Below are 276,714 nucleotides of genomic sequence, written 5' to 3'. Positions count from 1 at the left end.
GATGAATATACATTCAGATGACATCCTAAATTGGACCAAACGTCAATCCTTGATTCCACAGTTGGCATCTGTTCCAAACATCATAAACCTAAATAGGGAGTTTGATTTAAAAGTTGATTGGTGCTTCAATAGTTTTTGTTTGGAAGAAACAAACAATATTTCTATCATTTCATGATAATTGCTTGAAAATTACTGATTTGTTAAACATTTTATATAATAATACTATATTAAATAATGAATTAATTTAGCACAGTACAACGATGGGCGACTAGTGTATGATTCACTGTTTTACTTCGAAATATATTTTTTCGAAGAGTGTACATTGCGTCATATTATGGATTATAGCCGACCTCTCGTAGTTAGTACATTATCATTCAGTGATAAACAACTCAGTGAATAATTCATGCTCAAGTAACGTATTATAAATACGATGTGATCAAATTGACGAGTACATAGGGAAACCCTAGAAAAATACACATCATTACTGTTTTTCATGTGATAGGTTTCAAAATTTGAGCCTCTAAATGTCCTTTCGATGTATTATCTCAACAAAACCTCAGATACATAGGTGTTAGTTGTACAAGAGAATTTCTAGAAAAGGACTCCAGAAGAGGAGAAAAGATTCAGAAGATATCGTCCAAGCAGGATTCAATTAAAGTTTTCCAGATAAACAGTAGATGGTTTCACACTCTTATTGGATAATCGTCCATTTTGTTATTATAATTGGTTTGTTTCCTGAGGTTTCCAGTGTCAAGTTCACCCGTTAACCGTTGTTTTCTGTCAATAAACTAAACTTAAAGGTGATGATTTATTTCAAACTTCCCTTCTGTCTTCCATTTGGGGATTAAGATAAAAGAATTATGAGGTATATTAACGGGGAGTTAAGGAGTTCGGGTACCAGACATTTCAGTCGCATTTTAATTTCCTTAAATCAGATAAAAATCTTATAATTTGTTGATTGTGAATCAATAAAACAGAATTTATCTCGAAAATCTCATGAAAATAGTAACACTATGACAACCATCAAACTATTTTTCAATAGTTGAAATCATGAGTCATTTGAAGCTAGACCACCACTGAAAACCTGGAAGCACTGAAGACAATGGTGTACGGTGGCACAATTTCGTGGATTGGTTGAAGTTAGACATTAACACCATTGGGCGCCGGCTCGGCGGTCTAATGGTTAAGCGCTTGCGCGAGAGACTGATAGGTCCTGGGTTCGAGTCTCGGGGGGGGGTGTAAGATGCGCACTGTTGAGGAGTTTCATACTAGGACGAGACGGCCGTCCAGTGCTTCCAGGTTTTCCATGGTGGTCTAGCTTCAACTGACTCATGATTTCAACCATTGAAACTTCTAAAATCTCCACAAAACCCCTTCTGATATTACTATTTTACTTAAATGATATATAGAAGTATTATTCACGCTTGTTCTTTTTATAACATTAGTTCGACTCTATCTATAAACTGGTTAGCATTGTGCGATTTTCTAAATTAAAGTTCTGTTCTTGTTATGAAGAAGTTTCAGTTAGATTGAATTTCAATGAATTAAATGCTTTACATTGAAAGATATTAATATTTCTACAATATTAACTTGAGAAATAATTATGCATTATTTTTGTCAAAATACAGATCCAACTTTATGAATTTTTGTGTATTGAGGCTGTCTTATACTAAAGTTGTTTAAAAAACGAGGTGGTGCATTCTCTCTTCTTTCTGAGCTATAAAGGTTTCCCATAATCAAGAAATAACTTTCAAGAAGATAGAAAATGAGATGATACCATTGTACTGATTTTTGTAGTAACTATTGATAATCTTATCTGCTTCTTTAGACAAACCAACTTTAGTGATACTGTGATAGTATGTAACACCAAATAGAAAGTGGAAAACCTGGTAGTATAAGATTATAATGACCTAATCGAAAAGAACGGGAACAGAGAGTAATTGTTTGAGACAAGTTTGAGACAATTGGTGAAAAATTCGCAAATGAAGTACTGAACGTATGGTTTTCACAATTTATGAAAGCACTCTGTAATTTCGTATTAAAATAAATTATCTATCCCCATCTATGTTCTCGATCACTATGATACAGATAAAAATGATGTTACAGATTATCGTGTTGAATCTAAAATATCTTTTATCATAAAGACTTTATTCCCAATTCCTAATATATTACAAAAATTGTAAATAAGTAATATAGCAAAGTAAGTTACAGTATTTAACATGATGGATTTCATCTTTTCTTCCTAATAAACAGATCATTCACCCACTTATTTGAAATTCTACTATTAATTTTTATCAAAATACTTTCATCACACTATTTTATTTTATATGAATACCAAATTGTAATTAGTTGTATTTAGTCTGACTCCTCACTCCCCCCCACTTCCACCACAATAAACTGAAAGGTAGATTTAATTGTGATCAGAGTGACCATTGATTTAGATCTCTGTCTATTTTTTTATTAATATTTGTCAACATATTTCTTCTAAATATATCAACAAACTTCATTTATTTTGTCTTGTAATCTAAAAAAAAACTCTTTATTATAATAAATTTATATTTTAATGATCTTTCCTACTTTACTTCCATTTCTTTTCTTTCTATTTGTCTCTTCCATTTTGTCGTTCTATACAGTTTTAACTTTTTATCGATCGATTTTACTAGTTAGCACAAACATTATAGTCTGTAACTTAGATTTATTTATGCACAAATTGGCAATCTATTCCATCAATCAGTATAAATGTCTGCATAAGTTGATCAAGTTATATATATCTATATGATATTAATAAAATTAGTTTGTAGCAAGGGGAAAAGGGAGAATATATATATATACACTGAATATATTATTCATTATACGATAATGATTATTTAAATTTTCTTGACAATTAAGGTACAGTTAAATAGATACATGACTTTCAAATTTTAATTTTATTTTCATATTTTGGTTCAGGTGAATTGAAAATAAAATTCACAAATATCAAAAGTTCCCCCCAACAATGAGGTTGGGTAGATAAGTTTGTATTTGTGTGTGTGCGTGTGTGTGTGGAAAGAGTGACAAAGTGACATTTTGATTTGGTTTTTATTTGTCATGAATATCTTCTTAATATCAGTCAAATTAAGAGGTTTTTATGACTAAATGAGATGCTTTTAAATAATGAATATATCATATCATTCATACTTGTGATTATACTAGGAAAAGGAACTTATATGTATAGACACTTATTTAGCACATTAGAAAAAAGTTTATATAAGTGAATTTTGTCATGATTGTCATTTGTTCAATACATCAATTGATGTATTTTTATCATACTAAACAATTCTTTATAGAATGCAATAATCATTCACTTTCATTGATGGATAATTGACTCACATTCAACTTGGTTACAATTTTTTCAGTTTGAAAATTACTTTTCAATTCTGAATGAGATTGAATAAAAAACCCACTATAACAGTTTTTTTCTAAAATGTATATAAGATGAATAGTTAAGTTTTCTATCTTTTCTCCGCTAACAGTATTGATCAATCATCAATACTATTTAGATAGATCGAATGTGATATATCCTAGTCAAATTGTTTTCGCTACTGTAGTTAATTTCCGTCTTTATAAACTTTCACAGTACCTAACAGATTAGATATTGCCGATATACCGGTTTTCAGACAGTATTAAATTGTTAGTTGAATGTAAAATTTAGTGATATAAGCATTCAGTCTAAAGAGAGAAAGAAACTAAGTATTTATTCACTTGCAATACGGAAGAATATACTATTATATCAGGCTACCTATAAATCTTCAAATGTAGATTGAAGGTGACTTCTACAACCCGTAGTGTTTCAGAAGGTTAACAAGTGAATTCATTTTTAGTTATCTATGAAGAGATGACTAAACAATTTTGTATAGATCAGTTTGCACTCAAATTGAAAACGTTGTATAGTATAAGAGGAGCTAGACCAAAGAGCTTAGAAATATTGCAATGTTTTCTTCTTAATTTTACCTTCAAACAACATTAGGGACCAAATGGAAAAAAAATTATGTAGTTTGCTGGGATTTGAGAAGATAGCTATTTTTTCATTAGCCTAATAGTTACTTGATCAAAATACTGAACTAAAGAAGTGTATTTAAACTAACACCGATACATTTCTTCATAGATACTCAGACATATCAAGGAAATAGACATGCGTAATAATTCAGCAGACTCCACCTGGAACCACTATAGGGTACTTGGCAGTCCTAGACCTGGGTAAAAGAAAATCGTTGGGCACGGAGTTAACAATCTGATCTTGTCAAAAAGAACCGTACTATTGAAACGTTTACCCGAAACTATTTAATAGCGTTGAGATAAAATGCTAAAAGTACGAGGATTTAAATATTAAATTATTTTTAAGTTTTCAGTCATTGAAATAATTCTTAGGATTTATGTAAATTCAATGCTTACATGAATAATACCGTCATAAATACAATATATTATTTAAGAGCTTATAAAGTCAATAAATTATGAGCATAAATTACTGAATGAAACTTTCGGTCGAATTGATTCATTTAGGTGGTTTTGTGAAGACATTATTTGAATTTCACAGTAATTAATGCACGCTACATCATATAATGTCGGATCTACGATTTTCGATACTAATTGATGTGCTTTATAGCACTATCCCCATCTAAACTGGATACTGAATCATTAGTCTATATTAGGAATAGATATTCTGAAATTCTGATGAAGAGTTATAACCTGTAGAGTCAATCAAACTCCGAATGAACTTTAACTGACTTGAAGCATTGAATAATGATTGGGCTATATAATTAAATGGTCGATGTTGACCATTAGACGTTGATTTCATGGTCTAGGAATGTCATGTAAAATAAGGGATCTTAAGGTTCTTGATTTTTTTTTGTTAAAATTCTTTGGCTCACCATATTAGGTTGAAATAGTTGTCTAGTGATTTCTTGATTTTCAGTGGATTTTCACTGAAATATGATTTACTTGTCCTATACTGAAACATACACAGAAATAGGATACGATTTTGAGCTTAAACGTTTCCTAATATCAAATATTTTTTTCCTGGGAGTTAAAGTAACTATACAACTTAATATTCACTATAGTTGGATTTTACACTGTCGTCCAAGAATGATGAAGATTCAAGTAGAAAAATAAATTTGATTCATCTATTCCTGGTTTTCAGAAACATACCGTTCTATATATATGAAGGTGACATATAATTCGTTAGTGACTATTTTTGTAAGTTGGTTTTTGTATGAAGTAAATTTGTCATCTGAAAACGTTTAGCGTATTTTACTAAAGACTATTTCTCTATCGTTATTGACTATTGTTTTATCTTTTTTCTACAATTGCAAAGCTGAATTTATCAATCACTTCTGGTTTTACTATTAAAAACGATAAATGTCAGGTTGAATCTCACAAAACACATCAATTCTTAAAAAAATATTGATGCAGTAATTTAGATAGGGAGAAACAGGAGTAAAAAAGACCGTGTTATAGATTATTAAAGAATGTCAGGCTTCAGTAGGTCATAGCGAAATGCCTAGGAAACGACCTGACCATCCTGATGGAAGACCTAAACGCTAAAGTCGGAATGAAAAACACCGGATATGAAGATATCATGGGACGACATGGAGTGGGACTGAGAGAGAGGAACGAGAATGGTGAGGGATTTGTGATGTTGTGTGCACTCAAAAGACGGTTAGAGGCGGTACAATATTCCACTACAAACTCATACCCTAAGCTACATGGGTCTGAACAGATCACACCACAGAAAACCAGATAGATCATATTTGTATCAGTAGAAATTCACAAGATCAGTGGATCAGGTGAGGACTAGGGGAGGAGCTGACATAGCTTCAGATCGCCATCTACCTAGTGGTTGCCAAGGTGAAACTGAAGCTACAGAAACACTGAACAGCTGGGGAAACAGCATTACAAAGGTTCAATTAAACCATTCTTCAACATACTGACAAACTCAACGAATTCAAGATAACTCTCAACAACAGGTTTCAAGCATTACAGGATCTACTGAAAGGAGAAAATACTATGGAGGACAACTGAAAACGGATTAAAGGAGCATTCACTTCAACGTGTCAGGAGGTTGTGGGTGCCAAGAAGCATCGTCATAAGGAATGGATCACTATCGAAACCATGGATAAGATTCAAGAAAAGAAGAACAAAAAGACAGCAAATAATAGCAGCCGAACGAGAGCAGAGAAATCATGGCACAGGCTGAATACATAGAAGCAAACAAGCAAGTGAAGAAGTGCATAAGAGCCGACAAACAGAGATACGTGGAAGAGCTGGCAACAACGGCGGAAAAGCTGCAAGAGAAGGAAATATCAGACAACAATATGACAGAGAAATATAGTAAAACAGAAAGACTGGTCAAGGACAAAGAAGGCAAGACAATCACCGGGAACCAAGAACGGAGGAACAGATGTGTAGAATACTTCAAGGAACTGTTGAATAGACCAGCTCCACTGAATCCACCGGATATCGAAGTAGCACTTACAGATCTTCCCATAGATGTCTCTTCACCAACGATCGAAGAAATCAGGATGACCGGCTATCAGACAAATCAGGGGTGAGAAAGCGGCAGGACCTGACAATATACCAGTCGAAGCACCAAAGTCAGATATACAAATAACTGCAAATATACCCCACACTCTATTCAGGAAGATTTGGGCGAAAGAACAAGTTCTGACGGACTGGAAAGAAAGACGCCTCATCAGGATGCCAAAGAAAGGAGATATGATCAAACGTGAGAACTATAGAGACATCACGCTACTGCCAGTACCAGAGAAAAGTTTTCAACACAGTGTTGCTGAACCGGATGAAAGATTTGGTGGACGTCCAACTTCGAGATCAACAGGTCGGATTCCGTCGTACATAGACCAAATCGAGACACTACGGATCATCGTTGAACAATCAGCTGAATGAAACTCGTCACTATACACCAACGTTCTTGACTCTGGGACGGAGTTTAACAGTGAGGATAGAATAACATTATGGAAATTTCTTCGACACTAGTTGTGCCCGAGAAAATTGTTAACATCATCCGGAATTCATACGACGGGCTACAGTGCAAAGTGGTGCATGGAGGACAGCAGACAGATGCATTCGAAGTGAGGACTGGAGTCAAACAAGGCTGCCTACTCTCCTCATCCCTCTTTCTTCTGGTGGTTAACTGGATTGTGAAGACGTCAACATCTGAGGGAAAGCATGGAATACAATGGACGGCTTGGAATCAGTTAGAAGATTTGGACTTCGTATATGACCTGTCTATTCTACCCCATACACACTAACAAATGCATATGAAGATAGCTAATGTGGCAGCAACTTCTGCATCAGTCAGCCTCAACATATACAGAGGGGAAAAGCAAGATCCTTGAGCACAACACAGAGAACACCAACCAACTCACACTTGCTGAAGAAGCTCTGGAAGATGTGGAAAATTTCACGTACCTGGGAAGCATCATCGATGAACAAGGAGGATCTGATGCAGACGTAAAGGCGAGGATTGGTAAAGCAAGAGCCGCATTCCTACAGTCGTAGAACATATGGAACTCAAGACAACTATATGCAAGCCAACATCAAAGTGAGAGTCTTCAGTACGAACGTCAAGTAAGTTAGTTCTACTGTACGGAGTCGAAAATTAGAGAACTACCGCAACCATCTTCAAAAATGTACATGTATTTATAAACCATTGCGTACACAAGATACTGGATGTCCGTTGGCTGGAAACCATCAGCAACATCCTAATATGGGAGAGGACAAACCAGCTTCCAGATGAAGATGAATTTAGGAAAAGACGGAAGTGGATAGGATATACATTGAGAAAATCATCAAACTACATGATGAGGCAAGCCCAAACTTGGAATCCAAAAGGGAAACGAAAATGAGGAAAGCCGAAGAACACACTGCATCAAGAATTGCAAACAGACATAGGATGTATAGCAACTGGGAAGAGCTGGAAAGGTTTGCCGAGGACAGGGTTGAATGGCGAATGCTGGTGAGCGGCCTATGCACTTCCATAAGGGGTAGCAGGCGTAAGTAAGTAAGTATTAATTTATTCTTTGTTTTGAAGATAATAAAATATTATTTATTTCTATGGACTCATGGCACCAGCCATTTAAACTGTTTAGCGGAAATGATAGGTAAACTAGAGCATATTTAGATAATTATAATTTCACAAGTAATACTGACAGTAATAATTATATGTTTATTACGTGTTTTTTTCCTCTGCATAAAATTTTAATAAGAGTTGATCATTATGATGGAGTAGTGATATTTATCTTTTCTATAGTGAAAAATTTAGTAACACATATAATGTTGGGTATAATTATCCTCCATAAGAAAAAACTGCCAGAACCTAGATGTTTTGATCACATTATTTTACTGAAGTTATGTAACTGATTTAAGTTGAGCCATCACTAAAAACCTAGAAGCAATAGACGATCATTTCGTCCTATTAGAGGATTCCTCACTAATGCACATCCACGGTCACGCACGCGAGAATCAAACCGAGGACATTCGGTATCTCAAGCAAACGCTGAAAATCTAGGATGTTCCAGTTTTATAACGACTATAATGCTTTTAAGTCGCTAAATAATAATATTAAAATTGTTTTAATCAATGTAACAAACTTAAAGCAATCGGAATCTACAAACATATTGGCTGTCACATTGTTTGTTTAGTACAAGCTTTTCTACTATATACATACTGTTATCCAATATACACTTTGTTTTTTATACGGTAATTATAGTATATTGAGTCAATGGATTACCTACTTTTTTTCTGAACTATTTCTATGACTTTTTCCTTTTTTCGTTTGTTTTAAATCAGTAAACATTCTACAAGATAAATAGTAGATTATCACTTTTCTAATACGTTTTTTCAATTTTCAAGATTAAGATTCCTGATGATTAAGTATTGGTTTGTATATTTCATATTTTGTACTAAAAAGATCCAAAAGTGTAGCCAGATATTTAGTATTGAATACAGTGGTTATTGGTATTGTGATGTGTGATATTGATGTCAACAGATATAAGTAGTATGTATCACTAGTCGAAAGTGGAATGCCTGGTAGTAGAAGGCTGATAAAATCGGAGAGAAGAGAACGAGAACACAGAGTGATTGGTATGGAAATAGAGGAACAACAAAGTCTGAGACAACTGATGGGGGATTTGCAAGTGAAGTATATACTGTATTGTTCACAGATTTTACCAAGATATTCTGTAATATTGTATTAAAATGCATTTGGTTGTCCTTGCCTGTGTTCTCGTTCACTACAGTGTGACATAATTAACTATCCTATATTGGTCAGAAACTAATTATTTTTTGTAAAAATAGCAAACTTTCTTAAGTTGCCTTTAAATTCGATCAAACAGTTTGTTACTTATTAATTAACAATTTTCAAAGTTATGCCTCCATTAATTTGAATGACATTTAACTTTTACGCATTACTGATATATATATATATATATATATATATATTTAGAACAAATGTTAGTTAAAACAAATACCTAATCTGGAAGTAATCTTCAAAACTTGCCCAATGTAACAGTAGTAATCATTATTAAAATTTGGGGGAGGTGGGGTATTTATGGTTTACATTCGTTTCCCATCTCAACTATGCACACATATACACAAACATATAAAGACATGTTTACATAAAAATAAACAATTAGCTTAGTAACCATACCCTTCCACTTAATATTTTATTGTCCACCTCATTATCTTTTTCACTCAATGTCCATTTGTTTATCACAGAGATGTCTGTATAGCCTGAAATTATTAAACTATTTGTAAATATCATGGATATAAATTAAATCCTGATTGCTACAATATACAGATGAAGAATGAACGATAGAGTAGGATGGAAATGATAGTCGAAAATAAATAAATAGATTCAAAATTTTCGTAGATTTTATGTATCGTCATGTATATATGAATAATCATAAATATATATGTATCTGATTTTCATCTATAAATTACTGTGAGCAAGTGTGAATAAACAAAATTTCTAAATCTATTGACCATAATTTCTCATTATTCAATTTTCTTTTAATCTTTTAAACCAACACTATCAATATTACTAATAATAACAGTAGTAGTGTTAACAGCACAGTTTATGATAATATTTTAACCTTTATATTTTTATTTTATGATATACACCAGTTTACTATCATTAACATTCTATACAAATAAACAAAATAGAAACCTTAGAGAATATACAATGTTATGTGTATTCTTTTCCTTACATAGATCAAGCAATAGATAGATGGATAGACTAGAAGACAAACATAAATACTTAAACAAAATAATAAATAAAAATGGAAACAATTTAAAAGATATTTTCAATAGTAATAATACTACTTCTACTACTACTACTACTACTAATAATAATAATAATAATAGTGATTTTCATCTTTAAAATGACACAAGATGATAATTAATTTTATGAGTTTTGTTTTTCTTCATTGTTTAATAATAAACAGCGTTAAAATCAAATTGCTACATTAATCATTAAAGAAACAGAGGTGGAATAATGTACATGTGTATTTGTGTACATGGTCGAATTGTATAAATAGATAGATTTATTTTAAAAATGGTTTGGTGATATCTTGATGTTCAAAGAATAGGAATTTCATAAATTAGGATAATATACGTGAAAAAGAGTATTGTATACCATAAATTGGAAGAGAACTCGTTGAGAGTAGATAAAAAAGGGTAAAGATTGAATAATCTGTTGAAAGAAAACTGTTTTCAACCTGAGATTTGAAGATGTAGACTAAGAATTAGGGATTTGGGAGATTACGTTATTTGGCACTTGAAATTTATCATCATAAAACACTTATTTATTATTTATCTGCTTTATGTCACCTATGAATTCGTAAACAACACCAATAAATTTTAAAAAACTAACCATGAAATAGTCACTCAGATTGACTGGAATGATTCTAAATTAAACATGGGTTCAGTCTTATGTCTTTTTGAAGACCAGAAGAGACTGAAAAGCTGTATCATCTATTATTGAACTCCTCATTAGTGCGCATCAATGATCCCACCATGGTTGGAACCCAGGACCTAAAAATTCTCACGGAAAGCGATTAGTCTTAACAATTGTGTTAATGAAGAGGCATACATTATTTATCTTCCATTAAATCTTGAATTTCATTACTATTATTGCACACTTATTATCCCTCGACTTATATCTATTCTTCATAGTCTGTTTTATGTATGACTGGTTTCTTGTTGGTACTACCATTATTTCAAGTACTTTATAATTTAGTCCTGTTAACCTCATCATATTGTGTAGATTGTAGCATCTTGGATCAATGTACTCTTGTGTTAGAATCATGATAGCTCAGCTAATCAACTCATTGCTGTCAGAAAATAAATTTCGAGCTATTAATTTTAATCATTCCACTAATGATAGGGCACATAAAATGATTATTTCTGATTATTATTCCGGTTTCAGTATTATGATGACAGTAAAGTTCGTTGAAATTAAATTATTTTCTGAAAACGAGTTATTATCAGTAATTTTTTTCATTAATAAATTTTGCTAAATGAAACGTTGATTCACTTTCATAGCCGCTTCTAATAACTCAAGACTCAATCTGCTTGTCAACTTGAACACAGGAGAAAAGGCGAGAAGACTAATGATAAGGATTTATTTAACTTACAAAATAAATCAAAATGATTTGGTAATACATGATATTTTATATGATTTATTTGAAGTTACATTAGCAGTCAGATATGTATACATTGAACTAAATTGCATTTAACAAGAATCGTTCAATGAAGCATCTATAATTCTTCTTAAGATGGGATGAATATCTGTCACACACGATTGGAAAACAAAACCAATTTCATATGTCATTTGCATTCCAGTTGATTAAACTATTAATCGCCTTATCATTCATCATGGCGAAAGTTGTAATATATATATATATATATATATATATATATATATATATATATCAATTAAGATAGAATCCAATCTGTTACTAGTATAGATCTAGGATGTTGCTGTGGAAAGTCTTTGTAAAGAAGCACTTATGATAATGACATTCGCTAAATATTTACCGTCAAAATATATTTCATTCTATCTATCTTGCATCCACTTATATACACAATTCTTTACATAATTGTATTTAGCGTAATTAATCAAATGAATGGGTTTTATGATTATGATACTGTAGACTGTTTTCATTTTACTTATTAATATTAAACGTGAATAGTGTAGCAGTCAAAGCGTTTAGGTACAAGAAACACCAAGTTCACAATAAAGACATTAATGACACTAAATAATAGCAATTATTTGTAGTGGATAATTAATTAGTGTTATATAACTCCAATAACAAGTAACATACCATATAGTTGCATATCAGCATATTATTGAAGTATATATTTGCTGAAATATTGTACTCTATTGTTTTACTCACTAGTCATACATTTTTAGAAAAAAAAAGGTTGGAACACTGTGAGTTGATTGTATTATATCTTGAATAGATTAAAGTTGCAAATGATAAACATCAATTACTGGCTGAAAGATTAAATAATTTTGATGTTACTATCTTTTTTTTAAGTGCTAAGGCTTAATATTATAAGGGATTAGTCAAGAGTTTCAACCTAAAAAGAAACGACAATTCAATTCTTTTTTTTAAAAACTTCAAATGATACTTCAGCTAGTGATAGTCGTTGATAATAACTATTCCATAAAGATGTTCATTATTAAAAGTTCAATAGAACAAAATATCTAAATCTAACAAGTAATCTTTTTGATAGTTTATAGATACTTTGTACCAATTCTGTTATATTTTAGAATATGTTATTTAACAGGTTGAAATTAACATTGAAATCCTTTATACATTCAATTGATACATAATATTCATATAATCACTTTCAGATTAATGAACCATATGTGTATGAGGTTAATAAATGGGGTAAAAATCAGAAATGTGCATATATATGAGTTTGTATACGTCTGTACAAACATATATTAAAGAAAAGGATTTGCCATGCACTTCTCCACTGACATTTTTATCAATTCAAATGTGTATACTTGGTTTTCTTTCATGAAAGAAATTTTTAAAAGAAATTAATTAACATGACATGATACTACAATAGAAGTATACATTAAATTCAATGAAATAATAGGATAACTCAATCATGATAGTTGTATCATAAAAATAACTGCTGCTAATAATAGAAATAATATTAATCTAGGTCATACATATGGAAATATTTTGGAAATTTGTTTATTTAAGATTTAATACTACTTATATTGTATAATATTATTCTTCTCAGTAATCAATAAATATACATTATGTTCTGTTGTAATTAAAAGGATACTACATAGAATTTCAATGTGTACACATCTGAAAGGGTTTGTAGAGAATTTTAGAAATTTCACAGATTGAAATCATGAGTCAATTGAAGCTAGACCAGCTCACTGAAGACAATGGTATACGGTGGCGCAACTTCGTGGATGCCGGCTCAGTGATCTGGTTGGTTAAGCGCCTGGCGCGAGACTGATATGTCCCGGGTTCGAATCTCGCGGGGTGTGGGATCGTGAATATGCACTGCTGAGGAGTCCCACACTAGGACGAGATGGCCATCCAGTGATCCCAGGTTATCCATGGTGGTATACACATCTATCAAATTACAGTCAACTATATTTAATGCTCAATACAATCGAAGATGTATATAATAATTTAACAGTATGCATAAAATCAGTGATGACCTCATTTATAATGTATATACATGTGTGTAAAATAGTAACATTATTTATAGGAAATTAATCAGTTTAGTGTAATGCAGTTTCTTTAAAAAAAAAACAACCAAAATTCATTTTGTAAAATTATTTACAGTAAACATGTGTGTGATATATTCATACTTAAGAATGAAGTATCATAAGTTCATACATTTTTCTACTGATGTTGATATTGTTACACTACTCATATTCTTAAGTAGTATAAGTTTTATTAATTGTTTAGAAACACCAAATAGTTATTAATTTATCAATAATACTGTTCTCATTTCATAAAACTGAATCTCTTCTAGAATTTAGACAAAGTTAGAACAACTCGATTTGTAGGATAAAATCAATTCATTCACCGCTTCTCATAAGTTGGAAATAGTTTAAAATTACATGGAGTAATATAATTATAAACAAAAGTTTAGTTAAGCAAAGATGAATAGTGGCTAACAGTGGAATCCAGGATGCGCGTTTCGTCCTATTTTTCACTTGTCAGCTGGATGTACCTTCATCCCAGAGTTGATGTTTACTCCCAGTACCCAGTACCGTTTGCTTCAAACGCCATCGCGTTATCCAACAACAATCGGAAGATACAAGTAAAACAAGTGAATTTAAAAGCTTAGTTATTGATATTCAAATGGATTTTGGGAAGAAAACCGGCGATTATAATGAGAGATTTAGGACGTAAAATATATCATTAAACCTGGTTAAGATTTGCATGTATTTATGTTAGAGCATGGATATAAAAACGAGGAATATACTCCTTAAAAATCTCTCATTAAATTCTAAGGTTTCAGATTTTAATTTATGTTCTAAATGATAATCCAGTTTAAGGTAAATACATCCAACATTAAAGTATACAAATTTTGTTGTAATGAAATAAAACTAATAAGGCTGAAATGTCTCGTAAACAATGTTAACTTGAACAAGTTGAGACCATCCTTTATTTTATGATACGATATCGTAAACAGATCACCTATCTACTGTAACTGAATGAAATAGGTAATGACGAATAAGATGCTCTATATAAAAGCTGGTGTATAGCATCTCACTAAGCTAGTGATGTCAGTGTATCAATAACGACAAGATAAAGTGAGTTATCACTTTTACTATGCTCGAATACACTCTCCAAAGAAGTAGCGATATGATATTGCCACTAGATTCCAGTAATCCTCTGCAGACAATGATGTTCGAACATAAAGATGGATAGAATCTCTTCAACTTAGATGAAGCAAGTTTTACAGGTGAAAAAACAGAGTTCACTACACCTCCACAGTGTCAATCGGAAGTTCTGTAGTTGATGACCAAGATTAACATAAAACATTCCAGTCCTAACTGTGCAAAGATTGTCCTAACCAACATCAGCAATCACACAATTAACAGGATACTTAAACTCTCGAAATATTTTCAGTACTTTGCAGTAAAGAGTGAATACTGGAACGCGCTACTAGTGTTCCTTTAGGATTAGCTACTTGTGGAAGGTGACGGCTGGAAGTTGATTTCTACCCTATTTTGTCAGTTCAGTGGGTTTGAAAATGTAGATCGATGGATTCGAATTCAGTAGAATAATGTCAAAGTGCTCGATAAAAGACGTAAATATTATGAATTTAATTGTATATTGATTTCTGGGTTTATTGTCTGATGTTCGCTAATTTGTGACTGTTTTCAGCTTATGTCAGTTCCGATGTTTTGTTTTTTCAGTACAAGTTTGTGTTCACTGAGTCACTGGAAAGTAAGTGTTCAATACACAGAAGATTTATGTATTATTTACGCTTATGATATAAACTGAACTAATACTTCTATTTTACACTTAAGAATATTCAGTAAATCAGTATAACTCTTTAGCTAATAATCTGAAGTTGACTCACTAGTGATAAAGGATAGAAATAACTCCATGTATGTTGGAGGCTATTAGTTTATCAACTCAGCTATGCAAATATCCATATAAATGAAGAAGTCGAAAACGATATTGTTTGTAATATTTGTACCGCCTTCTACAGAATGGTGAATCAAATGTGATAATGACTAAAATCTGGTAGGTAATTGATATTGGTAAGCAAACATATTAAATATACTAATCCACAACACTGGAAGATCAGAATGGTTACTACATAACTGTAGTGTTAGGAGTTTTGAATTCGAGCTTGCAGTAGACTGTGTTGAGTTTGGAAGAATAGATGTCAGTGTACCAGTTGAAGTGACTTGTTATTTTGTAGAATACATATGAAATCTTGTCTGCGTCAAACTATTTCGTCAAGCTCAATAGTTTGTTAGTTGGTGATAACCAGGCTAAGTTATGTTCTTCGGTCTAGTCTACCAACTCGGTTCTGGAGGTGGGATTCGGGTTATTCATAACCGGACATCTTATTTTATCATCTTATTTTATATAACTTACCAAGCGCACACAGATGAACAATATATTATCGCAAGTGTTCAGACAGTATTTTCTTCATCATGCGCAGTCGTGTAACGCATTCGAAATCTCATGCTATTAACCTCTAGTCTTGATTGCTAGGCTAGCATAATAGCACACATGTATTATTGATCACTGTTGTTAACTGCTTTCGCGGTTGAATGCAAGTGTATCCTGTGTTCTTACTGAGTCTTCGGTTCACTTTTTTATTCCACAAATTCTCTCTCACAATCTGCTCATTCCATTCTCCCACTAAACAACACAAGTTCAGGCTAGATGCTAGACTACAGAAGTCCTTAAGTCCTCAAGCACTGAATCTGTCTTATTTCATTGCTATTCAATCATTTTACATGCATGTTTTATAACAATTTGAACTGAGTTGTATATCTCATAATATCCTATACTTGTAAATAAGTATATTAAGTAATATATTGTTTTCTAATAAAAATAAGCATGTAAGTAGAAAAACAATTGTGATAGGTTTTCTTCTCTTTTTTTCTTGTAAAGAATAATTATTATCACACATGAATTAAGATGGACGATATGAATGAATATTAACAGAAATTAATTGGATAATCTGTTAAATATGGTCAATAGACTATTGAAAATGAATTCAATAATTTATTGTTTATATAACATGTAGATTTATTTAAATGTATGAGTACATACTACTTATATCTGTAAATATACGCGAATAGATTAATCGGATTATGTATTATTTCTATATTAATCTATAAATTAATCTGCATAATCGTTATGAATGATAAAAGGATAAGTATGCTTTCCATAGTAATTATAAAATTCTAATTTCAGATGTTTATAGATTACTTATTTGTTAATTAAAAAGAAATATTACTAGTAATAAATGATAAACTAATTAAACTATCTACGAGGGCTTAGTATTATTGGATGGTGGGAGGTAGTCTTCGCTTGTATTAGTTTTTAGTATTTTTATTTCATATCCTGGGTATTGACATGATTTCAGATTTCAAGTATTTAACAGTAGGGTCAGGAATATAACACATTTTTCTTTATTTCTCTGAAACGAAACAGTCGTTTTCTACTATTGCCCAGAGATTATCACTTTAATTCCCTATATATATTTGTAACAGTATATATCAGTATGTATTTATACGAGTATTTGCTACTCACATTAATCATAAACACATAGGTAATAACCTATAATTAATTTCAATTAAATAATTCTCTTTTCTTTTAATTTCTTGTTAGTTAAATTGTGTTTCGTTTTTGCTTACTTATGTATATACATATTTCACACACCTAAACACATTCACATGGGCGTATACATATATAAACAGGCATTAAATGATAAATAGCTACACATTACCTCTTTTTTAACGTTTATGTTTACACTCATCATTCAATAGGTATCAATTTATTTAGTTAAACACAGTGAAATTTAATGAAAGTAGCAAAATTAGTAAGAGATTTTGCACCACATTAATAATGGTTCTACTAATACTACTATTATTACTACTACTACTACTAATGATAAAGAGTAATTACCATTTTAATGTTTAAGCTATGATTTCAACCTTTACAATATTATCGTGTTCCTTTTTCCATAATCGAATGGAATAAGACAAGAATAAATAAATAAACAAACAAATGAACAAACAAGCAAACAAACAATGAATTATTAATGAGAAATAAAATATGAAAACAACAACAGCAAACTTTATCTCGATGAATTTTGTTTCAATTTATAGTTAAAACAAAATAAAGCAAACTAACTAATGACTAATGAAAATATTAAATAGTTAAATTACCGTTTAGTTTGAAATAGTAACAACAATTTTTCATTAAGATGAATGATTGGTTGAAAAGATTGAATTTTTATTGAATTTGAGAATATGAAAAAGAGATCAATTTTTTGTTAGGTGGTTGGAAGCAGTTGACAAGAAACTCTACTTGACTTAGATTTCATAGTAAAGCTTATTTGTAAACGTGAAGATACATCTTAACATAGTGTACGCGATATCGAATCACTTAAATTAGTGGCCACACTGGAACTTGGTCAATAGAATTCTATCAATACTAAAGACTTGATATAAATGACATTGGTCACTACTTAATGGTCAATCAATTGTTGATACATTTCCGTCATGAAGAGGTCGGTCGCAACCTAGATTGCTCAATGGTGACGGCTCTGATTGTGAAGTCAGATGACAAGGGATTTAGTCCGCCAGGGAGTATCAGCTACTTCGAAACTATTTTGTGGATGGATGACAAATAGGTCCAGGGTTACCTTCCGACTACTTACAACCATTACCTTACAGATCAATGTCTTGTTAGGTAGTTAGAGGTAGTCAGATGGAAACCGTGCTTGACCTAAATCTTATGCTAGATGACACTCATTAGCAAGGCTTACTTGTAATGTTGATGGAATTGGTGCTCCCTGATAGACTTCAAATTAATGAGCTGATTTATGAAACAGACTGAAAGGATTATAAGTAACTAGTGCTGAAAAGCTAAACCATATGGTTAGAAAAAGAGATACTTCGTAAAAAAAACAAAGTTGAGATATCTGTAACCATAGTTCATTCGGAAATGGCTGGTGGGTCATAAGGTTATATATAACACAAACCAAAGCAATAACGAAAATGAAAAAATACATGAGTGACATAAATTTAGCTAGAAGTGATGCAATATACCAGATTCTGGAAACTCTAAGAAATGTGGGACGTTTTTGTGAAAGCTTGGGAGCTAAATCTATCCGCAGTCAACAAACGTATAAACATAAATCCTATTAATCAGTTCTTATAGAAAGGTTTAATCTCTTACAACACTAGATGTCGGATAAGATAATCCATTATAATGAGAAGATGCATTAAGATATAAAATAAACTTACAAGGAAAAGCAGACGCAAATAAGGTCATCACAATTAACTAATTTTTGTAAGATTATTTCTACTTGAAGTAAGATTTGTTATCCAGAACAATAATGAGAGTTTCTTGATTGCGTTATTCGGGTCAGAAAAAAAACAACACTAATTAGAGCATTCACTTCAGCCACAAATCTTCATCACAGTTTACATAATATCGAGTGCCTACATTTCACTGTTTTAGTGTTCAAATAAAATATCCTGCAATTTGCTCCTTTCACATATGAGTATTTGTAGAATCTGTAATGATTTCGTAGTTTCGTTTTTTTTGTTCACCTATATACAAACTTATACATTCAAAACATCCCTTCTTTATCCATCCTTAAAAGTTGTTGTCATGCTACAAAACAAAATTACATTCTCCAATATTCTAAAACTGCTATACTATTCACTCATAAAAGAACTCCTTGAGAAAAAAAGTTTACGTTTTAGCTACTCTATGATGTTGGTAAAATAAATCACTGTTCTCCGATTAACAATTCATTGTTTAGATTCCTATATATATGAGTATATTCTTAATAATTTTTATGATTTGATTAGATTTGTTAATTTGCTTACGATTATAAGAAGAATGAAAATGAGGTACAATGCAATGATTATATTCTACAAACATTTCATGTTAGCTTATGTTTACAAAATTTTGTATTTTCTTCAAACATTTACTAACTGATGATTGTTTTCACAGAGATCAACTCAAATTGCACAACACTTAATCATTATAACAGTGTAATTAAGTCTTTTTAAAATATCTAAATGAACAACTGACTATCGGTTCTCTTTTTCTTTTTCATGTTTATATATAAATATTACAGGTTCTGTCTTTCTGTGTTCATATGTATTTGTCTGTGTATATTAATGAAGTAATTTTAAATGTTATTTTCTTGTAAAGACATCCTCCCCACCAAAAAACAACACAGGGTTTTCTTCTTCTTTTTTTTACAAGAGGGGAAAGTATTTTATTGTTTAATCAGTTAGTTTGACTAGTTTCGTTTTTCCTTTGATTAAAATTTATGTTTCTAAATTATTTATTATTAATAATAAAAAAAGTGTGGGAGAAAATTACTATATTTCCTATTCTGTACGTGTGTATATATGTGTGTGAGTGTCCATTTGTAATGTGTATACCTTGGGGTGTAATACATCTATATATATATATAAAGTTTAATCATTAGTAATTTTCGCCTCCTCTATTATTATTATTATTATTTTCTGGTTATTTTTCTCTACCGATTAGTTTTTTCTGCATACTTTTATCATTATTTATACTTTCAATTGCCTATTTATAATAATCTGTATGAACCATTAAAATTTATCCTAGTCAAAGGTAACTACATCGGAATAATGAAACGTAAGTTTTCTCTCTCTCTCTCTCGTTCTTTATCAAACGCTCACATATATGGATAACACACGAATGGATAGCACATATAGATACATACACAAAGAAAAGTATTTGTAATATATATTTTGTTTTGTTTTTTGACTAATGGTAGTTGTTTAAATGTTAAAAATGGGATTATTGAATGATGCACATAGATAATTTCGTTTCACCACTATATATCTTGTTATTTTCACATTTTAATGTATCGGTCTTTGTTGGTTACTTGAAGTGAATAAATTCAAAAGTAAACTGTGGTTTGTTATAATTAAATTTGGACTGTGGTTAACAATGAAGTCCAGAAATCATATTTTTTGTTCTCTGTGAGGCTTGTCATTTGGACGAACCTGGACACTAGTGTTACTATTCACACCAGAACCCAAACTCACTGCCTTTCGTGATATTTCACTAAGCTGCTGAGTCCAAGCGTAAGGGTCAACACTGGTATTTAGACACATCCAGATGACGAATCTCGAATGGAACGAAACGCAAAGTCTGGATACTACAGCTAGCGACTTTTGATCAACAGATAGAGAAAAGTAGAGAGGCGAACATTGAAGTGAGCAACAAAAACGAAACAACTATGGACAGAGAAGGTTGGTGGCAAGGAAATATCTAGATAAAGATATTTAAAGAACATTTTTCTGTACATGGTAATTACATAAACACGTTATAGGCTAATTCATAATGTCACTACAAACCATTGGGTGAATGAAACGGTTTTCTACGTAGGTGATAAATGATTCGTAGTATAATCGTCTTTATCATTTTGAAAAAAACTATTTCTGAGATACGATGAGTTTTACTAAACTTTCACGGATTAAATACTGTAGAACGATATTTTATTAAGATCTTGATCTTTAACAAAATGTCATCAAAAATTTGTAGAGTATTTGGGTTAGCGAAATCTTTACTCTTTTATCGACCAAATAAGGATGTACTGAGATGGATTCCAACCTAAAATTTCATTTTGACTTTAAGTATTAAATTTTCAAATAAAAGCTTAAAACTCGGTTATATGTAAGCTTAAGTCAAACAGTCGAATCAATGAATGTTATTAAAGAAAAAAGCTGAAAAATTCAACCAAATTCAACTGACTGTTAGGCATCCGTTTATCGATAGTACACTGATTAGTTTTTTCAGTTACTTTATAACCTTTTAATAAATTTATGCATCTGCTAACAGATATTCATCCAAGTGAATTTAGGAATATATTTGACAAAACCAAGAACCCTGAATAGTTGTTTTCTTGTTATTGAGCTTTTCAATCAAAAACGTAATAATCTTCACAACCCTTATACTGATAACTAACATGTGCTCACTAGTGACTAGCTTCGTGAGGGAATCCTCAGAGTTCTAGTGAGAAGCAGTGACTAGTGGAGCTAATCCGTGTCGGGTAGAGACAGGTGTCTACCACAGTACAATGGAAGATGGTCGCGCAATTTTGTGGATTGGTTGATGTTAGAAATCAACACCATTGGATGACGGCTCAGTAGTCCAGTAGGTTAAGCGTTCGACTTGTCACAATCTCGCACTATAACTCAAGAAATTTCTTCTCGATTTCCGAAATTTAAAAACCTTTTTATTTGCTAATATTCGTTGAAAGAAAGGAATTTAAAAAAACATTTTGTTCCTTTGATAAATTTGAATAATGCAATGAGAAGATGATTATCAGAACTATGTGATAATACTAAACCAATACACTTTGAACAGTCGAATTATATATTTACTTTGCAAGGTATATATATATATATATATATCAGATGGGTTTTGTGGATATTATAGTAATTTCAATGATTAAGATCATGAGTCAACTGAAGCTAAACCACCGTGGAAAACCTGAGAGTACTGGACGGTCTAGTGGTTAAGTGCTTGTGCACGAAACCATTAGGTTCTGGGTTCGAATCTCGCACGGGGCGAGGTCGTGGATGCGCACTGCTGAGGAGTCCCACAATATATATATTTGTAAAATAAAAACCTACTAGACAAAGTGAAAGATAAGAAAAAGACGAAAGAAAATCAGGAAAAGAATATGAATTATATCACTGAATAATTATTAAGTTTTTGATTGAGATCATGAACCGATTGATGTTAGACTACCGTTGGAAACCTGGCAGCACTGGACGACCATTTCGTCCTATTGTCGGGTAGAGACAGGTATCTACCTCAGTACAATGGAAGTTGGTCGCGCAATTTCGTGGATTGGTTGATGTTAGACACTATCACCATTGGATGCCGGCTCAGTGGTCCAGTAGGTTAAGTGTTCGCACACGAGACCGAAGGGCCTGGGTTCGAATCCCGCTCACGGGATCGTGGATGTGCACTGCTGAGGAGTCCCACAATAGGACGAAACGGATGTCCAGTGCTTCCAGGTTTCCAAAGATGGTGGTCTAACATCAATCGGTTCATGATCTAAATCAAGATATGATATAATTTAAATGAGTTATTTTCACTTGCCGTGTAAACATCTCAGCTGTTACTTTGTTCAATTTGATTGAAGAGATTGTATGATTTAGTATAGGGTTGTGGAGATTGTTGAGTTTTTAATTGAAATCATGAATGGATCAATGTTAGACCACCACTGACAACCGTTTCTTCCTAGAATGAGACATCTAAGTAATGTGCGTCCATGAACTCTCGCGCGGGACTAGAACCCACGAAATCCTGTCCCGCGAGTGAACGCTTAACCTCTAGAATACTGAGATGGGGTCCCACTACAACCTCTAAAAATCCCTATTCTGATAATAATCATGTGCTCATCATTGACTAGCTTCAACATAGATTTCCTGGAGTTCTAGTCAGAAGCCGTGATTAGTGGAATTCAACTGTATCTGGTGTGAGGCATTTACTCACTGAAGGCAATGGTGAACGGTCGCACAAGTTCATGGATCGGTTGGAGTTAGACATTAACACCATTGGACGTCGGCTCATTGGTCTAGAGGTTAAGTGTTCACGCGTGAGACCGAAGGTCTTGGGTTCGAATTCACGTGAGGGATCGTGCATATGCACTGTTGAGGAGTCCCATACTGAAACGAAACGGTCGTTCAGTGCATCTAGGTTTTCAGTGATGGTCTAACATGGATCGGTTCATGATTTCAATTAAAACTCAACAGTCTACACAACCCTATACTGATAGTTGTCACGTACTCACCAGTAACCACCCACAAGATAGATAACTTTGTTTTATCTCACTTCTGTAGAGTCCCAAAGTAGGAAAAAAAGCTACTAACAATTGTTCTCTGATTTTTAGCTGAACTTAATTTATAGTGAAAATTACCTTAAAATAATTTCACTTTGAATTTCTTTGCTGTGTGAACTAACTTTCATTGAATGAGACAATCTAAACAATCATATTCATAAAATTTTTATGTTTTGAAACTTTGATAACGGTATAACATTTAAGTTCATTTTGTATTGCCTGTTTGAATCTTCCCATTGATGTTTAGGGCTGAAAATGATCGGTCTCTTGTTGGCATATGAGTTGTGGAGTGAAAATAAACTCTGGGATCAAATTACATCCGGCTGATGAGTCCCAAATAGGACGAGACGCGCGTCCTGGATCTCACTGTTAACCACCATCCATCTATGGGTATAACATTTAATTTAGATTATTTCAGCGGGAAACTTAAATTGTCAGTTTTATTTTTATGCATAAATTATTTACACTTTGTAAAATTGACTTTAATCACATTACCGTTATATGTGATCAAATTTATGACTTAGATATTTTTAATAACTTTTATTTCTTCTAAAGATTGACAGTAAGATATCTTTACCTGAAAGTTTCAATAAAAAAGAAATTTTGATCGAATAAATTATGGATTCATAAAATATAATCTTGAATTATGATTTCTGGTTAGCGTTTTTTTAGCGAGTTAGTTTTCTACGGCATGGGGTCGCTAACCCCATGTCCAACCCTCCTCCTTTATTCGGGCTTGGGACCGGCAGTAGTCCAAGAGGGGCTCCTGACTCCAGGCTCCAGCAACAACCATTGTGGGAGAGAACAAACCAGATTCCAGTGGAGGAAGAAATCAGAAAGTGGATAGGACACACATTGAAGAAAGCATCCAACTGTGTCACAAGGCGATCCCTCACATGGACTCCTTAAGACTAAAGGAGAAAAGGAAGACCAAAGAACACATGACGCGTAGGAATGGAGACAGGTATGAGAAGAATGAACAAAAATTGGACATATCTGGAAAGGAAGGCCCAGGACAAAGTGGGTTGGAGGGTGCTGGTCGGCCGCCAATGCTCCAATGGGATTAACAGGCGCAAGTATGTAAGTAAGTAAAATAGAATCTTAACTATGTAGTGAAAAAATACTTTGTTCATTACTAGTAAACCTAAGGTAGTTTTTTAATCGGAAAATTAAATTTTGTCTGTTAGGTATGATAATTTAAATCTGTGTATTAATGGGCAGCTAAGCAGTCGACTCTATCTAATTCAATTATTAGATGTAACTGTCAATTGAATTTTAATTTACATTTTGTTCATTTTTATTATTTGGGGACTGGGAAAATTTATTTTGAAAATAAACTTATGCTGTTAAATTTTTCATATGACGTCCATATAGAATATGATTTTCCGCTAGAATGGATAGAGTTAAATATTAAAATGTCATTAGCTGAGTAAATCAGTGAGAGAAGATTTCAAATAAACTCTCGTTTCATGGACAATGTGGATGAAGTTTACAATGATCATATCTCAAGAGTTTTCGAAGAAATCTTTTTCTTCTCGAGTAGTTTAAATTGAAAAAGGTGACGGGCGTATAGTAATCTTAGGTCACTTTAAATGTGATAGTTAGAAAACATGAAGAATTATTATAAATTCGAAACAAATACCAACCTTTAGGTTTGGAGAAAGTATTTACTAATTTACAATTACAAAACATTATTATAACCCCATATGAATGTTCAAGTGAGTGACAAACTTAAATTGGATTATGTTAAGTGGATAATAAGCCTTGTTCAGATGTATGGAATTGCTTTGGTGTAAACCCTCCATCTTATGCCGACAGATATTTTTTTAAAACGTAATTATCGTTCATGTTAACACTGATTACTCAATCACTCGTATCAGTACATAAAAATATTTATTTTTTCCCATTCGAAAGTTGTTTTGGCGAGAAAATAACAACTGGTACAGCTACTTATTGTATCCTGAGGATACAACTAGTTAATTGTCGTTTTATAACTGAATAAAGACTGATATGATTCTATGTAAAAATGAGGAAGAAACTGCAGATAGAGATATATTTACGCTCCAACTCCAGATATATAACTGACCTACCACTGATTCAGAACATATATCAAAATAACAAATCAATCTGATCAGTAGGTGAATTTGAATAAATGGAATTAGACAGTAGTTAATATAAACTAATCAATAGCTGAATACATATGGGCAGTTTACAATGTTATCAGATTTAATTTAAATTACTGAGTTGCATATTTGCTCCCACTAACCATTTTCGATGTTACAAGGAGATAACCCCGAAAACTGATTGGAATTATTCAGAATTGAGTGTACTTTTCACTTTTTTTTTTACATATTTACGTTTAATTGGTAAAAAACGATGAGTAAAATCTAACTTGAGACAAATTTAATAAATACTACTTGAGTATTTGAGAATAAATACTAACTAATGTAAGTAGTATGAAATTAGTCGGTATTCTATTGGAGAATTGAATTGATTTCAACCATAGTTAACTATTTTTATATTTTAGTACAGAAATCAATTGAAGGACTTCATGTTTACTCAAATCAATTCATATAGTGATATCTAAAGAAATACAATTAAATCTTACTATTGAATGAGTACTAAACTAGAATGATATTCATTTTCAACAACTGATTAAATAATATAGATAAGTTTCAACGTACAATACATAATTTGAAGGTCATACTTATCATAAACTGAGAATTTATAGTGAAAATCCCCATTTTGCCATTTGGTAAATAAAGAAGGAACGAATTGAGCGAAGAAATTTCTTTTCAATTAGTTTTTCATCATGGCTCTACACTAACATATATATAATTTACAATAATGATATAATACTCATCGAGTGGATACGTTAAGTAATAATTACATAATGACATTTAAGTTAACATTGAGTAATTAGAAGAAAGAGGATTATTTATAATCAAAGTATTTATTCGAAAATCAAGACGTTGCTACGTTGCGTAAAATATGAAAAGAGAAGGAACAGAATTTTTTAATGGATGGTCAATAGAATAGTAGTTATGTAAGAATCAAGAGATGAATGTTGACAAGTTGTAAAGTTCAAAAACAACAGAAACAAAATTACAAAAGTTAAAAAACAAAAAAATCAACTGGAAGAAGTATGAAAAATAGTTCTTTTGAAGGAAATCTTATACTGATGGCCAAGGCAAAGAAAGTGGTTGTACGAATCTCTTTTGAATTCAAAATAAGATTGAAATGAAATTTCTTCGCTCAATTCGTTCCTTCTTTATTTTGAGAATTAATTAAATTCAAAAAGAAAAACAAAAGATTAAGAATATTATTTCTTTTGCAATTCGAATGTTCCTTACATTATTACCTAAGTAATACATAGAAATTATACAAAATGATGTATTTATATTTCATTTATAACGAATACGGAATTTGGATATATATTTATGTACTTTGTAATTACTGTCTGAGTTATGAACTTTTAAATAAGAATTATACTTATATATATGTACTGATTCATTAGTTGCCCAAACAAAGTATGACTAAACCATGTTCATTCATTCATTATTTTGATGTATCATTTGCAAGGTTAAACAAAGTTATGAAGAAATGTATCTATCAAAAAGAAGAAACTATATACATAGTGTACTGCATGAAAAGTTATTGTACGTAGTAATACATATATATAATAAATTAATTAAGATTAATCGAATAAAACAAATCACCAACTGATATTGTTAATTAAATATACAATAATAATAATAATAATGATAGTAATAATAATTAGTTTGACACATTCAGTTTAATGTGGAAAACATTATTGCGATTTTCCTTAGTTATATGTTTATAATAACATTGATTAAACACATCTATTTATGACTCATTTATGTTTTAAATGTATAATGTATGAAATTATGGTTTCTATAAGTCATCATTGACTTAATGACCTGATATGTATATCTTCATTTGTGCTAATTTGTTTAAATCAACTGTATAATAGAATTATTAGCTAAACATTTCAAATTTCATTCATCAACCAAGTCAAAAAGATATACATATATACCTATTCCAATGCTTGCCCATCTCATGTATGTGCTTTTTTTTAGTATAAATCCATTCACCATAAAGTGTTCACCTCTTCTATAAATATAAATAAAAATGATAGGTTCTGTAAATGATAAAGTCAGTGTTAAAAAGATAAAATATATACACATTTATACATACGGACATGGATACATATGAGATAATTTTATGAAATGAAGATGTGAAACGATAATAATAATAATAATAATAAATATCACCATAGCTACTAAGTGTAGTACAGTTTTATGAAGAGTTTCAATAAGGTTTTATTTATTTATTTGATTAGTTAGTTTTTAACACCTGTCGAGGTATGTTTTATGTGAGATTTGCATTTTGTTCAGTTGAAGATTGTTGTTGTTTGCTTTTTTTTCTTTCCTATTTTCATTTTGGCTTAATACTTTAAATGCCTACCTGTAATTAATTTGCCCATTTCTTCTTTGTAATGTTACAGTTTTGTTTTATTTTGTATATATTTAAAATGAATATCGATGGAGAGACGTTTTTGTATAAAACAAAAAAACAAACTGCATTCCTAATAATTTACTAAGGAGATGATGAATTGATGATAAGTAAGTGGTACTCATATACTAAGGCAATAAATATAAGCGAATAATTATGTTTGGTCCTAGTAACCAGCATAGAAAACAGTCCAAACATACATGCATGTATGAATGTATGAATGCACAAAAATGGTAGATTATTGATAAACAAACCAGAGAATAAATGAATATAATGTAATCAATTAATTGATAGTAAGTAAATAAGTTGTATATAATTAGAAAGGTAATTCATCTCCAAAAAATCCAGTGACCCATCCTATATGTGTATGAATTTAATTTGCTTAGATATTGAAGATTAAATTAATGTGTGATCATTCTAATACTTATTATCAGTGAAGTAGGGTTTCGCTAGAATTAAAGTTGCTTTCCGACAATTTCAACAACTTGGTAATAAAAATAATATTATCAGTATAGGGTTCTGTAGGTTGTTGAGATCATGAATCGATCCATGTTAGACCATCACTGAAAACCTAGAGGCACTAAACGACCATTTTGTTCTAGTATGAGCACAAACTGAATGCACAGAAGTAAACAAGCAGGTGGAGAGGAGCATCAGATCCGACAAACATAAGTATGTGGGAGATCTAGTAATGACGGCAGAAAAGGCTGAAAGAGAAGGAAACATGAGACACTTGTATGATACAACAAAGAAACTCTCTGGAAATCACCGTAAACCGGAGCGACCAGTGAAAAGCAAGGATGGCAAGATAATCACCAACATCGAAAACCAGCGAAACAGGTAGGTAGGACACTTCAAAGAACTCTTGAATCGACCAGCTCCACTGAACCCACCCAACATCGAAGAAGCACCCTCGAACCTCTCAATCGATGTCAGCCCACCAGCAATCGAAGAGATCAGCATGGCCATCAGACGAATTATTATTATTATTAGAAGCTTTATTCAACATTATATTTTTGGTACAACATAGAATTTTCAGCATAAAATATTTCAACAAGTTTCCTTTTCTTATACCTTGATCGATTGTGACGATAAATTTTGAATGATGACCAGTTAGATGTTAGGAGTTCGGTAATCCACATTTGATTAATGTTCATTCGTTTCAATGCATATTGCCGGCCACCATGATGTCGCTGATTGTACCTTTTTGTATCCCGTATAACGAAAGGTTGTAAACTTTTCATAAACGCGCCTGAATAGATTGTGAGCACAATCGACGTAATGATGTGCTAAAACAAACAACAAAACAGATAACTTGATGGAATATCGAGATCGGAGGAACAGGTAGCCCAGATATTCAAGCAGGCCGCCGCTTCAAGAGTGGCAGAGCGGCAGGACCAGACAACATTCCAGCAGCGGCACTAAAAGCAGACGTGGCAGTAACTGAAAGGGTACTCCACATTCTCTTCAGCAAGATTTGGGATGAAGAACAAGTACCAACAGACTGGAAAGAAGGACACCTCATAAAAATACCAAAGATAGACAATTTCAGCAAGTGTGATAACTATAAGGGCATCACTCTTCCTCCAATACCAGGAAAAGTCTTCAACAGGGTATTGTTAAACAGGATGAAGGACTGCGTAGACGCCCAACTTCGTGACCAACAGGCAGGATTCCGTAAGGATAGATCGTGTACAGACCAAATCGCAACTCTACGGATCGTTGTGGAACAATCAATTGAATGGAATTCATCACTACATCAACTTCATTGACTACGATAGAGCATTTAATAGCGTGGATAGGACAACACTATGGAAGCTTCTCTGACACTACGGCGTGCCTGAGAAGATAGTCAGCATCATACAGAATTCCTATGATGGATTAAACTGCAAAATTGTGCATGGAGGACAATTGACAGACTCGTTCGAGGTATAGACCGGTGTCAGGCAAGGTTGGTTACTCTCACCCTTTCTCTTTCTTCTGGTGATTGACTGAATCATGAAAACGTCAACATCTGGGGTAAGGATGGGATACAGTAGACAGCTAGGATACAGCTGAATAATCTAAACTTTGCAGATGATCTGGCTCTTCTATCGCACACACAACAGCAAATGCAGGAGGAGACGACCAGTGTAGCAGCAGTAGGTCTCAACGTATACAAAGGGAAAAGCGAGATTCTCCAATACAACACACCATGCACCAATCGAATCACACTTAATGGAGGGGATTTCGCAGATGTAAACAAACCAGATTCCAGTAGATAAAGAAATCAGAAAGTGGATAGGACACACATTGAAGAAAGCATCAAACTGCGTCACAAGGCAAGCCCTCACGTGGAATCCTCAAAGCCAGGAGAAGAGTAAGAACAAAGAACATATGACGCGTGGAAATGGAGACAGATATGAGAACAATGAACAAAAATTGGACAGATCTGGAAAGGAAGGCCTAGGACAGAGTGGATTGAAGAATTCATAATGATTTTCAGTAAAATGATACACTAATTTTTCGATTTTTTTCAAATAATAAAGTCGTTTACTCTATATAAAATATTTACAATTAGTTAAAATCAGATATAGGGTTTTGTAGAGATTGTAGTAATTTAATAATTGAATTCATGATCACCATGGAAAACCTGGAAGTATTCGATAATTTTCTATAGTGATCTAGTTTTAATCAACTCATGAATTCAACTATTAAATTAGTTAATCTATATAATTAAGTTCTATATTTTATTAAATATAAATCAATAAATAATTAACCCAACCTAGATCAATTGTCTATAAACTAAATCAGATGACCTTGTTTTGACCAATCATATTAATTTAAACTAGTAAATTATTAGATTTGAAAAAAACAAACAAACAAACAAAATTAATCAATTAAAACATTCGATTTAAAATTATTAATTTAATTATATTTTAAATGTATATTTTATACATGACATGAACCTAATTAAAACAATTATGTATAATTCAATGATCGGTTTATATATCTTAAAAAATCAAATATCATTATAATAATAAATGATGTTTAATTTTATTCAATATTTCTTTTTAATATTTTATAATTTCATTTATATTTCAACTGTATTATCATATCAAAATATAGAAACAAAATGGATACCATTAATTGGGAATTGGATAATTTCTAATCAAACTATATCAAAACAAATTTATACAAAATTTGGTATAGATAGTTATAGTACACAATGGATAATTGATAATAATAATAATCCTTTCATTGATGATAATGATGTAAAATTAAGATGGATAGCACATGATAATTGGACATTTACTAAGATTTTTATCATTGAACAATTCAATTTCAATAATACTATAGAATTATATATAGATGGTATAGATACATTTTGTGAGATCATTTTAAATAATCATTTATTAGGAGTTACAGAGAATAGTTTTTTATCATATACATGGAAAATTAATCATTTATTAAACTTAAAACGAATAAATATATTAGAAATAAAATGTATATCAACTGTATTAATGGCAAAGAAAAAAGCGGAACTAATGAAAGTTAGAAAAAAATCGATTCCACCACCATTTTGTTGGCCATTTAGATTTCATGGTGAATGTCATATAAATCTTGTTAGGACAACACAATCAATATTTGGTTGGGATTGGGGATTAACTTTACCTATTCAAGGATTATGGACATTACCTCAGTTGGTGGTTTCACCGTCAGGTTTAAGATTCGGTGAAAGATTTAAATTCTATGCTTATTCACAGCATGATCAATTTAAATTATGGAGTGCTGAAATTGATGTAGAAATTGTAGTCAATATGCCGTCATACAATCGTCTATCAAAAGCATGTATCTATTCATATATCGAAGAATTAAATGTATTTGGAAGAAAGTGTTTTGGAATGGAAAATGAAATGATCACTATGGAGGTGTTACGTAATCAATCAAAAGTTAAATTATGGTGGCCTATTGGTACGGAGACTGGACCATATCTTTATACATTAGTACTCTACTTAACAGTTGGTTTCAACAAGATTGTTGATAAAAAAGAATATTCAATAGGTTTTCGTGAAGTGGAGTTAATTGAGGTATGTTTTTATTTACGATTCGTGTATGATGACTGAATTATTCAATCAAAGTTGATTTATCAGTATAGGGTTGTGGAGATTATCGAGTTTTAATTAAGACCATGAACCAATCCATGTTAAACCACCACTGAAAACCCAGAAGTACTTGATGGCCGTTTCATTCTAGTATGAGACTCCTCAACAGTGCGCATCTACGATCCCTCACACGGGACTCGAACCCAGTGCTTTAGGTCTTGCTCGACAATGTCCAACCTCTTATTTTGCGAATCGGTTTGAAGAAGCAAAGACAGCTATAGTAGTAGACGGCTTCAACTGATGGGATTTAAAAAGAACAAAATCATTTGATTGTTACGCATCATCAACTAGTCAAAAAATCACTAATAACTAAAAACTTTCTACAGTCTAGATGATGGTAAGTCAATAGTATAATAACTATTTTTAGTCTCTAACCCCTGTACTACTAAGCTATGAATATTTCTTTCATATCTACTGTGAAAGAGCTGCCTTTTTATCATACTACTACGTGGAATAATTTGTAAGCCAAATCGATTGAGTCAACTGAGGAAATCGATTCGCAGACTAAGCTCGAGAGCCAGCTTTATGTGTACCGATAGCTCAGTAGATAAAGAAGTGAATAAAATGTGGCATATTATTATTCATAATGGTTACTTAACTAAGGTCAGTCTGTGATGTGATCTATAAGATCGAATTATCTCCACAAATCTCTCGTACGCGAGAAAATAATCCGAAGGATATAGAAAATTAAGCAAGTATAATAACAGAGGCTTATGATATAAAATCATAATATTACTGTTTAAATTAAGGAAAGTAGTAAAACGCATTATGCAGAGGTAATACTAGTTCATGGAACTAAATGAGTGATTTATATACTGCGAATAACTCATCAGGGCAATGAGAATGTTTGTGAATGAATACCTGCGAATTAAATGTATCTTTTGCTTTTAAATTCACTAACCGATTATTGGTTAGTAAGCAGTTACGTTTTGTATAGGCTTTGATATTAGTTGAACTCTACCAATGACGTTTACGATGTAGTGGATAAACTAAGTGGCTTGAAACGGTGTTGAACATTTTTCGATGTTTAATGGTTGAAGGGGATCAGCAAGAAATCTGAAGCGCAATTTTCATGCTAGTTGATACTCATTACAAAAGTGTTTTTAAGATCTTGAAGAATTTGATAGTTTTTCAGTAACCACAAAGTGAGTTGCAGCAGTTCCAATTCATAGATGTTACCGCAGCTCAATTTTTCAAGAAGCCGATTATTGATCGAATAGATTATTAGTACGGAACGTATGTCTATGACATATTAATCTAAACGAAATCTTATAACTGTATTCTACTTCTTCAGGATACTATTCAGTGTGTTTACTTCTGAGGTACACATCACCTAACTTATATTTAAATGTTGTGATTATGTTGGGTATCTTTCAGTTGTTTACAACTTTAAAGAAGAATTCAGCAAATGTAGAGTTGGTAAAGAAATTAGTGTTTTTATTATTCTGAATAAACATTACACTACGTATATGTATACCTTTATCGTAACAGGAGTTCGAAATAATAAAACCATACATTAATAAAACGAAAAATTATGGGTTTTGAAATCAGGAGTATAGTACATATGGAGTACAGCTTTTACAATTAAAAACAACTAGAATTGAAAAGGGTAAATTGTGAAATGAATGAAGTAATCACCATTCACACGTGAAACGTCAGAAACAGTAGTACAACTATGCACTATAATTTAATCAATGTCATTACCTACGGTCAGTATTTGATATCCCATTGTTCTATTAACTCAAGTATAATTTCAGAATTCAGCTACCATCGTACGTCCCCTTTATACTTTCGAATGACGTTCGACTACGTAAACTATGTGTTTACTCCGCGCAACTCTAATTATTTAAATACGTAAATATTGGTAGTGGGAAACTACCAGGCACTATTTCATAGATAAATGAAAATTAAAAAGCGATCATTACTAGACTTCGAATCGGAACTTGTTGATACTATAATAATTAAAAGTCATCAATTTGCACCAATCTGATCTTAGAAAAGTGTAATTTACGAATTCTTGTTGATACACATAGTTTTAGTTCATGTATCAGTGTTGATCTATCAATCATACATTGTAATCCTTATTATAAAATCCTGGATATAATAACTGAAGTGATTTTCCCATGCATTAAGTAATTAAAAAATAACTAGCCATATTTTTCAAGTAGATTAGTTTTAAAACTGTATGAAATAAATTTAAGGTAATTAAAATCTGTTCTTAATTGACAGGGAGTATTTGGATTCGTATCCCTTGGCTACTTATGAGTAGTTTAAGACCAAATATAAATAAAAAGGCGTGTAAAGGAATAACCAAAACAATGTTTAAATGGGTCGGTAGCAGTAGATTAGTAATTTTACGCAAACTTATCTCTGAAATAGAAAGAGTTTTCACGGTGACCAACTGTGCTGACTGTATTCGATCGGTTCTGCGTATAAATGCGATCTTTATGAATGAAATTAGGGTTAAGAGAATATTTACATTGTTGGAGGTGTGACATTTACTTAACTCGTGTTAAATTAATAAATTACCATTCATACAGGGAATGATTACATAGTATAGAAATATTGACAGATTTTACTCTATCGATTAAATAAACATTTATTTATTTAGTGTAATTGACAATCTGTGTACTACTCTGTAAGGTTGCATGAAAGTGTATGAAAACAATTGGATGTTAGCGCTCATGTAAAGTGAAGATTAGATTAAAAGGTTTTAGAATGACTATGAACTCCTGGTTAACATGCATTAAACAGCTAACCGAAGACATCGGTATTTCTAAAACGAAGCGGTGAACTCTAAACTTGTGCTACAACCTCACTACTTTGTGCCTTGAGATTAATGTGATCCATGGATTTCTACGAAATCAGTTGTAGAGTTTCTTTTTTTGTTAAGTATGTTTATCTAATTTATCCACTTCTTATTTCCACAGTAACTACCTGACGTTTGTATTCACCTTCTACTTTCCTATGCTATTTTAATATAATAATTAAGTACTATGATTCGTGAATGTTATATATAGGCCGGTATAAAGTTTTTTTGCTTTTGATATTGCATAGAATGAGTTCATTTATAATTACAAAAAATAAAAAAAATATACTGAGTTTACATTTTATATTGTATAATTTTAGGATTATGTGGATTCATCACACATTGAATTAGGTCGAACATTTTATTTTAAGATTAATGGTTTGCCAATATTCATAACAGGTGCTAATTGGATACCTGCAAGATATATGCCAGGTAGACAGTATATTTTAATGCATAATGTAACGAATGATCGTATTTGGTTAGAAAAACGACTTCTTCGTTCAGCAAGTCTATCAGGAATTAATTTAATAAGAATATGGGGTGGTGGACGTTATGAAGATGATGAATTTTACGAAGAAGCAGATAGGCTTGGTTTGATGATATGGCATGATATGATGTTTGCAGTAGCTACTTATCCAGATAAAGAAAGGTGAATTTTTTTTAGAAATCAATGAAAGATGCAATTAACTATTAAATAATTAGTTTCTTGGTTTTCAATAGTTGTCCAATCGTGATCCATATGTGATGCAATCTAAAAAATTCACAAATCTTCATAAAACTCTATCCTATTGATAATAATGTGGTCACAATTAACCAATTTAGAGAGCTGATTCCCTAAGTTCTGATAAGAAACTATGATTAACAAAGTTCAACCACAGTGGGTGTGAGATAGTTATTCTATAAAGATAATGGATGATAGTTGCCTAATATTGCTAATTTACTGAAGTTAGATATATACACTCTTATATACCGGCCCAGTAGTCCAGAGGTTAAGCTCTCTCCACGAGATTCGAAAGTTTCAGGCTCGATGTAGTTGTTCACTGAGGACGGATCCCATACTAAGACATAACAACTATCTAGTGCCCCCTGGTCTTCAGTAGTCACCTAACTAATACCAGTTCTATATCTAGTAAATTTCGAACAACATCAATTTAGCTGACATTACATTTTGGTTATTAATATTCATTTATTGTTCTGATAAAAAGCTTCTTTCTTCTAATTATTCTCATTATTAAAACGTTTGAACTTTTTGGAATTGTTTGAAGTGACTAGCGGGAGTCAGGAAGTATTCAGGGGGATATTTTATATCGTTATTGATTCACTTCAAGGTAGATATAGTAAAAAAAGAACACCACTGAATAAAGTTCTCTGTGTGAAGAAAGTTTTTTTGATGGTTCCGTAAATTTTTACTCATTATCATTTGATTTTCCACTGTCTGATGAAAATTGGATCAGAAGTGATCGAGTAATGAATTATTGCTAAGTAATATTGATTGATAGCTTATTGGATATTAGTATCATTTAGTAAAATTGATAGATGAATATAGCTGAATTGAGTTGTTAATGAATATAAATCAATGTATACTGTAGATAATTTCCAAAAAACTCATGAGATTAAATGATGCCTAATGTCATTTCCCGCTAATAGAAGCCAATATTTTTGAAGATTAAATAATAGTTGAGATGAACAGGAAAGAATTTCTTAAGTTATAAGTTTTATAAATTTGTTTAAGTCCCTTAAGAAATGTTATGGTGAATATGATGATAAAGTTTATTGAACTGGTACACATTGGTAAATTCAATGGTATAGAAGATATATGTATTTGATTATTATCAAAGATTCAGGGTATAAAACTTTAGTTCTAACAAATTTGAACAACACATATAAGCAAACAATTGTTTTCAATTAGATCGTCATCAGACTTTACTCTAATCTACATGAATATTCAGAAGAAAATGTTATACCAATCAAGTCTGTAAAAAATATCAATTTGAATTACACCTACTCTTATAACTATCGAGTTGTAAACTGTTTATAGGTAGTAATTCATTTTTGTATTGGTTGTATTGATTGAATCTTCCCATTGATGTTTAGGACTGAAGTTGATTAGTTTTATATTGGTATCCTTTGCGGATTTCCTCAATATTGCCTGAAATCACAAGGATTCTAAGCAGAGTTGGGTGGAGTGAACAACAACTTTGGGATGCAAACACATCCGGCTGATGAGTCCTAAATAAGACGAAACACGCCCTGGATTACACTGCTAGTCACCATCCATCTCTGTTTATATGTAATTTTAAAAATGGTAATTATTTGGTTGAACAGAAATGTAAATTTCTTTTCTATGTGACTTTTTTTCTATTAGAAATGACACTGTTGAAAAAGAAATCAGAAGGCAAATATCACGATTACACTATCATCCATCTATTATAGTTTGGTCGACAGATAATGAAGTGAAACAAGCTATTGCAAATGGTTGGTATGGTCCACCAATGGATTTAACATTATTAAGTATATTTAAATCTAGATTTGTCGAGTCAATATTTAATGTGATCAATGACGAAGAGAATGGTCGAAGTTCGGCCAGACGTTGGGAAGCTTCAAAATATAAACCTAGAAGATGTCTTATCTCTTCACCTGGTAATGGATATCTAACAGAGAAATTCAAAGGATTGGATCCGGACCCAGATGTAGGTAGTACCATGAATTTAGTTAACAAATAGTATTTACAATTTACAATAAAGTTTACGATATTTGACTTGATATCAGGTTTATACACGTAACTGTTTATAATAAAACAGGCAAATGTACCAACAGTATAAATGGTATTTTAGCTTAATTCACTCTAGGCATCATAGCCGGCACAACTTTACGAAAAAAAGTTTGACACATTTTCAAAATTATTTAGAGGGGTAAGTATAACTAGATTTGACAAAAATGAACGATTTCAAGTTTTTCCGAAGGTTAGTTGACTGAAGTTGGAAAGCATTACTAGGTAAAAGTTTTACCAGAATCACATACCCCAACCACTCATGATAAAGATTTATGAAATCTTTAATTCTAAATATTATATTATTAGTATTGACATTTAATATAACACCAAACTCTTCATCTTTAACTGGATCCGAAACAAATTTGTGAATTAGTTACAGTGCTAACTTACATTCACATACAATATACTAACTAAACCATTCTAGTTTTTTTATTTCATTGAAGTGTAAAGTACCTTTATAGTAATCAAGTTATTTAACGTTGACAGTCTGAATTGAATAAGGGTCGATTTAAAACCAAGTATATTATATCCTGGAACTATACAGATATTATAAAAGGAGGAAAGGATACTCTGTAGGTACTTTTCACAGAGATTTCACCAAAATTTTATTTATTTTTGGTGTTTGTATATGATGAATAAAATCTTGATAATAGATGTTCTAGTGAATTCATCGAGAAATAAGTCACTTATCGTTCGGTATGGCGATGCTGTTAAAAAGATGTAAACTAATCGGATCGGACTATCAGAAAAAACTACTCTAACTTTTTATCTGCAACCAGGTATAAAGTATTTGATTGATTGATGTTGAGATTATAGAAAATAACGTCATTTTCATTCTTTCTCCAGTTTATATCAATAACGAATTAGATGTTCATACTAAATCAGTCTCCTCAAATCTGGTGCATTATAGTAAATTTTCCAAGATAGTTGTAATGACAAGTCGTAATCTGTGAGATCAATTAAATTGGGATTGAAAACAAATATATATTCCAAATACATCAGATGTTATTTAATCGAGTCTCTATGTTTATGGTGGAGTACTGACTTAAATTGAGTTGACAGTAGTATTAGATCGATTTACGAGTCATAAATTTTTATTCTTAGTATTTTCCCAGACGTAGATTACAAAGGTGAATTTAAGGTAGTTTGATTAGTTGCTGATCATTCAGTTGTTGGATACTTCTTTGTAATCAAACTATGTTTCACGAATTGATTTCAACTGATAGATGACATAGCAGTGAATGAACACTCAGGCGGGGAAGACCAATATCTTCACAAAATATAAAAACCATACATTAAATACTTCATTTGCACATTTTCTATCAATTATCTCTTAAAAACTTCATCGTTCTTTCATTTCTATTGTTATTACGATTACTCTCTGTTTACATTCCTTTTCTTTCCAACTTGATCTTCTTAACCTTCTGCTACCGGGCACTCCACTTCTGATTAATTTTACATACTACTTATTCCTGTCAATATATGTAGCATTCACCATAGTATGATCAAACTATAAGTTAGCGAAAACTTTTCAAACTATACCATAGCGTGTGAGATATTTGATTTTAACTTCAGATGTTCACTGTCTAGTCGGTTAACATAAACAGTTTGTTGTTTACTCGTTTGTATAGATTTACAATCAATACTTTTAGTAACCAATCAATTATTTGAAGTCAATAATAATAATAATTTTATTGATTAAAATTCAGTAAGAGAGAACAGTGAAGTTTCATTTGAAAGTTCATTAATTGACGATTCGTAAGAAAGACCCAAGGTTATTTTATCATTGTTCATTGGTGAGATTTCTTAAGAAAAATAAGACAAGTATCACAACTTTTGGTACGTAATAATCACTGTTATATATATATATATATATATATATATATATATATATATATATTCGGTCTGTACTGCTAAAACGGGATTATGCAGACTATTTACAATCTAGTGACTAATACAAGAGATTATGAAATCGATTTAGAACGACGAAAGTATGGCAATCATTGCTGTTTTATTTAGTATGAAAGATAGTCATTGTATGAATATCGATGTTTAATTCTACGCAATACAAAATGATTAGTTTAACACTTACGTAACTATAATTTTGTAGAATTCAAATAATGTGGATTGATGACGGGATATACACAAACAATTTTGATAGTTAACTCTACTGACTACTCTTAAACTAGACTAAATAACACAGTACTAGAATTTCGTCAAACGTTGAAACAATCAATGTCTTTGGTTTCACCAACTGGAATATTTTGGCATTTGGAATTACGTTACTTGACTGACTTGTCAGTGTATTTCAAATTTTAAGTATAGACATGTGAAGATTATTGAGTTTCATTGAAATTGTGAACCGATCAGTATTGGACCACCGTTGAAAACCAGGAACTCATGTATGGCCGTTTCATCCTGGTGAAGGATTTACTAGCAGTGCGAAATCATGATTCCACACGCGGGAATCGAACCCAGAACCAGGAACATCTGTCTCGCGCGTAAGCACTGAACCTCTAGATCACTGAGCCGGGACCTAGAGGTGTTCATGTTTAACTTCAATCAATCCACAATATTACGCGATGATCTCCCACTGTATTTGGTGGAAGATTTGTGAATACATATAGATAAATTTGGGTATTTTTATTATTCTGCAGAACCCACTATATGGTGATATACATTATTACACGTATTCTGGTGATTTATGGTCAGAATCTAATTATGTACTAGGACGTTTTATATCAGAATTCGGCATACAATCTATTCCGTCTCCATTAGCTTGGGCCAGATCAATTTCAAATATATCGAATCCAAAACAATGGGATGTATTCGGTTCACTGATGGACCATAGACAACATCATCAATTAGGTCATCAAATGCTCAGATTAGCGCTTGAGTATATTACGGAACCAGCAAATAGACAAGATCCGATTCGTAATTACAGTCGGTAAGATGAATATTGAATTAATTTGTTTCACAGTTTGTTCAAAAGTGTATGTATAACTATATGAATCCTGTATAGTAAGGATTATCGAGTCAATTAGCATAAAGATTAACGAGCAATAAGCTCTAAAGAAAACAAGTTAACTTTAGTCAACTAAATATGTTATTTGCTGAGTTAATCCAATTTGTTGACCTAATTTATGCTAGAATGGGGTAATCTGTTATTTTTTTTATGTCCCTTCAAAAAAGAACATATTATTACTGATTACAGTTACTTTTCCTATTTTGTAGTATCTCGCCTATATATATATATATATATATATATATATATATATATATATATATATATAGGTTAAAAGGGCTAACTGAAAATATCTTCATTTATATCTTTGAATGAAAAAAAGGCTATAGGTTGGTTAATTATTAGTATTAAATGAAGCTAAGTCAATACTAATTGATAATAATATATAATTGAGAATTCATTATATTCTGTTTTTACAGTTCTACGTAGTACCCATTTTTGATCATTTCTAAAGATCAAATCTACGATTCAGAAATCAATTTAAGCTGCTATGAATCAAGGTTATCATATTAGATTTTTCAGTGTGAAACAAGAGTTTTGTCAGATTAATACTAGAATGATCTATGTTGAGAATAAGTAATAATTAAATATTTTGATTATGTACAGTTGTTTAGATAATAATCACTTAAGTATTTAATTGAGATCATTAACCGATTAATGTTAGACTATCATTTAAAACCTGGAAGCACTGGACGACCGTTTCGTCCTAGTAAGGGACTCCCCAGCAGTGCACGATCCCGCTTGCGCGATTCGAACCCAGGCCCTTCGGTTTCGCGCGCGAATGCTTAACCTACTGGACCACTGAGCCGGCATCTAATGGTGTTAATGTCTAACCTCAACCAATCCACGAAATCTTCGATTGTACTGAGGTGATTACTTGTCTCTATCCGACACGGATTAGCTCCACTGGTCACTAGAACTCCGAGAATGCCCTCACGAATCTAGTCACTAGTGATAATTATCAGTATAGGAGTTGTGGAGATTATTAAGTTTTTGATTATTTATTTATTTTAACACATAGATATTGGTACAAGGATGCACCAAATAGATATGCGCCACACAAATCTCATTTGATATGTGTGAGGGCTGTGATACTGCCAGGGTGCCCAAACCGAAGCAGGTGCTTTTCTTAGGGGGCCACATTTGCAGTCTTCGACCCAAAGGTCTGATCCACAAAGCAGTGGAGCATCGTAAGGAGATGCAGTCCCATGGAAGCCGTTGACCAACAATTGGTTCATACTCCATTTGTTCCCTCAGGATACTGGGGCCCATGTGCACCATTGGTTTTGAACCCGGTTAAAGCGCCGGACATTCGCTTTTCGTCCTCTCAATTTTGTAAACAGCACCCCCGCCACGAGAAGGCAATGAGTAGGACTTCCCTGACAGAAGCTATGTACGCGTGGTCATGTGAGAGCATTCCGAGAGGGAGAGTGGACTCTCCCCACTCTCAGCCATACCAAGGCATTTGTGGACAAGTTTTTAATTGAGATCTCTTAAGTAAATATACCGTTAATAGTTAAACTTAGCATATAATTAATAATGAAATGATTATTATTTATTTTAGATGGGCATATGTAAGTCAATTAAATCAACTCATGTGTTTACGTACTCAAATCAATTTATACATGAGGCATAAATGTCGATTAAAATTAACAAATTTTACAATTATATCAACTAATAAATTTATTACAATGGGTACAATATATTGGCAATTAAATGACATTTGGTCAACACCTAGTTGGTCAACTATAGATTCAGTTGGTCAATGGAAATTATCACATTATAATGCTATAAAAGAATATTATGATCTAACAAAATGGGGACGTATAGCTATACATCATAATAGTGAAATAATTGAAGCTGATTGGATACCAAATACAAATAATAATAATAACAATGATTTATTTCCTATTGAATTTGAATTAATTTGTTATACAATTTGGTCATTTATACCAACATATCGTGGAATTTTAAATATTTCTATTCAACATTTTATTCAATGTCCAATAAATATATTAAATAAATCTTTAAATGATTTAAATAATTTATGTCATTTTAATTATAGAAATGGTAGAATAATTCAAATTATTATAAGAAATAATTTACATTCTATAATATCTGATAGAAATTTATTATTATTAGATAAACCAATACAAATTAAAATATGGCCTAAAAATGCTGGAAAAACTTTACAAATTAAATCAATCAAATTATTGAATATAATGAATAATTTATTAAAAATTCAAAAAATGGCACCATTTTTAACTAATTATATTTATGAAATTATAATTGAATCCAAATCACCAGAATTATTTATTAATTTGAATATAGATCCAAGACTTGATGTAGAATTCTGGTTTTCAATAAATGGTTTTCATTTAATAAATGAAAATGAAAAAATAATACATTTATGTATATCAGGAAATAAAACAATTTCAATAGATGTATTAAAACAATATTTATGGATTGAATCACTTGCAACATTGAATATGAAAGAATTGTAACAAAAAATTTCTTTTGATAATTTACTTTTTATTATATTCTGGTTTAAAAATTATTTTTTCTTAAATGTTTTTAATTCAGCAATAGATTATATATGTCGTATGCTTTTATATATATTTTTGTAGTGGCTACTTACAAGTAGTTTGTTGATTAAAAGTAAAATGTTTTACTAGCATAGGGGTTGTGGAGATTATTAAGTTTTTGATTGAGATCATGAACCGATTGATGTTAGACTACCGTTGGAAACCTGGCAGCACTGGACGACCATTTCGTCCTATTTTCGGGTAGAGACAGGTATCTACCTCAGTACAATGGAAGTTGGTCGCGCAATTTCGTGGATTGGTTGATGTTAGACACTATTACCATTGGATGCTGGCTCAGTGGTCCAGTAGGTTAAGTGTTCGCGCACGAGACCGAAGGCCCTGGGTTTGGGTCTCGCGAGCGGGATCGTGGATGCGCACCGCTGAGGAGTCCCACAATAGGACGAAACGGTCGTCTAGTGCTTCCAAATGTGGTATAACATCAATCGGTTCATGATCTTAGTCATAAAATGTTTTACTGAAAAATTGTTATAAAACGGAGTAGACATAATCAGACAAACAGTCATAATAGATTCTAAGAGACAATTGTCTTTTGGTATTTATAATAATCATTCTTAAGGGAATGAAAGATCTGACAAGACAGATTTTTTAAAAGAGTAATTCACTTGAACAGTTAACCGATGAAAACTAGAGAACACCAAAATGGTTGTTTTGTACTAAATAAATAGGGTAGCCAAAATGAGAACCTGTTTAACATACGAAACACAGAGGAATCAAGTTTCACGAATAGTACACAATCACTCAAAGTCTGAGTTGAGACCCAATAAATCACTTATTATATAATACAATAATCTTGTTAAGAGATTTGAAATATATGCGTGTTTTATTTAGGGATGAAGAAACAATCGTAGTGATCTTTACGAAGCGTTTCACCTTTCTAAACTGGTTAATATCTACGGAATGGCTTTTAATTGAAATATCGAGACATATACCACATTTTTTCCATAAAAATATGGAGATTTTAGGAACAATCGAGTTTTGATAAAGTTGGACTAAAATATCGAATGACTTTGTCGCTACCATATGAATTAAATTTATTGACTGAATTTCGGTTATGAAGTAAATAACGATCGCCTAGAAAAGAATGAAATATATATTCCTACAAGTGGTTTTTTGCTTTAAATGTAATGTAAGAAACAAGTTTTTTTAGTTGAATAATCTACAACATCACGTTGTGGAGTGTATAATTGAAACATAGATGGAAGTAAATAAGTCTAATAAGCCCTAATGAAGATGAAACCCTAGTTTAACTTGTTTGCAGCAATTAGTGAATACGACATTCATGTACCAAAAAATAGTGTTGACTGATTTACACAAATCTCAATGACTCCACAATAGGTGATGATGAGTTCCAGCAATTAAAGTTGTCAAACTAATAATTCATCAGTTCATATGACTATGATTTTCAATGACATATCGCAAAAACCCCCAGTAAAACATATATTATGAATCAAGAGGAGTTGACATAGACACATATTTAAAACGTGGTCAAACTAGTTATCAATTATTCTAGAGTTTTCTTTGAATACGGTCATAATTTACTTATTATGGAACATCTATTATATATACTAGATTCACATTCAATATTTTATAATCATATAATAAGAGGAAGTAATATACAGTGTACTCATTGCCTGATAAAGTGTAATGGATAAAGAAAATAACTGATTATTTTGAATCGGGTGAATAAGACGCTGTTTAAATTCATAGAAGTCCACATTAGTAAAATTATTCTAATAAATTTAGTGAAATGTGTTACATGAACAGTATATTAAGAAGTGCGTAACACTTAAAAAAGAGACAATGAAAAATGCTGTTGGATGATGTCTTACCATTTAACAACGTCCCTAAATTAAAATATGATTATATTCCCCCTACCATAATGATACGCTTAGAGTTGGGTTGGATCTTTCAACTGGTTGGTATAGGTCATCAAATGATTAATAATTTAAAATTGAATTGGATATAAATGTTAGAATACTTGTTTATTGCGAATTCAGTTTCCGATGTAATGATTAATACTATGTAGATAGTTGCATTACTAGTTAAGAGTAGGTGCTTATATTACAAGATTATTTAAGCGTTCATGCTACTAATAATTTCAATTTACGTTGAAGATGTTGTGGTTGCATGGTACTCCCCCTTGTAAACATTCAGATAAGCGTATGGGCATAATGCGAGCATGTGACGCAAAGGCTTAAAGTACAACAGTTTAGATAACTGTGGTAGAAAGAATTTTAAAAAATCCAAATGAAAACACGTCACACCATTATTTAAACATTTTATGCAGAAAAATTAAGTACAACAGTAAGGAAATAATACGTACAATTGTAGTCATTACATCTGCTGAGAAATACTTGTTCATAATTAATATAAAATAAAATTGTGAGAAATTTGAAAACAATAATCTTAAGTTATTTTAGATGTCATTACCCCTAAAAAATATTGGATGATGTAACAGTATCAGTAACAATCCAGGAGAGGTAACAGAAATATTAATATACTGTCGATTGTACAATTAAAAGATATATTAATACAATGAGATGGAATAAAATAACACTATAAATTAGCGAAATGACCGTTAGAAATATACTGTTAAACTTTGGATCAGAAGAGAGATTTATGTAATAAAACAGAAAAGAAAAAAGAACCATAAACACCATAATGCTAGAGAATGCAAAATAACAGAATACTATATTCATAGATATGACAAAAAAGAAAAAAATAACATAGACAAAACGAACTTTTCAATTGCAGTCTTATGATGTCCATAGTGAATACAGGAAAAAAAAGCAAGTTAAGGATAGAAAGAGAACAAGACGAACAAATGTGAATACATCCTATATTTTTTGATATTCATTACAACATTTATGAACAGAGGAAATGTTAGACAAACATTACGTTAAACGTTGTGTATATGTATATGAATATGGATAGTTTGCTTATCATAACCAATCTAATACCTTTACAGAATATGTTTTCTATGCAAAACCTAGTTCACCTGAGAGTTGTAATAAAATACAGTTTATAAAAAGGACCCATCATTATTGTCACATTAGATAAAAATAAAAAAAAGGAATTCAATAGGAAAAAAATATAAGAATTTCGAACCGAGATTGAATTATGAAGGCGCACAAATTAACAAAACAAATCATTTTAATTCAATGCATATTTTGGAAAGCATAATCCTAAACGTGATTCAATACCACAAAATGTGGTTGTTGCATATTGATAACCGCCAATATGATCAGGATTAGTTGGAAATACTGAAGTATGACAATTAATTGGTTTACCAGAGAGTTCTCTAAAAAACAGATTAATTTTCGAATGATGAGTAAATTTTAGGTTTATGGTAAAATCATCAATAAGAAAAAATAATAATAGACTGAAGAACTAATTAAAAAATAATATATGGTTATCATATAAATCACATAAATCGTGCCAATCAAGATCTCAACCTTCTAACCTATTGCCACATCTAACCAAATAACGTTAAATTATTACGTAAGAGATGTCGAGTCACTTATACTAAAGATTACAATGTAACTTGACCAATAAAATTCTAGCAGCAAAATACGTATTGGTTACTACTAAGACTCGTTGACATAAATACATCATAGAAATTATTAACAACACCGACTATTATAAAAATTTTTTGGAATACCAGTGACTCATGACCATAACCGTCATAGAGAGATCATAAAAAAATCTTCGATAATTCTCAGCGAGGTCGAAGTTCCTTGAACTATTATTTATTGATGTAACTTAATCAGAGAAGTATATTACACTACGTCACATGTGGGTTAAGTTATTGATTCTGAAATATACCACAAATGTATAGAAAAGTTTACGATTAAGAGAAATCAAAGACGAGAGAAAAATGGACAAGAAATATATACAAAAAGAGAAAAGGCCGATGAAATGTGAAAAGTACCTTCCACCAAAATCAAAGTTGAGATATCTTTGAAGTGTTTCATATGATAAAAGTGTCACTCCAAACTGTGGACTAGATCGAAATACGCGAGCACCAGATCCCTTCCAGAATGCCCGACCACCTTCTTCACGCCAAATTTTTCTAGCCGCATCAATTACTCCTGTATATGTTGTTTGACCTGTACGCGCTACAACCTAATAAAATATAGTGAATTATAGTTATAATGATAGAATTTAATCGTATATTACAACTTAAAAAAATGACGATTTGTTAGTTTTTCTAAGATCTTCCTACCAGAATTTTATTTCAAATTTTTTTCTGTACAACTGACATTTCATATTTAAAAGGTGCCGAAATTGGACTAGATTGACAGACGTCCATTTAAACAGTACCAAGAGTGGTATTGTTTATTATACTAATGTAAGAGCAACCGTTTAAATATAGGGTCTTTTTGGTGACTAATCCAAAAGATTGATTACTAAGAGTGAAAGAAGGCATATAGACCTGCTAACCACTTAAAAAATATTTCACACTTCGACCATGTAAAACATATGCTACACTTATGAGTGCTAATCACCAAGTGATTACACGGGGTTTTGACAATATTTAAGTGATTGGATGGAAACGCAATACAATTTAACCTGGCCACAGTCGAACATTATCGCTTCACGTTAACAGATCTATACTATCCATGTGTACTCACTCCGAAGCTGTTTTCAGAAAGCAACTGATGATCACACTCCTTTACATTTGTGCAGATCTTTCCTATGAATAGTTTCCCCGAAAAGACAAGAAACATATTTCTGAATAACGATTCGAAGGTAGATCTAATGTCTAATAATGCAGTAGTTATGTATTGAGGATCTGAACAACACTGACCATGCTCCACTTGGGTTTGATTCTGCACGTGTTTCCCACAATCTGGTATAATAAGACGGTGCTGGTTTTTAATTTATCTTACGAGTGCTATTTTTAAGTTAAATAAAAGCAAATTCAGTTCAGTTTACTTTTTAAAACAATTTAGCCAGTTTATTGATAAGAATGAGATCCCAGTTCTTGAAAAGAACTAAGAGTATAACGTTTTAGAGACTAAAAACTTTCACTTCATTAAGTAATAAACATAGGTTCGGTTTATACCTTTTAATTTAATTTGTTGCTTGTTCGTTCCTTTTTTGTATGTTAAATTATACTTCTCATTAATATCATTTGAAGGACTAAATATTTAGAAGCAATAGGGACGAGATTGTTAGTGCTTGAAATCAACTTGTTTTCTTTTATATAGTTTGTTAACTTTAATTTTGATGTACACTAACATGAAAATTGTCAGAGAAATCAAATGGTTACATGTGATTAGGTCAGAATGTCAATTTAACAATATCTCAGTCAAATCAATACAGTGGATATGAATTGAATACATTTCACAATATAATTCATAATAACTGAATAATCAATGATTACATATAATAAGCAACTCAGTAGGTAACAAACGTGATCAAAAGGTAGGTGAAGTACATAATTAGTACCTGTAATCTTGTCTTGATTACATCTGCTGGTGTGGCTAAAAATGCTGCAGGAACTCCAGAAATTGTTGCGGCCAGTAATAAGCTTGTTGATGAATTACAACCATTTTCATTTGCAAAATACTTTTTCAAATGGCTATATGAAGTAAAATATATAGCTGAAAATGGGATATCACGTAAAAAACAAGCTCGTGATCCTTTGTAAAGCCCGAAAAGTCCTAAATCTTTGACAACCTGTTACAGTACAAAAAGAAAAAAAACCCAGATAAGTTGAGAGTGGTCATCAAACTGTTTCTGGTAGTTTTTAAAATCTATAATTGTTCATAGTAATTATACAGATTCTGTATATACGTACTTCAACATTTTTAAAATCAGTCACTGTGTAAACTTCAATTAATAGTAAATTTAAATTAGCGGTAATCGAATCATTTTTGCTCAATTTTGAAAGGAAACAAATGTATTTTCAATAACAACTTTAAAACAATTAGTCCCTTTGATAAATTTCGATAATCCAATGAGAAGACGAAGTTTATCAGAATTATGTGATATATTTGCACAATACATTTCGAACAATCTGATCACGCATATACTTGTTAAGAGATTTTTATATGTGATCAGATTGTCCGAAATGTATTGCGCAAATATATCACATAATTCTGATAAACTTCGTCTTCTCATTGCATTAGCGAAATAACAACTTTGTTTAAATATTAATAAATGATTGAAAATAAACATCCAATTAAACAACCTCACTGGGAACTACTTTTAAAAACTAGATGGTAGAAGTCAATGAACATCTATTATACAAAACATAGGAATGTTGATCAGAAAGGATTAATCTAGTCTTTAAATGCATACAAGTACATGTGATCCAGATACCCAACACGTTTATTATTAATGTTGGAAACAATCGGAAAATCAAATCATGCTTGTGGGCAGTTTATAGACATTAAAATGAATGAATTCATGTGTCTAGACTCTACAATTAATTTTATTCTGTTCTTTGAGTTTTCATTTTTTAACTTTAAAATACGAAAAACACTAATGTGACTCATCACATAGTGTCAATTAGTTGGTCGCAGACAATTTAGGGTTTATAGGTTCGAGTACCTGTATAAATATTGTACCAGACAATTCATAAAGGTTAACTGAAATACATATCTTACTGAGAAGGATGATAGACGCCTTGTATCAGCGATTTCTCCAGCAACTTGAAGTCGTATTTTTACAATTTCCAAAGGATTAGTAAAAATTACTTGACTTGCTCCTGCACAACTTCCAGATAATATTTCAGCATATATTGAGATATCACCATTCGGTTTTGTAAATTGATCACGAACTAAATCATTGACGGTAAGTTTAATCGCTTTTTCTGGTGCAACACCTAATATCTGTGGTCCTAAACCTCGGTACAGACCGAAAAATCCTTCAAATCTAAAAAATTACAGGGTGAAAAAAAGATATACAAGATATTGAGGGAATAGTATCGATAAAAATAGTGAAGGTTATACTTTTCCAAGAACAAACTGAACTGTCTAGGGGACGGAAATCAAGCTAATTAATTAGACATCTAGTGATTTGATCAACAAAACATAATATCATCAAAATTCTCATCTTGAGCTACAACTATTCTCCACTGTTAGTTGTAATAATCACGAGGCTAAAAGTTTCTATGAAGTTAAACCATGATTTGCATTTTTTAACAGTAAAATTATGCAACTAATCGATCAGTGATCGCTACATTTGACGACATTAATTAGTTAATAAATAAGCATATGAACTTGTGTCATTCATACATCACATTACTCAAATAAAATAACCGATTACTAGGCAAAAATTTACGACTGATAACCAACCAGATAGATCGCCAAGCGAAGCTATCAGAAGACCAATGATCGATGATTTTGGAAGATTAATACGAATGAACTAAATTAATGAAATAATTCATAATTACAAAATAAACTAACTATTTACACATTAAAATGATAATCCCAACTTACTATAAGCTAAAGAATACTTGAAATTTTATTCTTTTTATTAAAAATGAGTCGTTAAACTAACAAATTTATTAGACACATAAAGAATGAGAGAAATGTAATCAAATTCAAGAAATTATTGACAGATTTAAAAGTAAAAAAATATGTACATGCGACATTTAATTTTACGACTGATATCTTATAAACTGAACAATGAAAAAGTAAGAGTAAGAGAAAAACAACAACAAAATGTATTGAAGAGATTAAAGAGCAGTCTACAGAAACAAACGAATTCCAATGGTCACAGGATAGACAGATATCTTCCTCCATTGCGAAACATTTGGTTGAGACTGGTCGTAAGGTTGATATCAAGTCAGCCTTTGCAGTGTTGTACAAAACCCTTCAAGGGCGTATACTAAGGTTTATTGACGCATTGGCTATACAGAAACTGAAACTATCTTTATGTGAAGGGGTTTTGTGGAGATTTTAGTGATTTCAATATTTGAAATCATGAGTCAACTGAAGCTAGACCACCATGGAAAACGGCCGTTTCATTTTAGTATGAGACTCCTTAGCATTGCGCATTCACGATCCCGCCTCCCGCGAGATGGGTTCGAAAACAATTTGTCCTTACCCTTAACCTACCCTGGTAATACTGATTTATTATCCAGAGTGGTAATCACACTGTTTTTATGTACATATGTGCCTGGTCCTACTGACTGACTGTTATGGCTAACATTTAATATGTCTAGTTGACCTTTTAATTTTCATATAAAAATGTCTTAACAAGTATATGTGTGATCGGATTGTGCAAATATATCACATAATTCTGATAATCCTCTTTTCGTTGCGTTATCGAAATTTGTCAAAAGAACAAATTGTTTTACATTTAAGAGTGGTTTAATCTATTTTTTAATCTATAGATGTTTGCCAGCTTGTAAAACTTACATTTACACCAGAATAATACTTTATTTACAAACATATGTACATCCTGTAAGAACAAGTGTAGTTACAAAAAAATTTTTCTATGAACAAAATGTATATCTTTCAGTAAATTTTAGTGTAATGGTTGCGCACTGCTGAGGAGTCCCATACTCGGACGAAACGGACATCCAGTGCTTCCAGGTTTTTCATAGTGGTCTAACTTCAATTTACTCATGAATACTATTATTAAATCAATTTAAAAAAGTCACAGTAGATTAACGGGAAATGGAAAGTATTAATGTAGACATTTACACACTTTGAATTACTTTTGAAAAGGTTAAGAAATTATATACACTAGTTACCTTGAAGTGAATATGTTTAGTGAGTTTTGATGTCAGTTAGTCAGCTACAACATAGGACCAGGCACATATAGGCATCGGCCTAGGTTGCCACACCTTATTAGCACAACAAGCTGAATACCGAATTCATAGAAGTAGTTACTTCAATGGTAGTAATATATAACAGAAAGATTTCATATACGGATATAATACATGAAGAAAGAATTAATCTCACGGTTTAAGGGAAGACAAAGAGTGTATAGACTTACGCTATTGTGATCGATGGTTATTCGAATATTAAGTCCTGTTGAATACGATTTGAGAAATCAATTTAGAATATAAAACTATCTAGAACTTGATTAGAGTTCCGAAGTTATAGTAATGTAGAAAGTGCAGCGTCATAAAAAGTGACCTACGAATGTTTCAGTCAGTCAGTCAGTAACAACGTAGAACTTCGTACGTACGTACATCAGTTCGAGTTGCCACATCACATTATCACACAGATGCAGTAGTCGATTCAAATCCCGTAGTGGTAGAGGTAATAAGAGTATAAGCAGTAATTAGGAAAATCAGTGTTTGGAGATGTTATTTAAAGAGTATAATACAGTGAAATAAATTTGGGAAGAGAAAAAAAAGACAAGGAGGAATAAGGAGATCAAAATTTGGGAGAACACAAAGAGTGTATGCACCTGCGCCATTGCCAACGGTTTTGAGCCATGTCATTCAGGGTCTCTAACCATCGGTTGCTATCATCTCGCGGTCCCCAACCAGGTAGTCTACACCTACCAACATGGCTCAGTCCACTTGCCAGTGACTTCGAATGTTTCAACATACCGGTTGTCTTCTATATGACATACTTTGATTTATAAATATTGCGACCAGTATAAAATCTTTATGGAGAGTGAAGAATTTTCACGGCTTAAATCACACACTGACCTTAGACAGACCGCCACGGAAAACGAGAAAGCATTGAATAGCTGATTCGTCCTAGTGTAAGACTGTTCAGAAGTGAGCGATCGCAATTCCATCAGAGATTGAACCCAGGAACCTTGGCTACGTCCAAACGCTTAATCTCCAGATCAGTAAGAAGGCATTCAGTGGTGTGGATGTCTAACTTTGATCGATCCGCCATATTGCGCGACTAATTTACATTGTCTACAGTGGATAACTTTCTCACACACAACATGGCCGAACTCCATTACTTGTCACGAAGAACTAAAGGATGTGGACTACTGAGAAGTCTCATACTAGGACGAGTCAGCTGTCTGGTGGCTCTTAGTTTTCACTGATGGTTTAAGCTAAGACCAGCCTGTAATTTAAACAATAGAAATATTCTAGAATTGGAATATTGTGATATTGTTGTATAAACCTCAGAAGATAAAATGCTCGAATTAATTACAAAGGTGTAAGTGCTCAATGACAGGAATTCAGTTAACGAAAAGTATGTGACCAAAGCAATTAAAAAATAGTACGCCCGGAAACAACTCAAACTGGTAAAACTTCCAAAATGGAATCATTGGTTAGTAGGATTTAACTTAAAGAGGTGATCATTTCAATGAAAATTATAAAAAAAGATACACTTTAAAAGCTTACCGAATAACTTTACGAAAACAATCCCAGCTATTTTTATACATAAGTTCACCCGTAGTTGATCCAGTAGCACGTTGATTTTGCATTCTTGTCTTAACAAGATCGATTGGATAGACGGCAGTAGCTCCGAATGCACCAGCAATTGAGCCTAAAGTGAACCGATAACATTGTTCAAGTATGGACATTAAAACACTTCTTCCACGAGGTACATTTACATTATTTCCAGAATTTCCCTAGTTATGTATAGAAGGTAATAAGACATATTTTATTCGGTGACTAGAAATATGGTAATATATTTCTACAACACGACTTTATTGTTAAATATACGATGTTATTTAGGCATAAACTCATCTATGTAAAACACTAGGCATAAGAAAGTTGGAGTACAAAATATTTTATTTAGAATAAAATGACAAATAAATCAACTAAAGTGTTAAAATCCATAAATAGCCAAATCATTAGAATTAGGTTACAATCAATAGTGATGAGTTGAATTATTATAACTACTAACTTGAGTAACAATTTAGGAAAGGATAATAATTAACGTTCATAAGATAATTTCGTCATTCATTCATTTATCAGGTACAATTTGTGCACTTGGTTTCGAGAAATACCTTAAGCATGAAGGCTAGTGATACTATCCGGTTACCCAAATTGAAGTGGACAGAGCTCGAGGTTCAAACTTGAGACATAGCGGTTGAAGGCTGAACACCTTAGGAATTGAGTCACCATTATCATAAAATATAACATTAAAAGAAGTTGGTTACCTATTGAATGTTTAAAATCATAAACCACTATTTACTGTCGTGAAGCGGCGTGAAAAGGTCAAATAAATCGGGAGAGGGGGGAATGTAGTGTCGTGAAACAATCAAAAGTTCTATTGCCGATGGTTTTACTAGTCAGTTTGTATTCACACATTCTTTTAAAGATTGATGATATCTAGTCTTTTGTTAATTTAAGTAATGTAAATGAACTCAAATTGTCGACATAAAACGAAACTGACACTCTCAGGTTTGGTTTATTTAAATAGACAGAGTCCATTCAAGAGGAAACGAAATAAAGCAGTATAAGGAAGGAAGTTTTTGAATGAAGTTCTAGCTTATGTTGGCAATATCACAGATTATAATTGGGACGGGATTCTATACAAAAAAACTCGGAGCTATTGTAGTTTAGAAAGAGGAACTAACCTAATGATCTTAAAAGACATCCTCTGTCAGCAATCGGTTTACTGACAGCTATAAATGACACATCACCACAAGAAACGAGGTGCAATGCAAGGAAAGACTTACCAAGCCTAATAACTGATGGCTTTCTACCTATAACTTAGGGAGAAATAATAATACGATGGCTACATGGATAAGGTAGAAAAAAGCTTCGGCAAACATAGTAGTAGTGTACAGAAAATAAAGAAGCATTTTCAAAAATTATAATAAAAGGAAACTCATCTATACTGTCATTCTACATATTTGAAAGAATTTTGGAGCAAAGGTTAAATAGTGTACCGTTAGAACAAAAAAATATATACTGATTAGGTTACTCGAGGATCAAAATAAAACAACTAACAATGAACATACCTGAAGTCGAGCCTGCATATGGTGTGACATAGAATTTTCTTCCACGGGGGTAATAGCACATAAATCTTGATAAGTAACGCGTCTGAGAATTAGAAAAAAACGACAACGGAAGATACAGCTATTCATCGATACTAGCTAGTCATAGAGCATGTCTATTGTATTTTTATTAGGCTGTGCTTTTGACCTTTTAAGGTTGCAAAGTGAAAAATTTCTGCTATGCAGTGAATGTGGTAAAAAGTTTTGGAAAATAGATTTTATTCAATAGACTTTGTTTGCGTGCTTGATGCATTTATTTACAGAATTCGATGAACACTGAATAACGGAGTGAAGACGATAAAAATTAGATTGTAGTATACTAATTACAGATAGTTTATGCCCTGGTTTTTAAAGCAATCAACAGGAGGAATAAATAAGCACATATGGACATTCCATCTAAAGTTTTATCACGTTGATTCCGGTATTGGCTATAGGTAGTCAAGAATCGATTGGAACTAAAAAGCAATGTTATGCATGTTACATTTATAACAGAGGACATATTTATTTTTCAACATATCACTGGTCAAGTAGTTTAATAATTGCCAAATAATTCTTATTTTAATGGTTTATTAACTTAATACAGATCAGTGTGATAGATATTTTCAGTGACAGCGATCTAACAATGCTGAATGACAATCGTAAAATGTTTTTATATGTAAACAAAAATTTCTTGGTAAACCCGTATAAGATACACAAGTGAACAATCTTGTTTTTAATTTATATATGTGAAAAATATTGGGTCAACTGAAATTTTTTTGTAAATGATAAGCAAACAAGTTAATTACATGGCAGTGTTACGTAACTGACACTTAGTCTATTGATTATTATATCTTGTAATTATATATATATATATATATATATATATATATATATATATATATACTGTGATGCCAGTGTGTAAGTGGTGAGGTTTTCATCTATGTGACTGACTAGATGTTAAAATGTAATGTCGCTGGTAGCAAATTTTCGGAACGAACACAGGGACTAATCTGGCACTGAGAAGAAATGACATTTTAGATTACCGTTAGGATCAGACTTTCTTCGTGCTGCACCTCCAAGAGTAAGTAAACACCTATCTATTGTTTGTAAATCACCTACTACGTAGAATCGTCATTATCAATAATAATAAAATAATAATAATTATTATGTAATACCTTGTGAATAATCACTATAAATATGCAAGTAGTGAAAATAAACGGAAAAAATGAGGGGAAACAAGTAAATAGTGGGAAGAATTATGAAGATCGTTCATAAAGTTCCCTGTAGTCAAAAAAGAAAAAGATTATAAATTTTATCAAGCACTAGGGTTGTTGGTTCGAATCCCCACAGTCTATGCTTTGTGTAAAAGACAAGACTGAACCCTATAAAGTTGAAAGCCATATAACAAATCACTTTGAATTCTTTTGTCTTATCTATTATACGATCACTATCACCCGAGTGCGACAGAGGCATGCATTGATTTTGTTTGAATCTTGGTAAACCCACAAAGGGAGATACTTGCTGACCAATTTCACGAATCCCCTTGACCGATTTAACATTTTTCATACACGTAAGTATTAATGTCTTATAGAGAGTAAATTGAAGAAAAATATTGCTTGCCATTATGTCTTCTAATTTACAGGATGGGAATGTTCCATAATATACAAACTAGAATAATTCTGAATTTGTATGATGATTTTATTTATTTATATTGACTAATTTCACAGGATATAAGCCACACTAAGCTTAAAGGCTAATGATACTACCCGGTTGCCCAAACCGAGGTAAACAGGAAGGGGCTCGAACCTGGGGCTTAGTGGCTGAAATTCGAATGTCTTAACCATTAATGTGAATTATGCTTCCCTCCGAATATGATGTTACACCGTAAAACCCACATATTTGAATGAGGATTAGGGTGAGTATTGAGATCTACTTATATTTATCTATTTATTTAACAATAACATATCAAGACAGGATTTATAATGATTCGAATTCGGATATTTCCAATGAGAAAATGATTATAGAGATGACAAAATAAGTATTTTCACTTACCCATCTTTTCGAAGAAGTGAAATGAGCTGAAATAGAATACTCATTTCCATTGGCGTGATTTGAGAGAAATTTTGTGCTGCATTCAACATTTCCTCTAGAATTGACAAATTAATGGAGATCAAGAATAAAATGGAAAACAAGAGAATTTACTGTTATTTATTAAGTGAAATTACTTGAAAATTAGCTGTAACAGAACAAATAAACAGGCTATTTCAATAAAACATTTTGGAGAAAAATGTTTTAAGCGGTCTTGTTGTTAGAAAACGTTGTTGAAGGTCGTTTATCAACATTCGTAAATTTGAATGAAAGCTAATGAAAAACTATTGTTTAGAATCGATGACTACTAATAATATTTGTCATGAACATTGAAAATCACTAATTTAATTCTATTTCACCCTAATTTATCAAGAAGTGATTTACATCTTGATGACTCTATGATCAACTTTCATCAGTCCTGTTAAACACTCGCGGACGAATAACAGGAATTTTCAAAAGGTATCAGTTAATTATCTTATGTAAATAAATAATAGGGAATTATACTGTATGACTGCGATGCATTTCGACTGAATGACTCAATCAACAACTCCGCCTGTAGCTCTTCTAGAGTTACTGCCGGTCCCAAGCCCGGGTAAAGGAGGAGGGTTGGGCATGGGGTTAGCGTCCCCATCCCGTAGAAAACTAACTCGCTAAAAAAACGCTTACCAGAAAAAATAATTCAAACCATTTTAACTCTGCCCTGAGAGTTAGAAGGTCTCCATTTAGAAGAATTATGACGCTTCATGGTGAAAGCCGAATTCCTTCGGAAGCCACGAGGCCGATGCCCCTTCTAACAACCAGAGCAAAAATTTTTATAGGTACATGGAACGTTAGAACAATGTGGGAAACCGGGAAGACCAGCCAAATAGCAACGGAAATGAGGAGATACAACTTGGCAGTACTGGGAATCAGCGAAACCCACTGGACTCAAGCTGGACAGAAAAGGCTAGCTACGGGAGAGATGCTGCTATACTCCGGTCACGAAGAGGAAAATGCTCCACACACACAGGAGTTGCTCTAATGCTGTCCAAAGTAGCACGAAATGCACTTGTAGGATGGGAATCCCACGGATCCAGAATCATCAAAGCATCATTCAAAACAAAGAAGGAGGGGATCTTAATGAATATTATCCAATGTTATGCACCCACCAATGATAGCAACGACGACATTAAAGATCAATTCTACGAGCGGCTGCAGTCAATCATAGAGAAATGCTCAAGAAAGGACCTCACCATTCTGATGGGAGATCTAAATGCCAAGGTCGGAATAGACAACACTGGATATGAAGATATTATGGGACGACATGGACTGGGAGAGAGGAACGAAAATGGAGAAAGATTTGCAAATTTGTGTGCATTCAACAAATTAGTCATAGGAGGCACAATATTTCCACACAAACGTATACACAAGGCTACATGGATCTCACCGGACCACACTACAGAGAACCAAATAGACCATATTTGCATAAAAAAAAAAATTCCGAAGGACAATGGAAGATGTGAGAACCAGGAGAGGAGCTGACGTAGCTTCAGATCACCACCTAGTTGTAGCCAATTTAAAACTGAAGCTAAAAAAGAACTGGACAAGTGGACAAACAGCAATACAAAGGTTCAATACAGCCTTCCTTCGAGATACTGACAAACTCAATGAATTCAAGATAGCTCTCAACAACAGATTCCAAGCCTTTCAAGATCTACTGAAGGAAGAAGAAACCACCATGGAGGACAACTGGAAAGGTATCAAAGAAACATTGACTTCAACGTGTCAAGAGGTTCTGGGCCTAAAGAAACACCATCATAAGGAATGGATCTCTATAGAAACACTGGACAAGATCAAAGAAAGGAAGAACAAGAAGACAGCAATTAACAACAGCCGAACACGAGCAGAGAAAGTCCAAGCACAAGCTGAATACATAGAAGCAAACAAGCAAGTGAAGAGGAGCATTAGAGCCGACAGGAAGAAATACGTGGAAGAATTAGCAACGACGGCAGAAAAAGCTGCTAGAGAAGGAAATATGAAACAGCTCTACGATACAACGAAGAAACTATCAGGGAAATACAGTAAACCAGAGAGGCCGGTCAAAGACAAAGAAGGCAAGCCAATCACTGAAATTCAACAACAGCGAAACAGATGGGTAGAATACTTCGAGGAACTCCTGAATAGGCCGGCTCCAATGAATCCACCGAACATCGAAGCAGCACACACAGATCTTCCTATAGATGTCAACCCACCAACGACGGAAGAAATTAGAATGGCCGTCAGACAAATCAAGAACGGGAAAGCAGCAGGACCCGACAACATACCAGCTGAAGCACTGAAATCAGACGTCGAAGTAACCACAAGCATGCTTTACCCTCTATTCAAAAAGACTTGGGAGGAGGAACAAGTGCCGATGGACTGGAAAGAAGGACACCTCATCAAGATTCCAAAGAAAGGAGATCTGAGCAAATGTGAAAACTACAGAGGCATTACACTACTGTCAATACCAGGGAAAGTCTTCAACAGGGTGTTGCTGAACCGGATGAAGGATGCAGTAGATGCCCAACTTCGAGATCAACAAGCTGGATTCCGAAAGGATCGGTCGTGCACAGACCAAATTGCAACACTACGGATCATCGTCGAACAATCAGTTGAGTGGAACTCGTCACTATACATCAACTTCATTGATTATGAAAAGGCATTCGACAGTGTAGATAGGAGGACATTATGGAAACTTCTTCGACACTACGGAGTTCCTGAGAAGATTGTCAATATTATCCGGAACTCATACGACGGACTACAGTGCAAAGTAGTGCATGGAGGACAGCTGACAGATGCATTCCAAGTAAGGACCGGAGTCAGACAAGGCTGTTTACTCTCTCCCTTCCTCTTTCTTCTGGTGGTCGACTGGATTATGAAGACCTCGACATCTGAAAGAAAACACGGAATACAATGGACAGCTCAGAACCAATTAGACGATCTGGACTTCGCAGATGACCTAGCCCTCCTATCACGTACACGTGAACAGATTCAGATAAAGACAGCCAATGTAGCAGCAGTCTCTGCATCAGTAGGCCTCAGCATACACAAAGGGAAAACCAAGGTCCTCAAATTCAAAGCGGAGAACAGCAATCCAATCACCCTTGATGGCGAAACTCTGGAAGATGTAGAATCCTTCACATATCTGGGAAGCATCGTCGATAGACATGGAGGTTCAGATGCAGACGTAAAGGCGAGGATTGGCAAAGCAAGGGCCGCATTCCTACAATTGAAGAACATATGGAACTCAAAACAACTTTCAACCAATATCAAAGTGAGAATCTTCAATACGAACGTCAAGGCAATTCTACTGTATGGAGCTGAAACTTGGAGAACTACAACAACCACAATCAAGAAAGTACAAGTATTTATAAATAGCTGTCTACGCAAGATACTCAACATCCATTGGCCGGATACCATCAGCAATAGCCTTCTGTGGGAGAGAACAAACCAACTTCCAGCTGAAGAGGAAATTGGGAAAAGACGATGGAAATGGATAGGACATACATTACGCAAATCGTCAAACTGCATCACGAGGCAAGCTCTAACTTGGAATCCTGAAGGGAAGCGGAAAAGAGGAAGGCCAAAGAACACATTACGTCGGATAATAGAAGCAGATATGAAAAGGATGAATTACAACTGGAAGGAGCTGGAAAGGATTGCCCAGGACAGGGTTGGATGGAGAATGCTGGTGAGCGACCTATGCTCCTTCACGAGGAGTAACAGGTGTAAGTAAGTAAGTAAGACTCAATCGACAGTATGATCAACAACCTTGATTTGTAGTGGACCCCAAGAATCGAACAACTGAGATGAGAACAAAAACACCACTGATAACGATAGAGTGGGAAAATATCAATAATAAATGTATTTTTATTAATTAGATATTAAGGAAAGTTTTTAAAGAATTAAATTAGAGTTTTTGATTCGTGTAATTCGAAAAGCTGAAAATGGTAACTTGGAAAAAAAATTTTCTCTATCGAATGTTTGACATTATGGCATCACTGGAAATAAACTGCTTCCAACAGATGTGAAGTGAAGTAGTGACCCTACTGACCAAGAAAATTAGTTCAGTAACCAGTTGGATTGGTGAGCATAACACTATGCAAGATTATTTTATATAACGATGAAAACAGATTAAGAGCACGGTGGTACTAATAAGTGGTAAAATTGCAGGTTAGGAGATAATTAGCTTTAGATAAGATAATTCACTTGAAATATTTGTGAAATCATATCGATAGCATTTGTCTGGACATGATACATTGTTGAAGAAATAAAAAACATTAACCGAAACGAGGAATATCAGCTGATTTTTGTAACATGAAATTTGCAATCAAACTGATGTACATGATTTTTAATTCAAAGAAGTATTATTCAATTTTTTTTTCAATAATGAAACAGTGAGTCTTTATAAATCATGAGATATTTTTGATTGAGCGTCTGTCCAATGTAAAAGGCGTTTTCACAAGGTGAATTACAAATATTCATTAACCTAGTAGTAAACTTATTCTATTATGAGACTGTTCAAGTTTAATTTTTGTGTACATCACTTTGAAGAGATAGAGTCATAAAGTTTACTTGAGTAACTCGTTTCACTAAGCCTTATGACCTGTACACCTATCCAAACAACAAATCAAAAATGTAGTTTCAGCAACCCAATGAAGTATCTACATAAGTAGAAAGATAAAAGTAGCGTTTCTTAGATGGTAACATGGACATACTATGCTTGTTAATTCAGTCATGCAATCTCATATACCTATTTTGAACAATGAAGCCGAATGTATTTTCATATTTGTCATATTTCTAATGAAAGTATAATTCGTTAGACATTTAAAACTTACAGAAACTAAACTTATAGTTTCATAATCTGAGACAGGAAATGGATTATTAGTGATTTTTATGTTAAGTATGTATGCAGAATGAAAAACCGTTCACAGAATTTGAAAACGCTGTAAAATGAAGATTAGATTCCCAAGGTATTCTGAATATAATATTATGGCTAATATGCTGTGGATCTGAGTCTTTAAATTTTAGTTTACTCAATACCTTGACGGTTATATGAATCAAAATTACCAACTGTCGAATAGTAGATCAAATAAAAACGAACCTCCTTTTATTTTGGAGGTTGGAACACTTGTAAACTTTGGAGATGGAAGATATAACGTAAGCAAGTGATTACTTAGGATATCTATAATATGTTAATGAAAATTAGATTTTCAAAGTTTATTTGACTTGTTGAGGGTGTGCTTTATCTAAATACAACTTATGAAAAAAGAAATCTATTGAGATGAATTTCCCTTATATTAAGTTATTGATTGTGAACATTGTTCGTCACCTTTCAATATGTTTTTTACTATAATTTCTATTTAGTGACAAATACTTAGTTCATGAATTCCAATTATTGTAACTGATCTACAACTGATAGGCATTTTTGATTGATATACTGACGGTTCCATTACTAAGTCGATTTTTTCACTGTAGTCAGCAGATCAGGGAAGAGGATTAAAGTGATCTCATTGACTGTATTGAAGTTGAAGTTTTGAAATCTATGTGTATGATGACTTCCAAAGGTGCAGCACAAAGCCAGAGTGTTCTTAATAGGAATACAGAATGGCATTTCTTGATGTCGTAATGATAGTCAAATCATTAGGAATCTCATTGAAATCATGAACAGATCAATGTTAGACCAGCATTGAAAACATGTAAGCACTAGGCGGCCGTTTCGTCCTAGTATTGGACCCGTCCGCAGTGCTTATATTAGGGCGAAACGAACGTCTAGTGCTTCCAGGTTTTCGATGGTGGCCTAACATTGATCAGTTCTTGATTTCAATGAAATTCAGCAGTCTCCACAACCTCAAACTGAAAACATCAGGAATGTATGTTCATGAGCTGTTTTACTTCAGCTACTATTACAATGGAATAATTTTGTAAGATAGTGAATCTTATAAGACGAATACTCACACCCATAAAGAATGTTTACAGAGAGTGTAGGAATAATTAACTGAGTTATTTATACGACATTCGCTTTGAGTTTTTAATTACTCAACTGGACAAACGTGATTCGGGTCACGTGCGAATATCAATCCTGAAAACTCAACAGTATATGTAAGTGGTGAAATACCATGCTCTTGAGGACAGTCATAAGTTATATTATTCCTGTTTGATCATGGTAAACTTTTGAGTAAATGACTATCCAAGTAAGAGGAATATGGTTAACTATTTGAGAAATCCACAGAAAATGTAAGTTGGCTTACTAACACTTCGTTTTTTTTTATATAAAAAGATATGAATCGATCAGTATTGAGTTTGACTTTTTGAGAGTAACTTTAAATTAATGATAAAATGTCTACTTGATTCATCGGACGTGGATTGGGATATTTCGAAGTATAATGCATATTTATAATTGATATTTCTATTTGGGTACACTCAATTAGTCTTCAACATTTAGACATGTAGAGCTCCTAGAATATTTTTGAACTGTATACACAACAAAACAGTAGTGAGAGATTTTGGAAGTCCATTAATTTTCTTTAATAGTAGAATTACTATTTTAAACAAACAATATTGTCAGTTACATCATGATTCATGACAAAAAAATACGCTGTCAATTTCTTCATGAAAACGATTAAAAATTACTGATGATATTTACTATTTATACAACCAGTGATTAACAGCTAACTATACAATGTACATAAAAATACAAGTTATGAAGAGCAACATACTTAATATCTAGGAAACGACTACCTACTGGTAACTAACCTTTAGTCAATTCTACTTTGGCGTTCCCATTAGTTCGACTTAGATACACTTTTTTAACTAATTCCATATTAGTCAAGAGTGCAATGAAAGCCATATAATAAGCAAAGGTAATACGACCACCATTCATTTCGCCTTGTAAGGCAACCTAGTAAGCATAGAGAGAATGTTATACTGAGAAACATTTTATAAATAAGGAATGATTAGTAAATAATTTGGATTGTTAACCAGTATTGTGATAAAAACAAACAGTAACTTAAGACTTCTAGATGAAGTTGATGGTAGGCATGATGTAGAATCAAGGGGATTCGCCAGAAAGTAAGTTGGACGTGTTAAGTTCCTAATTTGATATACAATTTGCAAATGTAGTTAAATAATAAGAAAAATGAAAAGTTTATTGTCTTAGAGTTTTAAGTCACTCTTTATCCAATTTCAATATGAGTGAAATAATTAAAAATGGAGAAAAAGTTAATCAGCTGTACAGGAAACACCATCCGATAGGGTATTTATGCTGATAACAATTAGCTCACTCGAGTCAATTTAAAAGAACTAATATTAATTTAACATTAAATGCCCGGTTACGGCTGAGTGAGGAGAGTCAGCTCTCTCTCTCTCTCTCTCTCGGAATGCTCTCACATGGCCACGTGTACATTGCTTTTGTCAAAGAAGTCCTACTCACTGCCTTCTCGCAGCATTACTGTTGTTTACGAAATTGAGAGGACGAAAAGCGAATGTCCGGCGATTTAACTAGGCCGGTGGAAATGGTGAGTCCACCTAAAGGAGTTGGAAAACCCTCATTCCAAACCAATGGTGCACATGGGCTCCAGTATCCTGAAGGAACAAATGGCGTATGAACCAATTGTTGGTCACCGGCTACCATGGGACTGCATCTCCTTACGTTGCTCCATTGCTTTGTGGATCAAACCTTTGGGTCGAAGACTGCAAGTGTGCCCCCTAAGAAAACCATCCGCTTCGGTTTGGGCACCCGGGAACTATCCTAGCCCTCACACAAATCGAATGACTTATGTGGCGCATATCTATTTGGTGCCTCCTTGTACCGATGTTTATGTGTTTAAATAAATAAAACCATACGGTAACTTTTTATATAAGCTTAGTTCCTTGACTACTAAATATGGTAAGAGATGTTAAATGCACAGAAAACCATTAGCTTTCCGTTTATTTTGATAACTTCTTTTTGAAAATTTGAACTTTTATCCTTTTTTGCCATCTCCCCGTCCATGGAGAATGTATTTTATCTGCACTGTCCTTAAAGTAATTGTAATTGCTTGGTTAAATCAATTTTCTTTAGTTTATGTCGAATAAATCTTCGGAAGTGGCTGGGGTTAGATGTTATATCCGAAAGAAGAATAAATGAATGGTAACTGCTAGGATATATTTATGAACTATCATTACATATATTTTTATTAGATAGTATATATATATATATATATATATATATATATATATATATAATGTTGGTATTCCTTTTATTATAAGCTTTCATTTGAATTATCGGTTACTGTTATACAACTTACCATCCTTAGCTTATTCCCAATTTATTAGTTACAGTATCCAATAGCACAGCCACTTTTGGCGTGATCTTGTATAATGATTATTTTGCATTTTAAGTTGTGATGAGGTCTGGCCTGCTTGTATATAAACTACATATATCCGAAATATACAATTCATACAGTGGAAGGTGATTACGGTGTTCTTGACTGAGCGGGCCGGGTTAGGCAAAAAGCTACCACACAGAGTTGACTGAGGCCTGCTCGCGCTAATGAATGCATCACTGGTTTCGTACAGGGAAAAGGTCATATAAGTCGGTGTTCTGATTGGCGATTTTGTCGCGTGATATTTGACGACCCATAGGGTATAACGGAAGATAAAGGGGAATTGTGATATGTAGATATCAGAATCGAAGCTAGGAATCAGTGGTATATCAATTAACAAGACAAATGCTAACCTAACAAGGATGGAAATTTAGGCTCGTCGCTGAGCAAGTTATTAATCTGATGCAATTCTTACAGGGTTGATGGAGTGACCATACAACACCACCTTAACTGAACCGGTATGTACGTTAGAAAGAGTGGGTTGAGTATGCAAAATGGACTTTTATTAAGTTAAATCAAGGTACCATTATTACAAAAACGTCTGAATATAGCAGCTCACGTGGAACTGAGTTCACATTTAATTCGGTTAAGATCTTTTATCAACTTATTTAACGGACAGAGTCATCCGTATCATAACAACTTATTGTACCTTTATTATTGTTGTGCTTGTATGAAATATGTATGCTTGAATATTACTTACCGCCTACGCATATATTCATTCTGCTAGCTTTATTCTTAGCTGCTTAATTGATTCGATGATCCATTCATTTCCCTATATATATACATGTACATTTAATCCTATATACACTTTTGACTCGCTGACTCACTCATTCGCCTCTCTGCTTTGCGGTCCGAGTTATCTGCTAATAAAACTGTAATCGCTGCTTCTCTTTGCCTTCTGATTTCAAACACCATTGAGGATTATATGATAACGGTTACGGTGATTAGTTAATGAAGCACAGCCACTACATGCATACAAAGTTAATTGATTTCAGATAAGAATGAAATCGTATATCCCGTTGTCGATGTCTTTATATACTGATATTACGTTTTAGTTTGAGCAACTCTAGTTTTCTTTCAACTTACTTTCACATCATCTAGATGTAAGCTACATAACAAAAACGTAATGGATTACTTTATGATCTCGTTAGTTTAATTTTCGTTCTAGTAATAAGTGCAGCAACTAAACCCAGTACATATTTATGCTAGATCATTTTGTTTACCTTACATTTAAAGTTGGACCATTTAAGAAATAACAACAAACATAATCAAATTTACTGATCCAATGGACTTATATGACTACTTACTGTGAGTAAATTTTCTTTAATCAAAGGAGTCAACAAATGACTTTTCAACTGCAAAATAATACTTTTAAACTGATCAACTGTAATCGTTCCAGTTTTATCTTGATCCATTTGTTTAAAGGCTTGGATAGCATGCTCATTATTGAAGTCCTATATCATTCATGCACACACAGACACATGCAAATATATCGAAAGTAAAACAAAAGAGAGAATCGTTGTGATAAAAGATTTGTAACAAATTTAACGAAACAATAAAAATGTGAATAGCAAATGACAGTTGAATTGAGAATTTTCCATTATTTTCTAATACATATATGTATATATCCGAAAATATAGCTGAATCAAAGTGTTGATTTTTTCAAGTTACATAAAAGCTTACCGCACATGTTTTACAAAATAAGAGAACCGTCCACTGAATAATAACTTGTGTTTTTTAGATAATTGTTAATTTACTGTTTTGGAGCTATTCACTAGTTTAGACTGATCTGTGAAATAACCTTTGAAAATGTCTATTGGCGATAAGTAACAGTTGTATTCAGTGAATGGTCTTTGTCGAATTACAGTCAGGTTATACTATAAATTTGCTATACACTTATATACTGTTTGTGTTTATTAAAAGTTTGGTCAAAAATGATGAATAATTAGCACTGTATCCCCTACCAGACTTTTATAGAAATTGGGATAATATCCAGTCTTGTTCACAAGTGCTTTTGATAGACGGCAGAATTTGATTCACATGTAGCCGTAGTAACAGGATCTAGATCATCCATGTAAAACCAATTATTAATTATCTTTAAGTCTTTTGCTTGTTTCAAGCTCAATCTTCAGTGGGTTATAAGTGTAAGACAATCCGTAGTCATTATCGTTTAGTACTTAGATACCGCAAATTCTTTTTCAATAAGCCAACGGATCGTATTAAGTGTAACATGAGGTGAAATTAAATCACTTAACAACTAACATTTTATAAGCACCGAATTACGTTAGGGTAAAATGACTATGTCTCACACAATTATTTAAAGAATTACATATATATATATATATTTAAAATTATATTTTACGTGAATTATTTGCGTAAATTCATCATAAGGAATTTTACGTGATCTATCCTTGGAAAAATGCAGATTGATGAAATCACAATCGAAATTAAACGTAAAATCTTTATTCACCGATGTCATATCGAGTGTTTTCTTAAAATTGTCTAGGCGTAAAAAATAAACACAAAAGCATAAAATAAGTATTATCCAATGGAAATACACATAAATTCAAAACACGCTGTATTACTTATTAACATTCTAGGGAATTAATCAGACGAGTATGTTACGTCATAAGAATATGCTAGGTTTGAAGCGGTTACGAGTTCACTTATACTGCGAACGGAACACAGACTTGTGAGCTAAGACCAATAACTAGCTATTCTATTGCGTCCCCGCCCCGCTAACTAGAGAGAGAAGCCGAAGTCCAAACGGGAAAGTATATTCCGTAAAAGCCAGAAGCATGAGCGAGCAATCACAACAGACACAATTCAAACGTATATATACAGCATAAATTTGTCCTTGGAAGGAGTTACAAAATAACATACTAAAATACACAATGGACCAATAGCGTTACCGATTCTCCCAAGTGGGAAATACGACATGAAGATGAAAAGAGCGCTTTCGGCGCGAAAGCAATAAAATTCAAATTTTCAAAGTAAAATTACAAAATTAAGGCATTTATTATGTGAGTTCTGGGGATCTAGCATCCCCAACAGACTATTCGACTACATGCTTCCTATACCCAGTGTCAACGTGGTATATGAGTGACAAAGAACGACTAAGAAGCTATATCGGCAAACCGGATTCAGATGTACACAACTAATTGGTATATATATCCCTCAGATATTTGAGCCAAACCTTAATGGATTGTATAAGTAATTTTAATCAACGGCGTCCCCTTTTGGACATCTCACCTACAATCTGTGCACATATAGTGCGTACAAGCACACGATAGTCTGGATTTACCCAGCATATCAGAGGCCAGTTAATTCTATTAATACGAGCATATTGCAACACAACTACAAATACTAAGCCTTTAGACTTTGGTTGATTTCCAAATCATCAACAGGAAATACAATAAAAACAACACGACTTCGACACATGTAGCTTAACATGGTGGTTACATTGTTTTTGTTTTTACTTATAAACTTCAATATGACCATTTTACATGGTCAATAACTGAACAAACGAGAAAAGATTACCACAAAGACTTGGTATAATTTTTTAAACAGAGTTGAAAATCTTATATAAGTTTATGATTATCCTGAGAACCTGTTATATCGGCATAATGTTTTAGTATTACATGAAGTAGTTGATTCGGAAAAGCACTAGCCAATTGGATCCTCATTAATAATCTTTTTTATATGTTGGTATGATGAAAGGCTTAACTAGTCAGCGTAGGAACCAATGTCTTCTGGTTTTCTCCATTAACACTTTAACAAAATGTGAAGTAAATGAAGTCGATAATGAGTTGTGTCACTGATTGAATCGTTAATAAAACCAAACACAGTTGACAAACATGATGGTGCTAGTGAAATAAACGAAGAAAACATGTCTGTTATATCCGAACAAAGAATAAATGAACGGCAACTTCTGCGAATTATTTTTAGACTATTATATATATATATATATATATATATATATATATATATATATATATATATATATATATATATATATATATATATATCATAAATTTTCATTCCACCCACCAACGACCATTATACGGTCTACTATTTCTAATTTATTTAAAATCTATTATTTACAGTCGACCCTGATAGCACCTACATTTGGCTTGATCCTGTATGATTGCTATTTTTTTAATGGTATGACATTTTTGTACTGTATATATACTCATGAGTTATGTACTTGTTCGTTCGTGCTTTCGACTGCTTGTGGAATATGCATTTCCTTCGACTGAATCTAGTCTTCTCCCCATAGTTATCAGGGCTGGGACACAACGGACTAGCTTAGCTTGTCCTGTTGTAGTGTTCCTGACTCTTGTTCCGTTCTCCAGGTTTAGGTGATATCGTAATCTCTTTAGACGTAGCATTAAGATAGTTGGTTTATAAGATAACACTGTTGAATAAAATATAGTTATGTTGGGACCAGTTTCTTCTAGCACTTCACAACACCTAGAATTACGTCCAAGGGATTGTGCATCTCAGACGTCATCAAATATAACTTAGAATATAAGAACATAGAATATACTGTGATTGTCAGTGAAAGTAAACTGGAGTAAATTAGGACTACTGTTTGTGCGGTTTTGTTCAGAGATAGAATTTACTAATCATAAGGAATATTAGTCATGGTTTGTAATTGCCCCTTGTTGATATTCAATGACTGTAATTAACCAGTCACTGTTGCTATATATGTGCATCCTTGGGGGATCGCCTTGATATGGAATTTTGCATAAGTTTTAGTATAATTGGTATGTAGTTAAAAATGCAATCTAGAACGCGTGCATCGTCGTATTTAGAAACTCGTCAGCTGGATATGTCTGCACCGCAGTATTGATGTTCATGTTGGGACTCGAATCCACTATATTTTGCTGGAAACGCTCAACGCGTTCAGATAGTCAATAACTTGTTTAATCGATGTGAATACCATTGTCATGACGAAGATATGAACACTTAATTTCACTTACCAAATGATATGACCCCGAGGCCGTCTCGATTGAACAGTTCAAATGTCCACGAATATAAAGAGTCGCATGTGCACAGAAGAGCTTCAAACGCAAGAAATTCTTCGAAAGAAATTAATCTAAAATAAAAGAAAATATTCAATCCAATTATCTCACCAATACAACTCTTGTACGAAATTATTAATAAGAGATTACAAGACAGTTTTTTGAGGTAAAGTTATTCAATTCGTGATATTTTGGTAGCCAATCAACTTAATATAGGATTATTAATAAGGAACTTAGCTTAGAAGTCACAGTGAAAAGTCAACTCATAAAATCTGAACACCATGGACTAGGGTAAGATATCAGTAACTATTGGGCAGAAAATTAGCATAGAGTATTCCTATATGAAGGTTAGTGCTGCCACTTATATTATCTGAGACTTTTCAGGTCTCAGTGTGGAACCAAAATCAACACTAATTAGTAGGTGGCTGTTCATGAATACTCAAAACAGTCGACTGTCATAGGATACACTCTGCCTACAAGCTAATTTCCTCCAATCGCATGTGACATTTTATAGCGCTTACTTTGTGTTCACATTCTGAATATAAATATGTTATTCTATTACATGAAAATCCTATTTATTCGGTAAGGTTTTCCCAATAATTTCTAGAGATTCGGGCGATTAAGTCGATAATACGATCTCATTAGCAGCCATCACTCGCCTACATCGTATCACCGTGTTTATCTATTGATTGGTCTTCTGCTCATTAATTCTAGAAATCTAGATTTGACTCATTACTGTTATGACTGGGTGAAAGGTCAAAATTAAATTGATTTACTCGTTATGATTTTTATTAAACATTAATTCCGTTTAATCGTTTATAAATCTCCATAACAAAGATGTAACTACCTTCTTTATCGGTTACATGAATAAGTAACTGATTACTTAAAACAAAGCTTTTATGTCAAAGTTTTAAATCACCGTGCATTGATGGGCATGTGATACGCCTGTCCAGATCGTTAGTTCCTACCCAGTCAGTGGAATGTTCAACATAAGTGTATAGGGTGATATACCACAAGAGTATTATGGTGACGTACAAATGACAGACATTTGGGAAATGAAGACATCAGAACAAATTCGTCTCAGTCCAGGTCCCCACACCTCACTGAAAAAGATTGAACAATCGGATAAGTAACTAACAGTAGTCAGAAACCAGTTAGATAGATAAAACAAAAGAACAGAGTGGAACAGACAGATGGAAAATCTACGGTAACAGTATTTAAGATCTACTAGAAGATAATGAATGAACCGGCCATAATCAATTTAGGACCTGAAATAAGTGTCCATAGACCCAAGTCGACACTGCATTAATATATCGAAATGAAACTAACACAATGAATATCAAATGAGTAAAAATAACACAAAAACCAAAGCGAATATGAAGAATATGGTTCGAAAGGAATGTAAGAATTCTCTGAATAAAATATATGAGATCCAATCAGTACTAAAGACATAGATGAAGGTGAAGAATGGTTGCATCTGTATAGCTCTATTCCAGTAAATGTAAGCGATGTTTCACCTAAACACTCCACAAATCATTGCTTCCTTTGTGTGGTATATGCTTCGGTGACGTATCAGAATCTATGGGCTTAAGTAGGAATATATAAAATAACGCTTGTAAACATATCGATAATCGAATCCTTGGGAGATATGAATATCTTCCACATTCACATTATCATACTTCACTCCTACTGAAAGTCCATAATACTGCTTCCTGTCCAAATATCGACAATTGGATCGGAATTCAAGTTGATGATCTATTGGGTACTGTTAAGTAACTGAACCAATAAAGTGCACCTCCACAGGCATAGCAAATGCAGCTACCTACCAAATACATAAATATCTTATAAGAAATTTCATCTAAATTTGGAAGAACGGTTTCACATTAAGGAGGAAAATTATATTTGCGAAAATCTCAGTGATTGGATTTCAAGTAAATCTAGTGTTTCTCTCAGCAGTCTGGCCCGAGTCTTTTCAAGGGAACATAGTTAAACATGAAAATTATTGATTATAAATAGGTACATGGTTCTCCAGTCAACTGTGTACTAAAAAGGTCATCTAATTATGCTATGTTGAAAGTAAGAACTTTTTGTAGTGCGCATGAGATATCTGGTGTGTAGAAAAAAGTGTTTTCACACACACAAATATTTATTTGGATTTCTATGGTTTTATTGTGATTTTATTTTTCCTTACACATATATTTATTATTGAGGTGAAAATAGATGCTCAAATAAAAAGAAACACAATCACAATAACCTTGATTACCCATCTTTTGTGGTATCGGCAGCACTAGCAATACAATTAACTGATGATACGTTGTAATTTTCTTCATTGAATAAACGTAGATATTTGACAGCGAAATCTTTCGAAGTCATATACATTTGACCATTTTTGCTAACACTGGCATACTATAGGTAGGAATAATAATAAACGTAAATGGGTAAATATCGTAGTTTTTAACACATAACTTAGTTCAGTGTAACTCATCTGATTTAGTTTACTGTATTCTATCATTAGAAAACAAAATGGTGTCAACCAGAGGACTGATCAGTTCTAATTGTTTGGTGATGGCACACTTGAAAAGGTACAATAAGTTTGAGCTTGTGTGTATTGATAAATTTAGATGACACAAAGATTGTTACTATGTAAATTAGAACAACATATACTAGAGGCAGGAAATGCCGTTTACATTCAACATCACCACACTTCGACTCAGTGGCCCCCTTGTATCAATATAGTTATAAGAACTGAAGTTTACGGGTTCATTTTAGTTGAACTGTCGGTGAATATTACTAAGGAGTCCTAAATCAGAATGAAACAGCCTTTTAGGGCTTCCTGAATTGCACTACTTGTAAAGCTATCAGTATACGATGAAGATTACATTAACGTAAAGTTTTCGATTAGTTACTCCGATCAGTAACAAATATCATATTGTCTATTCCCTATTGGCAATTTAGTTCTACTGACCAAGTTGTGATGTAGATGTTAAACGAAGTGATTGGGTAACACGGTGTACTTTGTTTCGTGTTAAGCGGCTGAAGATTGACAGGAAACACTGGATCAACTAGCCATGAAGGGAGATACTCAAGTACCCACTGTTTGGCGGGAGATAATTCAGGAGGACTAAGTGATTCTTACGAATAGCTACGGTCTTTAATTCCTCATTAGTCTTTTCAGATAGCGATCGGTACATGAGTCAATATTATTCAGTTAACTCTACTCGACCAACACAAGGAGTCAGTATCATTCACTATATAGGTGATTAGGAAACATATGACTGACTCTCGTAGACCGGCCTTTTGCCTGTCAATATCGCCCGACCATAGCTGCTACCTTGACGCAGTGGTCGGGGTTTATTTATTTATTTGAACACATATATATTGGTACAGGAGTGCTATATTGACTGGAACATATGTTCCTGTTGGTTCTACCATGCCAGGCAGGTCGATTGGAGACAAATCCTCCTCACGTCCCTTTCTCACCTCGCACCGCTAGGGCAAACGATTCGAGTACGCGTGAAAAAGGGAGATCCACTTGACTTAGAATATGCCGATGACATAATTTTATTTAGTGAAGACGCTGACAAAATGCAGAGTCTTCTGACCAATCTAAGCAACAATGCAAGCATGTTCAGGATGCGATTCTCCCCCCCCCCGAAATTCAAAATGATGTATCAGGATTGGGTTGCATCGACACCCGAACTAATGATAGGGAGTGAAGTAGTCGGGCGTGTCGACCGCCTCACTTATCTTGGAAGTCTCATCAGCCCTTGTGGTCTGGTGTGTGACGAAATCTCAGCACGGATACAGAGGGCTCGACTAGCTTTTGCCAACTTGCGTCATTTATGGCGTAAGCGACATACCCGTCTGCCATCTAAAAGACGGGTTTACTGCGCAGCAGTTCGCTCCGTCCTACTTTATGGCTGTGAAACATGGTCGGTAAGAGTAGGGGATATTCGTAGGTTACTAGTATTCGATCACAGATGTTTTCGAAACATCGCTCGTATATCCTGGGACCACCGGATAAGCAAAGTAGTTGTTGGGAAACGGGTTCTAGGTGGTAGAATTTATCCTTAATCGATTCCGGGCTGTAATCTGTCGAAACGCAGCCAGAAATGACGAAAAGATATTATTTCTCACAATTATTTTTTTATCACTTTGATGTTTCCTAATCTAGCAGCACAATCGATTTTTAACGGGGATCCAATGTAGGAGTAGATTGGAAGAAAACTAGGGGCGGCCAGATCAAAACATGGCACAAGTCTATGAAGTCACTGACAAGTGAACTGAGCCATGTTGATAGGTGTAGACTACTTGGTGACGGTTCACTTTTTAAGGATGACCATCATAATATATTAAAGGGTTTGACTGAGAAACTGCCCAGGGCATCGGTACAGTGTGGTCCTCAGACTAATATAGATAGTTGATTACTCTAAACTGTAACTATAACTCAGTAACACTAAACCCTGTTTATTGCAGGGTAAACATACCGTAAAATGGTTTACGGTATTTTAAGCAGTAACTAAAAAACATGCCTAATAAATGCAGAAAATATCTGTAGACTACGTGTGTAGAATTACAAGTGTTCTTGTAGTGTTGTTTGTCTACAATAGAACCACTGAATGCGTAATGTAAGCACGGAGCTGTAGTAAAAGCGTCTGAGGCCATTAATCTGGGTCAGTTGGATTAGCTGGGGTATGTGTTATACAAGTCAAAACAATGTCAATCCTGTACAATGTTAAAAATCATTTATTAATGAAAAAAGTCAGCTAAATAAAACGAAAAAGTAACATTGTTCTAATGAAAAAACGAGTACATGATCAGAGTATTAAGTACAATAAACAGCGTTAACTGACCTTATTGAAAACCGACCGTAGGTCTTCCGTATTTGATTTCAAATGTACTGCCTAGAAAGAATAACACATAATTGTTAATTTAGTCGGCAAACGGTCAAGTCATAGCAAAACCAACGTGGTGTGTATAGATTCACAAATTATGCCTTTTGATATACCTATTTCGTTAGGAATAAACTATTGGTTGGGAAGCTTTCTCAAACTAAATTGCTGCGATGTTGGTAAGTAGTTTACAATTAGATTTATACAGGAGACTTTTCTGTATACATTAGTTTGGATAGTCGTAAGGAATAATTGACCGGAAGTAGATCGACTACGGTAAGTTGCATAACGTTGTAGTGGTGATTTACGAAATCATTATCTGTTGTGGAGGGGGAGATTTAAACTTGTAATGAACGTTTGAAGATTGTGAAATAAACAATACCCCAGTCGACAAGTGGAATACGGTTATAACGTGTATCCCAGGTGATAAATAACCACGATACGAGACTAGTGACAAAACCCCCTAATAAACTGAGATCAAGGATAAGACCGCTAGCTTAACGAATAAGTTTTTTACTCAGCAAAATAACATGCTTAAATAAAGACTATTAACACAAAATAAGTATAATCAGATGTCACAAACGATTGAGGGAGATTAGCCTTGTAAGCTACTTGCTTTTTAAGGAATTAAGGCTCGACTGTTAAGCCTAACTCTTGTCTATCATACCGTTGTCGGAATAAGCTTTCACAATGGTTGGCCTTCGAATGTGTTTTCTAGATAATTTACTGATAAACATGCATGATGCTATTGTTGTGTGCTAGGTTCAAAGAGAATTGTATGCTATATGCATGCGAATCCGCCCCGTTATTGTTCCTAGCCCCCAAATGCCCTGGTACAGCCAAGAGTCCGCTCTCCCTCTCGGAATGCTCTCACATGGCCACGTGTACATTGCTTTTGTCAAAGAAGTCCTACTCACTGCCTTCTCGCAGCATTACTGTTGTTTACGAAATTGAGAGGACGAAAAGCGAATGTCCGGCGATTTAACTAGGCCGGTGGAAATGGTGAGTCCACCTAAAGGAGTTGGAAAACCCTCATTCCAAACCAATGGTGCACATGGGCTCCAGTATCCTGAAGGAACAAATGGCGTATGAACCAATTGTTGGTCACCGGCTACCATGGGACTGCATCTCCTTACGTTGCTCCACTGCCTTGTGGATCAGATCTTTTGGTCGAAGACTGAAAGTGTGCCCCCTAAGAAAACCATCCGCTTCGGTTTGGGCACCCGGGAACTATCCTAGCCCTCACACAAATCGAATGACTTATGTGGCGCATATCTATTTGGTGCCTACTTGTACCAATATGTGTCCAAATAATAAGCACAATAATAATAATAGTGATGAACGAAATGATTACTCTTAAGTAATACTGATATTACAGGTGGAACGACTTTTAATTACTTAGATTCAACGTTCCCTGAAATTACATAAACGAAACCGAAGACTGAAATGAGGTTTAGATACACCAGAAAAGCTTGTGAAAAGAATCTTGAGTTATCCATTTTAATCCCGTAGAATGTAGAGTGGCAAGTTAAACTAATATAAACGTCTGACAAGTGATTTGTGAAATTGTATGAGATGTTGGTTATATAAGAGTTGGAATTGAAAGACGCAGATCATGGTTTAGACTAAGTTATGGTATCATAACTTGAAGTCATGAAAGACTGATCTGAGTTATGTATGGAGCTGTAAACTATGTGAATTTTGATTAAAAAAAGGCATAAAAAGCATTACACAAGATGTCCAAAGGCAAATAGTCTACTGTTTAATATTCGAAGCAATAATTACATCAAGGGATTAATTTATCGTGTCTAGTACTGTCACGTCTACACGAGTTATCATAGCTTTCGGACGGATCAATCAATTTATTCTTTTTCAATTATTACCTACACATCTCACGACCTTGTCAGTTATTCACTTATAACCTTGACTGCTTTCATTTGAGCGTGTGCATATTGCTAGCTTTATTAATTACATGTCTGGCTATAAATAGGGAATCACGCCTTGCGTTTCCGATCCACTTCGTTTCTACGGTAATAAGTGCTTGATATACATGTATACAAGAACTGTTCTCATAGTTGACTTATTTTATCCCGTTATTCACTAACTAGAATCAAGTCTATGATCATATAGGAGGGTAGGCGGGATGTATATTTGGGTAAAATTATTATCCGATCATATTGATGTCAGATTATGAACCAGAAGAAATGTATTTATCGGTCAATTGGAAATGACAACAAATGTATACATACATGACTATAGAGATCATGGACCAATGACACAGGTTTTTTCAACTACCTCATTTTGATCTTACTCATTTTAGCTACTAATACTAAGCCATACCAAAACACCTTAAATACACCAAGAAGAGATGCTACGCAAAATGTCATATAGAGAGGACTACCGTGAGGCATTCAGTCCTTGATAAACAGATGGACAACCCGCACACGACACATCATTACGATTATTTTAGTTATTAATGGCTCTATATAGTACTTTATGCTTAGAATATAAAGTTCTCTGAATGCCACAGGTGCCCCAAGTTCGTAAAAACCCAAAAGGTTCCTTATATTTGTGACTAGATTTGATTAAACACCAACTGAATAATGTCAACAAGACCATCAGGATAAGCAAGTTGTTCGACTGACCATATTACTTTTTATCCCCAAACAAAGCAGTGACTGTGTCCAGTCACTGAAACAACTCGTAACTCTCAACCATAAGATTTTAACATCAAAGGCCGTTTTACTTACTCTGGTTTGAGCATTAATTCAGCATACTTATTCCTTACATAAAACGTAATTGAAGGCCGAGTATAATAATATCCATGTCATAAACGTTTCATAATACCTGTATTGTTCTATTATTTTTTCTAGTGAGAATCGCACCTCAAGCATTTTAAAATTGTTAATCGAGATATTTAGGAAATTGTATCTTTTCGAGCATTACCGAATACGGCTATTTTACTGTGTACCCTGAGCTGATCAAAGTCTCTAAATAGATCGATTGTTAAAGATCCGGATAAAGAAAAGCTTATTTTCGGAGTATAATTCTGAGAAAATGACCAAGAATCGATTCCTGACTAACACTTCACGAGCAGCTAGTTTGAATAGGTGATCGTAAGTTAAGGACTAATCACCGATGTCTGAATCTAGTTCGCACTATGGTGGTACAATTTAATTGTACAAACCCCTTAGTGACAAACATTCCAGGAAGAATGTTCAGTAGACAGTTAAATGTCGTCTTAGTGAATAGGAATACGGTGTTTCAACAATAAGCAAATGACTTGTTTGATACAAACAGTTATATTTCAAATCTGTCTGATTCTCTAGCACTTTTCGATAGCTTCAATCGTGTGGAATCCTGAAATGTTAAGTAGCTAAAACTAAGTGGATAGCCATACTAAAATATTGAGTTTCGGAAGTATGTCAAACGCATGACGCGGAACTAGTCTAGTACAGTGTCATTTGCCGATCACTTTGAGACTACAAGTTTTGGCTAGTAGATTGGTGTTACGCTAACCGCTACGAATTTTTGGCACAATTACATATTTAGACTGTAGACCTAGTCATCGGTGAATAAACGTTCGACAGTAGCAGTGTCATTGGATCTTAAGGTATACAGGAAGTTTAGCAGCAGTTCTTCCAATGGCGTCAACAATTGTGCCGAATTGTTCACCACTATTCATTACATAATAATCTGATACGATCTTAGATTGAATGTGCTTTTTATTTTCCATAAGTTAGTCTAACGACATCGCTTTATTACAGGCTTTAAGGTTCTCGATCAAAAAATGCTTTCGCTCACCACGCTAAACCACTATTGGGACCAGCTTATGAACAGTGTAGCATAATGGCTATCTGTATCCAAATAGAAGTAGAATACAACGTAGAATTATCAAAAGTAATGATGAAACATATGTTGAGATCATTACTTGCTAACTAAACACATCGGATTTAAGTGATTCAGATAGAAAGTCGATAAACATAGTGATGGACAAATAGTTACATATTATCTTGCGATATATATAAATATATACACATATATATGTATATACATATATATATCGTGAACAGTAACCAAACCCACCATATGGTGGAAAGAAAACGAATCGTGCGCTTTCTCGACTATAACGGCCTTGGACTGGTGTAACTATTCACATAGTTTCAAGTCATTATGGGTGGAGCAAACTTGACTAACTTATCCCTATAGCTCAACCGGCTTTATTGGACTTCCAACGCCTGAGTATCCTGTGATAATATTTCACGAATGATGGTTACATGTACCACTATTCTTGACCCATAAAAATAGTTTTCGGTTATTTATTAGAACACAGTCAGCGCTTTTTAACATGGATTATCCAAATATCATGCCATTCATAGCTGATATTTGTCTACAGTCTTGTGGTTGATGGCAGCTGCTTCCGTTAGTCAATTGTGTTGAGGACAACCATAAGTCTGCTGAGTATCTCATTGCTGAATTGCTTATACGTCTTGGAGTTGTTGAGCAGCCGAAAGTACCGTCGCTCATACAGGTTCTGTTACATCGTTTGAGGCTGTTGTTAGGATCTAGCCTAGACATAGGTTTTATAGAACTCTAAAGTGTGTTTATAATGAGGAGCTCCTTGGAGTATGTAAGTGGCTGATACGGAATCCCATATGAACCACCATAAGCTCTCTGAGATTGAAAACCAAATCACAGTTGGTCGCTTACCTTTGGACTGGAGTCAGATATTCCTGAAGAGATGTAACTTCCCGTTTAAACTCCCCAGAATTACTTCCTTAAACCCCTTTGTGAAATAGTGAAATGAAAATGCGACTGTCAAATCTGCTGGAGGTATGTTTCAAGCACTCGCATATACGTAGTAAAGGTAGCATTACACTGGACGAGGACTCAGTGGGGACAACTGATTTATTGTTCCACGCAAAATTATACAGTGTCTTAGTAAAATATGGAAACCACATATTAAATACATTATTAGCACATATTCGTTCGGTCGTGGTTTGCATGCTTTAGTATTGTTTCGATTTTATTGTTATTACAATTGCCATCTGTTCCCCTTGCTGTTCTCAATCCAGCCTTCTATTGGCAGGCGCTCTACTTCTGATTGGTGTTACATAATACTAATGTTCGTCAGTAGAAATAGCATACACCACAATAGTAGGTATATGTGGAACTTGGCTGACTGGTTAGTACGAAATCTGTTCAGCTAAGCTTGATGCACATTACATATAGTCGAAATAGTGTGCGAACAACGGACAAGCAATTAAGTTAGAGACCGGGATGGACAACCAACATATCCACCATCATATGCGTTCGGCTGACTGATTTAGCTGCTTAAGTGTTTTCATCAATATGAAAATACAACGACCTGTCTATTCGACAAGCTTTTATGACAGATGGTAGCTATATAGTGATGCAGTTGTATATAACTCAAAGAAGTTTGTTCCAAGTTGACCTATCCTGTTAACTTTGAACATCTGTTTACGACCTTTTAAATAACCTTTTATGTACTTTTTATGTACTTTTGGACATTTAGACTAACTAACAAGGATCATATGACTTCTCTATGTCTAGTCATTGAACTGTCCATACTCCCTGACGGTTTTGAAACGAGCGCTGTTTTGTTGGTTGGCTGTTCTCTCCAAGTATGGGAACAGACAGATCTTGTATAACCACATGCCTGTCAGACAAATCAACATAGTGCTTAAGCCACTTGAAAAACGTATTTGGGCTAAGTTACCGAGTGTCCTAGAATCATACAATCTGTTAGCTCCTGAGTAACACGGGTTTCGGAATAAACATCCGTTTTTAAATAGCTAATGGAAAAAGAGCTAAGGGCAGCAGCCGGAGATAAAGTTTTGTTTATCAATATGTGATCCACGGATTTTAGCATAGCATTTAATATGGTTTCTCACCCAGGTATTATGCAGAGCTCTTGAGCTTTGGAATAACGGGTCCTGTACAAGAGTGGATAAGAAAATTTCTCCGCGACCGAAGATAAAAGATGAGAGTAAATAAGATACTATGAATGAGAGCTGATCAGAACTAGTGTACAGCAGAGTGCCAGCTTAGGTCCTCTGATTTTTTTCAGTGACTACCCGAACAAGTGGTATCAACCCCACCGGTGAATATTTTCGAGGGGAAGCTGGATCAACTGGTAATTGAGCCACGAGGATTATGCTACGAAAATAGACCTAATACAATGATGTGAACTTAATATGAAATGACTGCCTGATCTATAAGATCATACGTAGAAGTCACACCTTCGTCTATACTGACTTATCATAACGCAAAAATCAGCATCATGTCTTTTGTGAACCTTTGGAGAACACATTTGTGGTCTGGATAGGATATTTAACAAAAAGATCATGAGGCTGTATGAGGTGATTACGCACGCATGACTGAGTCACGTCATCTCCGCTAGGTGTCTCAGACTTAATCTTGTTTACTCTAATCCTTGTGTTACATAATTAATGTTGATCTTTTCGGTTATTGTGTTCAGTCTCGAGGATCGTGTGTTTTGAATCCAATGCTGCAACAAATCTTCCCGGTTGATTCTTGAATTTATACATTAAGACATGTGGATTAGCACAGTTGGAATTACTGGACACTACAAAGTAGTTTTAATGTCAGCGTGTTGAAGCCCGACCAGTGAATTCACCAATAATTTTACTCCTACGGATATGACATACCGAAATACTCATTTACTAGGAAGTAGCATAGATATATGTAGGGTCTCAACCCTCGAGCAATGAGTCATCTAATTTAATGGAGAATGTATGTATCAAAAGAAAACCAATTTAGGAAGTTAATAATAAATATATTCTTTGTCATATCTCAATAGGTAGAATAATTGAATTTCTGACGTTTCGTGAATCCCTGACACCAAATTTTTATTTACTCTAAAGAAGCGACCTACGTGGAGTCATGAAACGCCAGAAGTAAAAATTTTCTACTCGTTGGGATATAACACAAAGTATATTTGTGATCAACTTTCTACTCAAATCCCAATTTATTTGAAACTATCAAGTCCAACCTTGGCATTGATAATTTTAGACAATTTGGATGGTGTGTGATGCACAATCCATGCAGTAGGCGTAAAGAAGACACTGATACGGGAGGAACCGCCGTTGTTTAACCGACTGTTAACTGTTATATTTGCTCTACTCAACCACTGAACTTGCTTGTTTATACTTTTGACCATGGACATTTTTTGGTTTCGCACTGATTTGATTTGGTACCTTAAGGACAATTATTTGTAAATCAATAACTTAGATGTTCTCTGTCGAATGTTTGGTCGCCTACTCGATTTGACAGAAATGGGTTGACCAACAGCTAACTTTATAGTCGTACCTTGCAGTCAGAAAATAACGAGGTTTATCCCCTCGTCGTGCCATGGTACTATTACTGCTTTAAAGACCGTACAACACAAAGTAAGTTGTTACAGAGACATATTAGTAAGAGTAGGTACAAGCGAATGTGCGACAACCACTTCATGGACCAGTCCATGACGTACGATTAACTGATGTGCGCTGGTTATCCTTGATTTTGACGGAGATAAATGAACTGTTCGATATTCAGTGACTCAACTGCCGATGATTTGGTTACGACTCAGTGACATTTCACTGGCCCTACATATTATTTAAACAAGATACTTGGGGTGGCTACTCATGATTTACGGACAAATTTTCTACTCCTGTGTTGGAATTCGGTTTTCTTTTTATTTAGGTCAAGTTACAAATGTATCGTCCGGCCGTCTTTCAAGAACTCTTCAGAGCAGAATTTAGACGGTACAGGCCATGTAAGCTTCAATCTGGCAGGATTAGGCAGGAGTGATATTATTACTTAACTTCAGCTTATCTTTTGGTCGCACAGAGAAATGATCACCAAATTCGATCTATTCCAATAGTTCGCTAGGTAGTCTCGCGTTTTTTCGTGATTTTATAGGACAAACGAAGTCTTTTTAGTGAAACGATCTCATAAACCGGCTTAACGAGGTATAATATACACGGACTGGCATCACACCTCTGAAAAAGCCGGGACCATGTTACTGAATAACTCATCGAAGTTAGTCTTTGGTGACAAAGGTATAATGCTGTACCATCAACACCAATCATCATTGAAGTTGATCATACAATAACTATAGATTCATACTCACCACTAGACACTCAACGAAAGTCAGCGAAGATCGATAAAGACAAAGAGAATCTTCGAGACTGTATAACTCGATAACGCAGGTGCAGTGAATATAAATCACTCCTCATCATATTGAAAATATGGTGTTATCATCAGCTAAACCGTTTTCTTCTAAGGTTCTACAAAGCAGTTTTCCTCTTTGCTCCGATATGGTGGGTCAATATAGAGAAATATGTAACTTCAACGTAACACTGTGTAGTGGTAAATAAATCCCCAAAATAAATAGCTTTGTCAGTTTTCGACATTGGTAGCTGACCACATGTTTTAATGGACTCACCTAGCTGAAGGCGCTCGGTCATGCATCCGCACCAGACCACGAGTGGGAACGCCGTGCTCATCATCTACTGCAATCGCTAACCGGATTAGATCAGACGATTCTCGATATACTGATAGTCAGCAAATATATTTTCCGATCTCCTCGATTCTGTCTTTTGATTTCTCTTGGTGGGTACGAGTTATATTAGGTGTTACTGGTTAAAGCGTTGTCAAACACTGAATACTTGTGTCATTTTCATCGGTGAGCCTAACGTGATCTGGTACACCGAATCGGGAAACTTCCAAGCCGGCACGCGTTATTGGCAACCGTAACCGTCTGTTATACGTCACAGATGTGACAACGAGGGTCCACTACCTAGCGTTCTCCCAGCGAATCTCAACGACCGGCTTCACGAATCGGCTTTGAACTTACAGGCGGCAAACGGAAAACCTATCACTACGTATGGCGAAAGGTATGTTTACCTTAACGTGGGTTTACGCAAACCCATTCACTGGATCTTCGTTGTTTCAGATGTTTCTATGCCAATCACTGGTATGCACCTTCTATAACACCATAATCTATTCATCGATACGCGCAAACGGAGGCCAGTAGACGGAAACACTAATTTGTCCGTTTGCGTAACTTCTTTTTCTGATTGCAGATTATCCCCAGTCACAACTAGGCATAGAATAAACCCACTTTATCAACCACTACTCGATAAGTATCCCGGGATTCATCAAGCGCAACCGAAACTACCGTGCGTAACCAGCAACGTTACACATCACATCACGACTACAGGACCACCTGTATTCTGTAAAGCACGACGACTAGCCCCCGAAAAGCTAAGGTTGGCGAAAAACGAGTTTGACCACATGACAGACTTAGGAATCATACGACCGTCAAACAGCCCATGGGCATCTCCGTCACACATGGTCCCTAAAAAGGACAGCAAAAATTGGCGCCCAACTGGTGACTATCGGCGATTGAATGCGGAAACCATTCCCGATCGTTACCCGTTGCCTCACATTCACGATTTGACAGCTACCTTGAAAGGTACAACTGTCTTTTTGAAAGTTGACTTGGTTAAAGCGTATAACCAAATCCCTATGGCTACTGACGACATACCGAAAACCTCCATCCCTACTCCCTTTGGACTCTGAATTTTGCGAATTCCTTTCGGTCTAAGAAACGCTGCTCAAACATTCCAAAGATTCATAGACGACGTTTTTCGAGGTCTCAACTTCGTATATGCGTATGTTGACGACTGCCTAACCGCAAGTCCGGACAGAGAATCACATCTCAAGCATCTGGATCTTGTTTTCGACCGACTACAAAAACATGGCATTACTATAAACGTTCAGAAATGCCAAATCGGAGCTGACTCATTAAACTTCCTACGACACACTATCGATGCTCAAGGCATTCGAACCCTTAGAACCAAAGCGGCGGCACTTCTGGACTACCCAGGACCGACCACCGTCAAGCAATTACGCACGTTTAACGGCCTGGTAAGTTTCTATAGACGATTCATACCTAAATGCGCTTTACTCATGAAACCTCTTACCGACCAACTTCGTGGAAATGCGAAATCCATTAATTTGGACGACACCGCACGAAAAGCATTCTCCACAATTAAGGAACTTATCGCCAAAGCAACAAAGCTTGCACATCGGGACACTCAGGCACCCATTAGCATCGCAGTAGGCCCATCCGACTCAGCAATCGGAGGAGTCTTACAACAATGGGTTAACAACTCCTGACAACCTTCGGCATTTTTCTCTAGACGGTTGCTAGACACCGAATCGAGGTACAGCACATTCGGTAGGGAACTCCTAGCTATGTATTGTGCTGCACGCATTTTCAACACTATATCGTAGGCCACAAATTTACCCTTTTCACTGGCCATAAGCTGCTTACCTTTTCTTTAAGCTCTTCCTCTGACAAGTACTCTCCCCGTGAGTCTCGACAACTGGACTACATTTCGCAGTTTACTTCAGATATTCAACACATTTCTGGAGCAGACAGTGCAGTCGCGGCCGCTTTGTCTCGCATAACTTCCTTGAACAGTTTCCAAGGGATCGAGCTTCTGAAACTCGCCGAGCTTCAAAAAGAAGACACTGATCTTCAGCACGAGTTATCGTCCATAACACTCAAGCTATGCATCAAACAGATGGAAACAGTTAAGGAAACCTTTCTTTGTGACAGATCTACAGGTAGGGATCGCCCAATCGCGCCAAAACGTTATCGACGCAATGTCTTCAATACATCACACAAGCTTTCTCATCCAGGCGTTCGTGCAACCATCAAGCTTATGGCAGAACGGTTTTGCTGGTCTGGAATGGATAAAGACGTGACGGAGTGGGCACGCTCCTGTGTAAGCTGCCAAAAATCTAAGGTTATCAGACACAATAAATGTCCCTTAGGCTCATTTAAAACTCCCGATGCTCGTTTCGACCATGTTAATCTGGATTTGGTAGGACCTTCGCCGGATTCAAATGGATACTCTTATCTCTTAACCTGCGTAGACCGTTCCACTCGATGGCCAGAAGCAGTGCCTATCAAGGACATCACTACTGAAACAGTGACCCGCGCCTTCATCGAACGATGGGTAGCAAACTTCGGCTGCCCTTTAACCATCACCACAGACCGTGGACGTCAGTTTGAATCTGAACTTTTCCATCGTCTGGCCACACTTTTAGGAATCACTCACTTCTGAACGACTGCCTACCACCCACAAGCAAACGGGTTGGTAGAACGCTTTCACCGGCAACTGAAAGCTTCACTATCAGCTGCAAACGTTTCACAGTGGACCGACGCTCTTCCACTCGTCTTACCAGGTATTCGCAATGCAGTGACAGCTGACATTGGATACACTGCGGCTCAACTCGTTTATGCAACGACACTTCGACTTCCAGGAGAATTCGTGGATCATTCATCTTCCTTAATAAACATTGGCCTAACATCCGACACGAACAGGCTTACAAACGCAATGCGTTCAGTTAAACTTGTTTCCACTCGACCTCAATCAACTGATGTTTTCGTTCAGCCTGACTGACGACATAGTACACACGTCTTCGTTTGTCGAGACTCTCATCGACGACCTTTCGAATCAGCATACGAAGGACCTTTCAAAGTTCTTCAACGCGAAACTAAGTACTATATAATCGATAAGAATGGAACCAACGATAGTATCAGCATCGATCGCCTCGAAGCAGCGTATTTAGAAGGAAATGCTATCTACGTCGATTTCGGCACAATTGAACGACACGACTCCGACAATTACAATGCCTCATCCGACAACCGACACGCACGATGATACTTCGTTAGTATCTGAAAATAAAATTAAAACAACGCGTTCTGGACGAAGAGTAAGATTTCTAGAACATTTAAATGACTATTGCACGTAAGACACTAGTTAACATTTTGTTTCATCTCGATTTTCCATGGCATTATACAAAATATAAAAATTATTTCAATATGCCTATATTTATATGTATTTATCATTTGGCTAATATGTATATTAGACAGATTTTTAAAAAAAACAAAAAAAAACCAAAAAACATTTAGTGAAAATCGCTTTCACGTTATTAACGTTTTTTCGCCCATTTTGTGTCTTAAAGCGCGTACGAGTTTATTTCGACACGAGGTTTACAAGGAACCAAACTTTTCATTGTACATTATTTTCTTACTATATTGTATTTCATGGCCCCTTATAGTAAGGAAAGACGACCAGACGCTGCTAAACCTAGCAAGCTATCAGAAATGTGTTTAACAATGACAAAACTCGTTGGGTTTAAACTTCTGTCTGGCCACGTCTTAGGGTCATCACTACACCACTAGGAGGGGGGGGTGATCTGTAGCGGTAAATAAATCCCCAAAATAAATAGCTCTGTAAGTTTTCGACATTGGATGCTGACCATATGTTTTAATGGACTTGTTATGGAACCATCAAAGCTAAGTACTTAATAAAGACGACCAGTTTTTATTATCGATTGAGCCAGTGTGTCATGAGAACTAATCAATTTAACATTATGATAATACATGTGAACATTAATCAGAGGACAATTAGAATACTGGGTTAACATAATTATAAAATCGATCGAGAAAGTTAAAGTGGAAATAAGGATTATTAGTAATAGGTTGCGTTTCTTTAGTCAGGCTTATCAATGTAGAATTATTGTCTACTATGATATTAGTACTGCGCTAATAATAGACCTAATCCTAAAATTGTAGACCTGTCATGATATAACTGCGTGATCTATAAGATCTTACGTAGAAGTCATACCATCGTCTGCACCAAGTCATCGTATCGTAACAGTCACCAATACATGATGTAGAACAAGCTTAGGCTAGAGATAGAACAATATATTTAATATGAATAAAAGATATAAGGTAACCTTCAATTCTAATTCTTTCAATTCATTCTTCCCGCCTTCTCCATCGTTAGGTATTTCTCCGCGTTAAATATTGAATATCTATTTTCCGAGTTGTCTCGTGTTCAGCTTTGAGGATCGTGTGGTTATGGTCGAATGCCACTACAGACTCACCTAGCTGAAGGCGCTCGGTCATGCATCCGCACCAGACCACGAGTGGGAACACCGTGCTCATCATCTACTGCAATCGCTAACCGGATTAGATCAGACGATTCTCGATATACTGATAGTCAGCAAATATATCTTCCGATCTCCTCGATTCTGTCTTTTGATTTCTCTTGGTGGGTACGAGTTATATTAGGTGTTACTGGTTAAAGCGTTGTCAAACACTGAATACTTGTTGTATCTTCAACTGCATGGATTCGACAATCGTATCATTGTATGTCTTATATTAATCTAGGTTTGTTCGCTGACTATAATAACTATGTTGACTGACAACTATTTTTTACTGAAGTTCAATAAATCTGTCGGTCTGGAGGAACTCAGAAACCTAATAGAGCTGAGCAACTAAACGTCAATTAATCTATCCTTCATGTGTCTCATTACTAGGAAATACTATGAGGTTGAGAGTGTATTGAGATATTCACTAGGTTAAGATCCAAGTAACACATAGTGAGATACTATCAGTTAAGAGTAGTTAAAACCATCAGATTCTGTGACTACGTTCAGAAGAGATAGAAGAAATGGGCTGGGCAGAATGTCGTCCCTGGTTTGAGCAGCAATTTTTGGCAATAATTAAAAAGTATTATATTTTAGTTATTGGCAAAAATGATAATTCCACAATTCATTGTCGGTAGTGTTGTGCTTGATTTTCATGAAGATTTGGGGGATAGAAGTCAAAACAAAATAACGTATGAATTCAGGTGTAAATACTGGTAGCCGAGGAAGAGGGAAGACGTTAGAAATTGTGCCAGAAGTAGGTAGATTGTTAAGAGCCTTACTATCAAAACTCTACTCACAGAGTTAGTTGGACAGAGCTTGGCTATAAATAGCTGTTTGCTTGGATATCGTGATAGTAGCCATGAGTTTACTGGACATATACCTAATTTACTATGGATAGGAAGGGAAATGAGAATTCTTGACGGATTATATACAATAGCGGTCCTCAGTAACGCCTTATCAACATCATATATGGCCGTTAAAATCTAAGAGGATATACTGAAGTATCATATAACGTCTAGGGCACAATCTAAAGTGAGACCGAAACATTAATAAAAGTATTATTACAAGAAATTCCATCGAGTGCCCTAACAATCAGGAAAAAAGACTTGGTAAAAGCTGCCTTTGAAGAAGATAACGTCACGTTCAGGAAAGGGGGCAATGCATGAACTTTTACAGATGAGATATTAGATAAGTACTGAAAACAGTCCCGAACATTCTTAATGTCAGGATATTCTAGAAAGGACGTCAAAGGGTCAGTCTACATTGATGGATACAGATTTTCGTTGGATATTAACTTGGTGCTACTTTCTGTGCACTGAATCAACCATCCAATTCTGCCATCCCGTTGAATTATTATCATTCTCTTCAAAAGTAGTAGCATTACAAAATAAACGACTTTCAACTAAACAACTAATAAAAATTAATTTGTTGAAACAATATATCTATTAAGGAGATTGTCTTCAGATGAGAGTTCAATTAGCAAATATTTTGTATGCACATAATCGTGTGACTTATTTCCACAGAATTTTTAGTCATCTCAGCTAATTAGATACGGTAATGACTTAGCAAAATTTAATTTTGTTTAAACCTTTCAACAAACATCAACTTCTGAATTCTCTGTTTCGAATGTTGAGTTTGCGGGAGATTTAGTCACCCTAAAGTAGTTCAAGAGTTCCTAACGTTACGATTTACTCACCACATAATAAAACTGATTTTTGAGTTTGCTTTAATGCGAAACTATGTTAATCTGGTTACATTGCAAATCATTTGGACTAATATTTGATCTAAGGATAATATTTTAATTGACATATTACTATTTTACTTTCTATTCCATCTGAGTAAATATATAAAAATGCGTGAGCGCTTCTCTACTGAAGACAGCAATAATTCTACGGAATTTGGTTGCTCTGTGCATGAACTTCAGGGACTTATGCAGTTGCGTGGAGCTGAAGCAGTAGAAGTTGTGAATAAAAGATTTGGTGGAGCTTCTGGATTGTGTAAGCGTCTTAAAACCTCTCCAACTCAAGGTTAGTTGGCGATTTTTTCGAAGCGTGTACTTACGTAATTTTAGACAAGCCTTTTCAGTTGCTTTTTTATCATCTGGTTACTAGTTCTTTTACTAAGTATTTTGGTGCTTTGTACTAATGATTTAATTTTGAAATTGTGTTTAACGATTTTATCGTTAGAATATGGATAACATTAACCCCCACAATACTTAATCAGGATGTGTACCATATAATTAAGCAGATTATTTGGAGTCTTCTAAGAGCTGACTTTTTAAGTAAAACAAGATAGGAGATGAATTAAAGTACTGAAGAAAATGTTAAATTTCATTTATAACCGTTTTTAACCATTTCCATTACTGTTAAGTCATTTATGTCTTCTATCATCGTAAGTAATTCGAAGATAAATTTAGTCACTGAATAACTTTGTCTGCAGAGCCATTGAAAATCAGTCTGAATTAAACATATGTTTCGTGCGTGTATAAGCCTCCTCGGCGGTCTACCTTTGCTTTTTCGTAGAATGTCGGAACCAGAATATTCAGGACTAGTAAGGAGTGTTCGTTTTTCTGACTACTAAATCAGAGAAACTATCAACTCGCTTTATTTCATAAAACTCATAGATGATATCAAGACGCAGTGGTCTATAACCCTATGGATCGTTTAGGCACAGAAATAATTGTCTGCTTTCTTATGCTTGTTTATGAACAAGTCTTATTAAGGCATCATTAAGGGTTTACTGACTTGGGCGTTTTCGGTTTTGTTAACTCAGTGACTGAATAACATTCCCAGTACTAATTTTTCCTGAAAACTAATCGTGAAAGTTCTCAAAATTCCCGACAAAGCCTATTGGCTCCAGAACTGATTTGTTAATGATACATTGACTGCAAAGATAATAGTATTTAGGAGAGCATGATAGGTATATACGTTTTAGTTTGCGCCACATGGTTGTCTGTAAACTGGTAAGGGTCAATTGCAATCAATAATCTCAATCTTTCTCCAATTTCTGAGAGCTAAGATATCGATTTTCATACTCAAACCCCATTATGCCCGTTAAATATAGTTTTAGAAGAGCTCAAAGATCAGATATCAGTATACTTCAAATTAATTTCACAGGTGAATACAACAAAACAGGGTTTAAACTGTAAAAATAAAATCGATATTTGAATTACTGCGCGTGACTATTTATTGGCATGTTTGTCAAAAAGGGGTCAGAAGGGGTAAATAATCAATTTTATTCAGAACAATGCTGTCAAAATTTTGATTACAAGGGCATCCATCCACACTTAACTAGCTATCCAAAGTTGATTTATTCACTTGGTCAAACATAATCATATCTGACTATAGGCGTAGCCATAGCTGTAATTAGAATGTTAATGAACGGTAGCACAGTTAGATGTACAACTTGTAAGCTAGAACCCTACATAACATTTTTGACTACAGCCAACAGATAAAGAAAAGGTACTGATGAATTCATACTGAGTAACTAAGTTTGACAATCAAAACTTAGAATTTGTGTAAAAATTCTTTGATATATTACGAAACTATAAACTTCGTGGAGCCCAAGTCGTTTTGCAATGGAGTTCTTAAAAAGATTTAAATTACAGCCACCATTGGTTCTCACATATTGTGAAGCATTTATAAAGTTCATTTTAATATTCTCAACATTTTTTATTGAGATGTTTGTGAACAGCTGTTCACTTCCAACGGAGAAATAAATAAAGATTTACTTGAAATTGCAGATATCAACTCAAGTTGCGTTCTCTGTAATACTTTGCTGAATATGTTATCTTGTCTCAAGTCATGGTTTTTTCTTTGATTGCAGTTTTATAAAAAAGTTTCAGAATGCTTTCTCACTGTTTGTCTCTCCAGATATATGTAAGTGTATCCATTTTTACGAAACATAAAAACATATCACCGTTAGACTAGGAACGTTACTGGTCCAATCCATATCTATAGTTCTAGACCTGATAAATTTAAAAGAAAAGGATTAAAGCAAAGTTTACTAATTTGAAAGCAGAAGATAATATATGGACCTATCCTTTCACATCGTTGAGAGATTGCATACGTTTTGATATCTGATATAGAAAGTGAAATTTTGTTAGCAGAACGTTTACCTCAACTTTATGTTTTGTTTCCATTCCTGACTAAACCTACAAAACATGATAGTTTGTAGGGCCTGATTCACAATCTCTAGATAATCACTTAAGATTATTTCTAACAAGAAAAAATAAAACAGTGAAGCCTTGATATAATGAGTGAATACTAAGTGAGGGATTATGCTCAAATAAGGACTGTGTCTCATGATACAAGTCGTTTGCGTCTTTCGGTTATAATTTAAATGAGTAAAAGACAGCGAGTGATGTAAAAGTCATGAATGAGAGAATAATATTTACCTGTTTCCAAGTAGAGCTCTTGTAAGTTTGCGTTGTTTTGTCATATTTGATTGTCTTTTTCGAACTATAAGCTTGGATGTTTTGGGTGATAATACGAAATGTCATATCTGAGGCTTATATAATTATAGGTTTTTTTAAGTGATATCTGTTAAATAAAAATTCCCATCATCAACGAAATAAACTAAAAATTTTAGATCATGTAGTAGAAGTAGTTAAATTAAACGCAATCGAATAAGACTGTGGTTTGAAAAAATTATTCGAAAATGTTTCTTCAAGGTGTAGGAACGTTTAGTGGACTAGATTTAAGGGAAAAATATTTGGTCGCAGCGATGGTCAAAAAAGTAAAACATTTTAAAGTAGTGCCACTAATTTGTTTAAAATTTATTACCAGTAATTATTATGGTAACAAAAAGTTATGAATATATGTTGTTCGTAAATGCTGCCAAATAGTCATTAATGACGCACCTGTGTCACGTAGGTCTTTTGAAACTCAGATATTTTTTACGGTTATTTCTAATACAGTACAGATTTTTATTTGACTTGTGTTGGTTGTTTTTAAACTATTAAAAAATTCAACCATATGTGAGATAAGCGTACCAGTCTCTTAAATCTGATTGCTGTTAGTGCTGGAAAATAAGACTGAATATGGTAGCTATTATTAAAACCAGTACAAGATATTTTTTGCAGAAGCAAACTGGGTTCGGACACTGGAATACAGATACGGCAGTTGGAAACATACGAAGATGCAATCATAAGTTGCCTAGAAGTCGGAAAATTTTGATTGATGCCTTAGTTGTTTGTCGCTATTGGTTGGAAATGTAATCTGATTTTGTGGCTCAGCGATTCAGTTGATTTGGCGAATGACTCAATGAAAATGAGAAATTTTTAGGAACACGCTAATTTACTATCCACAAATGCACTTGATAGTTTGGGCTTACATTTGAGTGGTAACTAGAAAGATCGGGCTTACGTTCTGATGACGTGTGAAGATTGTAATTAGGAAAATCTTTTTAATTAATATACGTTACTAAATTTTTATTTTGTTCAGAGGTATTCATTATGAACGAGCGGCTAATGATTCCCAATATGACGTTTTTGAAACTAACTTGACTTAGGTTAATGAATAGCACGTGAGCTTATTTTAATCTTCCTAAAAGCCAGAGGATAGGCTCTAGAATCAGAAGGCCATGTCACTTTTCTCTTCAAACCTGATCCTTAACTTTTTTTGAGTAACAACACACTTTATTAATTCCTCATATGTTCTATATGAATAAGCAGATTCAGTGAATTTTCTCATCTATTGAAACTTCAGAAGTTAATTAATTTAGTTAACAGTATATTGAATAATGTGTTATGATCAACAAAGATTTTAAATACCACTGTTTTAAATGATGAAAACGATGTTTTGATGTTTAACAAGTACTACTTTAAATAAATTGGTCGGGTTGTACTAACCAGCCCTGAGAAAGTGAGAATGACTAAAAGACTAGCTATTCATAACTAACCAGTAAGTCTCAATTTTCCTTTGAAATGATAATTCGTAAACATAATAGTTTGTAACTACAAATGGGTATAAGAGTAGGACAGAGGTTATGCAAATGGTATATATATATATGTTCCAGTATTACGGAAATTAAGAGGCGTTTGAAAACAAGGTTTCTAAACCATTAGTAATTGGCAGTTAAACGTATTAAAGTCTCTTTAGTTATAGGATTGCATTATTTTATATTTATATTTATCACAGAAGTTATTTAAATACTTGCACAAGTTGTTATTGTGCTATGTCCATAGTTTGATGTTGAATATCAGTCTATAACCTATGTCTTCCTTTTGCCAATTACAGTGTTAACACTGTTGTTACTTATTAGGATCAAACAAGAAGTACATGGAATATATCCAAATTAAGTTCAGAAATATAACAAGTAAATTTATCCTTTGTTATGATAAAGAATTGATGTAGTGCATTGAATAAAGATTGATACGCCAAAGTTATATTTAAATGTCAGTGAAAGGGTAGTACCAATAAAATTAAATCAACCGAGTTAAATAAGCGAAACGTTCTGTTGATCACTACATCCCTTTTACTGTGTTGGGGATCAATAAGCTAATGCTTTATTTTGACAAAAGCATTGGGTTCCAATGGTACAACTTGTTGTAGTCTTATATTTACAGTTTGTACTTTAGAGTGTAATTAAACTCTAAATGAGCAACTATTTTCTTCCGATGGAGTGTGACTAATAAAATGCCCCCGAATGCCCGGGTACGGTTGAGAGTGGGGGGGGAGAGTTTGCTCTCCCTCTCTAAATGCTCTCACATGACCACACGTATACAGATACTGCCAAGAAAGTTCTGCTCACCGCTTTCTCGTGATGGGGTTGTTGTTTACGAAATTAATAGGACGCAAGGCGAATTGCCAGCGCTTTAACCGAGTTCGTGAACACAAGGGGTGTTGGAAAACCCTGATTCTTAACCAATGATGCACATAAGCTCCAGGATCCTGATGGAACAAATGGAGTATGAACCAATTGTTGGCCACCGGCTACCATGGGATTGCATCTCCTAAAGTTGATTCACTACTTTGTGGATCAGACCTTTAGGTTGAAAGCTGCGGGTGTTACCCCTAAGAATACAACCTGCTTCGATATGGGCACCTGGGTAGTATCACATCCCACACACGTACCAAGTGACTTGTGTGGCGCATATATATTCGGTGCCCGTTTGTACCAATATTTATATGTTCAAATAGTAAATAAATAAGATTAATAACATGATATTACCATTTAATCAGAATTAACTTGTGTTTGCCTATTAGGACTCGTTGATAAAGGTTTCTAAATTGACAGGTAATAATTTTGTTAGTTAAAATTTATTTAAGTAAAAAATTAATCTTGATTGGATTTAATTGTTAGTAGATAATACTCTTAAATGTGAATCCAAGTTTGTTTACTATGAAGAATAATGTAACAATATACTTTCCTTCTATAGTAAAACCAGGTTATGTAAATATATATATATATATATATATATATATATATATATATATGGTTGTTATAACTGTAAACTTTTGGCTCTTTGTTTTATAAGTGTTAAATTTATTATTTTTATGTACCTAATAAAATAATGAACGTAAATCTAACAGTTTAATAATGACTCACTACGAATAAATAAGAATTAAGTCAGTCACTCATCGATAACATTGTATCATAGTCATACTACACAATTGATTGACAAGTTAAACATTTCAGCGAATTTAATTCCAACTCAGTGATTCAATCGTACCGTTTTCACCATACGACCTAAGTTTGATTCAATGGCAAACTTGTGATGTGTATTGAATGAATAATTTCAAATGATGATGAAACAGTTCCAGTGTTTCTTGGTTTTTAATAGATTTTCAACTAATTACGACTTGTAATAAATATTTATTTAAAATTTTTGTTAGATTTAAAGAGGTTGAAAAATAAAAGTCAAGACATTAGATAACAAATATATTAGAATATCAAAAATAAATTGTTAATTTTAATATTTTTAAACAAAAAGCTTTAAAGATAAAAAACGACTTTTAGTTTCTAAATGATCATTTATTTTTATTCTTTAGATTATCTAAGATCAAAGAAGTGATTAGTTCAAACCTGTCATCATTCTGTTTCCCTCTTTTTAAAAATCAGAAACTTCTTTTCGTTGTTTTTTTTATACTGATAAATAATAGCTTGTAGAACAAAAATAAATCTTAGAATTTTTTTTCAAACAAAATATCAGTTACCGTATTGTCTATTTCAATGATTTCATTTTCAAATTGAATCTAGGTGGCAATTATTGTTAAATAATAGTAAATAACCATTCGTCGATCATTACTTTACTATTTAATTAGTAATTTTTCATATCACCTTTTAGGTTGATATACAGATTTGATTATTTTCTAGATTTAAAAAAGTGAGTGAATGTCTATCAAGTAAATAATGAATGATTTTGATCTATAAAGTATGCCTTATTGATTGTAAAAGAAAATATTTTACACGTTTGTTTTTAATTTGATTTCTCTGTTATTTTAATTATCTATCGTAATTTCCAAGAAGTAAACATTCTATCATATGATAAGTATTTTTCTCTTTTACTTGAATTTTCAACACTTTTATTTTGATAAGATTTAAGAAATTACACTGTAAACATTAATATAGATGTTTTTAAGTAATACTTATCAACATTTGTTACACATACACAATATTGTTTTCCCTCGATCAAAACTTATCAATTATTTAACTAGTTTAGAAAGCTAATAAGAAGATTAGTTTTTTTTTGATAGAATTTTTTCTGACTATGAACTCCATGATATTAGGAGGGAAACACTGAACAAGAATGATCAAATCATTTTACAGTGAATCAGTGAAATGTCTTATTCTATAAGTTTATAGCACAGTTAGTTTTCAAGTAATTACTGTTTTCATGAATGGTATAGTTATTCAATATTGTAATGTTATGTGATTATTGGTTTGACTGTAGAAATTATTTTTTTAGTAACGTTAATATGTCTTTGATATTTTGTTATCAATATATCGAGAAACGATAATATCAAGTTCAGTTACTTTTACTCTGAAATTAAATTCTTGAGGTAACCGACTAAAAATAGATAATTGATTAAACTCTCACAAATCTTTTCGGAAAGTCATCTTAGATAAGCATTTAAAAGATACAGTGCATCACACGCTTCGATACTTTTCCACATTTAATAAATTCCAAGAGGCTTTGCTTTTATTTTCCTTAATTTATTTGTTCTAGGGAGACGTGTCCAGTAAATTCGATTTATACATTTAGTTTAGTGCATAAAATGAATAACGGATAACTACATAGTGTTAATACAATATGTTGACAGGATCCCTTCATTTTTCTGATTCAACAATCTATTATAGGTGATTGTAAGAATGACGAAAATCCAATTTGTCCCAAAGTTTGCAGATAAGCTTAGTTGTATTGTACAGTGTGTGAAGTTTTGCTAAATTTTACATCAGTGTCCTTATTTGAGTTAGAAGCCCTAAATTGATAGTAAATTAATTGATGAAGTACAGTCAGTTTAGGATTTTTATTACACGAAACAAAGTATGTTTGTTATATTTCCACTTTAAGGAGTCGGTGATCAGAAGATTTCTTTATATTCCTAGTTTATAATTTATCTTAATAGTAAAGACAAATCCCATTTAAGTTTAATGTCTTAAATTAGTATATAACTTAGTGAGTTAACTTTACAGCATGTTTCATCGAAAAAATGAGTCACGTATCGGTTGGTGAAAGCTTATTTCACTTAATATTTCTTTCCTAACAGAGTAAGGCGTTGAACTGCTTTAGTTCCGTTGAGAAAGTTATATCTTCTAGATATATTGTTGAAATTAATGCTCCGATAATCTGTCAGCCTAATAAAATCCAAAAAAACAGTAACTCCGATAATTATGTATCAAACAGTCTTGATTGATTGTTTAGAATAGTTCATATAGATAAACTTGTAATGTGATTTTTTCAACCATTTCTTTCATGATGAAGTATAGTAGTGTGCATAACTGATAAGTCTCAAGCCAAGGGGAAATATTTGTTCATTGATCTTCGGTATTCAATCCTTTCCTGTTCATTGTCGATTCATTATAAAATGTGATTTCAAATAACAAATGAAATAATACGACATTCTTTTCTTAAATCAAAATAACAAGTAAATTTATGTGTTTATGAAACCGAAAATGTTCCACGGATAATTTAGAAGTAAATTATCATTATTTAACTATATTTTATCCGTTACCGAAATTCTTGTAATAGCGATCGTTGAAAGAGATCCTAGGAATAATTATTTCTTACTGTTATTATTATGTGAATCTTTTAGGAGTGTAAATCTTGTATCCTATTTTTAAGTGAATATTTATATCAATTATTATGATCATACATAAATAACAATATCTTCGATCTTCTGTTGACAATAGTTGAAGATTGGTGATATGTTCATATTGTTCGATAAAACTATATTGTTTATTTTCTTAAATTACAGTTTATTCATGATTTTGTTGAATTTTCTTTTTTGTTTAAATTTTAAGGATTATCAAGTCATGATTTGGCAAAACGTCGTGAAGTCTTCGGGACCAATATAATACCCCCAACACCTCCAAAAAGTTTTTTTCAACTTATGTGGGAAGCTTTACAGGATGTAACATTGATTGTTTTAATGGTGGCTGCAGGTGTATCACTTTTACTGGCATTATATTCTAAATGTAAGTTATCATTATTAAAATTTGATTGATGGAATATTTTTCTTCTTCAAATTACTACTAAACAGTTTACACTCTATCCTTAAGGAGGAGAAATGATATTCGTAAAATCTCAACGATTAAATCTTAAGTAAATCAAACATTTCGCTCAGCAATCAGGTTCAAGCTTTCTCAACGAAATATAATCAAACACTTAAATTATTGAATATAAATAAGTACATAGTTCTGCGGTTGACTGTATAATTAACAGGTCATTCAATCATGTTAATAACTACTGTGAAACTTCGTTTAAATTTGAACGAAAGTTTTTATAATACTATGTCAGTTTCAGTAAAAAAAGGAGTTTTCACTTGTAAAGTACTATTAGTGTTCACCGTATTTCATTCAGTATAAGCTTTTACAGAAGATATAATCTTTAGAATAACTTTCACACTCTTGAATAAAGCAATTAGTGATTGTTGTAAGTATATTATTTTCCACAATAGTAAGTAGAACTTCATTCGTTCATTGCAAACGGAACTGATATATTGTTACAGTTATGGAATGTTAACAAAAAAACTTAGTATTTAAAAACAATCTATAAAAATCAAATTATTGGATTGAAGAAATTCAGTTGAAGTAAAGATTATTTCAGTTTATGGTTAATACTAGTGAAAGAGAAACCTTTTACATAATAAAAATTAGTCAGCATCTCTTTCATTCTATTTCCTATGGTTGAATGACTGACTATCTGCACATGAACTCTTAGAACTTGCAACAAATATGTTAGTCATAAAGTAATTCTGATCGATTTCAACAGGTAACAGCATTGGCAACAGATTATAAGTTCCTGTTCATTTTAGAAAATAAAATATCTGGCCAAAATATTGAAATACATGATGAGCATCAGGATTAACCATAACACTCTTGAGTTTCAACTCCAAATAAACCTGTTTGAAATGGTAATAGAAAATCACGATTTATATTGTCGACCAAGTATATTGTCATGGTTGTTTGAGAACAAGTCAAATTACACCCTAAATTAACTACGATTGAAAATATTAGACACTGACATGAAGCTCTATGTTTCTTAGGGTAATATGTTGTTTATTGAGATCAAAAGTTTGGTCGTGAGGGGAGTATGATACCATACTGTTAATGATATGTGAGTTAAGACAGAATATATGCATAGTACTTCGTAATTTCTCGGTAGTGTTTTACCTAGTTAGCTTGTTATGCAGTAATTAAGTATATATTTAGATATGTTTATTGTAAATTAGATATTTGACATTGTTTGACATATTTAGTTATAGGTTGGGTAATGGCAGGAATTTGGGTTAGTTTTTTGTTCAATCATATATATATATATATATATATATATATGTCTGTAATTTCCTGTCTTCTCATCAACTAACCTGATATAAATCCTATAGGAAAAACCTACGAGCTTTCTACTATTGTAATTATTTTAACTGTTTTTCATCCACATAATATCGATTAACTGAATGGATTAGAATAAATATTAGGTTTTTATTGATTGAACCGATCTATTGCTTGAATTGACATTACCATTATTTCATTTGCTCACTGTTCTTTTTGCCAATTTTGTTTCGCCGTACTGATGTGGCATGAGGACTTGAACTAACGTCCATTTTCCCTATGATAATGACTGATTGGTTGACTTGGATTGTGGAATGGTATTAATGTTACGACAATGGAATGAATATATATAATGTATGCCAATTTACAAGCATAATCAGGTTGATACTGAAAGCTATGTTACACGTAAAGGACAGAGATTTGAATTTCAATTGTTTGAAATGATGCACTTTATAAATTATTAAAAAAAACATTTGTCGCAAGAATTACAACAAGCTAAGGCAGCAGTTAGGAGCCAGTAATTCTTTGTAGGTTGACTAGAGGGTTCTGTTGATGTATGAATAGCTTATTTCAGATCATTTACAATGTCATTGCAGCGCAATCGTAGTCATCTATAATTAGAAAAACAAAACAAAACAGAGAGTGCAGAACAAAAGCCGCAAAAATTAATGTGATGGGCTTGTCATTGTACAAGTGCTAAGTTGTTTTATGATCTACCGATTGGGATAGATATTAAGTTAGTCAAAGGCAGTGTAAGTGTAAAATATTCACGAGGCATGTTTAACAAGTACACTCGATAATAACAATTATCAAACATCCTATAGTTTCACTCGTGAAATAGGATATAAACATCGATGCAATCAACAAATAATGGAAGTGATTTTATTTCAAGGATAGATTGTGAAAAATCGTTCCAGAATTTGGGAAATTTACTAGTATAGTGATTTATGTAGAGAAAAGATTAAGAGTGAAACGGTTTCACTAATGACTAAGAGTTATGAATGTTGTAACTAGGTGTTTCTGCAAATTGGATTCGATTAGTGGATGTGAAATTTATTTGATTTAGTATTTTGAAGGGAAAAATTAGATTTCTTTTAAGTCTTTGGTTCAAAAGAGTTAAGTCTAAGTTTTTTGGATCTGGATTTGTGGTTTAACGTAATATCATTTCCGAGAATGCAAAGTGTAGGTTGTCACTTGACAGATTTCAACTTACGTTTATCTTTTACTCAAATGCTACTCAAAATAAGAGTACAATATTCTAGGAGTGATCAGACACACGCTTTGTACACCAAAATACGTCGTTTATAGTCATAGAGATTAAGAAGTATAAAACCTAGGAGTTATTGGGACTTGAAAGTCTGTTTGAAGACCTGTTACGTGGAAAAATTATCGGGATATTGGAATCCTTAGTCCACTACCGTATAAAGCGACAATAGTATTTGTGCTACCATATGATTATACTATTTGCTTCAAATCTGTTTAAATATTTGCTCATAATATTTGTGTAACAACCACAAAGTGTATCTCATTATGGTCAGAACAGAAGTCTAGGATCTGGATTCATTGATAAGGTACACTTACATCTAAAAAAGTATTCGTAATTCCATCGCATACATTCGAAGACGAATACTATTATGCATATAATGGATATGAAACATTATTAATTCTATAGATAGGCTGTGCGTTGAATTCACCGTTTGAAAGCTAACGATACTTTAAGGATGTGGGGTTGACACTCACAACACGACATCTTAAAGGTTGGATGCTTTACATTTTGAATTCATGGCTCAATTTAAACATAGAAACTAATGGTGAGGAAAATTTAATTTTAATACGAAAAAATGACAGTATTTAAATTCATAAACTTATATAACATTGGAAGTTGATAATTGTTATGCCTATAGAATCAAACTTAGTCGTTCCATCATAGTTTAATTATTATCAAAATGGTATTTACTCGTTTGAGTTCTTAATTTTTGTAAAAAAACTGTTTGTTTCTATTTCATCTCTTTTACGTCTTTCATTTATCCTCTCTTTCTCTCCAATAAAAACAAACACGTTGAAAAGACATTAAGAACGTTCATTTTTCGTTTTGCACATATGCCACTTTTGTTACATTTATTCTTTACTTTTTTACCTTTTAATTTTTAATCATCTCTTGCAGTTTTTCTTCTCTCATTATCTTTGCATGTGAATGTGTACGTATGTGTTAATTGGTTTGTATTTTAAAAGCTTAGGTAAAATGTCATAAAATCTTTCAATCACTAATGAAAACTAATTCTGAAAAGACGATATAGAAAAAAAACACTGTGGAGTAAGAAGAATTCAGTCGATTGATTCCTTGAATTCATCATTTTATTTAGTAAGTAATGATATGTTGAAAATGAAAAGTAGGAAGTAAGCATTCCAATTAACATGAAATCAATTGATTTCTCAGTTATTAAGCATAGGGGAAAATGTACAGAGAGAGAGATAGAGCTCCGACTTACCTCCCCTCCTGAGGAGGGATTCATTTTCATTTTGCAGTTTAATTCGTTCTTCTTGTTGAAATTTATGTTTAAATCAATCGAACATTCATAAAACATGATGGAATAATTCCCACAGACATGAGACGTTTTGTTTAACTTTCAGCACAAAATTTTTGTACCGGATAATTTTTAGAATAAGGTTTATAGAATAAACTAAGTAAAATTTTTATTTCGCTAAACGTTAAACTCTGTATTATGCAAGTTATGATCTATGAAATAACATAGAATATCTAGTTAGGTTGCTTGTATAGACCTGTGCAATTTAAAGAGTTTATTTGTGAAAGTCGGACTTCAGTCAGAGAACTGTTGGAGAATAAACCCATGGTCTTTAGGTTTTGTTCTATACATGATACTATTCACTCAGTAAATCGGAGCTCAATGTTTTCAACCTTAGTCATAAATATAAATCGTGTTTATCATTGACTGAGTTCTAGATGGATATCCTAAATATTTAGCTCAAAGTTATTAATTATGGAGTCAACCAAGTTCAAAGTAAGACAGTTGTCTACCTACTATAGTTAATCGAGAATCAAATATCTTAGAAAATAAATAAAGTTTGGAAAAGTATATTATCAGATCTTAATGTAATGGATGAGCAAGACTGAACTTATCTAAGGACCGTATTGGCCTGGGTTCGCTCTTAGGTTAGTTCAGATGTGTCTCTTAAGAACTAGACCTTCAATGATCATTTATATCAATCCTTCAATAAAGACTATCTTAAAACATCGAACAGCATTTTTTAGCAAGTTTCTAGATAGGTGTGCATTTCCGTTAATGTTGATCTTCGGAGCAATTTGTCCAGCATAAAAACTCAGCTAATTTTCTTTGAGGCATGGGAATAGCGAGTGGCTTTACTGGATTACTTTAGAAAAAAAGTTTGTTCAAGGTTCTTGATGAGTGGTTATTTCAAGTTACGATGTTTTTGGGTAAATTAACATGAAGATGATTTTAAACAGATTGTTGTTTTACATGAAGTGCTTGTTTGTTTCCGTTAACAATGGAACTAAAAAATCATTTGTGTAGACCTGAATCTATCAATAAAATTATATGCATTCATTAAAGATATGTTTGAATTATTTTTTTATAAAACACGCTAAAGGATATTGAAGGAAAGTGCAAATCGTTGTCAGATCTCATCACTCTTTTTATTAAAGGTTGATCACTACAAAATATAGTCTTCAAACCTCCAAATGCCTATCAATAGCCATTTGAGAAGCGCTAAATTCTTACTTGTAGGTAGGCTACTATAAAACTAGTCTAGTAATTCAAAGGTCTATGTAATCAAACAAATAAGAGTCGTGCTTTATTTTTTCTCCAACAATTATTTTTGCATTTATTAATTTATATAATGTCTCAAATATGAAGACTTCGATAATGCAGTGAGAAATCGAAGTTTACCAGTTTCTCATTGTATTATCGAAATTTATCAAAGGGACTAATTGTTTCAAATATGTAGATGGTTATTGGAATGTTCGTTTCATGTATAATAACATATATCTTTGAATAACCTTTCGAGAGATATGACTGAACTCTTTCTGAACATTTAGTATCACAGCCATCCAAGTTTTTATTTACAGTAATTTATATTATTCTTAACAACAATAAAATTCAGATTCAATGATTATAAAAGATGTTAAGAATCAGCTTTATGGTCGATTACTTAATTTATTTGGTTAGATTTATCTAGGGTTTAAAAATAGTTTGTAATGAAAAGTGGTATGATTTAAGAAAAAACAACAACTTTAGAACAAGAAGTTAGTCTCAAATGAATGCTATAATCTAAAACAACCTATTAATTGATGTTGATGATTTTGTGGAACAAGATTTATGAACTTGAAACTCTATAAATCATTCTTTATTCATTTCGTATATAAGGGTTTGATTCTTCTCGTAGTCAATATTAAGAAATGCAACTGACCATTTTCTTTTAGCACATATAAGTCGTCACCGGATTAACTAGATTTTTCGATCAATTTACAATAATTTTATAAACAAAGTTTTATAACATCCTGTAAGAGTTCTGAATAAGACAAAACGTGAGTTTTATATTCCACTGCTAGTTACTGTACTTATTTTTAAACCAACTAACAATCAAAACTGTTAAGCAAAAAACTATTAATAATTATCATGAATTCATTTAGAAAGAGTTGAAACATTTGATCGGTTTTAATTATTGTATAGTAAAAAGCTAGAAAATTGTTACAGCTAAATCACGCAATTTTTTAGTTTTTAACATAATATTCAGTAAAGAATAAGAGGAAAGAAGATATATCAATGAAACTTGTGCTGTTGTTTAAGCGTACAAACGATTATATATATTTATGCTGATATTTATCTATGTAAGGAAAGTTACCAGTGTTTTTATCACAAAACACTAAATGAATAGTAGCTATCATTGTAATTGATTGTGTATATTAAACAACTATTTTAAAGCTTTTCAGTTTTCATTCATTTTAAATAGGTCGGGCAAAGTAAAACTGATTGTGTTTGTTTATATCATTGTATATAAGTGTTTTCTCTGTATAACTGTCTATATTCTATTTCCTATATATAATAACAATAGGATGAGAAAGAGTTGATGAGTGCGGATGTATATACAAAAATAGTCGACCGATAGTTTTCAAATTTGTTAATTGTCATTGTCTAACTAATATATATTTGAACAGTAAATGCAAAATTCAATAATATAGCAAATTTTAGAACAGAATGTATGCCATTTTGGGTGTTTATTAGAGAATTGCTCAACTATTCTACTAACCTACTACTATTTTCATATACAATATAACTTTTCAACCAATCACTATTCTTTACTAAGAAATCATTCATAAATATATATAAAAATAACGAACAAACAATAGAGACTGTCGTTCATGACTACTTCAAATAATATATGTCTATCTATCTAGTTTAGATAAGTTTTAAGGAGAAAAACAACAAATTTAAAAGAAAATTTATGTGAAAAATATCCAATAGATTGTCGTTAAAATAGAAATCAATTGATATATATATATATATATATATATATATATATACATATATAAGGGAAAAATGTTGATGTGAATGTGACTTTTTCCCATAAAAATAATCCAATTGACTTTCATAGAAAAAGACAGATTTATAATATATTAGGGCATATGATTCTTGTTATTATCAATCACTAATAATAATAATAATAATAATAATAATTGTAATATTTGTTTTTCATGAATTTTTATTATTATTATTATTGTCCTTGTGCTTTTATATAAACGTTTTTTAAGTGGCATCACTAAGTTGAATAGATTTTCTCTAAACAAGATTATTGTCATTTATCATTATAATGATTAAATAATTATCACAGGGATACATTGATTACAGATGCAGTTTTTTAACCGGTCACGATTTAATTTAACTAGTTTAGTTACTGTGTGAATTTGTGTTTTATTTTCTTTTGATTGGTAGTAGTATTTACATATTTGTTTATTAGTAAGACGTTTTATAAATTCACTCGGCAAATGAAGAAAAATGATAAATCTAACATTGATTATATTGAGGAATACAAGCCGATTTGTTGTTTTTATAGTTTATTTTTAGTTAAAAAACTGCATGAAATCAAATCCTGATAGGAATATTTATTTGATACACCATCTAGATGGATTAATTATAGTGTATAGATATATTTACGACTTTCTGAAGTATAAAGCAATGTTTATTGCTAAACTTCATATATAAACGAATGGCAAAAGTATGGAGGTATTTCAGCCGAAGAGTTTGAGTTTAAACTTTTGAAAAGTAAACAAAATACTTAGCAAATATTATTAAATGTTTCCAGAAATCATGTCAGCCCCCTTCTTCTCAAAAATATGTGAAGTCGAACACTAATAATTAGGCAGGTACAATGATTGGTTCAGAAAATAAAAGCATATTTAGCGTCTTATCTAAAAACTAGATTGTCATGGAATAGTTGTCAGTCGAATTATGGACGATGACCAGCCTGCATCTTGAAAGATAACCAGGATCAAATTTTTTTCTTATATGATCAAAATGATCTGAATCATAAAATCACTTTCCAGTCATAAACAAATAATTTATAATCCAAAAATTGTTTGTAAAATGTAGTTTTAAACGATATTACTTATTATATTTGGATTGTGGTTAGTATAGGGATTCCGGATGCCCATTTTGTCCTAATTAAATAAATAAATAAGAATGGGTACGATTAAAATTTACCATGTTTATGCTCTACTTGTATGTTTTAAATGTAATAATGGAGTACCTTTGAATCATAAGCTTAAATTTATGAGTTATCAAATACACTGTGAGTCACAAGACAAGTACCGCCTACTTAATTTCGGTAGCAATCTAATGTGTGTGTTATGACTGTTTATTATTTTGATAAACTTTTTCCAGTATGGGCGTCCACTGATTCACCAACGACAAGATAAATAATTTAATGAGTTATATGGGGTCGGAAAAAAATTTAAAGAATTACCTTTATGTCGTGGTTCCGATATGACCGTTAAATAATCTAAGCAGCTTTGACATTTCAGATAGTGGGTATTGATGTTAAAACGTCATCAAATCTATTAAACTGAGTGTTCAAGGATAGCTGAATACTGAAAAATCCGATTTATATGATAACATAGATTAGAATGTTACATACTAAGTCAGCGACTTAGCAAGGGGATAAAAGCCCCTACAGTAATCTATTGATTGATTTTAGTGTCCACAAAGGTAATAGCTAAGCAAAAGTTGACGAATTCACTTTCAATAATTTTGTTGCGATCAATTAAACTGATTGTGAACCAAATCATTTTTAACCATGCTTTTACTATTGTTGAAAACAATGTAACTAACCGGTAAGATTTAGCTGTGTATAGAGATGACAACCTCCTTTTATATATACTAGTTGTCACCAGTCCATAAATATATTTGTTAAATACAAGTAATTTAGTGTATAAAAACTGATTCTGCTAAATATTGTTTACAGGATAGCGAATCCAAATGTTTATATATTAACTAAACAGAGATTGGAGGTAAAAGTACAAATGGTCCTGACCCCAAAATGACTTCATTTGCACACTCACTGAAAATCTAGTATTACGGGACAAATAATTTTGGTAAGACTATAATTTATGGACGATTTCTGAACGACGGTTGAGTGACCTTGAGAATGTTAACCTACTTAATGGATTGAAATGAGGGTTAAAAATTGAAGTGAGGAAGTAAGATTTTGATTTACAGCTGGACGTTAGAGTAAGAAATTAGTTAAGGTTTTCATCATTAAATGACATAAGCTTTAATGCGAAAATTCAATTTAGCGACATAGATAAATGAATTTCACCCCAAAATCCCAAACCTGCTATCTTAAATTTGATTGGTTCGTCCGTGAATTATACTCGTACTGTAACTTTTTGTTCTGTATATCGAATCAGTATATTTCATTGTAGTCTCGTACAAAATGTAATTTAAATAGTTATTGTTATTAACCTGCACTTGATAACTGATATATACTATTAAAGTTAAGCAATTAGATTATTTTATTTTAACGGTTAGATTTGTATGCGACTGTCCGATATGAATATATTCCATGTAACTTAGTTGACATGACAAATACAAAAAATAAATATAATAAAAGTTAGAACATGAAAAACAAATTTCAGTGAAAATTTTACTATACTGTACTATACAAAACCCATCCACTAAATGACCGAAGAAAAAAAACACAACTTAAAGCACCGAATATGGTATAACAAATGAATAATGCAAACATTGAGGTTAACCCTCACCATTTTAATTTGTCTGTAACATATGAAAATAGTAATATATTACATTTAAATTTTACTCAACTCTTTTTCAGATTAATTAAATAACTAACAATTTTTAGGGAGATAAACCCACAATTGAATTGTAGGCTTTAATTTAGTAACAATTGACTAGAGTATATTAAACATCAGATAATTTTGTTATTTGTAGAATTAAATCAAGAAAGAAAATAAATCAGTGTTATATAAGTGAATTAGATAAATCCGTTGAAAAAATTGATGATTAAATTATTTTTACCAATATTTATTAATTATTATTCTCGGTTGGTTTTATTTCTTTTAATTTCTTAAATATAATTTAAGATATAAATAGACAAATTCAAGTATCAAGTTAAATTTATTAAAACACTTCTTTACCTTGTAATATGTACACAAGATGTTAGTAGGTAAAAGTCTCTAAGTATGCATCCATGCGTGTACACAGAAGAGAGATGAATATATATATATATATATATATATATATATATATATATAATTTATTACTACCATAGTACATAGTACTACATAGTACAATCATATGACTTCAGCTAAATATACTAAAACATTGACATGATTAGAAATTTCTCTCTTGTATTCTATTGTTATGTTCTTTTGAAAAAATAAAATGTTTTTTTTCTACGCTTCCTGTGATACTTTTCTGAAATTTAATCATGGATTCAATTCAATATTACTTTTGTTCAGTGTGTTATGTATAAGAAAAAAAGTTTATCTACAGACAGTGTTGCATAAAAAACCATCAACAAATATCTTGAATTAATATACCAATTTTAAATATTGGAATGATCTATTATTAAGTTTGAATATAATTACTAGTGCATAGATTAAAATGTTTTTTAATTAAGTACATACTACTAGATATCATATTGTTTGATCGATTTTAATTTAATGCTAATTTTCTTAGAGATTGTCTTCCTGTTATGTATATAATGTTACTGTCTTTGTTTTTGTTATGGTTTTACATGAATAAACTATGTACTGTAGTTATTACTAGTTGATATTATCTACCAACCTGTCTATCTAGTTTAAGCTATCAAATTTAATTTACTGTTGGTCGCATGCTAAGTAAAATATCATTAACGGTAGTTCTATAAGATCATGGAAGGATATTTTCCGTAATTTTTTAAACCACAAAATGAAATTAGTTATTTTCAGTGTTTTCCGATTAAAATTTTATTTATTACGTCATTCACTACTTTAACTCTTTCTGAAGTTTGATTACATCCTTGTCATTTTTCTTCAATTCATAGCTGACTGGTTTCAATTCATATCTTTCTTTATTACCATTAATATGTTTTCAGTTGTTTCACTACACAATCATCTAATGTTTGCAAACTCCGTGAGTTCTAATCACTATTTCAGTGTTCAATTTTCCCTCCCAAACTTTATTTATTTATCCGAAACAAAATTTTTTATGACCTTATTAACTCTGTTGAAATTTTCGCTACGTCATGATACACATATTCATCGTTAATCGCCCTCCTATGTATAAGTATGTCAGTATCTGTAATAACGTTGATTTTAAATATTTTAGGTTGTAAGCAGCTGATGAGAACCTAATGAAATAAAATGAATTCATATTATTCGGCACCAATCTTCGTTCTTGCTCTATTTAAAATTAGATTTCCTTGGAGAAAAAATATAGTTAAGCAAGTAGGTTGCAATCCAATGGTTATCATTAAATTCAGTTTTTAACATCATTCTCACTCTTCAGGTTACTGTATTTCGATAGAACTTCAAAAACTATCTCTAAAGAGATCATCAGTAATTTTAGTCATCAAGTACTAGTCCATGAGTCGCATATTTGTGTGATGGCTTGAAACTAAATTCTGTAGCCAATAACAAAAGAAAAGAAAGTTTATTCTAAAACGCTAGTTTAAATGTCTGAGGTTAGTTATTTGAAAAGTGTCTAACTGTAAATTCCCTGCAGAAAATTAAAAATTATTTTACAACTAATTTCTTTCAGACTACTGAATAATGTAATCATTATCCAGTCTAAATTACCACTGCTTTAATAACCCATCATGATAAATTATAAAAAACGAAATTATCTACATACGTACATTGTTAATATTATTAATTTTTACTTTTCATGACAGTGTGTCTTTTTGCAGAACAAACTACATCCATTCTTAGTAATATGCATATAGGCATGTCTTACTGAAAATAAGAAAAACAGTTTCATGTCACTCAGTGATCAATAGACAGAATTGCCAGGACTGTTTTGAGAATCGTATTTTACTTATTAAAGTGAGCGTCTTGTCTGTTAACAGCTTTTTTCAGTTACTTTTTATTTGTTTCGTACAGGCGTTTTTCTCTTGATTTCTATTATATTTAGTATTCAAAATCAATTTTTAATGAACACATGTGTTAAAAATAAGATCACATGCTGTTATTCACTTTAACTTTATTTAAAATAAGTAACCAATCTTTATAAGTATATTCTATCAAACATACAGTGTTTTACGGTTGTCCTTTCGTATCCAAATATTCTATGGCTTACAGTCAAGTACGACCCTTGGGATACTAACGTTTAATGAAATTTGTATGACATCGGAACTCATAAGTAGTTACATGTGACAGTTTAGTCATCTGGTTCTGAATTAAAATGGATAAATAGTGTTTTTTCTTGAGTAAATTTGATATTTTTCTAAACATTTCAGAAAAGATAAGCAATCATTAGTGAAAAAAGTATTTTTCAACAAATTCATTGAATTTGTATCTTTGTAGTTATATAATCCGGTAAATAATGCTCATTTTGATAAGCTGCTACCGTGAAACGGGTACAAATGGTTTACAATCACATCTAGAGGAACAAATACCATAATAGATTTAGCTGTCTCGAATCACGTATCACCTGTTGTCTCTATGGCTGTATTTAGGGATCAAATTACTCCTTATTTAGACGAGGCGTAAAGAATAAATAATTATGTCTATTTTATTTGTGCAACACAGCATTTTCAAAGAATTGGAGCTGAAAACTTCCATTATGGTGATTTAGTAGACAGAACTGTAATTAATTGATGAAGCACAAAACTTTAGGACACTATAAATAAACTAGTCTGTGTCGTTAATTCGGCAAGTATCCCTGTTTACTCGAAAGATGATAAAAGATACCAAACTAAGTGAATATCTTGATCTGGACAAGACATTTCAAAGGGAAATATTCAAATTGTGAAAGTTGATATGATTAGGCTTATTTACACATCATAAAGACCTTCTATAAGATCACAAGAATGTATCATCATTCACATACTATTTGTGGTTACGGATAGCAGATACAAGACCTTCAGTCGAGAGAAACTGAAATTCCAAGTCATCACTGTTTAGTTCGTATCAACCCTTTTGCATAACAACGATTAATGTTATACCTTTAAAATAAACTAAAGTCTCTGTTTTTGTTGTTTATTAAATGTATTCATTCAAAAAGTTTAGTAATAGTAAAGTTCACAACAAATAAAAAAGCAAACACCAGATAATCTGTCAAAAATAAATAAATGATAAATTTTATTCTAGCCTTTTATTTTAACTATTGGAATGTTTCAGAGATAAATTTCGGTTAGGTCTATCACTAAATATTTAAAAACAAATTTAGCTCAGTTAGTTAATGAAGAAAGTCTAATATTTCTAGGATAAAGGCGAGTGTTATGATTAGAAAACATTTTGAAACAAAAGAAAAACTACATATGTTTAGGAAACGAAAGAATAATATCGTTTGATTGATTTAACTAGAAATAGTATTTAAGTGGAAATAAAATTAGAACTGCTCTTTGTATTCTTTATTCATCAAAAAATGGTCTCTAAATTGAGAATTTATAAATCCAAGGTTCACAAATACCAATCTCTAAAGTGTAGATTTACAGTTACCCTAACTTTACTGTCTAACTTGATCTACAAATCAGAATGCCTGGTTATTTCGGATTGTGTCCATGTGATGTAGTGATAGTACATTCTGTGGATGCATATATGTTCCATAAATATGTGGCTTGAAGCCACGTCTCAGCTTTGAAAGTCTATCACTTGGTAATTTTATGCTACCCTACAATGAATTTTACTCAAATATTGTTTTACACATCCAGTAAAAACCCGGTTGAAGCCTTGATCCTGTGTGGCATTTTAACCAATCCATAAACAACATGCCTTAAAGTAAGAAAAAATACAGTGAGTAAACAATTTCACCATCTTTAGTGACTTATTAATTGAGGTAAACCAAACAAAGTTAGGATTAGAAATTGTATACAGCACTCGGGCTTAGGTTTGTAATGAGAGTGAATGAATACTTTGTAAACATATGGATGAGTACTTAAGCAGATAGTCCTTTCATTTCAAATTTCAAGAACCTTAAAGCTATCTTGGAAACTTAAAAAATCATGTTGACATGTTAAATACACTTTAATTTTATTAGTTTTCTAATATTTTCCTTTGAAAAACGGATCACTTGTTCATTATCATTTTCAGAATCACTCAAATTTGTCTCTGTTCTCTAATCTTTTCATCTTAGTTCACAGTTAATGTCTTCACAGCCAAATATTGGTAGGTTCTACCTTTCTCTCAACAGGATATAAGCTATCTTTCATAGTGTTTTGAATTTAAAACAAAATACCCTAAACCGCTATCTTAAATTTAATCAGCTCAGTGCCAGAGTATACTTCATCCACAAGATGCAACAATTTATTGTTCTTCGTAACTGGTTTTACTCATATACCTTATAAAATCTTTTACATAACAAGAGTTACTTGTTTTCCATTCCATAGGTGCTTAACTTTAAGCAAACTTATGATCAATTACTTCACATTAATATACGCGTACGTTTGACTGTAGTTTATAGATTTCATTGATTTTCACTAATCGTATGCATCATTTACAAAGTATGTTATGTTGTAGCTAACTGAAATAAGGTTTTAATGAGAGCTTCAGCAAAGCGACAAAAACACATATGATCGTTGACTTATTTATAACTAGTCAGATGACTAGACTACTTCATATTAATTTATTTTTAGTCTTATTATTGTCATAGATAACAGTGTGAATGATTTTATGGTAAATGGTAAAAAATGAATCGGGTATCACTTAAGATTTGTATAGGCACAAATAGATGTTATTTAATATTTGATATAGAACATTCACGTTGTATCACATTCAAACATTATTAATAATATATGGTTTCCTTTCTTTTAGAACAATTCTTTTTGAGTTTTATTAGTTTTTTCGATTACACTTTTAGGTATTCTTATTGTTGGATAACTTTAACATTTACTTTAGCTTATAGACTTTGACCAAAGTTACAGAATGTTTCAGTATGAAGCTAATAAGCAGAAATAAAGCAGACAACATCTGATTTCATAGCATGATCATTTGAGTTATATGGCCAATTACTTCGGAATGTTACTTCCTACTAAGTTCACTTAGTCAGTTATAACCATTATAGGTCCTAGTACAAATGTACATTAGCTCAATTTACTATATCACGTGACGAAATGAATTCAACGAGATGAGTAGCGGAGGGACAGAAATAATGTCATAACAGTAATCATGAAGAAAACTAAGTATTAAGAATATGACTCAAGAAGAAAGAGAATAGGCATATATGGAGGAATAATGGAGCTGAAGATCTAGTGTAAGATGAAGAGTGAAGCTACGTGTTTCATTAGGGCCGATTCTGAACCACATCATCCAAAAAGTGCAGATCACTAATTTATGTTATCATGCAATAAGATAGAATATTTTCGTCATTTACTTCAATAGTACAATTATATGATAATCCAAATAACTCAAATATTTTTGGTAAATTGTAAGAAATAACGGGTTTCTGATTATGAAGACATGTTCATTTTGGTTTATTTCTTAAATATACCTCGACAATCAGTTGTTAGTTATTTGGTCAATGAAAGCTGGTTATGAATAGAGTATTATCCCTTTTTATTTGCACAGATTAACTACTTAGACTGTGATATGAAGTTTGAGTTCAAAGAATTTAAATGACTAACGGTTACTGATCGTTTTATTTTTGAACATGGACAAACTCTTAAAACAAGAAAAACAAAATAAGTGCATTTTTGTGGACACAAATAACTATATCATCACTGATAAATATTCTCTACATTGTTCTGTTTATAACACTGCCCGGACAGACTTTTAGTCAACTCAATTAATAGGAAAGTAAACAGATTATTCATTCCATTAGTAGTTTGACCTTGATATTAAAATCTATATTAATGTATTGAAGGAACTTCTCAAGTATTTCATTATAATAATTATAATTGCTTGACCTTTTATACTATATTTTGATAATTTAGGAAAATATGTACATATACGTTTATGTCTTAGTATGTTTATGAGTACATAATGAAAAGAAGCTTGGGTTTGAATAACCAAATGATTAGTTATTTAGTTCATTGTTCCAATTAATTGTTAATAATCAAAAGGCAATGTTTGTTGTTATTCAATGTTTTACATTCCTTGCTTCAGATAATGAGAGATATTTCACGACCATCATTCATTTATACATCACGTGTTAAGTAAGCGAACCCCCTTAGCCACTATTTCTTTACAAACTGAACAATCTCATAATAATGCTCACTGTTGAGGAGTCCTGTATCGGGATGAAACAGATATTTGGTGTTTCTAATGGCTATCCACCTAAAATCATTCCGCAATTTAAACTAAAAATGTTATGAATTTGAGCTGGATGGTAGTTTATCTTCAATGATTTTCTGTAGTCCTAAAAATTACATAAGCATGAGACAAAATCTATCTTTTCAGTTCTTTATAAATGGCTTTTAACAATCAGAAGCAAAGCTTAATGATACACAGTAACTTAGATTTATTATATACTTAACTTTTATTTTGCAAAACATGATGACATTACTCATTATTCGTAAAGAAAAAGTAATTATATACAGGATTTGGAGTCACAGTCATATGATTTAGGTGAACTTAGTCATCAAACTGTGGTTATTAACAGTGTTTCTTAACTAAATGGCTAAGGATAGCTTTTGAATGTATTCGGTTGTATCTGTTTCAAATAAATTTGAATTGGATGTTATTAAGTACTTGTATAGTTCAGTATGTTATATGAGCTGTCCAGCAAGAAAAAAGATGATAGACTTTTTAAATTTGAAATATTCCCATATTGTAAATTTAGAACAACATAGACATAAGCGAACAATATTGTTTTCGATTAGATCCTCATCAGGCTTTACTCTAATATACAGTAATATTTATATGCATATACGAAATTATTAAACCAATCAAGGTAGTTTATAAGTCAATGATAACAATGGGAAAGATTACATAATAAGTAAAATGTGAAAAGTACAAATTGATGGTGTGACAACAGGAGCATTAGTTTTTGATAAGCAATAATAATAAAGGTTCAAATCAATGTACTTTTTGACAATGACTTTTTGACAATCTATACAAACTACTAAATATTCTATGCGGACACACATTCATGTCTATGAATGTTAGTTAAATAGGTGATATTGTGATTCTTAAAGAATAACTGAAAAATAGGGAACATTTAATAATTGTTTAGTCAACTTTGGATCTCTTTAAACATTCACATTATTCAATCATTAAGTTACTGTTCAGCAATTCCATCTACAAACATATAGCTGTTCAATGTCTTTCAAGTTTTTGATCATTTTCCAGCTAAATTTAATCAATAATAATCACTATTTACCAATTATATCTTAGTTGATATATTTTAATTAATTTTAAGTCAATTAATTTGACAGATTTACAACATTAATTACTAGAATTTCAATCAAATTAAAAAAGTGTATATAAATGTGCAAAATCTATTTTAGTGGGAAAAAAAAGTACCAAATAAAGGCTAAAACAATCATAATTTTTTAATATTCGATTTGATTTCTCTCGAAGCCTCTTCACTAACTAGTTGTTTAAAAGGCAAAAAAAGTTTTCCTTCAGAATAGAAATACATAGAACTATTACCCACCTCATTTTACAATGATATATGTTTATATGCAGTTAGTTGATTGAAATTTATTATTCATTTTAAAGAAAAGAAAGGTAAAATTAAAAATTAAAAAAATATAATTAACTAATTGGTTTTCGAATATATATATATATATATATATATATCATGGATCGTTCATAACTGTTTTGAAACTAGAATTAAGACACTTGTATACAAATCTATATCATTCTTATAAAGGCTGTAAATTCATTCATATTGTTTATATGCAGAAATAATGTCTATCAAATTAGAGTAAATAAAATGTTTAGGAGAACGTAAATTAAAACCGTACGATCAATAAGAGTGTTGAATTGATTAGGATTTGATGACTATTACAAAGGAGGCAAAAAATATTATATATGTATATATATATATCAATACACGTGTATCATTTCAGTGAATTCTTTTTGAATGTGATGTATTTCCCATCCAATTTCTGGCCTCGAATAATTAAAAAAAGTCATATATATACAATACTTAATGAGTTTGTAGGTATCAGTGACAAGGTCGGACTTGATAGTTTCAAACAAATTGAGGGTTGGGTAGAAATATAAATTTATTTTTTGTTATATACCAATGAATAGAAAATTTGCCTTTCTGACGTTTTTTGACTTAATGTATACCACTTCTTCAGAGTAAACAAAATAAATATTTGCTATAAAGAAGTGGTACACTTTAAGTCACAAACGTTAGAAATGCAATTTTTCTATTCATTGAGATAAAGCATAAAAAATATTTTTTTATATATACAATATATTTATCTTGAAGTAAATGTAGTATTATTCGTTAAATCGTTTATTTTGATAAGTTCACTATCACATTAGTTTTCATAAAATCCTAGTGTGAGCTACAGAACTAGTGGGAACCTGGAAACACTAGATAATTGTTTAGTTCTGAGTTGAGACGTATAGTCAGTATGCTCACTTAACAAAATAAGACGTTGAAGTTAGGACTCTCAAGACTAGTTGTAACTACGGTACCGTTCATTCATTGAGTCTAAATCTTACGGTTAACATTTTTTCATCACACTGGATTCATGATAGAGCATAAGCACGATTCTTGTCAGTTGTATGTTTTTGTAGAGTTCGAAAATAAAACAACATATATATATCTGTTCTCAGTGATTCTGTGAATAATATTATACTGTGTAAACTTCCTTTAGTACTGATTATGTTGCAGAATTAAGTTGTTTACTAATTTTGACAAAAATTTCGTTCCAATAAATGTTGTTAGCATTTATAGATTATAGGTATCATGGCATACGGAAAAAACAGTAGGCTAGTTTCAAATATTGAGAGTTCAACATCAATGTTTTTAATGGTGTATATATATTTTCAGTTATTTATTGTAACATTGAGTTTTGTTCCTATGAGTGTGATTCTGATTCCTGTTTGGTCAACACTTTAATAAGGTCTCTGTGTTGAGTTACATATTAGTTCAACTAACATTGTTCTCACAGTTAAATACTATGTTCAAACTTCGATTTCATATTAGATTACAAATCAATTTTTTTGTTTATGACTATTTTCGTAGTGTTGAAAATATTCACTATTTTCAAGAAATAATGAACCGAAATTTGTTGAAATCAAATTTATTGCTATAAAGATCTTTCATAGTTTACTTTACGGAATGTTATTAGTTAGAAAATCATTCCAAACCAGGAAGCACTGAAAATATGCTTCGTCTTAGTACAAAACTCCTCAGCATAATAGAAGATAACTGTCCAGTGCTTTCTGGTCTTTGATATTTGCCTAAGACCATTTATGATGCTAACTATGAAATTTAACAATCTCTACAAGCTTTCTTTAATACCAATCACTTTTTTTATTAGTTCTAATCAGGCTAAGTTATTGATAAGGTTTTCCATTAATATTCATGTCGATCAGATATAAGTAATATGAAAATTTTCAGTGAGATTTAATTATTAATAGAATAATCTACAACTTTTGACACTTTATAATTCTATCCTTGATGAAATACAAGGATAAATATTTTGTTGCTTCACTATTTCATGAGAGAAGACTTTAAACGATTTATTTTGGCTTTTATTTCAAAACCATCTTTTTAAAATTTTTTGTTAGACTGGAAAGAATAATAATTTTTCATGTTTTTCTAGTTCAATATGTATCCTTGAAATTTATTAACCTTCCTTGCCTTATCATATATTCAGAAGCTCATTTTCATCATCCAATACTTTAACAGATGTAAATGATCTAGAAATCGTTTTTGTCAACAAATTTCACTTTAATAGTGATTCGCTTCAGGTTAAAAGCAGTATGTATTTTCAAAATAGAATAGTTAACTAATTGAAAGTTGAAATTGATCAATAATGATCACACTAGATTTCAGTCGAAAGTTTTCATAAATCACCGAAAATTGATTGGAACTTACTGATAAATTACGGGTTAGAAAACTTAAATAAACTTATCATCTGAGGAAAGCAAAGATTTCAGTTGTGATAACTATAAACATCAGTGGATGATCAAAGAAATCTACTATCTATTTCATTGTGTTTCTTAGTAGCGGAAACGTCTTTTATATTGTCATGATATATAACACAGTGATATTCTTTAGATAATGATAAAAAAATATTGAGCTTTGGATGGAGACTCCACAGAAATACCATGAACTGGTAGAAGGTAGACATGTACACCAATGAGTGCCAAGTCAGTGACTGGCGGGCAAGATTGGATGTATCTGATGAGGTTGTGGATGCACATTGGTAAGGGGTCCTGCATAAAAATGGAATAGCTGTTCAGTGCTTTCTGGTCTCCAAAAGTTGACTAGGATTATTAGATGATTTAATCTTTGAAAATTCAACAATCTCTTCAAAATTTCTATATTGTTTATATCTCAATGTTTTACAGAGGACCGTACAAAATGTATTCAAGATAATTTGAATGAAATATTTGTTAATAATTATTTTTTCAATTGGCATTTGATTTAGCTTAAAAAAGTAGTTAATGGATGTTTTAGAACTGAAGGAAAATACAATTCACTAATGTTAACCTGTATAGCATGATTTTCTATAAAGTGTAGCTTATATATACTGATTTTCTTATCATATATGCACTCTAAACGCTAGAAGTAGGTGAGTTTTTTTTAAATATGCAGTGAATGTGTTTAAGATATGTTCATTTTTTTTACAACTTCAGGGACATAGGATATATTCTAGAGAATTGACTATAGAATAATTGCTTCCAAAAAGTAGATATATGTAATGGAATGGCAATAGTCTGACATTAGTATATTTATTCAAAAATAAATTGATAAATGTGGTTTTTCTTCATCAAACTTATTATCTACAATTCGGATCATTTATGCTTAGAAAAAAAAACTGAAGAAAAAAGAATACAAATAATTTGAAATATCAAATAGTTCTAGATGACATTAGACATGAATACATACTTTGTTTGTCATTCTAAAATGGTAAGATGATTGGCATGTCAAATATATAGAAAAATCATTATTAGTTGAAAATGAAATGAAAGTTGATTTGTCTCTTCACAGTATGTAAATATCATTTTGCTTTAGTAATTTGTTTAGATATTTTAGTAGAAGGATTTATGCAGACATTTAATGTGTACACTTATAGCCAAGTGTTGTAGTCAAGTTGACTGAATAAACGGAAGTTTTCTCTTCTTTGATACAAGTATTTAAAAAAATATATTTATATGTATTTTGTTTGTCAAACGCAGAAAAGATGTACTAATAATGTAATTTTTCAAAACTTTTTATGAATGATATCCGGAAATTTTGTAGGTGGATATTATTTGATCTCATGGCAAGCAACATTATTTTTGTTCAACTCATGAACCCATCGAAGTAAGATAACCACTGAAAACATGAAAGGCATAGGTGACCGTTTCTTCCTTGCATGGGAATCTTGAGCAATATCTTTCTATGACCCCGCATTCAGAAGTCGGTATCAAGACCTCTGGTCTTGCTCTCAAAAGCTCAGACTCTGACCCATATCAATCCACGATATTGTGCGACCATTTTCATTGCCTTTGTTGGGTATCTTCTTAAAACTTTAGAAGGTTTAGCTCCACTAGTCGCGACTTCTCGTTAGAACTAAAATTTTGTCTTGGTGCTAGTCACTATTGAGCATATGATGATTGCCAGTATGGAGTTTTGGAGATTGTTGAATCTTATTGTAATCATGGGCTGATCCAATTTGGAAGATAGTCGCGCAATATCGTGGATTGATTTAAGTTGGACCTGTTAACCGTTAAATCCCAGGTCATTGATCTAGAGGTTAAGGTTACTAGGGAAAATGCAATTCGATGGTTTATATAAATCCATACAGTATATTTTTAACAAAGATGAATAATTATTTATTTTGTGTTTTGTTGAATGTAATTTTCAACCGAATGAATTTTTCTGTCCGTTTGTTTGTGAACTTTCGGAATATCTGATTTTGGTTCGTTTTTACTTATTTTATGTTAAAAAGTAATGTGGAAAGACTCGTACATAAATTGTGTAAACGGAAAGAAAGTTGAATAAATAAAAAATAAATAGCTAGAAATCTGTATCAGTAACTGATACATTGTGATTTGGTTCTATTTAAATATACTGACATGTCTGACGATCTTTTTGAATTTCACGATAAAACTTCATTGATCTTTACTGTTTTATTGCACATATACGCGTAAATATATTTAATTTTCCTTATGCTGGATTTGAAGCCTGATGTTTCTCCACTCAAATTTTTCTGATACCGCCAATAAACACCGTCAAAGATTCTTCGTGCAGGATATAACATTTGGCTAAATGTTTGACGATTTTGAATGGTTTTATTTCCAGGAAGAAATGAAAAATGCCTTCAAATAAAGCGGTGTTTCACGGAACTACTTAGGAAAGATGCTTTCAAAAATAAATATATTTTTCTCGTGTGATTTTGGCTATCTTGAGTTTTGAAGGACAGTTGTCTTCTATGATATGATCCCTATGCTGTGCAGAAGTTTTCTCTTTGCCAGTTTGTGATGCTAAAACCTAGTCTGAAGATTTAGAGAATTTGCATAGACTCCAGGTGTACATTCAGTAGCTTAATTAAAGTATTGCTCTTGTATAGTAGAATCACATAAGTATGTAGTTTTAAGGCGAGACATTTGGTTCTAAATATAAAATAACAGCCGATTATTGAGGTTGTAAAGTTTTATCCTGTGACGTGGTTCAAACATGTGTTACACTTGCTCAGCAACACCCTTCTAAGAGAGAATGTAGTAATAGTGAAAATAATTCAGAAGGCGGAGAAACTGAAACATATCATCAGTTCTTCACATCATTGCCTGTCAATCAGAGGTATTCGGTAAGATCTAGACTTCCAATTGGAAACTGATGAAACGACTGAAAGTCGTTTTTCATGACAAAGTTCTATCAATTATCTTTCCTATAAATCTTAGGTTTAATATTATTCCATCGTTTTTACCCCTCAAGTTTATTTCTTCTTTTGAAATTATGTTCTCCATGATAAACTTTTCATTTCAGTTAGTACTAGTTTCTTTTCTATGCTTTATCTACTGGTAATTTTTTATCTCGCTATGCTGATATATGTGGCAGTTTATACCGATATATTCGTCCCAGATCTTATGTTTTTCTTAGTCGACCGATAACTGACTAAGTTCACCCAAGGGAAATGGAATATTACAACAAAGTTAAGAGATTGTAGATATGATTGAATCCAACACACATACATATATACTCATATATGTTCATGTTTTAGTAGTAAATGTTTTTCAGTATATAATAAGAGTTCATTTTTCTCTCTTTTCTTTATCTTTTCAGAATAATAATTTATTTATTCACTATCTATCAATCATTGTTTATCTCTCATCAGCCTATAGGGTCAATAAATACTATCCTTAAACAAATTAAGAACAAATGAGAAGTGACAGGTATCTCCCTTTATTTGTGCAGAAAAGGCAAAGTGAAAAAGCTATTATAACCCTTTCTTTTCAACGATGAATATAATAGTAATAATAATAATGACAATAGTATCTATTTCGTGAATTGTTTTTATTAGTGTTGAGCATAAAATCTCATGAGTTGTTATAGTACTGAGATTTTATGATTAAATAAATGCACACAAAGCGACAATGACAGCATATCATTTACAGTACTGTTTATGAATTAAATGTAGGTAAATTGTCATTGAATTTAAATGATCTACTTTGGAAATACATTTTGTTAAGTAATCGGGTTAGAATGAGTGAAAATGAAGGGTTTGTTTCTCTTCCCCTTTTAGATTGTCCTTAATTATATTTTTGTTGAATTCATATTTGTCAGAATGATTATTAAGTATTTATGATATATTATAACAAAAAAATATTCAATCAGTATTCCATAACAAATGAGCATGAAAAATAGTCTGATAGGTAATCTAAATGCATAATTACATTTAGAAACACATTAAGTTTGCGCAAAGATGTAAGTACATACCTTTAGTTATTTAAAGGTCAATTATGGAACTTTTCAACTAATGTTTTACATTGATAATATTGAGTGAGTATTCCTTATGTTGAGTATAAGGTACTGGGTAGAGATAGTAAAAAGGTTGATGAGCCTGTAAGCACTTCTCGACTGTGATTGTCGGAGGAAGAGTTAGGTATGCACAGCCATGGGAAACATCGAAATGAAATGCTTGTCAGAGAAGTTGTAGACTGAAGGAACCATTTAGAGACGGTCAGACCAATATAAAACTTAGTGATAAAAGTCTTATATGACATAATTTAAGATAGGATGTAAGGACATAGATTTGTTCACTTTTTATCTCCTACCCATCCCTATATTTTGTATTGTTATACAATTCTCATTTCTCCATTTCATTTTGTTACATTATAACCTACAAACTCTATGTCGTGTTTGCAAATTATAACGTATTAATTCCATATTATTACATTTAACGTTTTGCCCTTAAGTTTACTAATTCAGAGTAAGGTATAGGATTTTGAAACAACATAAATTTGTACTAAGTTTAATATTTTCTAACGACATGTGTACTATTATGCATACATACTGAGAATTATTACATTATGGATCAGGATAAATTTTACATACGGTCAGCTGAAGATGTTTTCATTGCTTTGTGCTTTGATTGATATTAATTTTGGGTAGGAAAATTTAAGCACTTTCCGTAATTCATTTTGATGGTCAGTCTTAAGAGAGGTAAATCAAATAATAAAAAATAAATGACTTGCTAGTTATTGGTCTTAAAAACATTTTGTTTCACCAACTGATGTTTTTTTTTCTAAATATACTATAGAATACTACTAGCTAATCATATTTATTACTAACTGTTTATCATAAATAATTAATTATCGAATAATTTATAACACTGTTCATATTTCTTTCTAATGAAACTTATAAATAACAATAAATCAGAAGTGTTTTTTTTCGAAAATGACAAAAATTTAGTAAGCTGTTAGTCCCAGTCAAATTTTGAAGGTAGTTATTTTCACAATTTGCTATCAGTCAAGAACATTACTAATACATAATGTTCATATTGAAGTTTAAGAAAAACCATCAGTACGATCTGTCAATTTATCGTAAAAAGGGTGTAAGATGAAAAATTATCTCATAATAGAATGGTCATAATATTTTTCTAAATATTAGGACATTTTTTATAAGCAAAGATGGATGGTGGCGAGCAGTGGTATCCAGGACGCGCTTTTCTTTCTATTTGGGACTTATCAGGTGGTTGTACCTTTAAGTTTAGATATGACTGAATTCAATAAAACTATATATATATATATATATATATATATATATATATAACCATCCATCTCTACTTATAATGTTGCGACTTAAGATAATATTGAGTCAATCGGCACAGGACGCACATATGCTAATAAGGGACTGATCAATTACAGTCCTAAACATCACTGGAAAGACAGAAATAGCCAAAAAAAGAGTGATAAGTTTGTATTGAAAAATCCTCTGCTTATCCGAACAAGCTATGAAAGACACTGGGAGTTGTGTTAAAAGAATTTCTTCTTCAGATAATGAAGCTTTGTGGTATAAATTTTTATCAACAAAATACCACTTTCAGGCGTATTCAAGAATAATATAAACAGTAGTCGTTGAAGAATGTGAATCCATGTAGATTGAGGGATCGACGATGTACAAGTACTTTCTTATATTAGAGCATAGCTTAAATTCATTTCATTTCAATAAAGAATAAAAATGGTGTATCCAGACAATTATTTTCGACAGTTATCAACTAACCATGTAAGGATTTGATCAAAAAATAAGTAGAAACCTGAAATACTGGTAATTTTCTGATCTAAATATTTGGTTATGTAAGAAGTATTTAGGATAGTTCGCCTATAACAAAATATCGTTGAGCTATTGTTTCACTTAAACTTATAATAACATTATTTAATTTATTTTCTTCTGTTTAATGTCTCTCTTTTCTTCACAAAGATTTTGGTGGAGAGCATAGTTCCGGTGATGAGAGTGAAGGTGAAGTTAGTTGGATTGAAGGTGTTGCTATACTTTGTGCTGTTTTGGTTGTAGTTTTAGTAACAGCAACAAACGATTGGCAGAAAGAAAAACAATTTCGTGGTTTACAAGATAAAATTGAATCAGACCATAAAATGTCTGTTTTACGAGATGGTGATATTACAGAAGTACTAGTTGGTGATATTGTTGTTGGTGATATATGTTTAGTGAAATATGGTAAGTGAATTTTTCCATAATTTAGCTTATCCAGAAAATAATTCAGTATTAAATCTTCCTACTTTCATTTTGCTTCTGTTTCTTAACAGATTTGATTGTAATATTTTATTGTTTATACGTAGATTATTCTTAAATATTACATAGATAGTTGTTTCTTTTAAAATTAGTATTGTCAAATTTCTTTCATCTTGCTATGCAAATAATGAAACCTTTATGAATTGTTATCGGATGATCATTTGGATAGTGTGCTATGAATCTGAAGTGATTTGGACTGACCTTTTTGTTAGCCTGTTCTTTGTTCACCATGTGAATGTATTTGTTTTGCTATCTAAACCAATTTATTAGTTATCTGTTGGATAGCCTATACATTCATCTAGTCAAAATAAAAAATGTTCTGACTAAAAAGTATTACATTGAAATCATGAACCAATTTAAGTTACACCGCCACTGAAAACATGGGAATAATGAACTGCCGTCCAATCCTAATATGGAACTCCTCAACAGTGGGCATCCACCATCCTGAAAATAGTAATCGGATCAATGTCTTTCAAGTTCGCATGCGAGCGCTTAACCTCTAGACCATTGAGCCAGCATCCAATGGTGATGATGTACAACCTTATTCAATCTAGGAGTTCTATACTAGGACGAAATGGCTGTCTAGTACTCCAAGGTTTTCAGTGGTGGTCTGACTCAGATTGGTTGACGATTCCAATGAAGTTCAACAGTTTTCACAACCCCATGATATTATTCTGTTGATAGAAGAAGCATATTTTGTTTACGAGAAATGAATATATGACTTTTCTATAAAACTGTTTGGTTGAACGAAAACCACATAATAAACTATGCGAACTAACTTTCATACAATGAGAACGTAACAGAAGGTTAACAACTAATAATACTAACCTTATGTATTTTTGAGAAAATATTATAAGCATGAGTTATCAATTTGATTATCAAAATGTCATACAATTGGTTTCGTCAGTCGGTTTAGAAAACACTGTCTAGTTTATATTGCCATTTATTTATATTTATAATGCTTCTTTCTATGTCAGAATGCTCATTTTTCATTGATCTGTTAGTCTAAACGACTGGATTAGTTTTTTGGGTTTACGACCTTTGAATATATCTATGACGGGGGTGGTGAAGTTTGAGGTGTTCTTCATATTTAGATCTACTTAATTTAGATATTGTATGGAGCCACTGATTTGAATATTTTGTCTAGTTTTCTTTAAAAGTATTTATTTATAAATTAGTCTTCCCCAACTGTATCAAGTTATCTAATGACACTTTTGCCAGAGCTATTGTGTACACTTCATTATTTGTTACGGAAACAAAGCAATTTCCTTCAGTTTTAACAGTGAATATAGAACATTTTAAATTAGATTCATGTGGCTTAGATCAGATTTATTGCAATATTTATCTTATATAAATTGCTTCATTGGATTTAGTTGGATTGCAAATGTTGATGTACCGTATTACATAAAGACTAAATAATCACTTAGTTCTTGAATATATGTGTTTTGAATGGTTCATTAGGTTTTGGTTAATTAAAGAAATTCATATAAGTAAATCTGACAATAAATGTTTAGCTCATGTTACACTTGTGACAATATCAAATCAAATCACTGTGTTACATCATTCAGAGATACGAAGTACACTCAATGAGTAACGGATATTGTAGTAATGTAATAAATTCTATATGTTATCACTGATACTGTAAAATTCAAATATTTCAGTGGATTTCAACGCATAAGTTATTTAATATTTCATGTTAATCCATACGTAATGTAATTCGTATATTTCACAAAAGTTTAAAGATACGCTATGAAATAAATTGAAATATAATAATTCAGTTTTTAAATATGTAACAGAATTAATAAACAATCAGAAGAATTGATCAATTAAGTATGAATATAAAATATGATTATCAATTTGGAAAATCTTATTTTCCTTCTTTGTTTAACATTGCAACCCAGTGAGACATGATGCTAAATTTCATTCATTTTTGACACTCCTGAAGGAGTGAATATTTGTCATATATACATATATATGTGCTCAATGGACTGAAACTCCTTCTGCTGAAGAAAAAATCTAGATCAGGCTTTGTACCGCTACGTTTCTTTATTTAGGTATGCTACACCTAAGTTCACGGGTTATTCTCCTAGTTCTTGATTTTCCCTCTGTTCATTATTATTATTATCATCAGCTTCTTGACCTTGATTTTTACATTTTAAATAATCGAGAACATGCATTAATGAAATCAACCGACAAAACATTAAGCACAAATGGATTTCATTTTCATTATTTGCTCATTATTGATACTTATTATTATTTTAAATAAATTAATAAGAATATGATTGTTTTCTAATTCGTCCACTAACTTTCTCTTTCCTTTCAGCAGTTCTTCTGTTTATTTTTCTTTTTCTCATCTTTCTATTCTTCTATCCTGTTCAACTTCTCTTTCTCTTTTCTTCCTTAACAATTTCTCTTCTCTCCATTTACATTGCACATTCTTTCTCAATCAGCTATGCATTTATTATAATTTGTTTGTTTTCGTCACAATCTTTTCTTTCTTACTGTTCCACTTTTTTTATTCGGTAGATTCTTTTTTTTTGTTTGCTTGCATTCAAAATCAAATGGAAATCAGAATATTATATTAAATAAACTGTTTTTTTGTTGTTTTGCTGTAATTCTTTGTATCCAAATATCGACGTTTATTTGCTTGTTTCAAGTTCACTTGTGTTGCATTGTATTTTTGTTATTGAGCTCCAACTTTAAAGATTTTTGAGAAAAAAATATCAATGTGATAACATACCTATGCATATATATATATATGTATATACAATAAGATAATTAATTATATAAAAACCAGCGGAATAGTCGACCAAAACATAGTTATCCGCGATAATTCAATAATAATAATAAGTAATAATTATATTACAAATTAAATTTAATCTACATTCACTTTAATGTTTTCTGTTCTTAAGTTTATTATAAGTTTTCTTGATTTAATTACATTTTAATTTTCTTTTATTTATTTTTTTCGAAATAAAAGTTAAAAGGTAAACTTCATCTCTTGTTTCTTCTTTTCTTCCTAGTTAATTTTATTATTTCTAAATAAAGAATATTTTTTTTTGGATTTTTTTCCCGAAACTAAGTAGCACCATTGTTTGGTAAACATGGTAAATATTACAATACAATTGACATTATCTACTGCATTATGCAATGTAAACGTTGTTTATACAGTTGAGTTATTTTTTTGAAATTAACAAGATAAGAGCAATGAAAAATTTAGAAAGACGGAATGACTGATATCAGTCTCAACGTGATAAGCTATTGATTTATCAGTTTATTATTGTTGATTCGGATACGAACCTTTCCCTATTCATGTCGAACATTCAATGTTGATCTCGAAATGATGATCGGATATTTTAAATATTTCCAGAGTTGAATAAACCAATGAAGTATCTTGTTACTATTGTTTATAAGCATTTAAATAAACATTAAGCTAAAACGTTTTAAAAAATTAATAACCTGTAAGATTTTTTGGGAACGTCAGTCAGTTAGTTAAAAACAAAAACGTAAAACCTATAACCTATCTGCATTGTTTCAAATTGCCACGCCAAATTAGCACAACGGATCCCAGATGGGTGGAGGCAGTAATAGTGGTAGAAACCATTAGGTTATAAAATAATGTAATTAAAAAATATTAAAAACTGTAATATAACTTTGAAATTCAATATCTAAGGGAAGAGCAGGAGTATATCCATCTACCCTGTTGCAGTCGATCCTAATCCATGTAGTGCAATTTCCAAGCATCGAGTACAATAATGAGACTGGTTGCAATGATTAGTCTGCAACTACTCATATTGCTCTATCTAATGGCCAACAATTTCGCTTTTTGGTTTAGAAACCTCTAGCATTCTTCAAATATGTTCCTCTACCAGCCATTTTTCTTATTGTAAACATTTTTCTTCGAATTTTTCTTTAATATGCATCGACCTTACTACACAGATTAATCTTTTAAAAAAGCTACTTAACGTGATATGTCAACATTTTCATTTTATTATTGTAGACGTAAATGGGCAACCATTTATTCTATTTTCGTTTAAAAATTACATGAATGAGAACATGAAAAGGCTCTTCTTTTTAACTTATGTGATCAATTCTTTTAGCAATGTTATTCTTTTTGATTCTATTTTGTATGTATATGCGATTCAAATCACTAGGCGGCAAAATCTCTTTTTTTATATTGAAGATTTGTTAGACGTTGTTTACTATTTTTTAGATTTTCGAACTTATTTTTATGGTTTGTTTTTATACTTTGTATGGTGTATTAAGTTATTTATTCTGTGAATATATTATCTGGTTACTCATTACAATGTTTCGAATTAATAAAATGTGTTTGTAACGCAACTTACTTAACATATAGAGCTCTATGCACTCGGATTTAATGCATACTGTTTCAGATTTATGACGGCTTTGCACTCTATCTGGTTGATCTTACAACTTATCAGTAGAAAGCGAAATACCTAAAGTAATAAAACCATTCGTTATTTTGATTTGTTTAGTTAGCAATACATACGATATGTGCTGTACAACTGTACGGACGTCTTAATAATTCTATTTAGTACATGATAATTGATGAATTAGTGAATAACCATTCGAAATGCCTTCAGTTTCATCACTTTTGAAATGGAACTGTTTAGGAATAGGTTTTTAGGCGATGAATAATTTCGAATACGTAGCTGAAGAAGTTACTAAGTCAGTGAAACAGTAGTCCGTCTCTTGCTCAATTCAGCCAATTATTTTAATTATTTATTACAAGTGATCTAATTGAATGAAAGCCAAAATATACTGTACTTCAGTCTTGAGGTGGTGTTGTTGTATGAAAATATTACCCTAGAGTAATATCTTGCCTGGAAGCGGTAATGTTCTTTTTAACAACCAGTTTCACTTTTTGGGTCTACACTGGATTTGAGGATTTCTCCGTATTACTTAGAAGGTGGAAATGTGAGTAATCAAACAGGCCATAAATGATTGATCATTATTACTGTTGTTATTATTATTTGCAAACTTTGCATTCTCTGAGTTGAATAGTTTATTTGCGAAACTTTTATTTTCGTTCCTGATTTTATTACCAGTGCCTACTTCAAGTAAAAGCAATATAATCAATGTAGAAATATTCTGTTACATAATGACCAATTTAATGTATTATAGCAAAACTGTGGTTTCCCTGTATCGTACAAAGGTTAGTAGTTAAGTTGTTATAGGATGAAGAGAATCTTTTTTTTTTATTAAGTACAGTAGTTACAATAAAAATGAAGTTTATTATCACTATTGTAGTACCAAACGTAAGTGCATTGCATAATTTTACAAATTCATATCAGGTCTAGAGTAGAAAATGCAAAATCCTTGGACTATTAATGTCAACTATTATCTTTAAAGTTAGAAAGAACACATTTCATGGATGTTTAATGACGATTTCTCCTGCTGTTTGCTGTCAATTCTTGTAGCAGATGAGTTTGTTACGCAACTAATGACGTTTTTATCTATTTATTATTTATTTGAACACATAAATATTGGTACAAGAGGGCACCAAATATATATACGCCACACAAAACAATGAGAATTGGAAGAGAAAAAAGAAGGTAAGGAGCGTAAAAAAAAGAACAATAACGACCAGATTAGTGTAGGGTAGTGTAATAATAATAATAATAATAATAATAATGGGGGAAACGGAAAGGTACACCCAGAAGAAATCTTTCAGTTAAGGAAGATACAACCACATTTTATGAAGAAAGTAAAAGAAGGTTACAGCAGGATTGCCACTGGCTTTTATTCTGAGCCATATCTGATAACATCTCTAGCCACTGTGTCGCACCATCTCTCGGGCCCCAACCAGGGAGTCGTGAAGGGCCAACAGGAGCCAGCCCTTTGCAGCTTTCTTTCATACCACGACACCATGTCATACACTGACCACGTTTTTATTTAGTAATCACATGAAAGTGATAGGAGAAAGGGAATAGTTGGTCTTTCTTTTTCTATTATGAACAAAATCATTTTTTGAATATAATTTAACTCAGTTTCACTGGTACATGAAATATGTTACTTAAGCCAACAACAAGAGTGGACAAGTAAAATTTACCCTTTAATGTAATAGATTAGCTCTTTTAATTAACAACTTATTTTCTACATTAAACTGAAAGAATCCAAATACAAATTCATATTTCGAGCACCACATATTTCTAATATTTATATAGGCTTTTTCAGTTTAGTTAGAATGTATGTTTGCCTTGAACTTGTATGGTGATTGTTATAACTTTGGTCTTATCTTTAAGACTTAGATTCCTATTACTGCATATATTTGGTTCGTTATTACTTGCACGTTTTACAAACATATGTTTAAAGAATGAAAAAGAAATACTTTCTATTTATTCTAATCTACAAATATATATATATATATATATATATATATATATGCCAAGAACGAGGTTTTTGAAAAATGTTTATGGCATACTTACTAGTTTCATGATTATTGTCACTGTTGTTATTTCAATGTTATTGAAGATTTAAATATGTTAGATTGAATAAACTGGGTTTACATTGAGTATATATATATATATATATATATATATATATATATATATATATATATATATATATATATATACAAAGCCGTGCCCAAATATGGTTTTATTGAATATAAATAAAATTGTTTACGTGAATACCGATGTATTTCAAGAGTTTAACAAGGTAAAATAATTTCTCATTGGCTATCTCTCTAACAAAAGAAAGTTAAACCACCTCATATTTCATGTTATTATTTTGAACTAGCTATAAGGAGAAATAGAGAGATACACAAACAGACTGACTAGTTGTTTAAATAACATAACATAATGAGGTTGTGTTTTTTTCTCCCTTCAATTCATTAAACATTTCAACAACAAAGAAATGGGAAATCGAACAAAAATTAGAATTTCTTTTTTTTTCTGATGAATAAAAATGTATAGAAAGTAGAATGAAAATAAGTAGTGTTTATAAGATTTATGAATAAATAAATTAGCAATATTTGCTTATCAATGATTTCCACATTTCATACTTCTAACGAATTTTTGCTTAGAAACGAAAACAACATACCCCTTATTTATAGTTCAGATCAATATTGGAGATTCTATTGATTAGTGATATGTAACATACTTTGTTTCGAACGTATAAATAATAACCTTTAGTGAGATTTTAGTGTAGAATAAAACTTCCAATGAATAACTGAGTGAATTTATGTACACAAATTTAGGTTGTTAATAGTTAAATATTTAAATGTTAAGATTAATGAATGTTAGATAGAAAAACATGCCCAAGATATATCAATTAATTGCCGTTATCTTTGTGCTAGAGGCTTTTAAAATGTAAGAACTGCAATGTTTGAGTTACAGATCTACACAAAGTTGGTAATCGATCACAGTCATGCATAAACACATGTGTTTGATGTCTTTTCAATTGTAGAACATTTAAAACATCTTAAATACTTGTTTTCAGTTTACACATATTGGCTCTTGACTGTTATATATATTTTCACTACTTTTTTCCAATTTTCTTCTCCTGTAATGTGATGAGATTGAACAATCTCGTTTCTTCTCATTTAATTTCCAATTTCTATACTGCTATCTGTTGTGTTTTTCACATTTTTCATTGCTATAGGAACAAAGCTGGTTGACAGTAGTTTTGATTGAAACCGATCTGACCAGTTTTAATGTTTTATTTCAGAAATGTTCGGTAGATTTACTCAGATATTTTTGAAATCATATATCTGTCAAGTTGATTTGAACAAATATTGTTATACTTATATTTGAAAATATATAATTTCAGATTCGATTTTATTGTAATATGCAGAGATAATACCCGAAGTTGACTGGAAACTTGCATAGTGTCATGATCTAAGCTAGCAGTTACTAGGTAATTCGCATATTACTACACAAGGCAATTTGAAGATACGACTTGTAATCGGATATATATATTGCAATATTTACGTAGCTGAAAATCCAGTTCTTTCCATGATTTACTCTTTGCTGCTGAAAATTTTAGCACCTGAATCAATGTCGATTCACTGTAAAATGCTTTTAACAGTTGTTAATAGTCAGCGATTCCTGACAACTAATAACTGCATATTTTGCGCTTTTAAACATACTTGGTTGTGGAAAAACGTTTACGTTCCATTTACCTGATTTGCTGACTAACGACAGTGGGACATGTCTTCGTTCTACGATAAGAGAGCAAACATCTAAGAACATTGGATGTTTTTATCTTGTATGTATAATTTCATTCAAACATATATCAAAATGCGTAACTTTATAGCTTAAATACATTCCAGCAACAAGCCTTTTTTAAATGTTGAAATGCCAATTCAAAGTAATTTAATATCTTAAATATGATTAATTATTATGATAATTACTTTGGGATACTACATTTTTGGTATGTGAAACTAATTGTTGTCAGTTTCCTTGATATAAAAATATGTAATTTTTATCCCATCAACTTAGGACATGAAAAACAGAAATATCAAAATTAATTTCTGTCTTCGATTTCACTGAACTCAGTGAAATTAGGTAGGATGATAAAACAATTCTTTATGTAAAAAGATTAATTCCCAAGGGGATAAAAATTATGTTATAGTATATGTATTTATTATATTACATATACTGTATATTATACTATATATTATATTTTAATAATTCCAACTTCATTTTAGGACTGATGGTGATATCTAGAACACAAAATTTTAAATATTTAATTATGAAAATGAATAGGTACATGTAAACGGTATTTCTTATTTGAGAAAAAATTGAACATTAGATCGCTTTCGATTACGGCATCAGTAAATTCATTTCAAATATGCAACTGACTGTTGGGATGAACTTATCAGATTAGAAAAAGGACTTTTTATTCTCAGGGTCCTTGATATATGGGAACATTTAAATCGCTGACGTACTGTCCAAATTAACACAATAGTATTTTCTTATCTAAACGTCCAACTATTATACCGAAAACGTATCGTAATCACACTTGTTCTCCAGACAGTTATTAGGAATATAAAATAATAAAATTATAGTAACTTCTTAATTTTTTCTAAGATGGCCACTAAATTATCAAACAAACTAGAAAGTTATCATTTGATATGAGAAAAGTAAGATAGTGTTCACCGCAGACTGACTCGTGACCAAGTAATCAATGAAATTCATGGAGTATTGAGTAAATGTACTGTCGTAGTTTTAAACACTCTAACAATACACAACTATAACCATGGCGGGGAATCGGACTCAGGGTCTTCAGCATTCGTGACATGATGGTTAATTTTATTGCACTGTGTTGGAACTGACTGAACTACATTTGTAACTTTAATTTATTAACTTACTCAAAGAACAAAGTCATTACATAGATAAATGGTATAAAAGCTTTCTGACTGTAGTGAAACTAGTTGGCATTTATATAATGTAGGACTAATGCAATCATTTCGATAAGAATTATATGTACATAATGAAAGTGTATTGAAATTGACAAGTCATAGATTCGTACAAAATAACCAGTGCATAAACACTGCAAAATTTCTGAAGTTTTTGCGACCATTGCAGTTAACTGATTATATTTCGAACAATATCATTATTTTTTTTCAGTACTATCTCAATTTTTATTCTTCTGATTCTTACATCAATGTAGATTTCTACTCAGCGGATTGTTATATAAATTTTATAGAGTAATCAACTGTTGATGTTTTTAATGTGGATTATTTTCTAAATAAGTTCAAACATTAGAGCATTTCATGTTACACTATTCATCTCATAATGAATGTGTTTTTATCAAAGCAAATTGTCCTTCGAATAATCATAGTAAATAAATAAATAAAGGATTTCTCTAGAAATCACATATGTGAAAATTCCCATTTTGCCATTTGGTAAATAAAGAAGGAAGGAATTGAGCGAATTGAAAAGAAATTTCTTCGCTCAATTCGTTCCTTCCTTAATCACATATGTGTTGTTTAAAGTAGTGTCGTAGTGTGCACTGCTTATGCGGACAGATATAAGTAGTATGTAGCAGTAATCAGAAGTGGAATGATTTCCAGCAGATCAAAATAAGGAAAAGAGGAAGGGAAACAGGAGTAACTGGAGTAACAACGGAATTGTAATAATGGAAACGTATGTATAGGAAAACTGATGAAAGATATGCAAATAATGTACTTAATATTTGATTTTAATATTTTACGAAGGCACTGTTTGATTATGCACTAAATAATCAAGTGGTTTACCGTACCTAACGTTTAGTTTAATACATTGTAATCAACGTTCTAATGAATGTTTGTATATTGTATTAAAAGTAATTACGGAATAATTTAGCGTTTACGACAAAAAGCGTCCTTGAAATGTACGATTATCTCCGGAAACTACTAGTCCTATTTACTGATTATTAAGCATAGATCTTACAATATCTCAAATTAATGAAAAATGGGAATGTTTCATTAGGTTCAGTAAGCTCAAATGGTCACGATAACTGCAAGACCTGAAAATCCTTGGTTCGGTCTTCTATAGAATCATAAGTGTAAATTGCTAAATAATAAATGTAATAATAAACCACCGTTTAGTGGTTCTCCTATCTTAATAGCTTATGAAATAAATCTCACTTCATGATGACTATGTCATTGAAGTGAAAAAAATATCCTACTTACCTAAAAATAAATTAGTTTTATGTTATACTTTCTCCCAACTTTATTTATGTGAATTATTCTATGTAAATAACTATTTTTAGTAATTATCAATTATGAAATACAATATTTCATTTTTGATTTATGGCAGTTTTTAAGTTGAGTAAAAATTATTGTTAATTTTATTCTTAGAATTTATAATATTATTCTTTATATTTCCACTATCGTATCCACTAACGTGTACAGTTACGTGGATAGTTGTATTAATATTTGTTTATGTGTGCGTTTGCGTGTTTTATTTTTCAATAATACGAAATATAAGAATTGAGTTAGATTTTATTTTGTGATTTTTGCTCAATTTATATAACAGGACAATGTGTAACGAACTTAATTAAGCACATATGTTTAGCTTGTTACAAAGAATACAGAATAATGAAATCTTCCATTGTAGTTCTATCTATTTACTGATGCTTATTTTCAATTTGTTAGTGTTGTAGTTGTTACTTGGGTTGCTTTTTATTGTTTTAGTTTATTAGATGCGAATTTTGGGTAGTCTGTATGTATATGTTGCTCAAATCATTCTGTTGGTGTTGTCGATCGTATATGATGAGTCTCTTTTTGGAAGAGTGGATCCTATGCAAGTTGCGTCGATATTACCAAACAGTCATAGGGATTTAGGATGGGCCTTTATTCGTACTTGGGACAAATCAACTAGATGTACCTAGACTTGCTTCAGAAGCTCAACGCATAATCCACTTATCTACTGAATCCAGATAGCTACTGGCTTGTGCAACTGGGTGAATTCTGATTAGTTTCTATAGAATGTTGGTTTATCATGTTAGTGTTTTATATCAGTATATAACAGGGTAATATAGATAACCGATTGATACTGATTATCAGGAAAATGGAGCTGGTATACAGAATGAACAAATGAACGTGATGATCGGGTTTTTTATTTTGGTTGGTGTTAAAATAACTAATTTTTAACTAGGCATATATCAATATGTGGAAATTATTTGTCCTTTTGTTTTTTCACTTGTGTCATAAATTAATAATAAAATTATCTGTCAGATGTAACTAAGTGTATATTCATCGACATTGCTTCCGAGTTACTGTCATCTTTCAAGAAAGCTATTAAATACCAAGAAATAGTTCCAGTGAAATTATTTGTTCCTAAAAACTAGTTATTTGTTATATTGAGCTGAAATATTATTCATTTCAGTGGTATAAAAATTTTCGAAGTCGATCCGAAGTTTTTTCTAGTGATTGGTTTCTACAGTTTCATATCTAGACTTTGTTCAATAATAAAAAATCTTGCAACTAAACGTATTTCTATAATGAGATTGTTTAAAGATTTTTTTGGTGTTGTTCTCGTGAATAGCTCGTACTATTCATGTGATTCAATATCAATTAGAATATGTGCTTTGTACAACTAGCATGGTAAAGAGTGATTCGAGAAACAACTTAATCAATTACACAACATCATCTTACTGTTAAACAGATGAGTAAAACAGTAAATAAAATTGTGATATTAGAACTATAAGTTTGTTGTAATAAAGTACAATTTATGACTGGACATTTTTTCGATTAGCCAACTGGTTTCTACACAATATATTGTGTTCATGATCGACAGTGTGAACTGTGTTACAAAATTATCTATTGATAAGAATTGATCCCCTGTACACATTATGTAAATCCATGAAAATTCTTGTGCTTTATAACAAGAATAATTCACAAATTTTACAACATATGTAATATTTATTGTAATAACAGGAGCATCGAGTATAATTTCAGACTTAAAAGGATTAAATATTTCAATTATTTGTTATTTATTTAACCAACCGGCTGTTCTAGTTAGTCTCCTAATAAGTTTATAATAATTTTACAAATTAATGAGCACTCTCTTCTAAGATTTCAATGAAAATTTTGAAAAAGATAAAGGTAACTTAGATTGTTAGTTATCACAAAAGTGTGAAGGTTAAGAATTATTTTAAAATAATGTTCTTAATTGACTGCGGATCATATAAATTTATGATGAGAATGTAAGGGGAGAAAGAACAATTTTTTAAAATTTCTTATCTTCCATTTGATCACTTTTTCTAGTGTTAATTTAATAAGTGTCTTCAATAGACATCTCGTTTCGTTATGTACGTGATTTTTTAATAACAAGCAATTTAAAGGATATATATTCTAATAATTCATTTTTTCATCGAGTTTTCTTTTTGTTATATTCAGTTCACTGCTTCAACTGAATTATTGTAAGAACAAACATTGATGCATCAATGTTTGTTCTTGCTCTATTTAAATTCATAAAGGGAACCAATTGCATGAATTATTGTATTTACGTTCATTTCTCTGCATTTATATATGTATATCATGTGAAGATATTAGGCCTAAAGATAATGTAAACTAGATTGAAGGAACATATCGATTGTCGGTAGGTAAATGTTGAAGTCCTGAAGTTTGTATGCTTGAGAATTTGCTGCAGTTCAAATACTTGGAAACAGATTAAAACTGTATCCGATATTGAACTCAAATCTACTGCTCTGAAATTCAGTCCAATGATATTAAGAGATATAATCAATATTCAGGGATGGATATACCCATATATACAAATATTCTTTCGGTCATATATATATATATATATATATATATATATATATTTATTTATTGGAAGAAAGCTGGAAGTACTTTTACGATTTGATAATCAAACAGTTGAACTATCTGACAAATTTTAAATACACTTTGTTGCAAAATATTTGTAAATAATTATATTTTAATGGCCAAGATCATGAATCAATTGAAACTGAACCACCATGGAAAACCTGGAAGCACTGGACGGCCGTTTCGTCCTATTGTGGGACTCCTCAGCAGTGCGCATCCACGACCTCGCCCCCTGCGAGATTCGAATTATATTTTACTTGATAAATATTGTCATTTTTTATGTCCATAGATTTCGATTAACCAAAAGGAATGTTTTTTCCTACTTTGCACTATTTTCAGTATATTATGGCCTTATATTATGTTTACGTGAAAACGATTTATTATGTACATTTTATTTATAACAATGAATATGTTAATTACTACTTTTATGAATCATTAGCTTTTTTTCCCTACATTCCTTTTCATCCTTATTTCAATCGTTTTTCTAAAGGTTCTCTCTGAATATTAATAATCATCTTTTTTTTTCTAAATTAATGAACAATCTAAATTCTTCTACATACAGAAATTGTACAAACTAATGTTGAATTACAGAAAATAGAAAATGAATTCTAAGATGTATACACTTAAAAATATGTATATTAGTTGACTTTCAAAATGATAGAAAAAAACAGAGAATATTATTAAGTAAAAACGGAAGTAGAAATAGATAAAGTGTGTGTGTCTGATTTGGAAGAGTAAGAAGTACTAGGATACAATGATAATCTAAAAAAAATCAAATAAAATAGGAAGAAAGCAAATGATTGCAACGAAATTCAAACTAAACATTATTCATGTCTGAGCTATTAAGTATTAAGAGTAATTGAGTTTCTATTTTTCTGTTTACAGAAAATAGAAATTTTCCTTGTTTCTTTTTTTCGCCTTCTTGTTCTTGCATTTTTATGTTCCGCCTTTTTTCTATTTTATTGTTGATTAAATTATGACTTGTTTGTACAGAAATACGTTCAAGCCATGTATATATATTCGGAATCTGTTTGTTTGTGCATGTGAAATCACATCTGTATAAGATAACGAATATGTTGTGTCTTTTTCTTTTATTGACTAGATTGAAAAAAGAAAAATAATGCTGATGATAATAAGAATAACCACAATCATATATCACGCCATATGTTCCTCTTTCTGTTTTATTTCATCGGAATTGAATTTGGTTTTTATTCAGTATCATTAATTTTTGAAAAAATAGTGTGATGTAAACTGCAGTTATTTTTTTAGTTTTCAATGTTTAATTGATATGCATTTTACATTACTTTAGGCCTTTTTTCTTTTTGTTAAATACTGTTGCATATTTCGGTGCAATTTTACTCAAGTTTTCATCCAGTTGTTCATTTCTCAATATGTTTGTGTTTTAAATTGAGTACGTTCTATGCTACAGTGACAAGTTCATAGCAGATAGTTTTATAGAGCTCCGCTTAAAATGAAATCTACATATAGAACCGCATTTCAATATATAACGATCATGTGTAAGTTCTAGATATAACGGATTACTTGAACTATGAAGTCATGATGCAACCTTTCACATGTTTACTTAGTTATTCCATAAAATATTATGAATGATTATGTCTCCAACCAGACTATCAACTATTATTTGTTGAGAATCGGCTTTAAGCAGGACAAACGTTTCTATTTGGAAGAAAATAAAATGGATGCTTTGGGTTAAATCTGTAAATATACCTCTAAAATATGCTTGTATTATAATTATAGATGAGAGATTTACACACATGTATTTTAGGATAATAATAAAATAGACAAATTACCAAGTGAGTAAGTTTTAACAGTAGTTGAATTTCTCATTACATATTTATTGCTATGTACGTATGAGGATGTTAAATGATTCATATTTAGAAAGAAGAAAAATGATTTTAATACAATGTTCATGTAGACATAGACATCTTATTCATTCTAATTTTTCTGCCGACTACTTAATAAAAAAATCTCTTTTATTTTGTTAAAAATAAGGTGAATTTATTGAACTGTTTCAAATTTCTAACTCATTACTTGCTTTATTGGTCTACATCATATCAATGGGATAATGAGTGATTAGAAAATTTCATTCTCAGTGATATTAAGATCAAAGAGATTTAAAATTGGTTTCACTTTCATCTTCATGGAGGTTTTACTAATTGTATTTTATGCAGATCAAAGAAACAAAAACAACTAAATGTCCCAGACTTGTTGAAATCAATAGTTTTATTATCTATTTACATAGTTGGTGGTTCATATTAGCCTAGTGTATCTGTCTTTTTTTCTTTTTGTTTAAATTTAATTTCTATGTTAAACAAATTTCTAATACATGACATTCCTATTTTTTTCTTTTTAAATGGGATGTTGACATAGGAAATAATTATTCTCTGTTTTTATTTTAAAGATCAAAGCTAATAAGTAAATGGTTATCATTAATTCGTATATTGAACACATTCATTGGAGATAAAATTTAAAGTGTAATACTGATTTAATTGATACATTTTAATCCAAATAGTTATTGACACAACAATGACATGTTAAGTGGCATGTTTCGCCTCTATTTTGTTGATGTTTTCGTGTATAAAATCTTTGTTTATACATTTAATTCAATTATTATACTATTGTATTGTATTATTAATACAAAAAGAAAATGTTTGACCTTTTACTAGATTAGATATACAATAAATTTTGTTGTTTAATAGCCTCTTCAATTATAATAACCATTATTATCACCATAATTATGAATGCCTTATTATTGCTTTTCGTAACTGGTATCATTTTTATTGTTTAATCTAGTTGTAGCAATTGGCTAATGTACCTTCTATTCGATTACGTCTTAGTCTGTTCCTTTTTTCCAATCCATTAACCTAGTAATTAAACTTGCATAAATACACAGAATATATTTTAACTTTTACCAATGATCTAAATGGCTTTATACATTTTATACGCATACTTGTATTTGCCAGTGAGTATGTGGACGATTTACAACACACAAAACGAAGTTTGTTCACTTCTCATTATAATATTTGTTATTCATGCCGTCCAAAACTTTATCCAGGGAACTAACTCCATCGAATATTTAAAGGAAGTTGGTTTTTGAATACCGATATAAATCAATGCTGGTTTAAATGTCAATGAAAAAAATGGGAAAGGAAATCATAAATATAATTATGAAAATAAATAAAATACTACAAATTATAAATATTACTGCTTTTCACAATTCGGTTTTCTACATTTTCGTACAAGTGTGAATGATGTATTTTTAGGAAATTGTAAATTTAATCTTCATTAAATTCGATGCTGTGCTCTCAGGAAACTTATTTATTAACATGTTTTACCAATGCTCACGATGGAGTTGTTGATCATTTATAAAATGATTTTCCCATATATGCATAACTGGTGATTGGAGGTTTAAATGAAAGACTCAGCAAAACGTGATCTATATTTTGTCAACTTCTAAGTGGATTTACCATCGATTCATGGCCAATTTTGTGACCACTTCTTACTAGTATATGATGACAAAAAATATTCAGCCATACTTACATCAGCTTTTCATAGATATACATTTAATAAGAAGTCAGAAACCTTAATTAGAACAGTAAATAAATTGTTTACTTATGCCCAACTATTAAATATCTACTTTTATGTTCACTACTTATTTTCCAGGAATTCAAAATTTTGATGGAAATATTACATAAGGTCTACGTGGGCAAATGCTAATTGTTGAGCTAAGAGTAAAACTGTACAATCATAAGAATAAGACTGTTTTTATACATTTTCACCTAGAATCTTCATCTTAAACTACTAGTGAATTGGTAATAATGTAATTAGAATACAAGAATTTTAGTTGTTTTTTTTTCGCCAAAATAAATTATTTTCACAGGTTGTTGGCAGCAAAATGATCGAATTTAGAAAATCAATTTCCTTAAGCTTTTGGGCCTGAAATTAATGTATCCAGAGTCGACAGAGTTGTCAAATTAATAACTTGTTTTTTAATGTAAAAGGTAATTTTCATTTTGAGCAAAAATAGTTTGATGAACCACGGTATTGCAAAATAGTTTAAATCTAACGTACTGGTCATAAACCCGGCACATTTTTTACTTCATCTGTTTACTGATATCAACTGATACAAGTTTGTATTATGAACCTGTGTCGCGTGTCACAGAATTAAATGAACGGAATCAACTTCATTTGAGTTTATCCTAACATGTAGAAAGTTATTGTAACTTTCAGTTCAAGGTAACGTACGTGAAAGATGAGAAATCCGAGATTATAAAATTAGTACCTAATTTAATAAAATACATTTTTGCTTCATTTTAAAACAAAGCCTATGAACTGTAGATATCTTGAACAATTTAACGACAAATCTTGATGAACTTCAAAAGAAGATTTGATACTTTCTATTTTTATTGAGATCAACTAGCCTAGTCGTAAACAAGCTATGTATTATACACATTTATTTGTTCATGTTAAGATAATCAAAGTACTCTTTTCATTACATTATCTTATTTTAAATATTTATTCTCCAAAGCTTACAATGATATATATATATATATATATGGATAAATCTGTGTATAATGTCAGCTTTGTAGCTAATTATAGTTTAGAATTCAAGATGTACTTTCATATCCCAATAAACAGTATTGATTTTAGTATTTTTTTGCTATTTTTCCTGTTTTTGTCTAATTGTACTACTACTTCTACTTGATGTTCTTTAACTGAAAACATACATAACATGGTACTTTTTCGGTTCTATTTACTTCCTCTCAGACGTATAAAAATTTGTGTTTATAGTTAAATATGTACTTATATACCAGACAATAAATCAATATGGAATAAGTTGCACTTGTAACTCAGTATGTTTATATGTATTTTGAAACATGTAGACAATTACATTTTTTGTACGTTAACATTTTACTATTTAGTTTGATTAAGAATTAAACGTTAATTATACGTTAATATATTTATGTCTAAATGATTTTCTTTTATGCTGGGTTAATTTATTAGGGGGAAAGCTACTTTTTTCTAATTTAAATGGTGATTAAAAATATTGTAAATGTTAACTTGTTTTCTTTTCGTATCTGTCTGCATAAAAGTGTATGTGAATCTAATGAAAACAAAAATATAAATCATTTGGAAGTTCGTAATAATAATGAATATATTGGTTATTGCTAAATAAATTAAAAACCTTGATCAAATTATATAAGAAAAATATCGAATGTTACTAAACTAAATGCTAACAAATCTATAGTTAATAATACACTATTTGTAATTGTGGTACATTTTTCAAGTTTTACTGGTTAATTGCGAAGTCATGAAATAAATAATAACAGTTAGGAATTTATCTAAATTGGGATTAAATATTAAATATTTGAATCATTAAGCTCAAAAAAGTGTTGACAAAAGTATTCAATCTCGTAAAAGTTTATTTTCATCATTGAATTTCGGCTATGGGGTTTGATTTTTTAAATTTATTAATTTACCAGTGAATATGTATAAAAGAAGTAAAGAATTTTCTTCACATTAAGCAATAATATTGTAAGGTTCATGAACAAAATTGGATGGATTATATTTCAATCGTTTGGATTCAGGTACTTGCTTAGTGGTATTGCTTTACAATAGTTTTAATCTGTAAAGTTGCACTGAAACTTTTGTACATAAATAAACTAAACAATGAGACTTGAAAGCGTTTATTTATAATATAAGACAGGTCAGTTGAACTCTAACAGTATTTTGACACAATAGTTGTTAACTATTGCCTTAAAAGTACCTCAGTATTAAGGTGCAAGTATTTATAAATAGCTGTCTACGCAAGAAACGCAACATCCATTGGCCGGATACCATCAGCAGCAGCCTTTAGTGGGTGAGAACAAACCAGCTTCCAGTTGAACAGGAAGTTAGGAAAAGACGATGGAAATGGATAGGACATACACTACGCAAATCGTCAAACTGCATCACGAGACAAGCCCTAACTTGAAATCCTGAAGGAAGGCGGAAAAGAGGAAGGTCGAAGAACACATTACGTCGGGAAATAAAACCAGATATGGAAAGGATGAATAATAACTGGAAGGAGCTGAAAAGGATTGCCCAGGACAGGGTTGGATGGCGAATACTGATGAGCGGCCTATGTTCTTTCACGAGGAGTAACAGGCGTAAGTAAGTAAGTAAGTATTAATAACACCTATAAATTTAAAGGAAAATAAGGATATTTCTAAGCAAAATCCTAATATCAAAGTCGTAAAAATACATTTGTCAACATGTCAATTAAATTATGATGATTTTTTTAAAAATGTTATCATTACTTTATGTAATTACAAAGAAAGATTCTAAAAAGAAATAACCACTATAGTAAAATGAACAGTGGGATTTGAATTAAGTGATTACAAATTACAACTAATCAACAGAGTTTATATGTAAATTCTTGTAATTATCAAATCCAGACTTATTATGTTTTTTTTTTCTGAATTTTTTCAATAATCGTACATAGTATTTTTGTTTCTAATCGAAAAAGTAATTGCACAGTATTTCTCTAAGTAACAGTATATTTATATCTCTCTATACATATTTACACGCGAATGAGTTTTAATACAAAACTTAAAAAAAATATTTAATATTGGAGAAAACATTGTTTAAATTACATAAAATCAGATAATTCTATTGCTCAATATAAATAAAACTTTTATTTATTCTTGTAGCGAATGAGAATTAGAAAAAAACTAATCAAACACCTAATTACATTTGTATTTTTTCTCACAAGGATACACGTAAGCAGACATTTTCTATTCTATCCGAACAATACAATTATACTATTACATAATAATTTAAAGCTACCCAAAATTAAAATTAATGCTTATAACAAGTGTTGCTTTACTAGTTGAGAAAATAATGTTTGTTATTATGATGGACATTCTAAGTTGTAATAACAGGAAATTACTTTATTATAATAAATAAAAATTGTATGCAACATTAATAAGTTTAGGTGAAAATTTGTAAGCTAAGGATTACGTCGAATAGATGTTGTATATCGATACAAATTGTTTGTAACCGTAGTTGTTTAAATGTTTTAAATATTCATTTCATCTTTAATTCTCAATATGAACTACTCAACAAATAATTATTGACATGAATAAATATAATTAAACAATGAACTAGAAATAAATGTTGTCAAATGTTTTCTGTCAGTGTAGCGCGCGCGAGTGCTAAAACTGTAAACCACTGAGATGACATCCAACGGTGGTAATGTCTAACTTCAACCAATTCACGAAGTTGCGCCACCGTCTACCATTGTCACTAGTGAGTTACTATCTCACGACAGACCTGACTGAACCCCACTAGTCACGGCTTCTCAATAGAACTCCAGGAAATATCTTTTGGAGACCGTCACTAATGAGGATATGATGATTATAATCAGGCACGGATTTTGTGGATATTACAGTAATTTAATAGTTGAATTTATAAGTCAATTGAAGTTAGACCACCCTTGAAAACTTGTGTGCATTAGACGGCCGTTTCGTCATAACACGGGACTCCTCAGCAGTGCACATCCACAATCCCACACACGGGACTCGAATCCAGGACCTTCGGTCTCACGCGTGAACGCTTCACCACCAGACCACTGAGCCGACATTTAACGGTTTTAATGTTTAACATCGCTCAATCCACGAAATTGCACAACCATCCTTGCGCGCAAGACCGGAGGTCCTGGGCTCGAATCTTGCGTGCGTGATCATATGTGTGCACTGTTGAGGAGTTCCATACTAAGACGAAGCGGCCATTCAGTGCTTTCAGGTTCTCCATGGTGGTCTAATTTCAACTGACCTATGATCTTGTACAACCCTTTATGTCATTCAAAATCCTTACTGATCATTTTGATAGAAATTAATTTACCCTGTAAATATGAAATCAAAAGGGGAAATACAAATTTGAAAGAACTCTTTTAATAGTTTCCATTTTAATATATAAATAAATATCGTGATTTAGCCTAAATTGTTTGCCTAAATATCAGTATTTATTATAACTTGAATTCGCCCAATAAATGAATTCAAATGTAACTTATTCAAGTTGCAATAGATAGTACCTATTTTACTATACGTTGGATTAATGTATTATGGTAGTCTTATTTACACACAAATTTATAAATGGTAAAGTTAAGTAAACCCCTGAAATAAATTACTAGCTAGATAAATATTGCTATTTTAGTCCATGTTTATCATTATATAATATATATTTAATGGCCTTATATATTACTCCAGGTTGATTGTTTGTTGCTTGTTATTGAAATATACATGACACCAATCCTCGTATATAATCATCAATGTAAATTACATTAGTGAATAATGGAAATAAATAATTCAAATACGATGATGAATTTTTGTATAGGTATATTTTGTACGATTTTTGGTCGGAAAGCTAATCAAAACAATATGACGCTCAATGTAGAAGGCGGGTGAACCAACTCGATTTAACCAAGCGTGAATCGATATTTATAGTCAGAGAAAAATTCGTTAAAGACACAAAACGGGTACGGTAAGTAATTAATACACATACGATCGTATAACAGTCAGGATCAATAAGCGAGTAAGTGACAGGGTAAAAATGTGGCTTGAGAAGGATGAATAGATTGATCTGTCCAGAAGCCAGAATAACCTATGTGGGCTTAATAAGTACTAGCCCCTACATAAATGCAGACTAAAATAACAGTGTTTGTATGTCAAATAAGTTAGTTCAAGAGATTACCTAAGTTGAACATGTACGACCTAGTATGCGATTAACGCTGCTAAATCATACTTTACAGTTTTTCGCTATTCATTGTAGACGTTGGTTATTCGATGAGGTTTTGATGATAAGATAGCTAATGTCGACCATGTATGCACAACATAAAACGTGATACCCACCTACATCGGTCGATGTTGCCATACCACACTTCAACATAAAGTCTACAATGGTAGTGCTAACTGTATTATTATTAGCATTAGTAGTAGTAGAATACATTAAATGTAAATTAAACGATCCGAAAGAAAAAAAATTCTTGCAATCCGAAATTTAAATTTTATGACCTGAAAAAAGATAACGAACAACCAGTTTAACATCTCAACAAGTATTTAGTGTTTTAAACAAGAAATTATTTAAAAAATAAGTTGTCGGTTTATAATTGATCGGTGATAAAATATCTGAGTTCAATAAACTTTATTCAGAACACACATTTTTAATTTTATAAATGAGAACAGGTGTATATTTTAAGAAAATATCACGTTTTTCTGAACTAACATTTATCCAACTATATACTTATTTACTTCCTTATACCTGTTATCCCTCATGAGGAGCATAGCCATCCTACTAAGATTCTTCGACGAACTCTGTTCTGGGCATTCCTTTCCAGTCGATTCCAGTTGCTTTTCCTTTTTTGGTATCTACTTCCAATTCCCTTAGTTTTCCTCTTTTCTTTTTGCCTCTAGGATTCAAGGCTAGGAATTGCCTTGTGATGCAGTTTGATGATTTACGTAATGTATGTTCTACCCACCTTCAGTATCATTTCCTAACTTCCTTTTCATTAGAAAGCTAATCTCTTTTCTCGTACAATAGGTTCTTGCTAATGGTATCCGGCTTACAGAAATTGAGTATCCTGCGTAGAAACCTATTTATAAATATCTGTACATTTTTAATGACGTTTCAGCTATGTACAATAGAATTATCTTGACATTCGTATTGAAGATTTTGACTTTGATGTTGGTTGACAGTTGTTTTGAGTTCTATCTGTTTTTCAGTTGTAGGAATGTTTCTCTTGTTTTGTCAATACTTGCCGTTACATACGCATCAGATCCTCACCTATGTAAAACTTTCCACCTCTTCCAATCGTTATCCATAAAGTGTGATTGCTTTGGTGTTCGTCGTGTTGTATTTGAGGATTTTGCATTTTTCTTTGTGTATGTTAAGGCCTACCGTAGAAAACGACTTTGCTAAAAAACACTAGTCATAAAAGTTCTATTTCTGTCTCTCCTTCTATAAATAAATAAATAAAATAAATAAATAAATAAATAAATAAATAAATAAATATATATATATATATATATATATAATGTAATTAACTAAAAGTTAATGAGATCATTCCATTTTTTAATTTACATCAACTAAATATAAAATTTATATTTTATAATGTTTTCCATCTTAAATAATTTTTTAGCAAATATGTAGTGAAATGAAGAAAAAAATTATTTTTTTTAGATTACAGATTTGTGTAGAACACATTCCTGAAACATTTAGAATGATTTGCGAAGGAATTAAAAAAACAAAGACTTCTAGTTGTAATTATGCTTAAATCAATGAACTTGTATGTAGGTTATATACTGTGTAATTATGACATTTTTCGTAATTTACAATTTTCTTTTTATTATTTTAAGACTTCAGAAGTAAACTTAATAACATAAAAAGTTGTTTAAGTTCGCTCTCTCAATATGAGAAGTTCTAACATCATACAATACAATATTGTGCAAATATAATTATTAAAAAGTTATGCAAATTTATTATGTTTAAACAAGATTAGCTTTTCGATTGTGTTTAAAAATTGGTTAACTGCATAAATTTAAATAAATGTTTGAGACCAAAGCTCTTGTGCTTGATTCCTTGTAACAAATTTGAGGACACTGATTGCTAAGAAGTTCCATACTAAGATGAAATAGCTGTATCGCGCTACTTGGTTCTGATTGCTGACCTTGCTGACATGATTTAAACTATGAAAAATAAATTTGATTTCGAATATGTTTAAAGGTAAAGAAAACGGTTTTTTATGCACCTCAAAATGAAACATGTCAGTTGTAAGGAATAGTTGATGTTTTGTTTTTGTGTTCGTTTGTTTTACGCCTCATGTTTTGATTCAGTAAAAAATTAAACAAATAAACAAATTAATCAAATGTAGTAAGCATATGGTTGTTTTTGTTCGTATTTACGTGGTTTATCTAATTATGAATTTTTGTAAAATATTGATGATCAACATTCTTTCTGTAGGATTGTTTGAAGACCTATTCAGAACCTTATGTTCAGCATAACTTTGAATTTTAGTAAGCTGCTGTTAATGAAATTTGTTTACTCAGAAGCTCAGTTCAAAATTTGTATGTTAACATTTTTGTAGTCCTAATAGTTCAAGCACTGTGTAATGATAAAACCTTGTTGATTACATTATAGATATTTGTAGTCATTAAATAATACTGTTTACATTACGAAACCTAAATTATCTGTTGTTAGGTACTTATTAAACCGAACGGGTTGTTTTAAATTTGACATGTAAGCTAAGTAAATTAAACTGATATTGAGTTGCAATGTATTAGGTAACTCGTGGTCTGAGAATTGGGCACCAATATTTTGATTCTAGAAATCTTATCAACTCATACTCGTATTTTGGGTGAACTCAAAAAGCTAAGTAACTAGTTGAAATAATTGAGGGTATATAATTCATCGTCTAAATGCGGAAACCTAATACAGCAAATCGAGCATCATAATTTCTGGTTTCTCCAAGCAATAATTTTCTTTAGTAGAACGACTTGATAACACCAGTTAGCTTTCAATATAACAGTGTGTCGTACAAAGTTAGATTGGACTATTTGGCACTGATTCTGATTTGTTAAGATTTACACATTAAGTCCTGACTTTATCTGCTAATTTGAAGTGGTGTTCGACTTTAACTGTTATGATAACTCAACCGAGCTATTTTGGCTCGAACACATCTTCCTTTGTGTCCTACCATAACAGAGGAGTCAGTTGCAGAACGTTAAGACTGAAAACAGGAACTAGAGGTTCAAGGGCAAAGTTGTACAACTGGCTATAGACGGATATGACATCAGGAAAATGTTTCCGTCGGACGACCTGCATCTACAGTGATGAGAAATTTTCACAAAGGAAGGAAGAAGTTAGAAAACGTTGACCCTAGAAATGACACAACTCACATTACTCCATGGACTTCCATATCCGACTGCAAGGTCTTTTAAAGTGCGGAGCTATCACATCAAAAACGTCCCCCCAAAAGGCCATATGTGACCGGTTTCTAGCAGTTGTCCCTCGGGCCATGAAGTTAGCCTCCCAGGTTACTAAGACAACGATAATCCTAACTTTCATTTCAGGACCCTCAAGAAGATAAATCCTTCTACGGTGTGTGCGACCGGGAAATGACGGCCGCCCTTATACCTTGAATAGCATCCGAGATTATCTTGTTTACGCAACAGTTTATTTGTTATTCATTATAGAAGTCAAATTTAACTCGAAAGAAACAACTAATTTTTAATTTCGTAGCAGTCTCAAATAATTATGGTAATTATGAATTATCTTACTTAATGATAATTGCAGAACCACGTATAAAAAGTTTGTAAATTTTCATCAATTCATTAACAAGATATTTTCATGTAAGCCACATTTTAAATGTAAGGGCTCCTGATATTATTCAGCTGTCCAAGCTGAAGTTGGCGGGGTGCCATTAGTCAGGGATTTGGTGACTAGAATTCAAACGCCCCAACCAGTAGTCACCGCTCGATATAAAAAAACTATTTGTAAAGTTAAATCGAATGAACAACAAAGAGTGCATCATAACTTCAATAATATCAATATAAAATACTGAATAATGAAACCATTTATTCAGAAAACAGATATTCCATTTTTAATCAACATAAGCACGATGAAAATCTAGAACTTGCAGATTTTGAAAATTTATTGAGATCGATAAAACAGAAACGACAAATTAATGATTTTCATGATCATTAAAGTTATATTTTCAATAGTTTTGCATATTACATCACTTGTCCCCTGTTTTCAGGCGCTTTTCTTTTTAAGCTAGCCAACTCATATATCTCATTCTCTTTGCACTTGTTGATTTCTGTTTTTGTTCTTTTATTTATTTCACATTCTTATTTTCCATTTTCCCACCCTTTCTTATCAATTTCTCTTATCCACTTCTTATAGGTTACTAATTATTCAATTTCGTTATGGTTTTTTTTCTCTAATTCTCCATTAATTTTGTTGCTTTGCTATGATTCTTGAATTGGGACAATTATTTCGTTTTTTTATTTCGTTTTGTTTTCTTCATTTAATCGTTATCGTCACAATGCCTTATTATCATATGATGAAAAAGAGGAATTTTTACCATTTGGTATATTTATATATTTGTTTTTAAAAATCTGATACATATGGTGTTTTGCACGAAAACTATAGTTTTTATTGTGGTATCAAATGTAGAGATATTACTTAAAAATTTAGTTTTATAAATATTATGCTTATTACAATTGTTAAGGGTAAGGTTTTTTGGTATATTCTATTTTTTTACGTTATCTTCTTTCATTAGTCATCTATTCATAATAAAGTCAGATTATTTCTTTTTCTTTTGTTTTACAGAATAAATTAAATGATATAGGTTTTCGGCTAAATTTTTCATCCTTTCTGTTATAGCTTTTAATGTTCAAAGTTTTTGGCTTGTAATAATTTCATTTAAATAGAGCTAAAAAATTGATTGAATATTTCTCATTGTGTACACATATACTTTACAAAATGTTAAAACTTTATATTGTAGAATGTTTCATGTCTTCATTTTTTGAGTTGGTATCAACTTTTCTGTTGACTCAATTTTCGTATGAATTTCATTTGAATATTCAGATAAGTGATAAAGGTTTCAATACTAAATGTACAAATTAAAAAAGGAGCTACTGATGAGTATTATGAACTATATATATCGTAAATTATTATCATGTAGCTAGTGAATATATTATTTGACCAATAAACATCGTATTCGCTCTAAACGTTTAGTTTCTGAGGGACAATTTAGTACTCTCCTCAATTATATGGAGCAAATGCTATACAACTGTTCAATATCTTGTCAAATTAACAGATAATAAAATTTTTAAAAATTTGTCACTTTTCTTTTCTTGAACTATCTGATATTTCTGTATTTTATATTATACTAGTACATATGAATAATAGTTATTTTGTGATGAAATAGTATATTGGTGTGAACAAGTTATTTTATTTATGTTAATTTTCACAACCCCATTAAGTTTAGATATTGTATTTAAAATTAGTCTGTTAGATACACTTTCCATGATATATATATACGAACATACTTTTCCCGTACGAACCTTAGTGGAAATTGATTGAATTCCTTGAGTTATAGTGATGAGCAGTGACCAACAGAGTTTAAGTGTGTCCAGTGTCAAGGAAATATTCAATGATCACAATTTAAGACGATTGAGGAACCCTGAACTAAACGAAGTGAGATATGTACCCAAAAAATGCCATCTTTGTGGTTAAAAGATTAAGCTCTCATCATCAATACTTAAGGTCTTGTTCGATTTTCCTATAGTGTCATCGTGAATGTGCACTACTGCGAGATCCAATACTTGAACAAAACAATTGCCCAGTACCTAAATGTTTTAAATGTTCATCTTTTGAAATCTGGCCCCAATTAAATTGTTTTTATGTGGCCCCGACCATCAATTAACCAGAGATTTTAATCGGTTGAAATTTAGATTTTATTTTTTTTACCAAGAGAAAGTCAGAAATTAGAGTAACAGTGGTAAATTTCCATAATGATTCTGAACACTAATCAAAATGATTTCTTTAACCCTTCACATAGTTTTTTTCTATCGACAACATAACATTTTAGTTAGTACAAATTAATTATTTTCATAGAACTATTCTAACTTTATGAATCCTCTGGGAGCTGTAAATTCTCATTTTAATAGAGGAAAGAAAATGCTCCTAGTTTATGGTTGAGAGAACTTTTAGAATAAAAAATAGATTACAGACCAACCTAAATGGCTATCAAAGAATATATATATATATATAACATCATCAAATAGATAAAAATATGAACGAGTAGTTCTCTGGCAAGACTATTTATTATATTGACATGTGCTACCATATTTTTGTAGATAAGGGAATTTCTAAAGTCAGTCTTTTGACGATAGTTAATGAACAATCCTCTTTATGTTTAGTTTTTCCTGTTAGTCATCATTCAGTCTAGTCTGTGATCAGCAGACATGATATCATTTTAGAACGCAAAATACTTTTAATGTCTAAAGTTTAATTTGAATGTTCTTCTTATCAGCAAATAATGAAAACAAGAGAAATATCAACGCTAAATAATTGTTTCACTATCGATTAGGACTTCAAATGCCATTTACAATAATCACTCTACAGATAGGGAAACCTTAAGTTTTATAACTCACCAAACATTTAAACTATTGATCAGTTATCGAATAGTTTATATTCCCAACTTTACTCAACTTATATTATGAAGCAAAGATAGTTCAGCTCTATCCATTAACTATCATTACTAACATTTCTTAAAATTTATCTCCGAAGCTAATCATTAGTAAACACATAATTTATAAGTTGGTTTGAGAAGTTAAACCATGTCAATAGAAGTTATAACGTTTTAAACTAATATGAATCTATAATTTCTTAGTTTTAATACTTGGTGAACGCAATCTTTATATTTTCACACCAAATTGTATACGAAGTTTGGTAATATCGATACTATTTGGTATATCTGTATAAAAACATGGATCGTCAGGGTCTTTTCATTGATACTGTTGAATCAATTATTAATTTTTTCATGCCTTAAAATCAAGATGATAACCTTATATAGAAATTAAATGTATTTGTCTAGTATGAAAATATGCTTTTTAGTAAAGTATACTTCAATATTGTTTTTATTAGATTCAATACGAGTAAGATATATTCACTTCTGTACTTTCATTTACAAGTTTCTCATACAAAGTTGTAAGTTTCCCATAATAACAAAAAAGTGTGTACGTTTTGTGTTACCTAGCAACCTAAACTAATTGTAAAAACACGTGAAGTGATATAAAAACAGTATAACGACAAAAAGTCACTTTGAACGTACTTTTTAGCTTTTTACTTTTGTTAATTTATAAATCTGAATTAACATAATTTACAGATTGGACGGATCTTAGTAAACTATTGAAAATCAGGAAGCACTGTACAGCTTTTTCATACTGGATTAACAAATATCTGTTTACATATTAACTCAATAATAAGAGGATATATTATTTCCTGTGTTTATATTGTAAATAATGTTTTTTCTTTAGAAAAGATAATGCTGAGTTCAATCCTGAAGATGTATTTCATTTTGAGTTTGAACAACATCACTCAAATTAAACTAAGTTGAACAGACTCATTTTGCATACATTCTGAAATAGTCTTTGGGATTTTATTAATAAACACTATCGAAAATCTAATAAAAGAATGAATAGTATATCTCAAATAAATACAAACAATCTGTCCTGAATTGTTTCTTTCTTAAATTTTCGTATATCCTAGAAAGAGATCAGTCGTGTAATCAAAATCAGTCTATATTTATTAAATTGTGAAATCGGTTTAACTAAATCAGTATTGTTTTATGATATATGGTTTAACAATTGGTCGGTCCAAGCTAAAATTTGATTTTATTTACCTATGGTTATTTATAATCCTAAAAAGCATACAGTTATTCAGAGATAAACGTCAGATTAAAAAATTACCACAATTTGTTTAAATGCAACTAGAAGAAATCATTAGTTCAGAGAGAAATAATGTCAAAATTCGAAAACTAGGGGGAAAATAAGAATAGTTTTGATGTCCATTATATATGTTTTATTTTATAAGAAAATTTTAATTAGTATAATTCTGCTTATATAATGTTTACTTGATACCTGTCATTTATTACAGTTTCCATTAAAAAGTCTATTTTATGTACTTCATTTACATAAACATTTTTATGATGTAGATCGTTAGGTAATTTTTCCTTTATTTCTTTGATATCTCTTGGTTTCACTAGTTACAATCGGTAACTTGGAAATCATTAACGTGGAGCTTGATTCAGATGTCTGCTAGTCAAAGCTGCCATACCAGATTAGCAGAACAAAATGAATATCACAAGATGAGTTAAAAAGAAACTGAATCCATTTAGTGGCAGTAAGAGAACTAACAATGAGAAAAACTAACTGTTGAGAACCTAGTTTAGGAAGAGAGAGCTTAGACCGTATCAATATTATAAAATACAAAGAAAAGTTTAATATCGATAAGCATTTTAAGACGCCGCTAGAAATATCATTCGATCAATGTTCAATACTGCCAAATATTCAGTGTCTGTGTAATTTGTGCAAACATATTGATTAGATCATGATAATGTTAGGCTGTAAGTGTAAAACCTTTGCAGATATTATTATTTAAACTGCAAGTTATAGAGTTAATAAGACAAGATTAGTTATTACCGTACCTAACAATACAGTTACTGGAAATATATGTTCTTGCACAGTTCTAAGATTTTTCTTAGTCTAGTCATTGAAGAAATAGGGAAGAGTTACACAAATTTCAAGCTTACCAATAAACTGTTTTCTCAGCTAGTGAAAATTAGTGATAAGACGTTTAGGATTGATCTAAAAACACCTTCCAGTGCGTCCAGACATAAACATTGTAGGAACTTTGAGAAATCGCTCTTAGATGTTAATGACTTGACAAAATATCCTTTCAAATAAAATTGATTTTCTTAATGGGTTTAGGAAAAACGAATTATGCACCATGGTAAACTTATAAGCTACGTACAGTCACCAACACAGGATTTCGTATCACAAATCCTTGATTCTGTCAGTTTTTGCTAATAGAAAAATAGGGACTTTAAGAGTCATGTTTAGTATGGTTCAACTGTTGTGGCATATTGGTTTCACTGCAAAAATTTCACTCGTTTCATTATGGGTATCTTAATAAAAATAAACAAATGTTGTTACTATGTTGGTAAATCAGTTATCGATTAAGAAAATTACCTGAGCGTATATATATATATATATATTATACGTTTATATATATGTAATAAATATGCATAATAAAGTTTTATTTATTCTCATCTTGGAAATTTATTAAAACGACTTATAGTTGAACTTATTTTGGCAATCAGAGACTCATTTATTCACCCAATCTAAATTTCTTTCAGTGGAAATGATATAAACAAAAATGTACAGAAAGTCAAGTTTAACTCTATAAAAAATAATTATGCATTGATTATTTTTGATGGTGAGAAAATTTTCATTGCTTTCGGCAAGAATATCCGAACAAATAAAGGTCGTTAATTTAAGGTCCAATGTTCTAAACATATGCTTGAATACAAATAAAGTTATGGGTAGAAGCGAATGGTTAATGCGAACATATATATATATATATATATATATATATATATATATATATATCCCATCTGTGTCATTGCTAATTATAGAAACTCCCACCGTTTTTTGACCTGTTTTGATTGAAAAAAAGGATGCAAAAAAATAACAAATTTGTTGCTCAGCTTTTTAAAAAAATTTATTTGCAGTTATTTTTATCCCAATGTTTATCTCTTAAGAGAAAACTTCATTTCTGTAGAAAAATTGGTTTTATTGGGTGTTTGAAAAGCGAGAAAGCATTTATCCTTAAGCATGTTTATTCTGTTACTTGATATCGCTTTTCTGAATCTGCTTCCTAATAGAATAGTTTTTCGTCAAAATTGTATGATTATCAATTTGTGTAATTTATTGAATAAGTTGTAAAATCCTACAACAGTGTGTACCATACAAGTAGACCATATCGCTTATTATCATTAATTATGATTATAGAACTAATTGTTCATGTTTATTAGCGTAAATATTTATACCTATGCTTTGAAGCTGTATACTATAGTTTAAAGATCCTCAAAGAGTATTCAGAAGTAAAGAACACATGAACTAACGACTGTTTTCAAATATTTCATCATCAGACCTTACATTAACATACATAAATAAAGTAAATAGTGTTATATGGTAAAAGAAAAGTAATATTTTGTATCAATACGACTTAGATCAATACAAGATATGTCATCAGTACATTTGAACTAACTATGCTTCAATTTAATTAGAATAGTTCTTCTTTTCTAAATTATGCTAAATAAACACATTTATTTTTAATATACAACAACACCAGTATATCTATTATAGATATTAGCGGTTATTCCTACTTGTTTTGATTAAATTATGCACTTTTATAATTATTTTGTTAATTATTTTTTGTAAAATCAAAGGTGAAAAGATATTCTGAAAACTACACAAATATGCTAAAATAAATTTTAGATATTTTCTAAAGTTTTAATTTGTCTGAAATAAAATAATGAAAATAACAATACCGTTATCAAGAGATGTTTGTGGTATTTTCAAAAATATCTAGTTATTTATGTATCTGAGATATTTTGAAGTTCTTTTTTTTCTGTAGTTTAATTTTAACTTTACTATTTTTCTATAGATAGATATATTATTCAAATTATTTATATTCATATGTTTACTTTTCTCGCCAAGTAACAAAACACTAGCCTTTAATAATAGTAACTACTGATCAGTGATTACTGTAACTGTTAAATAATTGATTGATAATAACGGCCAAACAACGTTATTAATTGACTGATATTAGAAATATGAATAATTGAATATTTACTCAATAGTTTTAAGACAATAAACTAGCTGGGAAATTTGAAAGCTCGAGATCTAATCTCTTGACAATATCATGGATACAAATTACCAATTAGTATTACAATGGATGATAACAGCTGTTTATTGCTCTATGATACCTCAATGAACATATGTTTGTGATGATAAATAAATTGTAATAGTTATTACACATATATTTGATAATGTTTTTCTCTTTATTTTATACACAAGATTTATTCAATAATGATGCTATTCGGTAATAGGTTAAGTTAATCTTAAGGAAATAGACTTTGATTTCACTGAAGTAGTTATGTATGAATTACACGGATATATGTGAATAAGGCTGAACATTGTTATTACGAAGACTATGAATGTAGTTTAATAAACACTATTTCACATTTACTGAGTAAATGTTTTGTAAATGGTAGATGAATTTACACAGTGCCTCGTTTGTGGATCACTATCAATTATGAAAACAGAAACTAATTATTGTATCCAGGCTAAAAATAGCTTGATGTTTGAAAATATCTGTTTGGTATTACTTAGTTGAAAAATGTGTGTTCATCAGACATTGAATAGATTGAAATTGTTTATGAACGATGCATCTGTTAAACACTTCATAAAAGTTTATTAGATGTATAAAAAACACGCAGAAGGAAAAATAATGCGGAGTGATATCAAAATAAACGAGAATAATTTGGGTTAAACAAAAGAAAATAAATCATAGATATCGAAATGAGGCATTGAATAAACGGATCTGTGTTATAACTATTTCTTTTAATATATGTATTCCGGAGTTTCCAGTCTTTATATTCCTATTAATCCCAATACAAATCCATGAGCTTCCACACATTATACTGGACAAAAAAAGTCACTAAATAAGTTTTTAATCAACGATTTCTCCTTGTGTTTAAACTCTATTCAATAATCTCTCACTCGACGCTTTGTTTTTCGTGGTTTAAATCATAAACTGATTTTAGTTAGGATTCAGTTGAAAACTAGAAAGTAATAAACAACTGCATCGTCTTAGTGTCAGACCCCTCGGCAATATGCATTTACTATCCCACCGCAGGAAATTAGAAACTAGAACCTTCGTTCTTACATGCAATTGTTTGAGCTTTAGACCACTTAGCTGATATCTATTGGTCTGCATATCTAACCCCAGTCCATTCTCGATGTCGCGTAACCATCTGCCATATTCTAACCCTACTTTGAGTTTTCATTTTTTAGTATTACACGTAATGTTTTTATGATTCTTGTTTACAGGTGATCTACTGCCTGCTGATGGAGTGATTCTTCAAAGTAATGATTTAAAGGTTGATGAAAGTTCATTAACTGGTGAACCTGATCAAGTGAAGAAAGGTGAAAACATTGATCCAATGTTATTATCAGGTCAGTCAGTATATTATTATTTGAGTTATCATTTTCTATGAATTATTATTCAATTACTTATCCATTTCTACACGATAAATAAATAGATATTGATATTTTTGCTATATGAAGTAATAAAAATAGTATTATGCTACTGTATTGGCAAAAAGTAATATATTTGAAAATAAGTCTGTAAATTCTTTGGTTCACTTTTTTGTATGAGAAAGGGGGTTTTGCGCAGATTGTAGTAATTTAATGGTTGAATTCATGAGTAGATTAAGGCTAATCCATCATGGAAAACCTGAAACACTGGACGACATTAACACTGTTAGATGCCTGCTCAGTGGTCTAGAGGTTAAGCGTGAGACCGCAGGTCCTAGGTTTGAATCCCGCGAGCGGGATCGTGGGTGCGCACTGCTAAGGATGGAAACGGCCATCCGGTGCTTCCAGGTTTTTTTTTATAGTGGTTTAGTTTTAATCGACTCATGAATTGAATTAATAATTTTTTTATAAAACCTTTAATTGTGTTTACTAATAATATGTTTTTATTTATTTTCGCTTAATTTTATATCATTTTATATAACATATGAAAAGTTGGAGGATTTGTAGAGTATACATTTTGTTTTTAATGATAGTGATATATGTGTATTGGTAAAATCTTATTGGGCTGGAAAATGCTTTTCCGACCTTTTACTACCTAGTCTAAATTGCTTCTTCAGAGAATAAATAATCAAATAAATTATAGCAAAACAAACAAAGCAGAATTCCTTTTAGTATAATGGAAACGGACTGATCACATATCATTTTACTCAAGGTGATTCTTTGTGAGACCTCGTATTTTGTGTGTTAGTGAGTGTGGAATAGCTGATGTTTATAATGTGAAAAAGTATCGATTAAAATATTTTTATGCTTGTTGTTAGTGTTATGGAACGTGAATTTAATTAAATATTTGAATGTACGGATGAGTAGTCTATATAAAATGGATAGTTAGGTGTTCCTTTCTATTGAAGGCATTAAGGTTTAGCAACATATGAGAGTCTTCATCCAGTCGTCTTTCTTCACAGTTGGAAAAACCTTTTTACATTATTTAGACATTATATATATAATGTTTTCTATTTTTAACGACTTATTCAATGCTCAACTTCTAAATTTAAATCGTTGAAATCATGAGTCAATTGAGACTAGACCGCAATGGAAGTGCTGGAAGAATTGGATGGCCTGTTCTTCTTACTTTGAGACTCCTTAGCGGTGTGCATTTACGATCCCACCTCGCGAGATCCGAACTCAAGACCTATCAGCCTCGCGCGCGAGCGCCTAACCTCTGGACCACTGGGTCGGCATCAAACAGTGTTAATGTCTAACTTCAACTATTCCATGAAGTTGAGCGACCATCGTCTTAAGTGAGTTAGTATCTCACAACAGACACGGTTGAACTCCTCTGACCACAGCTTCTCACTAGAACTCCAGGAAATACCTTTCGAAACCAGCCACTAGTGAGCATGTGTTGATTCATGTCAGAAGGGTTTTTGTGGATATTATAGTGATTCCAATAATTGAAATCATGAATTAAATGAAGTTATACTACCATGGAAAACCTGGAAGCACTGGACGGCCGTTTCGTTCTATTTTGAAATTACCATGTCAATCCTTGCTAATGATGCAAAAATGTTTTTTCTATGTGATTGTCAATTGTTATAATAATATGTACAGAACTAAAATAATTCCGAATAATACAATAGATTTAAGAATTGTAATATTATCAACTTTGGAAGTCAAATGTAACAATCTTATATCTATACATAGCATAATTCTTTTGTGCAGAATAATATTCGACATTTATATTGAGTTCGAGTAAATTGTTACTTGAACTCGAAACGTTTTATCGAACAATGAGAATTAACATGAGCAAAAAAAACATTTGAATTTCTTTCCAATTCAAATATTCTCTCTCATTATGAGTAGGTAAAAAAAATCAGTAAAACTGTATGATATTGTTCCATATCAAAATATTATTCTCTTAGCTTGATTAGTTTTACTGAACACTTCTAATAGTCATCTATAATTAGTTTCCTTGACAATTAAGTAGTTTTAAGGTAATTTTGTTGACTATTTCATTGTTCGGTCTTTATTTTTTCTAAAATGATGAATAAATTCAAGTGAAAAGATTTAATATAGGTGAGGATTCAGCACGGATAATATAAAAGAAGAAAAAAACTGAAAATGTATAAGTGTCAGTGCAACCAATAAACAACAGAGTCATTCCCTTTTATTTCTATCAGTCGTATGCAACATTGAACCTAGCATATGTATACCTTGATATAAGCTATCATACTCCATTAACAAAGCCTCGGCAAATCCAGTAGTAACAAAATAGCAACAGTATCGGTGGTAATAGAAAAGATGGAGCACATAAGATATGATTCGAGAGGAAAATATTGATTAACCAAATACAAACTAATTTATAAGGTAATTAAGGGATTTGTGATCTAAAGCGACTGTGCCGTTGTGAAGGATCTTGAGCTATCGGTTATGATAATTACGCTAATCCTAACTAGGCAATCAGCACCTACATAAGTTGATTAATTCGTCAGTTAATGTCATTATATAACTGATACTACATTTTGGTTTAGTTAAGCTCCAGCCTACCTTCACCTTACTTCTGGACAACTCATCACGATGTGTCAAGTTATGCATCGGATGATAATACGTCTTTCACATCCTAATAAGCTCGGTCGATAAAGACTCGGTACATCAATGGATTTATTAATTTTGCTCATTATCCTACGATTAACCTTGTATTTACTAACTCGATGGTTCCAATGTGTTTGAAGGCATCTATAATCGAATACTAATAACCTATGAATGTCTCCACTTTTTTAGAGGTCACACTTCATGTCCTTAAATTACGAAGGAGAGTACAACGAAGCAGTATACTGAACCTTTATCAGAAGACGGATATCTTGTCACAAGCCAACCTTCTGTTTACTAAATAAAAATCACAATAATCAAGAAGACTTTTGGACTATAATAAATTGTTTCTTTTTGCTTTATTTTCCTTTCAATCATGTTTACTCACAATCGTTATTTCATATTACTTTGACACAATTTCATCAACAGTGTGAGGTTGTGGTTATTATAAAGTATTTGATTGAGATCATGAATCGACTGGTGTTAGACCGCCATGGAAAACCTGGAAGCACTGGATGACCATTTCATCCTAGTATGGGACCCCTCGACAGTGCGCACACACGATCTCGCATGCGAGATTCGACCCTAGGACCTTCGGTCTTGCGCGCGAGAATGGTCAAGCAATTTTGTGGAGTGGTTAAAGTCAGACATTAACACAGTTGTCTAGTGGAGAAGCGCGCATAATATTACTTGAGTCATATGTAACTATTGATTGTTTTTACCAAAAAAGAACTAAGTTTACTGTAAATTTCTAGAGTTTGTCTGATTGAATAAGTATTATACGGTTTTTTGTGTATACCAATTTTTCGAATTCTTCTTGTATGTTCAGTGCTTTTCATTTTATAACATTTTATAAGTCCAATAAAAGATGAATAGAAAATTATGCTAAAAATAAAACAAAATCTCTAAAGTAATGAATTTGAGCTACTTAAGTAACAAGGTCAATTGATTATGGTTTTTATATACTTTGCAAATTTATCTTACTTCCTATTTAATTGATTCTAGTAAAATTTTACTGACAATAACCTACAGAAGAACTAAAAGTTCTTTTTGTTTCCGATACTTTTTTCTGTCACACTGTAAAATCTGTACAGCAACAATCATAATAGTGATATATCAAGTGGTCGGGTGAAGCATGCTGACAAGCACAAACGTCACACAGTTATATATATATATATATATATATATATAAATTTTGGTCATAACATAACCCTTCCTATTCAATATATTCCAGCATACATACAGTCAATTCTTATCTTCTTTCTCTTTTTTCTAGAACAAATAATTTCTAGGTTATAATCGTTTGTTTCGTTGAATGATTGTGGATTTTTTTAATGTTCCTTTAACTGACTGACTGACTGATTGACTGACTGACTGAGTGATCGATCATCGAATCCTATCTTTCTGTTTCTTATATTTTCTCTTATACTGTTGTTGTTTTTTTCCTCGAAGGATTGCTTTATTTAGTTAATTTAAAGAAAAAAAAGAGAATTTTTCATGATTACTCCTTTTTTTCTTTTCTATAAGAGTTATTGCATTTGCCTACATCTCTTTATTTTGAACTAAATAAATCTACTAGGTAGAGCATGTTCTTCTTCCTTTTCTCTTTTTCTATAGTATCGTTTTTTTTCTTTTCGAAATATGCGTGTGTAACTATCATTATTTTCACAAATAAATAATGTCAGTGCAATTTTTTTCAAAGAAACATTTTAATTTATTGAAAAAGAAAATTACAAATTATATGAAACAGTGTGTAAGATACGTTTGTAAGTTAATCAAAAATGAAGGAATTACTTATTATATATTTTTTCTTGATAGTTTACTAAGTGGATCTAATAAAAACTTAGTGATTTATTCTTAATATCTACTTATACCAACTTTAATTAAAGATATTTGAATATATTTATTAATTATAGTGAGTGTTTTAAATGTTATACAGAGATATTGTTTAAATGAATATAAAATTATCTAGTTTAATAAGATGTTTCAAGTTTTAGTAGATTTGCCTACATGAGTGTGTTATAAAAAAGAGAGACGTAAAAAAATATTGAATAAGAAAGTGTTAATAGAAACAAAACATCAAAAATATATTATTTCATTAAGTCGTATATCATAGTGTTAAAATTAAAAAAAACACAAATGAAACTGTTGGAGTAACTAAGGAGACAACGCTTTTTAATTATGATTCCATAATTTATGTAACTAAATAGTTATATAATATTTATGAAACTGTAATAAATCACTAAAATAGTAAACATATTCAATCATTTACATTATTCCATATTACAATCTTATGAACTTGCAGTTTTTCTTTTCTTTTCGCTTTGTTTATGAATAAACCAACATCTTTTGTTATAGGAGGCTTTGAGATAACCAATGTATCTTGAATTAGGATCTTTAAATAAGGCATGAAAATCGTATGAAGCAGTAATGTGATCCATCTTTATCCATGGACTATTTTTAAAATATCTCTAATCAGCAAAAGAAAAAATAACCATCTGTTCATTTTATTTGGAAATACAAACTTATCAAACTGATTCTGTTAAATATAAAGTATTAAGGTCATTACTACTCTTTAAATCATCAGTAATATAAACCAGATAGATGTTTCTAACAAAACTGATTTCATTCGAATTGAAATTAGTATTTATCCAATTTATAATTGTCTAGAATATTTTCATTATATCAGTTCATACTTCATAATAATTATTAGAAAAAGCTTGATTTATTGTTTAAGGTAGATACAAATGATTGTATATTAATATTAATAATAATAACAGTAATAATTTTGTAATTATCAAACATCCGTATTACTATGGTTGAAAAGATCTAAAATAAATTGAGCAATTATAAATATAAAATGAAATGTTTCTAAGAGAAAACTACATAATTTATATTAGTTATATTCAATACATAGATAAGCAATAACAAAAAAAAACTATTTAAATATTCTAATCAAAACTGTCTGAAAAATGAATTATTTACTAAAGATTATTTTAAGTTTTATTTATGTTTGAACCAAACACACGCATACACATATACATACCCAAAGAAATTTGATAATATAATGTTGAAAGAAAGAAATATGCAAGATTGTCATTTGAACAAATTTACTGTTTTTTTGGGTAAAATAAACGTTTGTGTAATCAGAATTGAACCGAAAAATAACCAATAACTATATTTTCTCATTCGGATTTTATGCAATAATTTATATGATAAGATCTTTATTAATGGTTATATCTCTGAAAGTTAAAACCAAATCATATATCTATATAAACATAAGTATATTGATAATAATAGGTTGCACGTAAATGAATAAAGAGTTGCCTGCTAAATATTTACGTCTTTTCACGTTGTAACAGAAATAAATCGGTAAACTGAATGGAATTTCATACTTATTATATAAAGAGTTTGGCATAATCCAACAATCAATGTTGTCACTATGTCTAGTCCACTAAAATGGAAAAGTTATAAAATGTGAAAAGTGAATCATCTTTGTTTCGATTGGGTTGTACTCGAATAATAATATACTTTTAAAAACTGTTTTCGTAATGATTCTGTATTCCGAATAATTATATAAAAAGTTATGTTTGATTTCTGGAGTTCAACCGAGTCTTTTGTGAGATACTAACTCACTGAAGATGACGGTGGGTGTGTCGCTCCATTTCGTGGATTAGTTGAAGTTAGACATTAATACCGTTGGATGCCGGCTCAGTAGTCCAGAGGTTAACCGTTAACGCACGAGACTGGTAGGTCCTGGGTTCGAATCTCGAGAGGTGGGATCAAGAATGCACATCGCTAGGGAGTCCCACAGTAAGATGAACAGGCCATCCAGTTGTTCCAGCACTTTCATTGAGGTCTAGTTTCAATTGACTCATGAATTCAATCAATAAATAATTAGATGAGTATGATTGTATGGTAAAATTAAGCACACAAACATTTTTTCAGTTGTGTTTCTATAATAACTTACAATACAACATATAATAGGATATTTGATTGTAAAGTAAGCATATACAATAAAAAAGAGTTAAAATCAGTTGTATAGCTGAGTGCTACTTTTGGGAATATGTATCATGACGGCATTTGTAACAGTACGCCGGGAATTGATTTCAACCGAAAATGGTTTTCATGATTAGTTGATTGTAATCAGAGAACTCTTAAAAATGAGATAACAATATTAAAAACCAGTATAGGGGTTGTGGAGATTGTGGAGATTCATGATCTCACTCAAAATATTGAAAATATTAGCAAATATTAACTTCACTCTAGAAGTAAGAATCAACAATCCCATACAGCTAGAAATAAATGACATTCCGATTCTGTGAAAAGCATGAGACTTGGTTGGATTCCAATAGTCAACATTTCCAATGTCAGTTTATTTTTGATTTAACGCATCAATTACTCAGTTTTATATTTGAGTAACTATGTCACTTCAGTTGCATACAACTAAATAAAAAAAGGTTTCTTAGGCAGTTATTAAAATTATTTGAATATATTTTTAAAAAACCCAATGGTAAATCTGCTTCTACTGAAAATGTTGTTTTAGGTCTTTTCTAGATGATATCTCTTTCTGGCGATAACACTCAAAATATTCATAATACAAAATTCTGTCATCATTATTATCGTTGACTTATAAATAAATACATACAGTAAAAAAATAGAATCACCTTCTCTCTTTATTGATTCACAACAGTAAACAACGATTTGATCAATTCATTTTTGTATTGGATGTTTGAAACTTCCGATTGATGTTTAGGACTGCGATTGATCCGTCTTTGTTTGACAGATGTGCATCTTATGCGGATTGCCTCGATACGGTTTTAGATCACTAGTATTCTAAGCAGAGATGGATAGTAGCTAGCAGTGGAACCCAGGACGCGCGTTTCGTTTAACCTAGTGGCTTCTGGCCTCAGTTGTCAAGTGGATAACGTGAACGATATTGGTTTTGAGTCCTTGAGGGAACATCAAAACTAGGATACAGATACATCCATCTGACGAGCCTTAAATAGGACGTAGTGCACTTCCTGAATCCCACTGTTAGCCACCATCCGTCTCTGCTTATAATGATTTTATTTATTTTAATCAAACAAACAAAAGTATTGTTCTCTACTCAGTTCTATAGTACACATCTTACGTCTAATTCATTGTCTTATTTTGTTATAATGTACTAACCAAGTATTAGCCTAATGAATAACAAGAATAAAATTAATAAACATTTCGTTCTATTCATTCTTTTCTTTTTTTCTTCAAGTGGGATGAATAATTTTTAATTGAATTTCTAATTCAATGATTGTTCTTTGTTTGTTTTTCAAAATTACATCTATAGCACGATGTAATTTCTTTCCTAATTTATGTACACTTTAATGTTTGCTTGTTTTTATTTCTCATTTGCCAGTTTTTACTGTTGCTAAATTAGTAAAAGATGTTTTGAAAGAAAAACCTTTCCAGTGGAAAAATCGATTTATTTTTTGTTATGTTTTTTCAGAGTGATTATTTTATTCTACTTTTAACTTGTACAAGAGTTTTTTTGTCAGAATTTGCTTTGTTACTGATAGTTTATTGAATATATTACATATGCATAAGGATTTTGATTGATAAATGTCCATCATTATTTGGGATCATACTGTGACATTTTTCACTATTTAGTGTTTGTTCTGTGAACAGCAAGAGAATCTTTATACATTAAAGATTGCAATTCAGACTGATGTATACTTTACTTTATACAAGAACGCCATTACTTTTTGTGGAGTTTTGCATTCTGAGCTACTTAAACGAACCTGCTCTAAAATCACACGTTCGAGCTATAAATTTACAGTATCACACCATTTTTACATATTATTAGGCATGATGTAGGCTATATGCTTCAAATATCTGCAGCAAAAGTTGTCGGGTTAGATGATACCCCCGAGATACATAAAATACTCAACACAGTCGTGTAGTTTAATTCCTATGTTCTCATCAAAGACTGATAGAAATCTGTTTATAAGATAATGAGTGAAAAATATTCCAGATATTTTTCAGTTGTCACTTAAGGTGCTTGTTTATAACACTTTATTTTCTTATCAGTTTTATTTTCAAAAAGTGTTATATTATTTGCATACTTCAAGCAGAATATCAACTTCAAAACATTAGACCAAGAAAATATCTTTTCTCCATGTATAAACATGCAAAAAATCGACAAAAATGCATAAACAAATAACCATGAATGACTTTACTTAAAACAAGAGCATTAGATGCTAATAGTTTCCTATTTTATCTTTTGAAACATTTGTGAGACTATAATTTATGGACGACCTTTGAGAGACGCTAAACAGATCTTGAGCGTGTCCACCTAATATCTAGAACCAAATGAGGGTTGTAAACCTATGTGAAGAATTAGAATTATGATTTACAGTTGATGGTTAAAGTTAGGAATTAGATTTAGGGTTTTCATCACTAACTGACATAAGCTATAATGCCAAACTCTATTTATCCGAATGTATGAATGAATTTCGCTCCAAAATCCAAGACTCGTTATCTTATACCTGATTGGTTCGTCCATAAATTATGGTCTCGCCGAAACATTTTAAAAGGATACTTACTGATATGTAAAATATTTTCAAGTGCATATTGTATACAATATAAATACTAGATAAAATACATTATAATTACATTGAATTCGTTCATAAACCAATTGTAGTCAATCCCACAAAACGTAAACCTTATAAACTTATATTTCAATGGTACATTGCGAGGTTTGATCATCTTACTACCTAACACTTAATTCATTTTTAATCATTATTCCAGGGAAATAAAGATAAAAGAAGTAGCTATGTGTTTGGCTTCTCATTGCTTCGACCTTATTTATGGCAATGTAAATTTAACCTGATTTACTTTGAGTAATAAAAAAATACTAATAATAAATGAAAAACTTTTCATACAAACAAGTCATTCCAAATAATCTTTTTTAGTGAAAATACATGCCGATTACTAATTCTTCCTAGTTTTTAATCAACAACTAATCTACCATATTCTTATTTACCTAATTTATTGTTAATTTTAAATCGTTTATTATTTTACTTTTTCCGTTTAGATCATATGAATTCCATGTCATTGTTTTTGACAAGGGTAAACTAGTTAGAAAGAAATAAACAAATAAATCACAAATATATATTTTTAATATTCGAAAATATACATTGTGTTAAGTGATTTATGAAGACTATATATTTTACTGAATGAGAATCACTCTTAAGAAAGTAGGAAAGCCAGGATGAAGCAGGTGCTCAGTATCCTTTAACTGGGGATACTTTTTCATGTGGTATCATTTCGTACGGATAAAAGATTATTGTGATACGAACAAGCTAAAGAAGAATAAAATGAGATTTTAAAAAATTCATGTGTATCACTAGTATTTTTTATATACTTAAATAGAGATGGTTATATTGAAATGTTGATGAATTACTGAGTGCTATTTTGTAGTTATTTCTGATCTCATTCCACCTACCATGTTGACTTCAAGTACACGTGTAAGTGATTCGGTGTTGAGTAAAATATTGTTTTATGTTATGTGGCTTAATCCGCTCGGTCAGGATTCCTTTACTCAAGTGTTATGCTACTTAGGAAGGCATACCTCCAATGTTGATGCTTCAAGTGGAATACATACCCATTATATCTAGTTTCGCAAGCAGAGATGCTACTACTGATCTGTTTGATCAGCGATTGAACTCCTGTTCATAATGAATGTTCACGTCTTAAGAGGCACATCAGTTGTAGAAGGTTTAGGGTTGAGCCGTAATGTCAAGTGCCAATAATTTCAAAATTTTAATTCGAATCTACCTAATGATTTTCGCAAGCTACCTAAGATCTAACGAAAATAGTCTGTTACCACTAGGATTACTTATTTGATTTTCCTATTATGAATGTACAAGGGGTGGTATCATAACAAATTATTATTGATTTTGTTTGATATTTCTTTGACAAGCTTTTGAAATTGTTTACACACAAAATTTCTTGTTAGTAAATGTCATCCCATAAATATTTATTTTCAGTTTACACGTCATTTCTATGTTGTGTATAAATGTTTCATAATTAGATCACTTAATAGACATTTGTTTATGTGTTATGCATTTCAGGAAACTTCATCAAACTTTTTTAAGAAAAAACAAACAGTTTTCAGTTAGTGTTGTGCTTCGAAATAACCTAATTATGAATATACTGTTCACTATTTAAACAATTATTCACATTACAATGAAAATATTGTATTTTCATTTAAAAAAAAAAACTGATTCGTAATATTGCATTATAACATTTACCCTATAAGTAAGCTAATTTTCATTACAAGCATTAGAATATAGTTAAACTATTTTATTTTGAAAGACATCGGATTTTGAAATTCCATACAGATATTATTGTTAGATAGTTTTAAAAATTATATAAAGGAGTAGATAGATTTTATACATAAAATGACTGTCGTTACCAATTGTACAGTCAGAACGATCAAAGTCGATTCAATATATATATATGCACAGGTTTAATAAAACGTTATTTATATTGCTTAGGGATTATTTATTTGCTTGGCTTAGTCAGTAATTGATATTATTGATCTTATATAAGTTTCTAATATACTATAATCTAATAGAAACATGATCAATACATTAGTTTTAAAAGTAAATTGAACATTATGATCTATTGATTGACTGAATTCAATGACTAGACGTTACGATATTGATTAGTAATTACGTATCGATCAATATAAATTAACTTTGCGTCATAAATCCCTATTTTGTTTTTGTTTTGATAATAATAATAATGATAATGATAATAATATAAAACTAACTAAAAGAAACGGTAGCAAGAATTACTATGATAGATTGTTCATCATGTGTGTGTTTGGGTGCTTTGTGACCGGATGATACAGACATCTTTTTAGTGTTATATTGAGTGATGCAATGATAAGGTTTGAGATCAAACATGGAGGATAACATGAATAATCACTTTCATTAGTGGATGAGATGCATGAAGTCTCTGATGTAAGCAGTATCAGAGGAGAGGTAATCATCATTGCAGCATGCAAACAGTGTTGTTGAATCTTTTCCATGTACGGATTGTTGTAAATTTTTACAGACTAACAAAAGTTTGCTTACAACTTATTTCATATAGGAAGTAGATTTCGAATGAAACAATATCACTTTTTATAAAGTGCTATAATTTTGTGTTTCTGCATAGTGGATAGGATTGGTGGATGTAAGATATAATTTCTTTATTATTTGGGAGAATATTAAATTAGCGCGAAGAAAATTAACCCACATTGAGTAATGTAATTTCTAAATTCCATTTTCAGAATCAGTGAGCAACATTAATTTACATTGTGATTCGGCTTGTGTATGACCTAGCACGTGAGGAGAGAACGAATATATCGCCTAATAATCATCCGCATTCAGGAAATGCTTAGCCGTGCTTTAACAGTCACACACACAGTTTATATGAGCTATAACGGTCAAATGATCAATGGTATTATTTTTCACCACACAAATTGCTATCGGAAGAGCGTTTGATAGTGAGGAGTTTATTTAAATTGCTTCGTGTATGCAACTAAAAAAACCAAACCATGCAAGCAATGTTTCTCTTATCCTATAAAACATGTGTTTACTTATTAGAAGCTAGTGGTTAACTTTTTAAAACGCCTTAGATATGCTAAGGTACTGCACTTAAACTAAATGTCTGAAATTATGTTCTGTCATAACTAAGTAAACGAGGTTAAAGTGACGAATGATGTGAATAAGGCCATGTTGTGAATTATTGATAAGTTTTTCTGCGTTTTGTCGTATACAATATATTCCTTTATTGCAAGGATAACTGGAGTAATATTTATAACCCCACACTTGTACAAATTAGTCTTTCCTTCATCTTTGCAGCATGGTATTTTATATGTAATGCTCCAACAGTAAACTTTAATATTCATTTGATAAAAGAGTTTTCAGTCTAACAGGTTATGTCTGGATGTTTTTTTCATGCGATATTTTCTATAAGCAAAGTTTGTTAAATTGAAGCAAAAATGGAGAGTAAGTAATCCATTGAAGAAATCACCTCTTTGTGATTTCATCTTACTGATCGTGCAATAGTTAATAGAAGCATTTCATCTCCGCAAATCCTATTCTAGTAATGATCATCATGTACTCATTAGTGACTGGTTTTAAGATGGATTCTCTGTCCAGTGCTCCTGAGTTTTCAATGGTGATCTAACTTATATTGATTCATGAATTCATTTTGCAAAAACAAATCTTGTAATGTTTTCTGTTTATAATAATATTAGTAGTAATGATAATGTATGTAGTAATATAGCAAAGTAAGAATCATTTTTAAAAAAATGTTATTCTTGTTATAAAGCTCGAAATATAAGTCATTAATAAAAAGATTATTTTAAGACAACCTAAAATAGTAATTAAAGACGATAAAAAAGCTAAAATAATTCCATTTGTGTTTTATGACTTCAAGAACATCATAGAGTGATGATTTGTATGACGATAGATTATTGCTATTCTAAGCAAAAAAAAACAAGATAAATTTCGTTTGTCTGTATAAGAAAAAACTTCTGTTTATGATAAAGTCTTTAGCATAATACAGGCGAAAAGATAATACGCCTATGGTAACTTTCCATTAGCTTTGCAGATTATACTGAATTAGGAATTTATTATGATTAAATGACCAATCTATATAGGGTGTCAAATTTTAGATCTTTTCATTTTTTCTTCTCACCAATAACAGGAGAAGTGTTCTCGAACATTTATCTTGAGTAATGCTAAGAACATAGAATGATCAATTTAGCTGGTTTAGAGAGATTGAATGAAATTATCACTACAGGTCATTTGAACTAGCTGTTTTGTGTAGCTTGCCTTCTGACAATACATGTCAAATACTTATCTAAATATCAACAAGAGTAACTGACTTTAAGGGAGTTGCAAATTCATATTTATATGTAAAACATGTACTCCAGTATAATTGTCAGTGATCTGATCAAACGTATCAACAGTATACTTTTTCTTGTCGTCCTTATAGCTATTTGTCTTCAAATAATACTACGAAGCGTTTCCATATTTATTATTTAACATAGTCAAATATGCGTGGTGTATAAAAAAGAGGAAATAACTGAATTGAAAAAATCAGCCGTTATAGATGATCATAAAAATGTACGGAGTAGATATTAAAAAAAGTTTTTTTTAAAGAATTTAATTCATCTATTATATTGCTATGTTTCTGCACTTTAATCTCTATATAAGTTGGTCTATTTCTATACATAATGTTAGCTTTTAATCCTAGTAAACAAAATTATTCACAATTAATTTTTACCAGTATTTCAAATTTTTATATTTCCTTAAGTTTTTAAAATCAATCTCTTCTAACCATAAATAAATTCAAAACAAATAAACTTTCAGCAACTAATATTTTAATGCTACATTTCTCTTCTTTTTTTCTAGGTACACATGTTATGGAAGGTTCTGGTAAAATGGTTGTTACAGCTGTTGGAGTGAATTCACAAGCTGGTATTATATTTACATTGTTAGGTGCAACTGAAGGAGACAGTTCAACTGCTGCACCACCGCCTCCAATTAATTTAGCTAGTGCTAATGAGATGACACAAATTTCAAGGAATACAAATCCAAACTATGATACAGATGATAAACAACAACATGAAATAAATAAAAATCCTAATGATCAATCTAATGGTAATAAACATTCAATTAAAGGAAGTGGCCATGTCGCTTTCAGTGGTACATCTGAAGGTAAATAGAATTTGATTATTAGTAGATTGCATATAACATGTTTACTTTTGAGGAACATATATATTATTTGTTTCCATATATGTTGAATTATAATAATACGGAGGTAGTAAACACCATTTTAATTTGCTATGAATTATTGATAGTGAATCTTAATTACATACCAGTTGAATACTAATGATAATCATATGAATAAGCCATCGAAATAACTGTAAGCAAAAGAAACGAAACTTATTTTTTTAAGTACGATTCTTTGTTAAATTGTTAATTAAATATGCTTTAAAGAGGGATTTTCGTCACAAGCTAACGTTTGATAGTAAAATATGATTATTTCTAGTATGAATAGTTTATTATCATTATGGGTATCCTGAAGTTTTAGTTAGAATTACAGAAATTTATATTCACTTCAACCAGAAGTGAAAATTCAACACACCGATGACTTTAAGATTGAGTTGTATACTTTATGTCCTTAACTAATACAATTATCACGAAGTACGATAGCTAATTTCGATATGCGGACTTATACAAATAAACTAATGACTCATATACTAGTACAAGCAGCCTAGAGTCTCGAACAGTCCTTTTTCCTCCTAGCCCTACCTGTCAAGTTCAGAACACTAATCCCAGCCTCCGCAATACCAATCATTTATTTAAAATATACTTGGTTCATATAGAAAAAAATCAAACTAAATCACAACATATAGTGGAAAGTAACATTTGTGCAAGATCAAGCCAGAAAGAGGCTGTGACTGTGAGGAACTATTACTAATAAATTCGGAATATCTCAAGAATACTAGATCGTATGATAAGAGTCAATAAGTCAAATAAAAGCTTATAATGAAATTAATATAAATATACATATAATACAGTCACTTAATAGTCATACAATTAAAATATACGTATAACATTAGTCCATAAACAGATCCCAACAGTTACCTTTCATCATTCTTGTTGGGATATAACAGTATAAACTATGGTATAACTGAAATAATGAAATATTATTTTCAATCTTATGTGTACATTACATTATAGAGAACCCAGGATTAAAAACATTTCACTATTTCTATTACTTTATTTAAATGTATAATCAAAAATTACTTTATTCCTAAGTCATATAGTCATTTTAGCTGATACCATGAAAATGAATTAGTTTCAATTTATTTTTGTCTATAAAAGAATCGAAGTTATGTTACAACACATAAACTGATGAATGTTCTATAAACAGATGTTATTCATAACTCGTAAAATTCTTCTGACATATTGTTGTGAACAATGAAGTCAAGTGAGGAAAACTAATTTATTGTTTAATGCAAAATTATAGAGTTCATTCGTAAAATATGAAAACCAGACATGAAATACAATATTTGTATATCTTCCTTCAGTTGTCCTTTTACACATTTTATGATTTTTTTTTCAATTCTGATGTTATTACAACTGCTCTCCTTGTTTATATTCCTGTTCTATGCAATTGAATCTTCTGATTTTTCTGCTGGCACGCATTCCACTTCTGATCGATGCTACATACTACTGATATCTGTCAACATATATACCATACACTACAATATAGTTTAAAATAAAAAGCTGACTGAGAAAAATTATATGTATTTAGTTTTATTAGAAGGGGTTTTGTGGAGATTTTAGAAATTTCACTGATTAAAATCATGAGTCAATTGAAGCTAAGCCACCGTGGAAAACCTGGAAGCACTGAACGGCCGTTTCGTCCTAGTATGGGACCCCTCAGCAGTGCGCATCCACGATCCCGCACCCCGCGAGATTCGAACCCAGGACCTATCAGTCTCGCGCCAAGCGCTTAACCAACTAGACCACTGAGCCGGCATCCAACGGTTTTAATGTCTAACTTCAACCAATCCGCGAAGTTGCGCCACCGTACACCTTCGTCTTCAGTGAGTTGCTATCTCACAACAGACCTGGTTGAACTCTAATGGTAACGGTTTCTCACTAGAACTCAAGGAGTCCCATACTAGGACGAAATGGCCGTCCACTGCTTCCAGGTCTTTAGTTTTGTCAAAACAGATAATGATATAAATTATTGTTATAAATATGATTATTATCATTATTGATCTGTTCACAGTCACAAATTCACAAATTAAACATTCGTCGAACTTTAAAATCGGCAATTAATTGGTTTGGAAATTCATAATATAACGCAGCCATTTTCAATTTTAGGTTACCGCTTCACATATAACACAGTTGTCCTCCACTGGTTACAACTTCTCAGTATAAATTTTAGAAGTACATCTAGAAGTCAGTCACTAGTGAGCATGTAATAATTACCAGTACAAGTGGCTTGTGTAGCTTGCTGAATGTTATTGAGATCGCAAAATTCACTCAGATCAACAAGTACCAAAAAACAGAAAGCATTAAATAGCTGGTAGGGTTGTAGTTCTGAAGGGTTAAGGAGCCGTTGCCTGACTATAACTTATGGATGAACCAATTAAATTTGAGACAGCAAGTCCTGAATTTTGGCGTGAAATTCACTCACCCAATTAGCTACATAACATTTTGGCATGATAGCTTGTGCCAGTTGGTGATGGAAACCCTGACTATTATTCCTAACTTTGGCGTCCTACTTTAAATCCTATCTCCGATTCCTTACGTTTATTTATGTCATTCATTTGACCTTAGTAGATTGGTCGACATCCTTAAGGTCACTCAAGCATCTTTCAAAAGTCACCTACAAATTATAGTCTCACATGAGGCGTTTCCTAGGACGAAACATCTGACACGTGCCTCCTGATTTTTAATGACTGTCTGGATTAAGTCGGTTCGTGACCTCAATTATATTCAAACGACTTCAAGAACTTTCTATGCATACATATATAAAGGTGGAGAAATGGTGGACATGTCGTTTATTTGAAGTGATCGAATACAAAACTGATTATCTATAACGTACAATGGTTTACAATTAATAGATTACTTTCTAAATGTCTATGTATGCACGTTTTTAGTTTTTTCCTCAAGGAGAAATTTGATAGGAAACGAATAAGCAACGAAGAAAATAAATCGTTTTATTCTTTATTGTTATTTGAATAATAATAATTATTATTATCATAACCATAATAAGTTATTACCATTGTTATTATTTTCATCCTACTTATGTATTCTGACGATATAAAGATACATTAGTAAACGTTGTTTGAATCTTCAGTAATAAATATTTCATTATAATTGGCCTTAAACCATAGTTTGTGTATAAATATACACTTTCACACTCATACATTTATGCATGTGAGAAGAACTTAAATTAAGATTCTTATCAAATTAATTACCACCATATAAGATATGCAAAAAATAATTTCTGCAAATTACATCATCAAGTGACCAATAATTTAGTTGTAAATCTTTTTTATTCTCTAAACGCACGCTATGAAAACTGCATTGATATTCATTTGATCCACTTCTTAAGAAGATAGATATGAAAATAAATTTGATCAAAATTTCTTCATTTACAGTTAAATAAATTCATAAATTTGTGTCTTATATTGACTGGTGGTGTACAGCACGTTGGAGAGTATTATATTTTGGTTGACAAACAGATGACTGAGTGGTACAAGTAACAAAATAATGTTTTTTTTGGTATCAGAAATAATTTTAGAAGATAGCAAATTGTATTCGATTTTCAAATGTATTTTCGTAATTCAGGAGGGTTTATTTCTTAGAACTCAATTGTTGAGCAGTATGAATACCATTATGACGTAAGAAAACAACATAAGAGCTTCTGATGATAAAATCGGTATAAGGAAACTACAATAATTGATATCTCGAATAATGCTACTGATAATTTGTGGTAACAATAATGTTACTCTGGTTAAACGTAGGCTTTAAATGGAAGACCATTTTAGTATTTGAAATCACCAAGTTACCCTTAGAAACTCACATACATTTTCTTTCGAATTCTTCTTGTTTTGCTGAAAAATTCCCATTATATTAAAAACACAATTGTATGAACGAAGAATATTCTTTTCAATAATTTCTCATCAGGTTCTACAATTATAAATCCAGATTAATAATCCATAAAATTGGCCAGATTTAAGGCAAAATACATCATTTGGAAATTGTAATATGTGAATCAGGAATTGTTTGTTATATAAATAAAATCGTTAATGTTGGGGCTGACTAATATGAAGTGTTAACTTGAATCAGTTTATAAGCGAAATGAAATTGTGAGATAAATTATCAGAATAAATATGGTCAACATGGGGTAAGAGAGAGAGAGAGAGAATATTGTGATTACAAATCGGAAATTGCGTAATATGTAAAATAATTAGGTAAAATATAGTAGATTCAGGGGTGAATATTGAATAAATTCCTCAAAAAGGGGTTACCAAGTGTAAAGACAATAATAATAATAATAATAATAAGTTTGGGACATAAAATGAACATTAATCAGATTACGTCACCACATTATAAAATTGATTAATAGCTAGTTGGCCAGGGTAAAAAGAGTGGCTGAACATACTTCTTTTGGATACAAAGCTCTGGCTTTTTGATCCGAATAGCAATTGCTTCAGCCGTCTGTAGGATTCGCAGTCTGACGGAATTAGGTAGACTGCTGTTGACACGATAGACTATTGCAAAAGATTTCTCCATGTTGGCTGTATGTCCTGTTTGGACTAAATGGTCTTCTTGTTTTCATATCAATTCCATTGATTTATTTTATTTAGTTCTATCAAAGTGAATCTATCAGTAGTTTTGCACAGTTTTGTCATAATTTTTATAATGAACCGATGTCATGCAGAAATGGTAGTTGTCGTGATCAATGACTCATCAGAATTGCACAACCACGACTGAACACACTATGGATATTAGAATGTTCGGATCTTGAATTGAACAAGATACCTGTAAACCACTTTTGAGAAATCAATTGAATCGTATTTTGAAACCCAACTTATCTTAGGTATAGTTGAAGGTGATGCAATGTTCTTTTTAGGTTACAATTTCAATTTCCATCCTGTTAACGCTAACGGTTATAGCTTTTTTACGCCACTCCAAGAAATTTATTTTGCAAGCACATTATCATCGGATAGATGGCTGATTTGAACTCTAATCATGCTGATTTACTTGTGCACTACTTATAACGTATTTAGTTCATAAATTTTATCGGTTCCCTGAGAAAAATACAAAGTCACTCTGTGTTCCCAGTTTGTGCTTATTTCACTGGTGAAGTGAATTAATCTCTGACACGATAAATTGGATGTCAAAACACTGGAGAACACTTTAAGGACCCTCTAAATTATGAAAATATTTAGAATTCACTTGAATGATTTCATATTTTTGCTTGCTATTATAAGTTCCTCAGCTGGTAAAAATCTATCATGTAGAAGATATTGACTTAGCACTAAGCTACCTGCAAGAAATAATCATGTTACCGAATCACTTTGCAACTTAATGCTTCTTTTCAAACAAATAATCAAACCCTTTGATTAACTCAAACCAATCAGAATATATTGAATACAATGAAATTTTCACTTTTTGTTTGTTACATTTTTAAAGAATAAAAATGCTCATGTCATTCTTGGGTATTCAAATGTATATATCTTGTGTAACCTTGTATATTTGTGTTAAATTATCATCATTATTTGTTTGACCTTATCCTCAGGATGTGAAATTCATGCTACAAATAGGCCTCGTTAATTTGAAATTTCAACTTTAAGGTCAAAAATTCGTTTCATTTCTTTTTTGTGTGAAATTTACCCATGTTCATATAGTGTATATAGAAATTCAAAATTATTTCATTAGTTTTCATGTCAAAAGTAAAAGGAAGTGAATGAATGTTTCCCTTCTCATTAAGTTGATTGTACCGTTCGTCAATGAATAACGCTGTGATTATTTACAATTTATAAAATTTAAAAAAAACTGCTTCTCCTCTTCAAGTATTTATTTGAACTCTGAACATTCCTTGGTTGTGTTATTCTTATCTTGGATTTCAATGGCAAACAAAATCATGATATTAAATTGATTAATATGGGTAAACTGGCTATAGCTTCAGTTAGAAACAAATATCAAACCGACTTAGGTTCAAGGGTAGCTATCAATCCACTGCAAAGTCTCGATGAACACTGGAGACATTCGCATGACTTCATGAAAATGGAGTGTAGAACCGACTGTGGACTTGCAAAACGCCCCGCTTTAAAGAACTGAGTTTTTATAGGTTTCTTATAACTACTTGGGACACGTCAGTTTATTCCGGCTAGTCGCGGAAATGACAATAAACGTAGGTACTTACGCAAGAAAATTACAAAAACCTTGTTTAAGGATCAGGAAAAGTTGTTCCTGGAGATGAGTAACGAGTTGAAATCAGATTTTTCATAAGATAACTGCTAGAAAATGTTCAAATTCATGAGGAAGAAGCCCGGTGTGAATGAAACAATCTGTGAAGCTGATTGAATATCAATGAGTAGCATCAACCAGCGTCTTGGACCATGACGGAGTTCTTCGAAGAGCAGTTCAGCTGATCTGTCCCTCGAGCAAAATCAGTCAAGCTATGCTGTCATCCATAAGCTGGTTACGACTGATCCACCTAACGAAGGGGTTCACAAAAGGTCATAAAATTCAGAGCACTATAAATGCCCAGGCTTAGATGCTTTATCCCCGAACATTTCCTTAGGAAGGTGGTGCGTTTGTGTTCAAAAAACGGATTGGGGGTTTGTAAGTTAGATAGTATCCCAATATTATGGAGTAAACCGACCGTCTTCCACATCTTTAAAAGGGCTTCATGTCATCTACGCTATAACTATCAGGAGGTAAGACATCTTCAAATGCATCCAAACTATTGACTGCTACTATACTTCGCAGGTACTTTAAACTCGCCAAAAGGCTGTCGCGCTAGTAAAAATTAGTTTCTGTGGATGTAATAATTATATCTTTGGCCTTCGCCAAATTTTAAACTAATGGCATACTGATTCCAGGCCAAAAACAATTGTTTTTTGATAACAGGCCTGTCTCCGTTTTGTTGGATTGTACTATACTCAGTGATTGCCTGCTGAAGTGTCCGTGATAAGTTTATTAACATCACAAAGGTTCTGTATACAATCAACTCGGAAAAAGAGAGGGAATTCAAAAACCTCCCTACATTGCTGCATTCGAATAGTATGCATAGACAGGGTTGCTTAGTTTAATTATTCTCCTTCAACTTTACCATCGAATAAACTTTAGAAACAGCCCCAGTGGAAGTAGGTATTAGCGGTAAGAATCTTTTACGCTAAGATTTTTTTGACCTTGAATATGCGGATGATATTGTCTCACTATGAGATGATGCGCGAGCTATTCATTCCACACTTAATAAATTTTCACTCATTTTCTATCGGTATGGGCTGAACTTGCACTTAAATGCAAAGTTTTTCTACACTACTGGTAATAGTCTGTCCACGCTTTACCTTGATGGTGAGGACTTCGAATTATTCAAGAGGTTCTTGTATCCGGATAGCTGAATGAGTGATGGTGGTGGCGTGGTTGACGACATCATATAAATGGTTGCTGACTTTTAGTGATTACAGATTTTTAGATATGCGGAGGTTTGGTAGTGTGCGTTCATGCCTAATGACTATAATTCACTTTGTGAAACCATTCTGGAACACCATTTTTGATGGCTTGTATTTATTTTGCGAGTGTTTCCCTGAAGCTTTTGTGTAGTTTGTTATTTAATGACTCAGCAACTGGATGGAAAGAATGGAGAGATAGTCAGTTTGTAACATGGTGTGGCGGGGTGGGTGACATTTGTGTGGAACTAGTATCTGTCGACCAGTCACAATTCCCTGGTTGATGTTCAAGAAACAGTCCAAAGCAATGGCTTGAGACTACATCACAGGTGACTCAGAATAAAAGATATTGGTGGTTCTATTATTATTTGTTTTATTTTCTTTAAAATCAGAGGGATTTCTTTGGCTATAAGGATTCATTCTGATTTTATTCTCTTACCTGTATTCGTTTTCCCATTATATACTAATCTAGTTTAAAAAATTTTATTAATTCGATTACTTGTTGACCACATTCACTCTTCTTTGTCTGTCTCTTCACAATTTCAATCAATTATATATGTCAGTACTTTTAGGTTTTCCATGGTGGTCTGGCTTTAATTGGCTCATGAACTCAACTATTAAATTATTTATGTGGTGGATATTTAATTTTGTTTTCATTCGTACCAAGATCAATGAGTCCAAATAAACAAATAAAATGTTATCAGTATAGGGTTGTGGATGTTATTGAGTTTTTATATTAGATTGTGAACCGATCAATGTTAGACCATCATTGAAACCTGAAAGCACTAGATGACCGTTTTGTTCTAGTATGCGTCTAGTTTAGATCAACTCATGATTTCAACTTTCAAAATGTTACAATCTCCACAAATCCCTATACTGATAATAATCGTGTGCCCATTAGTGACAAGCTTTTAGAGGCAATTCTCGGAATACTAGTGAGAAGCTGTGAGCAATGGAGTTCAAATGTGTCACGTGTGAGGCAGTTACTCATCGAAGACGATGAAGGATGGTCGCGCAGTACGGCGGACTGATTGAAGTTACACATTACCACTGTTGGATGCCGGCTCAGTTGACTAAAGGTTAGGCGGCCAATAGTTGTGGGTTCGAGTCTTCCATGTGGGATAGTGGATGTGCATTGTTGAAGAGCTGCTTATTAGAACGGAACGGCTGTCCAGTGCTTTGAGGTTCCTAGTGGTGGTCTAACATTTATCGGTTCGTGGTCTCAAATAAGAATAAAATATGAGTTATTTCTCTGTGACCAAGTGGTTTATTGAGTTTTGTTTGAAAATTTGAAAATACTATTTGCCAATAAATAATATCAATTATAAAACAACTTAAAACATTCTTTCGATTTGTTTCACGATTAGATGTAGTCAAAAGGAAAACCTGGCCATAGGTTTAATGCTAAATTACACTTGTTAACGAAGCATACCTGCCATCTTAAGGAAACTGATACTTCTTGTGAGATTCAAACCTGTGTCACCCTCTTTTACATTCCGAAACTCTACTAGTGAGCTTTTGTGGCTACTACTGATTTCCTCTAGGATGAGGTATGATAATTGATTACCTAGCCCACTAATATTGATTGAGTTATGTCAATTGAGTTGTTATTTCAAGTCAATAAATTTAAATTTCTAATCTACGAATTATTCAGGTTTGCAATATTGAACAAACTACTTAACTACCCATTTTAAGGATCTTTACAAAAAAACAACTAAACTTTTAAATCAAATAATTTCAATGAAATACTAGTTTTCTTAAAAACACTAACCATTCGGTGCAATTACATTGGATTGTAATTATTCCAAATAACTAGATTACCTTTCACTACATTTTACACTATCTGTATGTGTATAAATTTAGTTGATATGTCATTTTTCATTCATAACTGTCTTTAAGTGTATGAGTGGCCGACATTCTCTTAGATATTTATAATTATACAATATTGATGCTAGGTAGTAAATTCGAAAGCATATTGAGTTTAGTGGAACTACTAAATATTCAGATATTCCTAATGTAGGAACACTATTAACTGTATAACTCCCTGATATCAAAGAATGTTCTAAATATGTTTTTTTCTTTTCCATCCTACTTTATTTATCCCAGCTCTTTGTTTTGTCTCCCATGGAAAATAATTTCGTAGCTGAGTTTCACCCTTTGTTTTATATTACTTTCTATATCTTTCTCATATTTATGTGCCTTTCGAAGTGAGAAAAAAACAAAGATTTAAAGACATCTACGATAAATAAACATATGTTTTTTTCTCCCACTCAATGTTCTCACAGCTTGATGTTGTTTCATAACTATACCTTCTTCATATCATCCATATTCTATAAACTGATACCCAAGGTTCGCTGTGCAAATACATTCCATACATATACACGTATACAACATTAATACATAATAAAATCAGCAGAAGTAAGTAGTTGCATGATGAAACCTTCTTGACATATAAAACATTCGGTCGAAATGCTTTTTAAAAGGCGAATATACAGAGGAGTGGAAATTGTGAAAAGGAATAGAATTAAAGAAATATTATATATGTTTATCTACACGATTAATAGAAAAAAAGTATTTCTCTATAACGTGTCCTTGTTTCTGTATTTTTCATTGGCAATAATAATTTTTAAATAGATAAACAATAGACAGTCAAGTTGAGCTGTTACATTCATATCCACTTGTTAATTTTTCTCCACTTCAAACGGATATATATATATCTCGGGGCACGCAATGATAAATCTACATTAATCTAGTTCTACTGTCTTTCCTTAGGAAGGAATATAGTTAGAATAAGTGTAAAAAGTATGAATTCGGAATACATCGAATGGAGCTGAAATAATATATTGGAATTTGAAACAACGCTACTCTTTAGTTTAAGGAATAAGTAATCTTTTATTACTTTGATTTTATTTGAAAATCTACGCAGTTCTATTATGTCTATTATTTAAATAAAGATTTCAACAAAGACCTAGTTTTTGGTATTCAGTAAATATGACCTTTTTTTTAAAATGACTGGTTGATGAAGTAACTCAATAACGGTTAGTTATTAGTACACAAGATAGAATTTTCCATATTAAATCTGTGCAACAAGATGCCAAACTAGTGAAAATGGTATTAGAAAAAATTCTGCGTAGATAATAATTTTTTTTTTCGATTAACCATGTAATAACGAATGGCTTTAAACCTAACTGTTCTTATTTTTGAATTATTCATTATTATTTTCATCAGTTACTTGAATTTTCATATGGAGTTTATGATCATTATTTACCGGTCAATTGATTGTTATTTATTTTGTTAGTAATTGTAAAATTAATAAATTAGTTTAAAGTATTCATGAAGAAATAATCATTGATAAAAAGAAATATTTTCTTTAATCGTTTCGTTCTACCGGTTTTCTTTGCATCATAATATGTTTAAAGGGGCGTTCAATTCATCGATTGAATAAATATTTATCAAAAACCATCACCTATATATATATATATATATGGGGATGAAAGCAATTTTCCAGCTGAAATTTAGGTTGAATAACTAATAATTTCTTTTGTTTCAGTTAATTACAGTAATACTATTGAATCGGAAAAAAAATACTTGCCAATTTCACTTGTTACTTTATAGTGTTGGTTATTATGTTGGGCCAATATAACTTATTCTAGCTTCTGGACAGGCGAATTTATCCATTTTTGTTGAGTCACTTTTTGACACTTGTTAATTAATCACTTATCATCGCTGACTCTTTTCATATGAGTGTGTGTGTGCACCTCATCCTACTGATCACATATCTGTAGCTTATCTTTGTGTGACTATAAATATCGATTAGTGCTTGATTAAATAGAGTTGGTTCACACGCCATCTCCACTGCATGTCATTTCGCTTTGTTCTCTTTTCTTCGCTTTATTCGCTGCAATTCTCTGATTGTCTGTTCCGACCGACGAGTGCACAAAGTATTTGCCTTATTTAATTCCGTTATTCGCCAACGCGATTTAAGTCGATAATTTTATACGAGGATTGGTGATATGTAAATTTTAATAGCACTCAAAAACAATCAAACTTGAGCCAGATAAAGGGCCACTAAAAATTAACTGAATGCAATTAGATTACATTAATTGCGCAGTAATCTGAATATTTTTATACAGTAAGATGGAATGTTACATTGTATGCTCCTTTTCATTTAGAGTTCGCTTATTTGACACATTTATCTTATCAAGTATGAAACATACGTATTGATCGAATTTCGAAATGTATTATTTTTTCACATCGACCATTGAAAATCCATCGATATTTTATTATTTTTTTGTTACCATGAGTTTTATAATACGATTAACGTGAACTCAAAATTAAGGACAACATTGACCTATGTGTTTTTTACTGAATCAAATTAACTTAACGTTTTAATCTACAGTTTGTGACTTTATATCAGTCATAGTACCGGTGTCATGCAATGCTTAATAAAAGAAGCACCGTGCAGAATTTCATATTTACCTAATAAAATAAGTATATTTGATTTCGCAGTGACTATAATGACCTTTCACTATTCAGCGTGAAGCGATTAAATATCTATATCTCGTCATAATTATCTCAGCTATTCTGCATGGATAACTGTTTACATCATGTACAGCTGAACAGCTTATGGACAATATTAGCAAATAATAATTTTCATAATTTAAAACATAGACTGATCTTAGCTTGATGATCGTTGAAAACCTGTAATTACTGGATTGCCATTTTGTCTTAGCATGCAACTCTTCAACAGTGCACATCCAAAATCCTATCAGAGATTTGATCCGAAGTCTTTTGCGACGATACAACCACGAGATCAATGATTCGGCATCCAACAATTTCAATGTTTTACTTCAATCAATACTTAATACTGCACAATCCTCATACATCTCTTGTTGTGAATAACTGTTACCGATTTAATATCAAGAGTTAAATTTTTTTGTTGGCAAATCAATAATTAATTTAAGTTTCTCGACAGATAATGTGAAAAATAATTAAATCATTAAACTTTTAAGCAAAAATAACCCACCTCAATTCAATACAATTACTTAAGTAAAATTTTACTGTAAAATAATAATATTAAGTGGATTGGTTGATGTTAGACACTACCACTACTGGATGCCAGCTCAGTGGTCCAGTATGTTAAGCATTCGCGCGCGAGACCAAAGGTCCCGGGTTTGAATCCCGCGAGCGGGATCGTGGATGCGCACTGCTGAGGAGTCCCACAATAGGACGAAACGGCCGTCCAGTGCTTTCAGGCTTCCGAAGGTAATCTAACATCAGTCGGTTCATGTTCTCAATCAAAAGCTTAATAATCTCCACAACCCTTATACTAGTAATATTAAGTGAGCTCATTTTATCTTATAAGCCATAAATTTTCAAAAAAAAATAAAGAACGCAATAATTTTCTAAGCAATATGTGAATTATTATTGTTTCTTTTTGTTTACAAATGTATTTTATTTTTTAAAAAAATAAACATAAATTAATTCAGTTTGCTCGTAAAATTAAAAAAAGAAATAATAATCATAAAAATATTTTTAATTTATTGCAATACAATAAGCGTGAAAATTTAAGATATAATTAACTGTTACTTGAATGTTTCTATATATAATCGTTCTTTTTACCGGCAAAGTGAACCAATATATAGGCATTTGATTAGCATAACTATTTATTCGTATAAATACACATTTCATTTACAAATCTGTGTATAAAATTCATTGTATTCACTTTATCCTACAATATTTATTGTTCTAAAATCAATTGAATTCATTGTAACCTATAAATTATATTTGTTACTGATAATGTTAATAAGAAAAAAATGTAATAAAGTATTTATTATACATTTACATAAAAAATAATCACTGTTTCTTAGTTTGAACTATGAATCAGATTATCTATGGGAATTTTCAAAACATAAGCTACATACAATTAGTTGTTATAGTAGCAATAAACAATAAGTAGTAGTTTGAATTCACATGACAGTATTTAAAACATAATGATATGTATGTATGATGTTACTGAACTTCAAAAGAATGATTTATTCAATCTGATTAGTGTTCTTTTAGCAAGGCTTTTTTTCTACGGAATGGGGTTGCTGACCCGATGCCCGACTCTCCTCTTTTACCCGGGATTGAGAATGACAGTAACTTTAAAAGAGCTACAGGCAGAGTTCAAAAGAATGGTACCGTATAATTATTTATTTTAAATCCTTTTTTTTAAAAATATTATATATATATATATATATTCAACTTTATTGAATCTAATACAGTTTTATTCTAAAATGTTTGGTGCAGAAAAATTTGTAACATGTTGCACTGAATGTAGTACGGAATGAACATAATTAAAAAAAATACTCAAAAACACTTGTGTGCAAAATATTAGCGATTTTTTAACATACAATTTATTCTCATCATAAATTGTACATGAATTAAATATTTTATTGTATAAACATCCTTTTGATTCATACTTCACACTAGGGTCACTTATTGAATTCTAATGAATTGGGCAATATATTGTAGAGAAATAGTTTTAACAAAGAATTAAGTATATCGATTTATTAAACAATAACTAGTTTAATGTTTCTGCAATCGGTAAAATGATGGAGAAGATTCACGGTCTAAATGGATAGTTTTCTTGATGTTTTATTCCCTGAGCTATGGGATTTAGATGTAGAGTTACAATTATCATTATGGACAACATCACGACTTACTTTATATAGCAATCAACTTTCTAGCTATTCCATTAATAGTATATCAGTTTGTTTCGTTTACCTTGTTTGCGGTTGGCAATCTCCATAGGTTTTGTTGTCTTTCTTTGTCTTTGCATTTACATTGAATATCATTGTTAGTTAACTGCTGGCCTGTGTCGATGTGGCTGTTCGTTGCTAAATGATCTGAATGTTATGCTTCCAGAATGTTTAACTATTAGATTAGGCTTTTTTTCATCGTAATTAAAGATAATCTTTGTTTGTAGGTTTATAAATATGCTAGAAAACACTGCCGTTCGAATTATTTATATCTATGTTCATTATGTACAATAGATCTATTTGCTGTCAGTTGGTATGAAACACATAATTACTTCACAATTTAGTAAAAAGAAGAACTCTCTATTCAAAAACGTTCTAAATAAACCGATATAACTGAATATAATATACCTATCATTCATTTTAACCACTGATCTCAAATTATATTTTTCAAGATTGTATATTTTGTGCCTATATTCAACGCTAGTAAAATATCTACTCGCATTTATAGTTTGCTAAAACAGATACAAAAGTCTATTTCTCATTTATATTGTAATGGAATAACTGGTACACTTTAGACACGCAAAGTTCAAGATTAGCGTTTAGTGTTTTAAACAAACCCCAATAAGAATGTAAATATTCTATTAACTGTCTTTCATTGTATAGGGGTTTTCACTTTATCGATATATATATATATATATATATATATATATATATATATAAAGTAAATATTACGAAAGGAATATGTTTGACATTGTTCTTTAATTCAGTCGTATTTTTTTTACTTTACTGTTGGAATTAGAAGGCTAGAATAGAGTCAAACATACTAACTATTAGCTTAACTTTGTAATAAAAATTCATACTTTAATGATTGTTAATGTTTATTTATTTTTAGAGTTTACACTAGTTAACAAATGTCGAAGATAATTTAGGCAAACATCAATTTCTATGATCATTTGACCCATGTTCATAAAGGATAGAAACTGCATTCATGAACGTTTTACTTTGAATGTTATATTGCATGCTTCTGTCAGATACAAATGACAGAGGTGCACTAGAAAATCAGTTAATGATAACGAACGTTAGCATATCTACTAAAAGTGTGTTTTACAGTATGTAGTTATATAATAATTATAGTTCTATGTGATCCAATGTCAATCAATTTTGTCTAGTAATTATATGAAACTATGAGCTGTTATTTGAATATGTTTTTAAGTATTAAGCTAAGTACTTCGGAGATAAAAAAAATTTAACTTTTCAGTTTCCTTTAGTTCTTACTGATTCAGACGAATCAACTCCCTACCAAAGATACAGGATATTTATAAAAAACCAGCTTGTTAAATACTACAGTTAGTTTTGAATTTTTATTTAAGTCGAATTGAAATCAAGAGAATTATTGGAATGTGTCTTACTTTACAAACTTCTTAGTCAAAAAGCGTGTGCAATATATATTGAGTAAGAAACGTTATTATTAATGACTAATTATTCTACTTCTTTTTTGGTTATATTCTAGTTGTGGGACCAGGTAAAAATAAATCGGCAGCCACAGGTGGTCGTATTGAAAATCATCAACATGATAATTTAAATCAGCGTAACAGTTTAGGTAGTGGAGATGCAGAGGCTACTGAAGATAGCAGTGATGCACCTAAAGGTCGTAAACGAAGAAAGAAAAAGTATTCAGTGCTTCAAGCGAAGTTAACTCGTTTAGCCAGCTTAATTGGACAACTGGGTAAGTTAAATAACTTTGCAATGTATCTTAACTAATGATCAATAAAACTTGTTAGGTTTCAAAGAGGTATTCTACTTTATTTGTACAATCCTAAAATATAATCTATTGTAATTTCATGGGAAAATGAATCCAGAGTATGTGTATTCTAAAAAGATCATAGATATTTTGTCTATCATTTGTCGATCACCACTGGCAGATATAGCTTCAGGATATATTACAAAGCGTACTGTTTCTTAAATATCATTTTCAGCATCACTAAAGCGCTTAATATATCTGATAAGCTATCATCGTGTCTCCATACTTAGTGAAATTACCAATAACAATCTCCTATTTCGTTCAAGAACAAAGAAGCATTTGCTATTAATCGAAAAACAACAGGCGGTATAATTCATTCCAACTTAATAATTACCAATTTTTATAGTATGGAAGCACAAAATAAAGGTCAGATGTTCACTAATGAATTTTTTAAAAAATCAAGTCTATTCAACTGGACAAGATGGGAATAAAAAGAGATCACTTTATTTTAACTATGATTTTCACGGATATGGAATACTACTTCATCAATTTTGGCTTTTAATATAAGCATTTAGTAAGTTACAATTGTCAAACTGAACTGAGTACATTCGTATTTTCATCGACGAGTTGATCTAAGCTAGACCACTATTTAAAACCTGGATGCACTGGTCATGGCTTCTCACTAGATCTCCAGGAGTTCCGTCTTGAAGGTAGTCACTAGTAAGCACATGAATATTATCAGTATGGGGGTTTGTGCAGATTGTAGTATTTTCACCGTTCGATGCCATCTCAGTGGTTTAGAGGTTAAGCACTCGGATCATGGGTTTGAGTCCCGCGTGCAGGATCATGTATATACACTGCTGAGATATCTCACAATTCCAGATTTGAATAGTGGTCTAGCTTATATTGATTCGTGAATTCAACTGTAAAAATGCTACAATTTCTAAAAATCCTCATACTGATATTCATATTTATTTTATCTATAGAATTACTACTCAATGATAGACGTATAAAATAAGACAAAAATTGTTTACTAGTCGATTGATTATTCCTAACAGTCACTTATTTACTTTACTTAATGATAACAAACTTCAAAAGGGATTATTATGCACAAGACATGTAGAAATATAAATATCCTGATTAATCTTTTCGGTTTGTTAGATTATCCCAGCTCAATATTTTTCTTATCTACACTGAAGTAAACTAAAATTATATATGATTTTATACACACAGACAACTGTTATGTCATAAAGCTAAATAAATCGCCTACTTAAAATTTCATCCAAATGTTTATCCTTTTCTTCTTTTCTTGATAAATAATGAAGTAATTACGTGAATGGCAGTCAAATGTATATCCAATAGTAATAAATAGGTCTAATAAATATGTTAAATAAACAAAAAATTAATTTTATATATAAATTAGACTTTAGACAAACTTCGTTCATACTGTGCACATATCAGTTAACTTTAATTTGATTGACAAAGTCAGTAAGAGTTATAAAACATAACTTCATATGATATTTAAACATTTTGTTTTCCAGAATTTCTGTTATTAACTAGCATTGCAAGTATAGATAAACTAGTTCGTCCAGTTCTGATATACAATCTTAAAGCTGTTCGGTATATATAAATAAATCTAAATGATTGATTACCCTATTTTTAAACAAAATAAGGCTTAATCTAGCAGAAAGGGATCATAATTTCATTGAATTGGAATACAAACTTGCTGTTTTTAAACACTTCTAGCAAACTGTATTTACTCTATGATTTTATTAATTAAGTGAATAATCTATCATTTGGTAAAAATCAGAGCTTGAATAGAGTAAGATTTATGATTTTCTTAGTGAAATCATGTTATTCATCATTAGTTATCGGTTCATTTTCTCCCTTGAACTCTTTTGAACAAGTGTGATTCTTATAATAGTGATCTTTTTAAAAGACAGAAGCAAAACATTCGTGATTTTTCTCATGTGTGAACACTTGTTACGTTGTCTTAAATGAGCCTGAAACTTTCGGACCATCAACAAATATGAAATACGCTATTTGTGATTTCACCCAGACATCTTAAGTTAAAAATACTGTTTACCAGACTGATTAGTAATTATTTTAAAACTTGGTAGGTAGAAATCTATTTAGATTTAAAACTTGATAACCTGGCTCCAGTCATTAATAGATGTTTAATGAACCTATAGCTTCAATCTACTAAAATGCAAAACGTTTATGCCGCATGGTTCAAATATGGATGATATATTATGAGCAAAAGATTGAAGTTAAGCTGATAATGGTGTTGTGAATGGAATCATTAACCAATTAGCTTTACTACTTGTTAGTAGGTGATAGAAAGTAATGGAAAAAAAGGAAAAAATCGTTTTCTATTGAAGAAGTAAATGATTAGAGATCTAAGAATCCACAATAAAAGTGGAATGAAATAAGCCTATGTATTTGACTACCATTACTTGATAAACCGTTCGATGAACTGACTATCTTTCCATTTATTTGAACGTATTTTTTCCTAGTATTTGAGTGAAAAAACTAGACCAATAAGATTATTTATATTTCGTTTTTACTTGAAGTAAATTAAAAACCAAACCCCTCAAGTTTTTTAATGTTAACGATTGATTAGAGATCAAATAATCCGTGAATTCCGATTCATTATTTTTTTAAATGTTGATCGTTTTAATTCGAACTGTTCACTAATTTTTTTCGATAATTTAATCAAAATTATTAATTACCCTTTATTTTTTTCCTTTAAAGGTACCGTTGTGGCTAGTTTAACAGTAATAATATTAATTGTAAAATTTTCTGTCACTACATTTTATTTTAACAAAGAACACTGGGATACAGGCAGACATTTACATCAATTTGTACAGTTTATTATTATTGGTGTAACAGTACTTGTGGTTGCTGTGCCCGAAGGACTTCCATTAGCTGTAACTATTTCATTAGCCTATTCTGTCAAGAAAATGATGAAGGTAAGCAATTTAGCCTGTTGTTTTATGTTGATAAATAACATCGATGTATGTTGTTAGTTAGACAGTAGACGAATGGCTAATATTATTTCAACTTTGCACTCAAATTTTAAAGAAAGAATATATTACTGTCTAGAATTTAGTTAGAATTTCTATAAAACTAACATTAGAAATGCACAACTATTGACTTTAACAAGAATTGAAACTAAGAATCTCAGTCCTCACGGTAAATAAATTAAATTCGGTTCCGTAATTTGAAATATAGAGGTTCTCATTTCTGTAGTCAGGTTTTAGTCAATTTATACTGAGATAATGGTAGCTAACAGTGAAACTTTTATTAAAAGTGATTTTATATTATTTGTGTTCATAATATCCGTTAGGATAATACTTGATTAATACATTATAAGAAAATAAGACAGTGAATATGATGTAGGATGTGTACTATAGAACTGAGTAGAGAACAATACTTTTGTTTGTTTGATTAAAATAAATAAAATAATTATAAGCAGAGACGGATGGTGGCTAGCAGTGGAATTCGGGAAGTGTGTTACGTCTTATTTGGGACTCGTCAGCTGGATGTACCTGTATCCCAGAGTTGGTGTTCACTCCGTTACTCGAACTAAATAACGTTCTTTTCAAACGACATCACGTTATACACTTAACAACTGAGTTCAGTAGACACTAGGTTGGACGAAACACGCGTCTTGGATCCCACTGCTAGCTACTATCCATCTCTGCCTAGAATGCCTGTGATCTAAAACCGTATCTAGGCAAACCTCACAGGGTCCAAATCTGCGAAACAGCGACTGATCAATTGCAGTCCTAAACATCAACGGGAAAATCCAAACACTGAATACAAAAATGAATTTGTACTCAGCTGGGTTTTTTTTCCAAAAATGTGGAGAATATCTAAATTAAACAACCAAATCATTGTATTGTCAGTCGGCAGATAACAGAGTAAAACAAGATCAGAAAAACAAGTTAATGTGCCATTTAGTCACAAAATACAATCATTTCGGGAGTTTGAACTTTTTATTAACATATGAAAAAAGTCACTCTCTGAACTGAACTAGATAAGACATATAATTATTTAGAAAATAAAATTATTAAACGTTAATGGATAGTTTATGATTTGGAAAAAGTTAAAGAATGAATGCATTTCTAAATCAATTCCATCATTTAAGATCTTCAGTTTTCGGAAAAAGCTTTGTGGTGCAATACAAATCACATAAACAGTCAGTAGTTTCTTGTGTTATTATCTTGTCTTGGTTTTTTCATGCTTTTATTTTTCTCATTTCATGATATTTTATGTAGGGACAAAATTTGTCTAGCTAAACACTGAAATGATTTGAATTATTTTCTCTGGTTAGCGTTTTTTTAGCGAGTTATTTTTCTACGAGATGTAGTCGCTCACCCCATGCCCAACCCTCCTCCTATAACCGGGCTTGGGACAGGCAGTAACTCTAGAAGATCTACAGGCGGAGTGTAGATAGGAGAACGTTATGGAAACTTCTCCGACACCATGGAGTTCTTGAGAAGACTGTCAACATTATCCGGAACTCATACGACGGACTACAGTGCAAGGTCGTGTATGGAGGACAGATGACAGATGCATTCCGAGTAAGAACCGGAGTCAGACAAGGCTGTATACTCCCTCCCTTCCTCTTTCTTCTGGTGTTCGACTGGATTATCAAGACTTCGACATCTGAGGGAAAACACAGCATACAATGGACAGCTCAAAACCAATTAGACGATTTGAACTTCGCAGATGACCCAGCCCTCCTATCGCATACACACGAACAAACGCAGATAAAGATAGCCAATGTAGCAGCAGTTTCTGCATCACTAGGCCTCAACATGCACAAGGGGAAAACCAAGGTCCTCAAATACAACACGGAGAACAGCAATCCAATCACACTTGATGGCGAAACTCTGGAAGATCTAGGATCCTTCACACACCTGGGAAGCATCATCGATAAACGAGGAGGATCAAAAGCAGACGTAAAGGTGAGGATTGGCAGAGCAAGGGCAGCATTCCTACAATTGAAGAACATATAGAACTCAAAACAACTTTCAACCAATATAAAAGTCAGAATATTCAATATGACTGTTAAGACAGTTCTACTGTACGGAGCTGAAACTTCGAGAACCACAACAACCACCATCAATAAGGTACAAGTATTTATAAATGGTTGTCTACGCAAGATACTCAACATCCATTGGCCGGACACCATCAGCAACAGCCTATTGTGGGAGAGAACAAACCAGCTTCCAGCTGAAGAGGAAATTAGGAAAAGACGATGGAAATGGATAGGACATACACTACACGAATCACCAAACTGCATCACGAGGAAAGCTCTAACTTGGGATCCTGAAGGGAATCGGAAAAGAGGAAGGTCAAAGAACACATTACGTTGGGAAATAGAATCAGATATGAAAAGGATGAATAACAACCGGAAAGGATCGCCCGGACAGGGTTGGATAGAGAATGCTGGGGAGCGGCCTATGCTTCTTCACGAGGAGTAACAGGCTGAGAATCTTTCTAACTTTGCAGGTGTTAATTTATACTTTTTTGACTAGAACAACTTGTTTAACACCATTACTACTTATTTGGTGGCTATATTATACCCTAAAGGTACAGATCGTTGAGATTATCTGGAATATGTTATCAATCCTACTTAAACATCTGGCTAACTGAAAAAACATTGTGATTATACCAATTAAAGGTATAGGGGATTTCTTTTTGATAATTACTTATTGTTTTTATTTAGGCTATGTTATTGTTACAGGAATTGCATTAACGCTGAGTTCTTTAGTTCAATTTTTTTAGAGATATGGATCTGAACTATCTGGTCTTTTGTTACTATGAATAAATCAATTAGCTCAAAATGTGTTTCAGATCAATCATTATTACACTCCGACTTAAATAAGTCAGCTATTACATTTGGTAGTGGGAATTATTTCCCATTATGTTTTCAACTGACATCTTTTTATCGAAAATTTATTCAGAAAAATTCCATTTCAAAGTTTTAAAAATTAATATGTCGTAGTAGGATTCTAGATAGTTCTTTAGAAATAATGTCAATCTGTTTGGTTTGGTGTAAATTGATACACAAAAGCTGATTTTATTCTAAATTGTGAAATATCTTCTTGTTCAGCATATTACTTTCTTAATACTGTTGATTGATTACTAGTTAGTGACCAATGTTCTGCTTCATCAATCTTTTAATGCAGCTGATCACCTCGATGACTTTACATAATATCCAATATGTTAAGGTGTTTGGTAGTTGAAGTTAACCGTGATTTCTTGTCCATCACTTCCTTATGTATAAACTCTTTAAACATTTATTTGTACATTATCTCTTGTTCATGAATTCACTGAGTTCGTTATTATGAAGAATAAGAAACATTTCATGAACTTTAGATAAGTTACAGAAGATATTTGAAATTTGGTTAGAATATTCATAATAATGATGGTGCTAATAATCAGAATCAAGGTCTTGATTAAATAACAAATGTATTTAAGGATAAAAGCAAAAGTAAATGAAAAAAAGTTTTCTAATTTTCATTTTTCCTCAAATTTGCCAATTTATTTTCTTAACCTACTGTATTGTTTATATGACTTAATTTTGATTGATAGGAACAAATTTAATAACATAAGAGTATAAAAACACATGTAAAAATGTACAGATAGATTTTCGGTTGGTTTGTCGATTATTTCCAAAACATTAAGTTATTAAAAAATCAATGGAATAATACAATATGTGAGATGAATAGTCATAAATACTATATCTGTTATTCATTTTGTTCAATCAGATGTTATTACCATGTTTAGTTAGTACAGAATTAAATATAATCAGACCGGGTTTGTAATTACATCATATTTAAACTTAAACATTACAAAGAAACGAATACAAATGTGTCTATATATGGTATTTTTCATGATCCACAATAAAAATGACCGTTAGTTGAGTTAAAAGTGTTAGTCTAATAATTATTATTGGAGCATGTCAATATTAAATAACATACTGAGTCCTATCAGTTGAGATACAATCTATTAGTCTATAATGCCTGCATTTTAGGGACAGAAAGTCTTCTCATACACATGGCTCTTGGATGTTAGCGCTTAAAATAGATTTTGGTAATTAAAAATAGGGACTCCATGAGATAACATAGGTCATTGCTTCTTTATTTCAGTAAAATGAAATTCTATATTTTGATAAATATTTAAAGACTTTTAGTTACTAGTTATTTTTATTTTCACTTGGTGGGTATGGTGATTGACGTTTATTGGAGATAATATTTTATTTCGTTCCTTTCAGCCTGTACTTTTTTAATGAACTCTAATGCTTCATATATTGATATTTTAAGATTTTAACGATCATTTTTGGACATGCATCGGATGTTTTACTTCTTTACAGTTATATTTATTTTTTATTGAAGTAGACATTTTTTAAAATATCATAGATAGACTTCCTAGCTTAGTGGTTTACATACTTAAATTTAAAGATAAAAATGTATGTTCAGTTTAGGGATCAAAATCTACCTTCACTTTTGAACTGGTTTACTGAATTGATTAACACTATCGATTTTAACAGATTGTTATGATAAAGTTGTTCGGTGAACTGAGTTAATTTGAAGCATTGCCAATGGTACCAGAATAGGAAAATATGAAGTTCTTGTAAATGCCATTTAAACATTTCATGTAATAAAGAGTACATCCTACAGTTGACTTACGAACGAACTGAAGGTTACAGCCTAATACTTTCTGATTCTTAGTAGTTCTTCAATCACTGTTAGTTTATAACGAAATTTATTTTGAAATTTCATATTTTTATCATCCACTTTATTACAAAAAATTATTATCGATTTACTTCACAACACACAATTTCCAATAAGTGTAACTAATGACAAACGTTTAGTTCATAGTATACCCAGTTCTAATAAACTAGATATTTTTCTATCCTCAAGAAATTCCTACTGATTTTTTCAAAATGTTTTTAATGTTCATTAAGAACTATCAAAACCTATGACTTACAACATATTCGATTCATGAATTTTCTAGTTCACTGTCAAAATAATATGAATAACTTTTTTATACAATACTATTCTGAGCAAAGACGAATGGTGGCTAGAAAGGGAATCCAAGATAGGCGTTTCATCCTATTTGGGAATCATCAGCTGGATGTACCTGCATTCCAGAGTCGATGTTCACTCCGGGACTCAAGTACACAATATCAAGTGAATTTAAAACAATTCTGGATTTTAATATTCCTATTATTAGATTAGTAATTATTGAAAATGTCAACGCAATTTAGTTTTTACTCTGCAACACTTTTTTTTCTTTCCTAATCCATCTTTCAACTTATTGTTTCTTTCATTAAGACAAAAAAACTAATTTCGGAAATATTAAGCATAGTCAGAAATAGATTATGATTTGTAGATAGGTATTTGACATGCCATACATAATGTGACAATATTTAAAATATTATACTGACAATAGATCAGATACAGGATTGAAATACATATATATACGTAAGTATAATATAAAAATTTATTAACCTAATATGTACAGCTTGTTTGGCGTATTGCAGTGCCATAAAAGTCAATTAACTATGTGACTGTTTCATTATCTATCAAATTACTAGTCAGTTAACTAGTTTAAAAGTGTAAAAATATGTCATAACTAACAATAGAGACCAAATGATGTGTTAGTGAAGCTCATCTCTAAGTCAATGATTAGTCGTTTATTTAAAAGAGGAGTGAAAAATATTTTATGGAATCTGAAGATAATATCTGTGATGACCAAGTATATTGCAAGCAAATTAGTTTTTCGACAACTGACAATATAATCTGAATTTTACAATTGAATACTTCGAAACATTTTTCAGATCATTAGCCTAGATTATTAATTATGTTTTTCAATTATTATGGAAAACCGTATCAAACGTTATTGTTTTTTTTCCAAACAGCATTCTACAGATTTGACTAATTTACCAGGAGATATTTTCAGTAGTTAATATTCAAATATTTAATAAAAAATAACGAAATGTTAGTCAATATTTTAACATTTGTAAAAATAGGTTTAATAAATACCTATAATTCTTATAAATACCTAAAATGAGACAGATATGCCTCAATTCATCAAATGATAGCCATACACAGTTGTGAATTAACTGGAGTTAGAAGTATAACTCAACATATTTTAAACGGCTGGTATTAAAGTATAGAGTTCGTCACACACACATTAGCATGAAGATGATGCATCTTAAATGATATGAAAATATAGGATCCTATTCGCAGGCATTGTCAATTTACAAATGTAGATAATATCATGAGATCAGTTAAGGAAGGTAAGGCTTTATACTTCCAGAAACTGATCATTTCAGTTATTAGTATCAACAACAGTTAAAATCAAAATCCTTTCAACAAAGGAGGATATATATGTTTAGTTTTCTATAATTTCTCTTAATACGACTTAGTCGCTCTTGTTGTTTAGCATTGTTTGACAATACTTCATTCGACAAGTCCTCAAATCAAAACAAGGTTGAATAGGAACGTAATTGCGTTCCTGATAATTGAGGTTGAATGGAAGTATATATCAAAAATGAGAGAAACTTTAGTAAATTAATGCTTTTACAGTTTTCTTCAAGTATCCGCTGGCGCCGACAAACTACAAAATGGGCAGTCAGCATGCCCCAACACAATCCTGCATGGAACATGCTTTAAACTAATCTATATCCAGCTAACACCAGTTGTTATAACGAACCAGCCATTCACTATGCCTAACTAAATAATCCTACTTCATGTGAAAAAAATGTCCATTAATTAACAGTGTGAAAAACATTATTTCAGTAGATCATCACTTTCAGCATCTCCGTCAACTCTACTCATTCATAGAATTCAAAACAAGAATAAGTAGTATTTAATTTTAATTTTTTTTTCAAATAAAAAATTGTCGTTCAGAAATTTGTCCATTCAACTCTTATTCTGTAATACTACAGATTGAACAGCAACTTATGCTTATCAGTTGAATCAGTTAGAAAGAAAAAAAACTAATAAATCACACGGCTGACTGCTTTCTATCATTGGTTTTCATCATATCTCTTTCTTTTGAATTGTCTATTTCATTAGACAAGACCAATATGTGTTTGTTAAAATTAGTGATCATATTTATTGAACAGGGATTAATACACGTCAAGTATCCTCCCCTTTGTTTTATAAAACTCCTGTCGGTTGTCTGTATATACTGCTCACAACCATTTTGTTATTGGGATAAGATTTTTTACTGAGAACATAATGATCATTTCTGTTTTCTATCTAATTGTTATTGGTTTCCCTATGACTGAGTAACACTACTGTTATGTTTTTTCCAGTAAATCTATTCTTTGTACTAGACAGAAAATAAAACATTGATTTAAAGTTTTAAAAATTTATTAGTTTCTTACTTTGTTTTCATTGAATGGTTGACGCCCATCATCCTGTTCAGGTTTGTAGCTTCTTTCGCGTTTAAATGTGAAAGTAAAAGTCTAGGCAAAGAAATACGATTATGGATACTTATCTTTTAGCGTTTTCCGTGAATGAAAAATATAAGGGAAAAGTAATGAGAAATATTGTTTAGAAAAAAAATCCAAACCGGAAATCATTATTAACAATATTAAAAAATACCTAACATAAACCTAGTGATCTCTATTCAATAATTATAACAAGGGTTGACATATAAACGTAGTTGAACAGCAAATAATCAATACTGCATTCTGTTAATACATTTATCATTTTAGTTATACATAGAAAAGCTTTTAAGGGAAAAATGTAATTTCTTTTAAAATGCTAAATTTGATGTCATCCATTATTCATTTTAACATAATTTTCAATTTCAATGGAGATAATGAGAACATGGTTTTAGATGGCTGAATTTGATCTATATCAGTGATGTTACTGTCCAGTAATCATATCTCAATTTGATTAGCCATCAGTGAGAACTAGACAACATGATATTTAGTAGTATTTATTGACCTATTAGTGAGACTATTTTAGTTCTGAGTATCAGTCGTGATTTGAATATCTAAATAGTAGTATTTATAACTCTGGAGTTGAGTGAAGTGTGTTAGAATCTCTGATAAAACATCAGCTCTTATGTGAGTTCAGATGAATGCCATCCAATCGGAAACGTAGATTCAAGGCTTCCTGTAGATTGGCTGACTTAGTTCAGTTATCTGCTTCAAGGCACGGTTATATTCAAACTAAAATGAAATATTAATCATTGGGACTGAAGTTTCAATATGGAAAATATGTTTCTTCTTGAAATTTTACCGGTCAATGTTTTGTGTACATTTCATGAAGTTTTTAGATTTTATTTTTGGTTCTCTAAAATATCTGTCATAAAACAATTTCACATTGAAGTAGTGAAATTTTGGTTGACTACATTTATATTTAACACAAAATGTTATTTAACACACTTCAGAGATAAATTTTCATCAGGACTTCCAAAATCAATTTAATTCAAGTGTGAGCCTTTTCATTTTTTTAATGGTGGATGACATATTAAGATGCTATTTAATGTAAGTGTTTTTCTTTTTGAACTTACTGATTTGTACGGTTAGTTTCATCTTTGAGCATGTTACTTCTTTTTTTGTTCATATTCCATAAAGTTTCATGATGAAACAAATTTTGTTCACATTTTTGACATTTTGCTTAAGATGATATGGTTTATTGTATTTTAATAGTCATATGTACTTATGAATTGTATTTCGAAAAAATTTTTTTAATAGGACAATAATCTTGTACGACATTTGGATGCATGTGAAACAATGGGTAATGCAACAGCTATCTGTTCTGACAAAACAGGCACTTTAACAACAAATCGTATGACGGTTGTTCAATGTTATTTTGGTGAGAAATTAACCCAAAACACTGACCAATTACCAAAATTGAAAGATTTAAATCATAGAATTGGACACAGATTTGTGCATGGTGTCGCAATTAACAGTAGTTATACATCACGTGTGATTGTAAGGGATTTTTCAGTTTAATAATATGATTGTTTTTAATGAGGATATTAAATGATAAATTATTTTTCCAAAAAAATATCAGAATTTCTGTGAGAAAAAAGGTTTTGGAATAAAGCAATTCAGCATTGAGTTGCTTTAAATTTAATTTTTGCAATCACTTCCATCAGCAACTGACAGAGTAAATCAGAATGGGGATTTGTGGAGATTGTTGTAATATTAGCAGCTAAATTCATAAGTAAATCTAAGCTAGACCGCGTGTGAGATAGTGATTATAAACTGCTGTGTAGACATACTAGGACGAAATGAATGTCCAGTGCTTTACGGTTTTCAATGATGGTCTAACCTAGGTCGATTTACGAATTCAACTGTTAAGATAATATTGTGGTGTATGCTACTTATATCGACAGATATATCACCAGTATCACCAGTCGAAAGTGAAATGCCTGGAGGTCGGAGTTTAAAAAAATTGAAGAGAAGAGAACGAGAACAGAGAATGATTGGTGTGCAAACTAAGGAACAGTCACATCTAAGACAAATAATGGGCATTTCGCAAATGGAGTATTTATTGTATAGTTCTCAGATTTTACTAAGAGATTCTGTAATTTTGTGTTGAAATACATTTGGTTGTCCCCATTAGTGTTTTCGTTCACTACAGTATATAAAAATTATGCTTATGTTAAGCACCATAATTATGGATCTATGTATGGAATTGGTTAGCGATTACTCCAGATACAAGAGAGTATCAAAAAACGACCTAACAATGTATGTTCTTGAAAGTCTTCACCATTCAGTCAATAAAGAAACATCGTAAGATAGTGACCAACTAATTTATTGTAAATACACAAAAAGAAAATCCTTTTATTTGCAATTGGTTATCTAAGTCAACCAAATACCAATAATGAAACTACTTTGTAGTAGTAAACAAGAGTTGGTCGGAATTAGTGCACAATAAATTCATCAATAATTCTGTCTCATTAAGTAAAATTCATTTTTACTTGAAAAAAAAGTTTTTTTCTGAACAAAAAGAAATTTGCCTAATATATTTTCTGTTTTTTTCAAAACACTCGTATTATTGTCTTAGATTCCAGACAAACCAGGTGAATTACCACAACAACTGGGAAATAAAACCGAATGTGCTTTGCTTGGATTTGTACGCCATTTAGGCGTAAATTATGAGGACATACGAGAACGGTGGCCACAAGAAAGTTTAGTGAAAGTATTCACATTTAATTCTTTACGAAAGTCAATGAGTACAGTGATTAAAAACTTGGAACCTGATAGGCCAGGTTATACTGTTTTCACTAAAGGTGCTTCCGAAATGGTTTTAAAAAAGTAAGTTATGAAATCAGGCACATTTTTTAACTGGATAATTACTATTTGATTATTTATAAATTTTTTTAATATCTAAAAGAATGTGACTTTATAGATGGTTTTATTTTTGTGATTATAATCCGTGAGATGTCTTACTAATCCTTCATTATACCAACTTATAACTTTAATATCGAACGGTAATTATTAGAATTTGTTAGACAACACTGATTAAGCATTCACTGAAAGAAGTAAAGTTTCTGATTTCGCTTTTTTATAAGAGCGAATCAATGGTCAAAGGTTTAAAATAGTATCCTCTGTTGTGGTCACTTTGTAACGAGCGTCATTAACAAGATAATTTGATAGTAGTTAATTGCATTTTAAAACCACAATAAACTGGGGTATTTGTTGTATGTATGCCATAATTATTTTGCCTATTTAAAATAATAGTAATCCTGAAGTTGATTTGAATGCTTATTCTCCCATTAAAATTTCAGATGTAGTTTCATCCTGGATGCTAATGGTGAACCTAAACCATTTAGTAAATCTCATCAAGATAATTTAGTTCGAGATGTAATTGAACAAATGGCTGGTGATGGACTACGTACCATAGGTATTGCATACAAAAGTTATATCGATCCTAGTAAGTTATATTTTATTAGTCTTTTTTTCTTTAAGAGTTCGATTTCTAAATGATTTTATTCCATTTGATATAATGTTTATTTGTAACCAGAATTATTGAAAAGGGTGTCTAAAGCTATTTAAAAATTAACCATGTATATTATTTATGCTTTGTGAGGTAAAACGTTGTCCATCTTTCATTTACTCTGGTACTAAGACATTTCTTTATAATATTACATTGGACATATTCGGGATAGGTATTCATTGTAAATTTGTAAATGTTTTAGATAATAGAGTAATAAGGACAAAAATACTAAATCATGTCTAGGTTGACTTGCGTTTGCTATCATTTTTAAAGTGCTTCCAGGTTTTCCGTAGTGGTCTAGCTTTAAATGATCCATGAATTCAACTATTAAATTTTAAAGCTTATTAACAAATATGTAGACATAGCTGTACAACAGAATCGAATAAGAAAGGTGTATGAAAGTGTGTAAAAGTCAAAATTATTGTCAAGAATGAATACTTATGGGCGAAATGATTTTACAGAAGCTTTCATCTTAATTACTGAGTATTCGCATGCATTCACAGTGATTTGAGCAATTAGTGAGTTATAAGCGACGTAGGATTTGTCACAACTCATATCAGGACAGTTACATGGGTTTATGAGGTCTGTGAAAACGAAGTCAAACTGAAGTGGGAAATTAATTGTCGGCCATTTGGTTAGAAAATGAAAACTGAATTTCAGTGCGAGAAATATGAAATAACTGTTAACTAAGTATTCCAAAGCGAGATAATATACATGTAAAATTTATAGTCTCTCATCAACATCCAGTTACTTTACGAAGTGATGACGTGTACTATTTTGGTAGCTCTTATTCTTTGTTAAATTACACTTCATACCACATGGTATTGAACTTCAGGGTAGATATTGATTAAACATACAAAACGTATTTACCACCCACCTTAGTTAACGAAGTTTATTTTTCTACCTAATACCGTACGCCATGTTTCGTTGTTATCTCTTCGGTTGTCATTTTTTTTAAAAACAACTTTTATAAAATAATTGCTCTTTGCAGAAAACCTGGGCACTCAGCAATAGTTTTTTCGTCATAAGATTGTGGACTGTATTTATGCTTTTTGATTCATTGATAGACATCTTAAAAATGCTATGCATAGTTTAGGATGAAAAATACAAGAAAACTTTCAGTCCAACCTGTTGTTTGAAACTGATGTTAGTGGAGCAAGTATTGAACCATTTGTTCCAATTACTCTTTTCAAAAGCTTGGATAAATTTCTGAAACTTCCGTTTATTTTAAAACGATTTACGTTATAGACCAAATTTTGGTGAGAAAGTAATGAAGAGTTGTTACCTCTCAGTATAGAACTTCTCAGTATTTCAAATTCTCAATCTCGCAAGGAATCAAACCGTAAGCTTCATATTGAGCACTCTGACTTGAAGTCGTATTGAAGGATTGATATTTCCAAATGTATTAGATTTATTATATTGTTCGACTGGGATTCACTACCAGTTGTAATAACTATCTTACTCTGTACATCACTGAACCTCATAACCATGATGTAAAAGATTCACACCAATCACTCGTCCAAATGATTTTCAGATAACAAATTATCACCGAACTTGAATAGAATAACAATTTATAAAAATTTATAGGCCATAGAATAATTTTCAACAAACTCTGTGATAATGGTTGATTGATTAAAAATTAAACTACTATTCAGTTTATTTCATTCACATAATGTAGTTACTTGTTTTGAATGCCGACTTCATAAGTGACAAAAATAATAACTTAATATTTTAAATGGCTTATTTCTTAAGTTTTAGAAAATTTTGTAAAACATTTGATTTCTTTTTTTTCAAACAGATGAGATTAAAACGCAGACAACAAACATAATTACAATAGAATAATATAGAACTGTGAAAAATATCTTCAGATAGGTTAAGGATATAATTATAGTTCGGCTTAATTTGATGAGACAATGTTTTTTTTTATAAAATGAAGTCTCGATCTACAGACAATCATTATTAAATTTTAATAATTTTGTTAATGAATTGTTGTAAACTCAGAGAAAAAGATTGAGAATAATAATGAGCGGAATATGTTCATCGAAAAAAATTGATACATTTATTAAATACACTTTGTACTTCATTTTAGCTGGATAAATTAACAGATATTCTTTCTTTTATCATTTGTCAATTTGAACGATTGAAAAAGATACAGTTTTTTATAAACTGCTATAAGCATTGTGTGCTTAGTGTCATGTAAATCGTGTTTCATTAACTTTAGCAACGTGCGAATATGAACTACATGCAAATGATACTGTTATATCTTATGACGCTTGTGCTCTGTTAATATATCAGGCGATACGAGTCACAGACTTATTGATCAGACCAAAGATGCATAAACCATTACGAGCAGCCTAGAGTTCTTATTGGTCCTTGAGATAGCAGCTTTTCGTCTAACCCAGCCGATTCAGTTCAGGACGCAAATATTAGCCTCCATTATATCGAATCATATATTTTAGAACATACTTGGTTTATATACAAGTAAATTCAGACCACATCACACCATAAAATATAAAATAACTATAGTGCAAGATCAAGCCGAACGTGGCTGTGATTGTGAGAAACTGTGACTAATAGATTGAGAATAAGTTGAGAATAGAAAGACATATAACAATAAGCAATAGATCAAATAAAAGCTTATAATAAGAGAAATACAAAGATATATGGTTTAGTTTCTTACCAGTTAAACGATAAGAATATATGTACAATATCAATCCATAGATAATTCTCAGACGTTACCCATAATTTAATCTTCTCTAGGATATAACAGATACATATGTAGTCTTATAATAACAATGTTGCATGGTTTGTTTCAATCGATGGCTAAGAAAAATATGTGCATATTGTGTTTTATTGAATTAAACAAGTGTAAAATAAAACTGAATAACTAATATTGACAGCTTGATATCATATCATATCATATTCTAAATTCATAATTGAAAATGTCTAAACTTATCGTCTTATATGTATCGTAGCAATATGAAACAAAATATCATAGATTAATTTTTTCCTATAAATATTGGAGTTTTTTCTCTTTTGAACATAATGAATTGGATGAAATCTTCAGTGGTTCACTAGCTCATGTATCTATATCAATCAAATTTTTTGAATGATAAAACCGAAGTTGAAAACCTATCTGTACTATAAGATAAGAAAACAAATTCTATTTTCAATAATAGTCTTCTAATCTTTTTTAATCAACGAATAATGATTCTTGATGACAGAAATAGAAGATTACTATTCATGTAATATTTGATTATATAGAATAAATTAATACAAAAAATTACGTTAAATACTTCTTTTAAAAATTTTCAAGTATTTGTATTCTTAATAAATTAGGATTAATGTTTAAAGTATTGACATGGATTGTTTTATTCTTTATTTTTATAAAAGCTGTTGGGCTATTTTCGAATGAGGTTCCTCTAAATCGTGGACAGACACCTGATTTTGATGATGAAGATACTATCGTCTCTGATTTAACATGTATTGGAATAGTCGGAATTGAAGATCCTGTACGACCAGAGGTTCCTGCAGCTATAAGAAAGTGTCAACGCGCTGGGATCACTGTACGTATGGTAACCGGTGATAATGTCAACACAGCGAGATCGATAGCTGCCAAGTGTGGCATTCTTAAACCAGGTGATAACTATATTGTGTTAGAAGGAAAAGAATTCAATGCTCGTGTACGTGATCCACGTACAAATCGTGTTAGACAAGATTTAATGGATCAAGTATGGCCACAGTTAAGGGTTCTTGCACGTTCTTCACCACAGGATAAATATACTTTAGTAAGTGGGATTATAGACAGTCATATTTCAACTCGTCGTGAAGTTGTTGCTGTAACTGGAGATGGCACAAATGATGGACCTGCATTGAAAAAGGCTGATGTTGGTTTCGCTATGGGTATAGCAGGAACAGATGTTGCAAAAGAAGCTTCAGATATTATATTAACAGATGATAACTTTACAAGTATCGTTAAAGCTGTTATGTGGGGAAGAAATGTATATGATTCTATTTCAAAGTTTCTTCAATTTCAACTAACTGTTAACATGGTTGCTATTATAGTTGCATTTGTTGGTGCGTGTCTAATAACTGTAAGTTAAAGAAGAAATATTTTTAGATATAAATTTAGATTTAATCTATGTTGTACCGGTAAAATATTGTTTTTATTCACTATTAAATTGGTATTTATTGGCAAGAAACATTCACTGAGATGTTTATATTTGATCATTAACAAAGATAATAAATAAACTATCAAAATTTCCTTTCAATAATTTCCAAAGAAAAAAAGCATAGTTCTAGTTGCCTTTAAATTATTGTATAAAAAGGTTACATCCATAATATAATCTAAGATGAAATTTAATTCCTTTGGCCTTATTTTAAGTAATTAATTAATAAGGTTACAGATGTAGAAGGAAAAAATGGAATCAAATATGGATACATAGTAAATTAAATTAGGAAACCATTTGATATTCAATATGAGAATGTAATTTTGGAAAGAAGAAGAAAAAAGAACACTTTGAACTCATATTCAATGATACTTTGGAAAAGAAAATTATTTAACTCTTAAAATATTGATATCTTGACAAATTAGTAGAATGTTTAAAATCAACATCAATGATGTATAATAAAGGAATATAATATATATTTAAGGTACATATTTATATGGAATAAACATAGTTGAAATGATAGTTTTGTTGTTTAGTTTCATTCAAAGAATTTATTTAAATTTTAACAAATTAAATGATAAAAAGTATAAATACAAGATATTATTTAAGTGAAGCATATTTCAGCGATATAATCTTAAATTGTAATGCGCAGTTTACTCAAAAAATCTTATTTTTTTATATAATGTCCTGAAATGTCGAAATAATGTATTACAATTTACTAAGAAAAAAATAACTTCAACGTTACCAATGTTGTTCTTAGTTTAATAGTTTAATTCATGAGTCGATGTTAGCAAGACCACCATTGAAAATGTGGAAGTACTGGACGGCAATTTTATCCTAGTATGGAACTCCTCAGCGGTGCACATCCACACGCGATACTCGAATCAAAGACCTTCAGTTTAGCGCTCGAACTCGAACTGGGTTAGGACCTAAAGGTGTTAATGTCTAACTTCAACCGGTCCATGATCTTGCTCAACCATCCATCCATTGTCTGAAGTTATTACTTGTCTCTACCTGACACAGATTAGACTCCACTGGTTACAACCCTTTGTCTGAGGTATAAACCTGTCTCATGAATTCAACTATTAAAATCACTACAATCCCCACAAACCCCCATTCTAATATTATTGTTTTAACTAAATATTTGGATATTTTATATTATCCTCTGTAGTATATTGAGCAATATTTGATTAACTTAAAGAAATATAAGTTACCATTTGTTATTAGTTAACTTGAGCTAGTCACTTAATTTTAGTGTGATGTAGAAGTATAAGTGGTATCACAAGATGAAATCTTATGAAGCATGGAGTTTATTACAATATCTTGAAGATTTTGAATCATAAATACAGAATTCAGTGTAGAAAAAAGTAAAATGTATAATAGGACTATGTATCCAATTCTTTGGGCATAAAAAACAAGATTTTAAAATTCCATACATTATGATTATTTTCATGTTAATTGCATATGACAAAAGGAGATAAACAGTTAAAACTATTGTACAGTGAATAACAGTACTAACTTTGGAATAATTAGAAAAATTTAATTGTTGCGCAGAAGATACTACATTTTAAAAATTTCATGTCAACCTAACAAATCATAAAACATAGTAAACAAAATATTTTTCATCAAAAAAAGAAAACATAAATTATCCGTTTTGCGAAGAAATAAAAAGAACTATGTAATCAAGAAAGAAGAAATGAATACCATCATTAAAATATGTTTGTCAGGTCTATCATCAACATTTATAACATCCTAAATATTAAGAGATGTAAGTATCAAGCTCGTATAAAAGCTGCTTAAAGATTCCAGTCAAATTATCGAAATTATTTAAAATCGGAGTAGCCCATGAACACATAGAATCGTCACATTATCTATTCTGTGAATTAAAAGATCGGTTAAAATGAAAATGGTTATTATTGTAAAGTTAGCTATAACAGTCGGTGTGGTGTGTGCTAATGATGTCGACAGATATAAGTAGTATGTATCATCAACCGAAAGTGGAATACCTGAAGGCCGGAGGTTAAGAAAATCTAAGAGAAAAAAACGGCAACAAAGAATGATTGGTGTACAAACGAAGGAACAGTTAAATCTGAGATAATTGATTGACATTTTGCAAATAAAGAATTTATTGTATGGTCCTCAGATTTTAATAAGAGATTCTGGTTGTCTCCACCAGTGTTCTCATTCACTATATCAGTACCGACGTTTTTTATTCGCATGATTTGGCATTGATAATTATTTTTCTTCATATCAGTATACTAAGATATTTCTAAAATGTAATTCAAATGTGAAATATTGAAATCGTGAATTTGCGAGACACAAAGCGGATCAATGATAATTCAGAGGTTTGACATTTGACTCACTTTAAATCGTTAGATGTATCAACACAGTCTTCGTTTATTAACGAAACGGAAAAATGGTTGGCAACTATACACTTATAGAATACATTTTTAAAATATCAGTACTAGTATAATTAGTATTTCAACTCTATTAAATCGTAAATCGATAGGAAAAGTTGTAAGGCAATTGGAGAGAATCGATGATGAATATTCAACTTCCTGTTTGTCTGATGTAATTAAAAAATAATGGTGGACTTGAATATACCAATCAGAATAAAGATAAGTCCTCAAGTATGCTACGCGAAATTTAAAGTACAGTGATAGATAACTTGTATGTTATTAATAGCCAGATGAAAAGCGATAATAGTTGATTCTTTGAATACTCGGGATCAATAAAATGTCTGTGATATAACCAAAATGTGGTTCTGAGATGGTGCTTAAACTAGATGACAAAATGTACCTAGTATTAGTGTCTAAGTAGTTAGTTTGATTTAATGAGTAGTTAAGAGTGTTTAGTGAACTTAAATCTTTATAAAAATTCCAACCTTAAGTTTCTAAAGTCTGTAAACAGAAGGGTTGCTGAACATTTCATTATGAAAAATGTCAGTCTGGAATAAAAACTCCAACTCTAATTTGTGAACCCAACTCAAAACTCCAGCCTTTACTTTAAAGAATAGTTTGCAATATGATGGTTAATGGTTCAGATCAGATCTGTTATTCCACAGTTATTTTTTTGCTTTTGGTTGTTAATTGTTTTGTTTAGCATTGCCTGATTGGTTGATAGCTTATCCAAGATTATCAGCATATTATACTCTTACTATTTGTGCCTATAATGTAGTTGAGAAAAATAAGAAAAACGTCTTCAATGAATGCAAAACGATTAGAAGCTATATCTTCAGATACACTTTTTTTTAAAATACATACTTCTGCTGTTCGAGATGATATGCATACTTACAAAGAAGATTGGAAGAAATATTTGTGCAAGTTAAATAAACTTATTATATTTATCTGGAAGCTATATTTTATGTTCATTTGAGAGTTTAATCAAACTAGTTTGTTATATGGTTTAAATAAATAATTATTTTTTATAATTACATTTTCATTGTCCATTAAACAGGATAGCCCACTTAAGGCTGTTCAAATGTTATGGGTCAATTTAATCATGGACACTTTGGCGTCATTAGCCTTGGCGACCGAAATACCAACAGAAGAGTTACTTGAACGAGCTCCATATGGTAGAACAAAGCCTATTATCAGTCGTAATATGATTAAAAATATCATCGGGCAGTCTATTTATCAACTAAGTGTTATTTTCTTTCTGATATGGTTCGGTATGTCAAGCACTTGCTTATTAACTATTGTTTAATTTTTGAAATTATATTTATTTTAAATCTGTTTACAATAACGACACATCAAAATAGTACTTTTTTCTGATCTATGGATTCGAGTATATTTTCGTCTGTTGCACTTATATTACTTAATAAATTTTGAGTAGATAAACATCGAGATGAAATAAAGCCATGAAGTTTCATTTTCTTTTTGAAAAATGTTGGTTTCATTTTATAAAACAGATTGTAATACCAAGTTATTGGATTAATAAACTATTGCGAATAAATTTTTAGATGCTTGTTGTTGGGGTACTTTGAAATTAACAACGTAAATTTTATTTGTAATGCAGATATTAATATTCGTCAAATGTGTTCTGTTTCCCATTGTTAAATTACTTTCTGAATAAGTTAATCTTTATCACATTTTAGTTAAAAAGTTGCCAGACGTACTCTCCCAATTTCACTTTTCGTTTCAAGTGACTGCCTTTCAATTATTTGATGAGTCGCATCAATAGAGTTTTCCTTTTGCAGTACATGTGTTTGCGAATAGGGAAAATAAAATGATTTATCTAGTATTTCAGGACTCCAAACAAAATGTATCGTAACTTATGGTCAAGCCTTATATATATATATATATATATATATATAAAGTTTCTTCGAATCTACTTCTTATCATAAATATTTGCATTTAGTAAATCATTTTAGGCTCATGACAATCAATCAACAAATAGATAAACAATAAGATATTGCTCGAGCGTCCATCATTTTCTTCAGTGAGTAACTGCCTCATAACAGACACGTTTGAACTCCACTGGTCACGTCTTCTTACCAGAACTCCAGGAAACGCTGTTGTAACTGAGGTAGTTACTTACTGAAGACAATAGTGGACGGTCGCTCAATTTCATGGATTGGTTGAAGTGAGACATTACCAACATTGGATCGCGACTCAATGGCCTGGAGGTTATGCGTTCGTGCGCGAAGCCGAAGGTCTTCGGTTTGAGTCCGGCGGGCGGTTTTGCAGATGAGCACTACCATAGACTCCCATGCTAGGACGAAAGGCTTGTCCAGTTTCCAGGTTTCCAATGGTAGTCTAGCTTACATCGACTCATGAATTCAATCATTAAATTACTACAATCTCCACAAACCCCCATTTAGATATGCGACATATTTACTTGACAAAGATTTGATTCTAGCTGCTTATGTAAATTTTCTTAGTACTCCATTAACTATACTTTGTTTGATATGACAATAATACGAGATAAGGTATAAATGGTCAATAATAATAAATTTAGTGTAGTTGTGTAATTTGGTCACTAATTGTGACTATGTGAGACGCGAAAGTCCCAATTTGTGATCTCATAAACAACCAAAGTTAATTCACCGCATCAATTAAAAATTAATTTTGGTGTTACATTTACTTGTATTCTTTATTTTATGACCATTCTTTTATTTCTTGAAACCCTTAGTATTTCTGTTCTACGTGTGCTTTTTATTGTTACAATGTTTTCACCTATGTACTTTTCCTCTCAGGTGAATTACTGTTAGATGTTGAAAATGGTCGTGGTTTAAGTGCTAAAGGTATAAATCGTCCAACAGAACATTTTACTGTGATATTCAATTCATTTGTTATGATGACATTATTTAATGAAATTAATGCTAGAAAAATTCATGGACAGCGAAATATATTCTCTGGATTAACTAACAATTTATTATTTGTTATAATTTGGATTTCGACATTTATACTACAAGTAAGTTGATTCCTTCGGAGAATAAATATCAGAAAGAATGGTTTCCTTACTTAGTTGTTTACTAGGACACAGTTCTATTCTTACATTGTTACGATAATCATTTTTAAAACTGAATTTCACATACATCATTTTAATGCTCATCTAAAAAAGTATAATCCTTCGTTGTTCACCATACATAATCGTCTGTCAGTGATGAATTATAATAAAGCTTGCAAGCTCGATATCTGTTTGGGGTGGTTTTTTACATAAAATCTTTAAGCAGATTTAAGTGTATACGATCCCATTACCTCTAGATATAAAGGAATAGGTAGCTTTTTGTTTTTATACTGTTTATGATTATTTGTACCAACCTTTTTCTCAGACTCATACTAGAGTCAGAAATATAAATACTTAACTAACCATACTGCTATTAAGCGTTTTAATGAAAGAAAAAAGAACATATCAAATCAGGCAGATATGGAAAATATAACACTTGACGTGATTATCCATCAATTCAGTTAGCTTATTCATATAAGCTCAGCAAAGGTGTAGTGAACAAGAACACGAATGGAAACAATCGAACGTATTTGAGCACAAAATTACAGAGCATCTCACTAAAATCTGAGAACCATACAGTAAATCGTTAATTTGCAAAATATCAGTCCATCGTTTCAAACTTGACTGTTCCTGCTGCAAACATCAATCCATTTTCTCAGGTTTGATTGTTCATGCATTTTCATACCAATTGCATTTCGTTCCCGTTCTTCCCTCATTGACCTTCTACTGAAATACATTTAATGCCTGGCCACCGTCATATACTACTTGTGTGGATATAAATAACCCACACTACAGGGAAATTCGATAAGACATATAGTAAATACGTAAAAATACCAGTGATATCTATGAGATATGTATGCCAAAACGTTAATAATTACGAAACATTTATCCTGAAAATCAACCATAAGCTAGCTATTTTTTTGAATGAGTCGTTGAGTTGGTCTCTACTCATTTAATAATACTTTTAAACAAAAAGAATTCAGTAATTCATTACTTCATAATAGCTTAAGTCATCAGTCATTGTGAAATAAATGTTTTATTGACATTTCTACTACTACAAAGTTAATGAAACCTATATTGCATCAAACAGTTTTCTAAAAGGGAATTCAAAATATCTTCAATTAGTCTATTGGTTCAAATATACCAGTTTAATTCATGTTGGAAAATTTAACAATGTTTATTACTAACTTCAAAACATAGTATACTGATAATGATTGGATGATGAAATGTTTTTAATATAAAATTGTACGTCAAACATGTAAATTGGATGGATTATCAGGTTTTTCAATATGTTGATTTACAAACATTCTAAGCATCTATGAAGTAGACCAATTATTTGCCGAGTGAAATATTAAAGTGATGTTTTATTTTGTTTATGAACGTTTCAAATAGTTACTTGCACTAATCTCATTTCAGTCATATGTGATAATATTGGTAAAGAGATTTACAACTAAGTACTTTATTAGATTGTTCGTTAACATCGATAAATCTGTTGATACTGTAAACTGTTGTTGTTTAATTAATATCAACTACTGACTTATTCCCTGTACTCCAATTTGCCGATTGACCAGATAAGTAAATCGTATAAAACTCATTGTTATTTTGATACAAATTCTGAACCACTGATAAATTACTTATGGGTTTATAGTTAACATATAAGTAAATCATCATCTGCAGTCTTGTACTGTTTTTAACATTTAGTGATATCGGTCCTTGTTCAGTTATATAGAGATAAGTAACTAGTTGTATCTTCAGGATATAATAAGTGGCTAAACCAGTAGTCAATCCAGATAGAGGATTAATCACTGGAACGAAGTATAACACTGTATTGTATTTAGGTGTTTATTCATTGAAATGCATAATGTGATAAACAATTCTATGTAAAAAAGTTTCATTTTGATAGTAGGTATGTAAGGTTTAAAATGAAAATAAAGTTCCTTGTTTGCTAAGAGGTGTGTTTACGTTGAAAACAAATAAGAGACTATTAGAGGATTTCAAAATTTAATTAAAAACAATATTATCCTAAGGAATATGTTCATTAAACGATACTTATTACCTCTTTTCTACTCTATAATCTTAGTATGTATTCTTGAACTAAGTAATCTTGGGAACATATAGTTCATGTTAGATGATTTTCTTTCACACTACCCTTAATATTTTAAATTATATATCATCAGAAAATTTATATCCCACTGATAAGTATTTAAGTATATTCATATTATTAATCTTAGAAATCCAAATCACGTGTTAAGTTACATCGGGTTCAGAAAACATTCAATACACCGTGAATATTCAGAATTGCTACTACTTTATCTCCAGAATACTATTGCTAATAAAGAATGTATCATATATGATTTCAGAAAAGACAAAAATGGGTAATGTCGAAAGCCAATTCAAAATAGATTCTTAACAGAGTTTCTGTCGATATGAGGAAGCTGACAGATATGTTTAGGCCAGGAAATGTGTTTGATTATTTTCTGACTATCGTAACCAATGGGTGGAGACTGTGAGTGGCATGGCTCAGAATCGATCACAATGGCATCGGTGTATACACTCTTTGTTTTCCCTTAAACTATGAGAATAAAATTATTTCATATCTTTCTTCCGACGAATTAATTCTTCCTTTCTTTATTATATCTTAACATAAAATCTTTCTTTTATATATTACACCATTGAGTTAACTGATTCTATGAATCCAGTGTTCGTCTTGCTGTGCTAATGAGGTGTGGCAGCTTGGACTGATGCATGTTTATGTCTAGTCCTACGTTGTAAATGACTGACTGACTGAAATAATATAAAACAATGTCAACGTACTATTTACACTAACTTATTCTGTTTTTTTTATTCAATGTATTGAAAATAAAAGAAACTTATTTAATTTTCCTGTGATCATGAACTTAATTAAAATAACCTTCATTAAGAGTTTTACCTTTGTGCATACTTTTTTTATCTTTCTAGGTTGTAATTATTCAGTTTGGTGGCTATGCATTTAGCACACGGCCATTAGCTTTAGAACATTGGTTATGGTGTTTATTTTTTGGAATAGGCACTCTACTCTGGGGTCAGGTTTGTTAAAAGTTTTCATTGATATTATTTTCATCATTATTATTATTTCGATAGTTGAGATCATGAGTCAATTGAAGCTAGACTACCATGGCAAACCTGGAGACACTGGACAACCGTTTCGTTCTAGTATGGAGCTCCTCAGCAGTGCTAGTCCACAATCTCGCTCGCGGGACTCGAACCAAAGACCTATCATTTCATTGTGGTCTAGCTTTAATTAACTCATGAATTCGACTTTTAAATTATTATAATATTAAAAAAAAACCGTTTCTGATGTGAAAAGATGTGAGAAACAATTCATTCCGTTTTCTTTTTTTCACCATTCATTATTTCTAACTCAAGGTTATTATTTCAATACCAGTATGGATAATACCAAAGAGAAGACGTAAAATAGCCAAGTCAAGACGTTTAACATTAATTGCAACACAAGATGCATTGGGAGTAGAAACAGACGGTCTAGTTACTCAAGATTTTGTACATCCACAACTTGCAGATGGTGGTGTGGTGCATAGAGCTAGTACAGGTTTTGTTAGTAAAGCGGCAAATGCGGTTGCTCGTGGTTTTGGTGCAATTTATACACAACCTGAAGGTGAGGAAGAAGAGGAAGAGGAAGAGGAAGATGAAGAAGAAGATGATGAAGATAGAGAGGATATAGTTGGTGCCAATCTACGTAATACTGGCCAAATATTATGGATTCGAGGCTTATCAAGATTACAAACACAGGTACGTTTTTTTTAGTAAATAAGCTATATGATATAATATGTCATTAAGTTAGTTAATCTTATGCATCTAATCAGTTGACAAATATATGGGTTACTTCAAGCAGTCACATAATCATCAACACAACCTCGAGAAATCTCGGAGAACTGAAAATAGTAACAGTATCAGTAGGAGTATAAACCAACCTATATATAGAAAAAGAGTATGAGATTTTGGGACTTATGATCTAAAGGAAGACAAGGAGTTATGTTGTGCGTGATATCTTAAAATAATTCCGATAGCAAGTGTTAGAAACACAACTACTTCATTCAAGAAAAGCGAAGTGTTCGGTGGGTGACAGAAAATCACTCATGATCTTGCTTCAGATATCACAAGGACGTTGAACGTAATTTGTTTTGCGTTGGTAGATATAACTAATCTACATTTCCAGTATTAATTTGAATATCATTATTCACATATTTTAAGATACGTTATATACAAATTGAAATAAACACCTTTTATCTAGTAAGCATGTGGTTTTGCTTTGAAATAAAACTTCATTCCGTAAGTCTACATTGTTATATTCCTCTTTTAACTTGAAAAAATTTCAAGCATTCTTCTTGAAGTAAATGATCTCATTGTTTTCTGTAAAATTAAGGTACATGTAAATCTCTTCTAGTATAAGATTTTCACTGCATAGTGCAGAAATACTACAGAATATATGATTTCTCGTATATTAAACATTAAATTATTGAAATATTTTTCCAGATTCTGACACATTTCATCAATATCAAACTAGTTTATTTTGATACACTTTAGGTGATAGCTGACAATAATAACGAATACCAAATGTTTGGGCATATTTAATTTTTTTTAAAATCAGTCTATAAATGCCTTGATGTTATTACTCAGAAATATAAAGACAACCCTCTGTTTCATAGATTTAGATACTCTCTACATAATTACAATTGTCATGACATCTAGTTTCGACATTTGTAAACGAAATATGCTAAAAAATAAATAAATTTATAAATAAACATTTTTTTATAAATAAATTTATAAATACCAAATAGGTGATCAAATCATAGAGCAACCTATAAGTACTAAATCCTTCTAAGTTAATATTAATGATAATAACGTTAGTGTTTACTGTGAATTATTTGGCTTGAAAACACTTAGTAGTAGAGGACGTTTGTTGACTACTACTTTGACTGTATGTGCGTATTTCTATGTATGAGATGAGAAAAAGCAAGGCAATACTGTGTGTATATTCATGTTTGATTGTGACCAACTGCCCCTATTGCATGAATTACGGTTTAATCTGAAAAGGAAATTGTTTGACAAATAATCATTTTTTAAAAAATCAATTGTAACGACGAAATAAAAATAAGCAGTTCATGTACACTCAACTACATAATTAAATGTTAACTTATGTAAGCCAGTTGAGTTGTTCAGTAATTTTCTATACTATGTATACTTGTTGTCGTATTCTGTTGTTAAATGCACGAATTTCAAACGAAACAAGGATCAGATTATGAAAACACTTTGTCTCCTTACTATTGTTTCTTTTTGTTGTTGTTTGTATTTCTTAAATGGTCATTGTACTTCAAATTTACTTGTCTAAACATGATCACTTCATTATCATAACATAAATAAAAATGATAAATTTTTGTAAACAACATAAAATGAATTACATTCTTAATATTTTCTTATATTTTCATTTTGTTTATTTTTTCGAAAACATCACTCTTACTAATGAATACATCATTACTATAATGATGATGATGATGATGAAATCATTTGCATAAAATAAATTGAATCTATGAAATTAAACTAATTAGTGTTGTTTCATATTCAATGTTAAATCGTTTCATATGTTGTCATATTTTATATTTAATGTCATTTGTTTTGTTTACATTCTAATCATTTGGATTAATTTCATACACACGATGATTAGTGCATCAATCTTTGTTCTTGCTCTTTTTAACATTTGGATTAAATTAACAAAAATGTTGAAAAAGAAAACACTTTTTTTTAATGCTTAGTTTGTATGGTGTACATATAACACATAATAATATAAGTGAATTTTGTGCAAAAAGGTATTGGTTGAGTAATTTAAAATTCTTATATCAAAATTATATGAAATTAACGAGAAAAAAAATGAAGAAAAACTAATCATCTACGCTGATATCATATAGTACACTGAATAGATTCATGGATAATCATTCTGAATTCATAACTGATACAGTCTTGTATGTATATTATAACTGTAATAGTAACACTATATGACTGAATTAAATCATTATAGTGTTAAGATGTGTACAGATATTTTTTTCAAATTAAAAAGTTCATTAGAATTATTTCATCTTTTCTGGAGAAAAATTTTTAAAAAAATAATTCTCTTAAATCAAAACTTAAATGATTCGATTCATGGAATAAATTTAAATGACAGTTTTATTTGGTGTCATTAATCTCTTATTTATTATCAAACATCTATCCTTTGTAATAATTTAATGTAGAGAAATATTTTAAAAAGTTGCCAATTAAATTGACTAATTTATTGATAATTGTTCAATACTAATTTTGTAGAATCACTTTTCTTAAAGTTTAAGATTAATTTCCATCATGAGTTAAGTTTGTCGTTCCCACAGGTTCTTCAGTTAATGTTACATGATAAAATCCTTTAAAGTGGTTGTTTCCTAACTCTATTATGATCGAATTGTTAATAGAGTAAACAAAATGTATACTTTGCTCATGTTCTGTCTACAAATCCTGTCCAGAATAATGAGGATACAAAATGTTATCTACAAGTGTTTCAAATGTTTATATTACATAAATTCATTTCGTCAGACGAACGAAGGGATGAAAAACGGAGAAGCCAGATGGTCATGCTTAAAGTATTACTGATAACAGATATTAGTATAACTCAAAGCAGATAATGCATATTGCAACAAGGAGACTGGCATTGGATAAAATAAGTGTACAGACACATACAACAACACATGAAACGTATAAGTGCAGAGCCACAGTAACATGAAAATAAAAGTTATATGTACTGAAAGTCATAATTCCTTATGAATAAAATAATTATTACAAAGGTAAAAATGACTTAATAGTCACATTCTGAGCTATTCAATTCTATCCAATAGTAGGAATTTGTGTACACAATAATGTATGTGCAATAATATAGAGAAACTGCTACATTCTTGCTATTCTGTAGATTTAATATAACCTCTATATTAATTTATACTTTGACATCAAAACAGCTTATGTTACCATTCTTTATTAGATTGATTTTTTTATCATCTCATAAACTTTAGTTCCTAAGAAATAAAATGTTAAAACAATATAGACATAATCACATATGATTGTTAGAAAACACATATTAGTTTATTCACTCGTTAAGTTCTAGTAGTACTAATACTTACATTATATTTAAGTAAAAATGTTTCACATCTCAACTAATAACCTAATTCACTATTCATTATATCTATTTGATACGTAAAAAAAGGTGAATAATCTTTACTATGATTTTTTTTCAGTTTTTTTTTTCACAATTTCATAATTAAAATTATTTAATAAATCTAAATCTGTTGAAATGGCATTGTAAAATTTAGTTAAGTTCATTAACTTGACAGTTGTTTTTTTTCTTTCTCCTATCCTTTTCTTTCTTTCATTTGTAATATCCTATCCCTCTCCATATATGTGGTTCGAATCGGACAATTCACGTAATCATCGTTTTTGAAAATAATAATAATTACAAAAAAAACATAATGGTTTAATCACATTTGGTATACCATTTATATATATATATATATAATACAATTGATATATTTAACATCAATTTATATGATTATGTTCGATGTGTTTTTATTTTTATTTGTTTTTACAATCCAAACTCTGTACACCAATTCACCTTTGACCTGCATTTGAATGCCTTTTTATTTATCCTTTAAATAATACAATGAAAAAATATATATTCCTTTCTTTTATTTTTGTTATTCTTTATCTTAATCCCTACGCTTCATTTTTTTTCTCTTAAATGTTCCATAAAACATTTATTTATCTTTTAATAATAATTTAATTAATATTTTTATTCATGATATGTTGAATCTTTTTGTTTGTTGAACTTAATCATTATTTCTGTCTTGTAATAACATTTGTTCATGAATGAATGAATCTATCTGTATATACATATATATCCTTGCTTCTTTTTTTATATGTTTGTTTGCTTAACCGGTTTATTGATACTAACGGTTTTTTAAAATACATTAAATGTATAATATTGTCTTTTCCTGAATCCTTTTTGAATTTTCTCTCCCTTAAATTGGTTTTCCCCGCTGCATTTATCCCTGTGTTGTATGTAAACATTTCCCTTTTCTGCTTGATTATAAAATTGAAAAAAAAACATTATTTGAAAAAAAAATAATTATTTGCATGTTCATCTAATCTGTATAATTAATCCTCAATAATTGTGAACATCCAATGTTTGATTGAATTATCCTGCACGTATCTATTCCCTTGGGTATTTGGTGTGATTGTTGATATTACACATACACTAACTTTATTTTGTTCCCCCAAAATTAGTCTGCACGTAAACCTAATTTAGATAATCGTACAGATGAATGGATTGGAAGTGTTAGGCGCTTTACTTTAAGTCAGCTTAATACTGAAGGTATGACACATCCTTTAGTTTTAGCAGCTCGACGTCAAAGTACATCAGTTAATCGAGGTGGATCAATTAGTGCTTCTGGTAATCTTCGTCATACAACACCACAAGATGTTCCTGAAGAAGATGAAGAACATGAATATGATGAACGTTTAGATAAAAATTAACTCTTTTTGATCATTGTTGAGTGACATTCTTCTTTTGGGGTGATTCTCTTCTAAACAATTTAGATATTATACATATATATATACATATACATAGACAAGAGTATTTATCATCCGGTTTTATACAACATACAACTATATAAATATACAAGTCTTTTTGCCAAATGTAGGTTGAAAATCAGATTGGACACTCAAATCTACTAAGTTATAGCTTAAGGAAACTTTAAAAATCCAACAATAAAAATAAAACGTGTTTTTCATTTTTTTTTAATAGTTAATAATGAATAGACTCAAATGATTTACATATATTCAACACAATTTTCTTACACATACTGTTTTTTTCATCTTGAACTTATGCATTTTTCAAGTACCGAAAAATACATTAAATTGTCTTCACCACTGATTTTATCTTTGACTTTCCTAATCACTCACCAATTTTGATCTCAACATATAAAAATATACATATATATCTTTAAATCATATGGATAAAAGGAACATATTTACATTTAATTTGTATCCGATTAGTTTAATCTTAACAAAACAAAATTATTGCTACTATGTTTAATATTATAATTTATAATTACAATTATAACTATCAGCCCAATGATAGACTATAATTATTTTCCTTTTTTTTCCTATCATTATTACATTTACCAACTACTACTACACTCTTGATATTATTCTTATAGTTACTGACATGATTATTTTTACTGCTACAATACGTCTCTTTTATTCAATCTTACTGTCCAGCATCGAATGTGACTGAATGAATACTTTTATCATCTCAAAATGAAAAATAGACGATATAGCATATAATCATTAATTATTCGATTCGTATCTTGGTAGTACTTTCTCATTTATTCTTCAAACAAAACACTTTGGGAAAGGTTTACTTCAAATGAATATATATATATATATTCATTGAATCAATGTCGTAGTCCATGAATTGCATTTACATTAGAATATTATCATTCCTTTGTTTCCAGCATTTATTTCTGTTGATTGTTTGATTATAGTCTTTTGAAACGATGTAAAGATTAAAATATTATTAAAGTAAATTGATCACTCGCTCAAGTTGGTATGTAATGGACTTAAAAATAAATTACTCTTAATTCAGAGTTTATAGGGTTTTTTAATATGTTCTTTTAAAGAATAATTAATACTCTAAAAACCTACACATTGAGTATGAGAAGTATCGCCATACTCATAAGGTTATATATAATGAAGTAATATCAAGGTGTTATATGTTTGTATCTATACAAAGTTTCCATTATCCAAAATATCATTCATTCACCTCTGAGGATAATATTTACCTATTCATATTTTTTTCATTTAAAATATGGACTTTTGTCTATGTCACTATGAATGAGTCTGTTTATTTTTCATCTTCCTAACTAAATCTTGATTTTCTTTTTAATATTATGTTGCCTCATCTATATATATATATATATATATATATATATATATATAATCTTCTGATCTAGTATTTAATTCATATTTCGATAAATCTTTATTGCTCATATGGCTCAATACTTTCATAGGAAACTATTCACAATTCATGTATTCATTGATTTTTGTGTAGTTGATGTTGTGTAAAATCAGTTTACCTTCATCATCCTTACCATCATTGTAAGTGAACAACTTTCATCTTTTAGTCTATGTGAGAAACACGTATAACAACTTATACAATTGTTTTCATACAATTAAAACAATTAACTTTGATCAGTAACAAATGATAATAGAATGAGGATTAATAAACTGTAATCATATTCATTTCCCTAAATTATCTGATAATGGAATATTATTCTAAATAAAATATAAAAAGAAATAATAAATAAGTCATTTGTAATTATGATAGGCTTATAGCTATATGATGTAATTATGTTAGTTCATTATTTACCGATTGTCATTATACATTATTCATTTATTATTTTTAATCAAAATTAATAGTTAGATTAAGCTAATCAGAATTGTTTTTATTTATTCAGTGTTAAAAACCGGTAAGCAACTTTGATCTGGTCATCAGAGGTTGAATTGAACAAAATAGTTACCTTTAGCTAAAAATAATATACACATGTAACTTTTGTTGATATTCGATGAACTCCAAGCATAACTCCTTCCATACAAACTGAGTTTTTTTCTAGTTAAGATTAATTGTTATATTATTTTATGTCACTAAGTAATGTGTTGTTCGTATTATATTACAGATTATATTGACTTGTCAGTTGACCTCTATCATATGACAAAAGAATGTCGCAATCATAAACTTGATAATTGATTTAAGAAATATTCTCTTATTTTATGAATACCTAAATACTGAGTGGATTTCCTGTAAAGAAACATTTTTACTATCATCAATCAGCTGAACTATAAGTTATCGTCATAATTAGTTTCAAATGACTGATTCAGCAAGAAGAATGATTACGATTGAAATATATCAGTGATAGTGTTCTTGATGGTAATGGTAATTAGACTACCTTTGAGCATTATGAAAGAAAAGTGTGAATTTTCCAGAGTTTGTAGAAATAACATGTTGATGACTGATATTCGATTCTAAATTAAATCAAAACAAGTGATTATTTCGAATAATCACATAACAAATGATTCAACAATGCTGTAAACATACACCTACAGAAACACTTGGGTAGTAGTACATTTATGAAATTTTCTTTAAACATAAAGAAAAACAAAAACAAACTCAGCTGTTATTTCATAACGGATATTTTGAAATCGATTACTTACTTATTTACAAGAAAGACCAACAAATAATTGATCCATAGTTTACAACACAAATCCATATGACTTCATTCTATAATTTTATTTATTTTTTGGCCGTTTCAGTTTCCATTCAATCATTAACCTAGATATAGTCAATCTTAGCAAACCTAAAACTATTCTATAGAGGAAAGAATACTGATGATATATGCATGACAAATGAATATTTCTTATCAATAAGAACAAGTTTGTTTTCGTTAGTTTTTTTTAAAAATTGAGTTAGGTTGTTTGCAAATTAACAATATACCATTTCAATGAAATTGCATTAGCAAAAGATATCAATACAACTATACAACTATAAAATAATAAAAGAGAATTTCCGTTAATTACATTAATATAAGTTGTAATAATTTACAAAATAGAATAAGAAAAGAGATTTCAATAAGAAATGGGATTTTGAAATGATTAACGACAAATTATATAACAAGAATAAAAACAGATTAAGGATAATAATAACGGGTATATATATATATATATATATATATATATTGAATATCTCTCAAGTTATTTCATTGTTATATGAACCTTAAATACGTACTAGTTATAAATAACAATCACTTGGGTTTTCTTGAAGTAAAGAAAAACAAGATAGTACAACAATGTGTACTTCTAGACTGGAAAATGTTGGATTGATTTAAAATATTGATTGACTTAAAGTGAAAAACCCGTTGCGCAAATGAGTGACTATCTAGATTCAGTAGCTAATTGAATAATGCGATAGTTTTTAAAGCGAACAGTACTGTGTTTGGATCCCAGAGTGAATATAAAGTTCATAAGTTTCAAATAGAATAAAATGCACATACTGGATTCTACTGCTAGCCACGTTTCATCTATCGTAAATGATTTATATATTACGAACCAAATATCATTGCATTTTTTATTTATGTAAACAATTATTCCAAAAAGTAACTGTTTTTAATATAAACCAAATTCGTCACTACAGAACGAAAATCTAAACATGTAGAAAAATTCACTTTTTATGTGTAACCATGATTATTTACATTTTGAACTTGAAGTTATTAGAATAAGGGCTTATGGAGATTGTAGTAATTTTAATAGTTGAATTCATGAGTCGAGTTCACTTGTGCGGGATCGTTGTTGCACACTGTTGAAGATTCCTATGCTAGGACGAAACGGTCTTCCAGTGCTTCCAGGTTTTCAATGGTGGTCTAGCTTACATCGACTCATGAATTCAACTATTAAAAACTTGAAGATAATGGTCAAGGCGCTTGGTCAAAAAATGCTTAATGTGTCGAATGATATGTTACATATATTATATAAATTATTTGCTTTGACAGGGAATTTTTGATTTTGTTTTCATTCAATCAAATAATCATTATCTCAGTGTAAAATCTAATAGTACAAACTAAAGGAGAGAATAATATGTATCATTCTGATGCTTTGAATTTTTTTAATATTTAAACTATTTAATTTATAACTCACCGAATGTTTTACTCATTACAACTATGTTCATTTTGTTGAAGTCAATAAGCCTTATTTTAATCTCTGAAAAAAGTTGAATAGTGGATAATGGTGTAACACAGTATGTTTATTTCGTCCTATTCGAAACTCATCAACTGGATATATTTATATTCTAATGCTGATGCTCATATAATGACTTGAATCTAGTAACGTTCACTTTAAATAATAAACACATTCTCTGATTTTATTAAATTTAATTAGTAGTTATCATAGTTAATTACAAAGAGATGCAATATTTAAATTTAATGATAGAAATGTAGGTTTAGTTATTAGTTAAACAAGTTTACAATTCAAGCCCTAATCTTCATCCAATAATATATATATATCCATTTGAAGAAAAATATCATCACATATACTTAGTGGAAAAAACTTTTGGAAAGTAGGATGTATAAAATATGTTACACATCCTACCTGAACATTTAAGAACTTTTCTCTTGTTTTAGCTAAATACTAATGTTAATAAACCTGATGTCCATGAACAGTTGAATAGATAAGCAAAAACTTTGATGATCAAATATTCCATGATACTTCACATTAGGTAATCTTTTAGAAAGATAACAAACAACTGTACTAAAGTTTAATTAATATATTACTGAAATTAACATTTATTTACAGATCATTCATCAAACAGATTAGTGAAATAGTTTACAGAGATTTATTTGATAATTTTATTATAAGCTATTCATGAATAACTTGTTAACATTTTTTTAATGTTATTCTTGTTGATTTGATTCGTATAAATTATATGACCATTAAGAATGACGTTTATTTTATTTTCTTCTCTCTCGATTTCCTTTCTTTTTTTCTGGGTTTTTTTTTCCTACCTAATTGTTGTAAATGTCAATTTGTGTTGAAATTATGTTTGTTTGTGTGTGTGTGTGTGGATGGCTTTTTATGTTTCGTAAATGTATGTTTGATCACATGTTTGAAATTGTTTTTCTTTTATTTTGTCCGGTACGGGTTTTTATTTTCTACATAATATTGTTTGATTTTATTTCCTCTCCGTTTATAATTTTTTTCTTTCTTTACTGTCTAAATTTGTCTACCTAAATGTTATTACTTTTGTTCATTTGATATCGCTTTCTTAAAAATTATTTAAATACACTAATACAATTTGTAACTGTACTTCATGTTTACTTACAAATAAATAAAAAAATAGTTGAAAGTTGTACATGCATTTCGAGATCAACGGGATTCAGAAGATGAACGTGCGAATATAGCAGCGTTAATGCATCATCATCGTTCATCAAAAGATGTCTTACAACCAACATCAAAGAAAAGAAGAAAATCACAGCAACTATATAAGAATAATAATGACAATAATATTATTAATTCACATCAACAATTCCATCGTTACCACCACCACCAACAGCGACGACAACAACTTCAACTAACAGATTCCACAGACTTTTCTCCTACTTTCCCAGTTACATCAAATAAGTTGGGAGAAAAAATTGCAGAAGGACATCCACTGTTAGTTTTAGAGCTAACTAATGATGAAGAAAAGTATCATGATAGCAATCAGCATTGTGATATCAACGATGATGGTAATAATATCAATGTTAACACTAGTCAACAAAGACAAGATCATGATCAGGAAAGTACACTTGCCGGAGTAACAACAATGAAATGCAAGAAGAGTAATGATGATAAACAGTTTAAAGAAACTGGTTATGAAATTTCAAAGGAAACTACAGACAATATGATAAATCCAGATCTTGAAGAATGGATTAAATCTAGTTGGTTACATGATTCAAGTGGGCAAGAAAACATAAGCTGTACTGTGCCAGAATCATCATATAATATGGGAAATAATTTTCAACTACAAAATAATCCTTCAGCATGTACATTTGAGCGTCAAGATTCAAATACCGTTGTAGTTGGAAGAAATCAACATTCAAATCGGCCGCATAAACAAAGAAGATCAAGTAAACCACCTGCTCCGCCACCTCCATTTAAACAACCATTTAGTACAGCTACCTCAGACAGCTTTAATTTAGTTTAAACTTCCTGTGATATACATCAGTCCAACTCTTTATTCTTAAGTTTCATCTACTTATATTATTGAAAAGAACATGATATATAATCTCTTATTGTTTATATAATAATGCATTGTTCCTCAACAAATTAGTGAATAAACATATTACTTCTTACTCTACATTAAAAAAGAATTTATCTATTATTTGTAAATTAAATCTAAAGATATTGTCTACTAGAAACATTGTTCAATTTGTAATCTCAGTGAAATCTTCATTCATATCTATGAAACTCTATACGTTAAAACTGAGATTCTTACTTCATATATAGAATCTCATCTTAAATAATTAATTACTAATTATTTAACATTCCCCTTTACATTTAATTCATTTCATATAAGAAGAAATAGAGATTTGCCTAGCAGTTTAAAATTTGCTCAATCATCAATTACAGTGATTTTTATTATTATCATCATCATCACCATCATCATTATCATCAACAACAACTTTTTTGGAAATCACTTTGTTTTCCAACGTATATTTAAAGAAAACATTTTTTATATTATATACTACTTCTATATTCTTACCGTCAATTACTTTGGTTTATTTAAATTAATTCTAATATAATGTTATTGTATTCAAAGAAATATTAACTTAATGATTCCCTCTCTAAAACATCTTATTCCATCAATCTATTTATTTTCTATACTTTAATGAAATTTATAAAAAATAATTTTTTTCGGCACATTCTTCAAGTTTGTTTTTTTTATTAACAATTTCACACAGTAGATTGAAAAGCACAAATTTTCCCTCTTTTATTTTTAAACAAACAAAAATCAGTAGAAAAGAAGAAAAAACAAATGTGCACATATAATTATGATAATTTAATTCATTTATTATTCTTTTGTTATATGCATGGTTGTGAAATGTATTCATTGAATGCTTGAAATCAATTTTATTATCATTATCAATATTGTTATCGTCATCATCGTTAAATTATGTAATATATATATTCAAACAAAAAAACTGCATTTTATTCCACTGAAAGGTAAGTTATCATTATATATAATGTGACTACTAATTTACTTTCCTCCGCTTATTCGTTTTTCAACGTTGTAATCATTATTATTACTATCACCATCATCATTACTATCATGTGTTTAACTCATTATCATTATTATTATTGTGATTTTATTTTACACACTGAGAGATTTAATTAATTTTATATATTTAACTTTCAGTTTGATTTAAGTTAATAATTAATGTTTTCAAAACAAAAAATGAAACTTTATTTTTCTATATTTGTTGTCTTTATTCTTTTGTTCTTGTTGTGCACATGTTGATATATGTGGATGAGCTTCAATGTTGGTACGAAATTTATTAATTTTGAGATAAAAACAAAAATTTAATAAATAAACGTCCGTGGAAAAAAAACATTAGAAAGTAGTCAGTGACTACTCATGAGAGTTTTCTTCAACTTCTTGTGTTATTGCTTTAGACTTTTGATACAATTTTCTTTTTTAGTCTACCATTATTAGGTTTACGTGATATGATAATAACTTAATATTGATTTTTCACACTACAGTATGTCTTGTACACAATAGAATAGCTTTTGTATGTAAACTGCCCTTTATATATATATATATATATATATATATATATATATATATATATACCTGAAGTTTGTGCTAATAATGTTATTCAGAAGAACAGTGAACGCTTCATAATTAGACTGTCCAGATCAGTGAACAAAACTCTACCTAAATCAACCACCTGAACTATAGATCTCCACTATCCCATATATATATATATGGATTATAAGAAGCAATAAATAAAAATAAATATAAAAACATTGAATAAAAATAGAAAATTTTAAGTTGAATGTCATCCATTATTAAAGATAATTTATTTTAACGATTTATAAAATAGCTTTTCCCAATCTTCTTTGATATTTTTAATTTTATTAAGTAGTATAAAGAGTATTAATAGCTAGTTATTTAGTTAATTATTGTTTTAATAGTGAAATCAACTTGTCAACAGTTATTAACAATTAATTGAAATTCTACAATTTTAAATATCGTTTGGTTACCAACACAATTTCAAGTCATTGTTTTAGTTTGATTTTTTGTTTACATAACATTGTTCTGTACTGACTACGCTTAAAATATAAATTCATTGTAAAGCCTTTCTACTATTTATAATTTACTTAAAAGGGAAGTTTTCATTTCTATACACTAACAACAATGACCGTTACTGTTGTTATTAGGTTTACGTGATATGATAATTACTTAATATTTATTATTTTCCGTACTATAGTATGTCTTGTCACAAGAGAAGATCCTTTGTATGTAAACTGCTCTCTCTCTCTCCCTATTTATATATGTATGGATTTGTCTGGTTTATTATTTTATTTCCATTGTAATTCAATAGTGAAAATAAATTAACTGTCCCAACAAAAAATTATATCTAATTTTTAACTTGCCTCATAATCATTTACATTATTTACTTATTTTTAAGCCGTCATTTGAACCATTGAAACTAGAGATGCCATTTCTTAGTATGAAACACAAGCATGATATTATAGTTTCTATATGAATAGTTTATGACTAGTTTTTCTTCCTATTATTTGGTTAGTGTTGTGTTTTTTTTCTTTTTTCATTTTACCCTATCACTGTTAAATCACATTTTGCACGTCAACACATTCTCCTAGCATGTATAATAATAACAATATTGATTGGTCCATTCATTGATGAGCACCTTGTTTCAGAAAATGTCAAAATAGTTAATCTTTTTTTCGACCTTTGAATAATTCACTTATTTTTATTGTTGATATGATAGAATGAAAACAATTAGGTTTTTATTTTTTGCTTAAGATAAGATTGGGAAAGAATATTGACATTCATAAATAAAAGATTTCGTATAGAATATTTTGCATGATATTAAATTTAACAGAATACTGTAAAGATGCCCAAGTATATGTATGCATATATATATACATATATATATAAATGTTTAGACTCATTCTATATTCCTATATACACATATATTTTTTATTTATTTATTGCTTTACTCATATAATGTATTCAAAGCATGCAATCAGTAAGAAAGAATAATTATTTGAATTATCATTAATTGTATTTATTATTCTTTTAATTCTTTGGAAACGTTGGAAAAACAACATATATAACGTCATTGTGGGAATGTGTGTGTATTTATTGGATGGAATGTGACAGCTTCGTGCAATCAGAGCATTTCGTGGTGGTTATTCAAGTAAACTATGTGATATGATGGAATGGAGTAATCAATCGAAACGATATGTCAATCAATCATATATTTCACATTCATATCAAACAATAAATCGTTCATCAACAAATGTTTCAAAGAATAATGAAGAAATACTTACGAAATCAGTAATTTATTTGAAAGACGATAATGATGATGATAATAATATTGGTGATGACGATAATAATAATAATAATAACTCTAGTACAGTCAATCAAGAAAAATAGTTTTACAGAATTTCTTCTCAGAACTTCTAGAAAAGTATTTTATACAACCAACTAAAAGAAAATAGATCTACTGTCATCATTCTAACTCTTTCTTTAACAACATACATTTATATATTTTTCAGATGAAAAAGGTATTCAATTAAATCAGTAATTAAGAAGTGTTTTCACTGCTTAATTAACATTATGAATTAAATTTTACCTTGGGTGGATTTTACTCATGTTTTATTATTATTATTATTATTATTAAAATCATCATCACATGTCTACTAAAACCATTTGCCATTATTTACTATTTTTTACACAATTACTATTCCTATCTACTAATATTTACAATTATATGTATAAAAGATTGTGATATGGTCTAAATTACTTAAGCATATTTCATTTGCATACAACATTACAATCTTAATGTATGTATATGTGAGAATTTATGTGAAATATTGAGATGAAACAATCAGTATAATAAACAATATACATTATCTTACTATTCAAGAATTATAGAACAGTTTAATTTAAAAATAATTGTTGATTACAAAAGTGAATATTCTCTGATATATTTTTACTCATTCAAATTATGAGCATTCCTTTTCCCTCGACAGGTATTATTCTATAAATAAGACTGAATAAGGCTGTGTGAGGTTATATATACATATATTGATTTTTTTTTCAAAACACAAACAACTATAACAGATGGACTATATCACCTTTTCTCATATTCCTCTAAATTCTTCATATTTAAAGCACAGTAACCATTTAATATCTACTGTTTACTGTTTTAGTGATAGTATTATTAGTTTTGAATTTAGTATAAAACAACAATGTTAACTTAGAAATAGAGTTATAGAATTCCTTCAAACTATTAGCAATTCATCATATTCACAATTTGTCTATCTTGAAGTACACTTAATAAAATAACCTATATGATTGTCTACATTTTTAACCATAAAAACTTGGATAAGTTATTTAAACTGCATGATATATATATGATAGGTTCAGAGGGTTGAAAAACGATTAGGAATCTCACTATTTTTACGGTTAAATGAAGATAACTCAAAACTCAATGTCATTGTAACCAAATATTCTGACTTTCCTGCAATTATTGTTTTTCTAAACTCTTAATTAGATTTCCAATTTTTAAATAAGATTCCACTTAATGACAGAACAATTTTCCTCTTGTAGTTCAGATACTTAATTAGTTGAATAATATAATATTACCAAACAATACAATACTGTACTTACAGACTTTATATGTGTATGTATGGACATATTCAAAAATACATACATATTTCATCTTGTCATTCATTCTATCCAGTTTCATTTTTAATTCTTTCATTTGTTCTTGCTCTTATCTTATTAAATTTATTACAACATATAATAAAATGTGAACAGGAATGATAATTTCTTTTACCTATTCTATTGTCCTATTCATTCTGTTTATTATTATCTGAACTATGTTGTTTAAAAATATACATCATTTCTCCTAATAATAAAAAAATACCCTAACTACAATTCCAGTCAATTATTATTATTACTATTGATTCTATTGTCTTCATTTGATTGAATCTGACTTTTATGATGATAATTTTCTCATTCAAATTTAGTTTAAAATCATGATATTATTTTTTCTAAAATTTCAATTAATGATTGTATACATTAGGTTTACAAATTTTGATGTATGAACTGAATATATATATATATATATATATATATATATATATATATATATATATATAATTGAAGAAAACAAATATATACTGTTATAAGTCTTCTTATATTGATTACTTTCTTTCGTTACTGACGCCTCCACTGTGATGCGCTTTCAGTGAGAAAATGAGATTTCATGTTTGTTTGTTTTGTTTTTGTTTGAAAAAAGACTTCTCTATCTAATTACTGATAAATGCATGGTTGTTATTTTCAAGTTGATACATTGTTCTTAATGAGCAGCAATGAATAAACATTGTGAAAGCTGAAAGAGTCCCTAAAGATAACGAAAGAAATATTGAGGATGATCACCACTGTTAAAACGACTTAATAACGTATTTCCAGCTCTGAGTCAATTGATGTTGTTTCAGTGTAACACCACACTATCAGGGAATCTTATAAATTATTTTACCATTATATTACGCCGATTTGTTTCAAACCATGATAATTAAACTAAATATAAGTGATTTCATGAATTACTGTTTATTTGTTTTTCAATTTTCCCAGGGTAATTGATGCTTATTCAAATAATTAAATTCTTAATAATTGATTTAATTATTAATCCGCAGAATTGCTTATCCAGGTAGAGGATAACACTAATGCTAGTCAGATTTGCGAATAATTATTCCTTAATAGTTTCTAGCAATTAATCACTTCTAAATCCTAAATCATATACTTATGAATAAAGAATGTGGATTTTATAAGTTCGCAAGAACTGTAACTCAAATATTAGCTACTTTATTTAATCTATTAATCATCAACCTTGTGTTTACTAATGATCACCGTTATCATTGCAATCGTTACATATGACATTTAATTGAGTGTTCTCATAAGGATAATAGGTCCTAGTTCTGTACTGTCCTTGAAGATCGATGGACAAATAATAGAAATGACTTCTGGGGAGATTATGAACTACATTATAAGCATCACACCGTTGTATAATAGTCAAACAATAATTACTTTGAATCTATAGATATCCGTTTTACACCCGTAAAACCTACGTAAGACTATTCGTCATTGTTATTATTACATGTAATCAGGGATATGATTATAGAAAGGATATTTTACAAAAAATAAGTGGAGAAGCAACGCTTTTTCCATGACGATTTCAACAATGAGCTCACAGAAAGATACTTATTACATACATGAGTAGAAGTTTTAGACTGTTACACTACTTTTGTCTAGAATCTATTATCTTAACCAGGATCTTATCAAAAAAATTTTATATCACATATCGTTAAACTTAAAGCACTTCAAAAGGATTTATAGATCAGGCGGTTGAAAGCTTGGTTCTTCTGATATTATAAGAGTATTCAGTACAATAAACGGTCCAGCAGAGTAAAAGCCCTTTTATGAAAGAAATGAAGTAACTTGAAAAGTAACTATTTAGTTTTAAAGATAGGCTCATCTGTATTTGTTTTTATCCGTGAATCTGTCGGATATGATTGGATGAAAGCTACGTTAACTTATTTCTTATTCAACATTTGGAGTCACCTATCAAATCGTTATTGGGAACAAAAGAAACGTATAAGGGAAATTATCTTTAGTGATAGTCGCCTATATTAGTTGAGGTAAGTAACAAACTTCATTAGAGTTGCATCCAACCATTTTTATTCTTTCGAGTTTTATTTGACATAGTATGTATCAAACAAAATATGGTTTGTTTTCATTAACCTACAATTCCTGTAAAAGTTTAGTATTTACTCACTTATCACTGGGAAAACATGTTCATTGATGTAAATTAAAGCACAAATTCAAAAGCGAACAGATATCAGTTATCTACTGAGTGACAGGATAGTGAACTCCTGCAGAGCTAAAGACGACACCTTAAGCATTCATTCGGCCTATGCAGCGAAAACACATCTAAATATAAACAATATTAAAGTGATATAGTTAAGTAATCTCTTGGAAGCGGCTAACTGCATTCGACAAAATAAACTGCAATCATCAAGTTAGGTTATATTAGAAGCCAAGATGTTTTACATCATACACACTATTCGCTACTATGAACTTTTACAGGTTTTATTAGCTAATATTAACTTAAGCCAGTTTCCCGGTTAATATTATGCATACGCAGAATACTCCCAAGTTAAGAAGACATTAAGAAAGTACAGTATTTCCAATTTTTGAAACTAAAACTGTGATAACTGATAAGCGTTAAAAGTTTAAGCAAAAAACCGTCTTTGGCAATTCTAGTGCTTTTGTCAAACTCCTCAAACTGTTTCTATGATTAAAGTAAAAAGAAAGCCAACAGTTAATAAACATCTCTGAACAAGTCAGAGTTTCACCATTACACGATGGCTTCCAGGTTACCGTTTTTATGTAAATATCTCGGCAGTGTTCACATTGACAGTTCAATTACCTGGGAATTTTTCCTGATTTAGAATAATTCCGAAAATATTTCCTGACATAATTGGAGTAACCTCAAGACTGATGGTCTGATATATTTCTTGGAGTAACTTTTATCGCTCTTGACAGTTCGTCAAAAGTGCTGATATATCACAAGCAACACAACGAATATTCGAAAATCCAATAAAATTCACTGTGTTAATGATTATAAACTTAGAGTTTCAGGAACGAATCGACGGTAACCCTGAAAGTTAAAGAGAGATTTTGTAATAATTAAACAGCTACATCAAGAAAAACCAATTAGACGACTTGGACTTTGCAGATGACCTAGCCCTCCTATCGCATACACACGAACAAATGCAGATAAAGACAGCCAATGTAGCAGCAGTTTCTGCATCACTAGGCCTCAACATACACAAGGGGAAAACCAAGGTCCTCAAATACAACACGGAGAACAGCAATCCAATCACTCTTGATGGCGAAACTCTGGAAGATCTAGGATCCTTCACACACCTGGGAAGCATCATCGATAAACGAGGAGGATCAAAAGCAGACGTAAAGGTGAGGATTGGCAGAGCAAGGGCAGCATTCCTACAATTGAAGAACATATAGAACTCAAAACAACTTTCAACTAATATCAAAGTCAGAATATTCAATACGAATGTTAAGACAGTTCTACTGTACGGAGCTGAAACTTCGAGAACTAATACAACCATCATCAAGAAGGTACAAGTATTTATAAATGGTTGTCTAAGCAAGATACTTAACATCCATTGGCCGGATACCATCAGCAACAGCCTTCTCTGGGAGAGAACAAACCAGCTCCCAACTGAAGAGGAAATTAGGAAAAGACGATGGAAATGGATAGGACATACACTACACGAATCACCAAACTGCATCACGAGGAAAGCTCTAACTTGGGATCCTGAAGGGAATCGGAAAAGAGGAAGGTCAAAGAACACATTACGTCGGGAAATAGAATCAGATATGAAAAGGATAAATAACAACTGGAAAGAGCTGGAAAGGATTGCTTGGGACAGGCCTGGATGGAGAATGCTGGGGAGCGGCCTATGCTCCTTCACGAGGAGTAACAGGCGTAAGTAAGTAAGTACATCAAGAAAGCCGTTTCGTTAACTTTTAAAGGATTACTAAGAAGTCAACTAACTACTGATGTGGAGTTGAAGCTAGCATTCATTAAACCAACCATCCTGTTCCTTTGAGTATGTATTTATGGAGATTTTACTCTTGCTCTCGAAACAATCATAAGTTCGTATACTTTCAGTCTCTATCGGAAAGTGGATGCGAGGTTATTCAACTATACTGACGTAAGTAGAATCATCTCTGTCGACACTTTAACTGATCGTACTCGAAAAGCAGGCAGGAACGAGTTTTATCAGTAACTAAACAGATAGGAAATATTAGATGAACCTAGTATTACAAGCGAATTAGATGAGGTACATCCAATGTCTGTTATCAACCAGAGAGCTTAAGCGCAGACAACTTATACACAGTTCCCTTCACAAATGTTGGAATGATTCTGGAAAGTTATCTAGCTGGAATACCTATAGAAACATGGTAAACCGAGTGTCCACCTTTGAGTGAAGTTGTTGTTGCATAGACCTGTAAATATGGCCCGTATATTAATATATGTAAAAACTACTGAGATATAAGTTTCCCACCAATTGAGTTTGTTCTGAATGACAATTAGAAGAACGAATCACAGTAAATGACAAATTAACTGGCAAAACTAGGTTTAATTTCATCAATACGAGCAGTAGTGCTCGATAGTTATTCACTACTGCTGCTTTCCTCTATATTGTCATCAATGACACTATGATGTTTTAAAGTGGTTAGCGTGTTTGTTTTTTGGAGAAACTTCCAATACTAAGCATGCCAATACCTGATAAAATGGGGGTTATTTAATTAAGTCTTTAAAAACCAACGACCGTTGTTGACGCCTCCAGCTGTAAAAAATATATTGCTCAGTACCCAGAAGCTATTTTACAAACTATACATTTGGTTTATCTTATGGAGATTGAGCTTACTGTTGTGATTACATTTACCAATGACTTGAATGGAAAAGTAGGAAGGGATATAAACAGTTGCATTTTTAGACAAATTAAAATACTAGTACTTGAGCAGGTTATCGAGGTAGTTAGGTCAAGTTTAAATACTTAGTGGATGTCTCTTATGCTGTATTGTACTGAAAGTCGTTGTTTTGTAGGTTGCGTTATGAAACAGACGTAACGAAAGTACCAACAAATTGCTAAAATTACATTTTAGCACTGAAGGGAAAAAACTAACCAAATAAGATTTTCCGCTCACAATCTACACACCATCCTACAGAAATAACTATCACAGTAACATAATGACCATTGCAAGAGATCAAGAAACAAACTCCTAGTTGACGGCTTATCACTGGATAAAGTGTATATGCGTTTCAAATACCGGACAAAATAATTATCAGTTCCATCGTACTGAGTTATCAAAGTGCTATCAAGTTTAAGCTGAATATTATCAACAGGGTAAAAATTATTATGTGGCATAAACCGATATCCACTTAGTCGAATTAGGAGCACGCAGATGATGTAATCCTGCTCGACAAAAGACGGTGACAAAATGCAGCCTTCTGTCAAACTTCATTAAAAACTGTTAATTAGTCCTAAAACAGGTACAAACAACATTCACGAAATGAAATTAAAAATGAATTACTATTAGCTAATTAACAGATAATAAACTAATTCGGCAAACACTGAGATCTATACTAAAGAAGTGGGTGTGTTTTTTTAAACAATGGACAACTGTCTAAAATACTAAGAGGTATATTGATACATAAAAAAACGTATACTCACAGGGTATTGACGCCTAAGAAATGTTACCTAGTAATTCTTATTTACCCAATCTTTAGATTAGAAAAGGCCCTGTGGAAACCACAGAACGCGGACGAAAACTTGGTGTTCGTTGATGTATCCATTGACAGTCTTAGCGTTACCAAGTTGATTAAGTACTGATGCATCTGATACGGTACAATGAAGATTAATTAGAGGGACTGATATGTGGTAGTCGAGCAACTGAAAACTGATGACCTAACAATTTGACTATCGCTTCCCACAAAGCTCTACGCAAAGGATACGAAGTACATCTTAATTAACCTAGTGTTAAAAGCTATCAAAAACAAAAACTTCCATTCACATACTTTTATGATTGAGTCGCTGACAGATCATATGAATTTCGAAAATACAGGCAAAAAAAAAGTACAAGTTTCAAAATTGGATCATTTTGGAAGAAATGAAGATTGTAATTTATATGTACAACATGACGTATCTATCGTATTTAGTGTATTATTACTCGGATATAGTTTCGATTGCCAAAAGCAGTGCCGCAACAAAACATGACTGAACTCACACAAACATTGATTTACTGAGTTTGATAGGTCCAGTGAAAGTATTTTCTAAGCGTGTAAATATATATCAGAATAATATATGACCAGCCGAAAAGCAGGCTTCAGTTTTGAAACTCTACAGAGCCACCTACGATGGCGGAGACCTCTTCGCTGAGAAGAGAGTGAAGAGATTTGCCATCATGTTTATAGATCCACAAACCCATCGATGGGATATAATCGTAACGTTTAGGGCCACTTTGAGGAGAAGAAAGCCATAACTGCTTGTTTGGGGCCTGACGATTAATAATATAAGTCCCAACTTGAGGACCAAAAGTGACCTTCAAGACACCATAGGCGTGTTCGACATCATATTCTTTGTTTAACGCAAAGCGTTCTGGAAGTTGTTCAAAAGAGTCTGCTAGTAACTCCAAAGTTTTCGTAGATACACGCTCGTATTCAGCATCGGACAATGAGTTTTGGCAAGATAGGTTAGTGAGTCCTATTTTAGCTAAGTGAATAACGTAGACTAAGTCAGGTCTTTTAAGAAAATGAAAAGAATGAAAACAAGTAGATTTCCTCAAATGCTGCAGTACAGTACTGTAACGCATTATTTAAAACACCTCCAGCCAAAAAGTAAATACTTTTTAATATCCGACATTTTTCAGAAGAGCTAATAAAGACTAGTTGACTTCCTTGTACTTTCCTCTTGATGTTAATGTACTGCTTTAAGTCTTTGGTGCCGTATAATTAAGGTCGTAAAAGGTAGGTATCACAGTATACGCAGAAGTGCTCTGGTCAAGATACTTGACCAAGTGACTTCCGTTAGGAGTGTGTCCAGCAAAATTAATGAGTCCAGTACAACTTTCAAAGGCTTATGAAATCATTTATTTTGGTTATTTCTAAACTAAAACACATGCATTAGGTAGAGCCACTGAATGCATGAATGAATTCGTGGCTGTTCACCTCTTTTTAAAACTATTTACTGAAGGGGCTGTAGTCACATCAGGCAGGAAAGGATTATTGTCAGATCCAACCCGTACACACATGAAATATGTTCTTGCTTGGCTATGGATTCTTTCAGACGCAATTTGTCACTGCTTGCCTCTTGAAATTTAATTTTGATGTTCGGTCGAATGTTGTTTTCAGAGTGGTCAGGAGTGTAGGGTATAATGTATACCTCGAACAATTTGCTTCTTATTGTCCAGTGACCTCGCGAGTACGATCTCAGGCAAAAATCCCGGTCTAGATAGTTTTTGTCATCCAATCCTTTGACCCATGTTGCCGCACACCGTACTAATTCCAAGAGATATCCATTTTGTACAAATGAGGCAACGATATGGTGGGTTTCTAGGTTCTAATTCATTGCTTTTTAATCAGCCATTATGAGGACTTTTTCAAACGACAATTGACTTCATTTACTTGCCAAATTAACATGTCGCAGATTATCGTAGTAGAATAGTGTGGTCAGGGCAAAATTGGAATCATTAGTCTTGGAATGGACAGGCTGTATATCGCTGATCGACTGCCTCATCCTCAGCCGTACTTTATCACGAACGTAATATATATGTGAGCCTCAGGTAAGGACTATGTTGCAAAGGGAGAAAAGAAATTCTTGAGAAGGCCTAAAGTCGAGAACAAATCAGGGCATGCCTTTTTCCGTGAACATTCAAATCCTAGGTTATGGCATCAGCAGAAGTAGTCGACAGGTATGTTTGTTTCGACAAGTTCGCAAGTGCAGTAATGTTGTGCTTATTCCACCTTCGGTATATCAGATAGGCATAAGTTGGAAAATCAAAACGAACAGTATTCAATACCCAAATCTTATAAAAAATGATTCTAGATTCGTCTGTAAACAAGCTACGAGGAATGAAACCTGGCAATTTTCTCTTTCCAAACGCTTTATTGGGGAAATTTTCAGGGACGTCTAGAGTGTGATCCACTATAAGGTCAATTACTGACGCAGTTCAAAGCAGTACGTTCTTGCCAAATGTTAGTCTTATTTCAGCAAACGTTTCTCCAATACATATCCAGCCACCACCAGTTGTGTTGACTACTAAACTCTAACGTTTACATCAATGACGTACTCTGTTGAGTTCCTGCAATCTTGGTTACACAATGCCTTGCACGCTGCAAATGGGATTTTCCACTGATTTGATGGAGCACGTACTTTACTCTTTTGAAGATTGCTTGTTCATGAAAGAATCAAGTAGTGCCGGCACATAAAAATCTTCAACTGAAACAAAGATGAGCTCGATACCGGTTGAGGTTAAAGATGTATTTGTTCATGGAATTACGTGAAATATTTGTACGAAGTGTTTGAGATTAAGGAACCATTCCACTGCATGTTGGAGAGTGAACTGTAGCGGGTGCTTGATTGAGCACATACGGTTAGATTGTGTCCAGCAAAATTGGTACGGATCAATGTCAAATACCCGAGAGATATGTTTCAAAAGATTATTTATCGTTACAAATCTAAAAGACGAATGACGTTGTTATGAATTATTGATCATGTCTGTGAAAGTAGTATGTAATTGCTCTGTCAGAAAATATTTTGTCTATGGAATTTTCAGTGAATCGAAAGGGTGGCTTACATACCATCTATCTTGCATTCCTAAGGTCACTTCACCATGACTGAACAGTTATTTTATCCATAATCGCCTTGCTTATGACACATTCTGACATTACGAATTGTCTAAGAAGCCAGTTTCAAAAAGAGGTAGCATAAGCGAGAGGCGAAATTCGTAACGCAGAATTTGAACAGAGTTTGATGACATATAAGTTATCAGGAAATTTTCAGCTTGCGAGCAATGCCACCACATGGTCACCACTATGTAACATCTTGCTTTCTTCACAAAATATATAATTCTCCTCTCACCCCAAACGTGTTCTTCAATCGCAATCACTTGCTGTCACGATACGACAAACCAGTCTAGTTAACGATGTGACTCCCACGTGAGGTCTGATTGACCACGTAGTTACGCCATAGCAAATCCACGGTTGCTGAATGTGCCTGTCATCGTAGTAGCATTTCTACGTGTTCTAATACCAATCTAGACTATACTTTTGCAAAATCACGGCTCCTTACGGTCCAGGGGGTGTAAGTAATCAATAGTATCGATGCTAATTTCTCATGCTAAAAGCCTCTATGACTCATGTGTGTGATCTTGGGTTGGTTTCATTTCCTACCGAAAAGTCCTATTGTAAACAAAACTAGACGAATAAACTAAATAGGAGTTCACTTATATCTCTACAAAATTTTAACAATAAAATCGGTTATAATAATTTTGACGATAAAAAGCCGGCTGATATTTTCCTTACTGAATTTTAAAAATATACACCATCTTAAGCTTTCGGAGATTTGAATCATATAATTTTACATAATGCTTCGTTCAAGCTATACTCTGGCATGTCTTCTTCAACCTAACGAAATATACTCGCTCAGAAATTGACCCAATACAAGAGAATAAGTCTAAGTACTCAAATGACTAGTGACTGAACTATACTATTCATATGCACTGACTGTTCTGCTTCTTGCCTTTACGTTTTCCTCTCTCATTCTCAACACCGTCATTGTGTACTACCGAAAACATATGTTGAACATATGACTTCATCCTGCGCCGTCACAAGTACCTCGAACATTTAACTGGGATCGCTATTAAGAAGCACAAAATAATACGTTGACTCTTTGGCTGGCTGTTTATGAATTCTCCTCATAACTTCTTATCATAAACAACTATGGACTTGAGTCGTATTCATTATCGACCACCGTTCGCCTGTCGCAAAGCAAACTTCACAAAGCACGCAAGCTCTTACACTGAATAGTCTTACTAACATTATAATAACTCCCAGCTTAGAGGCAAATTAGATTATTTTTATTGCATTATATGACTATATGTGTATGTAACAACTTGTGTCGGTTGGTAAAGAGTTGACCACAAACATCCTGACATTGTCAAAAAATTATAGCTCAAGTATTCACTCACCTTATTTTGTATAGACATCATATTTCCTTTTATTTTATAATGAATGCTTACAAACTTTGTGACTGAAAATGAAAACTTCACTGTTCAAATGTTCTGTTCCATGATCGAAATGAAAACCCACTCAACATCAGACTGGTTTCTTCTGTCGATGTAACAAGGGATACCCACTGGCACAATATATTGATTTTCAGTAAAAGCATATATAAGCACAAAAATGTCAACAAGGGGCCTTCTACTCTGACCAGTATTTTTATCTCGAAACCTGGAGCGGACCGTCCTAAAATTGTGGAAAACTCAGAAGTGATTTCATATGTTCGAGTCACTGGCATTCGAGTCATCGTCAAATTATAATTGCCATCACACATTTAGGAGAGTAGTTAAATGCCTTTTTACAGACGCAATTTATATTTTAAAACTGCCGTGCACATCAAGAGTGCTACCAAAGTACCTTCAGGAGAAACACATAAGAATATGATGAAAATTTCACTACTCAGTCTTCATGAAAACGTATCAGCTAATTGTTAATCAGATGTAAATAGTAGAACGGCTCATCAAGTTTGTATTTATTATCGAGTGACAAGGACCAGGGCCATAATGTTGGTAAATGCGTACTTCAAAACTTTGGTCCACGTTAAAGAAGAAGATTTTCTGAATGCGTGCTATAATTGTGACGCTGAAATAAAAAGATAATGGATAAGCACCCTCAAAAGCGCCTATATGTCTTCAAGTGGGCAAACAATGTTGCATTTAACTAGTTTACAAAGCTCATATTATTTGCATCCACAAATATATGTAGTAGTTATGAAAGCTGCAGATAATTTACGGGTTCGAATAACACACACAAAATTTAGGACATTTATGTCCTAACTAAAGCCATATCACTTATCCACTGGTCCGCCTCTGGGTACTAGAAGAGCTCCGAAACAGAACACTCCGACCGTTAGAGAAATAGAGCCAAATTGGAAGAAAACTACCCTATGGCGAGAATGCCGCCCTCACTTAAACTATGGTGAGATATACAATGTTTTAGCACTCAGTCTACCACGACGACTCCCAACACAGTACATGCTGTAATAAGCCAAAAGACCTGGATTGTCCAAGTGTCATCTTTAAAATGACATTCCTTAATAATTAGCTCTGTTACTGAGTGACAACTCAGTAACAATCTGTGATAATCGGAAGTATTTGAATTATAGTACGAACTAAGAATCCAAGAATTAGCATAATCGGATCAAGAAGTACTAGACAACCACAAACGAATGTACTGTATTTAGAATTCGAAATCAAGCATTCAACAAGTACAAAAGTATCATTAGTTCATTCAAACACCACATCCGCCACAGCTTAAATTGGAGTCTAGGTGTCTGTAGTCAATTGCACGTCTTCTCAAGTTCATCCTGTGTCTGTCGATCAGTGTATTGGATAAGGACTCTGTATTATCTAGAATGTGCTCATTAGCGTTAGAATTAACAACGGAAATCGGGACTGACTCACCTGGTTCCTGAAATTGTATTTGATCAACATGTCGACGGTGTGTACTTAAGTCATTGATGTCTAGAATTCGCACCATAGATTTCCCCACATTCTTCAGAACAATTCCCGTGGTTGTTTGAAGATCATTTCCACGATAATATGTAACTTCTGCAGACTCCAAACATCTCATATTTGACCAAAGAATTCTTCCTTTGGAAAATTTTGGTGGAGTCTCTTTCGTCACCGAATGTCTGGCATTTCTGTATTGCAATAGAAAAGTAACGACTCCCCTCTACAGCTCATTAAATTTTGAGGCGGCTATAGGATCAATAGCAGTCTTCAATGTCCTGACAAAATTTTCTCCCTGACCATTAGAACAAGGATGTCTGGGAGCAGTAAACAGATTTTTACACCCTATACCATTCAACCAGGCAGTGACCGCATCTGTAGCAAAATGACAGCCATCATCGGTCACTAACACCATGGGCACCCTTTTCCGACTAAACACCTTTCTTAATGCTTGGATTGTGAAATCAGAACTTGGTGAAGTTGTAAAAAAAACTTCAGGCCACTTTGAAAAAGAATCAATAACTACCAGTGCATAGTATTTGCCAAGAATCGGACCACAATAGTCTGCACGAATTCTCTTCCAGGCCTCAGACGACACTGGCCATGGAGTCCATTTCGAAGGATGAATTTTCATCTGATGACATTTTTCACAATTGTTTGCCGTACGATATATATCTGCATTTATCTCTGGCCACCAACATGTGGGACTTGTCAAGGACTTCACTTCCTCAACACCTAAATGACCACTATGAAGATCTTCAAGAACAGATTTACGCAATGAAGGAGGAATGACAACACGATCATTTAAACACACAATACCATCAGGAGTAGTGGATAACTCATCCCGCTTTGAAAAATAAACAGGAAATCTACGTTTGAAATTAGCAGTCCAGCCTTTCCGTATAGCACTGCGTTTACTTCCAAAATATCTATGAGTTTCTCTAATGAGATCTGGACGTCTCACTGGTAAAGGTTTCACTAACTAACAGTCTGAAGTATTAGCAGGTCTATCTTGTAATGACTGTCGAGCAATGTAGTCAACGTGTTGAATTTGTTTGGCACTTCTGTGCTGAACCGTATAGTCATATGCACTCAAAGCAATACTCCATCGTTGAACCATAGCAACTGAGGAACGTGCTAAAGATTTTTCAGGATGATAAATGAACTTTAAAGCTTCAGGATCAGTAAAGATAATGAACTTTTTCCTGACAAATATTTATGAAGTCTTCTAACAGCCCAAAACAAAGCTAATGCTTCTCGCTGAGTCTGTGAATAACTTTGTTCAGTAACAGTAAGTTTGCGTGAAACACAAATAACAGGTCTACCTTCCAGCTACCAAACCGCGCAAATAACCACAGGTGATGCACCAGTAATAAACACGGAATGCACACTAGGGGAGTAAGTTCGAAGAACAGCATCACTTTGAAGAAACTTTAGTAGATTCCGTAAGCATGACTCTTATTCCTCACTCCATTTGAATGAATTGGATGTCAAAATATTAAATAAACAATTTGCACGACAAGAAAAATAAGAAATAAAACTGGAATAGTATTGAAGAGCACCCACTAGTGAACGTAATTCTGTAAGATTTTTCGGAGACGGTGCATTAGTCAGTGGAGCTAGTCGTTTCATATCTGGTCTAAAACCATTACCATCAACTAGGTATCCAAGGCATTCAAAACTAGATACACAAAGTGGCCACCACAAATTCTAGGGGTCTTGCCGTCCGACTTCAGTGGCGTAACGATAGAAGTACCCCATGCTGAAGACTGAATTGGTTCAATTATGCCTTTTACACACACAAATCGTTTAATGTCTTATGTACTGCTTCTCGAAGACCATAAGGAATCATTCGTCTTTTAAGGAAGACTGGATCACCCTGCACTTGAAGTTTTATAGGCTGAATTTTCATACCTCCACTGCACGTAGCACACGTTGCTATCAAATCTTTAAGTGAAGTATCAGAATTTTCTTTAGAAACTAGGAAGGACAACTCCACTTTAAGCCTTTTCAAATTCTTTAAACCTAATATTGACAGTCCTGTTTCTCCAACTAAAAATTCACGAGGTATGTATGAAGAATTATCATCTCTGATTAGCGGTTCACAACATCCTCGTATAGGCAGTCTGTGTCCAGTAATCCCCAATATTGATACTTCAGTGTGTCGTACCACAACGTTAGGATCTAAAGATTTCAAGTTCTTGAATGAAATAATGGACTCTATACTGCCTGTGTCCACAATAAAGTCAGGAAATAAACCAAGCGATGTATATAATCGCTTTTGAATATGGGCATTACCTTCAGAAATGGTAGACAAGGATAAATGATCATTAGGAACAGCTGAATTAGTGGGATTTAAACTACAAGATTTAGTACTACTTGAAGCAAAATGGACAGTAATTTTGCATACTGACTGAATGTGTCCTATCTTACCACATTTAAAACATTTGGCATTACGAAATGCACATGAATTACGGGAATGAAACTTTCCACATGATAAACATTTACCAAACTTCATCTCACCTTCGTGATTTGCTTTGTAATTCCTCGTTGAAACACCTTTCATCTTTACACGAGAATAGGAATCTCTGTTAAATGAACGCAAGTTTGATTGACCCTGAGATTGTAGTTCATCATGACGACTAAGCAAAGTATTGGAAATCTTCATCGACTGGATATCAAGTTCATTGACTGCTTCGTAGTTAATACACGCAGTTCTAGCATCTTGAAAGGAACAGTTTGGCATTCTTAACAGCTCTCTTTCCAAACCCGGTATGTTAATTCCTACAATTAATCGATCTCTCAGTTGCACATGAAGTTGATCATAAAATTACGTTTAGCAGCTTGTTTCTGCAATTCAAGGATGAATTCCCTAACCTTTTGATCATTTCGACGAATCATCTCATGAAACTTCGCCCTTTCATGGCATTCAAAACTGGTACACTTTACATGATTTAATAATAGCTCCTTAAGAGTTGCATAAGGGAGTGAGATAGGTTTTTCTGGATATGCCGAAGTTTTTATTAAGCTGTACGCTTCCCCTCCGATGAATTTCAGGAAATGTGCCACAATTTTATCACCTTTAACATTTTCTTGGTCATGCTCTAGATTTTGAACATTTCCAAATAATCCTCAAAAGCTTCAGGAGTTGAATGAATATTTAACTGTTACATCACAGGCTCCATCGCGACGCCAATGTGATAATCGGAAGTATTTGAATTATAGTACGAACTAAGAATCCAAGAATTAGCATAATCGGATCAAGAAGTACTAGATAACCACAAACGAATGTACTGTATTTAGAATTCGAAATCAAGCATTCAACAAGTACAAAAGTATCATTCGTTCATTCAAACACCATACAATCCCAGAAATTTGGACAAACGTGGGACATGAAAGATTTCGGCTTACTGATAATACGCATATACCTATCTAACGCTACAGCCAACTATTTCAAACAACGGCGATCTGCAAACCTCTCATTATCACAAGAACTATTCGGAAACTCAGAGAACACCTATTTTTGTACTAAAACAGAAACCTACATAGTTCCTAAACTCGTCTTAGTTGGTTAATAGTCATGCCGAATCCAAGACAGCCAGGACATCTGTAGCGGTAAATAAATCCCCAAAATAAATAGCTCTGTAAGTTTTCGACATTGGATGCTGACCAGATTAGTTTAAATGGACTCACCTAGCTGAATGCGCTCGATCATGCATCCGCACCAGATCACGTGTGAGAACGCCGTGCTCAACATCTGCTGTAATCGCTAGCCAGACTAGATCAGACAATTCCGATATATTGGGAATCGTTAAATACAACTTCTGATCTCCCCGATTCTGTCTTTTGATTTCTGTTCCATTTCGGGATTCTATATATTATTGCTTTATCTTAATTTTTTATACATTTTGATATTTTTTCCCCGCGGTTTTGGATATCTATATACTCTCACTCGTATATTATCGTACTTGACTTTCCTCCATGACTGAACAGACCCTCAAGGTATTTAAGATTAGGACAATGTCCCCACCGACTTCCACGAGCACGGTGTGAACGACACACGTGCACAATTCCTCGCAGTAGTCAAGGCACTACCGCGTGAATTCAACAGGTACGTAACACCTAGGTTAGACCAACTCTTTAATAACATAGACCTGCAACACGGTTCTGCGACGGACGTGTCGCAAGGGATGAGAGAGGTTACAGGCCTAAGAACTTTCGACGAAGGCCTATTCAAACAACTTCTATTGTCCAAACTTCCCCAACAAGTGCAAGCGGTTCTGGTCTCGTTTCGCAACAACGCCTAAGACGAGCTGGCTGCATCTGCCGATCATATCTTAGAAACCACTAAATCTTCTACTACCGAGGTTTTTTCAGTCAAAGAAAAGCCTCAAATGACTCAGAATGACATAACGCGTTATCTTAATTTTCGTAACGACCGTAAGCGATCACACACCGCACGTAGAAGCACTTCACCTGAGCGATCTGTCTCTGGACCACGAGAGACGGATAATCCCGACTGGTGCTAGTATCATAACCAGTATGGAAAGTCTTCCAGAAATTGCAGAAAACCCTGCAATTTTCCCAACTCAAGACCGACTGACTCGAAAAACAACTCGTGAAACTTCCAGGCCGGCACGCGTTAACGGCAACCGTTGCCGGCGAACATAGCCGTCTGTTATACGTCACAGATGTGACAACGAGAGTTCTCTACCTCGTCGACACTGGCGCAGAAGTTGGCGTTCTCCCAGCGAATCCCAACGACTGGCTTCACGAATCGGCTTTAAACTTACAGGCGGCAAACGGAAAACCTATCGCTACGTATGGCAAAAGGTATGTTTACCTTAACGTGGGTTTACGCAAACCCATTCACTGGATCTTCGTTGTTTCAGATGTTTCTATGCCAATCATTGGTATGCACCTTCTATAACACCATAATCTATTCATCGATACGCGCAAACGGAGGCCAGTAGACGGAAACACTAATTTGTCCGTTTGCGTAACTTCTTTTCTGATTGCAGATTATCCCCAGTCACAATTAGGCATACGATAGACCCACTTTATCAACCACTACTCGATAAGTATCCTGGGATTCATTAAGCACAACCGAAACTACCGTGCGTAACCAGCAACGTTACACATCACATCACGACTACAGGACCACCCGTATTCTGTAAAGCACGACGACTAGCCCCCGAAAAGCTAAGGTTGGCGAAAAACGAGTTTGACCACATGATAGACTAAGGAATCATACGACCGTCAAATAGCCCATGGGCATCTCTGTCACGCATGGTCCCTAAAAAGGACAGCAACAATTGGCGTCCAACTGGTGACTATCGGCGATTGAATGCGGAAACCATTCCCGATCGTTACCCGTTGCCTCACATTCACGATTTGACAGCTACCTTGAAATGTACAACTGTCCTTTCGAAAATCGACATGGTTAAAGCGTATAACCAAATCCCTATGGCTACTGACGATATCCCGAAAACCGCCATTATTACTCCCTTCAGACTTTATGAATTTTCGCGAATGACTTTCGGTCTAAGAAACGCTGCTCAAACATTCCATCTCAAGCATCTGGATCTTGTTTTCGACCGACTACAAAAACATGGCATTACTGTAAACGTTCAGAAATGCCAAATCGGAGCTGACTCATTAAACTTCCTAGAACACACTATAGATGCTCAAGGCATTCGACCCCTTAGAACCACAGTGGCGGCACTTCTGGACTACCCCGAACCGACCACCGTCAAGCAATTACGCACGTTTAACGACCTGGTAAGTTTCTTTAGACGATTCATACCTAAATGCGCTTTACTCATGAAACCTCTTACCGACCAACTTCGTGGAAATGCGAAATCCATTAATTTGGACGACACCGCACGAAAAGCATTCTCCACAATTAAGGAACTTATCGCCAAAGCAACAAAGCTTGCACATCGGGACACTCAGGCACCCATTAGCATCGCAGTAGGCCCATCCGACTCAGCAATCGGAGGAGTCTTACAACAATGGGTTAACAACTCCTGACAACCTTCGGCATTTTTCTCTAGACGGTTGCTAGACACCGAATCGAGGTACAGCACATTCGGTAGGGAACTCCTAGCTATGTATTGTGCTGTACGCATTTTCAACACTATATCGAAGGCCACAAATTTACCCTTTTCACTGGCCATAAGCTGCTTACCTTTTCTTTAAGCTCTTCCTCTGACAAGTACTCTCCCCGTGAGTCTCGACAACTGGACTACATTTCGCAGTTTACTTCAGATATTCAACACATTTCTGGAGCAGACAGTGCAGTCGCAGCCGCTTTGTCTCGCATAACTTCCTTGAACAGTTTCCAAGGAATCAACCTTCTTAAACTCGCCCAGCTTCAAAAAGAGAACACTGATCTTCAGCACGAGTCATCGTCTACAACCTTCGAACTACGCGTCAAACAGATGGAAACAGGTAAGGAAACCTTACTTTGTGACACATCTACGGGTATGGATCGCCCAATCGTGCCAAAACGTTATCGACGCAACGTTCTCAATACGTTGAACAAACTTTCTCATCCAGGCGTTCGTGCAACCATCAAGCTTATGGCAGAACGGTTTTGTTGGTCTGGAATGGATAAAGACGTGAGGGAGTAGGCACGCTCCTGTGTAAGTTGCCAAACATCTAAGGTGATTAGACACAACAAATGTCACTTAGGTTAATTCAAAACCCCTAATGCTCGATTCGACTATGTTCGTCTGGATTTGTTAGGACCTTTACCAGATTCAAATGGATACTCTTATCTCTTAACCTGCGTAGACCGTTCCACTCGATGGACAGAAGCAGTACCTATCAAGGACATCACTACTGAAACAGTGACCCGCGCCTTCGTTGAGCGATGGGTAGCAAACTTTGGCTGCCCTTCAACCATCACCACAGACCGTGGACGTCAGTTTGAATCTGAACTTTTCCGTCGTCTGACCCCACTTTTAGGAATCACTCGCTTCCGAACGACCGCATACCACCCACAAGCAAACGGGTTGGTAGAACGTTTTCACCGACAACTGAAAGCTTCGCTATCAGCTGCAAACGTTTCACAGTGGACCGACGCTCTTCCACTCGTCTTACTAGGTATCCGCAATGCAGTGAAAGCTGACATTGGATACATTGCGGCTCAACTCGTTTATGGAACGACACTTCGACTTCCAGGAGAATTCGTGGATCCTTCATCCTCTTCAATGAACATGGATCTAACCTCCTACACGAACAGGCTTACAAACGCAATGCGTTCAGTTAAACCTGTTTCCACTCGACCTCAATCAACTGATGTTTTCGTTCAACCTGACTTACGATATAGTACACACGTTTTCATTCGTCGAGACTCGCATCGACGACCATTCGAATCAGCATACGAAGGACCCTTCAAAGTTCTTCAACGTGAATCTAAGTACTATATAGTCGATAAGAACGGAACAAACGATAGCATCAGCATCGATCGTCTCAAAGCAGCGTATTTAGAAGGAAATCCTATTCACGTCGATTTCCCTTCGGTACAATCGCACAACACGACTCCTACGCCTATAATACATCAACCGACAGGCAACACACACGATGATACTTCAATAGTATAAGAAAACAAACTTGAGACGACACGCTCTGAAGGAAGAGTAAGATTTCCAGGACATTTAAACGATTATTGCACGTAAGGCAATGCTTGACACTTTATATTATCTCGATTGTTCTTTTAACCATATGTAATAATTTTTGTAAAAAATTTTAATATGCTTGTATATTTATATTTTTATTTAAAAAACATTATAAAAACCCTTTTTAACGATATGACGTGTATATGAGTTTATTTTCCACTTTTTTCGCCGACACTGTGTTTTTACGCGCGTACGAGTGTATTTCGACATGCACTTACATTTTCTTCTTTCTTTTCCAGGATGGCTGGGAAAGAGCGACGAAGTTTAAGAGGAGACGAAATTTTCATTGTACTTTTTCTTTTTTACTATACTGTACTTCATGGTCCTATATAGTAAAGAAAGACGACCAGATGCTGCTAAACTTAGCAAGCTATCAGAAGAGTGTTTACCAACGACAAGCTCGTTGGGTTTAAAATCTGGCTGGCCGCGTCTTAGGGTCATCACTACCCCACTAGCGGGGAGTGATCTGTAGCGGTAAATAAATCCCCAAAATAAATAGCTCTGTAAGTTTTCGACATTGGATGCTGACCAGATTAGTTTAAATGGACTCACCTAGCTGAATGCGCTCGATCATGCATCCGCACCAGATCACGTGTGAGAACGCCGTGCTCAACATCTGCTGTAATCGCTAGCCAGACTAGATCAGACAATTCCGATATATTGGGAATCGTTAAATACAACTTCTGATCTCCCCGATTCTGTCTTTTGATTTCTGTTCCATTTCGGGATTCTATATATTATTGCTTTATCTTAATTTTTTATACATTTTGATATTTTTTCCCCGCGGTTTTGGATATCTATATACTCTCACTCGTATATTATCGTACTTGACTTTCCTCCATGACTGAACAGACCCTCAAGGTATTTAAGATTAGGACAATGTCCCCACCGACTTCCACGAGCACGGTGTGAACGACACACGTGCACAATTCCTCGCAGTAGTCAAGGCACTACCGCGTGAATTCAACAGGTACGTAACACCTAGGTTAGACCAACTCTTTAATAACATAGACCTGCAACACGGTTCTGCGACGGACATGTCGCAAGGGATGAGAGAGGTTACAGGCCTAAGAACTTTCGACGAAGGCCTATTCAAACAACTTCTATTGTCCAAACTTCCCCAACAAGTGCAAGCGGTTCTGGTCTCGTTTCGCAACAACGCCTAAGACGAGCTGGCTGCATCTGCCGATCATATCTTAGAAACCACTAAATCTTCTACTACCGAGGTTTTTTCAGTCAAAGAAAAGCCTCAAATGACTCAGAATGACATAACGCGTTATCTTAATTTTCGTAACGACCGTAAGCGATCACACACCGCACGTAGAAGCACTTCACCTGAGCGATCTGTCTCTGGACCACGAGAGACGGATAATCCCGACTGGTGCTAGTATCATAACCAGTATGGAAAGTCTTCCAGAAATTGCAGAAAACCCTGCAATTTTCCCAACTCAAGACCGACTGACTCGAAAAACAACTCGTGAAACTTCCAGGCCGGCACGCGTTAACGGCAACCGTTGCCGGCGAACATAGCCGTCTGTTATACGTCACAGATGTGACAACGAGAGTTCTCTACCTCGTCGACACTGGCGCAGAAGTTGGCGTTCTCCCAGCGAATCCCAACGACTGGCTTCACGAATCGGCTTTAAACTTACAGGCGACAAACGGAAAACCTATCGCTACGTATGGCAAAAGGTATGTTTACCTTAACGTGGGTTTACGCAAACCCATTCACTGGATCTTCGTTGTTTCAGATGTTTCTATGCCAATCATTGGTATGCACCTTCTATAACACCATAATCTATTCATCGATACGCGCAAACGGAGGCCAGTAGACGGAAACACTAATTTGTCCGTTTGCGTAACTTCTTTTCTGATTGCAGATTATCCCCAGTCACAATTAGGCATACGATAGACCCACTTTATCAACCACTACTCGATAAGTATCCTGGGATTCATTAAGCACAACCGAAACTACCGTGCGTAACCAGCAACGTTACACATCACATCACGACTACAGGACCACCCGTATTCTGTAAAGCACGACGACTAGCCCCCGAAAAGCTAAGGTTGGCGAAAAACGAGTTTGACCACATGATGGACTAAGGAATCATACGACCGTCAAATAGCCCATGGGCATCTCTGTCACGCATGGTCCCTAAAAAGGACAGCAACAATTGGCGTCCAACTGGTGACTATCGGCGATTGAATGCGGAAACCATTCCCGATCGTTACCCGTTGCCTCACATTCACGATTTGACAGCTACCTTGAAATGTACAACTGTCCTTTCGAAAATCGACATGGTTAAAGCGTATAACCAAATCCCTATGGCTACTGACGATATCCCGAAAACCGCCATTATTACTCCCTTCAGACTTTATGAATTTTCGCGAATGACTTTCGGTCTAAGAAACGCTGCTCAAACATTCCATCTCAAGCATCTGGATCTTGTTTTCGACCGACTACAAAAACATGGCATTACTGTAAACGTTCAGAAATGCCAAATCGGAGCTGACTCATTAAACTTCCTAGAACACACTATAGATGCTCAAGGCATTCGACCCCTTAGAACCACAGTGGCGGCACTTCTGGACTACCCCGAACCGACCACCGTCAAGCAATTACGCACGTTTAACGACCTGGTAAGTTTCTTTAGACGATTCATACCTAAATGCGCTTTACTCATGAAACCTCTTACCGACCAACTTCGTGGAAATGCGAAATCCATTAATTTGGACGACACCGCACGAAAAGCATTCTCCACAATTAAGGAACTTATCGCCAAAGCAACAAAGCTTGCACATCGGGACACTCAGGCACCCATTAGCATCGCAGTAGGCCCATCCGACTCAGCAATCGGAGGAGTCTTACAACAATGGGTTAACAACTCCTGACAACCTTCGGCATTTTTCTCTAGACGGTTGCTAGACACCGAATCGAGGTACAGCACATTCGGTAGGGAACTCCTAGCTATGTATTGTGCTGTACGCATTTTCAACACTATATCGAAGGCCACAAATTTACCCTTTTCACTGGCCATAAGCTGCTTACCTTTTCTTTAAGCTCTTCCTCTGACAAGTACTCTCCCCGTGAGTCTCGACAACTGGACTACATTTCGCAGTTTACTTCAGATATTCAACACATTTCTGGAGCAGACAGTGCAGTCGCAGCCGCTTTGTCTCGCATAACTTCCTTGAACAGTTTCCAAGGAATCAACCTTCTTAAACTCGCCCAGCTTCAAAAGAGAACACTGATCTTCAGCACGAGTCATCGTCTACAACCTTCGAACTACGCGTCAAACAGATGGAAACAGGTAAGGAAACCTTACTTTGTGACACATCTACGGGTATGGATCGCCCAATCGTGCCAAAACGTTATCGACGCAACGTTCTCAATACGTTGAACAAACTTTCTCATCCAGGCGTTCGTGCAACCATCAAGCTTATGGCAGAACGGTTTTGTTGGTCTGGAATGGATAAAGACGTGAGGGAGTAGGCACGCTCCTGTGTAAGTTGCCAAACATCTAAGGTGATTAGACACAACAAATGTCACTTAGGTTAATTCAAAACCCCTAATGCTCGATTCGACTATGTTCGTCTGGATTTGTTAGGACCTTTACCAGATTCAAATGGATACTCTTATCTCTTAACCTGCGTAGACCGTTCCACTCGATGGACAGAAGCAGTACCTATCAAGGACATCACTACTGAAACAGTGACCCGCGCCTTCGTTGAGCGATGGGTAGCAAACTTTGGCTGCCCTTCAACCATCACCACAGACCGTGGACGTCAGTTTGAATCTGAACTTTTCCGTCGTCTGACCCCACTTTTAGGAATCACTCGCTTCCGAACGACCGCATACCACCCACAAGCAAACGGGTTGGTAGAACGTTTTCACCGACAACTGAAAGCTTCGCTATCAGCTGCAAACGTTTCACAGTGGACCGACGCTCTTCCACTCGTCTTACTAGGTATCCGCAATGCAGTGAAAGCTGACATTGGATACACTGCAGCTCAACTCGTTTATGGAACGACACTTCGACTTCCAGGAGAATTCGTGGATCCTTCATCCTCTTCAATGAACATGGATCTAACCTCCTACACGAACAGGCTTACAAACGCAATGCGTTCAGTTAAACCTGTTTCCACTCGACCTCAATCAACTGATGTTTTCGTTCAACCTGACTTACGATATAGTACACACGTTTTCATTCGTCGAGACTCGCATCGACGACCATTCGAATCAGCATACGAAGGACCCTTCAAAGTTCTTCAACGTGAATCTAAGTACTATATAGTCGATAAGAACGGAACAAACGATAGCATCAGCATCGATCGTCTCAAAGCAGCGTATTTAGAAGGAAATCCTATTCACGTCGATTTCCCTTCGGTACAATCGCACAACACGACTCCTACGCCTATAATACATCAACCGACAGGCAACACACACGATGATACTTCAATAGTATAAGAAAACAAACTTGAGACGACACGCTCTGAAGGAAGAGTAAGATTTCCAGGACATTTAAACGATTATTGCACGTAAGGCAATGCTTGACACTTTATATTATCTCGATTGTTCTTTTAACCATATGTAATAATTTTTGTAAAAAATTTTAATATGCTTGTATATTTATATTTTTATTTAAAAACATTATAAAAACCCTTTTTAACGATATGACGTGTATATGAGTTTATTTTCCACTTTTTCGCCGACACTGTGTTTTTACGCGCGTACGAGTGTATTTCGACATGCACTTACATTTTCTTCTTTCTTTTCCAGGATGGCTGGGAAAGAGCGACGAAGTTTAAGAGGAGACGAAATTTTCATTGTACTTTTTCTTTTTTACTATACTGTACTTCATGGTCCTATATAGTAAAGAAAGACGACCAGATGCTGCTAAACTTAGCAAGCTATCAGAAGAGTGTTTACCAACGACAAGCTCGTTGGGTTTAAAAATCTGGCTGGCCGCGTCTTAGGGTCATCACTACCCCACTAGCGGGGAGTGATCTGTAGCGGTAAATAAATCCCCAAAATAAATAGCTCTGTAAGTTTTCGACATTGGATGCTGACCAGATTAGTTTAAATGGACTCACCTAGCTGAATGCGCTCGATCATGCATCCGCACCAGATCACGTGTGAGAACGCCGTGCTCAACATCTGCTGTAATCGCTAGCCAGACTAGATCAGACAATTCCGATATATTGGGAATCGTTAAATACAACTTCTGATCTCCCCGATTCTGTCTTTTGATTTCTGTTCCATTTCGGGATTCTATATATTATTGCTTTATCTTAATTTTTTATACATTTTGATATTTTTTCCCCGCGGTTTTGGATATCTATATACTCTCACTCGTATATTATCGTACTTGACTTTCCTCCATGACTGAACAGACCCTCAAGGTATTTAAGATTAGGACAATGTCCCCACCGACTTCCACGAGCACGGTGTGAACGACACACGTGCACAATTCCTCGCAGTAGTCAAGGCACTACCGCGTGAATTCAACAGGTACGTAACACCTAGGTTAGACCAACTCTTTAATAACATAGACCTGCAACACGGTTCTGCGACGGACATGTCGCAAGGGATGAGAGAGGTTACAGGCCTAAGAACTTTCGACGAAGGCCTATTCAAACAACTTCTCTTGTCCAAACTTCCCCAACAAGTGCAAGCGGTTCTGGTCTCGTTTCGCAACAACGCCTAAGACGAGCTGGCTGCATCTGCCGATCATATCTTAGAAACCACTAAATCTTCTACTACCGAGGTTTTTCAGTCAAAGAAAAGCCTCAAATGACTCAGAATGACATAACGCGTTATCTTAATTTTCGTAACGACCGTAAGCGATCACACACCGCACGTAGAAGCACTTCACCTGAGCGATCTGTCTCTGGACCACGAGAGACGGATAATCCCGACTGGTGCTAGTATCATAACCAGTATGGAAAGTCTTCCAGAAATTGCAGAAAACCCTGCAATTTTCCCAACTCAAGACCGACTGACTCGAAAAACAACTCGTGAAACTTCCAGGCCGGCACGCGTTAACGGCAACCGTTGCCGGCGAACATAGCCGTCTGTTATACGTCACAGATGTGACAACGAGAGTTCTCTACCTCGTCGACACTGGCGCAGAAGTTGGCGTTCTCCCAGCGAATCCCAACGACTGGCTTCACGAATCGGCTTTAAACTTACAGGCGGCAAACGGAAAACCTATCGCTACGTATGGCAAAAGGTATGTTTACCTTAACGTGGGTTTACGCAAACCCATTCACTGGATCTTCGTTGTTTCAGATGTTTCTATGCCAATCATTGGTATGCACCTTCTATAACACCATAATCTATTCATCGATACGCGCAAACGGAGGCCAGTAGACGGAAACACTAATTTGTCCGTTTGCGTAACTTCTTTTTCTGATTGCAGATTATCCTCAGTCACAATTAGGCATACGATAGACCCACTTTATCAACCACTACTCGATAAGTATCCTGGGATTCATTAAGCACAACCGAAACTACCGTGCGTAACCAGCAACGTTACACATCACATCACGACTACAGGACCACCCGTATTCTGTAAAGCACGACGACTAGCCCCCGAAAAGCTAAGGTTGGCGAAAAACGAGTTTGACCACATGATAGACTAAGGAATCATACGACCGTCAAATAGCCCATGGGCATCTCTGTCACGCATGGTCCCTAAAAAGGACAGCAACAATTGGCGTCCAACTGGTGACTATCGGCGATTGAATGCGGAAACCATTCCCGATCGTTACCCGTTGCCTCACATTCACGATTTGACAGCTACCTTGAAATGTACAACTGTCCTTTCGAAAATCGACATGGTTAAAGCGTATAACCAAATCCCTATGGCTACTGACGATATCCCGAAAACCGCCATTATTACTCCCTTCAGACTTTATGAATTTTCGCGAATGCCTTTCGGTCTAATAAACGCTGCTCAAACATTCCATCTCAAGCATCTGGATCTTGTTTTCGACCGACTACAAAAACATGGCATTACTGTAAACGTTCAGAAATGCCAAATCGGAGCTGACTCATTAAACTTCCTAGAACACACTATAGATGCTCAAGGCATTCGACCCCTTAGAACCACAGTGGCGGCACTTCTGGACTACCCCGAACCGACCACCGTCAAGCAATTACGCACGTTTAACGACCTGGTAAGTTTCTTTAGACGATTCATACCTAAATGCGCTTTACTCATGAAACCTCTTACCGACCAACTTCGTGGAAATGCGAAATCCATTAATTTGGACGACACCGCACGAAAAGCATTCTCCACAATTAAGGAACTTATCGCCAAAGCAACAAAGCTTGCACATCGGGACACTCAGGCACCCATTAGCATCGCAGTAGGCCCATCCGACTCAGCAATCGGAGGAGTCTTACAACAATGGGTTAACAACTCCTGACAACCTTCGGCATTTTTCTCTAGACGGTTGCTAGACACCGAATCGAGGTACAGCACATTCGGTAGGGAACTCCTAGCTATGTATTGTGCTGTACGCATTTTCAACACTATATCGAAGGCCACAAATTCACCCTTTTCACTGGCCATAAGCTGCTTACCTTTTCTTTAAGCTCTTCCTCTGACAAGTACTCTCCCCGTGAGTCTCGACAACTGGACTACATTTCGCAGTTTACTTCAGATATTCAACACATTTCTGGAGCAGACAGTGCAGTCGCAGCCGCTTTGTCTCGCATAACTTCCTTGAACAGTTTCCAAGGAATCAACCTTCTTAAACTCGCCCAGCTTCAAAAAGAGAACACTGATCTTCAGCACGAGTCATCGTCTACAACCTTCGAACTACGCGTCAAACAGATGGAAACAGGTAAGGAAACCTTACTTTGTGACACATCTACGGGTATGGATCGCCCAATCGTGCCAAAACGTTATCGACGCAACGTTCTCAATACGTTGAACAAACTTTCTCATCCAGGCGTTCGTGCAACCATCAAGCTTATGGCAGAACGGTTTTGTTGGTCTGGAATGGATAAAGACGTGAGGGAGTAGGCACGCTCCTGTGTAAGTTGCCAAACATCTAAGGTGATTAGACACAACAAATGTCACTTAGGTTAATTCAAAACCCCTAATGCTCGATTCGACTATGTTCGTCTGGATTTGTTAGGACCTTTACCAGATTCAAATGGATACTCTTATCTCTTAACCTGCGTAGACCGTTCCACTCGATGGACAGAAGCAGTACCTATCAAGGACATCACTACTGAAACAGTGACCCGCGCCTTCGTTGAGCGATGGGTAGCAAACTTTGGCTGCCCTTCAACCATCACCACAGACCGTGGACGTCAGTTTGAATCTGAACTTTTCCGTCGTCTGACCCCACTTTTAGGAATCACTCGCTTCCGAACGACCGCATACCACCCACAAGCAAACGGGTTGGTAGAACGTTTTCACCGACAACTGAAAGCTTCGCTATCAGCTGCAAACGTTTCACAGTGGACCGACGCTCTTCCACTCGTCTTACTAGGTATCCGCAATGCAGTGAAAGCTGACATTGGATACACTGCAGCTCAACTCGTTTATGGAACGACACTTCGACTTCCAGGAGAATTCGTGGATCCTTCATCCTCTTCAATGAACATGGATCTAACCTCCTACACGAACAGGCTTACAAACGCAATGCGTTCAGTTAAACCTGTTTCCACTCGACCTCAATCAACTGATGTTTTCGTTCAACCTGACTTACGATATAGTACACACGTTTTCATTCGTCGAGACTCGCATCGACGACCATTCGAATCAGCATACGAAGGACCCTTCAAAGTTCTTCAACGTGAATCTAAGTACTATATAGTCGATAAGAACGGAACAAACGATAGCATCAGCATCGATCGTCTCAAAGCAGCGTATTTAGAAGGAAATCCTATTCACGTCGATTTCCCTTCGGTACAATCGCACAACACGACTCCTACGCCTATAATACATCAACCGACAGGCAACACACACGATGATACTTCAATAGTATAAGAAAACAAACTTGAGACGACACGCTCTGAAGGAAGAGTAAGATTTCCAGGACATTTAAACGATTATTGCACGTAAGGCAATGCTTGACACTTTATATTATCTCGATTGTTCTTTTAACCATATGTAATAATTTTTGTAAAAAATTTTAATATGCTTGTATATTTATATTTTTATTTAAAAACATTATAAAAACCCTTTTTAACGATATGACGTGTATATGAGTTTATTTTCCACTTTTTCGCCGACACTGTGTTTTTACGCGCGTACGAGTGTATTTCGACATGCACTTACATTTTCTTCTTTCTTTTCCAGGATGGCTGGGAAAGAGCGACGAAGTTTAAGAGGAGACGAAATTTTCATTGTACTTTTTCTTTTTTACTATACTGTACTTCATGGTCCTATATAGTAAAGAAAGACGACCAGATGCTGCTAAACTTAGCAAGCTATCAGAAGAGTGTTTACCAACGACAAGCTCGTTGGGTTTAAAAATCTGGCTGGCCGCGTCTTAGGGTCATCACTACCCCACTAGCGGGGAGTGATCTGTAGCGGTAAATAAATCCCCAAAATAAATAGCTCTGTAAGTTTTCGACATTGGATGCTGACCAGATTAGTTTAAATGGACTCACCTAGCTGAATGCGCTCGATCATGCATCCGCACCAGATCACGTGTGAGAACGCCGTGCTCAACATCTGCTGTAATCGCTAGCCAGACTAGATCAGACAATTCCGATATATTGGGAATCGTTAAATACAACTTCTGATCTCCCCGATTCTGTCTTTTGATTTCTGTTCCATTTCGGGATTCTATATATTATTGCTTTATCTTAATTTTTTATACATTTTGATATTTTTTCCCCGCGGTTTTGGATATCTATATACTCTCACTCGTATATTATCGTACTTGACTTTCCTCCATGACTGAACAGACCCTCAAGGTATTTAAGATTAGGACAATGTCCCCACCGACTTCCACGAGCACGGTGTGAACGACACACGTGCACAATTCCTCGCAGTAGTCAAGGCACTACCGCGTGAATTCAACAGGTACGTAACACCTAGGTTAGACCAACTCTTTAATAACATAGACCTGCAACACGGTTCTGCGACGGACATGTCGCAAGGGATGAGAGAGGTTACAGGCCTAAGAACTTTCGACGAAGGCCTATTCAAACAACTTCTCTTGTCCAAACTTCCCCAACAAGTGCAAGCGGTTCTGGTCTCGTTTCGCAACAACGCCTAAGACGAGCTGGCTGCATCTGCCGATCATATCTTAGAAACCACTAAATCTTCTACTACCGAGGTTTTTTCAGTCAAAGAAAAGCCTCAAATGACTCAGAATGACATAACGCGTTATCTTAATTTTCGTAACGACCGTAAGCGATCACACACCGCACGTAGAAGCACTTCACCTGAGCGATCTGTCTCTGGACCACGAGAGACGGATAATCCCGACTGGTGCTAGTATCATAACCAGTATGGAAAGTCTTCCAGAAATTGCAGAAAACCCTGCAATTTTCCCAACTCAAGACCGACTGACTCGAAAAACAACTCGTGAAACTTCCAGGCCGGCACGCGTTAACGGCAACCGTTGCCGGCGAACATAGCCGTCTGTTATACGTCACAGATGTGACAACGAGAGTTCTCTACCTCGTCGACACTGGCGCAGAAGTTGGCGTTCTCCCAGCGAATCCCAACGACTGGCTTCACGAATCGGCTTTAAACTTACAGGCGACAAACGGAAAACCTATCGCTACGTATGGCAAAAGGTATGTTTACCTTAACGTGGGTTTACGCAAACCCATTCACTGGATCTTCGTTGTTTCAGATGTTTCTATGCCAATCATTGGTATGCACCTTCTATAACACCATAATCTATTCATCGATACGCGCAAACGGAGGCCAGTAGACGGAAACACTAATTTGTCCGTTTGCGTAACTTCTTTTTCTGATTGCAGATTATCCCCAGTCACAATTAGGCATACGATAGACCCACTTTATCAACCACTACTCGATAAGTATCCTGGGATTCATTAAGCACAACCGAAACTACCGTGCGTAACCAGCAACGTTACACATCACATCACGACTACAGGACCACCCGTATTCTGTAAAGCACGACGACTAGCCCCGAAAAGCTAAGGTTGGCGAAAAACGAGTTTGACCACATGATAGACTAAGGAATCATACGACCGTCAAATAGCCCATGGGCATCTCTGTCACGCATGGTCCCTAAAAGGACAGCAACAATTGGCGTCCAACTGGTGACTATCGGCGATTGAATGCGGAAACCATTCCCGATCGTTACCCGTTGCCTCACATTCACGATTTGACAGCTACCTTGAAATGTACAACTGTCCTTTCGAAAATCGACATGGTTAAAGCGTATAACCAAATCCCTATGGCTACTGACGATATCCCGAAAACCGCCATTATTACTCCCTTCAGACTTTATGAATTTTCGCGAATGCCTTTCGGTCTAAGAAACGCTGCTCAAACATTCCATCTCAAGCATCTGGATCTTGTTTTCGACCGACTACAAAAACATGGCATTACTGTAAACGTTCAGAAATGCCAAATCGGAGCTGACTCATTAAACTTCCTAGAACACACTATAGATGCTCAAGGCATTCGACCCCTTAGAACCACAGTGGCGGCACTTCTGGACTACCCCGAACCGACCACCGTCAAGCAATTACGCACGTTTAACGACCTGGTAAGTTTCTTTAGACGATTCATACCTAAATGCGCTTTACTCATGAAACCTCTTACCGACCAACTTCGTGGAAATGCGAAATCCATTAATTTGGACGACACCGCACGAAAAGCATTCTCCACAATTAAGGAACTTATCGCCAAAGCAACAAAGCTTGCACATCGGGACACTCAGGCACCCATTAGCATCGCAGTAGGCCCATCCGACTCAGCAATCGGAGGAGTCTTACAACAATGGGTTAACAACTCCTGACAACCTTCGGCATTTTTCTCTAGACGGTTGCTAGACACCGAATCGAGGTACAGCACATTCGGTAGGGAACTCCTAGCTATGTATTGTGCTGTACGCATTTTCAACACTATATCGAAGGCCACAAATTTACCCTTTTCACTGGCCATAAGCTGCTTACCTTTTCTTTAAGCTCTTCCTCTGACAAGTACTCTCCCCGTGAGTCTCGACAACTGGACTACATTTCGCAGTTTACTTCAGATATTCAACACATTTCTGGAGCAGACAGTGCAGTCGCAGCCGCTTTGTCTCGCATAACTTCCTTGAACAGTTTCCAAGGAATCAACCTTCTTAAACTCGCCCAGCTTCAAAAACAGAACACTGATCTTCAGCACGAGTCATCGTCTACAACCTTCGAACTACGCGTCAAACAGATGGAAACAGGTAAGGAAACCTTACTTTGTGACACATCTACGGGTATGGATCGCCCAATCGTGCCAAAACGTTATCGACGCAACGTTCTCAATACGTTGAACAAACTTTCTCATCCAGGCGTTCGTGCAACCATCAAGCTTATGGCAGAACGGTTTTGTTGGTCTGGAATGGATAAAGACGTGAGGGAGTAGGCACGCTCCTGTGTAAGTTGCCAAACATCTAAGGTGATTAGACACAACAAATGTCACTTAGGTTAATTCAAAACCCCTAATGCTCGATTCGACTATGTTCGTCTGGATTTGTTAGGACCTTTACCAGATTCAAATGGATACTCTTATCTCTTAACCTGCGTAGACCGTTCCACTCGATGGACAGAAGCAGTACCTATCAAGGACATCACTACTGAAACAGTGACCCGCGCCTTCGTTGAGCGATGGGTAGCAAACTTTGGCTGCCCTTCAACCATCACCACAGACCGTGGACGTCAGTTTGAATCTGAACTTTTCCGTCGTCTGACCCCACTTTTAGGAATCACTCGCTTCCGAACGACCGCATACCACCCACAAGCAAACGGGTTGGTAGAACGTTTTCACCGACAACTGAAAGCTTCGCTATCAGCTGCAAACGTTTCACAGTGGACCGACGCTCTTCCACTCGTCTTACTAGGTATCCGCAATGCAGTGAAAGCTGACATTGGATACACTGCAGCTCAACTCGTTTATGGAATGACACTTCGACTTCCAGGAGAATTCGTGGATCCTTCATCCTCTTCAATGAACATGGATCTAACCTCCTACACGAACAGGCTTACAAACGCAATGCGTTCAGTTAAACCTGTTTCCACTCGACCTCAATCAACTGATGTTTTCGTCCAACCTGACTTACGATATAGTACACACGTTTTCATTCGTCGAGACTCTCATCGACGACCATTCGAATCAGCATACGAAGGACCCTTCAAAGTTCTTCAACGTGAATCTAAGTACTATATAGTCGATAAGAACGGAACAAACGATAGCATCAGCATCGATCGTCTCAAAGCAGCGTATTTAGAAGGAAATCCTATTCACGTCGATTTCCCTTCGGTACAATCGCACAACACGACTCCTACGCCTATAATACATCAACCGACAGGCAACACACACGATGATACTTCAATAGTATAAGAAAACAAACTTGAGACGACACGCTCTGAAGGAAGAGTAAGATTTCCAGGACATTTAAACGATTATTGCACGTAAGGCAATGCTTGACACTTTATATTATCTCGATTGTTCTTTTAACCATATGTAATAATTTTTGTAAAAAATTTTAATATGCTTGTATATTTATATTTTTATTTAAAAACATTATAAAAACCCTTTTTAACGATATGACGTGTATATGAGTTTATTTTCCACTTTTTCGCCGACACTGTGTTTTTACGCGCGTACGAGTGTATTTCGACGTGCACTTACATTTTCTTCTTTCTTTTCCAGGATGGCTGGGAAAGAGCGACGAAGTTTAAGAGGAGACGAAATTTTCATTGTACTTTTTCTTTTTTACTATACTGTACTTCATGGTCCTATATAGTAAAGAAAGACGACCAGATGCTGCTAAACTTAGCAAGCTATCAGAAGAGTGTTTACCAACGACAAGCTCGTTGGGTTTAAAAATCTGGCTGGCCGCGTCTTAGGGTCATCACTACCCCACTAGCGGGGAGTGATCTGTAGCGGTAAATAAATCCCCAAAATAAATAGCTCTGTAAGTTTTCGACATTGGATGCTGACCAGATTAGTTTAAATGGACTCACCTAGCTGAATGCGCTCGATCATGCATCCGCACCAGATCACGTGTGAGAACGCCGTGCTCAACATCTGCTGTAATCGCTAGCCAGACTAGATCAGACAATTCCGATATATTGGGAATCGTTAAATACAACTTCTGATCTCCCCGATTCTGTCTTTTGATTTCTGTTCCATTTCGGGATTCTATATATTATTGCTTTATCTTAATTTTTTATACATTTTGATATTTTTTCCCCGCGGTTTTGGATATCTATATACTCTCACTCGTATATTATCGTACTTGACTTTCCTCCATGACTGAACAGACCCTCAAGGTATTTAAGATTAGGACAATGTCCCCACCGACTTCCACGAGCACGGTGTGAACGACACACGTGCACAATTCCTCGCAGTAGTCAAGGCACTACCGCGTGAATTCAACAGGTACGTAACACCTAGGTTAGACCAACTCTTTAATAACATAGACCTGCAACACGGTTCTGCGACGGACATGTCGCAAGGGATGAGAGAGGTTACAGGCCTAAGAACTTTCGACGAAGGCCTATTCAAACAACTTCTCTTGTCCAAACTTCCCCAACAAGTGCAAGCGGTTCTGGTCTCGTTTCGCAACAACGCCTAAGACGAGCTGGCTGCATCTGCCGATCATATCTTAGAAACCACTAAATCTTCTACTACCGAGGTTTTTTCAGTCAAAGAAAAGCCTCAAATGACTCAGAATGACATAACGCGTTATCTTAATTTTCGTAACGACCGTAAGCGATCACACACCGCACGTAGAAGCACTTCACCTGAGCGATCTGTCTCTGGACCACGAGAGACGGATAATCCCGACTGGTGCTAGTATCATAACCAGTATGGAAAGTCTTCCAGAAATTGCAGAAAACCCTGCAATTTTCCCAACTCAAGACCGACTGACTCGAAAAACAACTCGTGAAACTTCCAGGCCGGCACGCGTTAACGGCAACCGTTGCCGGCGAACATAGCCGTCTGTTATACGTCACAGATGTGACAACGAGAGTTCTCTACCTCGTCGACACTGGCGCAGAAGTTGGCGTTCTCCCAGCGAATCCCAACGACTGGCTTCACGAATCGGCTTTAAACTTACAGGCGACAAACGGAAAACCTATCGCTACGTATGGCAAAAGGTATGTTTACCTTAACGTGGGTTTACGCAAACCCATTCACTGGATCTTCGTTGTTTCAGATGTTTCTATGCCAATCATTGGTATGCACCTTCTATAACACCATAATCTATTCATCGATACGCGCAAACGGAGGCCAGTAGACGGAAACACTAATTTGTCCGTTTGCGTAACTTCTTTTCTGATTGCAGATTATCCCCAGTCACAATTAGGCATACGATAGACCCACTTTATCAACCACTACTCGATAAGTATCCTGGGATTCATTAAGCACAACCGAAACTACCGTGCGTAACCAGCAACGTTACACATCACATCACGACTACAGGACCACCCGTATTCTGTAAAGCACGACGACTAGCCCCGAAAAGCTAAGGTTGGCGAAAAACGAGTTTGACCACATGATAGACTAAGGAATCATACGACCGTCAAATAGCCCATGGGCATCTCTGTCACGCATGGTCCCTAAAAAGGACAGCAACAATTGGCGTCCAACTGGTGACTATCGGCGATTGAATGCGGAAACCATTCCCGATCGTTACCCGTTGCCTCACATTCACGATTTGACAGCTACCTTGAAATGTACAACTGTCCTTTCGAAAATCGACATGGTTAAAGCGTATAACCAAATCCCTATGGCTACTGACGATATCCCGAAAACCGCCATTATTACTCCCTTCAGACTTTATGAATTTTCGCGAATGCCTTTCGGTCTAAGAAACGCTGCTCAAACATTCCATCTCAAGCATCTGGATCTTGTTTTCGACCGACTACAAAAACATGGCATTACTGTAAACGTTCAGAAATGCCAAATCGGAGCTGACTCATTAAACTTCCTAGAACACACTATAGATGCTCAAGGCATTCGACCCCTTAGAACCACAGTGGCGGCACTTCTGGACTACCCCGAACCGACCACCGTCAAGCAATTACGCACGTTTAACGACCTGGTAAGTTTCTTTAGACGATTCATACCTAAATGCGCTTTACTCATGAAACCTCTTACCGACCAACTTCGTGGAAATGCGAAATCCATTAATTTGGACGACACCGCACGAAAAGCATTCTCCACAATTAAGGAACTTATCGCCAAAGCAACAAAGCTTGCACATCGGGACACTCAGGCACCCATTAGCATCGCAGTAGGCCCATCCGACTCAGCAATCGGAGGAGTCTTACAACAATGGGTTAACAACTCCTGACAACCTTCGGCATTTTTCTCTAGACGGTTGCTAGACACCGAATCGAGGTACAGCACATTCGGTAGGGAACTCCTAGCTATGTATTGTGCTGTACGCATTTTCAACACTATATCGAAGGCCACAAATTTACCCTTTTCACTGGCCATAAGCTGCTTACCTTTTCTTTAAGCTCTTCCTCTGACAAGTACTCTCCCCGTGAGTCTCGACAACTGGACTACATTTCGCAGTTTACTTCAGATATTCAACACATTTCTGGAGCAGACAGTGCAGTCGCAGCCGCTTTGTCTCGCATAACTTCCTTGAACAGTTTCCAAGGAATCAACCTTCTTAAACTCGCCCAGCTTCAAAAAGAGAACACTGATCTTCAGCACGAGTCATCGTCTACAACCTTCGAACTACGCGTCAAACAGATGGAAACAGGTAAGGAAACCTTACTTTGTGACACATCTACGGGTATGGATCGCCCAATCGTGCCAAAACGTTATCGACGCAACGTTCTCAATACGTTGAACAAACTTTCTCATCCAGGCGTTCGTGCAACCATCAAGCTTATGGCAGAACGGTTTTGTTGGTCTGGAATGGATAAAGACGTGAGGGAGTAGGCACGCTCCTGTGTAAGTTGCCAAACATCTAAGGTGATTAGACACAACAAATGTCACTTAGGTTAATTCAAAACCCCTAATGCTCGATTCGACTATGTTCGTCTGGATTTGTTAGGACCTTTACCAGATTCAAATGGATACTCTTATCTCTTAACCTGCGTAGACCGTTCCACTCGATGGACAGAAGCAGTACCTATCAAGGACATCACTACTGAAACAGTGACCCGCGCCTTCGTTGAGCGATGGGTAGCAAACTTTGGCTGCCCTTCAACCATCACCACAGACCGTGGACGTCAGTTTGAATCTGAACTTTTCCGTCGTCTGACCCCACTTTTAGGAATCACTCGCTTCCGAACGACCGCATACCACCCACAAGCAAACGGGTTGGTAGAACGTTTTCACCGACAACTGAAAGCTTCGCTATCAGCTGCAAACGTTTCACAGTGGACCGACGCTCTTCCACTCGTCTTACTAGGTATCCGCAATGCAGTGAAAGCTGACATTGGATACACTGCAGCTCAACTCGTTTATGGAACGACACTTCGACTTCCAGGAGAATTCGTGGATCCTTCATCCTCTTCAATGAACATGGATCTAACCTCCTACACGAACAGGCTTACAAACGCAATGCGTTCAGTTAAACCTGTTTCCACTCGACCTCAATCAACTGATGTTTTCGTTCAACCTGACTTACGATATAGTACACACGTTTTCATTCGTCGAGACTCGCATCGACGACCATTCGAATCAGCATACGAAGGACCCTTCAAAGTTCTTCAACGTGAATCTAAGTACTATATAGTCGATAAGAACGGAACAAACGATAGCATCAGCATCGATCGTCTCAAAGCAGCGTATTTAGAAGGAAATCCTATTCACGTCGATTTCCCTTCGGTACAATCGCACAACACGACTCCTACGCCTATAATACATCAACCGACAGGCAACACACACGATGATACTTCAATAGTATAAGAAAACAAACTTGAGACGACACGCTCTGAAGGAAGAGTAAGATTTCCAGGACATTTAAACGATTATTGCACGTAAGGCAATGCTTGACACTTTATATTATCTCGATTGTTCTTTTAACCATATGTAATAATTTTTGTAAAAAAATTTTAATATGCTTGTATATTTATATTTTTATTTAAAAAACATTATAAAAACCCTTTTTAACGATATGACGTGTATATGAGTTTATTTTCCACTTTTTCGCCGACACTGTGTTTTTACGCGCGTACGAGTGTATTTCGACATGCACTTACATTTTCTTCTTTCTTTTCCAGGATGGCTGGGAAAGAGCGACGAAGTTTAAGAGGAGACGAAATTTTCATTGTACTTTTTCTTTTTTTACTATACTGTACTTCATGGTCCTATATAGTAAAGAAAGACGACCAGATGCTGCTAAACTTAGCAAGCTATCAGAAGAGTGTTTACCAACGACAAGCTCGTTGGGTTTAAAAATCTGGCTGGCCGCGTCTTAGGGTCATCACTACCCCACTAGCGGGGAGTGATCTGTAGCGGTAAATAAATCCCCAAAATAAATAGCTCTGTAAGTTTTCGACATTGGATGCTGACCAGATTAGTTTAAATGGACTCACCTAGCTGAATGCGCTCGATCATGCATCCGCACCAGATCACGTGTGAGAACGCCGTGCTCAACATCTGCTGTAATCGCTAGCCAGACTAGATCAGACAATTCCGATATATTGGGAATCGTTAAATACAACTTCTGATCTCCCCGATTCTGTCTTTTGATTTCTGTTCCATTTCGGGATTCTATATATTATTGCTTTATCTTAATTTTTTATACATTTTGATATTTTTTCCCCGCGGTTTTGGATATCTATATACTCTCACTCGTATATTATCGTACTTGACTTTCCTCCATGACTGAACAGACCCTCAAGGTATTTAAGATTAGGACAATGTCCCCACCGACTTCCACGAGCACGGTGTGAACGACACACGTGCACAATTCCTCGCAGTAGTCAAGGCACTACCGCGTGAATTCAACAGGTACGTAACACCTAGGTTAGACCAACTCTTTAATAACATAGACCTGCAACACGGTTCTGCGACGGACATGTCGCAAGGGATGAGAGAGGTTACAGGCCTAAGAACTTTCGACGAAGGCCTATTCAAACAACTTCTCTTGTCCAAACTTCCCCAACAAGTGCAAGCGGTTCTGGTCTCGTTTCGCAACAACGCCTAAGACGAGCTGGCTGCATCTGCCGATCATATCTTAGAAACCACTAAATCTTCTACTACCGAGGTTTTTTCAGTCAAAGAAAAGCCTCAAATGACTCAGAATGACATAACGCGTTATCTTAATTTTCGTAACGACCGTAAGCGATCACACACCGCACGTAGAAGCACTTCACCTGAGCGATCTGTCTCTGGACCACGAGAGACGGATAATCCCGACTGGTGCTAGTATCATAACCAGTATGGAAAGTCTTCCAGAAATTGCAGAAAACCCTGCAATTTTCCCAACTCAAGACCGACTGACTCGAAAAACAACTCGTGAAACTTCCAGGCCGGCACGCGTTAACGGCAACCGTTGCCGGCGAACATAGCCGTCTGTTATACGTCACAGATGTGACAACGAGAGTTCTCTACCTCGTCGACACTGGCGCAGAAGTTGGCGTTCTCCCAGCGAATCCCAACGACTGGCTTCACGAATCGGCTTTAAACTTACAGGCGACAAACGGAAAACCTATCGCTACGTATGGCAAAAGGTATGTTTACCTTAACGTGGGTTTACGCAAACCCATTCACTGGATCTTCGTTGTTTCAGATGTTTCTATGCCAATCATTGGTATGCACCTTCTATAACACCATAATCTATTCATCGATACGCGCAAACGGAGGCCAGTAGACGGAAACACTAATTTGTCCGTTTGCGTAACTTCTTTTCTGATTGCAGATTATCCCCAGTCACAATTAGGCATACGATAGACCCACTTTATCAACCACTACTCGATAAGTATCCTGGGATTCATTAAGCACAACCGAAACTACCGTGCGTAACCAGCAACGTTACACATCACATCACGACTACAGGACCACCCGTATTCTGTAAAGCACGACGACTAGCCCCGAAAAGCTAAGGTTGGCGAAAAACGAGTTTGACCACATGATAGACTAAGGAATCATACGACCGTCAAATAGCCCATGGGCATCTCTGTCACGCATGGTCCCTAAAAAGGACAGCAACAATTGGCGTCCAACTGGTGACTATCGGCGATTGAATGCGGAAACCATTCCCGATCGTTACCCGTTGCCTCACATTCACGATTTGACAGCTACCTTGAAATGTACAACTGTCCTTTCGAAAATCGACATGGTTAAAGCGTATAACCAAATCCCTATGGCTACTGACGATATCCCGAAAACCGCCATTATTACTCCCTTCAGACTTTATGAATTTTCGCGAATGACTTTCGGTCTAAGAAACGCTGCTCAAACATTCCATCTCAAGCATCTGGATCTTGTTTTCGACCGACTACAAAAACATGGCATTACTGTAAACGTTCAGAAATGCCAAATCGGAGCTGACTCATTAAACTTCCTAGAACACACTATAGATGCTCAAGGCATTCGACCCCTTAGAACCACAGTGGCGGCACTTCTGGACTACCCCGAACCGACCACCGTCAAGCAATTACGCACGTTTAACGACCTGGTAAGTTTCTTTAGACGATTCATACCTAAATGCGCTTTACTCATGAAACCTCTTACCGACCAACTTCGTGGAAATGCGAAATCCATTAATTTGGACGACACCGCACGAAAAGCATTCTCCACAATTAAGGAACTTATCGCCAAAGCAACAAAGCTTGCACATCGGGACACTCAGGCACCCATTAGCATCGCAGTAGGCCCATCCGACTCAGCAATCGGAGGAGTCTTACAACAATGGGTTAACAACTCCTGACAACCTTCGGCATTTTTCTCTAGACGGTTGCTAGACACCGAATCGAGGTACAGCACATTCGGTAGGGAACTCCTAGCTATGTATTGTGCTGTACGCATTTTCAACACTATATCGAAGGCCACAAATTTACCCTTTTCACTGGCCATAAGCTGCTTACCTTTTCTTTAAGCTCTTCCTCTGACAAGTACTCTCCCCGTGAGTCTCGACAACTGGACTACATTTCGCAGTTTACTTCAGATATTCAACACATTTCTGGAGCAGACAGTGCAGTCGCAGCCGCTTTGTCTCGCATAACTTCCTTGAACAGTTTCCAAGGAATCAACCTTCTTAAACTCGCCCAGCTTCAAAAAGAGAACACTGATCTTCAGCACGAGTCATCGTCTACAACCTTCGAACTACGCGTCAAACAGATGGAAACAGGTAAGGAAACCTTACTTTGTGACACATCTACGGGTATGGATCGCCCAATCGTGCCAAAACGTTATCGACGCAACGTTCTCAATACGTTGAACAAACTTTCTCATCCAGGCGTTCGTGCAACCATCAAGCTTATGGCAGAACGGTTTTGTTGGTCTGGAATGGATAAAGACGTGAGGGAGTAGGCACGCTCCTGTGTAAGTTGCCAAACATCTAAGGTGATTAGACACAACAAATGTCACTTAGGTTAATTCAAAACCCCTAATGCTCGATTCGACTATGTTCGTCTGGATTTGTTAGGACCTTTACCAGATTCAAATGGATACTCTTATCTCTTAACCTGCGTAGACCGTTCCACTCGATGGACAGAAGCAGTACCTATCAAGGACATCACTACTGAAACAGTGACCCGCGCCTTCGTTGAGCGATGGGTAGCAAACTTTGGCTGCCCTTCAACCATCACCACAGACCGTGGACGTCAGTTTGAATCTGAACTTTTCCGTCGTCTGACCCCACTTTTAGGAATCACTCGCTTCCGAACGACCGCATACCACCCATAAGCAAACGGGTTGGTAGAACGTTTTCACCGACAACTGAAAGCTTCGCTATCAGCTGCAAACGTTTCACAGTGGACCGACGCTCTTCCACTCGTCTTACTAGGTATCCGCAATGCAGTGAAAGCTGACATTGGATACACTGCAGCTCAACTCGTTTATGGAACGACACTTCGACTTCCAGGAGAATTCGTGGATCCTTCATCCTCTTCAATGAACATGGATCTAACCTCCTACACGAACAGGCTTACAAACGCAATGCGTTCAGTTAAACCTGTTTCCACTCGACCTCAATCAACTGATGTTTTCGTTCAACCTGACTTACGATATAGTACACACGTTTTCATTCGTCGAGACTCGCATCGACGACCATTCGAATCAGCATACGAAGGACCCTTCAAAGTTCTTCAACGTGAATCTAAGTACTATATAGTCGATAAGAACGGAACAAACGATAGCATCAGCATCGATCGTCTCAAAGCAGCGTATTTAGAAGGAAATCCTATTCACGTCGATTTCCCTTCGGTACAATCGCACAACACGACTCCTACGCCTATAATACATCAACCGACAGGCAACACACACGATGATACTTCAATAGTATAAGAAAACAAACTTGAGACGACACGCTCTGAAGGAAGAGTAAGATTTCCAGGACATTTAAACGATTATTGCACGTAAGGCAATGCTTGACACTTTATATTATCTCGATTGTTCTTTTAACCATATGTAATAATTTTTGTAAAAAATTTTAATATGCTTGTATATTTATATTTTTATTTAAAAAACATTATAAAAACCCTTTTTAACGATATGACGTGTATATGAGTTTATTTTCCACTTTTTTCGCCGACACTGTGTTTTTACGCGCGTACGAGTGTATTTCGACGTGCACTTACATTTTCTTCTTTCTTTTCCAGGATGGCTGGGAAAGAGCGACGAAGTTTAAGAGGAGACGAAATTTTCATTGTACTTTTTCTTTTTTTACTATACTGTACTTCATGGTCCTATATAGTAAAGAAAGACGACCAGATGCTGCTAAACTTAGCAAGCTATCAGAAGAGTGTTTACCAACGACAAGCTCGTTGGGTTTAAAAATCTGGCTGGCCGCGTCTTAGGGTCATCACTACCCCACTAGCGGGGAGTGATCTGTAGCGGTAAATAAATCCCCAAAATAAATAGCTCTGTAAGTTTTCGACATTGGATGCTGACCAGATTAGTTTAAATGGACTCACCTAGCTGAATGCGCTCGATCATGCATCCGCACCAGATCACGTGTGAGAACGCCGTGCTCAACATCTGCTGTAATCGCTAGCCAGACTAGATCAGACAATTCCGATATATTGGGAATCGTTAAATACAACTTCTGATCTCCCCGATTCTGTCTTTTGATTTCTCTTGCTTTGTACCATTTATGTTAGGTGTTACTGTTTAAAGCTTTGTCAAACAGTGAATACCTTTGCCATCTTCACGTTTAATAACCGAACATCTATTTAAGGACCATTGCAACAAAACATGAAGTTACTCGAAGACTCTGATTGAAGAGCGATTTCTTGGAGGCAGTCCTAGTGCTTAGCATTTTGAGTCTTCTCCATCTAGAATGATCA

General features: G+C 32.7%; 3 protein-coding genes across 4 annotated transcripts; 2 read left to right on the top strand and 1 right to left on the bottom strand.

Moving 5' to 3' along the window:
* Positions 1 to 31,112: 31,112 nt before the first annotated feature.
* Positions 31,113 to 43,453, top strand: MS3_00007819 (uncharacterized protein; the record flags this gene model as incomplete). Its single annotated transcript, XM_012941560.2, has 5 exons — positions 31,113 to 32,267; positions 35,472 to 35,800; positions 37,517 to 37,841; positions 40,582 to 40,871; positions 42,514 to 43,453. Exons 1-5 carry the CDS (start codon positions 31,221 to 31,223, stop codon positions 43,451 to 43,453), a joined length of 2,931 nt encoding a protein of 976 aa, XP_012797014.1. The 5' UTR covers positions 31,113 to 31,220.
* Positions 43,454 to 45,476: 2,023 nt separating this feature from the next.
* MS3_00007818 (uncharacterized protein) lies at positions 45,477 to 79,945 on the bottom strand. The gene is made up of 14 exons (XM_051216161.1): positions 79,901 to 79,945; positions 75,776 to 75,826; positions 73,186 to 73,328; positions 70,881 to 70,996; positions 68,258 to 68,397; positions 67,203 to 67,349; positions 64,286 to 64,430; positions 57,476 to 57,569; positions 55,409 to 55,490; positions 53,838 to 54,067; positions 50,173 to 50,440; positions 49,010 to 49,240; positions 47,487 to 47,680; positions 45,477 to 46,856 (listed from the first exon to the last, which is right to left on the bottom strand). Exons 1-14 carry the CDS (start codon positions 79,901 to 79,903, stop codon positions 46,709 to 46,711), a joined length of 1,992 nt encoding a protein of 663 aa, XP_051066723.1. The 5' UTR covers positions 79,904 to 79,945; the 3' UTR covers positions 45,477 to 46,708.
* Positions 79,946 to 90,445: 10,500 nt separating this feature from the next.
* ATP2B1_1 (ATPase, Ca transporting, plasma membrane) lies at positions 90,446 to 234,111 on the top strand. 2 transcript variants are annotated; one of them, XM_051216156.1, is made up of 16 exons: positions 90,446 to 90,888; positions 99,329 to 99,502; positions 125,593 to 125,847; positions 159,949 to 160,074; positions 174,195 to 174,500; positions 190,250 to 190,465; positions 193,235 to 193,452; positions 202,221 to 202,460; positions 203,542 to 203,792; positions 204,266 to 204,411; positions 207,868 to 208,568; positions 212,100 to 212,313; positions 213,841 to 214,058; positions 217,053 to 217,160; positions 217,500 to 217,880; positions 232,156 to 234,111. In XM_051216156.1, exons 1-16 carry the CDS (start codon positions 90,714 to 90,716, stop codon positions 232,429 to 232,431), a joined length of 4,005 nt encoding a protein of 1,334 aa, XP_051066721.1. In that variant the 5' UTR covers positions 90,446 to 90,713; the 3' UTR covers positions 232,432 to 234,111. The 2 variants fall into 2 exon arrangements, with proteins under 2 accessions (XP_051066721.1, XP_051066722.1); XM_051216157.1 differs by lacking the exon at positions 232,156 to 234,111 and adding an exon at positions 222,444 to 228,951.
* Positions 234,112 to 276,714: the final 42,603 nt, after the last annotated feature.

This window comes from Schistosoma haematobium, chromosome 4, assembly GCF_000699445.3.
Source record: "Schistosoma haematobium chromosome 4, whole genome shotgun sequence".
NCBI lineage: Eukaryota > Metazoa > Platyhelminthes > Trematoda > Strigeidida > Schistosomatidae > Schistosoma > Schistosoma haematobium.
The sequence above is the reverse complement of the archived record's forward strand: the minus strand, read 5'-3'. Positions and strand labels throughout refer to the sequence as shown.

Coding starts and splice junctions, on each gene's coding strand:
- ATP2B1_1 (XM_051216156.1), top strand. CDS start 90,714: ATGCGTGAGCGCTTCTCTACTGAAGACAGCAATAATTCTACGGAATTT. Junction 193,453..202,220: donor CTGTCAAGAAAATGATGAAG/GTAAGCAATTTA, acceptor TTTTTTTAATAG/GACAATAATCTTGTACGACA. Junction 208,569..212,099: donor TTGGTGCGTGTCTAATAACT/GTAAGTTAAAGA, acceptor TCCATTAAACAG/GATAGCCCACTTAAGGCTGT.
- MS3_00007818 (XM_051216161.1), bottom strand. Junction 67,350..68,257: donor AATTTACGCAAATAATTCAC/GTAAAATATAAT, acceptor TGAATGATATAG/GACTTCAATAATGAGCATGC. Junction 64,431..67,202: donor TTAAAGAAAATTTACTCACA/GTAAGTAGTCAT, acceptor TATGCTTACTAG/GTTGCCTTACAAGGCGAAAT.